This window comes from Hermetia illucens, chromosome 1 (assembly GCF_905115235.1).
Source record: "Hermetia illucens chromosome 1, iHerIll2.2.curated.20191125, whole genome shotgun sequence".
NCBI classification, from domain to species: domain Eukaryota; kingdom Metazoa; phylum Arthropoda; class Insecta; order Diptera; family Stratiomyidae; genus Hermetia; species Hermetia illucens.
The window spans coordinates 78467987-78756344 of NC_051849.1; the positions used below are offsets into that span (position 1 = coordinate 78467987).

The 288358-nt window shown below is 39.7% G+C and overlaps 2 protein-coding genes across 4 annotated transcripts; both read left to right on the forward strand.

The window, feature by feature from the left end:
• Positions 1-24236: 24236 nt before the first annotated feature.
• LOC119661384 (homeotic protein distal-less) lies at positions 24237-159758 on the forward strand. Of its 3 annotated transcripts, none has more exons than XM_038070705.1 (7): positions 24237-25651; positions 46206-46381; positions 60726-60904; positions 150546-150684; positions 156976-157077; positions 157212-157408; positions 157971-159758. In XM_038070705.1, the coding sequence occupies exons 1-6, from the start codon at positions 25551-25553 to the stop codon at positions 157406-157408; spliced, it is 894 nt and encodes a 297-aa protein (XP_037926633.1). In that variant the 5' UTR covers positions 24237-25550; the 3' UTR covers positions 157971-159758. The 3 variants fall into 3 exon arrangements, with proteins under 3 accessions (XP_037926633.1, XP_037926630.1, XP_037926632.1); XM_038070702.1 differs by having other exon boundaries at positions 24239-25651; positions 157212-157404; XM_038070704.1 differs by having other exon boundaries at positions 24239-25651; positions 157227-157404.
• A 68433-nt stretch (positions 159759-228191) lies between these two features.
• LOC119653644 lies at positions 228192-229065 on the forward strand. The gene is made up of 2 exons (XM_038058500.1): positions 228192-228954; positions 229013-229065. The coding sequence occupies exons 1-2, from the start codon at positions 228705-228707 to the stop codon at positions 229063-229065; spliced, it is 303 nt and encodes a 100-aa protein (XP_037914428.1). The 5' UTR covers positions 228192-228704.
• The last annotated feature ends 59293 nt before the right edge of the window (positions 229066-288358 follow it).

A 288358-nucleotide genomic window follows, 5' to 3' on the forward strand; every position in this document is an offset into this window, starting at 1 on the left:
GTTGTAAGTGGATAAGTACGTCACGTCTGTGGTTACGGATTAAGTGATCCCTTTACTTGTTCTAGGTATGCTTGCAATTCAGGGATTTAGACATGAGCTCAAAATCGCCGTGCCATCCACAAAAGATGATATGGCCATACTGGAAGATACGTCTGACGTGTAAAGAAGTTTAAACTTGGTATGAGCATGCTTCCCTGGTGAACTCCCGCTCCGAAGCTGTCATTGTACTTGACCCGGAAGATATGATGACAATTGCCAATGTATTGTTAAAATTGGTTCATTGTCTGCCTGTTTGTCATTCACATTTCTTCAGAAATGTCTGTACCGGTTACCGCGAAATTCGGGGGGGAACCTGGAATCTGTGAGCCTTCATGTATGCAGTGAATTACATTGTTGCACGTTGAACTTAAGGAAGGGCCTCTAAACACATAATGCAATAGTATATTTTTATATTTTAAAAAGTAAGCTCGCCCTGGATTCTTAAACATTTGCAGTACTATAGGTTTTAACAGGAAGCATCATACTGGAAAGTTTGGTAAAAGCCCTACTAAAGTTGCTTCTTTCAAATAACTACTCGCTACGAGATAAATATCAGTACCATGCGTGTACACTACGAGCTATATATGTACAAGTGGGAACATCGTGTAACCAAATATTTTTACATAAAAAATTAACAAAACCTTCCATACCTGAAGCACCGAGCTTCCGGTTCCAGGCTTGTTTAGTATTACAATCATTTTTGCCCTTAGTTCGGTGTGACACGGAAAGAAGATCTCCGCAAACAGCATATACACTTACTAATCTGGAACACCTTCTTGTATGACCATAGTTTTGGAATTAATGCACTGTACTGGACCCTTCCTTTCAGTAGGTCCCTTGCCTATTCCACGATACACGAGGTAATGGAGATCGTATATTGGATAATTTTGGTTTTTCTATTGGTCTTCTTGACCCCGGTTTCTTGTTCAATAAAAATTGGCAAAAATAATTTCCATCATTTTTGGTTTTTTCTTTTGTCATTTTTCTGAGAGCGCGCTACCCTCTTTGACGAAATTCATGCCGTGAAATCGATAAACAGTTATGGATTGGTTACAAGAAAAGTCAGCAGAAAGTTGTTGTTTGTTGGATGCGAAAGTTTCGGCTAGGCATAGGTCGTCTTGGCCCAGGATAGAAGACCTTTTAAAGGCCGGCTTCTTTTTGATTCTGAATTGGTTATTTGACATTTTTATTGTAATATTGTAAGAAACTAGAAGCAGCTCCCCATAATGCAGTGAAAACGAGTTTAAGCATATTCGCTGTCTTGCCTCTATACTTGATTTCGTAAAAAAATCAAAGCAACGAATTTTTCTTTTGAGACCTTCAAGTTATTCAAATGCACTCATTGAAGTCGGTTATAAATTTGGTCGAAATCAAATAGTCGGTACAGGAAATTTGAACGTATCAAAGAAAATTCATGTTTTTCAGAAAAAGTCTCTTAAAGTCACTGTTTCTATACAAAACTCATTTTGGAAAATTTATTTTATATCATCTCAATACATTGAAACTACCCTAGAATACCATCCTACTCTTCACGGAACTTCAGTGAAACCTGTGTTGAATTGGCACTTATAACCTCACCAATGCTTACATTTTAATTGGCAACCGTTGCTATGAGGATCGTTGGTTAGAATTTCACAAGCATTCATCCCGAATTAGTTAGAAGATTGCAGTGGGCTGCAATACTTGCAGTAGAAAGATGGTGAATATAGATATTTCAAAGCAAATAAAAAAGGCTGGAAGTTTAACAAAAAATCTGCTGCAAATTTATATTTTTGGTCCTGTTTGTTTTTCTTCTTCTTCCTACATACGGAACCGGAATAATAATAGTGCGATTTCCAACAAACTTGGTATTATCATGCTCTATGTTATAGCCCATATTGCTTCGTTATTCTAGGATGAACCGAAGGAGGGTTTTCCAGTCAATTACTAAAAAATTTCGGAGCCTAGGCACTATATAGTGGCAGCGAAAAGTGGCAAAGAAATGATCATTTTCGATCCCCCGCACTACCCACCTTTCCAACAAATGTCAAAACTAAGACCGACTTCGGAAGGCACTAACCGGGACCTTTCATTTGATACCCCACATGACTATATTTGGTGAAAAAAACTTTACAACTTTAAAACTTTGTTCTTCCCTCATATGAAAATTCAAATTAGGAGCTTTCAATAAAATTTTAGGCATGCGTAAATTGCATGTGCGTATCAAGATCTAATAAAAATGTATTAAACTATCCCCAGTTTCATCAAATTTATTGTCAGGCGATTTATGGCCGAGTTCTCTGAAGTTTTCTGACGCACAACTTCCTTTTCAACTCGTCGTATATTTGGGCAATTGTTAAAACAATCGGATTCCAGTTCCACATTTACGCGAACATCTTTCCAATCATATTCGGTAATGTCATAATTATTTAGTTTAAATGCATGCAAAATATTTTAATGTATTAAGAAATCGTCAAAAAGGTGTGTTGATGCTGACATTTATATATGATTGCCTTTCACCCTTTGGTGGGGTATAACGTGTCAACTACACCTATGCTCCATCACTCGCGGTTACTTGATATGCGCTTCAGCTCCCCAGACGACTTCCCGAGACGCTCGCACTCCCTCCCTACTGTTCTGCGCCAAGTGACCTTGGGGCGGCCCACTCGTCGGCTATCTTGGAAGAGTGGATTCCACAGCATGGCATAGCTTGCAATGCAATTGTCGCCTCTCTTTAATTTGTGACCTACCTACCACATCGCACACGAGTGCCAATCCTGTGCGCCGACGAAGTTGTTTGTTTGAGATAGTATCCAGCCAGCGTACTCCGCTGATACGACGGAGACAGGTATTGATGAAAGCTTGGAACTTTTGAGTAACAGTGGAGTTTACCTTCCATGTTCTACTCGCATATTGCAACACAGAAAGAACGCTACCACAGAATAATCTGATCTTAGACAAGGCAACGAAAGCAACGATGCCGCCGTCGGCAGAAACCATTCTTCTTAGATATATAAATTGATCGACGCTTTCGATGCGACGAAGAGTGTTATGACCGTCAGACTGAGAACCTTGGTTTTTTTGCTGTTTATCTTCAGTCCGCTCTACTTACCTCTTTTTCCAATCCAGAGCAAATTGGCGAAACAGATGTCATCACCGTGGTCGACGTGTTCAAGGAAAGACGTCATCGTCCATTGAATTCCTCCACATCCTCCGGGCAGGGTAGCATGAAAAACGTTATCGATAACAAGAAGAAATAATATCGGTGACAAGACGCAACCCTGGCGGACTCCCCTTTGGACCTCAAAATTCTCTGAGATTTTACTTCGATGTAGCACGGGCAATTATGCACCATCGTATGGCGCTCCTTCTGTCCCCTCCTACGTTAACCCGTTGGGGAGTTCCGTCCCGACGTACTCGAGGAGGGCGATGAGACTCGAGTCTGCAAGGGATTCATCTGAAGTGGCTCTGCCACGAAGCCTCACCGGAAGTTATCTGGTACCATGGGAACCGGGATGCCCTCTGAGAGTATATGCTCCAGGAGAATTCCTGAAGGATGTGTTCTCGGCCCGGTTATTTGTGGTTGGCCCCTAGTGGGAGTTTCATGGTGGTTGTGGTTATGTCTACATCGCGGGCAGAGCTCTTCGGAGCTCGAGGGTGGAGTTGTGCCTTACAACTCGGGTGCCGTACTCCTTAGTTGCGGCAGAGGTGTTAGATAGGCCTCGCATCCACTGGTATGAATGCTGAGCCTGCACTCAGTATAAACCAGGACCGCTGTGCTTGCATGGCGGGGCTCTGATTGTGGTTCCAAAATCAATCCATGTCCGAAGAGGACCGTGCGATTATGCCTTCACGGCAGGTACTCACGTTAAACCCCCCAGGACTTTCATGTCCCCTCCTACGGAGAGCACTCTAGATACACTTCCTGTTTACGCTATGGAAAGCTTTCTCGAAATCGTTGAAGACCCTCTTCAGCGAAGATCTAAATTCCGCGCATTGATCCAAGATAATCCATAGGCTATTTATGTGGTCGATTCTGGAATATCCCGAGCGGAAGTCAGCCTGCTCTCTGTTAATCAAGCTTTCGAGATGTTCTTTGGTGCGTTCTAGGGTTATTTTAGGTATTATCTTTGCGACGGCAGGGAGCCCATAGATACCCCTCGAATTGTCACACTCAAAACGAGTGCCTTTTTTTTTTGGAATTTTGGCGATCATCCCCTTCTTCCACTCTCTGGGGAAAGTCAGACCTGCAGTAACTGCAGGTGCAACGGTAAATAACTCTGCGGGCAGATAGTCGAGCCTAGAGGCTTTACTCTGTTTGAGTGCATTGATGACGAAATGATTTCGCCTTTTATTGGACGAACGTTCCATGTCCGCATTTAGCGGGTGTTAGCCTTTTCATCCACAAGAGGAAGAACTTATCGGATGCGATAGTGTTAAGAACCGTGGTGAAGTGCTCATTCCACTTTTTCAGTTGCTCTTTATCGTGGATGTGAAGTCAACCGATAACGTCTTTCACTGGAACATTGAAGGACTTGTGACCACATGTAAACTCATTCGTCAGTCGATATATACTTGTGAAATCTAAATATTCTGTGGTATATTCTGCTTCCCTTATTTTTTATTCCCTAATTTCCTGGTCACTGTGTATAAATATTGATACCTTTTCCAGAGTAGATTTAGAGATTTAGAGTCGCAATTTGCTCCTCGATATGCAGAAAAGTCGGAAATGTTAGACGCTCATATTTCCTGAATAAATAGATGGATGATCTGGTTGTAAATTCATCAATACCAACTATCATTATTCATTTTCAATTTAGGTGTAAAAGTCCCTAAGCAACATCTTAACGCCATTGAGAGGGAATGATACGTACAAAGTTTCAGAAAGACTGTGAAGCTCATTTTTAGTTACCTCTACCTTTTCCTAAGTAGGACCATGCACGTTGGCCTGTATTTGAATCGTATACAAGCTTTCCATGATGGGTTTGAAGTCTATAACAAACCGCTTTAGGGTTTTATGGTATAGTAATGAATACAACTGTTAACCCCTTTCCCATACAGTTTTCGCTTTCAAAGGTTGTGTACGATTTCATGTGCGTAAACTTCGTTTCTTTGGTTGGTTTGATATGCCCTTGCTCTTAAAACGGATATTTTTCTCGGTATTAACCAGAAGTCTCCAACCTGAGAAAAGTTTTTGATTCCGTGTGGTAATACGGGTTTGTTTTTAAGCTATTTGAAATTATCAACCTCCATCGGCATCTCTGAAAGTTAATCCTTACTTTCCTAGATGGGCGGAAATTTCAAGTGGGCATCCAACAGAACTTTTCGCCCTCTCATATATGCCCAGGCATTCCTTAAGGTGCAGTACTTTCAACCGCTTTATTTTCCTTGTCCACCCCTGGCCAAACTGAGTGTTGACTTTAACCAATAAACCTGCAATAAGCAGAGGATTTGATCCTTTGCACGCCCACTAAAAACATTTCCGTCAACGAATCTGCCTAAATTCCTATTTGAACGAACTCTACGTTGGAAATTATCCTTTAATTCACAAAGGTGTCAAAAAAATATTTTTCGTAGCAACATGAGGATCGCGTCGAAAGTAACGAAGCCATTGCCATCCTTTTCCTCAAAATCCATGACATGTCCATTTCCATTGTGGATAGAAGGACCTAGGGGTGGTATCCATTTTTTCGAGGGCACTGAATCGTGCAAACGGTTCCTGCAAATCCATGTATTCCATCCTTAAATACAGGCGTTGGCAACGCCCCAGGAAATTGAGTTGTTACAGACACCTTACGAATGCATTCGTATTCGAAAATAATATATCGATATTTACAAAAGCGAATACGAATACAGCTGGATTCTCACACTCAAAAGTGAATACAAACGTTTTCATATTTACGAGTATGAATACGAATTCTGTTGGATTAATATTTCTAAGTGCAAATGCGAATTATTTGTATTGAAATGTTAGTAGTCGCCTGGATAGTAAATATTGGCACCTTAGTGATTTGATCATATTGTAGGGTAGGTTTAGGTAAATGTCTGACAAATTTCTGTGTCAGACAAAGATCCACAAATCTGGCAACGAATTCCGGGAAATTATAACAGCCACAAACTCGCCCACACAAAATATCGGCAAGTGGCGGTGAAATAGGTTTAAGGAACTAAGGAGATCACCCTCTGGAAAAGCCATAAAGAATAGAGAAAACCTCATTAGGAAACTAAAAGATATAGAATTTACTACACCGGATAAACGTTGTTTCCTAACATCCCAGTGAAGGAGGCGTCTTTGTATCTGGAGGAGTGACTACTGATTAAAAATATCACATCCTTGACAAGGAAAATAAAATATGAATCCAGTGGGATATATAAAATAACATGTTTTTAATTGTGAGAAGTGTTACATCCACACGAAACTGATTTCGGTATGCTGGGGGAGCACGAGAGAGATGCGAGGAGAAGTCATCAAGGAATGCAGGAACCGGAGGACGCCCAAGAGAGCTTGGCGTTCTTCAGGGAACCAAAAGTGAACAGATTAAACCGCGACAGGGAGAATGTGCAATTGAAGCTTCTGAAAGGGGTAGGAACGGGCAACATTAGTGCCTCCATGATCTTTAATTAAGTAATCCGGTAGCAATTATAAAACCCAAATGCTAAATTTAATATTTATAATGCAGATTAGCAATTAACATCTTAGTTGATGAAGTACTGAAGAAGGGCACAACTTGTGCCCGAAATAAGAATATACTAATAAATATTAGGTTGATGCACGTGAAATGGCCGATTTGGCAATCAAGTAAAGTTAGTTGCAATTTTACTGTATCAAACCACCACGAGTTGGCGCTGTTGGTGTCGGATAATAAAGTATAAATACTCGTACATTTAATCAAGGAGTCATTTCAGTTTTGACCATCGCTGGACCAGGACCAAAGGATGGAAAAGAGCCAAGAACGTATACCTTTTCTGTATGAGTTCAAACTCGGCCATGAAGCAGTGGAGGAAACCAGGAACAGCGCATTTGGAGCTGATGCGGTAAGCGAATGAACCACACGGCGGTGGCTCGACAAATTCCGGTCAGGCGACGTAAACCTTCAAAGTGAGCCACGTGGACATCCAGGACCATCGATCGATTGACAACGACGAACTGCGTTTGCTAGCCGAATTCGACACACATCAGTCTGTAGGAGACATTGCAGAGAAATTAGGCGTACACTATTCGATAGCTTCCCGGCACTTGCAACAACTTGGAAAGGTGAAAAAGTTCGATAAATGGGTTCCGCATGCCCTTACGGAAAAAAACATGGCGCTTCGAATGGAATTTGCAGTTCTTTACTCTCCCGCAAGAGAAGCGATTGCACAGAATAGTGGCGTGTGATGAAAAGTGGAAGTGGTACAACAATTGTCGCGGATCAGCACAATGGCTAGATGCTGATGAGCCACCGAAGCATATGCCGCAACCGAGGCTCTATCCGAAGAAGGTAATGGTGGCGGTTTGGTGGTTTACAGCTAGAGTTATCCAGTATTCTTCTTTGGCACCTGGAGAAATGATAAATGCACAGAAATACTGTGCCTAACTCGAGGAAATGCACCAAAAATTGAGTATTCAACGGCTGAGATTAGTCAACAGAGACGGTGCGATATTCCTTCACGACAATGCACGAACGCATGTTTCCGGCACAACGGTTCAAAACTTTAATGAATTGCAGTATGAGACTCTACCTCATCCACCATATTCACCGGACCTTTCGCCAACCGACTACCACTTTTTTAAGCATTTGGATCATTTTTTGACGGAGAAACAATTTAGGAACGAAGGGGCTGTGAAAATTGCCTTCGACGAATTTATGAACACCCGACAGTTAGACTTCTACGAAACCAGCATACATGCTCTTGAATCTCGCTGGGAGAAGTGTTTTGAAGCGACTGGCACCTATTTTGATTAATTAAATAAATTTTTGTAAGCTTTACAGTCATTTCAAATTTTAGTACTAAAACCGCCATTTCATTTGTAACAACCTAATAATATACCCCGTTACCGGAAAAAATCAATGGTATTTTATTTTATTTAGATTGTTTACTGTTGCTGTTGCTTTGTGACCCTTGTTTCTTCATCACATTCCCATATGCGTCTAATAAACTCAATTTGTAGCTAAAATGCAGCCTGAAGTTGCCTGCAGAATGATATCGGCAATTACCCTATCTCTTTGAGGTGGAAAATGCTTTCGGAAATTTAAAATTCTGGCTTCAACTACACATATGATAAATTTCGACAGACATACCTATGGTCTAGTATCTAACCTCCAACAACAAAAGAAATAATCGAAACATCACTTCGTTTTCAAGAAGTCAATTTTTACCTTGTTAAGCAAAAATGCAGCGAATGAAACGTAAATTTCTTGGATATGATCGTTTAAAGATCGGGCATGAACCAATTCAAACTTCGAGTTTCAAATGATAATTTTCGTTTCGACAAAACCAAGCATCTTTTTTAACTAATTATACTTGTTCCCTTAATATTTTCAAATATTAGTAATTCTTGCTAGTAAGCAAAAAGATTCGTTTGGTCCGATTAACCCGGGAGCTGATATTAAATCTAAACTTTGGAAATAATGATGTATGGAGGTAATTACAGAATCAATAAAAATCCACCCAAAAAGGATCAAACCAATGATTTCAATGAACGCTTCTGAAGAATTCTTTGCAACAATTATCTGCAATGTCATATTTCTATTGAGCACTTTACCCCATTCGATTGTTTCAGATACTAAATCTATCATTTTCTTAAATCACACTCTGTGTCGTAGCAAATTATTTCTGTAGTAAGGTCTGGGTTTTGCCTTTCCAGGTTATTACGAAGAGAATCGACTCGGGAAAACCGCCGCCGGTTTAAAAAACAATTTTAGGTTTTAAATTTGGAATTTTTTCATAGCGAGGCCTAAGTTTTTAAAAATCAAGCGCAGTATCTTATTTACTCTTTCAAGAAAATCACTCCTTCAGATAATATGGATCCATTTTTTTTTACTAGACTACGGTGTAGAGTTTGCAAAATCATATTTGGAACTGTTTGTTGAACCATTGAAAAAATCTCGTAGACAAAGAAAACAAGCTTTATTTTGTCTTTTAATTTAAACATGTCGACCTAATTAGCCAGACTTTCACATCCATAATCTAGATAATTTGCAACGTACTATATGAAAACACAAAATCATTTCTTTAAATAATAAATATTTTGAATGATATATTTGAATGTCTATGTCCATTTTATATATAATTTTTGGAAGTTTTTTTTTTTATTTAAAGCGAGTTATCCTCCATGTTCTCTATGACAAAATATTAACATAGAATTAAATAGTCTGAAGCTTTAGCAGATTTACTACTATAACCATTCTATTATGTTAAAACGAATTGAATAAGAGTCGAAACAATTCTTTCAAGATATAGATTTTAAATTTAAATTTTAGTATATTTTTTCATGTCTGCGGTACATGTCATATTCTACATATACTCTTTCACACTTTTCAGTCGCGAATAAAAGAAAATTCTTGGCGCTGCATTCAATACTTGCAGTTCACACGTAGATCTCACGAGTTTTCCACTACACTGTTCAGACCTTCTCACAATATTGGTTGGGTGCTAAGCACATAAGTTAGAAAGGGGTTTATTTTGCCATTTTATGCAACGATGGTATCACAGAATCCACTTTGCAAAATAAAATTTCAATCACTTTTTATCAAACTCCTCACTTCCAGGTGTAGTATGAGTGCACTTTAGATCAAGACGAGTCCATTTTTTGCTCCTTGCAAACGTGGTACAAGTAAATTAAGAAGACGCTCGTTAGCCCCATAGAAGACATACGTATACATAGGGGTTCGTGCAAGATGTTATGAATGCACGATAGGAACCAAATAAAAGAAAATAAGACGTCGAGCAAGGAAAATTTAGGCGCTAGGAAGACGAACTCGTGAAGGCGCTGCAGTCCCGAAACTTGAAACACCTCATTCACCCGCTTACATGCCGGCAGCAGGTTTGCGTAAGAAACATTAAGGTGTAGAGGAAAACTACAAAAAGGCGGTGGTTTCTTGAGTGACCTGAAGTTTTCATCTCGAGTTTTGTATCTTGTGAGGGACTCGAGGTAACGACCAAAGACACCGACCGGCACTTGGCTCTTGGTTGCCAAGAGTTTTTTCCAGAAATGCTGATTTCTGGTTGGCTTGTAGACGATTTCATATAATACATGGGGAATAGGAGACTCATTATCGATTTGGTATATGCGCAGTGTGTAATTATACTTTTAGGGTGGTGAACAACGTAGTGAACGCCCTAGATATGTGCAGTGAGGTAGATGAAACCCTGAATTGAAAATATAGATTGAAGATGTACTTAATTCAGTTTGCTGCTTTGAGCATATAAGAATCTGAGTTGATTATGGATATTTTGCATACAAAACGACCTCTCTGAGAGTCTCTGGAAGTAACTTATTTCATTGTTGCACAAGATGGGTAAAGCAAATCATTAACTGTTATTTCATCAGTGCTTTTATAAATTTTATTTTAATTTTGTTTTAGATACGTATATACCAATATCAATACCACAGCTCACCAAAACTTGGCCGGTGCTTGGTCTGAAGGGAGGGCGGACTTACATTTGATATGATTCGCATCCATGTTGTGTTTTGCGAATTGTAAACAAGTCGGAATATCGGAAGCTGCCGCTTTGGGTATAAAGTTTTTGTCTTCATTTTATGTGAGAAACTTTCTACTGACATTTTTCTATTCGTATAGAGCTAAAAACACAAAATATTCCTTCAATTTTTTTCACACAACAAGAAATATGAACATACTGCAGCCGTAGATCGTACACCTATTTTCGATTTACTTCGTGCATAAAAGTATATATACGTACATATAAAGTACGTATATTAAATAAAGTTTGTTCAATGCACAAATATATCTATCTTAATTAGGCACTACTTTGTCATGCACGTTTTAGAATGGACGAAATTCACACAAAATGCAAAAGTTTCACCTTCTGTAACTTTGTTAATAATAGTTGGACTTCCTTAAAACTTTCCAGAGTCATGCCCTATGTTATCCCTTATGCAAGTGCCAAAATTTGTAGTTATAGCATGAACTTAAGGGGCTAAGTTTCTAAAATATGCTAAAATACTAATACTAACTTTATTTGTGAACATATCGGAACGGGATGTATTTTGAGGACAAGATTTCGATTAGATACACCACTGTGATTTTCAGATTTTTCGGTTGGATAGGTTCTGAGAACGAGACCTGTTACACTTTTGGGGGTCATATTTCGAGGTCCCACTCCCTCTACGTCTCACTCGATATCAAATATGGGAAAAGTTTCGAAAAGTACTAATCGAACCATTTTATTTCATACCCCACATGGTCACATTCTGTAAAAAAAATGTTTGCACCCTCAATTCATATATATGGGGAGCCCCCCTTAAATCTAATACAAAATAGTGCTACTTATTGTATGTAAAGAGAACAACAGACTACACGCACTCACCATACAATCGGTCCAGTCGTTTCCAAATAAATCGGGTGTGATAGACAGACAGACAGGCAGACGGACCGCAGAATTAACGTTCACAGATGACCGAAACCGTGGTGGAATGACAAAATCAGACGACTGTGTGCCGTATGCCTGCAAGCGAGAAGAACTTACCAGCGCGCAAATGATTAGCAGAAAATTGCACAGAGGAAGGTGAGGTACCAAACTAGCCAAATAGAGCTGCGGAAGGCGATCCGTGAAAGTAAACGGAATTCTTTTGAAGACCTTTGTGAACAGGCCGACATTAACCAGTGGGGAGGAGCCTATAGAGTGGTAATGATTAAGTTGAAAGGAAACAGGGCCCTGCAGATAAAATGCCCAGTTTTGTTGCGAAGAATAGTGACCACTCTATCCCCACAGCAAACCAAATGCACTATTTCAGTCGAAAGAGAGCATCCCAAAGAGGATATCCCAAGTATAACAGAGTAAGGGCTTACTGTTGCCTACGATAAGATAGGGGCTAAAACAGTATCCGGGCTGGACGGATTACCAAACGTGGCTTTGAAGGCGGTGATAAAAGCAAGACCGGAGTGGTTCATTCCCACTTTTAATACGTGCTTGGAAGAGTGTACCTTCCTGACTCAGTGGAAAAGGCAAATGCTGGTATTGCTACCAAAAAGTGGTAAACTACCTGGAGAGCTTTTGATGCTTTCGACCTTTATAATATTAAAAAAAACAGACAGAGAACAGACATCGACTCGATTCTAATAAGTTTTGTTTCACACAAAACCTTAAAAAGACCGTAGAACAACTGCAAACCGCTTCGGTCATGCTGCTACCAGGGTACAGGTGAGATAGTATCTAATGGGTTGCCTTTGGCTTGGTGCAAAACTGTAATCTTTGTCGCCGTCGATTTTTTATACTTGGGTACTATTATTAAGTTTATCTCCATTTGGTCAGGTCCGACATAAAATGGATGCAGACTAAGGATTCCTCAATTCTTAAAGAAAAATTTCTGACTTCGTACTATCTTCAGTAAAACAAAAATAAAATGCTGATATCTGGGAAGAAATAAATAAAGTACAGTTGGAGTTACTTCACTATACAAAATCCTACTTGATCTTTTCTGCTAACAGTTCCCGCGACAAGAAAGAAAATTCATTCAATGTCGCTAAAAAGAAAAAAACTGCGTTTATTAAAAAGCTTAGGAGATCTACTAGGGCTGTCCAGAAATGGGCAAGGGTCTTTGACGCATGGACAGCGTCAGTATATAAGCAAATTTGCCCGAACAAAACAAATGTGCGTCTGCATGCCAAATATTGATACATTCACTGGAAAGATAGAGGTACTCGGAAAACCCTTCGGAAGAGGCTCATTAAAAAGCTGCGAAATAGAACGCGAATGCGGTGAAAGTGGCTATAAACTTCTCTATTTTGGTAGCCTACTTGCGATACGGCTAGGGTGCTAGGAATTAGAGAACGCAATGGATGTGACGAGCGTATAGTCGATTTTGTGGATGCTCACGGGCTCTTACTGGTCAATACGTGGTTTATGGAACGACTCTCAGAAAGGTGAGGGTGATCTGTATCGATTTGTCAAAAAGAATATCGAGCACTTCTGTTTCGTTAATGACAAAAACAGTCAATGTTACTATTGTGAAGAATATCCAAAATGAAAAGACTTTCTTTAGACTACTACTTTAGACAACTGGTCCTCGAAATATTAGTAAATGAGAAATATATATTTTTATTCAGGAAAATCTATTCTTTTCAGGAAAATTTATTCTTCCCTTTTTGGTTTTTAACGGACAGATGGCGGGAATATTTCGAGCAGATTTCGACAGACGAATTTGCTCATCCTCCGCTTCCACAGTCGAGTTATTGAGGAGGGTAGGGCACCGTTTGATTGGTATGAAAGCATGACCGTTCCAATATGGAAAAAGAAGCAGTCCAGCGGAATTGCTAGCGTCTCAAATCAGAGCTGATCTCGAGCAAATTATCAAAAGGTGGAAAGGAATTGTCGACGACTTACCCCAATGAAAACTGTGCGATTAAAATATCTAAATCAGCCAATGGTGAATTGTTTTATGAGATTGTTGCATGCATCAGTGCAACTGGGGTAAAGTGGTGTTCAATAACTGGTGTTGGACAGTTAGTCTGTTAGTTTTGACTGTTCAGGCGGCCGGTGATCGAATGAAAAGTTATACGGCCAACCGGCCAGATATGTTTGTTTGGGCTATGATCGAAGATTTCATGTTTGTTTAGAACCTGAGCGAAAATTTTATGGGTATTTTTATCGCTGTTGAATGTTTTTGACAAATACACATAAAAATATCTAAAATTTTCGTCTCAAGGTCTTCCACATCCAAAGATGAACTAATGATGATCCGGTTTGCTGGTACGTGGGTGGTGCTTTCAGTTCAACTAGCGCAGGTCAAACTGGACGTGGATGTAGGACTTAACAATGATTTGTTTTGTGCTTCTATCGACCCCGGCCAAAATTTTCGGAGTTTTCTGTAATGTGTCTGGGGTTTGGCGATTTGTTTCTTTTGACGTTCGTTCTACACGACCAGCCAATAACAACTTCCACAGCTTGACTAAGATTACAATTCATGATTGTAAGTTATTCTACAGTGCGTGTCTTCCTTTATTGGACTCGATATGCGTTGTAGACATACGACATTCGAACACCGTTATCGAATTTTGTTTCAGGATTTAAATCTCAGACTGAATTCTCAGCACTCTTATAGCAGATCGTTTGATTCTTCTTGTCATTCTTCTACCATTTGATCAGTAAATGGCTTCACTCTGTGATCTATGGAGTTTGCCATGATATATAAAGCATATAAAATAACCAAATGTTTCCGTCACGACAAAGCTTCTTCAGTTCAGATAACATTATTTTTTCCATCAATCACTGGGTATTTTTTCTCAATTCAGTGAAAAGGATGAGTGAATAGTGGTTTCCTTTCTTTCAAAATTTTTCCTGGTATGGCATCAATTACGGGAGTTTTTGGGTGCAAGATTTTTTTTGACTATTCTAATGGGCCCTCCATTAGAATGAGGATGCTTATTCAGTTCTTTAAATAATTTTATTATGTATATTCTGCGCTTCCACTGGCATATTCAAACTGACTTAACCTTTCAATGACTGCCTGTAACACGCGAAAGCATTGTTTTTCTTATTGACTGCTTCGCTACATTCCCCGTCACAATAATCGTTTCGCATTTGTTTTGTTTGGCCGTTTCTTCGGCCACTTTCGTCCCTCTTTCTTAAAGCTGAATCCATATTTATTCCAGAGTTTCTTCATGCGCCTGGTATAGCCACTTATATTATCAGTGCATTTGAATTTGGTTCTTTCCGAAGTTGAGAAGATGGGGAGTGCGTGGAATAGAAAGTGGTCACTTATTTCAAAGACCAAAGTAACCAGTTCTAAAAAAAAAATCGGGAAGATGGCCTAAATATGCTCCGGCTCAAACAAAACTAACGACAAAATATTACTATATTATCCAGATTTACCGCTATCCCCCTAAATTGCAATTTTGTGAAAATATGGAGCATTATATTGGAAAGTTTGGTGGAAATTGTGTGACCGTCAACAAAGTTATAATAAGTTAAAGTCGCCTCTTTGTCTTGAAATTACTGCACTTTAAGACAGTATCAGTATATCATTGAAGTCAATAATTGGACATACTCAGTAAATATATACCTCAAGCATATGCAGATGGAACCATCACGTACTAAGATATTCCTCCATAAAAAGTCCGCAAAACTTTTCATATCAGGAGCGCTGACCTTTCGGTTTCCAATTTGTTAATTTAGGTTTTCAGATGCGGATACGATCACAAGATATCATTTATAACACACGCTAAGTATTGAAAATCATGTGTGAGTTACTGAAGTGCCCAAAAGGACGTCCCTTGCCATATTCTCGAGTTGGTGAGCAGATAGTTGTTCAGTCACCTTACGGGGATATTTCTGTGGAACTGGAAGTGCAACAACGAGAAAGTTATATAAGCGTTTCTTCTAATCATGAAAATGCAGATAAAATAGGAGGCATTGGGGAAGCCTCAAGGACAGATTGGGATCATTCCAAATGCTTGCTATTGAACTGATATTCCATCGACCATTCTGTGTTGTATTTTGTTAATGTAAGAAATCTTTTCATGTGCGTAGGGATTTAGCGAAAGTCATTTGTGGAAAAGGCACTCCACAAAAACCCAGCACCAGAATGAATCAATCAAAATAGAAATAGCTTAGACATATGAGAATGTTATGATAATGAAACCAGCATTTATAACATTTCTAAAAATCAACAGAAAGTTGTAAATAAATAAAACTTTATTAAGTTGAATAATCACCTTTAACATTTCTTTGTGGGCGGTAGATGAAGCAAGGGAGTTCGCTGTTGAAAACTGAGAGTTTATCCTTATTCGGGTTTATGCGTTTCCAAAAATAATATAGCAGCATTACAGCTCACAAAAAATAAAATATTCTTTACTGTTTGTTGACCTCTGTGGTCGAACAGGTCGCAATTTGACACATAGAACAAAAATTAAAGAGCTATTTTTGGCTCAAAATCTAGATCTTCTGGTTTGTCGAAAATACCACTCAGAAAATAATTACAGAAGCAGTACGTTTTTATTTAATTATATTAAATTCGAAAATTAGTTACAGGAACTGGTATTTTAATAATAGAAAAAGCTGCGAATACAATTTTAACTCGATCGGATGAAAAGCGAAGGGCCTGAAGGCGATCCCAAGGAAAACACTACAAGTAATAAGTAATATTATCTGTATGTGTCCGGATAGCTGCGTGGTAAGAGCACAAGGCTGTCGTCCGGAAGGTCGCGGTTCAAATCTCACTGGTGGCAGTGGGATCCCTTTCGAGCCGATGTCAGCGTTTGTCTAGTTACACACATCCAGAAGACACCTCCTAAATCAACAGTTGATTAGTTGGAACCGAACTGAGCTTATGGCAGGCTCTGTGCTCGAACAATGTGCCAGCAATGACAAGGCGGTAAAGCTCCTTAGCCTGGACCGGAATCTTGCGGCTAGAAGTCTATCTGAAACCGGCTCGCAGGTCGAGAGGGGCCGTCTTGCTGTAGACGTCAAAAGATTCATAGATTCGCGTCTGGTACGACTTGGTTTTACATAGCAAACCGCAATTAGCGTGGCAAGAGGGAGAGGATTATTCTTTAGAATCCCAACTTTTTACTTCGGTCAGAAAGCGAGCATTCTGATGACCGTCGCTACCGTTGTCAAGGAGCGTGCGCACATTCCAGAAACTAATCATAGTCCATTTTTAATCGCCAAAGATCGCTGCCATGAGGTCAGTCCCTAATAAGTTTCAAAATTTGAATGTTGCTAGCGCACAAATTTGTATTCCTTTTAGTCGCGTCTTACGAAAAACCAGGGAAGGCTTCCAGTGTTTTCTTAAGCCCTAACTCACAGACAGACATATATCCTTTAATGCAAGGAGGACAGAAAACACTGTACCAAGCATGTGGATCGCTCAACAACTAAAGTATCGGTGAGTTCGACATGCCATCCACTGAAGGTGATGGATATTTGCAGCTACCAGTAAACATGGTACAATTCATCGGTACGAGAATCATAAGCCGCCAAGAGGGATAATTCCATCCGCTGAATTGATTGAACATGGAGACAACCAACTACACCACACAGCGAACTGCTAGATAATGGGCAACGCGCCATGCACTACACATAAAATAGGGGATATCTGCAATTATTATAGGAGTATCAGGTTGGGGAGTAACATCGATAAGATACCCCTAGCTGCCTTGTTAGGTTGGATAGCACCATATACCCAAGGTATAATCTTTTCATAACAAAGAGTTTTCACTTTAGGCAAATCTGCAATATATCAGATTTGTCTTTTTAGGTTGTTGGTAACTAACAGGGCCTATTTCGGCTCACAAAAATTCCATTCGAAACGTCTCACTATAGGGTCAAAACTCCTACTGAGCAAGACGGTGATCTTGCTAGTTTTCATGTATTCTTCGTAGATTTGAACCTTTAGCAAAACAAATTACGAACTCCCTCTATCCACATAAACTATGGGCTGTGGTATAGTTACCCAATTCGCATGAGGAAAGGTAAACCATCCCGGAAAGCCTCTAGGAACAATATGTACGGTAGCAAAAGAAGGCATTTCAGATTCTGCCTCAGATGAAGCGGTGGTGTGGTGGTCCGTAACCGTTCGTATTCATGTGCAGATTGAGTGCTCATACTATTCGGCTATGTGTAAGCTTCTGTTTGACTTGTATTTTGAAATATCCCAACAATATCTAGGTATCAATATAGGGTAAACACTTGTATATCTGGTCAACTTCTCAATGATGATGAAGCAAATCCAAAATAGTAGCAATACGAAAATAGTAACGAAGGAATGACGAGATGGAGGACTTCTTCTCGAAGAACATTCCTTTCTAATTCTGCAGCAATAGAAAAAGTAGGCATCAATAAAAATATGGTAAACGACCAAAAGGCCGACCTAAGCAACGGTGGCTTGATACGCTGGATGGGGATTTGAAAGCCTCGAGATTGCACCCAGATCAGGCATTCGATAGAGCCAAATGGCGAAGCCGATCACGACGAGCCGACCCCGCTTGTGAACGGGACAAAGGCTGAAGAAAAAGAAGAATAAAAATATGGTGAGAGATAATATCCATGAGTGCAAGGTTTGTTCCCGGTTTACAGTGCACTTAATTAAAAAATGAGCAAATGAAAAGGCGATTTGATCGAAAATCACCTTTCTGGATTTTATGTTCACAGGGGAAGAGTATGATTCTGACACAAAATGACGACCAATGAAGTGGTCAAACAGGAGATGGTACATTTTTCTGGCAGATTTGGATGTGAGGGATGTCAATTACCATTTTATTATATGGATAGTTGGACTACCATAAATGAAAACTGGGGTGAATTCATTAAAAAGTTCATTAGTTCACACACAATGTATGTTACAAATGGCGCCCAATGTGGGACAAGACTTTAGACAAGTGGTTTTTGCTGAGACGTGAAAGGACTTACGTAATAAAGAATAGTACCAACGATACATTTTTATAGGCAAATGCGTAGAATGTAACTTCATGTAAATGAATACGATCTTTATGGACAAACGATTCATTATGCTGTGAATCACAGACATGTTTCTAAACATATTTTCTACACTTTGTTGCGCACAGTTCATTGGTAGTTAATTTAAAATAATCTTTTGAAGATTGTGCTTTCATTTTTGACCGACATAATTGTCTTTTAATCCGATATGTATATTAAAAAAAGAACAAAGGCGTAAGGCGGCTTATGGTTTCGTACCAGGGCAGAGGCAACTTATCAGACTTTGCCTCACCTCTTCCTTGGGAGCAGCGTGATCGAACCGGTTCGCAGGTGCTATACGGTCCTTTTTCCAATATGCAAAACATAGCATGGGTGAGAATTATATAGAATACAAATTCGACCACACTTCAGACCAAAACTTGGCCGGAACTAGACAACTCCTAAATGAAAAAACAATCTGTATAGTATGGATTAGGAGGTAATTTATTAGCCAAAATTTTAAAATGAAAGATTGCCTTGGAAGATATTTTTCCGTTTTATTAGCTAAAAGCATCCAATTTAAACGTACGTATTTCAGGGACCAACTGTCCCCTTCTTCGGTGTTATTAGATAGATAATAAGACTCTGTCCCTCTCTCTGACCCCCCTTAAGTCCGTCCTACACCCGTGCTAATATAGGTCTTAACATGAAGCAACTTGCTCGAACGTTTAGTGGAAATTCTACTATTATTAATACAGTTACAGTTATAAAATAAAGTTTACTTTACTATTATAGTTACACTTATGTAGTTCATGAAAAGAAAAAAATTACTATGTTTCTCGATGGTGATCTAAGTGAGTTCCACTGTTTATCGCGAAGGATTCCCAAAAGATTATGTTTTGTTGGAACGGTCCTACACCTGCCATTTTGGGAAAAATTCTTAATGGAAATTTTTTTTCTTACTCCTGAAAGGTTGCTTAATCGACTGGGTATTGTTTTTGTCCTATAATTGAAAAATATGCGCACAGAAAAAATAATACTTGGCGATGTCACATTTTGCTGAATTACAAAATGGCACCCAAATTTAATGGCAAAATTCCCGTAAAATCGCTAAAACAAAGTAACTGTTTCGGTAAATGCAGTCCACCATATCATAAAAGGTAGAAAATAACGTACCAACATAAAGTGGGATGACGCACTGCAGCAGTTGGCAGTTCGAAAACATCGCGACTTCATTCGCAATTCAAATGAAAGTCTGTTCAAAAGTCTCACGACATTGGAAGAAGATATGTGACATGCATTGGCGGACAGGTTCACTTTTAAAGCATACGTAGAGTATTGTTTGCTAGCGAAGTATCATAGTCGCCCTGTAGCAAGAAAATCGTTCATCACCAAAAATAACAAAGAAGGCATCGTGCTATAAAAATCTTACACTTTTGGTATTCAGCTCAGTGGTGTGGTAAAAGTAAATACAACCTGTTTGGGATTCATAGGTAAGTTAATCTGGGGCTCAAAACTGAAAACATACATGCAACCATTAAGCTTGTTGGCGAGAATCAGTTAAATTGGGCATCCAAACGCCTGTGCTATAATTTGTTACGAACTTCCACCTTAGACATTGAACAACCCTCTCTTTTCCAGTAGAACAGCAACCCTTAATACACTTTTTCTTGTATAGTGTCCAACGCCGAATCTATAAGCTTCCCCAACCTGTAAACCATAACTTGGTCGAATATCTGTAGCATTGGCTCGAACTCCATATTCATATATGGCACATTGCCTCAAAAAATGATTTTCGGAAGGCATAGTAGGAATCTATGTACAAAATTTCCAATTCGATGCATTGTTGTCTTACACTAAAATTGAACTCAATTTGATTGATTTTTAATTAGAATGGATCGGACTATACCAACAATAGGGCCAGTCACATTACCCGATATACATGGGTCATGACATAAAATACGACAACAGAAGAGTTGAACATTTTTTCCTGGTGCTCGAACCTAAGTATGCTCAAACAAAAGTATTATTTAGTATCTTTCTGTTACATTTTTAAGGCAATAATTTTTCAGCTGGCGGGGCAAAAAATTTCTTCATCGTGGAATCGATGCTGGTATCCAACTTTCTTCTCGACTATAAACATGAAATGATCATCCTGGAGTATTATCATGGGAATAAAATGCGGGGAATTTTCTGGATCACTCGCGGATCTTTATGAATGAATTTTTTGGGCAGGCTGTAACTAATAACTATTAGTGGCCATTTCGAAGAGCGTTGTGATATGCTTTTTTATGCTACAAACTTCAGAGACCATGAGCGTTGCAACTAGAGACCTCTACAAAGGTCCCCAAAGAATTGTTTACCTAGAATCCGCAGTCTGACTTTGCCTAAAGCTGGGCAATCGCAAAGAAAGTGTCTAATAATGTTTCTCCCTCCTACACGCAGCTTCGGCAATGCAAATTGTAAGGTATGCCGAGTCTGGCAGCATGCTTCCTTATATGTCAGTACTCTGAACAATCTTGTATGCATTTGCACGCGTCTACGCGTCTGGCCCAAGAGTTCTCGCCATCGAGTCTTGTTATAGGAACACCAAATTCTCCTTGGGTTGACCTTGCCTTAATTACTTTTAATTCAAAAATTAGAGGCGCTGGTTTCTTCCATCACGTCATATGCATTACTGAAACCTTGGTGGATAATAAAGCCCCAAAAAATTAAGCTCTGAATTTCTAGAAGTTTACATCAATTCCGCTATGGTAACAACCACCTGTAATATATAATAGCTTCATACAACTACCATGTTGTTCTTAAGTTTGCTAAATTTAACTGCAATAAAACCAAAATAATGACCTGACCAGAATTGAGGGATTTAAGTATCTCGAGTTGTTATTTGTGTTCGACGTATCAACGAACATCTCAGATATAAAATTTACCGAATGTCGTCCTTCTGCGGCTCTCTATGGTTCTGAGTGTTGACCGATTATAAAAGACAATGAATAGTGTCTTGCGGTAATGGAGACATCTGAAATGAGGATATCCGCAATCGATATGGAGTTGTACCGATTGTGGAAAAACTGCAGGAGAGGGGTCCTATGGTCACGTAATTCGCACTAATTAGAATTCACTCACTAAGATTGGTCAGAACATCATGTCATCGAGACATGTCATCGAGACAAAGGCTGCAGAAAAATAAAGATTAAGTTTTGTCCCTAATGAACTGGGTTGGCATTTTGGTTACTTTAACGTACAATCAAGCACTTTCTTTCCTTTCCTTTTTTACCGAAGTAATTATGTCATTACTCAATCTTTATTCAAACGAGATTAAGAAAATGCGAGACGTATGAAACTTTCTTTAATATAACATATGGATTTTTATAATTGTTGATAAAGAAAATTCTCAAGGGATACCTAGTCAGTGCTTAAATCCCTGCCGAGCGAGAAAACTTCAGCCTATTCAGATCTATCGACAGCTTCATGACAAAAAAATGACGACTCATACTGATCAAAATTACTGGCTCCATTGGCATTTCTCCTTTAGCCACTTGTGATTTAGTTTATGTTTATTTTCCATTGGTATCTAAGACGCTATCCTCCGCTGTCCTCAGCGACTGTATTGAATCCTTCATTGACAATTCTGGTGTCAATGTCAGGCCCGGTCCTAATAGCCTTCAAAACCTCTATTTGGTAGATACTAAACAACGTCTTTCCCTTCCCTTCGGAATAATTTCATAACTAATTATTATTCCTATTGTTCCCGGAGCTACTACTCTTATAAATAATCATTTTACTTTTTCACTCTTCGCTTTTCGTTTCAAAATCGTTAAATTTACTTGATCAATTCTATCGCGATAAGAAGTGCTCATTAACCATACCAGCTTTTCTAAGGCCTCTCAACGAATCATAATATGGTTTTCAAAAAGCACGTGAAATATTGGAATTGTCGGATGTCATCAATATTATTTTCTAGGATTTAATGATTAGGTGAACATAAGGTAGATGAAGTTATGCGGCCATGCGTTCAGATTGTCATAATTATATTTGTAGTAATATTTATAGTTATCTTCAATGTTTATATGCGTCATGGTCCTGCATTTAACAAGTGGCGCCCAATGTGGTATCACATTCTATCTACTTAACGTTTTCATCATCATTGACATCCTGGGAGTTGGCGTTTGAAGGCAGACCAGAATTCTATTCATTACAAATCCACAAACTTAATTAGAAGAGATACTCAATTAAACTTTTTCAGCATCTTCCATTGCCAAGTTCCCACTTCCAAGAACTTCCTTTACAAGTAGCAAGCATAAGACCCGAAATACCACTCCATCCTCATCAGATTTTCTTTTAAAGCGTTTTGATGATTTTCAATGAAAACAAAGTGTACAAGAAATTCACGTGAACTAGATCCTCCTTGTTTGGATGTACCATTCCAGGCGAGAAAACCATCGATTTGTTTGATAGTCTGATAGTAATGCGGGTATTTTTCGGCTGCTTGCTTTTTGTGTTTTTGCTGACTCATGAGCAGAGGTACCGAAGAGTTATAAAAAATTAGCTTACAGAACGCAAGATGTATATGAGCTCGGACCCCACATTGGGCGCCATTTGAAAAAAGCAAGATCGTGAAAGGGAATGAAGCGCTAAAGGACCCGACTCACCTTCCTGAGCTAATTAGTAAAAAGGAAAGTACCGACAGAGAAAATTTAAGTGAAGTCAACACTAACTGCGGAATGATGTGCCTCTCGCAACGCTAAAACTCACCTGTCCACGAAAAATAGTTAACCATCCAAACTACTTAGCGAGAAACCTGCTGCAAAAGAGGTGAATGGAAAGGCAAGATACTTTACAAAATTGTGTTCAGAATGCTGAAATCATAATCGCCTAATCAATACTTCCTCACATTGGATAGAGGTCTCGACTGTAGATATAATTCGATAAAAGATTTGGATAATAAGAGCCCCTGAAAAAAGCGTAAAATTAGTGTCGCAAATTTTGAGTAACAGGATCACAAAAATACACTTTAACAGATTGTTTGTAACAGTGCGATATATCTATTAAAAACTGGCTGTAGTTACATACCTCACACAATATTTCTACTTTTTTTTCTAAGCCTGTGTAAGGTACAGCAAAAGCTAATGTTATGGAAAATTCTAGCCGTTTCTATTGGACGCCACGAAATGAAATATTTTTTAAATTACATTTATAACTTATACAAGCGACAATTCGGTGTAGTACTGTTTAGAGAAATTCAAATCAATTGTAGCAGATTCGAAGCGTTTTCATGAATTTGCTGCCTACAAGCTACATGGAAACAACTACGCCACTGTACGTGGAATATATTCCGGTTTTCACTAGCCCAACCTTCGCTCCGAGCAACAACCAATAAACCCTCGGTATGAAGCGAGCAGTGGGAAGACAACACTCATTCCAGCCAACCACTATGCCTGGCGCCATTATTCCACACCCCTTGTGCAGTTAGACTCGGCCACACTCTTTGCGTGGCGCGCCCGCCCCCAGACACCACCAGCCAATACACCCACCAGTCAGACTGGTTTTTCGAGTTGTTGGCCGGACTCCCTGACGGCGTTTGGCTTGGTGTGGTGTTGGACTCCATTGAAACCATCGCAAGAACTGGTTAGTGGCCGAGTATTGGTTTTTTAGTAGCGGGGGCAGTCGCCTAATCAGCTCCTTTTGGAATGGCAGCGTCAGAAAGTGATCATGTAATCACTGTAGTCGTTCACGCACTTTGTTCGTGGTTGGTCGCGCATCAAAACGTAATCCGAGACACACTGCAGCCGCACACGTAGGGAACGCCGCCGCCGTCGTTGTCGCCTTCGTCGTCGCTTTCAATTGGATCGGGAATCGAACTCCCAAATTAGCGCGGTTCAAATTAACCATAACAATGTCAATAACAATTACAGCAACGAGTAGCAATTAAATTACAATTGAAAACAAGTTGACAGCAGGATTTAATTTGTCAAGTGGTTGTTGTTGCTGTTTCGAAGCGCGTCCATCCGAGAACCGAACCTCGTCCTGGTGTTTCCCGCGCGTCATGGAATTTAGTGGCTTTACCAACTTGTGCTAATTTCGGTACTCTTGTGCATCCGGAATGTGTATTGAGGATTACGGATTTATCTTTAGTGGTTCCGGGTGATAATTAACTCAATTGCTTGGAGGGACATCACATCCAAGAATACTGTGAACAAGGCGAATTCGGTGGTCGAGTGCGTGGTTGATTCAGTGATCGCGCCTTAGACGTGACAATATCGCTGGGTGACTCCCGAAGCCCGCAATCATTATTCGTCCTAATTATCTCCAATCTCCGGTCCACTGCCCCCTAATAATCGCCTACAATTGCTGTGTGTATATTCCCGCAGGGCTTCAATGGAGGATTTGTAATTATTGTTTTGCTTCACGGTTTTTCATGAATTGCTACAATAATTTTATTACGTGCCCCACCTAAAGGATTCAAACATTGATTTCTCTAAAATACGTTCCAACCGGCGTCTCATCCACAAATTGTTTCCGAGTGAAGCCATTAATTATTGTTTTTTTTCTTTAATTGTTACTGTGGTCACTACCGTCGTTGTCTGGGGTATATTCATTCATTTAATTATACAATAGATCACGTGCTACTGTGGATAATTAATTATCTGCTTCGGTGTTGCTTTGTTTCTGAATAATTTATTGCTTTCGGATAGTTTTGCATTCAAGTGATTGGATTTTCGGTATTCATAAAGAAAGATTTATTGCGAAAAATTTTTAAAAAAAATTGAAGTTTCGTTTTCGTTGGGAGGGAAAAAGTGACGGGAAAGTAATTGTGAAACACGATAAACATCACGGGAGCAACGAAACCCTACACTAATTTTGAAACAGTGGCCTCTATAGGCGCCAACACGCTTAACTTCACGGATTTGGGGAGCCCTTACGAGGGCCCCCCTAGTACACCGCAATCCGGCATGGATGCTCCGGACGCTCCACATACGCCAAAATATTTGGATGGCGGTACGACAACTACAATGCCCGGAAAATCAGCGTTTGTTGAACTACAACAGCATGGGTAAGTAATTTTTTTTAGGACGAATTCATCTTTAAGCTTAGTTAGCATGAAGAGTGTCTCTTTTCAATTGATAGTCGCAGCCATCGAAATAGTTTTCTAGTGCTTCCTAGGTCTGTCAATATTCTAAATGTGCCAGGAGATGTTGATATGCGTTCTTGGAAAATTAATTCGCAGACAGTGTCAGTGACTGCTTTATAAGTTGAAATTTAGTTCTTGTATTAGGCGTAGTGCTGTGAGCTTAATTTTCCTGTTCCAGAAATATACTAAGATAGGCCGATAAAATTATATAATCCTCCGAACGAACGAACAGTAAAAATTAAGAACTGGAAACTCATTCAGGTATCTTGCACCTTCAGTAAGAATAACTTAGGGGTGTTAACATGCCAATGAGAAATACTGACTTCGTCCTTTAATTCGGGCTTAGATTCCAATCAGACCATGTTGCTACTTTAAGAAGCCATCCTAGTTTAAATCGAACGCTGTTCTGTCTTTCAGCAAAGCGATAATCATAAATACATATAAGGAACAAGATGAAGGTGTCCAGATATCCTGTGGGTGATTTTGGTATATTATTCAATTTAAATGATACCCTGCCTGATAGCCAATTATAAAGTCAGTCGTCCTTTTGTAAAAACTGATACATACAAGTACCAAAAAAAGTGAAAGTTTCCCCTCAATCGGTCCGGTCTGTCATCAAGTGAATGGCGACTTTGGACTCCCTCAATCCTTGTAGAAAAAATAAGGAAAGTTTTTTTCGGAATAAAATATTTCCTTTTGGCTAGACATTTTATCTAAATCTGTTATTACCTTCTTAAATGAGAGATTATCTGCATTTTGAGGCTTAATTCGATCAAATCATCCAGTTTTGAGATCGAAGTGTTGCTTTGCCAGTTAGTTGCACTTTTTTTAATATATGTTCTTATTTTTAATCCTGACTCTGCAATTAAAACTGACATTTCAAACAAGTTTACGGCATTCGGACATAGTGTTTTTTCATAGAATGAGGTAATTTTTCTGTCGCACGTATGTTTGATAACTATCAGTTTAGTTTAGTCGGCAGTGGCTAGTGAGCTCTTCTTGATGAGGTTTAAACAATCCTTCGAGCGCTTGGGATTGTATATCCTCTTAAGGAATGCACCATTCCTGGTAGTTTCGTCGAGTATACTTCCTTCAGCTGTTCCTCTTGATTTTTTAATGTCTTAGTCACCAACCTGTTTCCGATTCCACGTAAGGGTTCTGGTCGGTGTTGTCCTTGCTCTCTTCTTGGTCATTTCGTTCGCTGCCTCATTGCATTCTATCCCTTCATGGCCTGGAACCTAGAGTATCCAATGAATAAATTAAATGCAACCTTTAACTCAAAATTGAAATATTTCCTTTGATTTAGACTAAAACTTTGAAAATTGGCTAAAAAAAAGTGCACCATAAGTCTACTAAGATTGGGTTTTCATTTTGTGTTAAAGTTTGCTGTAATAGGTACCGGCTAATATTTGGGACAAAGGTAATCGAAATACTGGACCACATGCGCTAGAAATGAAAATTTGTGCCGATAAAGTAAATAGCAAGTTTTTTCCGGAATAAGTAGATATTAGAACTAATTTATAAAAAAATATTAGTACTAATTTAATAATAAAACAGACGCTCCATGTGAAAGGAAAAGAATGCCCCCTCTATTTATTTAGGTGGAGCTTATTCGAAACTATACTATTCAGAAAAGTGTTAGCTTATTTAAGGATCTTCTCCCACAAAATGCATATGAGATATTTATTTTTCATTCAACTGAGTAAGGAAACAAGTTGCCCCTGAAATGTCGATATTTCCGAAAAGTAACATGAATGTCATACTGACGAAGAAAATGCCGTCGTTGTTTTATTTTTTTTTGAAAATCAAGTCAATGATCATCCTCAAACTTAGGGTCGGGCTATAGTACGTTTTATGAGAAGATGTCATAATTATTCTGGGAATATATAAGATATGTAAATAGAAGGAATTTCCCGTTTTATCCTATATTTTTTAGTGAATTTATAATATATTATATACAGTACCTTGGGAATCATTTGTTCATTCATCCGTACGACATCTTCTGCAACTTAACTACTATTTGAATGAAGTCGCCTCAAAGTGTTTCAGAAATGTTTTTTAACATTTCAAAATTAGTTATTTGATTTTAAGATACCATGAACTAAATAAGGAAACGAATGGCTAAAGAAATACTGTATCTGCGATGATTTAATAAAGCTTATCATTTCCCTTACTATACTTCACCTGAATGTATCACCAATAGCTTTTCAATTTTGTTACTTTGCCTACAACACGCCATACACATTTGGCGCAGTATGTAATCAAAATATTTCGTAAGGAGTACTAATTTCACTTTATTTCTATTTTAAATTTTTTCCCTTATATTTTCGAGTGTTATTTCCAAAAATTGCAGATATGCGAAGCTACAGGACACACATCAGGTAGATTTGCGTGATTTCTTTAGATTTAAGTGAAGAAGCTGACATCTCGGATAGACATTGCTTAGTTTGATTTGATCTATAAGTGATCAAGCGATTAGACCATTTTTCCTATTATTTCAGTTACAGGACGAATCTAACATATAACATGCCTTATTGCGATTCGCGCATACTGCACTTTTCACTTATTTACAGATTAGAAGAAACTGTTCACTGGTACGTGGGGATCACAAAAGCTAGTTCTTCTGAGGTTTCATAAAGCCCACTCCGGCGTACTCCTCAATTTTTTGTCATCCCCATAGATTCTAAAACTTTTCTTTTTGCTAAATATTCAACCGAAGATAGCCTTGCGCTAGCACCACTTAATCTTCATTTTATAACTGCGAACTTCCACTGACAGCCGCGTTCCTTGAATAAGTTTTATTTAATGTTACCACAATAATTAAAGATAATACGCTTTTTAAGTTTATTTCTTTTATAAGGACGGAAATATTTTATTGCCGATAAAAAGAATTTTTGAAAAATATTTTATTGACACTAATGACCTCTAATTTTCTCAACTTGTCAGAGAATCTGAACAATTCATTCTCTTTTTGTGTCATATGGTTGATTTCAAAATTGTTACAACTTTGCCAAATATTCTATTGCGATGTGTTTCGTCAACCTGTATTTCTTTATTGATTTCTTAGTCTGCACTTATAGAAGATATCCTGTTTTTATCCATAAAAGATTCATTAAAAGTATCATCTTTCAGTAACAGATACGTTTACATGTCACTTCTAAATGTAAACCAGTAGAAGGTTTTTCTGTTCTTGGATAAACATTTTACGTATTGTAGCATGTGAAGAAATACATTATTTCGGGAAGCATTTGTAACTTACTACTGCGCGATTTTTTTTTGTTTGAAAAGTTGTTGTGAAATAGCAGATCTCGGTTACTGAACGACGAGAATGCGGGCGAGGTGCATATTTGACATCGAAAGAAATTGCTTGGGCCACCGTTGTGAGACACGTGCTGTTACAGTATTGTCACCATAAAGTGCACAAATTTTTTCTTGCGCTTGGGGTGCATTCTTGCTTTCCAGGAAGTAAAACTTCAAAATACCATTCATTTCCTCGTTCCGCACATTCATTTTCAAAATGGAACAACTTTCAAACGACGAACCCTCTTCACGCTAATTATTCTACGAACTGTCACCTTCCCAGTGCGTTCCCAGTTCAGCCCCACCTATCTTCCAAATACGAACTTACCTTGTCACCCACCTATAAAATATCCTGCTTCAAAATAATAGATTTGCAGATATTTGTCTCCGACGCTAAAAGCCCCATGCGTACGTTTTTTATGCTGTTTGTAATTCTAATTGGAGGATTCAGATTGGCATCTCTAAGTGCAATTTCATTTGCGATTTCCAGCGATTAAACTCTTTCTTTGGCTATGGTTGGGGGGGCGAGTTTTTGAAGACCAACCAGCGATTTGTGATCAGCTCGTGCATCTTAATGTCTTTCATTCCCATGATAAATTTCATGTGTCGCGATGCGAACATGTTACAAATTTCACACAAGATAATTGTTTTCTGCTATGTTTAGGCTGCAGGAACCAGCATCATCAGGACCATTCTTGTGCTTTCTTCAATTGTTTTTACCACTTTATCAATATTCATCCGAAGTGAATTTTAAAAATTCATTGCTCTCTCATTAGGAAACCTGGATATCTTATTCTGTTTTTATTTGCAATATATATTTTTTTTTCGTAAAATATTCTACTGAAGTTTGCTGCCTATTATTTACTAACTTCATAGTCGACGATATATAGATATTTCTTTTCCATCCAGGCAGATCCACTAGATCTATCATTGTTTGGTTACTTAATTCCTAAATGTATGTAAATCATTTGTGATCTCCTGCAGTGCGAAATCGTCTGAAGTTTGAAAGATCTTGCACCGAAGAAAGGGAAAATATTTCCATTAATACTTTGTATACGATAATTAAATAAAAATTTTGTATTGATTTGCAATCAAAACAATTTTAGACCACTAAGTGCGCAATATTTTCAATGAATTGCTCTTCCCTTTATTGCACGATAATCCCTGCTCAATAACTAAAATTCAATGCAGATATTCAGTATTTTTAGCCTATTACTGATTTTTGCTACTTTTGTCAGGATGGCAAACGTTGATTGGCTTTTCTTTGATCCTTACCTCTATTTGGGCTTCATAGTGTTGCTTATTTCTTTAGTGATTTCTGTAATATCCCACGATAGGTGATGTCTTTATTATATTTTATGTGGTTATTTCTGATCTTATATGTACGTTGGTTCTCGTTCTTCTTGGTTCCTGTTTCAAAAAAGAGCACATTAATAAAGGGTTAATAAAGGGTTCCTGAAATACAGTATTTATGAAAAATATTACCCGAGAACGGAAGTGTTCTTTATTCTTCCTGTTGTTGAACAGTGGCTAGAAAATCGTTTTGCAAAAGTGTAATCCTCTAATACATAAGCTCTTTGGCGTCGAAACCGAGTAGAGCTGTGAATCCTTATCAGTGTGCCTATATTCATTTCTGGTGAATCCGGCTTAAGTAAGTATTTGGTACCAGTCAATATTTCGGTATATTCGTTGGGTTCCATTCTCTTGTCTTTACTTTTTAGCTTTTCTAATTTCATGACTACGAGGTGGGTCCTTGATGGACTAAAAATGATGTCCTGGAAGGAAAAAGTCAATTGAGTGGCGGATATATTTTGTGCATCACAATGCAGATTACTATGGAGACCAGTAACCTTTCAATATACTACTTTAAAACAACCCTGCCATGTTGAACCTCTTTAATTTAATAGAGTTTATGATGGTCTTCGTAGGGGACGGATATATCCTTGATTTGCATTCAAATTTCATTCCATTCCTTCAATCATTACATTAGGTTCACTCTTATTCTAAAATGGCGTGGCCTCTCAAATGCAGTTCTTTCAGGCAACTCAATTTTTCGTCTTCTAGTTCAAAATATCCAACAGCCTTTTACTGTTATCGCTACTTTTCCTTGAATTTCTTGAACTTTGCTTTCCTAATTTCTCTTTAGACATTCGCTTGTTGTCTATTCCTTGTATGGGATTGCTAACTATATTTTTCGCAATTTAGTGATAATTACTATTGCCGGATTCTCTTAGAGATTATACAAATCTTTGTTGAAACGAATTTCCCAATCGTTTTGTTCTGTCGTCATTTAAAGAATCCGGCGTGGGATTCTATGTTCGAAATATATCAACAGACTTCTCTGCGTCAAAGCCCACTTTTCACAGCTACAGAGTTACCGAACTCTTATTTGGATTTTATAGATCTGAAGCTTATTTTTCCTTTGATCTTTTCTATTTTTCATTATTTCTGAATCGTATCCTTCTTGTTGTTTTTCACAATCTTTGTCAGGTTTACAGTACGTTAAACGAATTTGTCCACATGCTCTAAGTTGAAGCCCAATTGTCCGTTTTTGTCATAAAACTTTGTTAAAATCAGTTTTTGCCTGTCTATCCGTCTGTCTGTCTGTCACACCTTTTGTCTCAGAAGCGGTCACTCCTATTGATACAAAATTTAGTAAAAGGGTGGGTATGAATCGACTGAGTGAGTAACATGTTTTTGCATTGAGTATAAGTGGGCCCCCATATATGCAAAAGGGGGTGTACATTGTTTTTCAACGAGTATAGTTATGTGGGGTATCAAATGAAAGGCTTCGATTAGTAATTTCCCAAGCCGATAATAGTTTTGACATTTGCTGCAATTGGGAGGAGTGTGACCTGTTCTCAAAAACCCAACTCAAGTATCTGAAAAGAAATATGGTGGTCCCTTCACATGGTGTCTAGGCCTCAAAATACTCTCCATACCGATACCTGCGTAAATAAAGTTAATAATAGTATATTAGCATATTTATTATTGGTGTATTTACTAGGAATTTAGTTGAAACCCCTTCCATCTTTATCCTAGAATCATCAATTTTTACGGTAATATAGGCTATGCTATAGAGCATGATACTGACAAGTTTGGTCGAAATGGCACCATTGCTAGAAGAATTATAATAAGTCAAAAATTGTCACTTTTTTGAAAATTTTCTGCATTCTAAGACTTTGAACGCCAGTATCACACAAAAGTGAACCATTTGACAAACCAAATGCATGAATATTACGAGCTTACTACAAATGGGATAAATGCCCACTTAAATATGCTTATATAAGAATTACATACAACCCTTCATCCCTGAAGAGCTTAGTTTGCGGTTTCCTGACTTACTTTTAATTGTTAGGCCGACGTCTTATGCTGTCTCGTCGAGTCCGAGGAATACCCCATTCCCAGTGGGAATCGATTGCGTCACGATATTTATGTCGTCAGTGATTCCAAGAATTTATGGAAGCTTGTAAAACAATGTACCCTCTGTATGCAACGATTGCTTACGGATACCAGCGATTAGAGAACCAGGCGTATTTCTTCGTTTTAGCTCACATCCCATTTGGAAACACTTCAATTCATCTAGCACCTTAAAATTTAGTCTGTGCCATCTTCAACTCAAATAATTGTCGAATTTTTTTGGCAGTACTGTATGTTAGGTACTGTCATGTCTCTGCCATCTTCAATTCAATTAATTTTCGTAGTTTTTTGGCAGTACTTTATGTGAGGTACTGTCATTTGCTTGGAAAAGTTAACGAAAAGTAAAAATTTGGTCGTTCAATTATATTTTCGGGATATGGTTTTAGTCTAGCTTGAACAATTTTCTTCAAGATTTTAAAGATCGGCATAACAAAGAAAAGCCCCTATATCTGTCAAAAGCAAGTTTGTCTGCTTTTTATGAATAAAAATTAAATTACGCTCTTGCATTGGTCGTTAAGTAGTTCCCCCTTTGCCCAAATTTCTAAAATGACCTGGCGAAAGAGATTAGCCAGTTAATTTTAAATTTGGCTGAAATATTCAATTTCAGAAACTTTATTTAATTTTGGTCATGCCAGCCTTGTTTAATCTTTGATTGAAAGGGATTTGGCATAAGCTAATAAACGGTTGGTGGAAGCTATATTCTATGCTTGCAATTCTTTTGAGTTCAGCACTTTCGTAAGGTATTCCATCCACCTTTCCATGATTCTGGTGAGGTTGCCTCTAAAATTATTTTAGTTATCCTCATAGAGCCTCGTCCAATTGTTTTCGCTGCAGCGTGTACAGCTGGTAGAGTTTTGTTTGTTATATAGTCGCCACCTTTGTTAATTTTTACTAGAGATTTTGTTTGCATTTCGTTAAAGTCTTCCTCTGCTGGCTTCAGCTTTTTCATTGACTTTATCCTGACATCCTTCTACAAAAAGTCATTATTGCTATGCTTGGTTTCGAAAGCTCCTTCAGTAGAACCTTTTATTCCATGTTTAAGTTTAAGTAAATAATCCGCCTTTCTGTCAAAACACGGTTGAATTCATTGAAAATGCCTTCATTTGTCAGTGCCAACGTCCTTTCATTAATATTGCAATTTGCAAACGAGGTAGAGCTTGCCCTCATCCTTTCCTTTCATGGAAGGACAGGCGTCCTAGTTCTCCTCATTGTGTCGCTTCTTATACCAAATTTATATTGAAATGCCTTTTTGAGCAGTTTTATGTTACTGGAAAAGAGTGTATCGTCGATGTTACGTCATTGAGATATTGTCCGGTTCATTCTAATGAAAGATTCCAAAAGCGATTTCCTCGTTATCGAAGCAATGTCCCACAATTGATGCTACGTATGTTGATATTGCTAATTTTCAACTAAACCTGGTTCCTACTTGAATGAATTCCACATCATATTTTGTGAAGAACAATCAGGTTTGTACGGACAAAACTTCAAAATAGCCTTGTAAGAGCCGCATGGAGGACTATTAACTAAGAAACTGCGGTTGGGTGCTCTAGATATATTTTAATATATACCTTTATTGTAGAAATGTGAACCTCTATTTTCCATTAAATAAAACTGAACCCCCCATTTAAGAAATACTGAACCTGTAATGAAGTTTGTGGTGGACGAAATTAAAACTATGCATTTGGTTGTTGTGGTTGATTTTTTTAATACTAATAATAATGATTTTTTACGTTTCGAAAATATTTCCTTCGGGAAGTAAAATAGTTTGAGATTAGTATTGCAAACCTATTAAACCGATAGAAATTTCTTTTGTCGAATATATATAAGATATGTGTATATACAATTGGCATCCGCGACTATGAGAATAACATTAATTTCTAAATTGCTACCGAAGTATACTCCTTCATTTTGAAACCATTTAATGAATAACTTTTGATTATTGATCTCAATTTTTTGAAAGTCTAAACATAAATAGGTACAGATGCTACATTTCATTTCACTTCTACCGATGCTTGTTATAATTAAAACAATCACTGATGCAAAATATGGAGGGTTGTGTATTCCGGTATGATTACTAATTTTGTATCATGGCTAGTTTTATTAGTGCACTGACGGCGGTCACTGACAAGGTTGCATGTATTATACTGATGTATAGCTACTACTGGTTTCCATCAGTTTAATGCTCAAAAATAAGGAAATCCTTCATCTAATTTTCATTGACATACTACTGATTATGCACTTCAATAATTGAGTTATCGAATATCTTTGCATCATCCACGTTTCCTAACTACTCTTAATGGATAGTATACTATTGTATATATCCTCTACTACATATATTACTCTATTTTAAATTTTTATTCTCTAAATTTTTTCAAAAGAAATAGATTTTTAGCAATATATATATATATACAAATTAAGTACAAATGCCAAACTATTGGGAAGAATCAAAACTCTTATTGTTGAAGAAAATGATTATGATTAAGCTTTGTAGGGTAATTAAAACGCTGTATATGATACTTTTTGATCGCTTTTGTGCAAGAGATGGCATCCGTCCTATCTCATTTTCCTTTTTTTCTATTTTATCATATTTTCAATCAGATTTTCTAAATAAATTTTTTTGTTGTTCTGAAAATATTCATATAATAATATTTAATTCTTTTTATTATGTCAATGGACTTGAACTGTAGACTTTCACCTTTCAAAAAGGAATACTCTCCACATCATATTTTCATGATGTTTGTTACAGTATTTCCAATGGCTTGCAGAATCGGAAATGATAGGCTTATTAAAGTCCTTCATTTATATTTAATCATAATTTATTGTTTTCGCCACCCAAGATGTCAGTGCCACTATTCCATTACAATAAATCCTTAACATTCATTCATAAAAATTCAAAGACATTTCCCAGCGGCATCTTTGTATCGCAATAATTGACCAGATTTGTTTCGATTTGAGGCAAACAGTAGTAGATTTATTGCTCTTTTATTAATTGGCGGTTCACATTATCTTTCTGAATATTCATTTAGATTTGTCTGCTGGCCAATTAGAGTTGTGGGAACCTTGTTAAAATATGCTAATTTGCTAGACTGTGAAACATTAGGCTTTAAATCATAATTAATAAATGCATATAATTCTAGTTAATAAATCAGGCTGGAATAATTTCTGGATAGCTTAGAAGTTAAAAAGCTTAAAAAAATACCAAAAAGAAAATGGAAGAAGAAAAAAGTGGAAATCAGTAATGAAAACAATTTGTATCTATTTTGAAAATTCCTTTTTATGTTTTTCTGATGATGATTTCATTTAAAATACAAGAGATTAAAAAAATGCTTTTTTAATATTAGAAGTTAATTAAGTGCGAGTTAGTTTGATTTATGAAGATATTGTGAAGAATTTAAATCTCCAGCAAAAATTTCTCTCAGTTATTTGGTTTAGCAGGTTTCCTTTTGGTTGCCTGATCTACGTTCAGAGTTCAGAATAAGTATTTATTTAATATTGAAAAAACATGGTTTTGATGGCCGAATTCTCCCAGAGTGGCCTTTTTACAGAGAAACTCATAGATATCACTTAACTTATAACGTAGTTATATTTTTTTGTTGATTAAACAATTTCTGAGTTCACATCCATTTGAATCTGCGTTCTACCAATTGGAAAAAAAGTGCATTCCCCATTTTGTCTGCATGGACCACTTAATTTGGGTAAAATGAACCAGCCTTTAGTAAATTTAGCTGCGGGCCAATATGTTATAGATCGTCACTACCCTTTATGAAACTGTAGAAAAACTGCCATTATCTACGGTGTTGAGTGACGTTACCAACGTAGGTATGACAATTCCCGGGAAAATCCTAGCCGAAAAGACGGAAATCAAGGTAAAAATAAATTTTGATAGTAGCAAAATGTTCAAAAATAAACAAAGTATATACCAGGTAGGTTCCTTTTTTGATCAAATTTGATTTTATGATTCTAGTTGCCTTCGAGAGCGATACAATTTTTCGATACCATTTTCATAGTACGATTTGTCTTTAGTCTCAAAATAGGCCTCAGTTCCGGCGACTATCTTTTCATCGGCGTTAAATTTTTTTCCAGCAAGCAGTCTCTGTAGCTCTGAGGACAAGAAAATGTCCCTGGGAGAGAGATCTGGGGATGCGGAAGCAATTCTCATTCTCAATTTATCCAATTTTGCCATCGCTTTTATTGATTTGTGATACGGTGTATTGTTTTTTTTTGTTGAAACGGCACTTTATTTTTTTTCAAATGTGGCCGTTTTTCTGAGATTTCATCCTACAAGCGCTCCAATAATGCTATGTAATAGTGGTTGTTGATTGTTTTTTCCCTTCTCAAGATAGTCAATGAATGTTATACATACCACGCGTATTCCAAAATACTGATGTCTTGGCCTCGCCAGCCGACTGTTGCATCTTTGCACGCTTGGATATCTTTAAAATCTCAGCTATCTCGATCAATTTCACTTACGGTCATCCAAAATTATTTGGTGGAGTTTTTTGTTGTTTTGGTAGGTGACGCCACTTAGGGACGTATTATTCCCATTGATGTCACATTATGCAGCAAAGAATTTGACCAAATTATCAAAAGCCCAAATTGAAACTACTTAATCCCCTTTTTACTCTTTTTGTGAGAAGATTTCCCCGGTCTTTAGTAATTTAACAATTTTTAAATTACTCGCAGGTTTATTGGCTGGATGAGAAGAGTGAAGTTATGAAGTAAAACCTCGGACCTCCATTTTCCGATCTTAAAATGGCTTTTCTTGAATTGGCCGGAATATGACTTTGGAAGTTCTATGACTTGAGAACATGAACACATAGAATCATATCGTCAAATCATTCCAAAAATGTTTGTTGTTCCTTTAAGCCTTCTTGTTAATTGAAATAGGAGTAGGAAGGTTCTCGGCTCCTATCCTTCAAAAGAAGTTCAAATTTTCATTTTTTCGTTCGTAAGAAATTCCGTGCAACTGTTCACAACCAAATTAGAAATTTTCAGTCTCCTGTTTGTTGTAAAATAGTTTTCCGCGATGAAGTCCGCGGTATAGTTGCCAAGTACACTGCAACTGTGCCAAAAAAGTCCTTCCAAATCAAGCAATTGTTTTGATTAGCAGCAATAATAGTTACTAAGACATGAACTTTAAACTTTGAACAAAGGTGTCACACCATGGTTTGTTTGTGTTCGTTTTTGAGCTCACTTAACTGCCTCAGGTGTTTCTCTTGTACATCATGATAATAATGAAACAGAATTGTAGGCTCACTGGAAAACAACCATATAAAACAAGAGACTGTGCGTCCTATGCTCCACAAACGAGTGAACTACAAACATAAAGATGATATCAACATGATTCAATTTGGTCTTCGAAATGTTGCCGAACGAAAATGATTCTCTTTTTAGACAATGTTATTACTGGGGGTGGAACATAGAAACTTAGGTACACTTCTAAGTTTCTATTGTTAAGTACCTGTCATCGACCTCTATGGACCACTAGAGTCTGAGTGCTCTCTAAGCCTCATCCACAGGTACAACTTGAAGACAAAGGACAATTGGCACATCGCGTCGTAAGAAAATGATTCCAAAAATACTCGTCTCCAGTAATGTACCGATTTGATGATGATTTGGTTGTTAAATTGCAGTTATGGACTAACTAACAAGGATAAAGTGGAGAATATACTTTACTTTTTTTGTTCTCTCTCATTGGGCTGTTCTGGGCTCTTGAACTCTGTTGCGTACTCGAACCGGCATCGCTTTTGTCCATCTGTTGAAATTTTGAGGAAATGTCAGTAACTGAACGTAAATCGGGTCAGTGTGGTGCAGGTAAGGCACATTTCTGGAAATCTCTGCGTGCCATCAAGGAGGCGATGACAACCATATATGCATATGGAGTATTTCAATAAAAAGTTCGCCAAAAAAGGTACTTTTTCCCTTGAAATATGTTCAAACAATTGGTTGAGGAATCTATTCTACATATGCAGGTGGTGAGCGCTATTTGTCTTTTGAGATACGAAAGGTGTGAAAAAGTTTTCACATTCAGAATATGTAATCAATGATGCCTACGATTATATGTGGATGGTAACCCAACGTTGACAAAAATTGTCTTTAGCAAGCAAGGGTAATGACCACACAATGGTATACAGCCATACATCTCTCCGTAGGTTGCTGATGAAGTATCACTTAGTTACATAGTCCCTCCTCCCTGACTTGGCCCCAGAAATCTTCCATTTGGTCCCGAAGATTAAAACCACCCTCGAATTTGAAGTCTTGCTATCGTGGGGACCGGCCTAAACAAAGTTCCAATGTACACTTTCCTTAGTGCTTTGAAAAGCTTACATACCCGTCGAGAGGGGGAGAAAGGGGGGTCCCAAATCAAAATTAAGTAGATTTTCAATGGACTAAAAACATTAATTGCATTTCAAAATGGAGAATTTTCCAGGATTATGGAATTTGAGATGTTTTACATTACCTCGGCTTAATAAATAAATAGTGTCAGCCAATGATAAATCAGACAAAATTGAAAACGAAAGTTATTTGCATCTTTGCTGCTCAACTTATTATTTCAATGATCAAATTACCAAAAGATGCAGTGAGGATACCCTCAAGTAACTCAAGAATCAATTGAAATAAACTTCAAACTAATTATTTTATCACTTTTATTTTGTTCTTATTTTAACAGTACGAGTGTAGCCTACTATAAATTTGCCAGGGATCAGCTTTTCATATATAACATATATTGTGACTAACATTATTTGGATATACCTAGACGCGCGAAACTTTTATTAGACTATGTTTAACCAGTTGAACTAACAAGTTAGCATGAAAGGAAACGTGATATTTCGCCTTAAACAGGTTCCTGTATATAAAATATTGTTTGGCGCGAAATTTGTAGACTAGAGTGAACGCATAAAGTATTTAAGGTAATCCAAAATTAAGAGGTAAAGGTAATTCAAATCTAACTCGCAATATTGCAGGCTGGTGATATATTACTCCAAAATTATGAGCTTTCACTTTCTAGTTTAATATCAATAGTACAACCAAAAACTCATGGTGTCTCTAAAGGTAAACAAAGTTACAACGTTTTGGTTTTTAATGCACAAATTACAAGTAGATTCAATCCGTGATAATAGATATTCCGATACTCATTTGCGAGCTAGAGAATCAAGCCAAATATAATAATAATAATCGTTGGCGCAACAATCCATATTGGGTCAGGGCCTTGAAGTGTGTTAGAGCAGCAGGATTGTAACGGTAAAGTACAGGATTACAGTACCCTGTAGGAGGCAATGTGGTCAGCATTGCGCTCGCCCGAGATTATTACCCTGATTTGACTCAGGTACTCATTCACAGGTGAGTCGACTGGTATCCGACGTCAAATCACGATACAAATCCCAATGCCACCAGTGAGATTTGAACCGCGACCTTCCGTTCGACAGCCTTGTGCTTTAACCACGGAGCTGTCCGGACACATATAGTTAGTATATCAAGCCAAATAAACCGATATTTATGTCAAAATATGGTTAACATTCTAGTTGACCATATGTTATAGGGGTGCAGCTGGTTTCAGCTAGGACTATAAGCTCTGGAGGACTTCGCTAGGAGGCAGAAGATTTTCCATGAAGGCAAACCGTCAACTGAAGAAGCTTAGCTGAAATTGAAACAAAGAAGACTAAATAAATTCCAACTTACGAAGCAGTGAGAATTTTTAAAGAAAGATACTAATCTTCAACGAAAGTGAATTTTAGCTTTGGAATTTCGAATTTCCTACATCTTCAAGTTAGTCTGGGGTTTATATTTTATTCTGTCTCACCTATAGTGTAGTAAATTTTACAATCGCATCTAGAATCTATAATAATTGATTGATCGGATGAGGTGCTGCAATAGTTGAATTGGTTAAGTGCTAGCCTGTCGATCTCGTACTCTGAATTCGAATCCTGTTTGCCCCAGGAATGTTTGTATTTGGCTGTGTGCTTGTCCCTTTGCTATAGGCTTATCGATTGCCTACCGCTATATGTGCGGCAAAATAACAACAAGCAAAAAAGGCCTGTGGCGATTCCATATGTCCCACAAACGAAGGAGTATGAAGTAATGTATTTCCCAAAACATAATTATTATCTGCTTGGGGACATCACATGTACATATTGAATTTAAATGGTGTTGGCTTCCTCTTTAGTTGACACCTCCTTACTTGCACCAGCTGAATCAAGTAAGTTCCTCAAAGTTGAATGAAATCATCATTCATCAAACAAAATACTTAATTAAACTGCAATTATGAATGTGTAAACTAAAATTTTTGATTCCAACCAAAATATAGAGTTACAACAAACGTAGACGCTAATGATATTAATTATAATCAATTAACAGTTGTTAACGATGTTGTGAAAATACAAAATGATTGCATGTATACATATCGAGTCAAAATACACATTACAGTAATACTATTCAACTGAATGCAAGTTTATATTCACTTTTTCTTAAAAAGATATTAATGATGCTATTTGCTTCTGAATTATTGTTCAATTATTGCTGAACAGGGATGTTAACATGCAGTTTTGTTTTACCATCATGTTTGATTTCATATTTATAAATGATGATGGTATCTATTAGTTTTGATGCTGGTGATTTATAATGTAATTGTAGTAAATAAACAATAAATTTTTTATCTTGGCGTATGTATTTATGTGTAATGGGTATTTTGGCATGCAAAGGCGAATTGAGTGCATCATTATTTGATAAAAGTAAAGGTTTTTCATGAATTAAAAAATATTGTGGAGCATCGATGAGGTGTACTGTCGTAACTTTATTTAATTGCAACTGAATGTCAATGTGGTTCTAACGATTCTAACTTAAAATCTATGAAGAAGTTAGTATATATTACCCAATCATAAACTTATTGAATATTTTTGATTATATGTTGACTTTCACTAAATGTGGTGCAAGTTTATTTATAATTTACTCCAGTCTCCACTCGGTGCGTAAATTTTCTGTAACATGAAATTCTAGAGGATCAGATTTAATGAATGAATTGAATTTAAATTAAAGGACTTTCATAAGCTGCAGGAGTTATAAATAAATTCAACACAAATGTGGTGAAAGCCTGGTCATTTTCAAAATGGTCCCATGCATACATAGTTTTCCCTTAGTTTGTTTCATTTTGACTATCCTCCATATCACGTAACACCCTTCCAATGTTATCGAATAAAATAAAATATTCATGTCTTTTTCATATGGCTCAATTTCAAACATATCCCATATTCCAAGGTAAAATTCTAATAACAATTTTATGAAGTCAGCCCACTTTTCAAAAGCAAACAGCAAAATTTATGACATTTCATGTTTGCAGTAGAAGAAAAGAACAAGCCACGAGAAAGAAAAAAGAATATTTCGCCACTCCAAACTGGCAGGTAGGCAAAGTATATGTACAATTCGTATATAACCTGAAGCCATAACAAAGAATTTCCTTTGTATGTATTCCGAGCTTTTGTTGCTGGAGTTGTATATATTCCTTCATATATTGTACATGAAAATTATAATGTTTTTTATATTTGATGATGAAAAAAGAACAACAGTTGACTAGAAACAGACTATGGCGTTCACTTTGTTTGCCGCAATTGAGGTTGAGAGATTTGTGAAGGAAAACGCTAGGGAATGGCAAAAATATAAATGTACATAGAAATGGAGTGAAACAGAATGGTGGCCGGTCAAATAAGATGTAATGTTTCGTGATATCAAGGGGCGGATAGTTGGCGTTTTTATTGATTTCTTATTACTTGAAGACATTTTTTCTCTGGAGTGGAAAGAACGGTTGAGAAACATGAAAATTAATTCTGAAAACTTTTAGCTTGGTTAGAGATAAACTCGTGGTAATTCTAATTTCCAATGCTAATTATATCTGATGACACTTTCGGAATATGTACTTTAGTTGCGGAAAGGAAATCTTTTTATATCGAATAAAACTTTCTAAAAATTGAGAAAATTTGTTGACATTCTTGTGGTTAAATACTACATATAATTGTGCAAACTTCACTTATAGTAAGCTTCGATTTATCACTATAGTCATTCCCTCCAGAAGAATTTAAACAATATTCAAAAGTCCATAAGCACTTCTTTTGTGTCACCCTACATTTTCCCTAATGGTGAACTATTGAAGCTTCATCAAACAATTTCAAAAAGTTTACCCTCTACTGTTATAAATTTTTTCTTCTCCTTTGAATCGTACACGCAATTTCAACCAAGTTAGTGCATTGGGCTTTCATTTTCAATATGTTCACAAGCATTCAAACCAGACTGTGGATATAGGTAGATAAAAATTCAATTGACTGTGCATACATTTCCATCATTCGTCAAATTTCAGTCTCTATATATCATTTTTAAATGGACTATCTCCTGGTCTAGTTACCTTTGGGTGGGACAGTTTAGTAGCTTCTTTGATTTGCATTACTCGTGTGAAGATTTTATTTATATTATTTAGTATTGCGCTAGAGGATCATATATAGTTATTTATCTTTGATTGAAAGGTTTAGTTTGATATGCTTCTTAAAAATTACGAAAAGAAATCAACTTCCATGTAAGTCTTATACATGGGGTGCTATAGGCCATGCAAGATTTATACCCGCTGCATTCCCATTGTCCTGGTCCCGGGTTGAAGGAACATCCTCAATGCAGTCGTTCCGTTTTGGTAAATATTTACCTATTTTTATCCATGATAAAACCGATATATAGAATTTCCTCAATGTAACTTCCCATTATCTGACAGCGGACTTCTGCAACTTGTAACCGAAGCGAACCGAATTGCCTTTGTAATCAATGCATTCAGTTTGACGCATCAAGTGTCACCTTAGAGTTGAAATTAAATACTGCCCGGCCTAGCCGGCCAACTTGACCACTTTTTAGCGAATTCCATAAATGTGTCTTCATGCTAACAAAAGTTAATTGCAGAGCCAATTTGGGACTTCGCGTGTTGAAAATTATTAGCAGGCAGCACCCAATGTGAGGTCACGAAAATGATGGAGAATTGTAATTAAATAGGCGCAAGCCTCAGGAGCACTTGCGGTATTTCAAAATAATATTTCTAGTATCTGCCTGTTTCATATAATCTCAAGTAATTTTGCGAGAAATGCCTCCAAGCTATATTTCTTCTCTATCGAATATCATAAAACTTAATTTTTCTTTTTGGTCGCTTTTAGAGATGTTTAATCTCGGGCAGAGGAAGAAATTATTCTTCCTGCAGTTTTCCGGAGTTCGCGGCGGTAAGTCGAAAATTATTTCCCGTCTGAACTGAGATATTAGGCAGATTGTTTCAGTGATTGCAAAGGATAATGCCGCTAATAAAAGCTCGAGTCACTTATTGGGAAATCTACTCAAAAAAGTTGTTTAATTCTGTGGGTTTGCAATGAAAAAATTTTGATAAAATTGAAGAATACTAAAATATTATCAGTTCTGGGAAAAATATCTACATTTTTTTGCTTACTTATCGATCTAGTATCACAAAACGATGATTTGCAAATATTATTTTTGTTTGATAGTTGACGGGTGATAATCCGTTGTTTGAAAATTTCAAAGTAAAAATTAATGCAATTTCTAAGAACAATTTCGTATATTTTATAATTTTACAATGGCAACGGCAAAAATATTTATTTATACGAAATTGGCGTAGTCTTGGATAGTGCGATCACCAAGTTTCGTGCTTTACGGATTGTTGCTCCGTCAAGGACGCTTGTGTTCATCTTTGTGCTAGTAGGCTTTCTTCTTGGACAACATTCAAACAAATGCAATAATACTAGAACTACGCTAATTCTCATTGAAAAATAAATAAGAAAAATAATATGAATGAGAACAGACTGGAAAGGATACATAAGTGATGAATTTAAATTATATTGTAAACTAATGCAGACAAATAGTTCGTCCGCTTTTATTCTGGGAATTTCATAATGACATGTTTGTGGATGAAATCAAAGAAAAAGCTCAACGTAGTCGGAACTTATGCAGTGCGAACACAGCTAAAGAGTTTCAAATCGATCACAAAACACTTTCACAATGAGCCGGTTAAAAAAAGAGGTTTGATTCTGCTGTGGAAAGCAATTCAACGAACCAGATTTCTCAACGCAAATCGCTATTAAAACGGAACGAAATTAAGCCATTTTTGATGCAATGAAGGTATAAAAGAGCATGGGATTCCACATTCAAAAGGACTATTCGCACTATGATGACACAGGTTAGTCAAAAATCTGGAAAGTAACTACAGCTCTACGCGCTTTGCTTGAGTGAGTTGGATCCTTTGATGTTTCCTTCCTTCATCAAAAATGCACATGTCTCAAGACTGATGCAGTTATACCTTGCCCTGGGATGGTACCACAACCCGAAAACATCGCCTATCGTACGAGGAAATGTGTACCACGAATATAAGATAAAACTAAGGAGAATTTACTACTCAATGGCGTCAAATTTAAGTGCCGCGATTAAATAAGGGGGAGCCACGACATACTACTATCTCTCCTGAAGTTTTTCATGTTTACTGTTCTAAGGATTATCTATCGAGCCCCCATTTTCCTGCCAAACTAAAGTGAAGTCCCAAAACTGTGGAACCTCTGATAAGTGAAAGAAGGAACGGGGGCGAGGGTTATATCATGAAAACAAGAAAAACTTCGTTCGTCGTCGTAATTCATTGAAAAATGATACCCAACAAAGGAAAAGTCTTCTGATTTACATTTTAAGATTGGTTACAAACGTACTGCCCACTTCATGATGATGATAATTTTATTGATGAATTAGGGCTAAAATGATCAGTCTTATTTGATAGGGTATATTCGGCTATATATTGAGATTACGCATCATTTTTTTATTTCAAATTTTAGGATAACGTCATTTAAATGATGTACTACTCTTTTCCCTGAAGATGCATTATTGCCTATTCATTTGCCATTCACTTCATTCGCCATATCCATCTGCTAATGGTTACAAAAAGAGTAACCATTAGCATCCATAACAAAGTTTCTTGAAGATAATTTTTATCAATAGTTTCAATTATCCAATCAATCATATTACATATTTCTTTGAAAAATAGAAACAATAAAAAATGATTCAAATATAAAATGTATCATTTTGAATAATGTAAGCAGGCGTCAGCGAATCATACAATATATCTTCTCCCGTAAAATAGTCTACATCTACTTTAGGAGACTATTAAGCAATTACAACTACTTTTATGGGAATCTTATGTACATGAAGATGTCGATAAGACAAATATTTAATATGTTAACTGCAGAAGGAGAGGGAAAATATGAAAAAATTAGCAAAGAATCCGACGACATCAATATTACTGATGCAATGTAGAAGAATGAAAAGTGACACCAAACAAAGAAAAAATGTCAACATCTCAAATATATGGCTCTAATTGGCGATTGATTGTTTGAGAATGTAGTCCTTTAGAGGGTAGAAGTGAAATGATATGTAAGTTTAAGGAGAATTGTTGCCATTGGAATTTCCATTGCATTTTAACGCTTGTTGATGTGATTAACTGCACTGAAACACTAGCGCAGATAGAAACGCAGATAAAGTGAAGTGGATAGTAGAAAGAATTATAACAATCCATATCGAATATAGTAAAGAGAAAGGGAATGGAAACCAATAACAGTTGCTTTTCTAGAAAGTGACTTCTATGAAAATTGAACTTTTCCTTCCTTTCTTTTGTTATTTTATTGATAATCTTATGTTATGCAGTACCTGCTGATAGAAGTAACTTAATTGTTTCCCTCTCTACTTTCAGATATGGTGCTATTCGAGGTGGCTATCAACATTTCGGACCACAAGGTGGACAAGATTCAGGTTTTCCAAGCCCGCGTAGTGCTTTAGGTTATCCATTTCCTCCGATGCATCAAAATTCATATTCGGGATATCATTTAGGTAGTTATGCACCGCCATGTGCGAGTCCACCAAAAGATGGTAAGTTTATATTAATTTTAATATAAAACATAAGATTAGCGTTTCCATCTCAAAGTAATAATATGCCAAATGAAATCAACAATTTTCTAGATCAAATTATTTACTTTTCAAATATTTTTTAAATCAAATTTACATTGAATCTCCGATTTCCTAAATTCATTGTCTAAAAAGTTTTAAGAGTTTCCTGCTATGAAAAATATACTTAAGTTTCGAAATAGGTCGAATTGATACCCTCGCGAGGCATTCTCTTAACGAAAGATATCTCGAAAAATATCGTTCTGATTGCTGCTATGGCGAACGAAGAAGAAACATCACTTGCAGCTTGTCGCACAGATCCCTAGACTTTTGGGAATACATTCTGAATTATATCTCCTATTGACCACAGGCGGTAAAAATTAATTTTTTTGCCGCACGTTACAATGTCTCTTTAATTTCGTTGCTTTTGTGGATCTGGACGTTAATTTGATTTGGAAATTTGTTAATTTCATCTGAAATATGGTTAACTTGAGGTGAAAATGCTATGTACGGAAATTCCCTTAATGCACAGTCGAACAAGTCTAGAAAACTTGAAATAAAACTGTTGCTTTCTTTAACTTTAGCAGCAAACGCAATTCAGTTTATTCTTGCTTATAAGTCTTTTCTATCTACCCAGTATCAGCTGCTTGGGCAACTTTGTGATGTCTTTTAGAATGGATGTGTACATGTGGGATGATCCTCTTCAATGGCGACTCATTTGGGGTTTTGCTCTCTAGGGTAAATTTTCCTTAACTGCCTCTACCCTCTGCGTCCACCAATTTTGAAATCTTACAATCGCTACGGTGTTATCAATGGCTATTTTCACTATTTGGACTAACTTTGGTGGTATTCGCATATTCGATATTCATCATCATCATCAACGGCCCAACAACCGGTATCCGGTCTAGGCCTGCCTTAAAAAGGAGCTCCAGACATCCCGGTTTTGCGTCGAGGTCCACCAATTTGATATCCCTAAAAGCTGTCTAGCGTTCTGACCTACGCCATCGCTCCATCTTAGACAGGGTCTGCCTCGTCTTCTTTTTCTACCATAGATATTGCCCTTATAGACTTTCCGGGTGGGATCATCCTCATCCATACGGGTTAAGTGACCCGCCCACCGTAACCATATTCGATGTTCGGTTGTTTAAATTCAATGAGAACCTGGGCCTTGTCGACTCGGAATTCTTATCATTTTTCGACAATTTGTTAAACCGCGGAATTTTTTATATATTGGACATATGACATTTTTTTCTAAAGTCATGAGTAATAACTCCTCTTTCATATTAGACAGATCAGTCTGAATGAAGTGACATGCAGTGAGACTATTTTTCATAGTTCCGCTCGCCGTTCCGGGGCTTTTATCACATATTGCTGCTTCGTCCTCATCAACTGAAGGTAATGTCGACTGCGCGTCATCTTTTTATTCGCCAGGAATAATGTAATTTCCGAGTGGCGATTCAACAACAAAAATTATTGCACCCATCTCCATTGAATATCATTAAGGTTGTCGAATGGATATATGTATAAATTTGCTTAACATTGTTGTGCTTCTATGAATTTTAGTGTACGTTTTGATGTTGCAATCATTAAGAAAAGAAAATTCAGTGAAAGCCTTTACTAAGATGATAATATGCCTTTTTGATTTAGGATTGAGGGAGACCCGAGTCTGCCATCCAGTTGACGATGGACTGGACCAATCGGGAAGGCATTTTTTTGAACCTTGTTAGTTCACTGACCTAGCATTTTTCGGCTAAGTACCTATTTTTTTTAGAAGAGGCTCTTTTCACTTCCGTTTAGGGTGATTTATCCTAGGAGCATCATGGCTGAAAATTGTTTCCAGGGTTTACTCGCTCCTTTATGTTTTTGCGAAGGTAGAAGAAATAATACTGCAACGTTTCAAGAAACAAATTGAAAGCTTGATCAACGGAGCTCAACTACCACAATTATTATTATAGAAAAGTGTGCGGATTTAAGATGCCCGCTCCATCTGCTTGTTATCGATTGAGAGAAGACTTTCGTCGCCATGAAAGGAAGTGTATCTAGAATGCATTATGCAGGAGGTGCAAAATATTATCTGGGATTACCGGATAAGAACACCAGATGGAGAGTGCAAGCTTCTAGGAAAGTCTTGGGGGAACACAAGCCCATTGCCAGGAACCAACGATCATGGCGCATATATGTGTCACATAACTTAGGAGCTTATAACAACATGCTTTTAAAGTTACAATAAGCATCCTTACAAAAGCTTTGAAGCCCAGAGAGTAACTTGCTAGTGTTAAATTATTTGATAGAAACTGGACAGGAAGAATGTATCATTGGCAACGCAAATAAACACAGTCTGCTCTTAGCAAGGGTAATCATATCGTTTTGAGCATAAACGTCTTGCTTCCAATAAGAGGCGCGACCACCTCACCGATTAGAAGCGTCTTATTTTTTGTCTATTTTTTTTATTTTATCTCCTTTACCAAGGAAAGTGTATATCCTATTTGTGTTCCTCTTGACTAGTTAGAAAAATGAAGAATCTGGAGTATTTCAGACAAGAAAGATTATTCCGGCATTTACATTACTTAATTTTATTCCAAGATCGAGCTAGCCTTTCCGTTTTCACAAACAGAATCAGAACCGTGGTGGTCATAAAGGAGTATGTTCCTGTTTTTGTCATTAGGACCACTTTTTCAAATTCGCAGGTTGTCGAATTGTATGGCTTGTATAACGAACTAGCAGTCTCTAACCTGAAAGCCTACAAACTGCATTCAGTTGGAAACGTGGGGTACGACGAAAGAATTCTCAGGTTAATTATCAAGGCCAAAGTATATGACAAAAGCTGTGAAGGCTATTTGAACTGTAAATTGCTACTAAGACTTTCCAATGGCCGTTCGACCTAGATGCAAAGGCTGAATTGACTTGTCGGAATATAGATGATTTGAGATTTTCTACTTAAATAACAAGGACTGACGGCATGTTGTATTTTGAGAGCAGTATAGGCAAGCGGGTTTGCCTGCTTTGATATTGACAGTTCTGAGTCGGGCACTTGAATAGGTTCTTATGGCCATTGCGGTTCGAAGGTTGTCTTCACTTTATTTTTATTGACTTCTGGATATCATACAAGCAACGATTTGCAGGATGGACGTCCTTTATATCATCTGTGTGTCCGGGTAAATTTGATACTTAGTAAACTCTGGCAAATTCATTAGTCTTTATTCTCCTTGACAACAACAAAACTTTTCAATTCTCAATCTTGATCTTAATGTTTGAAGTAATCTTTGTGATTAGCGTTTTTTTACGTAGACTTACGATCGAGAACTTTCTCGAAACTTTCGTTTTTTCATAGCTTCTGGTTATTTGCCACCCTTTTTCTATTGGTGAATAAAAATGTCTTCTAAACGCTGTACCGATTTCTGAAAGAAAATAGCACTACTTTGAAGTGAAGTTAATGAAAAAATTAAAAAAAATCGGGCGCGAACTTCGAATAAAAAAAACGATAAGAGCAAATGAGATGAATGAAATGAGCCAAATAAAGACGAACTAGGAGGCAAAATTTGCAGAAAACATATAACAAGACGGGAAACCGGAAGCTAGACGTTTCAGGTATGAATGGTTTTGTATATTTCATTTATAAAGAGATTTCAGTGTGCATTTGCCTCATTAGTATGTAGCACATAATATGCATATATTATGTGAAAATATCCACTTTCAAGTGATATTGACATTCAAAGTCTTGAATTTGCACAGAAGCGACAGCTTTGACCTATTATAAATTTGTTAGTAATAGTGCGATTTTCACCAAATAAGGATCGTGGTCTATGATGTAGCCCACATTGCTGCAAAATTTCATGATTCCAAGGTGAACCTAAGGGGGCTTCCCTTGGCAATTACTAAAAATTATAGTAATGCAGTATTATTAACTTCATTTGAACAGGTATCCGTATGGAGGGTATTTCGGAGCCTAGGAACCATACAGTGGCAGCCTGTTTTCTCTTTTTCAGATTTTCCGGTTGTGCAGTTTCTGAGAATGGGTCCGTTAAAGAAATGATCACTTTCGATCTTTCGCACTCCCCACCTTTCCAACAAATGTCGACCGGCTTCGAAAAGTACGCTTGCATTGGATACCCACATGACTATATTTGATGAAAAAAAATGTACACCCCCCTTTTGCATGTATGGGGATCCCCCCCTCCCCTTAAATTCGACGTGAAAGGATCTAACTCACAATATGTGTGAGCGTTCGCAGTTCCCACCTTTCTACCAAATTTGGTGTCAATCGCTATAACCGTCTTCGAGAAAAATGCGTGTGACGGACAGATAGACAGATAGTAAACCGCTTTTAATAAGGTTTTGTCTTAACACACGTCCGCACATCGCACTAAACGCACTAAAAACGCTGAAAAACAACATAATACCTGGTGTTGATGAAATATCTGAGGGCTACTAAGGACAAGAAATGTGGAGATGGTGACCAAGCCTCATGAGCTCATGAATACTATTCAGTGTGATGAAACAATGGAGAAGATTAAGGCGTTTGTTTGTTCTGCTTGGAAATGTGGCAAAGTCTAAGGCGAGAACTATAGGGGGATTTGTTACAAAAAATAATTGAAATAAAGCTTGAACCCTCCTTTTGTTGGTAAATATTAGGGTGGACTTCAACGTAGAAAGTAAACGATGGATTACATATTCTCAGCAAAGTAGGTGCTGGAGAAGTGTCGGGAATACAATGTCCATTAAATGTTTGTTGGCATCAAATAAGCATAAGACAGTATCGATCGCACGGTACTGTACTGTTGTTTGCGTTTGAACTTGTGATCGTATATCAGTGTAGCGGGCAATTAAATATGCGAAACCAACTAATGTTTCGGCACAAACTCTGAATTAAAATGGGGCTGGCCCCTAAAAGACCCATCGTCGTTCTGACGTGTATAATCTAAAAGATACAAAATTGATTTAACGTGCGCTACTGTATAAATCACCTTAGATAATGTCCTATGCAGATAATATCAATACCCTGAGACCATCAAAAGAAAGCATGAAAGAGGACCCTGATGAAGCTTGACGAAGTAACGCGGGCCTAAAAATAAATCAAGAGAAAATCAAAATCAAAATGATGGCACCAACCAGAAGAAAAAGAATCTGACAAAACGCGACAATAAACGATAACAACTTCAAGCAAGTTGACTATTTTGTGACACAGGTCTCACAAAGGACAACAACGAAATAGACGAAATCAATATACGGATCATGCTTACTGTCAGAACATTTTACGTCATACATTCACTTTTGATTCGGCTTTTCCTATGTTTACGGCAACGAAAAGTGAACGACGAACCAGGTCGGAGAGGAAAAAATCAATGTTTTCGAGGGTCAAGTCTTCAGGAGTGAATAGGTGCATTATATGATAAACCAGAAACCGTGATCCATAGCAAATAAATGACAAAAGTCCTCCCAATCGAAAAGTTATGTGCAAGTTGATTCCTACTAGGTTGGTTTTTATAAGAAGCAATTTTATGACAGTGTCACTTGGAGAATGATTAGTATTTTTATCCTCCTGTTGCATAGAATACTCATTCATTTGATCAGGATTGTTTCTTAGCTTTCAGATTAAAACTCCCCAATATTCTAGGCCAACATCCAGCCAGAATACCGATTTTTGCGTAAAGACTTATTTCGACGACATAATTAATATGCTTGTGGTGAAGAAAACTGTTTTTTTAAGGTTTTGTTTGCAAATCGGTTCAATGTCTGTCTGTGTCGGTCTGTCTGTCTGCCACACGCACTTTTCTCAGAAACGGCTATACCGATTGACACGAAATTTGGTGAGAAGGTGGGAACTGTGGACGCCTAGACATGCATTGAGTCATATCCTTCTACGTGGAGTTTTAGGGGGGGTCCCCATACATGTAAAAAGGAGGTCTAACATTTTTGTTTATCGAATATAGCCATGTGGAGTATCAAACCGGGAGTGGGAGGGGTGGAAATTAATGGACCCATTCTCTGAAACTACCCAACCGAAAAATCTGAAAAAAATTCATGAAGCTGCCTCTATATGGTGCCCAGGCCTCCAAATACTCTTTATATCGATATCTGTTCAAATCAAGTTAATAATAGTATATTATCATATTTTTGGGGAAATTGAGTAAAACTCCCTTAAGTTTATCCAATAGTTATAAAAGTTGGTAGTAATATAAAATGTAATATGAAACATATTATCCCGAAGTTTCATTAAAATCACACTATGAGTAACAAAATTACAATAGCTCAAAGTTGACTTTACCGTGTAAATTTACTGCAACTAAATATCGATATCATACTAAAGTGGTTAGTCAGACATGCTAAATGCATATACATAACGGGCCACTTACAAATGGGATAGTTCTACACTCAAATATACTTACAGAAGAAGCAAACAAAACCTTTCATACCTGAAGCGCCCAGCTTCCGGTTTCCCGACTTGTTAGGTTTCCACTTTAAACTATGTGATATGTGTAAGAATCAGTCCTTGTTCTAGGTTACGTTCCTAATATCAATTCATAACTTTTCCCTTAAATGGATGATGCGTTACAATGTAGTGCCTTTTTTAACGGTAGAAATAGCTGAAATGACCTTTGAGTCAATAGCCTTTACTCTATTTTGTTTGACTAAACTACATACATACAAGGTAAATAAGTCTATTCTTAAACAAAAGTCAGTCCTTGCAATCCTTGACATTTGCTTATCTTTCTATTTATATCCTTTTGTCTAACAAATATTGTATCATGTCGTCTGTGCCTCCCACTATCCACGCAGTCCGTCACAGATAGAAATCGAAGCCAGCTTTTGAATATTATTCTTTTAACTTTTCCAATAAACGCGGTTGCTGGACGTTGCCTGGGGATGACAATTACCCTCGCCTACCAAGTAAACTGCGGTGAATGGAGTCAATGTTCTATTGATTAACAAAAGCGTTATTCAGGATTTTTATCATGCACGGTGATCAGCAAATGTCCGAGTCAATAGCGTTATCATCATGCATGTATTGTACTCTGTGTTGACCAAAGGTTGAAGTGAAGCGAAATCAAGGTAAGAAATCGATTTATAGGAATGCCCCTGTTCCGTTACATGTATTATGTAGGAGTCGGCTTCTACCAGTTGTCTTCGATGAGCTTAAATACTGAGGAAAGTGAGGTACTTCATTGGGATATTTATCTCTCAATGAAGTGCTTGGTTTTCCTTTTCCCTACGCTTTGAATGTGATTAGGCTTCACCTGTGAAAATATATCGATATTTGCAGCCATTTGATAAATACTGGGGTGAAACCGCAGAATCGATTTCACGAACCTACCTCTAAGAACGATTTATTAAATGAAATTTAGGCGATGGAACGAAGCCGTGCGAGAAAATTACTAGAGGACGTGAATGGTGATCCTCTTTTTGCAAATCTATCTGTCTCTCCTAAGTATAATCAAAATTGAAATTTCATTCATATTTTTTTCATTCCTCAAAGGGGGGAATAAGTGCACTGATATGAATGAAAGAGTCATTATCACTACGTAGACACATCTATTAATGAAAACATCAAAAAGGCTGCAAAGTTCAACAAAAACCTGAGCGCCAATGTATTTCTAGAATTACCTTTTAATAAATCAGTTCTATATTTCTCCACCGACGAACAAAAACTCAAATTAATGATGCATATCCGATAATTAATAGTGTATTGCATTCTGTATCCGCTCAAGCCTGCTGTACGTAGGCAAGCGTACTACATGCCCATGCATTCATAATTTAAATGTAGTAAATGTCGTGTAAAAAGATTGTATTTAATTAAGATACACTATTTGTTTATCCTCCGTACTTTAACTGAATACTAACAGGCATGGTGTTAATATTGTGCTGCTCAAACAAAAACGAATCAATTGCCCGTAAACGGTTGGAATACAAAAGATACATTAGACGTTGAAGCCAGTTGAGTTAATATACACCGAAAAAAAATTCAATTACTCGAATTAATTGCCCCAGATACTCTTTCACTATAAAAGTGGTAGCAGCGGATAACTGCTATCAGCAATATTTTTATGATTAATTGAATTTACGCCACCTTGATCATGTTATGCAGTTATTGTTGAGAGAGTAAAAAAGTTGCTGAAGATGAATTGTGGTTTCAGCGTATATTTTTGCAGCTTTGCTTTTGGTTGGAAAAAAGGGTAGATAGTGAAGAGACGAAGTGTTAAGGTTAGATAAAATGCCGAACCCACTGTAGATGTGTCTTTCAGGTTTTGATTTAGGACAGCGTGAATGTCTGCGGCTTCATTATTCACAAACACGTTTAATGTAGGTATTCCCAACAGCATACAATAACCTTTCCGGCTTCCACGTCGTCCTTGCTCACCTGACAATGCAATATCATCCACGAGGGCAGAGCACTGAGCGAAGTAAAATTTCTATCGATTATTAATTGAAAGGTTTCTGACTACTCTTCTGTGCATTTTCCCCTTTTCAAACAAACTTAAAGACGCGACCAGAATTTCCCTAGTGAAACCTGTTCAGGTGAAGTGCTCTTTAAAATCGACAAATACACACTTTTACAAGGTCGTCCACCATTTACCATCTAGGCTCGTGTACTATATCGAACTTGGCTCTTTCTTTTATACATTGAATCTATAAATTCACTCTACCCGTGGAAGCAGAAAGTGTGGCCTACCATCGTGGCTTTTGTCCGTATTTATGGAGGTGCCTAGGCTTCGGAGCCATAGAGAACAGCCGCCCCGTCATCGTTATAAAGCGCGTATTTTCATTCAAAAACCCACAGCCATAAATTTTCTTAATTAGCCTCGCACTAAATTGTTGTAATTGTGTTATTAATGAGGTGCTAATTATTAGGTTATGTACATTGAATTGTTTTCGCTGGCAAATTTATCGGATCAGGTCACAGAAGTGGAGGCTTTTATGGGAGAATCTGAATTTTGATCGGCCGTTGGATGAGAATTGGATTTGAAAGGGTTTTTATTGTAATATTCCATGTAAGGTATTAAATTTGGTTAATTTATGTAGTTAGAGAAACGGTTGGATATTTCAGTCTTTGTATTTGTTTGAGCGAAGTGATAAAGTTATAAATAAATGAAAGTAGGTGCGCGGGTATTTGATGATTTATTACTTTTTTTGATCATCATCGGAATACTAATTTGCAACGTAGTCTCGATTAAAGATCTAATATAATTCCTTCCTCTGCGATTTCTTCATGTGAAGTTGCTACCAACAGATATGAAGCCTATTTAATATTTCTGTTGCCTTTAGGAAATTTAGTTTGGATGTAAGGACCCCACTCAAATCTATTTGTTTATCGGATCACAAGTCCAGGGTATCCGGGCTACTAGATCTTCGCTTTGAGGATTGCTAAGCAGCAATCAGGCATATATGAAAAAAAAAATTAATTATTGTATGAAACTCACGAGGTTACTTTAAATAATATATCCTTCTTTATATATTACCATAATATTTACTTCATAAACTAGACCTGCATTAATAAGGAATTCCAAACATCCTGACATTGCGTCAATGTTCACGAAGTCGATATCTCTAGCAGTCGTCTGACATCCTGCTACGTCTTCTTTTTCTACCATGATTGTTGCCCAGACTTATCGGGTAAGATCATACTCCCTCATACATAATTTTTCGGAGCTTTCTCCTCCGGCCGGCCTAGTGGTTAGAGCGCTAGGCTGCCACACGGAAGGTCGCGGTTCAAATTTCACTGGTGGCAGTGGGTTTTATATCGCCGGCTCAGCTGTGAATGAATTTCGGAGTCAAATCAAGGCAATAATTATGAGTGAGCGCAATGCAGACCATAATGCGTCCTACATGGTACCGTAGTTTAACGATTATTATTATTGTTCCCCTCTCAAATGCGGCTAAGAGTTTCCAATTTTTCTTGCAAAGAGTCTGGGTTTCTGAGAAATGTATAAGGACTAGTTTAATATTGTAAGAGCCTTGACCACAGGATTTTCTTTTGTGGGTCTGGTAGGTGAATGCTTTTCCGCGCAGAGTGTTAGGTTAGGTTAGGTTAGGTTAGGTTAGGTTAGGAGATTAAATATCTCCTCGACACCTGAGAACTAGTCTGAAACCGTTTGATATAGTATTTCGGGGTAGCACTCTTTTCCCGCTTTAGGAAATCTTCAATTCTTCAGTCCTTTCGCAGTGGAAGGTGAGAGGATGAAAGGAATTGTTAGTTTAAGGGTCCCAACGCCATTCGTTTCTTGAACCGGTTGAGCTCATTTCCTTCGCCACAAGAAAAACCCATAAATCCCATTTCACCCGCCACATCGTTGGGCATCGTTCGCAACCCCATTGCAGAATACACAGTCGGGAGGTTGTGTTTTCCCAAACTTTTGTTGATAAGACTGAAAACCTGCATGCAAGTTTGGGAGCTAGGTAAGAAAATATTCAATCTCACGTTGCTTTCGATCCAGCCACGCATCTGAATTGTGACAACCGTGCAGTTCGTCTCCCTTTTGACTCATTTTGCCAAGAGAGTAGCCATTCATTTAGAGTTGGCTGCCGTTCCTCACGAGCAACCACCTCCCTTGAGTCTTCTTCCTTCAGTAAGGAGGGCAATGGGAATCACTCCCGCAATCACCATCATGGCCAGTTCCCAGATAGTGCGATACGAAGACGCTACCCACAAAGCTTACCGTCACTGCACTTGCGGAATACGTTTACGATAGTCCTACTTGCAGAAGGCAGCTGCTCATATCCCAAGCAGAGCAGAACAGAGTGCGTTGCAGTTACTAGCTGCCGTCTCTAGAAGTAGGACCCCCAATGTTTGCAATGGCAAATGGCCGACTTAAGGCCGAAACTGCTGTAGCCTTGTCCGGTATGGCTTTGATTTACTTAAATAAGGTCATCTTCGAGTCGATCATCAATCCGAGGTAGTTAACTATTGGTTGTGACTTTGACATGAGACGCAGAATCGGGATTTTTTTTTAAGTCAAGATGACTACTTCGGCTTTTTTCAACACAAAGTTGAAACTATGAGTGATCATCCATCCATTACTCGTCCCATCAATATGTTACGAGCAGCACTAATTTACTGTACTGTATATCATGATCGGCGGCTGTGTTCGTCAGTTCGATGAAGGGCGTCCATGACAACATTCGCCCTGGATCAACCTGATTTAAAACCGATGAGCCCCCGAAGCGCGTATCGTCTACTCTTAACGAGCCTTTTGAAAAGCTTTTCCGGCAGTTTCAACTATACAGAGACCCTGTCATGAGACATTTCTTCCGGGACTTATTTGTAAGTTCTCTTGATTGTCAACATCCGTGCGGCGATTTTTTCTTCATAAATAGGCGAAACCTTATATAGGAGAAATTTTCAATGATTTAAAAGTTACAGTTTTCTATTTTCATTGATTTCAGCTGACAAGTGCTATTTGAGGTTGTTTTGAATGCAAACATTGGCATCATATACTTCGTCTTGCCTTTATTAATGTGTATCGCAAGATCTCGCACTAATCGCCTCTTGCTTGATATTCATAAAGATAGTTTATACACGTCGGGTTGTAATTCCTATTACGCTTTACGCTTACGTTCCATGAGAAAATGCGCAAATCGTTATCCCTTTGCCGTTGCCGGGTTCATCGTTGTGTTATCCGTCCAGTCCGAGGCTCCTGTTGTGGCTTCGTAACTTCGGTTTTTCGTGTAGGGTTGTCAGCCCCCAACCTAGAGGATCAGTTGGTACAATTTGTCCCGTTTTTTGGCAAATAGAAATACGTATTTCGGGAACCAACTGTCCGCTCCTTCATTATTTCATCTTTTGAAAAATTTTCGTCACAATTTGGATTTTTATAGCTATTTCTGTGAATATAATATGTATCTTAATTAAGCTTCTATTCTTCTCCTGCTGCCCATGTCCGTGTTTAACCTTTTTTTCCGGGGGAATTTTCGAGATGTAGAGACTCTCGTAGGAATCTATTCTTCTAATGTCGTTCCCTTGCTTTAAAATATTGCCGTTGTCTAACGGCAAATGGTGTCTCTATAATAGATATGTCTAGTAATTGGCCACCTTATGTGTACGTTATTCTTATTTTTAACGGATTCGCCCTCCTTTAAGTGTTTTAACATCTTGGTATGGACTAACCGTTTTGTTTGCCCTACGTAAATTTTGTCGCAGTCTGGGCAGGAAATTTTATAAATGCCGCTTTTTTCCGTAAATTCTTTTTTGTCCTTGACTGATTGTAACCGGGTCCTAAGCAAGTATCGACTGCTGATCCAGGTGATCCGGAATCCACGTTTATGTAGCCGGAGTAGATTAATGTTATCCATTGCCTAGGTTCTGCGTTCACCTCCTGGAAGAGTGTTGAAAGTTGCTGACTTGAGACCTGCCGTAGCATCTTTTTGATCCGATTTTCGATGGGGTTCCTGTTGTGTCCGTTTTTCTTAGCCTCTCTCTATTTCTTTTCTCCTCATTGAGCGGTGTTGTGACAGTCATAAAGTTGTATGCCACCATGGTTGAAATCGTGGTTTGAGGTGTATGTGATGTTTCGTTGTGTCTGGATCGGTTTCCTGTAGATGTTGAATTCAAAATCCCATCTTTCCCGGATTATTTTTAAGTGGAGGAGCGGTATCTCTCCTTCCTTTCCCATCTCCATGGTAAAATCCCATGTGCCCAGTTGAGTTTATTCTGCTTCTTCCCTTTTGATAATTGCTAATGCATCATCCACGTATCTGATCCAGAATCTTGGGAGTGCCCCAGTTTCCTCGAGTTCATTCTCCAGGTTGTCCATAAATACCTGATTCGTGTTTCATTGCACCAAGCGAGCAGTATAGAGATTAATTGGCAGGGCTGAAGGTGGTGTTTACAAGGAAGCTCAAAGAAACTTCAACCTAGATACTCTTGCTCCGTTTCAAACAACCCTGTGCAGAGCCGGATATAAACAGACGGGGAAGCACCTTCAGAGCTTTAATGGAGATATTCAAGGGCCAGGCAGCTATGTGTATAATGGCAGGCGCCGCAGCATTTTCTAGAGGTCTTTAGATGCGGTTATAATACTCCGACTAGAGACGAAAAAAGTACTGGAGATCTGCAGTAGGCTGAGAGATGACAGAGCACCGGCCCTTGATATTCAAATAATGTTTCTAAACTGGCTATTAAGTCGGGGTAGGACATGTTTGGAGTTGTTTGAGGTATGCTTCGTGGATAGTGCATGTGCTGTTGCCTAAAGGCCTCTATGTATATTTGACATGATAAGGAAAGTGCTGAAGGAAATTATTTATAAGTGATTGCTTCCGGCTACAGAGAATCTTGGATGATTCTGTGCTAAGACAACTATTGTGGTACATCTTAATGATATATTGATGATCGTTATTGTATCTCGCGGATTTGGAGCTGAAGTCATCCGAAGCGATCCTTGTTATAAGCAAGTTGCTAAAAGATGTTGGTCTCGAATTCGCGATGGATAAAGCAGAGGTGGTACGCATACGAAGCAGGGAAGTAAGGATAAGGGTTGGAAACAGAATGGGACACCACATCATTACTTCAAAACAAGTTATCCAATATCTTGGAGTGATGACAGATGCCAGATTGTACTTCAAGTAACATTTCCAACATGTTTCCATTAAAGTATCAAGTGTCAGCATGTCCCTAGCGAGCATGATGTGAAATAGTGTTCAGCGAAGCTAGAATTGGAGAATGACAACCGGTTGTTGCGATTGTTGTTCTAAGTTTTGATTTGGATTGTTCCTGTTGATGAATGTATTCACAAACAATGGGAGTCTTCGTTTGTTTGTCATTTTCGTTACAAATTCTTTTATTCTTCAATATTTTTGCTGAATCTGAATCTTCAAGCCTGTCCCTATTTGAGGCCTGAGGTTGTTGTTGTTTTTTTAAATATTGGGTTGAATCCTCTAACCATAGTCTTCTGAAATCTATGGTTTCTATCATTGTACATGTACCACTGGCCTTCCATTTTCCTTCCATTTTCAGCCTTTTTAACAGGGCCTTGTAGACTTCTGCGTCTGTCGTATGTGCTTTCCATACATTTTACATTTCCAAATTATTGAATATACGTTAAACATTGCAGCCACTAGTAAATTTTCTACTGATAGGTGCCGCTGGGTCTACTGGTATTAATCGGCGATGAAAGTTCAATTCAATATTTATTCCTGGTAACGATTCCATCTTTTTCCCCTTAGACGATCTTCCTGTTTTTGCAATTGAGTCAGTTTCTTCAGCCTTTGTGTTATGCTATTGTTTGATTTGTCTTGGAATCTTCTGCCTGTCTTCTTCAATACCTGCAATGCACTAGATACAAAATCTGTAATAAATATTGGGTGTCATTGAGAAAAATGTGTTTTAATTTTATTTCAGATAAATGTGAAGATACAGGATTACGGGTTAATGGAAAAGGAAAGAAAATGCGAAAACCTAGAACAATATATAGTTCGTTACAGTTGCAACAACTAAATCGCCGGTTTCAACGGACACAGTATTTAGCCCTGCCCGAAAGAGCAGAATTAGCCGCAAGTTTAGGATTAACACAGACACAGGTAAGTGAGAAAAAATCCTCATTCTTAATGTAGTTTAGATCTGAATATTCCCTCATCCCTTTCAATATGTTGTTTAGGGTTATTTCTTCGAAAACCCAAATCCGGGGCACTCTCTTTAACTAGTTCAGCTTTCATTTTATCGACGCTTGTATAGATAATATCATTTTAATCACGTTATTCATCAGTGAAAGAGAAAACTCGCTATGGATTACTACAAAGTTTCACATCAGCTGCAGCAATATCTCGTACCATTTCTTTCCCGGCCATATAGTGCTACAATATAAATGTGTCCGTTCAACTTGCTATAAAAGCAACAGGGTCTTAATATCATATTTTCTCTAGAATCTCATCCTATCGAGTGTTAATTAACTTATCAACATTGCTAACCATATTGGTGGTATATTAAAGTCCAAGTTGCAGATAATCGTCTTAATCACGAAAGTTCACAAGATGTATATATAGGATTACGAACGTTTGTAGATAGGCATGTTGGTTGGGTTGGCACCGATGCAATGTTTCCCAGTAAACTAACTATCTTAGTCGAAAGTTACGTCACGTTGGAGTTTCTGTCGATTTTGAACTTCGCTTATACCAGGAATTACACTGTAAGTTGCGAGTAAAATAATCAACATTTGCCATATAAGGTAGGATTCAGATGGACATACAATAACATGAAAATAATAGCAAGGAAATAGTATAAATTGGGTAGAGCTCTCCATAACGATGTGGAACTTTAGTAGTAGTACTCTACCATAAAAAGTTCGTATGCATCTTCAAGGTTCTGTGATTTGAATATCGAAAAATATTTTTGGTAATCCGAATGTTTCCACTTTCTTTCAAAAATAGACCTAAAAATCTTTATTTATTTTTAACCCTGATACAGTCCATAAGTTACTGAATTGGCAGCAATTAACTTTAGATATTTCAAGGATATCTTTTTTAATTTTCGTTTTTCACATGTAATTATTGTCAGAAGAAAGGAAGGTTAAAAAATGTTTGGAAATTAACTTATATCTTACAATGTTCATGCTCACTTATCTCGTTCAAAACAATAAGCTAACGTGCTTAACGCTTGCACTTTACTAAACTTTTGTTGTGTATTTTCAAACCTTGTTTAAAATTTATTGATAGTGGGCGTGGGTTTCCTAATTGAATTATGCCATGTCGGGTTCTTAAAGGGGGAGAAGTTTTCCATGTTGCTGTGTTCTTGTAGTGTTTTCTTTGATAATTTTTTTTTTGAGGCCACATGCTTTTCCCGAGTGTTGGATTTTTCACCTTACTTCGTCCGTCTTCCGTTTCGGGAGTTCGCCAGATGAAAACTCGAAAGGGTTCTGACACACCATGGAGTGACTAAATGAGTCGTAGGTGTAAGTTTGCTTTCTCGCTTTAACTTTCCATTGATAAGTTGCGGTATTATGCATGCATGCAATCGACGATACATCGTCGTCAGCCTGCCCAACCTAATGCAGTTGGGTGGTGGTGGCTGCCTGAGGGTCTATAGAACTTGAATTGAAGGGGAGAAATGTGTCGGGCATTAAACCAGTCTTAAATTGACACAAGTGAATTTGGTGTAATGTCTACATAATGATTAAATGTGCCTTATTTATTGTTTTCTTTCGTGGGAGATACTATTATTCAATTTATTTAGGGTGAACGTTATTCTTCTATTGGTTTTGGATGAGGGAGTTTTGATAGGGTGAATTGTGTACAGTAAGCTCTTTTTATGTTATATGTGCAGGTTAGGAGTTGATAATTTTCATACTGAAAACTTAGCAATATACCAGCAAACATAAATTTTTGATCAATGAGCTATCAGAATTGTTTTGTAAAATACTTACAACTTTCAAAGATTTTTTTATGGGTTTTTGGAAAGGGACATTTTTTGTTATTGGAACTATCTTAATCAAATGGTGTATTGGTTACGGTAGAGTCTAACCCGACTTTACAGCACCTTGTCAATGTCCGGGTATATTATGCGGATCGATACTCAAATACTTAACGTTGATACCTAATTGAATCCCATAAAAAATTTTATTAACACAAGCTCGCTGTTGGCAGCAATGCTGTCATTATAGTGGGCAAATACTAGTACTAGTAGCAACCATTAGATCAAATAATTGCTCTCTCATCCCTATTGACCAATGAAAATTTTGTGGACTAGTTTCATTTTAATAACGTTAACCTAACTTCAAAATAGTAGATCCATCTTTTTCCGTGTAAGTTGGGTGCGTCATCATTGGGTCAGTGTATCGGACTTCTTTCGTAAGGTTAACAGCAAAAAAACCCTTTTCTCCGTGTTAGAACTGTTTTTGCATTACTATGCCTATGCATTGAAATTTAACCCATATCTGGGCCTCCAATTGCGGTTGATGCTTTTAAGGTACGATGCGTTTGCTTCTTTAAAGCTCAAATAACATAGTTAATTTAGTCTTCGCGGTGCTTTATGGAAACACCGTCGCATTTTCTGAATAATATTATTAACAAATGTGCTGGAGCATCTTTTCAATAATATCGCAAATATTACATGTGCTAATTCTCGACAATAAATTTCATAGTTCTTCTATTGTAGATGATGAAACTAATAAGTTCAGTAATATCGCATCACCAAAAGTACAGCCCGGTACAGCCCGCTTTGCGCATGAGACAAGAATTGCCTTAGATACTAATTTGCCATGCCAAATCCTCTTTTGACTTATTTTCTTACTTCAAAGATGAGCAGTCCAATACACTTGCCTCTGCCATCTGTCTGCTATTTCATCTGCTATCTGAGGAATGCCTGCTTTCACATCTCACTCGCGTCATCCCCTCCGGGTCGGGAGTTTTCCAACATTGCCACAATTTTATTACTGACGACTTGGATTATAATTCTTAGTCACAATCACATAGCGAAAAACATTCTTGCAGAATAGCCAATCAGTATACTGCTTTCCGGGTCAGCTAAAAACTAACTCCAATATAGCTTTGTGGCAGCTTTTTTAAGACTTGGCTGCAGGCAAATGAGCTGTTATCACTCATGGCTTTCAAATGTTCTGTTCAATGATGAAGATGTAAAGTTTCTGGAAATAGAGATTTGATTGTGAAACTATAGGGGAAGCTGCATAATTTTCACCTTGGATATGAAGTTTCTCCCTATGATCATTGTTGCTGGTCTACGTAAGAATCCCCGAATGTCGTTAAGCAAGAAATCTTAAAATGGAATAAAATGATTTAGTTAGATGAATATAAATACGCGAACGGAGATGTGTATCTAGATGTGTGTAATCAATAAATACAAAGAACTCTGTTGGCACATACAGTTTAATGGAAGTGACAACCAGAAAGGAGATGATTGGAATATTCTTCCTACCCAGCCTCTCACATAAGCAAATTATTCTAAAAAAAATGTTGCACGCTTTGTAATCTCTGTGACGAAATAAGGTTCTGGGACTTTCACAAAGATTGCATAGGATTTGATAGACCGCGTTCTAATTTCAATACTTTAATGGTTTGGAACGACGGAAGGCATAACATCGGCGCCCTAAAGAGAAAGAGATAAACTGTGTCCGGGGTGAAAATTATGCCGAAAATCTGGGCCACCAAGCGACTTGGGGCCAGAGGGGGTCACTCCTTTCCCTCCTTCTCTCTACACGCCAGAGTGTACTTTTGTTTAAAATATGTGTTTCTTAGGCTTTTCCGGAAATTATTAGTGTGGCTTAGGTCTGACAAAACATCAACGCTTTCTTGATGGCAGGAGCTTCACTTTGATTGGTAGATTTTGATGTTTACCTACTATTTGTTTACTATTTGCATAAGTGCATATGCAGATCATTCTCTAAATATTTTCCATTAGATATAAATCGAAGCTGTATGCTAACCAAAAAAATATTTTTGCGTCACAAATCACTTATCAATGTTTACACTGCTTTGGATAAACGCGATATCCTGCTGATAAGGAGACCCAAATGTGTAAATTTTCCCTTTGTCAAAGTTTTGGTAGTCGAAACAGACTAGATGGTGATTAAATTATTCGGAACTCTTCAAGAATTTTTTGTTGTTGTTATTGAATCCTAACATACTTAAAAATACTTACAGCAAAGAGTCCCCTAAATTTTGATTAGCTTCGTGCTTGCTGGATGGTCTTCCTTGCAAATTCCAATCTAGCCTCGTTTTGTATCTCCGCGAAATGGACGATATAAGCGTTTGCCTTCTTACAAACGCGCCTTGGAGTGATCCAAAGGCCCAATTTTTTGGTAATTTTATGTACCGTCCATTCCAACTTTGAGCATGTCATGCAGGTGAAGATTTTATAGAAGTTTTGTATGTATTTTCTTGTAAATATTGGAGATATACAAAAATCAAATCAATTTATCACAATCATAATAGGAGGAAAATGTGCATATCTATCGTTATGACCACTTTTCGTGATGACATATCATCGTCCATTATAGTGGTCGTCACGGTAGCCATTAGTCCTTCAGTCATTTATGTCCATCCACACACTGGCTCATGCTTGGCACTCGGATAGGTTACGCAGGAATATCGTACAATTCAAAAAATTAGGCAGTTTTTTCGTTACTCCTGGAAGTTACGTTTCTCAATTCAGTTGAAGTTGAACTGAAGACTGGCCCATGTAGTTGCCGTTGATGATGTCGTCTCCCAGACCCCGTCCATACTTCTGCAGACCAGTGTACTTTCTACACAATAGTGATGCCTGTAGTGCCTGCTGATCTATTATTGTAAAGAAGGGCCTTTAGATGGCAATTTATCTTCTGGCAATGCTAAATTAATTAAAAATTATAAACTTTGAAAAATGGGAATAAAAATTCAGAAAGTCTGCAGAGGCATAAAAATAATTTTACACATATGTTTACCGTTGAAATGACATTTGTGAAACGCAACCGTCATAGAAGGGAAATGGAAATGCTAAAGTATCACTGTGCAGTGCTGACTTTTGTCCTACAAACGAACACATAACGCTTCTGATGCAATCGGCATGTCTAGGACTATTAAAGAATGTTGTCTCTATATGCTTTACAAGAAAATGGATTTATAATCTTTGCCTCTCAATTGTAAGGCAAATGACTTCTTCTGGTTGTTCAATAAGTTTTGCGGTTCGATAAGAAAAACACAATTTTATGGTTTCAAATGCACTTTATTGTCTCCGTGAACATCAATACACCTGTTCCAAAGAGATTCCAATTTATGAATTCCATCTCTGAAGTGACAATATCGAAGGGCTGAAAAATGCGCTTCCACAGCTATTATGACCTCATCGCTTGATTAAAAACGCTTTCCACGCATGCATTTTTTAGGACTGCAGACAGATGGAAGTCGCTAGGGGTGAATACGATGGATGCTCCAAAAATTCGAAGTTAAATTAATGGATTTTGGCCATTGTCAAAACGTTCTTGTGACCCGGTGCATTGTCCTGATGAAAAAGAATTTTTTTCTTCTGCAAACGTGGTCCTTTTTGACGAATTATTTATTTCAGCTGGTCTAAAAGATTACATTAATATTCAAAATTTTTTGTTTTACCAGTTTGTAAGTTATCCAAAAACGAAATTCGTTTCGCATTGCAAAAAACTGATGCTAACAACTTCTTGGCCGATTTCTGGACACGAACTCGTTTCGGTGCCGAATTCGGGATCATGGTGATAGACCCAAGTCTGATCGATAGTCATGAAATAACCCCTAAAATCTACTTTATCCCTTCGAAAACGAATGTGTTTTTGTTCCATTGTTAGCGAATGCGGCACCCATTGTGTACACAGCTCTCTAAAGACCAATATTTCAGTCAAAATATTACTTACGCTGTCCGATGAGATGCGTAGGGCTTTTACTAAATTTCCTTCTGCCATTCGACGATTTTCCAATACGATATCCTGTTTGTTTTTCAACGATTTCTGGTGTTGTTGCTGTTTTTGGACGTCCTTGACGTGGATCGTCTTCAAAGTTTGTACGACCATGTCTAAATTCAGCAACCATTTTTCTACTATACTAAAAGAGTCCTTACATACTTTCAACATTCGCTCATAAATTTTCTTTGATTTTAAACCTTCCAAAAATAAGAATATCACTTCACGATTTTTCATTTTTTCCATTGTAAAAAATACTGAAACATTTCGATACTAAGTGGCTTCTAAACAAAGTATCAACTGACATATTGAAATGAAGCTTCACATACGTTCACATGAAGAGTGTACTAGCATAACAGAAAAAAAGGGCTAGTAGTAACGCCCTCTCTTATCGAACCACAAAACTTATTGACCAACCACTGATATATTTATTTGTTGATATGAGTAGTTAGTCGGTCCGTCGATTCGCTGAAACATATCATAGCAATAATTGTTAGAACGAGAGTTTTACCCTCATCAATAATAAGGTAAAAAGGATAAAAGAGAACTGCATGGATACTGTACGCCATACGAAGCTCGAAGGAGCATATACATTCCAAGAAACATATTTTACAATTGTTCAACTTAACCCTGTTCATTACTATCATGTTGAGTTTTAGCTAAAAAAACTCCAACTTCAGTTATTCTGGGCATCTATTCTATTGAATGGAAGATATTAATCCGATAACCATTTATTCAATTAATAACTTAAATCGAGAACCACTATTAACTGTAATTAGAAGACTAATTGTGGAATTAGTCAACTCACAGATCAGGGGTAAAATTGTTTTTACTCATTTTAAGTTTCTTAATTATTTTCTATGTAGGAAATCTTACTTTACTCTTTTAACTAAGTTGTTTATGATATCGAATGAATGGAGTTATCATGACGGAGATATTACTATATGAATCATTCATTCAATGGGGCAATAAGAACAGTTTTTTCGTGATACTATAACAGAGTCTACGAACTAGAATGCCACCGGCGTTTGCATTGCTAGTGCCAGTATTTTGAGAGGAACTTGTTTCCAATCTCAGTGGAAGGTGGTAGTTTGGGAAATTTTTATCCACAAATAATGGATAGGACCAAAAAAACCTTCATCTTACTTAAAGATCCATATAAAGTCCTCAAAAATATCAGTGGCTATGAATCATTTAATTTTCTTTGTGATTTTTTAAGGAAAGTTGAAAATTCTCCAATCGTTCTGGTAAGTTAATTTTATGAAAAAGAGGGATAGATGAAGGAGGAGATGAAGGATAGAATGGGGGTTCCTTTATGTGTTGTGTGAAGAGTTTGATTTCCATAGATTGGAGTTCATAACCCACTGCTTGGACTGTAGTTCTTTTATTACACTCAAAGGTAAGGTACAGTTCACTACTTAGGACCCTTTCTTATTTGGTTGGTTTTAGCTATCGTTGAAACTATTTGATTCCGAACAGAGACCTCCAAAACCCATGTCAATATTTAAAAAATAGAGAAACTTAACCAGTCAAATGAAAGACGGTTCTTCTGCAGTATGCTCAGGTAGTGGTCGGCAGCGAGAATTTACCAACCAATATAATTTCTATCGAATTTCCACTTTGGTTCGTCAATCCTGAAGGTGGTCAATATCTTCGCTGTGATACCGCTGTGATCATCCGAAGATCTATGAGAAATGCTCAATCGTTGCTTTTGATTGGGAGTACAACTTGTGCTCAGTTCATCAACATTTCACTGGAAAAATATTTGAGCTGCCTTTTTATTCATTGTAATAGTTTGGAAGTAAATCCTTAAACTTGTACATACGTTTGCATTGTTATTGTAGTAGAAATGAGGTGCTGAGAGGGTTTAGTGTCAGTCTTTTGATCCTGTATCTCTGGTATGAATTATGGTTTTGGTCATAGATGTTTGTGATTTCTCTTGCACCTGTACTTGCCATCCTTGCATAAAATGGAGCGCAAAGATTTCATTGGAAGCAGTATTAATCAAATCTGATGGACCGGTAAGAGCGGAACATTGTTAAAGAGGAACATAAGCAAATGATTTTGTTTCATGAGAATGGTCATCCCCACTCGGCCTTGGAAGTGAGGAGCTTTCGAATCGACCTGTGAAAACTTCCTGATTGCAACTCGCAAGCCAGGTGTATTTTAGATTAGCTTTTAGATTGATGACCACTTCTCGAAAATAGAGGTGTAACAATGGATCGATGACTCAATATCGCGTTTCAATGCAGTCAAGTTCCTTTAATGGTGGAATCCCCAAATTATTGGAGATATGGCAAAGGATCATTGATGACTTTTGGTTGCCACTCATAAATTAACCTTCAATTCTGTAGTGAATTTCATTCACCCCACTTCTAGTCTTCAAAATTTTTGGTTTTCCAGAACGTCTCTTGCCTTTCAAGTCACCAAAGCGTGCGAACATTTCCGACACATTTGCTCAGCTAGAGCATGTTCAGTATAAACCTTCAGGAAAATATATTGACTACCAGCAGTGACTGAAGCGAGATTCCGCTGATAGAAATTTTAATATTCGTAGGATGGTCACAATGGTACATAATAATTCCACCCCATGATAACTTCAGAGGAATCGTCTCCACCCGGTTTTCTGGTGCTAAAGACGGTAATAAACAAAACTCTCGTTACTACGTCGACGAAAACCCACCGGAGATCGTAAAACACCGTGGAGAATCGTCGACATGTACTTTTTTGAATTGACAGCGCTTTCATGAGAATACAGACTATATTGGAGAAACTTCTGATACCAGAATTGAAGAAACTAAGTGAAACAATCTTACAGCAAGATGACGATACGTATCACATGGTGAAGATTTCGATTAATTTGCTTCCATCTTCAAATCATTTGATCATTTGACTGTTGTCTGATCTCTAACCACATTGACATTTGCTGGTCGTCTCGATTTCGTTTATTGATCGTAGACTGATTGTACATTTATGTTTAATAGGTATAATTCTTTTTTAGCTGATACTTACCGACTTATTCCAGAATTTCAACTCCACGTCAGGACCATTATTTTTTAAAAGTAAATAAAAAACAATAACAAATTAATGAGGTTGAAAGTTAAATGCTCACTTACAATATCTTATCTTGTGTATATAACTTCTCAAAATTGTTAAAATTTCTGCATCTTCCACGGTCAAGCAAAAATTGGTTATCTATTCAATTTATTCTTGGACTTGGATATTACTCATGTCAACTATTTGCTTGTGTTGCTGGTTTTCACTGTAAGTTCATTGTACAACTTACTTTGTCGATTTTGCCAGGTTCTATTGAATGGAGATAACCAAAGCTCGGCTTCGTATTTCCTTAAAACGTACGCCTATAACGACTCTCATGAATTCCATGTGTGGCATATACATACTTGCACTTTGCTGTCAAAGCTGCCCTCTGTGGAGATCGGTCAAGGTCTATGATTCCGCGAAAATTTTCTCCCTCTTCAGGCTTTTTCCAGCATCTTAACGTAGAAGAGCCTTTACCGAAGAAGAAAACATGTCGGGATACCAGAAGCTGGGCGTTTCGGGTATGAAAGGTTTTGTGCATATAAATAAATGAACTCTCCACTTTTCTATCAAATGTCAAAACTAAAACCAGCTTTGGAAAGTACTAATCGAGACTTTTCATTTGATACCCAACATGACTATATTTGATGAAAAAAAAATTACACACCCCTTTTGCATGTATGGAGACCCCCTTAAATTCGATGTAGAAGGATGTAACTCACTGTATGGGTGAGCGTTCTGTAGTGTAGCATCAATACTACACTACATTACTGCAGAATATTTTATATAAAAACTAAATCAATAAAGCTGTAAGATTTAAATGATTAATTGCAAGAGCACACTATATCTATAATTGTATATTATATCTATATATTATGTCTATAATTGTAAAAGATTTTTTTAATGAGAAAAGCTAAGCCCTTTTGTGGAAAGTAGTTTGAGATATTATTCTGATTTTTTTTTGTGAATTGGTAAAGGTTATTTGAGTGGCCATATATTTTATCGTACGTACTTAAAACAATTGGACTAGGCTTACTTTGCTAAATAATGATATAAAAGATTGAAAAGCGCAATCGCCCCGGTGACATAAGCTACAATGATCGCAGAACTAGTAAGCTAAACGTGCATAATCTTATTAACAAATAGAATTTATGGGAATCGAAGACTCTCAGCAGGAGGAGGTACACTTACTATCCAGTCCTTTTTTCCCATGAGCATGCCTAGAATTTCACAATTCCTGTTGAAGATACGAATGGGACAGTAATACTAAGGTGGTATATGCGTACATCACGTTCATTTGGCAGTGTATCTTGGTGATGCGTGACCAACACCTATCTTCAAGTAAACCTTTTCAAAATAGATCATATCTTCCTGAAATACAACATTTAGAAATTGGAAAAGTAAAAATACTGTCAAAGTTTCTGGTCCATCTTTTAAGGTAGGGTAAGTACTAATTACGTTCAGGATGCGTTGTTTACACCAGAGAGAGAATTTTAATTTAAAGGTAGGTGAGGAAGGAGCGATATAAATTCCAAAGCATTGAACGGTTTAGGTTGAAAAAAGTTCGTTTTTATTGTTATTGTAAAGCGTTTTGCTTACATTTCAATGTTTCTGCAAAGTTTCGAAACAGCTAACGCATTCGATTTTAACCTTCGCGAGCAGCTTGAATGCATACTTTTCAGCGTAACGAATGTCAGACAGTCCCCGTCAATATTTTCTCCTTTCTCAATTTTTCCGGGTGTGCCAAGTTTACCATTGCAACGAATAAGAAGTATAGAAGCCAAGGTATCAGTGTTAGTTTATAAATCATAACTGCCCTCGACATTTTTCTCTCCTAAATGTCATTGAAGTAACATTCGCGTATAAAAAGGTCTGAAAACAACAAAAGATAATGAGAAACGAAATCAGTAGTAATAATAAAAGCGAGAAAAAACGGAAAATATAAAGTTAGTCATATGATTGTCGGTACGGCTTGCATATGACGAAGATTCGCTTGAATAATTTAACATAAAATTGAGTCTGAATATAAACCCCTTGACTACGTCCACACATCTATCTATCCAGTTTGACGTGAATTATATTCCCAGGTTGAGTGAAGCATACACTCCAAACCCTGGGTAGATAAAATGTGAATGAATGAGTGGACGAACGGATGGATGGTTTAGTATAGTTTAGTAGAACTTGGCTTCGGCTTGCACGGTAGGTGCATTTTAAATGTTACACACATGACGTATTTCCCCGGTTAATTTTTTTTTCTCCGAAACAAATTTACCTAGAACCAACTACGTTACATTAATATCGAAAGCCACTTAAAAACTGACTATCGAAGTCGTGAACGTTTGAAGGTTTCATGTAAAACAATTGCTGGACGGAACTGACAACTATATCTCCTGGGGTTTACAATGAGGAAGTGATATTCCCGTTCCCATGCACAAATGTTCAATTTTCTACAATTTTGTGGGTTAAAAATTCATAAGCGAATGTCCTGAGCTGCAGGTTTCCAAAATCGATGAACTGGACAGTGTAGATTTTCAGAAAGGAGTAAATCTCGGACCTTTTACATAATTCACGAGGTTTTGTATGCATGGATGTAGCTGGGCTAGTTTTAGGTGGAGTCGGGGCACTTTTGTTTGGCGCCTATTACCATTTTGAATGCAGCAAGGCTGTGTCTATTTCTTTCAAAATGACGGTTTATATTATATGAAAAGATTTCTAGACCAATCGAGTTGGCACAAATAACAAGCTTCTTGCAAAGGTGTTCATATTCCACTTAAAAAAAAATATTTTCCACAATAATATCTCAAACTAGCTCAACTAAGATAAGATACTTACAGAAAATTTTCTAGAATACACATACACGCATGGATACATGCATTCATGTATAAGTAATATATACTTTGTAATCAATTTTCTCCCCTCGAAACAAACAATGGTTGACAGTGGGAAAACCAAGCCTTACCAGCGTGGTCTGTCATCACCGTATACCCCGAGAAAAAGACTGGCAACTAGCAGTGACTTGCAATTAGTTATTGTAAAATTCTTCTCTTATATTTTTTCTACTTTACGAACACAAATCTATTGAATACGGTGGGCATATTTATATGTAAATTTTCTATAGAAACCCACGCGAAAGTTGAATAATACACTTTTTCGCCATTGCTATTCTATTTGTCTAGTAAAATGGTAGTACAATACTGACGGTAAAGGTCATTTCATTAAGCTTCAAAGTCCATTATTTATCTGCATCAAATGAGTAAATCGCAGTTTGATCTTGGCCCAGAAATTCATAATTTTTCATGCTCGAAAGAGACTGTATAGGGATCACAAATGCTTTTTGGTTTTTCTTTTTTGTATTATAACATTTACGACAGGGTCTTTCAGGTTTTGTTATTTCTTATCAGAAGTTCTCCTCTAAATCCACTTCGAAACTGTTTAGGAGATGCATTTCACCTAATCCGGCTTATGCTTTGATTGAATTACTTTATACCTATCCATATCTCAAGGCTGGAGTTGTGAACTCGTTCGCTCCCAATTTCCAGCAATACCAGCCTCAAGCGTATGCAAATTTTTTATTTTTGTAACCTTATGAAAATCTGCTATATGTATATAGTATATCAAGAATTTTTTTAACATACATAAATACACTGCTTCGGTTTTCGTTGTATGAAAACAGCAAAAGTGTGATTGGAGCACAGGCTACGACCGTGGCAAGATATCAATCGGTTGCATATCATACGAGCTCCAAATACAGTAGCCTACTAACATATCGTATCAAATTATAACCTGCAATTTACAGTACTTTAATATGCAGTTAATGCTAGGATAAAAGAGCAATATTTCATGAAACTTATCATTTGCGCTAATCAACAGACCAGTTATTCAATTTCTTCTAAACCGGGATACCTGCTTGGGATCTGCCCAGATACCTTTCGGATACCTCGCTCCAAAAATAAAACCAACTACTCTCCTGCCATTACCGAAACACCTCCAGTGAATACGAAAATCGAAGGTCATCGAATTTGCATTGTTTTCACATTAAAGGAGTTAGTGAAAAACTACAATTAGTTTGTTTTTATTGAGCACGAAATACCTTTGCAGCAGCATTACTGGGAACACCAGAACAATCACAATCTTTGCAAGAATCCCAATATGCCAGGTTGTGAACGTTATGCGCTCGGGAAAAACATTCTTTACTTGGTGTTGTTCGTCAAAATCCAGTTCTGGCGATATCGTAAATGCGTTCTGAATCAGGCCAGGAGGCTGACCGCCTTTTTCTCCATATATCGATGCCGGTATCATTCGTCTTCGAAAAAACCCCATAACATGGTATGTTTGAGAGTCAAATGGAAAAAGATTCATCTTTCTTTTAGAAGCGATGCATTGAAAGATCGCACATCTTTTTCTTGTAAGTTCAATCTTTTTCCCGTAGTGCAGACAGGTCATTGTGTAGATTTTTTGGCTGGCTCAAGTTTATTAGGAGAAGCTAACAGACAGATTCAATTCGGAAGATATGGTACCAACTGGTATGGGTTGTACGCATCTAAGGTAGAATGTTCTAATGTTGGTTAATTTAGATGCCACTAGGGTCAAGATGAGAAATATTGAGAAATAACACTAATGGAACGATGTGCAATTTTCGCCTATTGCATTAAAGTGGATACTATTAAACTCAGAGTTCCTATCCTATCCAGCAACCAGAGATTTTTACTATTTATACTTGTTTTGAACCTAACTTCATTCACTATACACTCCACAATCCGCTGCTCCCATGCCAAATTAAACTAAGCTTAGTAAATCTGTCAATACTATCCGATAATTGGGGATTATACCTTACATTATACATGAAGCAATAAAAACTAACTTTCCAAAAAAGGGGGTTGATACCAGCCAAAATTCTTATAAAATGCGTCGGCGCTTAGACGATACCGGTCTGGGCTTTTTTTAATATTCACATGCGCATCCATGACGCCAAAGATTCTATGGCCTTTGATGCGATCTGCTCACATTTTCAATGTTACTTCATAGAAGGAGGAGGAAGATCGTCAGTCAAATTTAGTGATAGGTCTAGCTTGACCAAGTGAAAAAATGTTGGTCCGTTTATCCATTAGTCTTGTGGAAATAGATACTGATTGATTCTGTAGCGTGGGAACTGGCAGATGGTTTCTGTGATGGCTTGCAAAGAAGAACTAGATCAATGTGGAGCTGTGCTCTGTCATTGAACGGATCGTACTGAGTTAGATTAGATGTACGATGTGGAGGTCAACTGTGTATATATTTAAAGGCATGGAGCGTGGACTATGTACTATATAGGGCAGGTGCCATTATATTAATTTTAAGTCCATTGTATTGAATGGCTTTGCGAGCTCTTATTATGAACTTTCAATTTCAAATTTCCTTTTTCTCTTCCTTATTTTTGTATAATATAGTAAGGCTATTTCTGGAAGCTACTAAACGGTTTACTTTATTTAATAGTACATACTCGACGGAAAGAGAAATTGACCTATTATGAAAACCTCTCTGCTTCTCCCCATTTAGGATAGAAATTAAATATTGCGTACCTCAGCCCAGCTTGTTATAAGTAAAATTTATCATCGAAAAGGGCAGCTTCCGCCTTTGAGTGATACCAATAAATCAGGTTACGAGTCATGAGAAACTTTAACCTAAGTTGAGTATAGTTCAACTTTTCATCGACAAAAATGATACTAATTGCAATTGTGGGCTTAATGATCCTCCAAATTGTAAACAGTTTCCTTTTCTGTTAATTTTTGACAAAAGTCTACCTACCAACCTTTTGTCAAGATAAGCGTCAGGGTACTCGTAACACTCCTTTACACATATGAATCCAAATTTTCGAGGAATATGTCGAAAACTGCCTTTCATGTCGTTTCCGAACATCTCTTTGTCAAGAAGTAGCATGGATTTCTAAGGATTCTGCCAATCTTGTCGCTATGTCACTGAATGAAAGGTTCCGTTGACAATAGCAGCATCCGCAAGAAGCTCTGCTCGTATTGTTCCCCGCCATTTTCGTTCTCTCTTGGCTAAGATCTCATCTAATTGCAAGAATAAGTAGAATCTGTTTATTCAGTTTGGCACACAAGCCTATTTTACTCCCCACATTTGCTCTCTCTCTCACCCTTGGTCGATACCTATTTTTGTTCTGTATCGACGATCTTGCATCAATGTTGCTCCTCCCTGTGGAGACGATTTATCGCCGACAATTAGACCTCGGCACATCGTCTAGTGGTATATTTGGTTTAAACTTTTCAAAAGAAAATTTTCAAAAGTTGTTCGGATTATGACTAATATAAGACCAAATTTGGTTGAATTCTAAAGAATTCTTGCGAATAAAAAAAAATCTCAAATAAGTGCGTGAAAAACGCCTTCTAATGTGGTTTCTCCCCTTAAGTTAATTTTGATCTTTTGCTTCAACGCCACGGATCTCCAGCGGACACGTATGTTCTTAAGCTCGCCATCCACGTTCAGTTCGGTCTATCAGTTACGCTGAAAGAGTCCGTTTAATCGGCGTAACGTAGATGGGATGCAGTTGGTCTTCGGTTTTGACTATTCAGGCGGTCGACGATCGAATGAAAAATGATGTTTGTTTAGGATTGAGCGAGAATTTCATGTTTGTTTCGGTTGCGAGCGAGAATTTTATTGGCATCTTTTTCCCTAATGAACGTTTTTGATAACTCCTTACAAGCAAAAACATTTCAAATTTTCATCTTAAGGCCTTCTACCAAGTTTAATTGATGATGTTGCGGCTTGCCGGCCGTTTCTTAGCCTCTTGTCAGTCTGAATCAGGCTTGCGATGTCATTTTAGAAAAACTTCAACGTCCCGCTCGTCATCTGTGGAATTTACAATGAAGGTGGACTTCCCTTTCCAGTTCACTGGCAATAGAACCCAATGTCTGCCCTTGTTCTCTCAAAACTCTCGATTCCATTCTTCTTGGCCGGGCCAATGCATCCTCCAATTTACGCTGTCAATCCAGTCGGGTTTTCTAAGTGGTCATGTGTTGGTCGCTCCTGGTTCGTTTTTAAAAAGTGGTATTCCTATTGGATCTATTATATTTCCTCATTAAATTCATCAGAGAACTGCTCAATCCGTATTTCGAAGGCATTGATTGTCTGCTATGTTGCCTGTTTTTTCGTCTGGATCTCGCTGCTGTAGCACAGCAGTGGTAGATTAACATTAGCATATCGTTCGGTTCTCATAGGTGTTATATTAGCAAACATGATCTCTGTTGGGATCTCGTTCATTTCGCAACTATATATATGGAACTATCTAGTCACTGGAAGCTGCTATGATTCAAGGAGGCTTTTAGTGTAATTGGCATGGTCTTATCCTTGTTTATTTTTTATCTGACTTCTTTCCCTTTCTCGTCAAGTTTTGCCAGGGCTTCTTCGGCGTTCACTTCCACCCTGCAGGATATTCACATCACCCGCATAGACCACTACTTGAGAAATTCGTACAACAGTGTTTCGTTTAAGTCTACAGGTGTCCTTTGGCTTCTGTGCTCCAGAGCGATGTTTAATAGTGGTTTGGCCAGCACGTCACCTTACTTCACTTCGGAGTCTGTTTCAAAACACTTTGCTGTTTAGCTCTATAGCTTCTTTAAGTGCTCATCATTTCGACGAGCTTAAAAAGTTTGGCCAGAATTCAGGTTGTACTTTATATAGTACAAGTCAGTCTACAATCTTAAATACTAGTTTAAAAAATATGAAGATTTGATGTTCATCAAATTTGCTACTCAGAATTTTTTAAGTGTTTACTTCATGGGGAAAATCTATTTCTTGCGAAAGGCTCAAGCCTGCTTTCGATCACTTTTGACTCCACGTTATACTCCATATCCAGCCAGAATACCCTTTTATAGCCGCCATAGCAGTCCCTATCGATCTTTTTGTAAATAGGGCATATTCGATTTGGGGCATTGTTGAAATTCTGCTGTGATATTAGTGTTTTTTGTTTACTCCTTGTTGGAGTATAGGGTATTCACACAGTCAGATTGTGGCTCAGTTTCACTATCATTACACTTAACGGTGTGCATGTGATAAGCTCGGAGCAGCGAGACAAACGCAAGACGAATACACCCATGACGACTGGGATTCAAACCCAGAGCAGCGAGATTGGGAGGCTGACGCTCTATTCCCTCAACCATAACTCCGTCAATTGTGCTGTGCTATGATGCGGATATTAAGTTATAAAATTAAAAATAAATTATAAAATTATTGTTTAATTCGCAGATATCGTCTTTCATATGTCAGCGGTTTTCCTTTTTACAAATTTTGGCATTGGCGCGTCTTAATTCTAGGCACTTCCCCATTTGCTTCTTGTGGGTCATAAACACATCATTTCCTTTTGTTTCTTCTACGTCAGGGTTCCTGCCAGATAATTTTCACAACGCCTCTTTTAAGCGCGTATTTAAGCACATTTTACTCCTCCTCAACCTTGACGTTATTCGAGCGTCTGTAGTAGATGGTGTTATAATATTTCGATATGTCTGGAACCCGTTCCTTCTGGAGTACTTTGATGATTTTCGCTATCGGACCTAATAGCCGGGTCAGGCTGATATTCTCATTATTTGTCATGCGGCATAGATTTCTCATTCCAATGAAGTTGTGGCCACTGTCGTATTACGTTTCGCGATACGAGTATCGAAGTTGCCAGAGACACCTAATTTCAAACCTCATTAGTGTATCCTGACTGGATGTTGCATTCTAGCCAACTCAGCTGAGCTATACTTGAGTCAAATCAGGTTCTATTATCCCTGGCGAGCGCAATGCAGATCGCATAGAGTACTATTGTAATGTTAAATGAAGTGCTCCAACACTTCAATGATTGACAGTTTCGTCAAAAGCGGAGGTACTCAGCTTTTAATGAGTTAATTTTGTCAAAGCACACATTTGCTCTTATTGACTGAACACATTCTTACGTTCTGCACTGTTTCTCACCTTGGAACACATAGTTTATTATCTCGCTTTATTGTATTTATTTTTTTCGGTGATGAGTCATTGTCAATCAAATTTATTTTGCGGCACAACTTCCAGTTCTATGGCAATAAGATTTATCCGAGAACATTGTCATGCCATTGCATAAGACATCTAATCTAGTGAAAACAAAAACTAAATTACTCTTTCTAGTTGACGAAGAAAGACTGAAGTGTTGGTCTTGCGTCCAATACCCAGCATGTAGCCTTAAATTGGGCCTCTTGGAGCAAAGAGGAGCGCCCGACCACAGAGAAGTGGCTTCTTAGGTCACACTTTATGAAGGATGTAAATCCCTGCTGAAACCGAAACCTATTTTACCTTGCAATTATACCTTACACCATTCCACTTAACAAAGTCACCCTGCGTATGACGTTTTACCGCTCTATACACGGATACTAGTTACTAGTTTTAGCCTGGATAAAATAATCAAGTATTCCCGAATAAAATCAGTTTTTCGGTCTCATAGTATTCGCTTACTTGTCTTGGCTAGTGTACCGCGCGGAAAACTGTTTTCTGGTGACACAACAAGGGGTATTTTATCGACTACTTGGCGTTGGAATCCTTCGTGAGAGTTTTCCCCAAAACAGAGATTCTTATCTACTTTTCTTTTACTTCAGCAAATTTCGGGAGAGGTGAGAGAACTACCTCCCCCACTCTCTACGGAATGGTCCTGTAAATAGAATTGTATAGAGTTCATGTAACGGTCATTTGGTATTTCAAATAGAATTTCATGGGAAAATTTGGAGTTATTGGAAAATGGTGCATATTTTATCCTCTTCCTATTTCCACGCCCCATAACTAAAAAAGCTTCAATTTTTTTGCAAAAGTTTCTCGGATAATTCGTATCACAATTAAATTTAGATGGGCGCCTAAAGAATTACTTTAACTTATTTACGGTGCGAAACAACAAAATCAATTCTTTAAGAGACCGTGCACCGACTCAGCCAAAAAAATAATTAGATACTTCTCTAGAATACAAAAGATGATACAAATCGAAAGCCCGGCACACTTTAAACTCGTGCTTTTTGTTGCCATTATGTACATACATATATCCTGTAAGCAATATGTTCCTGAGATTCCCACGGTTTGGATTATACTATCTCCAGCGAAAACTATCCCTCCAATCTAAGTAGAGCCATTTCTTTAATATTTCCTCTCGAAAATTTAGCAAAGATAGAGCTGGGAACCTATGAAATAAAAGACTACATTGTATAAAAAATGAGAATAAAAACTATAAGTACAAATCTTACAAAACGGATAAAAACGAACCGAGACGAAATATATTGCATACGATAAAAAATTATCTAGACCCTCAGCAGATCAACCTGGGGTACTATGTATAGAGAGGCAGTGCAATCATTGACCCTTTCAATCAACAAAAGTCGAATCAGTTCCGTAAATAATTCAGCACACAGTGAATCAAATTGAAATAGGCTTGCATAAGAAGATCACAACATCATCAATAACCGAAACATATTAACATCCATGACAAATGATCTTCGCTAGGGCTACTGTTTTTCACCAGTCAATTCTTCTGATGCATGAGAGATTCCTTGGCTCAGCGAGAGGTGCCTCGAATAGTGCGACGGGTATAGTCGATTGTGAGTTATGGTGTGGTCATACCAAGTTGTGCTCCGTGACTGGTAATGGATTTATTTCTGATACTGTAATTAATGTGATTCAATTTAGCAGTGTATAGTAATTTCCCTGAATGTACATAGGTATACATGCAGGACTTGCATAGTACATATGTGCGCTTCTTATTGTTGCGTTCAAATAAACAACCCGAAAGCAAAAGGCGCATAGGTGCCGGTGGCCTCTAGTTGATCTGAACCGTCAAGGTTTACCAAACGGAAAAACAATTTCATTGCCAATTTGCAGACGATCTGTTGGCATAAACCAGCCTTTACACATGCCTTCACAGCATCTTCAGATACCTCATAAAACAGACGACTGTAGTAGAAAGGCAAAGATGCAGGAATGATGACGAGATCTTCATCGAATAACTAGATACACACATGGAAGCTGAATGAATGATCATGCTGCGATCACCGATCGCTAGTTCATAACTCTTAAACCCAGCAGGGGGCTCCTTTCGGATTCGTACTACTGCACATTCTATTCATTGTTTCTCGCGCCCCATTCCCAGCTGGAGTGTCTTCCTGCTTCCAAATTGGATCACAGATTACAATTGATCATACCAACGTGAGATCATAATGATCATCGATCGGATATGAATTCCAGTGGTAGAAGTAATCAAGTGAAACGTGTTCAACCTTATTCACAGAAGCTGTCAATTTGTAATATCGTGAGGAATCCGCTTGGAGTAGCGAGAGTAAAAAGATAGGGGATACAAATCATCTCCTTGTGAAAAGCCGTAATAAAATAGCACTCATGTCTGTTTTAAAGCCGGACAGGCTTGAGGATCTCAATTCGTATCTTTTGTCGGGAAAGATGTACGTATTTGAATTATATTTTTCATCAAGTTGCCTTATAACTTTTTTCTCGAGGAGTTATCCACATGATTCTTTTAAGTTCTGTAAAGTATCTTCCTGACAAATGATGTCACGCTTCAATAGATTCTTTCTTCTGTTTCCTTTTGAATTTTTCATTTTCGTGTGTTAAGATCACACCTGAATCGCAGCAGTCAAACAACTGATTTGAGCTGAAGATCTTCGATCGTATCTTCGGTGTGATCACGATGATGATAAGATGATTATGTTCCTTATGGAGTCCCACTGTAGTCGCTTATAATATTCTTCGATCTTTTGATATTCTTCGCTACAAATTACATTACAATGAAGAAATGGGAGATCATTGTTCACTTTTGTTGTACATTTGACGCTAATTGATCGGAAAAAATACAAGCGAGGGTCAAATGAATGAAAAATTATGACTTTATACGTTGATCAATGATCGCTGGTGAGACTCCGTTTCGAGGAAGATATGAATGAAGTTTTTTCTCTTGTTTTCTTTCTGCCATTATCTAGAGACAAGAAAAAAGCGAAGAATACCTACGTGGCGATGATTAATTCCGGGACAAATGCTTTTTTTGGCAATAAGGCGAACGTGTGGAAGCCCCCAAATTCCTACCGTTTGTGAGCAATTCATTTCTGAGACCGCACAGATAATTATTGATCATTAAGCCCATTAAATCATTATTTTACACCCATGTGTCTTTTTCATTGTTATGTCGTATAAGAGAAGCTTTGGGCTTTCTTACTTGGCCTTTTTTTACCTCATTACTTCTTTTTCAAGGGGAAAGAGCTGAAAACGAACAATATTGCAGACTTTTTTGTGGTCGTAGCTATTGGCTAACTATATTCAAAGTGTTTTATTGAAAATGAATTATTGCAGTGTGGATTGTGTGGATTTTAAAGCAATTATTCAGAAGCTGGCTGAATGATTCAGCTGGTTTTGAATAGAACAGTAGCAATTGTTTCCTGGTCGAAGAGGCTTACATAGTTCGAAAAGCCGGACCTTACTTTTGATTTTTGAAATTGCAGTAATTTGACAACGATTTTCTCTATTGGTTTAAAGGGGCTTTACTAGAAGTAATTATAGATACTGTAACAATGGATAGAAATCCATTGGACTAAATTAAGTTTATTACATGTTGGAGATCCGCAGTCTCTAAAATTCCCTTCTCCGTCTACGCATACTGTACGTGACATAAATATTTCAATTGGAGAATGACAAAAGCAATGACACTGACATCAATACCCAATCGACTTTGGTCTAACTCTTTCATAATAATTACAATTATAATGTCTACAATCGGAAAATACTTTTCTAGATACTTTTCACGCACTCCAATAACAACAACGAAAACCGCCTCACACCAAAGTTATTCAATTAAATTTTTAATAATGAAAATTTACTATAGAATTAAAATTCCAATAAAGTGAACATTTAAGATCCTAATCTACAAAACAGCGTACTGTAGCGAGCAACAACATAGAACACTTGAATATATCTTTGTATCTTTTTCGATTTTCGCATGTTATACTACTCTGAAGGGGGGTGCTGCCGACTGGCAGAGGGTTAGGGTGGGATATACATGCATACATAATGCAGTGTAGTGTTGTTTTACACAATACAAGACACCACATAACAATGAGATCTGATCAAAGTCATTAGAAAAAAGAATTATTGCAAACACAATGCACAATGCCTTCATGTTTGAGTCATGGAACATGGATGTGAAGCAGAAAAACAATTGGCCACGTGAGTCATATTACACACGAAACGGGCGTTTGAGATAAAATATAGTCATAGTAATGGCGACTTTAGTTTACTTCTATGCCGGGCTGGGGGAGCAGCTAAACATTAAACCAGAAGAATTCAATTCCCTAATTAATTGAGTTGTTGCTACGAAATTATAATGGAGCTGAAATTTGAAGAGCGAACTATGTTCGGATTTTGTGGTTCCCTAATTAATTAAGGCTAATGTCCAGTTAAATCTTGGGTTAAGTTTTGTGTTCAACCCTTTTACATTTGATCAGAAATTTCTCAAATTCCATGTAGGTGAACGAAGGGGGTAGTCGAACTACAGTAAAGCGTGCTCTGTGTGTGCCTCGTTCGGTTAATTTTTAGCAACATGTTAGCTTTGGGGTAAAACTCTTTACAACTTTTTAATGGAATTGAATGTTGTTAATAATTTTATTTGAATTAAATTAATCTTAATGCTCGCTTTGTCCATTTTAACATCGTCGTCGTGAGGATAACCATAATTCCACCCTTAGTCAAGCTCCTGAAGTGTTTCAGGAATCAGTTGCTCGCTTCTTTGATGTTTTTTAATGAGCAACAATGAAGAAGGGAACAGGTTATTCCCGAAATATGGTAGTTGTCAACATTTCGTCACACGAAATATTGTCTACTAGACTGCCTTTTCTCTACTTTTTTGTGACGACGACTCGAGTCGCTACGATACGATTGGTCCGAGTTTCTTGTGCTTCTTCCAACTTCAAGAGCAAGTGTTCCTCAAGGTGCGGCAACGTTGATTTGTTTTCTATACGACCTAGCAGGGCGAAATATCGGGTGAAAATATTCATCACATCAAGTCATGGTTGCCAAATTGGACCTGACGGAGGAAAAGGCAGAGGCGGTCCTTATTACCAATCGCAGGAAAAACTCTGCTGTTGAAATCCAGCGAGTATGAGGTCATCTACAAATCAATGGGGTAACGATCGATGCCAAGTTGAGTTTCATGGGACACTTCGACTATGTACGAGAAATTGGACAAGTTATTAAATTACTAGCAAGGATGATGCCGAATAACAAAAGGTCAAAATGTAGTCACCGGTTTCTCTTCGCAGGGGTGGTAAAATCCATTTTCCTGGATCTTTCTACAAATAAGGTGCACTATCTCAACGTTCATCGACTTTAAGCCCGCCTATGGTAGCATAGACAGGGTAAAATTGTACACGGCTATGAGAGAATTCGGTATCCTGATAAGATTGACTAGGCTGGACCTGACCAATGTATGACGCCAGATAAAATCAGTAGGATCACTCTTGAGACCATTCAACATCAACAATGGTCTAAGACAATGGGATGCCCTATCATGCGTCCCATTTAATCTGGCCCTGGGAATAAATGGTGGCAACGTCAGTACCAAAAACCAACCAACCAACATCAAACCGCTCTGTTCAAACGGGAAGGATAAAGATAGGAGAATACAACTTTCAGACCGTTCATAATTTCTCCTATCTAGGGTCGAAAATCACAACCGATAACAGCTACGACGATTAGATCCGCGCACGGTTGTTGGCAGCTAACAGAGTCTATTTAAGCTTACAAAACCATCTCACCATAGGGTCAAAGCTCTTACTGTACAAGACTATGATCTTGCCAGTTCTCTTGTATTCCTCGGAGACTTGGGTTCTTAGCAAGAAAAATTGCGAACTCTTGGCCGCATTCGAGAGAAGAATCCTCCGAGGAATTTTTGGCCCCTTACATGAGGATGGACGACTCCATACCATACTTGACGACGAAATCTATGAGCAATACCACGACGGTTGTGGATAAAATCCGGCTGTTGCGGTGGGCGGGTCACCTAATCCGTGTGGATGAAGATGGCCCAGTCCGAAAAGTCTATAAGGGCAATATCTATGGTAGAAAAAGAAGACAAGACCCTGCCTGCGATGGAACGATGAGGTAAGCTAGGATGCCAGACGCATTTAGAGATATTGAATTGATGGACCTCGGCGCAAAACCGGGATGTCTGGAGTTCCTTATTAAGGCAGGCCTAGACCGGATACCGGTTGTTGCGCGTTGATGATGATGATCTCTACTGGGGAAAAAAGCAGACGCTATCCGAAGTGACTGCAGATTTCCGAAGACAAATAAAAAAAGAGCTGCATAGCAGCATCTGGAAATGTTCGCAAGAACCATACACTAGTACTGTGTATTTCCTTGAGACATGTTGTGTATAGGAAGAATTTGCATCGTTTCGGACTGGATGAGTCTGTCTCCAATTTGCCGCTACACTCAAGGGAAGAGTAGAAGTAGTTTCTAATCCACACATTGCTGCAACCTCCATCTGTAAAATGTCCATTAAATTGAAAAACAGTAGTAAGTATATTTCTATACTATTAAACCAAATATAAGGACGCATTTATAAACAAAACCTCCTGAGTACATATCCACTTGATAGTAGACCAGACCAATTGGGGGGAAAGTGTCTCTTACTTATTCTGACCCTTAGTTTTGGCAAAGCACTTAGTTTTTCAATTTTTGTTTTTTGAGTTCACTGAATCTACAAGTCTGAAGTTTGAGTGTCTGGGCGTTTCTTCACGAGTCGTCTGTTCTTGTTTGAAATATACATAATAACATAAAAATCTGGGTTACCTATGTTATTATATATCCTGCAGTTGACAGTTAGGTTTATCCCATCGCTAATATAAACAGGATCTTGGTAATTCATTATATTCGAAAAAGGGGGTCACTATCATTTACAATTTAGTTCATAGAGTAACGCCTTTTGTTCGCGTCAGTCTAGACTATATTGAATGTATTTTGAACTCCTATTTTATCCTAAAAACTCAGCTCCTTTCAGTAGCAATTTAGTGTGCACTTTCAAACATTTTCAATCTACCACTTCGATTTTACTAATACCTTTGGAAAAAGAGGGTTCCTATTGTAATGTATTATTATGGTGCTCAAAGATTTTGGTTATGGGGCGGAAGCTGTTTTATTGTCCATAAATTTAAATATTTTTTTAATGATGTTGATGATGTTAACAGTTTTCAAATTTAAATCGTTATGCAGGTTATTGTTTTTAATAGTTCGGTGGTTTTCTCATTTTTTGGACTAGTATAATCGCATTGGTTAGAGCATTAGGTTATCGCAACGAGATTTCGTGATTCAAATCTCTTCTGTGATAGAAGAATGTGTATCATGCGTAGCAATTGACTGTGAATGAGAACCTGATCCAGGGTAATGATCATAAGCAAGCGCCATGCTGGAAGGGTTCTAATACGCTTGAAGGTCTAGATCCAAATTGGATTGTAATTCCAACTTTTAATATTATAATACCATCATCCAGCACTATATTAACTTAGGTACATATGGGGGTGGAAACCTGATGGTCATTGTGACTATTGTGAATTACGGAGACAGAGCAATGGTCCGTTTTAGAAAATGACCGAATTTTGACATTGCAGTTTCATAGAAGTTTCTGTCAGTACACGCTTGAATGGCTTTTTTTCTCGCATACGCCATTAATTTGCGAGAGATGGGATGGACGGATTTTTCGGTACTCCGGATGAGTTCCTCGGAACAGACTATATACTCCATTTAAACTATATTTGGACGTCAGATATTCTTAAGGCACAAGAACGTAGTAGAAAGAGAAAAATCGAAGGTCTCCAAATAAAAAAAAAAAATTTTTTTCTTATTTTAAATGGGACACCACTTTCATCTGATCAAACTTTTATAATTCTTGAGGTCTGTGAAGATTCAAAAGAAAAAATCAATTCAATTCTGTACACCTTAAAAATGAAATTTTATAGTGAAGCTATGGTTCCTGGAAACGAAATTCTGCTCATTAAATTGGAATTTGAGTTGACACGGGGTGGTCCCCTTAAGAAAATTCGGCCCAAAAATCGATGCTGAAACAGTAAATAAAACAAACGAACCTAACAGTTGTGCTTCTTCAAGGTAGCGAGGAAAGGGAGTAGCAAATGCCAATTTGATGTAATATGGTATCTTCGATGCCGGGAAAGTGTATCGGCCGAACAAGGACGAAAATCCAGAACGCTTCCTTTTCCATTTTCCAAGAGTCCACTATTTGTTTGGTTTAAAGTATTTCCGTGGAACTTTCACAGAATTAATTTTATGTCGGAGTCAAGCAGGAACAGTAAGATTTTTCCTCCCCCCGAATTCGTTTAACTTTTCATACCAGTCTGTTTTGAAACAAATGGTTTAAAAACCAGGCATTTTTGAGAGAGAATTCCTTTAATGAGTAAATGAGCAATAACGAAGTCGATTTTTGCTTTACTGCCTAAGCCCATCCAGATAAGTAAAGCGGTCAAAAGCGAATGGTCAATGATAGTTTAATGGGCGGTGTGGCATCCGTTTGATTGAACATTATGTTCGTCTTTGTGCTTGTCCTCCCGCTGTCTACTTGTTGCATAGCACCAAATTTTATGATAATAAGTCATTAGTAACTCAGTTTTCATGATTCAGCGGCATAAACAGTCATTTTGCAAGAATATTCCAGATATGAAACCAATTTTATTACTTAACAACTATAAAACGTTTTCGAAAAACGAAATTCTTGAATAATTTTAATGTGCACGATAGTAGTGATGTCAGATGATGAAGTTTTGAATAACAAATAATTTTCTAGGTGCCTTCTAGGAGTAATTTTCAAATGGAATCAAGTCAAAAAGGGGAAATTGGCATATCCAAAACAGATGACGGTTGGGGGATTTAACTTACATAAGTACCTGCCGTGTAGACATAATCCCATGGTCCTTTTCGGACACGGATTGATTTGGCGTCCGTAAGCACTACTCCGTGATCGCCTTCGTCGAGAACATGGGTGTCCCAAAAGGATGTAAATACTTGCGATACCCATCACGCCAGACTGACCACAATATTGTTGATAACGCAGCACGAAAACCGTACATTTTCGTCGTGTGTCTCGATGTCAGTGTTAGACTGGATGTCGAATACCAGTTAACTCAGCCGTAGTGTAGCGTTACCGTTTTGAATGAGGTGCTCTAACGCGTTTCAAGGGCGTGATCCAATTGGATTATCCCGCAAACGCTTATTATTATTAACATCATGCCTCCTGTTTCCTCTATACATGTGAGCCTGTTGGATATAGTTCGCTCCAGCTACTTTCCTATACTGTCCAATAAACAAATGGGGCGGTATATGGAAGGCTTACCAGTGTTTGCTTTTTCCACTGACTTGGAATAACGCGTCTTGTTTTTATTGCCCTTTTGAAACTTCAATTCGGTATTCCGTCGAACTCTGGTATTCTGTTGGTTCCTTCCACCACGCGAGCAATGGTAAGCTCGTTGACCTTTTGGGACAGTTTTTTAAGCGCATTTTGTTTTCTTCAGGAATGATATTTTCCAACTTGTAGGCTAATCCATCTAACTGTTTGTCTGTCTGGCCTTCTGTCTGTCTGTTAAACTCTGTACCTGTCTCATTTTCTTTTTGTCTGTTTTTCTGCACATGCACTTTTCTCAGAACTGGCTACACCTATTGTTACGAAGTTTGGTGGAAACATTGAAAATGCAAATGCATGTTTGATTGCAATCAGTAAATTAAATTGTCTAAGGAATGAGGACGGAAGGTGGGGCTCATAGGGATTTAAGGGAAGGAAGGCCCCTACATGCGAAAAAAAATCTCAATTAGCACTACCTTGAGCAGGTTTTAATTTTGACATCGATTTAAAATACGAGGTTCAGTCGAAAAATCTGGAAACATCACGGGGATCGATTCCGATATCTGATCAAATAAAGTTAACTATGGTGTATTCCTATGCTTTATACATTTACTGTAAAATCTCCTAAGTTTATTAGAACTATAAAATAGAGAAATATAGACCACAATATCGAGGTTTAATAGGAATTCTACCGTTATCGACGAAGTTATGCCTTATTGGCTGCAATTGCTGCATCCTAAAAGATAAAATATAAATATCCTATTGGAGTTAATGCATAGTCGGACATACTCAATGAATGTTACTAAGATGTATATGTATAAATGGAACGTTCTTGGTTCTTCCAAATATTCTTACATAGGAAATGCACCAAACCTGAAGCGGCAAGGTTCTTGTTGCTGACTACTTAATTGTATTCTCTTGATTCTGTTTTCCAATGTATGTGTTCCGCGTTGAAGTTTTTATATACCTGCTTTGACTTGTAACCGATTTGACGAATTTAATGTCCAACTTAATATAATTTTTCATAGTTCGACCAAATTTCTCCCCGGTACAGTGAATTAGCTTTTAACAAACACCGCTTCAACCTATTTTTCCGGAGAAACTAGTTATGCGTATCTCATTGTTAAATATATTAGACATTTCTCGTAAACCTACAATAAGGGATTTTCTGGGCTAGCTATATATGGCAAAATAGGGTTGAATAGTATTTGGAAGTTGTCTGCTTTTTAAAAGTGACTACTATGTAAGTAAGTAGCGTAGCCGGAAAGGTTGGAAACCTACCCCTCATTTTATGGAAAATGATATTTGGATCTAGTGCAAAGAAAATCTGTATTAAAAACCGTCATACTACGTTATGTAGTAACACAATAGAGGTAGTAATTAACAGCGCAGTTCGCACGATTTATTCGGTAAGAGGCTGCCCGAGAGCAATGTTCAACGTATGCAAATACCACCATAGTTAAATTCGAAGAATCCTTTAATTGCACATAGCATATTTAAACCTTTTCACTTACTAATTTGCACGCAAGCATTTTATTCACTCTTTGCTTTCATATATTTATTTTTCCCCCGCTCGAGCAACTGCCCGTTTCGCTAGCATTCAAAAAGAAAAAACCAAACATGTATTCAGAAAGAGTTATGTTATGTAAAGGAGACCGCATCTAGAAATTATACTATACTGCACTATGAATATTTTTGTGTTTGCTTGCCTTTCGTCATGCATCCGTTCTCACGTTCTCATCGAATCAAAACAAACATTGTGACAAGACAATGGAAATAAACGATGACAATAATGGAAATAGAAAAAAAGGCCAACATTCAACAATGTATATGTTGATAAACTTGGAAGACAAAAATCATGTTTGGATGACTCTGACTTTGATTTTCCTCCCAATATCTATATGTTTGCGGGTATCTAGTTTTTTATTCGTTTTTAATGTTTTTATTGTGTTTTTCTGTCACACTAAACTGCACGCAAATGTCACCAGCAGAAGACAAGAAACTTTTCACAATGGCATTGGGCTGAAAAAAAACTGAGCCCTGCTCATTCTAATGTACACGGTATGGGTGTATTGCAGGCCCGCTAGTTGTACAATTATGATTTTCATGAAATTAAACGACAAAAAGACGGTTGAATACAGCACACAAAAATTATTACGTTTTCCCCTCAACCTTCACTGTCCCATGCCCATGATTCCCGAAAAAGATTAGATGCTTTTTGAATGATTTTTCCCTGAGAGTGAGTTTATTGTTGTCGCATTGTTCGCTGTCTGTTGGAAATTAAAAATTATAAACATTTTCCCCCTTGAATATATTTTGAATGAGTTTTTCACTTGTTTGGCCAAAAACATCTATTTCTTTTTTGTTTTTCACCGACAATCATCGGAAGCCATGGGAGTATGAAATATAAAACGCGCTTAAATGTGAAAATTCATGTCACAGTTAGGTGCACGTCAAAGACAACAAATTGGACAATTTACTACCGAAATAATAGTTGAAAAGCATGTTCTAAATACATCATCTAAATCCAAGCGCATATGTGAACCTGAACTCGAATTTGGTAGCCAGTTTTTCCCCGTAATTTTGAAATTCTTTCGCGGCGCTGAGTTACATTAATCATGGAGCCCCTCGGATGAAAAACAGCACAACAAAAATCAGATAAAATCTGTTTGACGCGATATGATGACCCAACTAGACAGGTTGACTTTTTTCGAGTTTTTCACGCTTACTGACTTTTACGATTTCATTCGTACCTCATAAGTCATTGTAAAGTCTGGACCCCAAGTTCGAATGCCAAGTCCCAGGTAACACTCGATATATGATAAATTAATAAATTGTTATTGTCGATAATGGTTAGTTGGTGCGGTGTTTTTGCTAGTTATGGGGTGTTTTAGATGCGAGAATTCCAAGTTACATAAGGTCGGTTTTTACGATTTTATACAGCGTGAATTGCGTGATTACCGCTGTGTTTTTTCCTCGGGGCGGTAGAAACATTCCAGAGAGGAAATTATGCTTAAAGAAATATCAACATTTTATCTAATGTCGAAAGCTGTATTGAAGTACACTTGTATTAGTAGGAGTGTTAAGTCGTGAGATTATCACGCGCAGATTACGTAAATGGGTGCAAAGCTGCCAAAGTCATCTGGCGAATCACCTCAAAATTAGTAAAACAGGTGCACTGCCAATTTTTTTTCCAAATTTTCCTCCTGTATGTTTTCTAAACATGTTTCAATCTCATTTTTCGGGAAACTTTCTCATACTGTGAAAAAGTTATGGCATATTTTGCGATGATTCTCTGCGTTTTCAATTTAAGAGATTGTCAAAACTGTGTTCCTTGTCAATTTGTGTGTGTCACATAACACCAAAGTTTCGCAAATCCCAATTGTATGTACGTAGACCCATTAACATCAATGGCTATAATTTTAAAAACACCACTATTTCTTGATAATGTATTTTGATAAAGAAAGTTTGCAAATTTCCACCTGTTTCTCTATCTTTGGTTGCATCACTTTCCGCATAGGATATGCCTTTTTGTCAAATATAGTAAATTTTGTGAATAACTATTCATTGCTTCTAGCAAAAAACCCTATCGACTTTCTAAAATTTCAACAGAAACTATTACTTGATTCCTGTCCTGAATTTTAGCTTATGCTAACAGTTTTCCATTTTTCCCCACGTTGCAAGCTCTACTTTTCCAGCCGAGATTTGCTGTTGGATGGGAAGAGCTAACTATCCGGGAGTGATGTGTGATTAGCCCAGTAGGATAATTTTGATCAAGTAAAGACTTAGTCTAGTATCCAGTACTTCAGCTCGTTGAAGCCAGCAAGTTTAATATATAGATTTGCAATCTACTCCTGGGTTCTACTCTCCGTTCCCTCATCGTTCTGTGGGGAGTTCTATCAAAGAGCTCATCCTCAACCAACAAAGAGCTTCATATCCTTTCAATCAAATTGTGTAATATTATACTTGTTCGCTTCACCTGGCAAAATTGGACCCCACATTGGGCGCCATTTGATAAAAAGAGGTTTCCTCCTGCAGATCTGAACAATTAGGACAGACTGACATACGTGAGGCATACCCGAACCCATAACGAACTGCTATACTACCTTTTATGGTCTTTGTGCCAATTTTCTTAGTAGTCTTGTTGCCTTTTATTTGGTCTATTACCCTAAGTAACCTTTGAGTTTGTCTACTCAAGGAAGGGCCAATGCTGTGGTGCAGACTTATCGAATTGTAGAAATAAAATCCTAGATTTAGCGTCTACCAGCATAATTGTTGTTCAATCGGCGCCTTTTTTGATGACACAGTGCAAATTCTGAATTTCTGGTGCTTGAAGTTTGCTGCAACTGAGGATTCTTATCGATAGCTCAGCTTCTCGTCAGGAGTATGATACTGCATTGCATATTGTGAAAACGTATATACAAGTGGTCAGTCAAATCGCTAAGAATTAGCATCGAGACTACCACTAGGAAATTAAAATCTTTCGTGGAAAAATATCAAGATATACGATAAAGCAAGACTATTTCCCAAGAGAATTAACTTTAGAAACCATTCAAAGATGCTTATGACTCGAGCCAGAGCGGGCTTTGTTAATTATCTATCTATCCGGCATGGAAAGTTAACATCATTAATTGGTCGTGGAGGGACTTTTCATCAATTTCAATTCACCTTGTCATTTGCCAGAATTTGAATCAACTATGAGTTTAACCCAGCATTTCGTCCTTCTCCCCATTTTCGTCTTCGCTCCAGTTTTGAGAAGCACGGGGTTTGGCATCTAACAATGAAATTCAGTGGGATGTAATTTCGTTGAAAGTCTATACACCTTTCACATGTATTAGGTTGCTGCAGATGAAATGTCGGATTTGGTAGTAAAGTTTCAAACAACTGTAACTCTTATGAAAATAAATTTGATTAATCGAAATAAGCACTAATAGATTCGAGGCACTTCTCCCAGCGAGATACAAGAGCATTTTTGCCAGCATTTCTTAGGAGTCAGACTTTCTAGTGTGAGGAAACTCCTCGAAGGTAATTTTCATAGCTGCCAAATTCTTTATCCGTCAAAAAGTGATCCAAATGTCTAAAAAAGTGGTAGTCAGTTGGCGTGAGGTAGAGTGAATATGCTGGATGAGGCAGGGTCTCATACTGCAATTCGTTTAATTTTTGGGCCGTTAGCCTGGGTATATGAGGTCATGCGTTGTTATGAAGCAGTATCACTCTAGCTCTGTTGAGTTCTCTCGACCGTTGCATTTCATCGAATTGAGAACAGTACTCCTCTGCGTTAAAGCTTTCTTCACGCTGCCAAAAAAATAGTTTAAAACCCTTGCTACAAACCACCAAACAGTCATCATTACCTTCTTCGGATGAAGGCTCGGTTTTGGTATGTGTTTTACAGTCTAATTGATATCTAGCCATTGTGCTGATCTGCGACGATTGTCGTACACTTTTCATCGCATGTCATTACTCTGTGAGAAAGATATCCTTTCTGTCACGGGAGAGCAGAGAACTACAAATTTTTGTTTGAACCGTCATATGTTGATCTATAAGTTCATGTAGAACCCACTTATCAAGCTTCTTGACCTTTCTAAGCTGTTGCAAGCGCCGGGAAAATGTCGAATAGTATAAGCCCAATTTCTCTGCAATGCCAAAAAAGATGCATGTGTGTCAGATTCCACTACCAAGCGCATCGTTTTTGGTCAATGCTTCTGGATGCCCTCGTGGCTCACTTAACGGTTTATGTTGCGTGGCCGAACCAGCTATACTGTTCGTTCGTTTACCGTATCAACTGCCTTGCAAATATTTCTGGTCTCCGTTGCCTAATGATCAAGTTTAAACTGATAAAGGAAAAGTAGACGTTCTTCACTCGCATCCATGTTTTTTCTTCTTTCTTCCTCTACAACCATAATGACTTTTAAAACTGAAATACTCTATTATTCGATATTACTAGCGTCACCTGACGGCAGTTTGATGTATCGAAATCGCAACTATCTTCAGTTCATTGTGAAATCCAATATTTCATTCACAGCAACCAATATTTTTTAAATCTTCGAACCTGTCCAAATAGTATTTGACACCTTTTTCTGCAAAATATTGTGTTTGTCTAGGAAGGCCGTAGCCTTCTACTTCGAAGAATAACTCTAGCCTAGGAATATAGCCGAATATTTTTTTGATTCGAGAAATAATTTTTAGTTTTCTCTGTTTGTTAGTATTCTCTCTAGCGTAGGTCTACAACTGTGGGATAAACAGAATGGCAGACACCGTCATGTATAATTCAAAATAGAATTCAAATTCGGGGCCCGCACTAGCAAGCAATTCTCCATGGAGAAATATTTGCTCCGAACGTTTTACTATTGTGCTGGAGTGAGAGTTGTACATATCACTTTAGCCGGTGGGTTCTGGGAGGCGCCAATGTTGCGTATCCTATCTGAGTTTTATAGTAGTTTGATACAGAAGACTATACACCCCATAGTTATTTATGGCTTTTTAGTCTCCTAGCCCACAGCGTCTACTCAGTTTGAAAATCGTAAGCCAGCCAAATTTTTAAAGTCAAATTTTGAGTTTTACAAAACCTGTAAAATATTCAGATCTACATAGAATGCCTGAGTTTTGCGGAAAAGTTCGATTAGTATTGTAATTCTGTTGGATGGATAACTTATGTAGCATCGGGTTTTGAGGCTCCATATTATAGCCTTTTGGTTTATTATATGCTCTCCTAATATTTGGGGCACTAAGGGCTAAGCTCAGGAAATATTCGACTCGATGCACCTGATGAAGCCGGATGGTTTGTTATTTCCAACTATGCCTTGTTCTTGGGAGTCCGGGGCAGTCTAATATGATACGAGAAGTCGCCTCTTGGTTCTCATTGCAAAGTCGGCATGTTTAAGTGCTCCCGTGACAAGTTATCAGGTTTTCTTTTTATTGTAAGCAAAATTATTATGCCCCTCTATCTACTTCATTTCGGGGTTTTGATGTTTTTCTGGTATTTTTACACCAATCTAGATCTGGTTTGGAGTAATGCAATAACTTTCAACGCTGTCTAGTTGTCGGGGAGAATCGGGATTTTAATTCCTATAGTAGGGTTTGTGAAGAAGAAGCTACAGGCTGCGTACCTGGTTTTGTTGGCGCTTCAATTCAGTGCAGAGCTTGCTAATAAGCTCTGAAGGCGGTTGCATGACTTTCCCTAATAAAAACACTGATGTCATAAGTGCTATATTTGGCGTAACACGCTGCCCAGTTTATTGAGGACAGCAATTCGTCCACTCTAATGTCCCAAATTAGAGATGGCAGGAATTTACTTGTGGACATCTCATCATACAAATACACCTTAGCCAACTTATCTTCTAGGAGGGGTGATAATGATGTACGTACATTTTTTACATCGTGTTTTCTGGCGACTGCTGTCATAGATTCATAGGAGACACTGTTGAAAATCTCTGCTGTATCGGAAAGATTATCATCATCTCTTTATTGTTAAAAGTGGTTTAAATACTTCATACCCGCTGATACGTAGCTATTTCTCAGTATTTTCTCAATTGGTAAGCATGCTGGTTTGGCTGAAGATTCTTCCTCAAATAACTTCTCCAAAGTTTTGACAAGAGAGAAGGTCATATTGAGCGGTCCATAAACGTCGGCCTTGGCTCTCGCCTTGGCTTTGCTACTCTATCCTAATTCTTGGTGACCGTACGACCGTGTGCGCTTATTTATATTCGTCCTTGTTTGTTCAGTTATAGATAGACGATTGAACAGACTGGAATTAACTACTCGGTTTTATTTCAGAACCTGGAAAGGGCGCTTCTAGAAGGATGTCCAGACTTTCCTTCTCTGTTCTTATCCAGTTTTTGCATCATCCCATCAGATATGACCGACTAGGGAGCCAGGGTCTTCTGGAAGCGTAATGCCTGAATTTTCTTATAGAGTTTGTGTCATAGGTTAGCAAGGATGTGGTTTCATCAATTACATTTAGCTTACTGGTATTTTCTTGCTAGCCTATAGCTATTTCTTTGGGATGCAATCATTTTATTAAGCCTCTTTACATTCCTCTTTGCGTTGTAGTTTTTTTAACACTCTCTCTCCATGGGGAAAGGTTAGAAATATTATTCTTTTACGCAAATCTGATTCCTATGTCATTGGATTTTCAAATAGGTCAGCTTTATCCACCATGCCGTTGCATCAAAACGTTTTTTTACGGAATCCAATCTTTGAAGTAATATTCTGAAACTTTGGAAACGTTTACCGGGGCTTCAACACATCATTTCAGATAACACATTTTAAACTGACGTTACTCATTTCTGTAAGTGGGTATTTTGACTTTTTATGTATATGTAACCGACCAGCAACGTTTGCCTGCAGTAAATTGAAAACAAAACTTCACAAATTCTATTAATGCAAAATGAAAGTTCATAGCTACATATTTGTAATAAGCACGGGGCAAGTTGGCATGGTGGTGTCTGGTTTGCGAGCAAAAACTGAAACCGTACAGGTAACTGACCATTAAAACGTCATTCACTAATATGATCCCAATCAAACGCTGCTCAAGACGTTTCATGGTTTTACATAAGTCCATGTTGTCGACCAAGAAAAACTGCATTGCATTCTACTTATGAATGCTAAGCCAAACGCATGCGATGAGTGCATCTCGGATAAGTATTACACATTTACGAGATATGCCTATCAGATATACCATCCGCCAGCATCCTCATCATCTGTCTTCTGCATAAGAGGACCGTGGTATGTGCACTTCTTAACATTCACCGTATCAACTCACAAGAGTAGTAGCAAAATGTTAAACACATTAAATATCAACTAAGGTCTTACAAGGTGGTAATAATATACGAGTGCAAAGTTTATTCCCGGGGCCCCGCACTACCGTACAGCGAGGCCACTCAGGCACAGGTGAAGGGGCACAAGGGGCAATCGGGGGCCAGTGCAAGGAGCGATATGCACTACGCGATAATAGTAATAATTATTGTTTTATTATTGCATTATGACTATAATCAAAGTTTGTTCAGGCGAAATCATCACCGTAAGTACCTGCCATACAGCGGGCTCGAAAGTTAGAGAGAAGACCTGCGTCGGAATTTCGCTAGCACGTATTCATGTGTTACCAGTGTGCTGTATGTCATTGAAACCATGCAACAATGTGAATGATTAATTTACAAGGGGTCAATAAAAGTTTGTAATTATTTCAGAAGGGCTAACAGGTAAAAGTACCGGATGTGACTGTGATATTTGCTGACCTTAGTCTTATGAATATAAAACAGGAAACTGTTCCTTTATTGCAAGCATCATATGCGTTCGAATTATAACGTGAACTTCCGTATCGCCAGAGAGGAGAGTTTTGCCTTTTCCCACATACAAAGCAGCAAGTTTAACATAATTTGCCTGGTACCACTGGTGGAGTATTTCTCTTAGTATCATCCGATGAAGCCCATCCGCACATATCCATGCGTTGTAAAATCTCGGCTCCAACACACTTGAGTACTGCATCTTGTATCTTTCGACCATAGAGTAGCTACAGAGCAAATGAATACTGAGATCTAGATTCGGCCCATAGGGCAAATGAACTGCCGACTGGACCTTTTATGGTATAAAATACGAAAAATCCAGTTGCACACCGCACAAATTCATATTGAGTACAACAATACGAAACCGTGTTGCCGAAGGGGGCGTGGAAGCCGAAAAAACACTCTTTTCAACGTCGCGACTATACGATGAATAATAATAAGAATGAGTAAAAAAAGTCCAACAACAAAAAACTTTGTTATTTTTCTCTGAAGACAAGTTGCGGTTGGGATTTTCATTTTTTACCTCCGCCTTCTCAGGGGAGCTGATGTGTTTTATATCGCCGCAGAAACGCAATGTTATTGCTTATTCGTGTACCATTTCTTCCATGAAAGCAGCTCGGCCTAATACATTTCGTCTGTTTGTCAGTCAGCCTACCTGGGATGCACTGTGGTTTCTGTAAGATACTGACAAAGTGAAGAAACATATGAACATTCTTATTATTATGTGAATGCTTCAGGAGCTTATGTTTTCTAAAGAGAACAAACATGATAATAAAAGTCAGAAACCATCAAGGAGCCACTACCGACCATTTCTACTACCATAGTCACCATCGACATAAAAAATCTTTTTTGAGAGCCCCGTTAATGTGGTAGGAACATTAAGCCATCGCAAAATATTGCCAAACGCAGAGTATTTGCAAAGCTTGGTTGAGAATGCACGAACTATGATTCAACATAAATTCGACATCGAGTAATATATCCAAGATAGAACTCATCAGTAGAAAGTTTATTTGTGTTAAGAAGCCAACACATATTCATCATCTGAAATCACTAGAAGAACGTGCAATCAAATCTAGTCCTACGTGACCTTAGTACCTTCGACAAAGATGTTTGTGACAAGCACTCGAACCCCATTAGATCCTACTCAAACGTGTCATGTAATTCGCAATTCAAACTCAGCTTGTGAATGAATGATTTGTCAATAATCGGGGAAGCCCTGGAGGAGTCATGTCACCTGCATAGTTTTCGTATGCATCGTACGAGTTAGTTGCATTATGCATGCCACCCCAATCATTCTTTCTTATTTCCATACATGAACAACTCATCTTAACCGAGAATTGTTGCCTGAGCTGAAGATGCATGTCTTCGGTTTTCAAAGATAATTTAGAAAGAAATTTATTGTCTTCGACGTGAGGTTTTGAGGTTTGCAATTTACATACGCATAATCATGATGCTTACTATTGTGCACATATCGAATATGCAGGTTATAGTAAAGGAAATGGTGTTAATCAGTAGTTTAACCCTCAAATGGTAATCTGGTATGGTAAAAAAGTAAAGATGCTTTAAAAAAAAATACTCTAAGGAGTAAAAAATACAAGAGGCACGTTTCTATACGTGTGTACTCGCAACGTTCTATGGTAATATGCTACCAACTGGGGATTAACATAGGTAGATACCTAATAATCATTGTAAATAGGCGATATGTTTACCTACTATAATTGGCACTTTATAACACTTAATTATAAAATTTGTTTATTCAAATTGTACATCTTTAATACAGAAATTTGAATAATATTAAAAAAAACACCTGACATCCTTTCAGATTTCTAGTTTCTATTGTTTTTCATTGTGACGCAATTGGGGTCTTAAATTCTGAAATCCATAGATAGGTAGATAGATAGTCCTAGTAGCAACTCAATACCATATCACGAGGGCAATACATTACAAAAGTTTAATTAGATAAGTCACAATAATGTACGAATATATATATAATATATATATGCATATGGGTCAGATATATTTCTTGGTTTTTCTCAGAAGATTGCCTTGTTTGTTCAAAAAATATTTACAGAACTAATTTATTCATTTTTAATATGCATTAGAGTTATATTTTATAAATTTATTTTCTATTTTTTGCAGGTGAGCAATTTTAAATGTTATCCACTCACATGATTTTTCAGTAAGTATTAAACCCAATGATAAATTTGTGAAGCGCCATCGGGAGAATATTTAATTTAATTTAAATATCAAATTCTAAGTCATGCAAGTAATTAAAGTAATTAGCCCACCTTTGGTCCTGCCAGGCTGGATGTATACTTGATCTTCCTATTTCTATTGATCCTCTTACTTATCTGAGAGTAGGGTCCGGATGTGTTTCTTAAGCTCAATCTAAAATGATGTCCTTTACTAATACTAAATTCGTGGCGGCTTACGAAACCAGCGTTTCTATAAAGTAGATATAACTGTTTCTGAGAAAAATACAAATACATACACGATGGCAATGACACAAACCGTAAACAAATTTTAATTTTAATAGTAATTTTAATAATAATTCTCACAAAAGATAAAACTTTAAAACCCGCCGTCAGCTGCGACCGCCTGTTATGGCGACCAAAGGCTACTATATGCTCGTTTCTCCTTTTTCATTTGCCCATTTTGACCGCAGCTTAGAAAATTGCATATGCAGTATTCAAGGGAATTGCAGTCTGGGCTAAAGAATGGCCACAAACCAGGAGATGACTTGTAGGGAAGACTAGGTTTTGTTTGCAATTTGAGTGAGGGCTAAAAGCAAATTGAAGATATAATTTCGAAGGGGATGTTTTTCATTCAGAGTATCACCATCGTCGTTGCATAATATCACCTTCCTTACCAAGTTCCTAAGAACCATGACTGCGGCGGGGCATTTATTGCACGGGACGTAGACATTTTTGAAACATGTTGGCGTACCCACCTGTCATTTTATTGGCTTACCTTCTTATCGTGAATAAGATTTTCGTTTCGTCTGGAAAGAATTTCAAGTAAATGGTGTCGTCATGTTGATACTTCAGTTTTCCATCAGTGTTTGTTGGTGAATAATTGCTGATCTTTCAGAGCAGAGGATGTTCTACTAAGTTCTTTGTGCTCCGGCAAACTAAATGCTGTGCCCTATGCTAATGCCTTTATCCAATTTGCTCATACTGCATCCAAGATCTCCGTCAGTCTTCTCCTTCAACTCATTTCCTAAAGTCTACCCTACGCGCTCAATTCGGCCTGTCAGTTACGCCGGAAGAGCCCACATTGCACCCGGCCACCAGTTTCACTTAAAGCGCCATCCACATACCGGCAAGCCGCAACATAATATCATAGTTCAACTCTGGACATAAAAGGTTTTGTGACGAGAATTTGAGCATTTATCAAAAATGTTCATTTGCGATAAAGATGCCCATACAATTTTTGCTCACAGCTTAAACAAATATGAAATCCTCGCTCACAGCCTAAACAAACATGTCTGCCTGAATAATTTGTCATTCGATCGCCGCCCGCCTGAATAGTCAAAACTGGAGACCAACTGGGTCGGATCCACGTTACTTCCGCCAGTCAGATGCGGACTCTTCAGGCGGAACTGTAGATGGATGGCATGCTTGAGGTGATTATCACTTTTTGAACAGATCGTTTACTGTGTTCTCCCCCCAATTCATCTGAGTGAAGATAAATTTAATGGAAAACTCCCCTTAGGATGGGGTGGAACTCTTTCGAGTGATCGGCTCTCATTCCGTCGTTTCCTCATAATTCCTCCAGGTGGCGAACATCAGGTATATATTTGGTGGTGCCAGGACTTAAGTATTGGGGACAATTATGTACAGCATTCAGCCATAAAGGCGAGGAAGTCAGGAAAGACATGTCTTTTCTATCCCGGTGTTTTTAGGGATAAAGATTAAATTGGAGGCACCTTATCTTTAGGAAGCGAAAAAGGTAATTAAGAAATTTGGTTGAGAAAGGCACTTTTGTCTCTGTCGTGAAATTTCTAGCCATAGAGATAGACGGAACAAATTTTCCTCCGAAATATCGGTATCACGCTAGTGCTGGAAGCGTGCTTCTATTCACTAAGGCCCGAATTTATTAATACTACTGCAAACTGACCACGAGACACAAAGCTTTAAGACCTTCCAAAACGGGAAGATTTTTCAGAAGGGAAGCGATGGCAGGGACTTTGACACTGCTGCGCTAGATATTATATGTGATAAACGCTTTTTTCATGACGAAAGAATCCAATCAATGACTACAACTATTCCTCTTGAGCAGCTTACACTTATTCCATAGCAGAACAGGGTGTGAGATTATCAAATATTAGAACTATTAGGATATGGGCACATTTATTTAATCATCCTTCCTCGTAATTGGGAACAATTAGCTCCGAATCACCTCCTGAACTGAGCACCATATTTCATAAGCTACAGCAAAATTCATCGTGATGTCTACATTCCTTAGATAATAATATTTTAAAACACTTTGTAAATATATTGATAAACTGTCTTAAGTCGTTTTTAGGGACCCCAGGTTTAGGGGTAATATAAATCATTCCGTGCAATTTCTTCAACTACTTCTTGATGGCAAGGAGGAACTATTATGTCCATCGAACCGTTCGCAAGCCCTCCCATCCATTTTCAGATCTTTTGCTTTTGGCGTTCTTCATCTCGGATAAGGAAGGGCTTCGCATTGTGCATGTTGGTCACTCCCTTCCTTCCTGAGATGATGAACGCTGCATCATCTGAGACAGTTCTGAAAGCAAAGCGCACCCTTGGGGCTGTTCTAGACTGTACTCGGTTTGTTAGTGTTAAATGTAACCAGTCCTCGTATGCACAAAAGGGGTTGTCCAATTTTTTTCACTGAATGTAGCCATGTTAGGTATCAACGGAAAGGTGCCTCTAAGTACTTCCCGGAGTCAGTTTTTAAATCCTTCTGAAAGACGGGGAGTGCGGGGCTGGCAACTGATCATTTCTTTAACGGATTTGTTTTCAGAAACTATCCTATAGAAAAATCCGAAAAACATCATAAAGCTGCCTCTATACGGTATCCAGGCCTCAATGTGTTCTCTATGGATATCTACTCGAATTAAGTTAATAAATATTTATTAGTACGTTTTTGGGAAATTGACTAGAAACTTTATTCCAGAGTCATAAAATAGTAATAGCAGTAAGTATTGTCGCTTGTTATGGACACCGTCACAGGGGATATCCAACTTCCAGCGCCCTACACACTGCTTTATGCAGATTATGTTTTCCTAGCATCTGATAGTAAAAATGATCTCGAGCAACTTGTCCAAAAATAGAATGATCGCCTCATGCAACACGGTCTCAGATTGAATCTAAACAAAACTGAATTTTTGACGACCGATCCCCATAAAACAGGCACAATCACTGTCAGCGGCAGTGATCTGCCCAGAATTGAGCGATTTAAATACCTCGGGTCAACGCTATCAGCCAATGGAGAACTGCATTATGAAATTGCTTCACGCATTAACGTAACTTGGATGAAGTGGCATTCCACAACTGGAGTTATTTGTGATCGACGTCTTAAATCTAAAATTTATCGCAATGTCGTCCGCCCTGTCACTCTCTATGGTTCTGAGTGTTGGCTAAATATAAAAGACAATGAGCGACATCTTGCGGTAATGGAGACCAAGATGTTGCGTTGGACTAGCGACATGACACGTTTTGATCACATCCGAAATGAGGAAATCCGCGATCGTTATGTGGTTGCACCGATCGTGGAAAAGTTGCGAAAGAGGCGTCTTTGATGGAATGATCACACAATTCGTGCTAACGAGAATTCACTTGCTGGGATTGGTCTGAACATCAAAGTCGATGCTAAACGACCAAAAGATAGGCCGAAACAATGGTGGCTTGATACGCTGAATGGGAATTTAAAAACCTCAACATTCTACCCAGATTAGGCATTCGATAGAGCCAAATGGCGAAACCGATAACGACGGGCCGAACCCGCGTGTGAATTAAAAAAAGGCTGAAGAAAAAGAAGAGCAGTAAGTATTGTCGCTGGATGCTTTATATCGAGTATACTGTCGAATCTGAGTAAAATGAACGTGGCATTTATCATCATTCCCACATATCGGCCAAAGTGTAGTAGACTAAACCCAGTAGATCCAATCCCCAGGGTATTGTTTGAAATCGCATGAATCGCGTCTACGGTGAATACGCAAGAAAAATGGCATTGCACAGGGCCGCCATTGATACATTGAACCACAAGGGCCACGGGCCAGTAAGCTACTTCACCCTTACATAACAGATACGCAATGAGATTCCGCGCTCTTGATTTGCTGGTGCTGTACCCTTGCTTCGGCGTTATAAACTTTTTTTGAAGGTTTACCAATTTCAGGTTCCGATACAAGCTTTTGCTATTCTCATAATGCTAGGAAGATTTCCTCTGAACATTTCGTACAGGTTGTCTCCCCAACTTGAATGAAATTACCTGTTGGAACGGTGGGGTTAGCCCTTGCTAAAGTGCTAAAAAACGTTTTGCCCCTGCGCAGCGCTTATGGGAGTCAATCTATTTAATCAGACCCACCTTTTCGCTACTTGTTTAGATGATGTTCGTGTGTTATCTAACTGTCCAGAACCTCAGTCCCATCGAATTCTCCTTCCTTCCAATATTTAATAACTTTCCTGAAGTTCGTCAGTATAGGAGCTCCGCGGCCATCTAGAAGGCCAAGGTTATTCTTCGCATCTTTGGGGATTGGAACATTCTGCCTTTCTGCATATGATACTTTGTCGAATCCACGGTGTATCCAGAAATGCGTACAGAGTTCTTGACTTGGTATTTATTCCATCTCGTAATGCATCCGTCAGCTGATACAGGACGGTTTTGGTTGTGGGTTCTGCCTATGAAGCACATAAGTGTTTTGTTTAACACCTTCTCAAGCAAATGGATATGAAAGGTCTTTTTTATTTTATTTATTTTTCTATATGCCCTTGGTATTTGTCCCAAGGCTATACTGCCTATTACCTAACTCAGGAGAGAGCGAATTATCTTTAAGCCCTCGTGGGCCAGTACAGCGAAGATACCACCTAGCATGGATATCATTCAATGTTGATATCCATAGTTTATAACTCTAGCTTCCCTGCACTACCATTATTCTTTTTATTTCATTTCCTTTTATTGGGGCGTCAGACAGAATTCTACTGTTGTACTCTGTCCTCCTTATTGTCGTTTAATGTCTCATCCTTCTTTCTCAGCAAAACAGACAAAATTGCTCTGTGCTCGACTGCAGCCTTTGTATAGCTTGGATGCTTCTGTGGTTCGTTTAATCACTGCACGAAATTTCCTGGAGTGATTTTGCTTTGTTTCCTTAATCGATACTTTGATCAGTCCTCGGTTCTTTTCCGCCCAGATGAAAAGCTTTTGGACTTTCGCCATCATTTTCGCGAGGTTTGTTCCACCAGGGTAGTCTCTTAATAGAGTGACTATTTTGACTGAGTGCTTCCTAATCTATTGCGAAGCATGAATGAAACGCATCTTGCCCTTGGAATTTCGTTGGTCAACAGCAATTGCTGGTGCAAGAGAGGCTGCAAATATGGGTATTTGGCACTAGTAGTAATTATATAAAGCTTCCTTTCCATTGCATAAGTTTGATTTTAAGCATATTAAAGACCATAAACTTTTGCATTTATTTGGACGGCACACTAGGAGGCAATGTGATCAGCTTTAAGTTCGGCTGGGATTATTGCCCTAATTTGACTCAGGCGACTTACAGTCCCAACATAAATCTCTCCATGATAAAACCAATGACCAAACCTAGCGCCTTACTACTAAGCCATCCCGACATTTGGTGCCTTGGTACATGAAAACTTTCAACATTAATGGAAATCTGGGAAGACGTTACAAATAAATTTGTGTAGATACAAATGAAGCAAATGACAATTGTAGGCCCTATTCGTTGGTTTCATACATGATGATGATTAAGTGACTTATTTTATTTAGCAAGAAATTAAGAGTCTCAATGCGAACTCTGTATACTGCATAATAAGATAATATAATGATCTTTGGTTTTAAAATCAAGACACTCTCTTTTCCGCCGCATATTAAAACAAAGATGTGTGGATTTAAACTAAAAATTGTGATAAATGTACTAAGTTCATTAGATAGTTTTGATTTTTGATTTGATGAATTTGTTTTTCTGAAACGCTTTGCTTAAGTAAGAAAGTAGAAAGAAGCTTAAAATGAAAAGATTTTGAAGGTTGTCCGGGGTTAAAAATTAAGAGTCTATTCATTCATATAACATTGGACAACCTTCAAATTAAGCCGCTTGACGAATGCACTGTATCCTCTGTCATGTAGTAAAAGTGTACTACATAGTTGCGATTTAATTATCAAGGTTTTCATTTTTTATGACACACTTATTCATGCGTACGACACCCATTTTCACATTTACAGAATCTACAATGAGACTGTGTGGAAATTTGCTCAATGTTCTTGTCTCCGCGTCCATGGTAATCTGTGAGGACTGTTTCACTTTGCTACGTGTATTACGTTGTATAGTACAAGTAACAATTGCAAGCGGAAAAAATTCATTGCAATAAAACGATTACGATCGTGATCGCAAATTCGCTGGAAAATATGTCGGTATGAAAAACGCTAAATCGTCTATCCAGATAGCTACTAGCGCTAAATAATAGATAAACTAAAGATACATATTAATGAGAAAGGAAAAAAGTAGTGGCGGAAAAAAGCGCAACCCAGGCGGCTCTAGTGCAGTGGGTACCGCATATCTTCCTTAGTAATACTGGCATGCATACATATTGTTCAGTTGGTCGTGTTATTCTTTGATTCTAAGGTATTCTGATACTACTGACTGGGATTATACGTACGTATATATGTTGTTTTTTTTCACCAAAGAAATATGGTTATGCAATGAGAATCGTTGCATGAAATTCATTAAAAATAGAAGAAATACTAAAAGGAAGTAATGCCAATGCGTACATTTTTATGACAACGTCATCCAAAAGTTCACAATGCGAATCTCTGGAAAACAAATGAAATCATATTATTTATTTATTTATTTCCTATAAATAAATAATACCTTAAAAAGACAAAGGCTTACATTACTTATAAAAAATTACCATTGAAAGTAAGCCATCAAGGTGACATAAGGTGAATCCAGAGGGCCAGAGTCCAGTGTACAGTGTCCCTGTCAAGTATTCTATAAAAAGGATTTTCTAGCTAAGTGTATTTTCAAGATAGCAATCAAAAAGGAGATATCTATACCAAGATTTGCTATAGATCAGGATCAGGGTGTTAAGCAACAAGTGTGGTAATAAATTAAAGCACAGCTTCAGAAGAAATGAACTAAAAGAGAAAATATCAGCAAAAAAGAAGGGATAAATGTTTGCTTTACGCTGTACCATATAAACTGAGCATATGTCATAACCTAGTCAATACAAAAAAGATTTACTCCCAAACTGATTTTTCAGCTTTTTTCTTCATTATTAACTGGTTGTATATCATATTTGCTTCCTCTACGTCATATAACCCTCAATGTTTGGAAACTTAACCCAAGTGCTAGACATCTTTCAGGACTCTAGAATCCGCATATTCTAACCATGCATCAAAAGCAGTCAAATGTTTACGAATTTTTCAAACCTAGAGTTTCGGTTTGCATGCAACAACTTCACTAAACTATTTAGTAAGCAATTTTTTAATTGAGTTCTGCTAACAAGTTGCCCTATGCCTTCTCCCGGCCATAAATCTTATTAGGGATAGAAGTATAAACATTGCGGCTATCATTCATAGGCAGGCTTCAAGTTGGGAAGGTTTCAGCATATCCTACTGTGGATACACCTCAAACCTTAGTTGCGTGTAATGTGGTTGTTGCGAGTGATTCCGCAAATGTTTTGAAAACTATTGCATTTCATTTCCGTGCTGCTCAACCACGTCATATGTTCAAGACTGCACCTTCCCAGGTTGCATTATTTTCGGATGGAATTGTTTACAATGTTCATTAAAAGCTACATGTAATACGGCAAACATGCAAAAGAGGCATGCACAACTTAATATATCTGCTGGCAACACATTAAATTCGTGTATTTTCATATAAGGGAATCCATCTGGGAGTATGGAATTTTCTAATAGATACGCGCTATATTCACATGGAGCTCGTTTTATATATACTCGGATTGCCGCAAATAAAATGTTTATATTGCGGTAGTCACTTGTGGAGGACTCGGCGCTCGGGAGTATAATTTATGATGATGAATTGACATTGATTTTCAAATAATACTGCTAATATTCTCACGTATCTTGAAGAGGTGCAACATTGTTGTTCTTGCTAATTTCCTTAAGATTTGTAGATATTTTTATGACCTGTATATGATTTGGAATAACGAAAGGTGTTTGAGCGCCCATGCTAGCCGTGCAATATTAATATTCGTATTCATTAGAAGCTGAGTATATGTGAAGGAGTAATTCAAAGATTTATAACTTTATTTGATTGTTATTAGTTTACGATGCAGATTATGTTATTATGTAATACCTCATTTTCTAAGTGTTGGCTGTGATTTGCATATGCATAGTCGTTCTAATAGAGGCAATATCCACCGCGTTGGTTTCAATTGATGAGTGCTCTTCCGTTTGGGAAAAGGGGAGTGAGGGAGCATTTTGCTAGTATTTTATCTGAGTGTTGTCTGCAATTTGTATGGATTTGTGCGACTTTCTTCAACTTGGTCTTGTAACTGCAGCTAACACGAATCAAAGTGTATGTACTGTGGATATGAAAATGTAACATTTGTTAAAACCTACCACGTACAGCTGCCCTGACGTGTCCTGTCGACACCAACCGGCTGGGAGAGGTGTGGAGGGTCTTTTGACACAGTCCCTCTATTATCATCAACAGAATTTTGCATGCCGTGTATCAGGTGCAATGGAACCACACCCGAACCGGAAATATAAAAGGAAATATTTCCTGAAATGATGCAAATATTGAAAACGCGAGTCTAAAAATGAGAAAAAAAGCTGTACCGCACGTGGTGCCAGAAAATTGATTATTTGAATGTCGCGATCGAGAGGTTTCATTAGTCCATGTTTTTCTTACTTCAGATCGTAATAAGGTGCGGTCTTTGAGACGGAGGGCTCCCTGCCTCGCCAATATCCGGCCCTATCAACTGGGGAGTTCTACAGAATCTATAGTAAAGCGAGAAAAAGGATACCAAAATCAAAGAATTATTTATATGAATTTATGAGTTATGCTAATACATACCTTTTTGTGATATTTCGTGTTAGTAGCACAGACCAAATTCTTCAAATTTTTACGGGTGGTATGCATGGAATTTCCTGCACCAACAACTAACTGAAAACCAAAATCATCCCCATCATACCTTCAGAAGAGTATTTCTATGTGCTAAGCCCTTGGTCATTAAAAGATGGACAGCGTTAAATTTTCTACATAGTTTTCCTTAGGATGCACGACTACAGAGTGTTTAGCTTTTCCGAGGATGACAAACATATATAAGCTCTTACATATTTCCAGGAATCTTTACATTCTTTCATGTTAACTTCTCTCTCGTTACAAATCTCACTCCCCTTGGCGGAGCTGCTGCTCCGTCAGCATCGATCAGGTCACTTTTTCTACTCGAGATAAAACTCAAAAAGACGTTAATTATTTGTCTCGAATAAAGCAATCAAAACGTTATCAACCACAACAGCAATCGACCGTTTGACGACCTTATTTACTTAACTACTTGTCTATTGCCTGTGTCGATCTGTGCGATGAACTGACAGGATCTAATCTACCAGGTACCAAAAATACAAGCTCGCTCAGCAAATACTATTCAAATCAGAAGATCAGATAGGACTCAAGATTTTATGGAGGAAGTAGCCTAAAAACTAACTACCATCACCAATGGGTTAGATTGCGCTCTCTGGCAAACTATGTTCACGCTCCATCAGGTAATGGATGGTACTGCGACAGATGAAAATATCCGCTGGACCATCAAGAGCGCTTTCTATCCGGACGATTCTGTACGGGCGTATAACATAAAAGAAGCGCAGAACGATTAACTTCCATTAATCAAGTGTGTGTCTAAAAAGAGAGAAGTGCTGTGGTTCGTTAACTAATGTCAGCAAACTGAGCCCTATGATGAGTTGAAAAAAACCTAAACATCCTTAGTTTACACTACAACCCCCAGGAAGCCTCTTTTCTTTACGGTATACATCACAACCTAAATATCGTATACGGAAAAAAATAATGGAGCTTAGTACAGCCACTTCCACTGCGAGCTGGTTTCTTCAAGTCGAGTAGAATTAAGGATTTTAATTTTGTGGCAGGAAGGATCAAGGAGAAGGTGCGGACATCAATAAAATACTTAAACGATATCCGGATTTCACGCTGGACTAGGTATGATTCTGAAGATAAGAATATGGAACTTATGGGCTTTGGTAATGTACCGATTGATAGTTATGCAGCGGTTCTGCTATTTATAGTACCACAAAATATAGCAGAGACTACATCGTGTGGGTGAATGTCGCTCAACCACGTGCTGCCTCACTCAAACCTTAAGTGAGGATGCATGTATCACACCAAAATTTGATTAGAAGAGCGTGGTACTTCTTAATGTATTGCTTTGGCGTAACTAAGATAAGATAGATAAATTTAAGCCACTTTTACGTTACCTTTATAATCTAATAGGTCAATTTTGCGGCATTACTGATTAAGGTACCATCCAGCCGTGCGGATAATGATGGTTTGCATACACCTCGAGTTCCTTAGAAAGGCGGTATAAATGGTTCGAGAAAGACAAACAATGAAGAAGAGTTAAGACCTGAAATACGCTAAGATGAAGTCACTTCCCAATACCTAGAACGAAATGAATTGGGTTTATTGTGAACCGAGAAACTGTTTCAGTATTTTCAAAATCTATTGCTTTCCCGACAAAGAGAAGTTAATATGAGTGAGGAACGTTATGTCATTTTGTTTTTGAAAAATTTTAGGTTAACCCTGAGACTAGAAGTCAGGCTCGCTTTCATCTTGGCGTGCTTTATATATCGACTCATCTAAATATGTTCATCTAGTTATTGCTAATTTCGAAACATTTTCCAGTAGTTTTAGAAACTGTTTTCGCAGAATTGGAGGCATTTTTAAGAAAGTTACACATGCCATGCTATGATGATTTATAATTTCTAAGCTTTAGAAGCTTGCTCCCTTTCCTCTGATATATCATTGTGTTGTAAAGCCAATGACCCTCCTGAATTGGTTCTTCTTAACCAAGAGTGCACAGTCCTTTTATATATCACGTGAGAAAAATGATGAAGTGTCTGGCAACATGTGTTTATCTACCACTTCGTGAGGTAGTTCCGCGACTTATGGACTTATATGAACGCACCCATATAACGAGGACTAGCCATGCAGTCGCTTACTACCCTTTTGAAGAAGCCCTCGGATCCTCTTGACCTAACTTATATTAGAGGCGTTTTGTTACTGTAATCCACCGAAGGAAATTTGTCCTTTACAAATTCGGATAGCAGTAGTTGGCACGAACCATTTGACTATGATTTTGGTCCTGTATGTTCTTTGATGAAGTTTGTGATGGCATCAAACTCATTTTCAATCAACCGATCCTTTCTTGCCAGCCTAAATGGAAGCTTGAAAATGATATCAGAAATTTGATCGATTAATTATAAGGTTACTTTCATCGGTGCATACCAATTCAGAGACGTAAATGAATATTTGTAATACTACTTTCATTTGTGTTTCATCACCGAGAGTATATCTTGTAGGATACTCGCATGATCTAGAAATATGATGTCCTGAGTTTGGCTGACACTATAATTGAAAGCACAACTTTTCTCAAAGTAGCTCGGCCTCTTATTCTAGGAGCAAGTGTGAGAAAATGTGTTACAAATTGAGAAGGTAATACTTCAGTACAAAAGGAGCCTCACTAACTGTGTATTTTTAGTAAGCATATTGCTTGTGCGGTCGGAGTTCCTCCGATTTGAAAATCGGACTTTGCTACATATCTGATCACCCAACTACCATGCGGTTACGATCAGATTGATCAGATTAAGTGGGAGATATATGTACCAGCACAAATTTGATATCATCTTATAGTGTAGTATCATCACTAAACCCGACCCAAACATCATTAAACGTGATATCTTTGCTTAACATCACAACATTGCTTAACATTGAAATATCGCTTAATATCACAATATTACCGCATCTCCACCGAATAGAGTGATATTGATATTTATCTTTCGGGCGTCTCTTAACGAAGCTAATCTCGAGCAACTTGTTCAAGGATGGACTGCTCTTCTTGTGCAAAACGGTCTCAGATTGAATCTGAATAAAGCAGAATTTTTAACGACCGACTCCAATGAAATAGACGCTATCAACCTACATGGAGTGGCGCTCTACAACCGTCGTTCTTTATGATCGATTTATCAACCAAAATTTACCAGTGTCATCCACCCTGTTGGCGTTTATGGTTTTGAGTGTTAGTCTATAAAAGGCAATGGGGATGAAGTTGTTGCATTGGACTAGTTGCCTAAGATGCCATTCGATATGAGGTTGCACCGACCGTGAAAATACTGAGAGAGTGGCGTCTTTGATGGTATGGGCATGTAATTCGCGAACGCCGGGCGAAACAATGGTTGGTTGATATACCTGGATGGTGATTTGGAAGTATCTCGACTGTATCCAGATAAAGCTTTTGACCGAGAAAAATGGCGTAACCGATCAAGGCGGGCGACCCCGCTTTTGAACAGGACAAAGCTAAAGAAGCAGAAGATTTTGTGATCATCTAGCTGAGGACGCTTAAGAAATGGAATTTGCGCCTATGACGCAAATGACTTGGGAAAAATATCAAGAAATACCTGAAGTAGTCTAGTAGGAGAAAGGGCGTGATCTTCTTGGGTTGTGAGGAAAGGTGATATATATTGCCATTGTTAACGATGGCAGGCACGTGTGGTTTGTCTAAGGCAGCAATTTTTGAAAACATTGTAGGCAGATTCAATGAAATAGCTTGTCAGCACTCTTTGCAAGGTTTGCGGAAAATTGCGGATATGGAAACCAAAAGCGAATCTAATATTGCATTGGAATTTTCAGTCCGTAAGGAATTCCTGCAAAAATCAAAGTATTATTTTTGAAACCAGTTTTAATAAGAAATCAGACGTCTACAATGGTTATCTTATATACATATTATTGAAATGATTCATAAATACAGGACGGGTATGCATATTTTCGGCTGAGAACTTTTCTTACTCACGGAAGTACAAACCATGCACTAACTGAGCACTATTCACCATCATGACAATAATTATTATTTATCATTCAACCTAAAAGTGTCCCCACATCAAGGTTCGATAAACTCTTTGCACGTGAAAGTTACGCATTGATAGATACGAACTAAACATTTTTTCGTTTTATTTGCTCTCCGGAAAACATACTTCTGCATTCTCCGCGAAGATACAGCAGAAATAGTGTGGAAAAGACAAGATATTCCTACTATTTGACTATTTCTTTTTAGATGAAATTTCGATAAAGCAGCTACGGACTTTTGAAATGTACCCACCGTTTTTCTGTTTGAACATTCTATTGCATTCGATAGAAGAAATATTATCGTATCGCATCAATGCGAGAGGCGCGCACACAGCGGGCGCGTTACGCAAGAGCTGTCAAGCGAAAAATATGCACTCTTGTCAGTCACCGAGATCATACCGAAAGTGTACATATAGAGGGACTTTAATCGTTTTTTCAAAATCGGGTTTAGTTTTCAGTTTTTTTAATTAAACTTGGCAGAGAAATGACAAACTATCGATTTGTTGCCTTTTGCAATTTTAGGAGAGCTCAAAAAATATGTATCTGTGTTGGTCATTATTCGTGCAATTTTTTTCAAATGTTGAGACTAAACTATGGAATAGAATAAAATGTTTGCTTCCAAAAATATACTTCCCATTTCATTTTCTTATTGGTTATATAAAAATTCGATTAGTATAGAAAAGTTACCATGCACGTCCTTATCCAAGGAGTTGAGAAGGAGTTGTTATCAATGAACTTGTCATGAAACGTAGGCGGGAAATTAAAAATTTTAACAAATGGTGCAGATAATTGAATACTAAGGTGAGAAGTTATCAAAACATACTCTGAGAAATTGATACTTAATGAGATCTATCAAATCAATTTCCTTTCTCAATCTTTTGGGTTGACCGTCAACAAGTTGATATTTGCGATACTCTTTCGAGGATGAACTGTACTTCGCCGGTGTACACACATTCGAAAACACGTCAAAATCTCATAAATGAACTGTATATGCAATGGATTGAATTCTAATCAATCAAGTAAACAGTCATTAATAAATTAGGTACATGGCTCGTAACATGATCAACTAGCTCAACTAAAAACTAAATTTCAATGTTTTTCTCAGTGGTCGAGCAACATGTTGTTGAGCGAGCCCGGGTTTTTGGATCTTTTTCGACCATGGGGTGGCGATTCAAGATGAGTACCTTCCCGATTCTGTTTAAAAGAATCTAAACCCGCTGAACTGGAATACCCAACAACAGTTCCTCAAACCTCTTTTTATATACCCTGCGGAAAAATTTGACTGGGGGATTCCTCTGCCTCGGTGTCAAACCCCTAACTTAATCTTTCATAATCTTTACAATCTTTTTCATGAAATCCGAATGTGTAATGTGGAATCCGGCAATCTTGGCAAGGTCTCTTTCCAAGTCATCAATCAAAATGTTGTAGAGTCTGTGCATGCAGTGAGTATGTATCTTTCCTGTAGATGATTTGTTTTTAGATTCTCTACATTTGGACGTAGGTTGAAAATAATTTGTTCTGCGAGTGACTCGATCATGCAGACATATGCAACGTTATCTTACACATGAACGTACATATGTTCATAAGAGGATTTCCGGAACGGACAGACAGACTTATACAGTGGGTTGGCAGGTTGTGATAGGTCAAAGGGTGATCAACACATATTCTAACGAAACTGGACAGAATAATTAATGAATGTCAAGAGATGCAGCCTTTCTGCTTATGAGGTCAGCATGTCATGTTTACATGTATTAGTATTGTTTTTGCTTAGTTACAAAAAGCAAGTAATTTATGGATATTTTGGGAAGTGTTACACGGATATTAGAAGCTTATTAATTATTATTTCGGTTGATTCATGGTGATTGGCTTTTTTGCAAAAATAAGTGCTTCGAATTTACAAAGTTTGCCTGCAAATTGCGTATGACTTCTTTTTAACTTGGCTGTTTTAGATCTTATCAGAGGCTGTAATGAATATGAATTGTTTGACTCAAGAACATCCTCTAACGCGTTCACAATAAAGAAAAATCAGTTTTGGATAAGTGCATAATTGGCAAGTTGTTTGGACTGGTTTCCCTGTTCATTAAGGATCGGAACCTGTATTTGGGCCTGCCCCGATGTCATTTAGAAAGTAGATTCAGTTGTCTTTATCTTTTTCCTTTCTCATGGTTTCTCTTCCTTATTCTTTATAGAATAGTATAGCTGTATTTCGTCAAAGCAACTTTTACAACATTCTCTCTCCTTAGTTTTCTTTGTGAAAAAATGTTCGGTACAGGTTGAATTTTCAATTTCATCCTCAGAAGAGGTGGTGAGATCTTGAAGGGTGAAGAGCGAGGCCCCCGTTCTTCAATCCTAATTGAAACTCATGGCTTAACAAACTGTGGCGTCGCTAGGTGGGGGTTTTTGATACAACATCAGTATGATCATATTTTGTTTAAAAAATGAGGCGTCTTAAGTCCCCATCCACGTGATGTCGGACCGGACCAAATGGAAAGCAGCTTAGTCCCCCATTTTGGTCTACGGACCCTTCGTTTAGGGCTTAGCATCCATAACTTCAAAAATATTTGGCGAAGATGGCTTTTCGGTTCCTTACTAGGGCAGAGGCAAATCCTCAGACTCTGCCTCACCTCAAAAAAGAGAGTAAGTTGATTCCCATTGGGCCCATTCTAGAATTATCAACAGTTTTATCGGTCTTAAGTCTGAAACCCACCCGAATGGGAGTTTATATTCAATGTAGCTGAAAATTTGGCTTGGGTTATAAAAGAGCGAATTGGGTAGGAGTTTGTCAAATAAATAATTGCTGTAGTTGTAGGGGTATTTTTAACTGATAATATTTGACTCTAAAGTAGGGATATCTTTATATAATTCGGCCACAGGCTTTTAAGTTAGGGTAAGGACCCCATACCACTTGCCTCAATAAAAAATGACGCCTTTTACTATTTTCATTCCATATTAGTATTGATAGATATTTCTATCTTGCAATCCAGTCATCCTTTAATGATATGAGAATGATGTTTTAAACTAAGAATTTCGCTTGTTGCTGCGAAAACTCATTAGCTGCCCCTACTCACTGATATCCCGAGTAATACCTCTTGGCCAGAAACTAGGTAGTTCCTTCTTACTTATTTTTCGAATATTTAAAAAAAATTCTTAATGTACGTGATCCATACTTTGAATCTTCAACCAGTTACATAATCGAAATTGACTGTCATCAACCAGGAGAAAGAGAAGAACTACTTCTCGGCTCACGAAATTTGGCGATTACTAGCCTTTCAGGTTCGCTTGTACATAATTACAGCTTCACCAAAGTGTCTCCTTCTGCACTCCACTATGTTTGCTAGTATGGAAAAGTGAGCCATGTTTTTAGCACTTTGCTCTCTCACACGATATCTTACCGACCTCCGGAGTACTTTAGCGATCGTTGAAAGTCAAACAGGGAGCAATACTTGCTTAAACACATGGCTAACTAACGAAGGTAGTAGGAAGGAAATCGAATCTTTCTCTTGTGAGTTTTGGAACGAAAATTTCGAAGAATGTAAAAGAGTGAAAGTGAGTTGGATTAATATACTTCACCTTCAGGTACTCTTGGGCTGCTAGTTCCTACTTTATTGCAAAGTAAAAGTGAAACCATTAAGAATTTTTCCTATCTAGAGTCGAAGATAACAACCGAGAACAGCTATGGCGACAAAATTGGCGCACGATTGTTGGCAGGCAATAGAACCTATTTTAACTCGTAAATCCTATTTTGCTCGAAACACCTTATCATAGGGCTAATTATAATGTATTCCTCGGAGACTTGGGTTCTTAGCAATGAAAATTGCAAGCTCTTAATTACGTTGGAAAGGAGAATCCTCCGAGAAATTTTTCGCTTCTGTCTATATGACGACAAAATCGATGAACCGCAATATTTGTGGTAGAAAAGAGGATGTGGTATACCCTGCCTCAGACCAGGACCATTGACAGTTACTAAGGATATTGAATTGATGCATGTGGACTGCAAAACCGAGATATTTGGAGTTTCTTTATAAGCCAGGGCCAGACCGGACACTGACTCAATTTTCCTTTTGTAGATTTATCATCTACACAGCATTGAATAAAAAGCAAAAAATAATATGGAGAGTGAGGCAATGTTGATGCCGTATATTCTAGAAAGAAGTAAACGTGGACATCTATTATAGCCATTTGCGGGTGCTATGCCTTCTACCGTAATAGTAACGTTCTACGAAAGCTAGATACATCTCCTCTCCCTTTACTTTTGGAACTCCCCGTTCTGCTGTTGGTTCACTCCTGGCCGTTTTTCTCAGGACCTATGATTTAAATCCACCTACGATCCTTTTGCCTTCCGCCACTTATCGACTTCTTCCTGGTAAATCTATCCCTATCCAACAAACCCTTCGAATCTGAAATAATAAAAAACTTGTTGTTTCTTTTTCGTTGGTGTAGATATTTATTCTTGCAAATACCGATATTTCGGGAAACACTTGTTCCCTTCGTCAGTGCTAACAAGTTTGCTTGCTTTGAATCTATTGCTTTCAACTCAAAAAACGTAGTCTCTTCTCTTCTCAACTCACACCGAAGAGTTTTGCAAAGCTGAACCTAAAGCTGCGTGGGGCAAGTAGTCCATTTTTTGCTGAAAATTAGACTAACTGCCGCAGTGTATCTATGTTTTTATGCTTCGGGGATCATTGAAGCAAATGAGCGATGATGACAATGTCAGCTTTTCTATTTTTGTTAATTGTCTGTTCTTAATCGAAATAGATGTTCCTATAGAAGTAACTTAACATGAATTTATGAATTTTATCTTTACCTAAGAGTACGATGTGAATTGCGATAATTTTTCCCATTAAATTTTTATGCTAATAGCTTCCTAGAAAAGTAGCGGAATCGTGGAGACTGTAGCAATTGCTATGTATATAGCAAGTGCGAACCAGGTCAACAGTTGCCTGCCAGTCATGAAATTGTCTCACAATCTTTGGGGGTCTTATTTCACGGTCCTTAAAATAACAATTTACACGTATGTAATATAGTAAGTTTCGCAATTGTGTTGTATCCTAAAATAATGACATCAATAGAAGCTTAAAACCTTATTAAAATCGGTTTACTGTCTGTCTGTTTGTCTGTCCCTCACCCGCATTTTTCTTGGAGACTGTAGCAGCAATTGACACCAAATTTAGTGGAAAGGTAGAAACTTTGAACGCTCACGCATACAGTAAGTAACAGTCTGATACATCGAATTTAAGGGGAGCTCCCTATACATGCAAAAGGGGGGTGTAAATTTTTTTTTCACCAAATATAGTCAGGTATAAAACGATAGGTCTCGATAAATACTTTCCGACGCTGGTCTTAGTTTTAACATTTGTTGAAAAGGTGGGGAGTTGGGGGGTCGAAAGTGATCATTTATTTAACGGGGCCATTCTCAAAAACTGCACAACCGAAAAATCTGAAAAAAAAATCAAGAGGCTGCCACTATAAGCTAGCTAGCCTCCGAAATACCTTCCATACCGATATCCCTTCAAATTAAGTTAATACTAGTATAATACTGTAATTTTCAGTAATTGACTGCAGAACCCCCCTTAAGTTCATTTAGCACCACGAAATTTCGCAGCAATGTAGGCTATAATATAGAGTTTGATCCTACCAAGTGTTACGTACTAATGGGACCAATTCACATTCAAATGTCTTTATAAAGGAAATACATAAAACCGTCCAGCTTCCGGTTTCCCGACTGTTGTGTTTTGCTTCAGCACTGAGCACCACTGATAAGCTAATTCATTAGAGGTTTTTAAGATGAAAAGCTATTCAGCTAAATATGCATTAAGCAGGCAGGCAATGGACAGCAGTTGATCCGGTCTGCAAAGGAGCAGAAACGTCGTTATATGGAAAAGGCTTCGTGGCCATGACTCTATGTGACCAGGTGCAGAACGGTCCAGGATGTTCATGGGAGGATACGAACCCAAGTGCTTCAAGGATTATTTAAACCCCACTGAAGGGCCATGTATGATATTAGTGCAAAGCACGAGTAGGCTAATGTACTTAGGAGAATACTTAATATCATCCGCTAGACTGAAACACCTGGAAGTAAGAAACATCTTAAAATTCCTGTCACTTATAAGCTCGATCGACATACTATATTTAATAGGTGCACTATCGCAGTTAAGAGGCTAAAAGTTCTTTTCGGACGCAGTACAACTTCCCTTAATACCATTGTTATTATTATTACGGATCAAGCATGTGTTTTTCAAGGCAATACTGTACAATTCAAATTCGAGTTTTATTGCTATAATTGAAAAACTTGTATTCAATTCCGGACCCCTCCTAAAACCTCTTGTATTAACAATGTAAACTACGATACACTTGAAGGTCTTACTCAATTGCTTTGCCATCCCATGAGAATAAGAGGGAATTCTTGTTGCTCAGGTGCACTTCAACGCCATTATCGTATCAATATGCAAAAGTCAGCCATAATTTCATAAAAAGTTCTTCAGCTATCAATTTAGGTTCAGATCAAAATGCCAACATTGCTATTAATTCAGCCATCTATCTACATACCCCGTAATTCACTTAACGATTGTCCCTTGTTTCTTTGTGTTTCACACATTTCAGCACATGGTATCCAATCGCCCATCTGTATCCGATGTTTCTCCTTGTTAACTGCCGATCAACAATCAATCAACTGTTAAATTTTTATTGCCAAGCGAGTCGCTAAAGGGTAAACTTTCAATTGTCTGATAAATTAATTTAATTGAAATTACTGTAATAATTTACTAGCGCTCTTGTTTTCTCTCGTTTTCGGTTCTTTTTGAAGAAGGGTAACTGCTCTAGATCAAATGTCACACTTGCGTGATCTCGGAGCAGCCAGAAAAAATGCATTTAATTATGGATATGATCTTCCGAATAAGAAATGAGCTGGTTTATGTGAGGTTGGTTTTTTAGGAATTGATTAGCATTCAATGCCTTCATCGAGGGAAGTCTACATGCCAATGGATCAGGAAGTTTTTCTATAAAAATAAAGGTCAATGCATCTCTCAATAAAGTATCTGTCCCTCAAGGTACCATGGTTGAAAACCATACTGCATATTACACTGTTACTACGCTTTTCTACTATTAAGTTTTCTTACTCGATAACTCGATCACCTACACCTTAACATTGACCATTTCCGTTCGAATCCCGGTTGTTCGCATTTGCGTCAGTTTTGCGTTAAAAATAATTAGTTGTTAATGGTTATGACCTCGCAACTTTTTATCTTTTACTATTCCAGATCATGCGAAAATATTACTTATTAATCCCATCAATATGATTCGGAGTAGTGTGTATAAAAATAAAGTACTTGTAATTTTTAACAAGAAACTATTCAACATCCATGCCCACCTTTTGAAACAATTTAAATGATATCGGAATAAATATGATCATCTTTTGAATGTTAAATCCCAAAATATTATCAGTTGTAGATGCATTCATTTCTTCAAGAATGATTACAATTCAAATGGTTCTGATGGATATTTTCTTTGCCCACCGGGACATTCCTCTCAATTCATTTCTCACCACCCCGCTTTAATTGTTGTTATAATACCAATGAACTTTCCCAAATCTTTGCAACAATATAGAAACGCTTTCGCGAAACATACCGTCCACTATTTAGATACACGGTCAACCTTCATCTACCAAGCAAAATCATCGGTCTGTGATTCACCCGTGATTAAGAATTATGTTGGATATACATAGATACCAATTTGTATGATTTCCTCTCTTCAGACAAGTTATTGGTTGTAATAAGTCTACTTGTCATATTTATCATTAACGAATGACTCAAGAGATACGATAAGCAACCTGTAAAGGAACTGTGGAAAAAACTAGTAATGCCGACGTGTAGCGACTCAATAACTGAGGATTCGAATCATAACACATACATACCCGTATATAATAATCGTGCGAATTGAATAGCTTTAACGATATCTTGTTGATAGCAGGAATAGGTGAGATTGATCTTGATCTAGATATCTTTTCGGAATTAATTATATGATGCTGTTTTTTACAAGGAGATCGAAGAAAGGTTGATTGATAGATTAAGAACAGATTGAGTTTTTCACTGTGTAGTTGAGTTTAGCATGGTGGCGTTGGAAGATCATTTCAATTAAACTTTCTCATATGTTAATTGTTTCTGGTTTAGTTGATTTGGCATTGTTGTTTGGTATTTAATCTTATCGTACATACATATCTCAGTCTAGGTGTTATAAGAAACGTTTTCTATTTCAATATAGCTCTCATGAAGTTTGTTGTTCGCAAGTATCTTAAAGTAATCGATAAGCTCGATATATTTTTAAATTTTCGTTTGGATAATGTCCTACACTAGATAAACTAATGATTTCTGCTTATCGAGAAAACAGCGCTTAACTATGGATATAGCTTTCAATACTTGCAAACCTGGGAATATCGATAAAGACTGAATTTTTTTTTTTGAAGAATTAATGTTCCGTGTTATTTTGATAGTTTTTTTATAGTTTTCCGTTCTGTACTCTTCAAGAACCTTCTCTGGAAAGTTTTACGCCTTCTTGGCATATCCCTCTTTTAGTTTATTATGCCTTATTAGAATTTCATATTGCAGCATTCCATACTATGGCAATAAAGCTTTTCATTATGTGTATTAGATTAGAAGAAATTACTTACTACTTTTTTAGATGTTTCTAATTATTGTCAGAAACCTCTTGTAAAACTAACGAATATTCTCGGAGCTCCCATGGCTTTTTGAACACTACATATCACTCAATAATAGTGAATGGGCAATTTTCTGTTATAGAAGAGTATGAGTTCCAGATCTAAATAATAATAATATCAACAATGCAACCCACTACGAATGATGGTTGCAAAGCGTTGGTAACACCAAAATAGATGTTTTAAGATGAACGCTGGAAATAATGCCTGGTCCTTTGCTACAGAAGCACTGCTTCGTGAGGTTCAGTTTTAGTACTTTCATTATAAAGATCATCGCAAGCCGTTCGTGCAGTCTATGCTAGCATCAATGAAAGTATGCTTTTGCCTTCACGTACAGTATGCTTTCTCAATTCAGTGATCACAGGCGATGAAAATCCTATATTCTATGAAAAAGACCCACTAATGTCTTTTTTCCTCTAGGAAAGTTTGAGAAAAACTTCCGGGAAGAAAGTGCGTCCCAAAGAACTTCAATTGAGCTTATCAAATGACAATGCGAAACTGCATACGGGAGGGAGGGCGCATCTGTTACAAGGATAGCTTAATTGACCGACTATAGCATTCGCTTTATAAAGCTTCACACTGTCGTATTAGAAAATAAATTCGTAAACTTCTTCAAATATGCCTCTGTCCAAATTGCGAATATACAATGATTCACTCAGTTTGAAGATGCTCAAAATTAACATAGAAGTCGAAAGTTACAAATTAGAGGGGCTCTTAAACGTATTATTCAGATCGGATAACATTAAGGGCCAATACTCGACGAGACGTAATTCTTCGCTTCCTTGACAGCAATTTTTGAAAATGAGGTTCTCTCCTTAGTACTTTCTTCTCTCTTTATTACCAAATCCTCAACGACTGAGTTTTCTGGGAGATCCTGTCATCTCATCAGTTATCAAAACAAGTAGTTTCGAACCGGAATAGACTATTTTCTGCAGAGTAACTTTCGTAAGCTTTCCGCTTTAGGAGACGTTTTCATCTCATCATGCACACCCCCTTATTGCAAATTCATTACAAAACGCCGCCCATTGTCAGGCCGCGTCATCTGACGAAATATATGGTTGGTATTCATCCTTACGGGTCGTCGCTCGCGGTTATCTGAAACGCCCTTTAGCACCCCTCACTCGCACTCCTCCTCTACTGTCCTGCGCCAAGTACCCTTGAGGCAAAACACTCGTCGGCTCTCTTGGGAGAATGGGTTCCAGCGCACGGAGTAGCCTACAACCCAATTGTCGCCCCTCCTTGCTGTGTGACCTATCTACTGCCATCTCCGTCTTCCGATCATATCGCGTATGAGTGCCAAGCCTGTTGGCCGACCATAGTTTGAGATAGTGTCAGACCGGCGTATTCCAATGATTCAACGCATACAAATATTGACGAGTGGAGCTCACTTTCCATGTGCTACTCTCATATAGCAACATGAAAAGAAAACTAACAAAGAACAGCCTCAACATGATATTGGGGTTGAGATGACGGCATTTCCAGATTTTAATTTAGCGCTGTTAATGTGCCTGGAAACATTCAATTCGGGGCTAGCGTCCTTCCTAGATATAGAAATTTATCAATGCCTTTGATGGTCTGCCCAATAATGTTGATGCCTCGTTAGACGGAGAACCTTGGTTTTGTTGATGTTTGCCTTTATTTGGCAAAGGTTCATGACATAGTGAAAGAGTAAACAGGTCTGATCAGCGTAGTCGATGTGTTTGAAGAAAGATGTCATAGCCCATTCCGTTCATTCACATCCTCCGGACAAGGCAGCATGAAGGACATCATCGATGGCAAGCAGAAATAATATCGGTAACATGATTCTGCTTTCGACCTCAAACCCCTCCGAGGCTTTATCCCGATATAGCTCGTGAAATTTTGCGCCATCATATGTCGCTTTGATAACAGCTGTTAGTTTCTCGGGAATGCCTCTTCTGCGTAGAGCACTCTAGACACACTCTCAGTTCACGCTATCGAATGCTTTCTCGAAATCAATGAAGAGCAGGTGCAGCAAAGATTTAAACTTCGCGTATTGTTCCAAAATGATCCGCAGGTGTTGCTGTGGTCAATGCAAGAAGATCCGGAGCGGAAACCGGACTGATCTCAGTCGATAGTAAAGAAAATAATTTATTCTGGCTCCCCATCTGTAATAATAGAAAGGCCGGGGATGAACACAATGAACATCGAACTTCATTATTGTTAGCTACGTTCGCTTCTCTGGTTCTGTAGGCTGGTTTTGGAGCTATATATTGAAGACACTAATTAAATAAGTAAAACTGAAATTAAAAATGTTGCTCAAAGTTAGCAATACATAATTTATTTCCTTAAATTAAGGTATGTCTCCAGAAGTCGTCTGGGCATTCGAAACCACCAAGCAGCATCCGCTAGACGCAAAGCTTTTTACATTTCCTTAACAGGTGTCACCCTAGCCGTCTTCATCGATTTTTCTTTCATTAACTTAATTACCATAAAAAATATTCCTAATTGATAGGGAAAAAGTTCATTTCTCCTCTAGGTTAATAATACAGTTTGTTTTTATCTCAATGCCAAATCGAATCAAAAATCAAGAATTTAAAAAATTATACCCCATGATCGACGACTGCTTGAAATCGAATCTTACTTCGCCACAGAGGCAAACGTCCGTCAATTCCAAAGTCTCAAATATTCTTTCTTCAAAATTCAGATAATGCTATCTATGACTGGACGTCTGGGATTAGGATAGATCATTGATAAAACGTCAAACATGACGTTCTATCACTGATCCAATGTTACAAGTGCTCGAAAGTGTTTTTCCTTGTGTTGGTACAGTGAAAAACGTATCTAAACGATTGAGTAGGCAGAAACATTGAGGCAAAATCCCCACGGAAATACCTACTCTATTGAAGAATGTGGACTTTGGACACCTCAGGAGCAGTAAGAGCAGAGTATTGGTCATGAACTGCACCATTCCCTTCACGAATCTGAGAAACTTGGATGAAATGGCCTTCCGAACTTCCGATCGACTTTGAACACTTCGAGGGGTGGTTGGTTACTAAAGACAATGTATGCTGCCTTGCAGTAATGGAGATGAAAAAGTTGCCTTCGACTAGTGGCATAACTTGTTATGATCACTCTCGAAATCAGGATATACGCGGTCGCACACATCGCGGAGGAAGTACGAGGGAGGATTGTTCAATGGAATAGCTATACAATCCGTCTGAGCGAAACAGCAATGGTTTGATACGATTTTCGGTGATCAGAGAACCTCTCCTTCAGCCTGGCCAGAGCTTCGACTTAGGAAAGTGGCGAACGTGATCTAGACGATTTGATTCTACTGCTGAACGAGGCAAAGTCTAAAGAAGGAATAAAAGATGGGCTGCGGCTGCTCCTTTATAATCACCATAGGGCATGGTTACTTTATTTAGTGAATTGTCTGTCTGGAAGCTTACGTCAATTGTTGGATGTAAAACCAACACTTTGGTTCCTCTCTTAATGGCGTTGAAGACTGGTCCAGAAAAGTTAATTTCCGCTCCCTGCTAGCTTGATATAGTTATTTTTCATCGCGAAATGTTCGCTGAAAAATAGACGACCAATTGACCTTGTGATGGTAAATTGTTTCCTGGCGCCGTTGTTGTTATTTTTTGTTAAAGTTTCTATCAACTAACAGCAAGTTGAAGTTATTCTTCTCCTATGTAAAGCTGGTAGGTTCAGTGTTGGCATAAATGTAACGGAAATACGAAAACCAAAAATGAAGCGAAGTGACGTGAAGCGGTTTTTGGCGTATTGAAGGGAGAACACTTCTTATCAAAAGTTAGTCTACTTAAGCCATCTGAAAGTATTTGCAACACTGAATCCCGAGAGACGGCACTTTAATATTTTTTAACAATTTTACAGCGATCATTTAGTCAGACATCAGAATACAATGGATCAATGAAATGAATCCTTAGTAACTCCTGTAAATCAAGCAAGAAATGTATATCCTGCTTAAGAGAAACTAAGAGCAGCATTACAATCACAACTTGCAGTTTCCCATAAAAAGTCAATTTTGTATTGGTCCTCGAAATTCAGGAGGACAGAGGAGAATGTTAGAAGGTTTCAGACTAATGTGGAGGATAAAAGATGAGTTTCCTTCAATTAAAGAGTCGAAGTTTCAGTGTGGCTTGATTGTGGGAAATTCCGAAATGACGCTCGGAATGCTGGAAGTGACAACATGAATGAAAAAAGGCGAATAATATTAGTGCCACGGTGCGCCTTCACAGAATTTTTTCAATTCAATTTCAATTTTTTCAATTTTTCAACAAATACATATCCTGGGTGAAATGGGTTTTTTAAAGGGTGTAATGTCAAAGTGAAAGGATCGATATGTTGGTGTTTCCTTCGTCTGCTTACATTGGATTTACTGTTCATTTTATTTGTAAATTTATAGAAGCTTTTATTGCATTTCCTTTGCCCTGTTCACCTGTCTGGAAACATTTGTTTTAGATTATTAAATATTCCGCCCAATCATTTACCGTTTACTGATTTTTTATTTAGAGCTAATGCACGGCGAACAAATGGGTTGCCTTACATTGGTTGCTATTCTATTGAGGCTCCATATGCATTACAACTGTTATTTTCAAAAATGAATATTCCACTTCATTTGCGTATTCCGGTAGCCTAGATTGTGCAAATAGCTGCATGTTAATGTGGGAGCTTTCAACTTCGCCAACTAACAGGATTCCAAATATAGCTTGATCTGAATTAGGCCCCAACACTAGCTTCATGCTCTCATTCATTTCAGTCAATTATTGTACCAGAGCCAGGCTTTAATTAAAACTGCAGTAAAGAGTAATATAAATTTTATCGGATAGCACTTTCAGCACAATATTAATAGTTTTCGCCTGAAGCACTAGATATAAATGCGAGTGGGTTGGCTTATACTTGATTCGTACGCCACTCAAAATCGAATTGTAGATTTTTCAGCTTACATACATGCCACCTGTTACATCGCCCTTCGCCATAATAAATTCCTGAACAGATTTTTTGAAACTATTCATAACATGTGCGTACCCCGCAACATATATCACCTGCAACAGAGATCCAATAGAAGCAAAATGCCAGGTAAATAGCTTAGAGTGTCAATAAAGTAACCTTTAATTTATATTGTAATTTTGATCTACTTATTCTGTCAATTCAATTATTGATACACTGCAAAGGTGCACGGTGTCTTGTCTACCGTTGATACTTACAGATTGTATTATTTCCCCCGTGATGGAGCAAGCTTGAATTGCTATCTTGCAACAGATAAGACCTACATTGGGAAAAGCGAACGTAAGTCCATACTGTTGAACTGCCGGCTGGATTCAATCTGAACGATCGGTTGGATTCAGAACAAGGTACAACATTTCTTTTCATGCGGCCAACAAATCCTCATTAGGTTGTGTGTGCGGTAATAAAGAAGAACTGAGAAATGATCCTGGATGTCGAACTATAAAGGCAGCGCTGAAACACATTTGCGCTGCATACGATGCATCCATAACACAACCTACCGGACTCTGCAAACGTGAGAAGAAATTTTCATTAAGATGTTGAAATGATAAATGTACGCCAATGCAAATATCTCGTCATAAATGATAATTTCTGATACGGTAAACACCGACGCATTTTGCCGATACTTTATTAAGCCTGGCAGTGTGCAAACCTGATCTTGTATAAATATCTTGATTCGAGGTTCCTATATTAACCTATACGTGCTAACGAACACATCGGGAAACCGTCAATAGATTTTGCTCGCAACTTGAAATAATCAGTTCTGGATTTTACAAGATGCAAAAATATCTTGCAAATTATCTGAATATTATACGTAACTGTACAAGCTTAGGTAAACTATCTACTACTCTAGAAGTGAAGTGGTTACGTGATGCGATCATGGCGCTTAAGATACATTCATCCTGACTAGACTGAATTTATCTAGGACTTTATCTCGATTCTCATGGAAGCAAATGCGTGTGATTAAATCAAATGGACAGATTCTCGTTTTTAATTCAGTTGCTCGTGTTAAAATGTTGATATGTTTCTTATGATGGGCTTTTCGATTAAACTAACCAAGGGGAGCAGCGTCCAGATCAGGATTACAGCTCGATAATAATAATGTGGCATGTAATCGGGCTCTTCTACCCAGGTTAAGGTAAAGATATGACGAGCATAATGGGATATTTAGTTTGAAATATGAAGTATTCTATTGGTATTTACTGATCTTTATTGCTTTTTCGAGTAGGGCAGCGCTATACATTCCTGTGTTCACTAATCAATTTATAGTTTTATGTAAAATTTGAACACCTAAATCAATCTTACGTGAAAATAACAGAGGGCAGGTCCTCTATATGACTTATTCTGGTCAAGTCTACAAATGACCAACTAGATAACCTTCCCGTAATATTTTCAGGGAAAAGTCCTTCTAACACACTTGCGCAGCTATGTCACAGTTCAAAAGTCGCTAAGGTTTAGAATATAAACCGGGAATAATCTATCGCTCAGAAAATTCTTCCCTCTTTTCCTTTGGAATCTGCACCGCTCCACTGGCACATATTAAACTATAAGAGAAACCATTGCATCCTTTAATCGATTTTATTCCCGGCTAGCAAATATATTTTGACAAAGCCTTGATTTCATCTGGTACTGCCCCAAATTTTGAATAATAAATTTGGGCCATCATAATTTCCAATGAAAATAGGTTTGTTTTCATAACATATAAAAACTGCATTGGTTATTCCCCATTCACTGTTGAATGAAAGGTTTTCCGGGAAAGGTTTTCAAATAGTGTCCTTATTTTAGATCGAAACTTGACAATTTAATTTTGTAGTTACTCTTCCTTGATTTTGATTTATTTTTCCCGATCATTAGGGGTTTGGCAATTGCGATTTTACTCGGGCAACTCAAATTTGTATAACCCAGTTGTCAGGAAACAGTTTAACAAAATGAACGACGAAAGCTTAATTCATATATAATCCTATGTAGCTGAGGCGTGCGGTGGTCGAGGTAGTTGAGTGACAGTCATTCAATCAACCCGTAGTTGAAATCGTGGGCGGTGTGTTTACCTCTATGACGTCCCGCTGCTGTAGGTATATGATTTGCACAGCGTTAAGTGCAATGATAACGAAACTGAAACGCAGTTTCAGTGGAAACTAAGACTGTATGGATGCCCTATACTCCGCGAAAGGAGTGAACAGGAGACATGTAGACAGACATGTAGTTTTAGTTCTTGGAAAAATATGAATATAGTCGAGGAACTTCTATATCTTAAGAGTTTTGGACAAAGAAATGGTAGGGAGAAGTTTGCATATAGTTTTATGAAATAAAATTTGAAAAAGGGGAGCTCTAGAATTTCTATTATCTAAGGCTGAAATTGATGCAGCAGTGAATGGTTTTCTCTTTCAAAATTCCTTGTCTTCTCTGCAGTAAATATCTTTGGACACCTTTGCAGTTACTTTCTTCTAATGAATGTTTGTCATGTTTTGTTCACCATTGTACGAACAATAAATAAATTTAATTAATTCGCAAATGGTTTGACAGGCTTTTTTTTGCTTAATGAAAACATTTCATTTTGTAGATTTTGCGAGTAGTTTTATGTTAGGTTATTCTGTATAAAGCAGGGGGGGCATTTTTATTTGCAGTTTTTTTATACTGTCCGAATAAATGAGCTGGCAGATATAATTAAATCAATTTGTTTTAGTTTTTATCATCAGCTTATCAGACTTATGGTACAATTGATATTGTATGTGTCAGCTCAAGGTAGTTTAAGTGCTTTAAAGTGCTCTCTATGACTTTTTTTTTGCATTCTATTTATTTTAATAAATTAACTCCTGCACAAGTATCTATGCTTATATAGTAACAATAAAGGGGCATTTCGTTAATAGGTTCGCTTCTTAGTATGCTATTATTTGTTATTATTTTGTCGCAATTGAGTAACCTTTTATCAGTTATTATTTTTTTTTTTAAAGTTTTTACTGACTTCATAAAAACTCTTCCGAAATAAGTACAAAGCATATTTCATGAAAGCCAGTTTGAACATATATGTATGGGTGTTCCTGTTGTTGCTGTCGTCAACCATCTGTATACAATCGATGTGCCATTGATAATTGTTGGCAGCACTGACATGGGTTAATTTATCGACACTGACTGAAGTCTTGCCCAGTATCTCTGCATCACTGAATTAATGAGGTACCACATATAACTTTCATGGATTTGATTCTTTATGCGTGGCTGGCGAAAAACGGAAATCTTCTTCGTCGGAAAGCAGCACGCGAGTACACTATAGCGTATCACTGCTATTGAGGCACTGGCTAAAATCAAGGATAACATTCACTACGTGAATACCCATGTTTTTTAGATGACGGATGTCATAGTACCCACATAGGCTAACAATGCATTCGCTGACAAGCGATGAGTAGTTTTCTGCCCTGCACCGTCAACGCAAATCGGGAGAAATAGGGAAATCACTGGTTGAACACGCAACAAAGAGTCCCAAATATATGGGCCTCAGAGGCCTCTTGACTCGACCCCATTCACACCTCAACATACATATCAATTTGGTTAAACGTACCTTTAGCTCAATCAGGTACGGGCTCAAGGATAACGCTCTATGATTGTGACTCCCTAGTATGTAATCCTAAACCTAATTCTTCCCGTATTTGAACCATACACCATTCGATCCAAACAATGGCGGACGACGTAAATAGCTTTTCAGCATCATCGCGACGGTTTTATCCGTTTAGATGTCCCTTCCCTCAACAAGAATGAGGGGATCATCCCCGTATACAACGGATCTGCGATAGATCCCTGTGGGCAGTCGAGCTCCACATTCGCCCACACACGTTCTTTGACACCTTAGACGAATGCTTTCTTACCACGGAAGTAGCTCTTCAACAGAACTAATTCCTGGCAGCTACACTCACGAAGTTTCAACAACACAGACGACCAAATTAAGTAATCAAATTCACCTTGCATGACAACGGACAACAAAGTTTTTCACATGCATTAAGGTGGCATCGGTGGATCTACCAGTGCAGAAACCATACTGTGTGTCAGACACTAGGTAGGATACTTTGACTCCCAGTCGCTGGATCTTAATCCCCTGCAGGGCCGGGGAAAGAGGTATGACCTTGTACGACCAAGGATTACTCTTATCTTTCTCTGGTGACTTCAACAGCACATCCACCCTGGCAGTATTCCAGAATGTATGGAAATAACCCTCGCGTAAGCAATTCTCAAGCAGACACTGGACATGAGATGGACGGCCTGGAGATGACTTTGCACATCACGCCAGTCATCCCATCCCAGCCAAGTGACTTCCAAAACCTGAGCCTGGCCATTCTCTCCCCGATCTCACAACATCTTAGGAAAGGAATTTCTTCACTCCCTTCACCGCGACCATCAGGAGGCACTGAAGGCTCGGATCTTGGAAACATTTCACCCAGCAAGGTTCATAGGTCCTCCGTTCACTTTGGTGCCGGCTATGTCATGATTTCTTTTCCCTCTACTTATCCGGTAGACTCTTCCCCAAGGGTTACCACTATGCTTGTCGACGAAACGCCTCCAGTTTTGCTCTTTTGACTATTTTAACAACTCTTTATATGTCGCCCATAGGCAAGTCTAAGTTGTTCAACATCGGGATTGACAACATTTTGGCGGTACACCATTAGAATCCTTCTCTCATGCGATGGAGTTTCCTCGGTTTAATGTGAAAAGCATTCGTCCACCATATTACATGCTTTCGAGCGGTCCCTTCGGGCTTCGTCATATTCCATGCGCCCACTCATATTCCAACGAGTCGGTGTAAGTGGAGGATCAACACTCACATTGACACTGTTATTGACCAGCACAACCTGAATAGGAGTGTGGTGACAGAACCAAGCTCCAGGCCCGCAGGTCGCACCATTGAAGAGGAGATTGTCAAACCTGTATGCAATGATGAACAAACTGCTGGAAAATTCATGAAGGGTGAGATCAGGGAACTTTGAATTAATTCAGTGTGTAGCGTTGTTTCCCAGATTTTCGCTGGACAAATTTTAGCTTGGAGGAAATGAAAAACAAGGACACTATTTATCTATAACAGACTGGGGCAATTAAAACAATTATTGGAAGCTGGTTTAAAGAAAACCACTTGCGAAATAATGGATGGATGTCATTTGAAAGATGAAAAACATTATAAATCTGTTTCATTAGAGTTGAACAATATTTGAATTCATCGCTAAGGAATAAATTCCATTATTTTTTACAGAAATTAACTAAACTCGCTCTATTTAGATAAATGGATAGAGCATTAAAGGCTTTCAATAGTTTATATATCCAGGAAGCCTTGTTTCTGTCAAGAGCAGCACTGAGCTTGGTGTCATTCGACACATCAATGGGACTATATTCGCATTCGCTGTTCCGTCTATATTGCTAAATAGGAACAGAAAGTCAATGAGTTGTAGAAGACTTCCTAAGTAGTTATAAACGAATGCCTGCTTTCCTCTAAAAGAAAAATTGTTTCTCATAGAAAGAATCTGAAAGACTACGTTGCAGAAAAATACTGATTTTTCCAACAATAATGTGATTTTATCCGAAAGTTTTTTTTATTGCTTAGTCTTCGTTTGCCTAATGTGTAAAATAGTTTCAGATTCGATACAATTATGCATTTCACTTTAATAAAATTTCAAGATAGTCCTAAGATTCCTAAAATGGCGCCCAACGTGGGTAGAATATACTGAAAACTTAAGAGTTTGCTCAGAACTCAAGTGTACTTAGGACACAAAATAGCGTCCCAATTTGGATATTTATTGAATACAATTAAGCAGTGGTTCAATTTATGCCGCATTTTCAATGGTGCTAGTTTTGTTCCTTTTAGGATTATGATATGTCCGACATTGAACTGCACATCATCCAATGACCTCTTTCTGAGTTTAGTTCTATTTGTATTGGCCACTCTCTCGTTGAATCCGTTAACATTTGACAATATAACATTGCAACGGATCAAGAGCGTTAAACTTGACAATCTATTTATAATGAGCAGGTAATCTACACTTGAGTTCTGTGACAAAATACCACATCCCATAGCTAATCGTGTGCGTACCATTGCAGAAGGAAAAAAATAATTTATGACGATACACTTTAGATCAGCACTCTATCAATATGATAGTCCAACGGTTGTGATAGTGATCAACAACTTAGCGTAACGCAGATTTGTTTCAAATAGTGAACGTTACGCACACAACATATGCTTGTTGCATGCACTTTTTGTTTCGCCGGTAATTTTTCCTTCTGTGCTTAGTGATTAAGTATGTTTAGGCTTCCATGCGCAACACACAACAATGAATACAATTGAAGACACACAAGAGAATAAAAAAATCATCAAGCGACAGATATTGTGTATGTGTGGATACATAATAGAGACACATCCTATACGAGCACCGGCAGCAATAAGAGTAAAATAGGTAATTTCCAGTGCCAACGAAAATTTTTCTATGCCATGTTACGTAATCCGTCAACCATGAATTTTTAATTTTTTGTTGTTTTGAATGCTCTGTGCTAGCACCGAGAATAACTTGGATGATATTGTAGATTTTTTGTAGAGATTGACAATATTGTAAAGATTTTGGTGTGACTTCCCTTTATTGTTCTCATTCAGTGTCCTTCATGTCGTGTTGGGGGTGTCTTATCGTCACAGTCAATCTGCTCAGATGCTTTGTTCTTAGTTGGAAATCAAGTCGGCGACAGCAAAACACGGCGTTTGGTTATGAATGTGGAATAGGTAATTAGCAATTGTCGAGAATGATTCCTAGTCTAGGCATAGCCTAGTCTGTTTCTTATCGTTCTAATTTTTACTGCTGTCATTAGCTCCCTACGCCCTTATGTATACCCTTATAAATCAGTATTTATCATCATTGATTAATAATCTAAGACTTAACTTCGTCAAGGGCTAACGTGGGCAAAAGTATAGAAACGCGATCTCACATTATCTAGTGCGAAATGAATAACTACATTCTAAGAACAATGGAGTATTTGTTACAATGCCTGCGGATCTTCAACCACCCATTCATCTTCGTTGATGAGCTGCATTCATGCCAAAAGAACAAATACTCGAAGACAAGAAAAAGCATAGGAACCCGGTGGCTGAAGACCAATGTTAAGTTACTAACCATATTATAACTATTTATGATTGCATAAAAATCTCATTTGACGAGATATTACGCATATTTATAAGATGAACTGGATATCCTATTTACAAACAGGTTGATACAGTTTATGTGATCAGTTTTTGCGATTAGTATCTCACAGTTACGGTAGGACAGGCACGTTGGTGGTATGAACTGCTAAATGCGCAAAATGTATGGATGAAGCAGGTGGCAGATAATGGAAAACAGAATACTTGTCGATTACTACAAGTTTCAAGCTGTGAACTTGTTAAACTCTATGAGAATTACAAGTACGGGAATACAGTGATCAAGTTGATTGCGCACACTTAACTGCCTCGAGTGTTGTGAGAAAGTGACCTTGATAGAACGAATTTCAGGAATTTCAATTGGATAGTGTGGTGATATATCATGCTCCAGGAGACTGTTAGAATTATTGCATAATGTTTAATTTAGAACTACATACTTCTTCGGGTTTTATCATACCAGATTTCCGCATATGATGGGAAGAATGCACTTGCATAAAAAGGAGATATGTGTTTATGAAACTCGTAAACCTTCTCAGCAATATCAAATATTTTTAACTCACCGTTTCATCCCAATGCAAAATTGTACAGCTGGGAAAAAGTCAAAGTGTATAACATATGAGTATATTCCATATTAGGCGCTAAAATATCCCGTCCCTAGGTACAGAATTATTGTGTGTAAATCAGATATGGAATATTAAAGTGTATTAATGTCTATTACATCAAACGGATTATTCTAAAAAAGAAAAACGGAAGCATATGGATTTTATGATTTTTTTCATTTTGTATTTACTTATTCGTATACTCATTTATGTTTCCTCAATTATTCCGTTATGTTTACCGGGAAATCTGCAACCATGCCTTCTGTGTGCATATTTTACTCCTCCTCTTAATCGCCTTTGAACACAAAGATATCCGCTCAGAAAGGAGACGGAGCTGAATGGTAAAATTAAACCGAAAGGACACCATACGTCTTCACTGCAATGTAGTGTGAAATGATTAAGCGAAAGCAGCTTTTAACTCAGCTGCTAATAGAATAATGGAGCTCTGTGAATTCACTGAAAAAAGAAAAACAAGAACCATGATATAAGGTGCCAGCCTGTAACATGAAGGCCTTTTATGAGGACACGTTTTGTGAAGCCCTGGTGTCCGATACGCAATTGAGCGCCATTGCTGTGAAATGAGTTGTTCAAACCAAATGTCATCCCTATTCTTCACTTAAAAAAAGGTGGCGTGAAGCGAGTGCGTCAAGTCTTGGAGCCTAGGTACCGTATAGTACAGCTTCTTAATTTTTTCAAGTTTTTTGATTGGGTGGGTTCTGACAATGCGTGCCTCAAAGAAATCAACTTTGCATTAAATGTCAGAACTGAGACCAGTTTTGAAAAGTACTAATCGAAACCTTTCATTTGATACACCACATGGCTATATTTGGTGGAAAAAAAGTACACCCCCCTTTTGCATGTATGGAGAACCCCTCTCTTAAAGTAAAGAGAGAACGATGTAACTCACTGTATGCACGGGCGTTCCCAGTTCCTATCTTCCCACCAAATCTGGTGTAAATCTATTCAAGCGTTTTTGAGATAAATGCGTGTGACAGACAGACAGATAGACGGGCAGATAGACAGTAGATTTTAATAAGGTTTTGTTTTTCACAAAACCTTAAAAATAACATTTGCTTTCAAATAAAGTAAAATCATATTGACAATTTAGGAAGAGGCAAGGACAAGATGAAGGATGAGTTTTGCAAGGAAGTAATTTAGGGTTAGCGATGGAGGGAAGGGAAATTGTGTGAATTGTGGTTGGAAATGCCGGTATAACATACAAGAGTACCATACTTTTGGATTAAAAAAGAAATTTCGGATTCAGAAGGATGAGATTTTACCTTGCTTGATTTGCCTGTTTTGGAAATTAGAAGTTTATTTGGTGATTGACATTGACCGTGAAATTAACTGCCTCTCGGGCACGGACTTTGATGGCTCATGAAACTTGGCGGGGGTCATAGAGGAATTCGAGTGCGGTCTATTTTGATTAGGCATCGCCTTGGTAAATACAGGAGCAGTGGCTTGGAGCTGTCTGTTCTTTAAATCTAAATTTTTCTTAGACAGAGAGAGTTGGCCTCTATCAAGCACTTGCAAAATTATTGGTAAAGTTCGACTAATATGAATTACATGAATTACGCACATTGTATAAATAGAATGAAAAGGCCACCCACTTATTTGGGAGTTGAAATATGCTTAGGGTTAAAACTGAAAAGTTGGTGACAGGTAGACTGGATCCTTGAGGGAACTGACCATTCAACAGCAAAACACAAAACCTTAGTTTCCGCTATAGTTATATAGAAAAATAACCCTATTTTTGTTTTATTGGAATATCAATGTATCCATTGTTTGGTCAAAGCTTGGCTCAGTATTAAATGCTGTTCAATAGTTTCTCATCTATGTCCGTCCAGCTTGAACTTGAAATTTAAGTTTTGTAAATGATGATGAAGATTTGTTCGGCTGGATTGATAATTTCTCCCCTTTATTCATGATCGGTTATCATAAGGCACGTTTGAGGTTTACCTAATTGACGTCATAACTCACGGGTCAGTTTTGACCATTGGACTTTAATAGGTTTCAATTTATACGGCGTCCATACCTTTTGTTTTCGCGACTTCTAACGAATTTCAGTTTAAAAGTGTGATTGTCTGGTTAGTTTGGTCTAAAGATGGAGAGGTTAGCCATGAGTCCAAATTGGACTACATTGTCATCTTACTATTAAAACATATTTCAGTCCAAAAGTGTGATTATTATAAATTTGCCTTTTCAAATGCAACAGGTTTTGAATAAATAAGGCTCAAAACTGGATTCCATGATAAACTATTCTATTGGTAGGGGGATTTTCATTTAATTGCGAAACATCCAGTCTCCATTGGTGTTTTAACTGGTTTTGCGTGTAGTAAACCGTTCTCCTGCAATAATTTGATGATTCTTGTCCCTTGGTTTAGCAAAAATAATGTCGTTCTGTACGGTGGAAAATACTTTTTCAAACGTTTTTACGTTTTTAGATACGGGCAATGCATATTAAATGAAAATTGGACAATATTATGAAATAACATATTATGCGAATAGTAGTTGAAAATTTCAGCTAAAAACATTAAAATTTGAGCAGTGGTCAGCAAATCCCCCGTGGCGTGTTCAAAAAAAAAAATTTTTTTGCGGTAACGCCTGTAATTCATAACTCGATCATATGGTGCAAAAAAAAAGTGGTTCTAATGGTATATGAATTTTCCTAGGTAACGCTGTCCAATTTTTCTTTTTGTAGTGATTTTTCGATTTTTAGTGACACTAGCAATTCAAAAGATGTGATCTTTGCATGCAATGGGCATGTTTGCTACTGTAAAATAAAAAATAACAACAAACAGCGTTACCCCGTGAATTATACAGGGTAAGTGTCTACCAAATTTCATGAGGATCCATGTAATAGATTTTAAACTTCAACTGTCACCGTCTTGGAAAACGTGAAGTGTGAAGCCTTCGCGCTTGAGTTTGCGCTTGATAATTGCTCGGTTTTACGTCTATAAAATCTAAAGGAACGCAAATTTTGCTTTGACATTTTTGCAGCTTATTCTGGGACTAGCTAAGTTAACGATTTATGAAATAAAAAAATTGATTCTGAAAAATTCCTAATGGGGTTTCCCCTTTCAAGCCATGAAAATAAGATGCTGACATCATAATTGGCGAAAATACTTGACATTCCATTCTATGAAGAACCTACTTCTCCCTAGTCCTTTGTAACGTTTTGCTTTTCAGAAAAAATCGGTTTACGGTCTATATGTCGGACACATTTTTCTCACAAAGGGTTTATCGACTAACACCAAATCATCACGTCCACGCATACAGTAAGTGAGTTAACATCGTTCTACGTGGATTCGAAGGGGCGGGGGTCTCGATGAATGCAAAGGGGGGTTGTGCATTTTTTCACTGAATGTAGTCACGTGGGGTATCAAGTGAAAGGTACTACTTTTCAAAGCTGGTCTCAGATCTGACATTTAGTGCCCAAGGGGGGGGGGGGGGGGGGGGGGAGCTGAAAAGTGGTATTTCTTTCCACGCACCCATCCTCTGAACTTACCGAAACAAAAAATTACGGAACTTCCCTACCCTGCACACCGATATCTATTCAAATAAAGGATCATCTGACATAATGCAATGGAATCCAGATAATTCACACGTCGATACCGGTCCCTAGGATTAAATTTGTTTATTTTGTACTCCCAATAATTGGTAAACCCGATATTTCGTACTAAATCGTCAGCCCTTTGACGGTACGAATCACCGGGATTCTACTGTATATATGCATACATTACGTGGCAGGTACTACTGGGTCAAATACCCACTCAAATGTTTTTATATAAAAAATACGCAAAATCTTTCATACCTGAAATGTCCAGCTGTCTTCTCAGTTGCTAATAATACTGAACCCCTAGTGGGAAGCATATGAAATTGACTATTATCGATACAGTACAGATCAAATTATTTGATTAAATGGCTCTTTTAAAGGTGGTGCACATCTGAATATTTTAAGTATGTACATGCGGATTTGTGATATACCCAAAATTCCTCTCATAAGAAAACACGAAACCCTCTACACCTAAAGCGTCCAGCATCCAGTTTACTTACTTATTTAATATAAATAACGATGTGACTGAAGTTTGAAGTTGTGAGTCAGTGAGTTATAGCGCACTGATATCATTTCATATTATTTTTACAATTTTATGAAAAGCATAAGGCGTCAATTCTCTCGCTTGTAATCAATCAGTTTTATTTCATTACTGAGTTTCCGTGTTTTGATGCTTCAATTCTATAACAATCACCATTTACAATTGAAAATTTATGTGAGAGCCGCAAAGGTGATGTATGTAATATCACTGAAGTAATATTACCTTAAATTTTGATATCACATTACCGCAATCCAAACATCACCGAACAATAAAACATCACCAAACATCATAACACTACGTAATATTTCAACATCACCTAACGGCACCGCGTCACCAAAGTGATATTTTGTAATGTAACATCACAGTTCTTTCTAATATAAGTGCCAATGCTGACTATGGAGTTGTTAATGTTATGAATTTCTGGGCTCGGTCTGTGCGTGATAGGGCGATTCCATGCCGAGCAAAGTAATATAAAAGGCGCAATTTTGAGTGAAGGAATGCTCGTTCGTAAAAATGCTCTCTCTAACTTTGTAATACCACTTTCTTCAAAAAGTTTTCTGGTGTCACGTTACATACTAACTTGATGTTTAGCGTATCTCTGAGATATGTTGTTCAAATCTGCGACTTCAACTTCGCAACTAGAAACGTAACCACGAGGGCTTTTAATTGTCAGCGCAAGGAGCGCTCCTAAAGGAACGTAGTTGTGCTTTGCGCATAGTTACAATGATATCTTTGGTAAACCTAGTTGAAATAACGAAATTTCTAATTTACAATTTCATTCTACACAGGCCGTCCAACAAATCACATTAGAGTCAGTAACACCATTTACTATTTTGCTTTTTTCATCTATTAGTCAAAAAAATTTCAGAATGGCTTGTACTTTCTGTTTGTCTTGGGGAAAATCAGTCAAACTTTAATATCTGGTCGTCTGCGCGCACAATCAGCAAAGTCTATTACTGAAGCATAATGTATTAAGGGTATCTGTTTACTTGTAATTGGCGATAAAATAGTCGCAACATCACATACTTTCTCACTGCTGACTACTAACAACAATTGTAACAAGCAAACGATTCCCATTTCGCCATTTACTGCTTTTAAGCTATCGCCTCAGTTTCACATGTTCGTAAATTTTCCCATTCACTGACTACAACTCGACCTTTTCCTTTTACCAGAGCATTCTCTCCACTCAAAGAATTTTACAATTTCAAAAATTTCTCAATATAAAAATAAATTGTAACGTATGACAAGATCCGCACAACGCACGCTAGTTAATTCTACCTGTTGCTCTAGTCATTGGGGAGAGGTGACTTTTGTTGAGTTGTAAAATTGTACGGGGATCTCAGGGAAAAGTCGTTCAGATCGTTTCGCCGGAGCACATTTAAAGTGTTATAATGCGGTACAGATAGCCGTGCATGTGTATATTAAAATGCATGATTCCAGCGTGAAAATTGCAATGAAATCCTCAAGTAAATGTTTGTGTTGTTTGATCTTGAGCCGACACATTGTTGATCAGATGCATTCGCATAAAGTATGAGTATGTTTGTATGCACTCATGATTTTTCTGTTCCATGTTTTTATTAACAAATGTACGTCTGCGCTGACAGTCGTGTAGTAAAATTTAGCTTCAGCCGACTTTGTCACCATCGCTGCAATCGGTCCCGCACTTTGATACTTCTGAATTCCTCGAAGTTTTTCTATTATATGGGGATGGGTTTGGAATAAAGTTATTTCATTGCATTCTTATTCGATCATTAGGTTGAAAGGGGCTTTCACAATAATGGATTTAGCTTAGAAGAGGAAGTCTGCCTAGGACGGTTAGCAAACATTTGGAAAAGGGAGTATAAACTGCAGATCTCAACTTATCGCAAAATAGAATTCAATTGCAAACGTGGGAATAACTGGAAGTAATACTCTTTTCATCCGTACCGTTCGCAAACGCGAGAAAACGTACATATGTTGCACTTTCAAAAGTGTCATCTCCTCTGCTGCAAAGTGAAACATGGTTGATCGTTTTGTGTTTACAAGCTGATGTTGCCGCTACTCCTCTCAAGATCCCTAATGATGATCTTGTACAATCTTACAAGTACCATACATGCATGCATTAACAATTGAGTATAGATTGCACCAGCACCTACATAAGATATGGCAAAGTGAGATGCATCTTTGAAAATCGTATGTGCTGGAGAGATTTTATTATTTTTTTCGGAAATCAATTGATTCAATAGACATTAATGATAAATTCCTTAGGGCAATATAAATAGATATCGTGAACAAAAGCCTCTATTATAGAATTGCTACTTCCAAGTGGAAAGTGCAATGATTGTATACACGCGCAGCTTAGGGTTAAGCAAGAACACCAGGAAAAAACCTTTTAAGAATATGTTGGCATATCTCGATCGAAGCACATTTCCGTTCGTACAAAATTCAATTTTTGATCCAGTGGAATGCCGTGAATTTTCATTGTCTTTCATCAACTATGGACAATATCGGTTACTTTTTACGTTAACAAACCATGAATTGTAACAAATGTTGATGCACTCCATGCTGCAGTCTTGAAATTCAACTTTTTGGATGCTGCATGAAAATATCTTCACTATCCATATAATTTTATCTCGGATATTTCTCCTATCGAAACTTTCGATCATCATTCCAATAATCGTTTAAGGATTCGGGATTCAGTTTGCCGCTAGCATTGATTTGGTGACGATGAAGGGATGTTGTCACGTTCTGAAGATATTTTGCAACGAATCAAAATAAACGAGAAAGCGAAACGGTAAAAACAGAAGTCCATGGCTCGATCGCGATCATCTGTAGATATAAATGGGTATTGGAAGATTCATCCTCAAAAAAATGGAATTCTTGTATCATTCAGGTGGCATATGGTCATGCGACGATCATAGCAGGTTTTTTGGTATCTGCTGGACATTGACAGGTTGATCTAAAAATGTATATTCAGAAGTAGACTTCAATCACATCTCCGTTTCTTCTACATAGAAAAGATGGGACGCGACTGTTTACGTATTCGCAGCGAAATTCAAAGATTCAAATAGAGTAATAGTGCACCGGGTGGCTCGAAATGGCGAGCTTCAGAAAAAAGTTGTGTTTCGTTTTCCATTTTGTATGTTATCAAGCTGAAGAGATCAACATGAAGTACATAATTAATTGGATTTAAATTGTAATTAATTGTTTAACATTCAATAACCTTCTCTATATTTTTTGCCGCGAGTAGTCAGATTGTCAGCATCTGCGATCCTAAAATAAGAGTGAATATGTCCAAAGCGAGCACCTACTCCTTGCAGGGAAATTCACACGAGCGAGTCATTTTTCCCGACAACATTGCTTTTCCATTTCATATGGTGACTAGAAGTTGTTCGTTCTAGAACAAGCGTCTACATTTTTTAACTTTTCGAACATCAAACGTGTTTTTGTTTTCGACGTATTTGTACAAAAATAGTGATAGACGTGACTGGACAGCTGAAATGTTTCCAAAGGTGCTTGATGCATCTTGGAGGAAAAGGCCACCATATTCATATGCAATGCGGGGCGTTTTATTGTTCACACAAGATTTGTCCCAGCGTGTCCTTTTGCTTCCATCTCAACAAAAATTTGATATATTGATTTGCTATTCTCTTTCGAAAGGGAAGTATGCTATATACACGTAAGTATTATTTACCTAATCAGTAATCCTACACATTTGAATTGGGGATCCCGTGAGCCCTATTTGTTTACAGATAAATCTTGGCGAACACCGTTTCATGCAAACTGATCTCTCTCAATCTGCCGGTAGTTAGTAACACCTCATTAAAGCCTTTCTTAATGCTCTTGGATTAAAAGCAAAGCCTTTTCTTGCTCTCTGCTTTCCCATAATTGCCTCCGTCATTTCCATAGTATCCCAAGCGCCTGCGATACTTCATTTGCACTGAACTCCACCATAGTAATAAAGTAGAAAATGACTGAAGGCTGAAAATCCGAGTAGAAATATTGACTTGTGCAGTCTGAGTTTTTCCCGGTTTGTTTCAGATGCTGTTACTGTGCGCTGCGTTATTGTTGCTAGCTTGGCCGTTGCTACCTAGTTCATTTTTACTGCAAAGGCACAATCACTTCATACGTCCACAGGTTACCAGCGTAGACCAAGTAGTAGTATTGTTAACTGAGCGCACTTGGCTAGTAGATAAATGCACATCCATTGAACGCGAATGCGAAAAGTTTCGAGGCGAAAAATAAAACGTCAGTGAAAATTTCGAAATGTTTAATTTATGAATATTTCATGCCACGAGGACGGCCGTCATGTCAGTAAGAAAAAGGCCGCGGGCAGACATCCAACATGAAACTGAGTGAGTACATTTCAAATCGCGCACCTCTTGACAGAAGGCGGCAATGTTACATGTGATCCCCCCGACGTGAGGCAATAGCTCAATTGTAAGCTGCATGTAAAAGTGACGAGGCTTATAAGCCACGGAACTGATTTACAGCCGACGGTATTTAAATGAAAACTGTTTTAACATTTTGCATTAGAAGAAGAATTTACTAATGAGAAGTGATACAACTTATTCCTTTCAGAATTCTTATGGTGATCTTAACACATTTTATTGGTCTTATAGTGATGGAACACACGAGTAACTGCTGACAGTTTCTGCCTGAAGAACATTAGCCTTTGCTATCCGATGGTCTAGGTTACTTTCGGAAAGCTCGAATTCGCTTTCTGGAGAGTTTCCGGCTACCATTTCATTAGTAAGATAATTTTATACCAACTATCCTTCCCACTTCATGAATGGACTTCCGAATAGTTTAGTGTTGCTTCTTATTGAATGAATAAGGCAAAGGTACATTTCTGCGAAGTAGACCACGATTACAGAGTAGCTATTAGCACTAAGGGTACTATAATTTATTGGATAAAAAGAAGAAGTAGTAAATATGTGGAAGAGGAAGGGAGGATCCTGCGTTTCATACGTGATTGTCTGATTTCCTGAGCACCTTTTAAAACGAAGAATCAGCCCGCTTTTTTGAACACCATAGAATTTGCAAAAGAGTGTGAACTGGACGTGCAAGAATTTGTCCGGAAAAAAACCCATCAGGGAAGGAAAGGTCATTTTTTTGTATAATGTAAAGTTTTCATTTATTCATCCAAGTTAATTTTATGTCCTTCAAAGTAAACGCCCGACGATGCAAACACTTATGCCAGCGTTTTTTACATTCTTCGCAGCATGTCAAAGCACACAGCGATTTACTGAAAATTTCTTCAATACATTCAAAGCGGTATCCCTGAAGCAGTCTGTTAAGTTGCATGGTGCTAATTCTGGTGACTATGGCGATTGCGGAATGGTATGAGTGAAAATTTTGTTTGAAAATTTACAAAGAATCAATACCGTTTGAGGCGCTATTTTTGGAAGAAGTTGAGCATTTTTAGGATCAGACATTATTGCAGTTGACCTAATTGAAACGCCAACCAGCGGTAAGAGGTTTAATTGTCAATTGGTGATTTCCGAGTAAATATTTCTTGATTTTCTTGACGTGTTTCTCATCAATTGCCGTCTTGGATGTTCTGGCGCTTTCCAGGTGATTATCACGAACTTTGCCTTCTTGGAAGTGGTTGTCCCAATATTTTCCTGTGGCATCGTCAATATATCGAAGCCTTTTGGAACATTCTGAACGTTTCTTTAGCCAAATTTTATTCCGGAAAAAAAATTTATTTGCATTTGGCGAACGGCCGAAACAACCATGTCCTAATATGATAATTGTGATTTGAGGTCTTTCAGCTCCACCTAAGCCGCGAAAAATGGCGGATTCTATCTTGAGGAGCCAGCTTACCGGTTGATCTGACTGATTGATAAGCAAAAAGATAAATACAAATATTCAAATATCCATTTACGACCTAGATTCGAATCCCCGCTTTGGTTCTTCCACTCCTTCTATCATTATCTTTTGTAGCTGCTCCTATCTTTGTGTATATCAGAAGGGGATTTTCCTCTGGTTACTGCTTAGAAATCATAAATCCTGATTTTCTTGTTAATTCAATTATCAATCAAATAGAACTCAGCATAATTTAACCACGTCACCTGTTCTTTATTCATGATGAAAACAATAATTCAATAACCCGAGCATATTGTTGATTCAAATGAAATTAATTACTTCTACAAAAACTAAGAAAGCGTGCCGCCTTTCCAAAGATGCATATTCTTATGAAAAAGTAATCTACTTTATATAAAATGTTCATTTTTTTTAACCCTAATTTTATTTTTAAAATTAAAGGAAAAGTCGATATGTGGATTACTTATTCAGGTACAGTTTTCCATAAGTATATTTTTATGATGACGGGCTCATGGTTCGCTTTAGATTAATAAAGTTAGCAGGGATTCACCGAATTCCTAATTATATTTGTTGATATAAAAGGCTTTGTTGATATAGAGACACTATATGAGCTCCATGGATCATGGTTTCTAATTAAATAACCAAATCATGAGTACTAAGCGCACTATCAAACTATAAGTAAAATGTGATGACTTCTCAACGCAAAATTACAAACGTTTGGCAACTCTTATTTTGTGCTGCGGAGGATTTGTCTCCTTCTTCTTTTTCGTTGGCCCTTCTGCCATTTACAAGCTTGAGATTTTTTTTCTAGATCGCGGATATTTGCATCTTATCAAGACCATTAGTCCATCGCAATACCTTTGTCTCCATTATCGCAAGACGCAGTTCATTGTCCTTTATAGTAGGCCAACACTCAGAACCACTCAGGATAGAAGACATTGCGATAAGTTTTAGATTTTATACGTCGATCACAAAGAACATCAGTTGTGGACCACCACTTCATCCATGTTGCGTCAATGCGTGATCTAAATCACACTGTTCTGGGCAGGTCGCTGCCATTGATAGTGATAGTGCCTATTTCATGGGAATTGGTCGTCAAAAATTCAGCTATTTTCAGATTCCATCTGAGACAATATTGCAGGGACTTAGTATGTTTCGTTCAAATTTGTTCGACCATTTGGGATATGACGAATAAAGAAGAATAAGAAGGACTCTAGTGATTTTTTAACATGCGGACTATGCCGAACAACCTAATGAGAATTTTTATTTCTTAAAAGCATTCCAAATTTCCTGGATGGTTAAAGGATCACATTCATCGCACATACTATTATAATAAACCTTAAAAACTACTCGTGTGTACCTATAAGTAGTGAAAATATGTGCTGATTGGACTATGCAATCATAAAATACCACAAGTAATAGTTGACCGTATAAAAGTATTCAAAATAAACATGGTTTTAAGCGAAATACATATGTTGGCTCATAAAATCAGATCGTTTCAAATTCGTCACAATACAAGATCATATTGAGCAAATCAAGGATCCACGGATATCCAACAGCTGACCGGCAAAGTCTAGTTCACTATAACAGCCTCAAAGATAATAGGATAAGATCTGAATGCAGACGAAGAAAGCTATAGACTCACATTATTCAGTTTTACTGTCATGGCGGAATCTCATTTGCTTTCAAAAGTAAAAGTGCATGGCTTTTGACCCTACATATTCGAAAGATTGGCAAACGAATTATCAATCTGCCCAAATAACAAACGACTTCCAATTCACTGACTCCAACAACATTACGTTTAGTGTAACTAGCCTTATACATCTCGCGTATCAACGAAAACTGACGTGATAAGGCCTTGTAACAATTTATCTCCAATGTTTCACTCTGTATATTTTTCCACGAAGCTTTTTTTCCTTCTTCTTTGTTCCGTGCTTCGAGCGTCAAACACTGTCTATATTTCTTTTCACGAGCATTTTCCTACCAGTCACTCTTTGGAATTTTCTAGCCATTTCCCAGCCCCATATTCATTTTTTTAATGCACTTTTATTGCCCTGTTCATAGTTTATGAATAAATATTCAAAAGTATCTTGAGGAGATATTCATTTTTCATTCATGCCAATAAGGAGTAATGTATGGCGATCCGCCCTTTTATAGCTACCAGCGTGCATGTATATTTAGATATTTCTAAATATGCGATTTAAATTTTATCTTCGATAAATTCAATATTTATGAGAAAGTGATTTCATGTTAAATTTTGCAACTTTGATCAACCTTAGTTAATGTTTCATTATCCATGAACCAGAAATTCTCTTCAAAATAATCTTATTATTAGATAACGTTCATTATTTGTTGAATTATCTTCTGACTTATTCAAAATTAAGAAAGTATCATGTCAATTCACATGAAAATTTTATGCGACAATTGCATTGATTTACACATGTTATATAATTTAAAGCGACTACGATCATTTTAAAATATTTTAAACCAACCAGAAGTTTTCAATAGAAATACGTAAGTTAATCTACGTAAGGACGAAACCTATGTTTGATATCCAATGCAATAACTAAATCCATCACTATCTATTTGAAGTTTTCTCTCAATTAATATATTTTAGTGAGGGAATCTTATCTCCTTCTAAGTGTTAAGCTAAGATTAATTTTTTTGTCAATTGCCCAAGGATACTTTACACCTGCGCCCATTGCATATCTTTGAAATCATCTTTTAGCAGAAATTAGCAGAAATGTTCAGTTATAACCGAACAACTAAAATCCAAATGAATTCTTAGTGCTAAGCACTACTAAATAGAAGTTTTTAATGGTGTTCATTCCTCAAAACCCATGTTTGACAGAATGTGCCTTCTAAATTATGCATCTGGAAATCTAATTGTGCTCAGGTAGCAGAGCTTCCTCAAGATTTCCAAGAGATTTCCAAACAAACTCATCTGTAGAGCTACAATCTATCTCGTTCCTATTTTTCCTTTCACCACTTTATATTGAGGAGATGGATGAAGATAGTTGTCAGTACCACCGGCGATGATACCCTTTAGATTAGTACATACTAAATTAGATTCCATTTAGATGATGTGAAAAATCATGAATTGATACAAGTTTGCTTCCTTCGAACTGTACATATGTTAGATTGTTTATGTTGGGTAGTTTTCAGGATACGATGGCGTACACGCTTTGGTTACCTTCTTTTTCTTCTTTCAAAATGATATTAAAGCCCGTCATCCATGTGCAGTTCGGCCCGTAATGCACCAGTTGAACTGAATGAATCATCCACGTACCGGCAAGGCGCAACGTCATTAGTTGATTTTTTTATGTGGAAGGTCTTGAAACGAGAATGTGAGGTATTTTTGTTTGTGAGTATTTATCAAAAATGTTCATTCCCGATAAAGATGCCCATAAAATTCTCGCTCACAGCCAAAACAAACATGAAATCCTCGCTCACATCCTAAACAAACATGTCTAGCCGGTTGGCATAATCATTTTTCATTCGATCACCAACGGCTAAACAGTCAAAACGGACAAACCAAATGCATCTCATCCACATAACGGCCGCCAGTCAAATGCGGTCTATTCAGGCATAACTGACAGTCCAAATTGTATGTGGATTGTGAGCTTTAACTTCACTAGCAGCATGAATAATAAGCCCGCAGGACCGGGGTAGGTACCGAGAATAATGACCAGAGTCAGGATTCGAAGCCAGAACACGACAATCAACAATCAAGTGGACACTCACTCACATTGGGCATCGCCCATTCACCGGAGCATATTTAATTCTGGGAATAGGGGCTTTGAATCGGCAGTAAAAAGCTCCTGTATTTCTTTATTGATATTCTGTCAAATAATACATTATCAAATGGTCCAATCTGAGGTGCGCTTTAAAGACTTTTTCAGTGTCGAAATGCTCTTTTTACTTTGAAATTCCCGTTTCTTTTCAACTATTTGAAATTGACATTATGGTAAGCACTTTACGGGGATTTGAGGCAACATTTTTTGCGTCAAGATATCGATTTCAGTTCACTTTTCAATCAGATAATGCCTACGAAGAAATTCAGAAGCTGCTGTATTCTCCTCTTAAGGTTTTGGTTGTAAAACAAAACCTTATTAAAATCGGTTCAATGACTGTGATTGTCTGTCTGTGCACGCACTTTTCTCAAAAACGGCTATACCGTTTGACACGAAATTTAGTGAGAAGGTAGGAATTGTGAACATATCCAGTAAGTTACTTTTTCTACAAAAAAAGTCAAGCGACGACGGCTTTACGGTTTCTTACCAGGGCAGAGGCAAATCGTCAGACGCTGCCTCACCTCTGCCCTGGGAGCAGCGTGACCGTAGCGGCTCGCAGATGTTGAATGCTCCTTTATATAATTCGTAGAACACGACATGCCTACGAATTATATTGAGCGCAAATCCGCCTTATTGACCAGAGTTTGGCCAGAGCTGAAATATTCGTTATGAGAATGATGGGGTCCTAAGTCCACATCAACTTAATGCAGGACCGGACCAAATGGGGAGGATTGCTTTTGTAAGACGACTTCGTTTTTCTGGAATGCCAACTTGGAGTATAGCTTCGTCCAGTACTTTGCGATCAATGTTTTTGTATGCTCGTTCGAAGTCGATAATATTCAGCGAGGAGCTGAAATGTGTTGTGCGTCCACTTCTGAAGCAATTCTGGTATTCCTTGACTTTTTCCGTGGAGTTCAGTGTCCTTCCAGGCCCTTTATTGATACATAAATCTTCTGCAGGGATGATGGATCAAGTCCAGTATCCACCGCCTATATTTGAGGGACTGCCACCTCATCCATTGGCATTGTGTCCGAGGAGTTAAATAGATTGGCAAAGAACGACAACGACTTTTGTCAACTTTTTCTTTTCCACTAACGATGCTGCCATCTTTATGTTTACATATACCATACTTATTTCTGGTTGGAACCTATTTTTATACTTTTTCCGCTTTGTAAGCTTGTGTTGTTTTATATCATGTAAAATTGCCATTATTGTTCGGAGCACAATTCCAAAATGTTGTCTTTTCCTTTTTGTCAGTATCCCATTCTCCATTTTGTGAAGATCGTCATATTGATCATTCGTAATTCTAGTAGGCCGTTGTTTGTATTGTATTGTGAACATGCGCCACTGATTCACTCCGTCACCTATCGATGTTAAGTCTATTAATGAGGCTTCGCTTATTTTCGTACACTGTATATGACATCGATAGGTGTTTTTCATTATGGTGATCAGTCACAGTTCGTTTCATGATATATAGAGGATGCTAGAGGTCCATCTTTTCTGAATAAGTACGTTGTCGAACTGGTTGTTCGGCCTTCTGAAGATGCCAAGCTTCTGTAACAGGGAAGAATATGGAGTTTATATCATACTCCTACTGGAGGCAAAGTCAACGAGGCATCCTTTGTAATTATTGGCATCGTGAGGACAGTATCCTCCTGTTCCTCCATGTAAGTCCTTATCTAAAAATTTAAGCGTTTAAATCCGTAAGCGATATTTTACTGTTGTTGTAAGATACTGAATCGTACAGAATTCCAATACGACTGTTGATGTCATCTTTAACAAATTCATCTTTTTCTTCACTAGGAGAATGCACGTTGGCTTACCATAATATAAAAGAAAAATTGCGTCCTCATTTCAATCACGTTGATGGGTTTGAAGTTTACAACAGGAGCTTGAGCAAAGAGTACTACCCCAAACATTTTGTTTCCCGTAGATTTCTCACTTTTGAAGATTGTGCGTGATTGTGAATGATTTTCGTTTCCTGGATTTGCTACGATATTCAGTTTGTAGGTTGGCACATTCCTAGTTTCAAGATGTGTTTGCGTGATCCTATCTCTTGATCCAATCCGTTTCGAGGGATGTTTTCGAGTTCCATGACAATATGGTAATGCCGGCCGGCCTTCTAGCGTCGTTAGCGTTATCCAGCAAGCATAAGGGCGAGGTGACTGTTCGATTCTGGCCGCCTTTACTACTATTTGATTTCAGACTTTGATTTTTTACGTAGTTTGCGCAATCCATGCTCTAATTGGGATTTTTTTTTCTGCCTCATTGTAAATCCTCTCCGTGGTGGGGTCCAGGCTGCTGAACAAATTATTTGTTTCGGGTCAACCGGGTCACTGGGTACCTCGTAGATGTTGATAGCAACTTTACTGAGAAAATTGTCTCACCTAAATCGAATTATCACAAACGTATGATAAAACTAGGGGATTGGCCAGAGGTGGTTAGCATTGATTTATTATATTTATGGCGACATTTACAAAAGGTGAATTGAAAGTTCAGTAATACCCATCCAGTGATTCATAGTAAACAATTTAAATAGTTCTACTATATCCTTCTATTTATAAATGAAAGAAACACAATTATTCTCATACATCACCAAATGCTATAGTGACAAAAATACTTACAAAGAATTTTTTTTTGTATTTCAGGTGAAAATATGGTTCCAAAACCGGAGGTCGAAGTACAAGAAAATGATGAAAGCCGCACAAAGTACAACGGTTGGTAGTGGTATGCCATTAGGAGGACCAAACCCTGGTTCACATAGTCCGAGTCAAACAATGCACAACAGTAAGTATATATAACGTCCATAACATTATAATTGTGTTAATTTTATTCAGTAATGAACTTAACATTGCCCTCTTTATCTACATCTTACATAAGCGTTAATCGTATTATATACATATATATATAATTAAATGCGCAAGTACACGTTTCCTCAGATAAGTGCTCCATAAGCCGTATCAGCTTATAAAGTCTCATTATTTCTATGTGAGGCGATTGTTATATCGATCATTCGTTAATTATTTTGTAAAGAAAATGTTAACTACTTTTTTCTAAATTACTGGAATAGCATTTTATATGAAGGGGTAGCATGTAACGTATAATCCGCTTAACGCTTAATGAAATGCAAAAGCGGCGAAATAGTTACCATAATTAAAGTAATTGGTTAATGTTTGGTAATTATTGTAAATATTGGTTTGTTTCCATTAGAATATTTGTTTTCGCTAATAAGAAGCTAATTTGTTATAGAAAAGCTTAGCCTTGTTGAAAATTTAAACTGGAGCTTGACGACACTTGTTAGGAAATACACATATTAGTATGGGGGTATTTAGCTTACTGATAATAACATACTTTATGATTTTACAAAGTAGCAGAACTAATATCCTTATTGTTGAAGCCCTCTTCAATTACATGCACTCATTGATTTTGAATATTTTATGATATACGTTGAGGATGGGAAATCGTTAAGTCAAGAATTGACGTTTTTAGACAAATTCAATTTGGCCTGGGCCTTGAAACGTGTTGCGATACAATCTGGTCAGGATTCGGCTATTACCCTGACTTGACTCAGGTACTCATCCACAACTGACTCGACTGATATCCGACATACAGTTACGATTCAAATGCCTCTATTACCAGTGAGATTGATACCGCGATCTCCTGCTACAACTCTAATCACTAAGCCACCTTGTTGAACAAACTAAACAAAAACAACATAGGGAAATATTCTAACTTATTTCTTTGGATTTTTAGAAAGTGTTTACTATAGGAGAATAGACTTGTACTTCCTGTCTACAGCTCTGATTCTAACTTATCATCAGAAAAGTATGGAGAGCGGTCGCGATGGCTAGTGTTGTTTTGCCAATGTATCCAACAATTTATGAACTTTAGCAAGTTCCACTTCTTTGTTGAGTCCAATATTTCTTGTAAGAAAACAAATTGTAACTTACACCTTCTTCAGCTTTCCTGTTTATTAAATTCATTGGATATGCTTACTCTCATTTTATTCATTCAATTGAATCTACAATAATAATAATCGTTGGCATAACAATCCATTTGGATCAGGGCCTTGAAATATGTTAGAGCAATTCATTAAAGACCGTAACGCTACACTACAGTACACCTGTAGGAGGCAATGTGGTCAGCATTGCGCTCGCGCTAGATTATTACCCTTATTTGACTCAGGTACTCATTTACAGCTGAGTCGACTGATGTCCGACGTCAAATCACGATACAAATTTGACTGCCACCAGTGAGATTTGAACCGTGACCTTCCGTACGACAGCCTTGTCCTCTAACCACTCAGCTATCCGGACACATAAAATTGAATCTATACCGGCTAATTATCTGCTATAGAAAGAAGCATTTTGAAAGGCAACCACTAACAAATGTTACAATTGTTCAATATGCCTCTATAAGCGCAATCTAATGCTGAGGTATGTATTCGGAAGGATTCGATTATTTGGGAAGCGTAAACGTGATTTCAAATGGTTTGGTTGCCTTTAGTTAGCGGAGAAATCAAAATAAAGGCATCTGTAGAATTATGGGAATTCGACCCAACTTACGGCCTCCATCAAAGCTCATGTAAGCGTAGCCTCGTGACGAAAATGCACCAAATCTATGAAATTTATATCCTTAACTTACATTGGTTGTCGGAGTAACCATTTCCAAATACATGCTGGGGCTTTTGGGGGCATCAGACAGTTGGCGCATCGAGGCTGCCTCCAGTTCGTCCAATCAAAGGTCGTATTTACATCTATTCACTGGTAAATGAATGGTGTGGAATCACTATTAGTGGTAAGGCTTGCACAACTATGGGTACTTTACATTGATGTTCATGAGTCCTCCACATTATGAACTGTCAGTGCCGTTGCATAGACACGGCAGATCAGCAAAATTAAGTTGAATATGGGGATGACTAGCTCCATGACTTCAATATGTATTTGTAAGCAGTGATTTAGCGCTGCTTTTAGGTTCAAACTTCTACTACGCTATTGCGTTGGATTAAGAAATGTGCAGACTGACTAAGTTCTGGAACGGTTCCAGATATCGGAGATTCATTAAGGAAAACAAATACTTAATAATTAAAGTGATCTCCATCGTTTTCAATTACTTTTTTACATTACCTCGATTATTCCATTACATTCCATTCACGATATCATTACAGCTGTGGTAAACACTTTAGTCGCTACACACTCAATGTATGTTTTAAAATTAAGCCTTCTCTTGAACATTATCCCCAAGTATTTAAAAACTGGTTGGGAGTAAATTGTTTTTTCGTCAATTTTAACTTTTCCTGTTTTGTACTTTTTCTCTTGCTGTTCAGATGCTCCAGTGTTTTATATTTAGCAAGTGATAAGCCGAAATTTTCCAACCCTGAACTGATCTTTAATAACGCCCCGTTTGCATAAATCTCGGTCTCGTTTAGGCGTTTTACTATAATAGTTATAGCGATATCATTCGCGATGCCAGAGGTTGTTACACTGTTCCTGGGGCATGCCGTCAATACTCAATTAAGGATTATTAACCACAGGCCTAGACTGGATACCGGTTGTTGAGCTTTGGATGATGACAGTGAGGAACGTAAGGATCTTGAAACAGAACCTTGCGTTATGCCGCAAGTATTTCCATTTTTGTCCGTCGTTTGAGTTAAATTTTTACCCCAGGCAAAAATTGGCAATACTGCGTACAATGTATTTCAGGGTCTGTAGCCCAGTAAAATTTAATGCATTTTTCACATCTAGGGCTTCCATTGCGCAGCGTTTGTCTTCTTCCATTTAAAAGTCATCTGAAATTTCCTCATTTACCACTAGGTATTGTAGTGTCCGGATAGCTGAGTGGTTAGAGCACAAGGCTGTCGTACGGAAGGTCGCGGTTCAAATCTCACTGGTGGCAGTGGAATTTGTATCGTGATTTGACGTCGGATACCAGTCGACTCAGCTGTGAATGAGTACCTGAGTCAAATCAGGGTAATAATCTCGGGCGAGCGCAATGCTGACCACATTGCCTCCTAGTGTACCCTTACGGTCTTGAATGAAGTGCTCTAACACACTTCAAGGCCCTGATCCAACATGGATTGTTGCGCCAACGATTATTATTATTATTATTGTAGGTACACGCTTATAGTTCACATCTTCTGAAAAAAGAGTGTCCACTATATAGTGAAGTGCAACTACTTAGGTTAAGGATTCAGTCGGGAGCGTTTGGCTTTTTGTGATGACATCACCTACTTGGTTGCGCCACCTCATTCAATTCCTTTCTTCGTGACAATTACTTGCTTTTTTTCCGCGCGGTTTTGTATTGCATAGGCGACTTCTCGCGGTCAGGCAGGTTTCATTTGCACTGAGAGCACTTCCTAATTTTGAAGCGATTTCGTCGACATTCCTCAATTTCTGAATTTCTAGAGAAATTGAGATTTTATCTTCGAAAAACACTACGCCGAGGCGCGCTCAAAATTTACTCCACATGTAGTGAGGAACATCTCTCTAGGTTGAATTTAATGGGTGGTCCTCATAGTTACAGTTGTAATTTTTTTATCCAGGCCTACACATTAATAAGAGCAAGACGAATTGCATGGTGGCAACGTCAGCACGAAAAACCAAAATACAAACAATATCGAATCGCACTGGTCAAACGAGAAGAATAACGATAAGAGACTACAACTTTGAGATCGTTGAAAATTTCTCCTGTCTAGGGTCGAAAATCATAACCGATAACAGCTATGGCTATGAAATCCGCGCACGGTTGTTGGCTCCGAAGAGAACGCCGAAACGTCTCACCATAGGGCCAAAGCTCTCACTGTACAAGACTATGATCTTGCCATTCCTTATGTGTTCCTCGGAGATTTGGGTTCTTAGCAAAAAGAATTGTCGCGTTCGAGAGAATAATCCTCCGAAGAAAAATTTCAACCCCCTACATGAGGGTGAACGATTCCGTAGCCTACATAACGACGAAAGCTATGAGCGATACCACGGTCGTCGGGTTGTGGATAAAATCCGGCTCAACAGGTTGCAGTGGGCGGTCACCTAATCCGTATGGATGACGATGATCCAGCCCGGGAAGGCAATATCTATGGCAGAAAAAGAAAATGAAAGGGAGCGATGGCGTAGGTCAGGACGGCAGACAGCTTTTAGCAATATCGATTTGGTGGATCTCGGCGCAAAATTGGGATGCCTGGAGTTCCTTACTAAAGCAGGCCTAGATCGGGTACCGGTTGTTGCGCCGTTGATGATTATGAATTTTTTTAACATCTGTTTATCGTTTGTTGGCTAGTTCAAATGAAAGGATTAGTACTTTTTAATGCAAATGTTTTGATATCAGCCTCAAAGCGGGATAGTTGGGGGGTTAAAAAGTGGTCGTACATTTCAGGCCTAATTCTTAGACACCATACAATTTAGAAATCTAAATAAAAACCTCTTTAAAAATTTCTGCTGAAACAGAATATATCATAGTAGCATTAGCTTTATTGATACCGCGAAATTAATAGTTTGACTAGTTTGAATAGTTTGACATACTAACTGCATATGCATAGATTACTAGCTACGAACAAATGGAACGTTTGAGCACTCGAATATTCTTACATAAGATTTACACACTCCAATTTTTTTCAAAGTCTAAGAACGATAAGGCGGATAAGGATAAGTGAGTAGATTCCTAGTTTAAGAAGCCTCTTAGAGGGGTAGCGCCTTCTTAAAGGCCCTACTGGAGTTTTCATGAAGTACGGAACGAGTAAGCTGGTTGACATTCCGTCTACAAGCAGAACCCGAAGAATTGGATATAAATTCAACGTGCTAATATCAATATTCTTAGATATGCATTATCTGCAAGCCTTATTTACTAGTCTCCAACCGACTCCCTGCTCAGGCTCGCTGTCTCCCCATTTTTAGTAATGTCACTTTTGACTAGTTCCACTTCAATCACGTTTTGACTTTTTGCCTAATTTTTGAGTTAATACCTTTGTTCATTCTAACACAGAAAGAACTTCAAAACTTCAGACAATATTTTCTTGAATGTTGCTGATTTAGTGAGAATCAAATTCACAGCTTCAATGGTAGTAGCTTTGGATCTTCTCATCTAAATTTGTTTTATTTTATTTTCCAATCAATACCCATAGTTAAAATTAACACTGAATATTCTTAAACAAGTCGGGAAACCGGAAGCTCAGCGCTTCAGGTATGAAAGGTTTTGTGTTTTTACTTTATAAAGAGATTTGAGTGTGCATTTGTGTCATTAGCATGTATCACGTAAAATATGCATATATTATGTGAAAATTTCCACTTTCAAATAATATTTACATTCATAGTCTTGAATTTGCAAAGAAGCAACAGTTTTAACCTAGTATAACTTTGTTAGTAATAGTGTGATTTCCATCAAGTTTGGCAGGATCATGCTCTATGCTGTAGCCTACATTGCTGCATTTTGTGATTCTAGAGGAGGGTTTTCCTGTCAATTACTAAAAATTCTAGTAATGTACTATTATTAACGAACAGGTATCGGTATGGAGGGTATTTCGGAGCCTGGGCACCATATAGTGGCAGTCCCCTGATTTTTTCAGTTTTTTCGGTTGGGTAGTTTCTGAAAATGGATTCGTTAAAAAAATGACCACTTTCAACCCCCCGCACTCCCGACCTTTTCAACAAATGTCAAAACTAAGAACGACTTCGGAAAGTATCTAATCGAGACCTTTAAATGATACCCCAAATGACTATATTTGATGAAAAAAAAATGTACACCCCCATTTTGCATGTATGAGGACCCCCCCTTAAATTCGAGGTAAAAGCATGTAACTCACTACATACGTGAGCGTTCACAGTTCCCACCTTCCTACCAACTTTGGTGCCAATCGCTATAACCGTCTCATAGAAAAATGCGTGTGACGGACAGACAGACAGACAGTAAACCGATTTTAATAAGGTTTTCCGTTTACACAAAACCTTAAAAATGGCGGAACTATTTTCGTAAAAGCCGGGTTAAACATTTAGGAAAGGTGCTTTAAAGGGCTTTAAGATGGTGTCTTAATTTGAAGTAGAATTAATATTTACATTTCAGAAAATTCACAATTTTCTCTTTCAATTTCAGGTGGTAACGGTGGTGGTTCGAATAGTGGGTCACCGTCACATTTCCTACCTCCTGGACACAGTCCGACACCATCAAGTACACCTGTATCAGAACTTTCACCTGGTAGGTGTCTTTGTTTTAATTTACTTACATTTTATCGTCCGTATTTGCCTGATTTTATTTCAAATTTAATGAAGAACAATTATATGTTTTTTATTAATTCCTGTTTTTCTCTATATTTTTTTATTAAATTTTAGAATTTCCATCAACAGGTCTGAGCCCTCCAGCGCAAGTACCATGGGAACAAAAACCACACTGGGTGGACCATAAACCACCGCAAATGGCACCGCAACCACCTCATCCACCTCCTCAGCCAACACATGCGTCGCAAATGGGCAGTTATGTGCCGCAATATTGGTATCAACCTGAAACTAATCCGTCTTTATTAACGTAGGTAATTTTTTATTTTGTTTTTATTTTTTGTTATGCGTATTATTTTTACATTTTTTTTTCACCGTGTATATTATTAAATTATCAAAAAGCCTTTGTGCCTAGACTTATATTCGTAATCTCTTTTCATGGAATTCTCTCACAATGCATTCCCTTTTTACTAAACAAACAAAACATTCACTTCAAATTCAAATCAATTAAATTTAAACAATTAACAAATAAATTATTCATCCAAAGAACATTAAAATGACAATAAGCATATGCAGGCCGAAATAAATGTTACTAATGCAGAAGGGCTTTTCGACCAAGTGTTATCATTTTGTAGAAATATATAATAGCTTGGTGCAACTAAAAAATTCTGTGTCTCCACTTGCAACAGTAAAAATAAAATTGCTATTTTGAGAAAAGTGAGAAAAATTGTCTTGAATATTATATCTATAGCTTCATAGAAGGAGCTATATATTTAGTTAAATTTGAAAATATGAATTAAAAATGTAAAAATATTATATTGAAAAACTAATACTGATACTAATCCCCTATTGTTTTCTTCTCTTATTTAATTGCAGGGTGTGGCCAGCCGTTTAACATCCAACCGATCCTATAGATAATGCTTACATTTAACTATTTGTTTAGTGACATTCCTCTTAATTTGTTGTTAGGTTCATGTAACATATTAAATTTTAATTTCGAAGTATACATAGTGTAAAGTATTAAATAACAAAATAATTGAAAAAGAATATGACAACAAAGTTTTTAAGAAATATGCTAGAAATAGGAAAATTTTATCAAGCTCGTAGCCTCACTACAATGTATTCCTTAAAATATAAAAAAAATCCGAAAGCTGTGTAAAATGATACTTTGCTGAAACTATTACAAGCCCAGGTCTTTAAGTTATGCCAGCGCATAGCTAAATTTTAAATATACTAAAATGGCGAGTATTTTGGTCTTCTTCTTAGCTCAATGGTTTAATCGGGTAGATCTCATATATTTTCTTAATTTTACAGTTAGATTTCGTGTTTTATTTATAAAGTCTGTAAATTTCAAAAGTGTTTTAATAAAAAAAATTGTTATGAAATATTTTTTTCTCCAAACAATTAACCAAGAAAAGCTGAGGGAAGGAAAGTTTTGAGAATTATTTTGCGAAAGGTATTTTTCTTCAAAAAGTGAGAGAGTTCTGTAGATAAGAAACAATTACATATACGTTTGTGTGCAATATTTTCGACTGTAAAGTATATTTTCGCCAAAATAATTGTGAGTTTTGCTACCAATGAAATTCCTTTTACTAACACCTTCACGCTCAATTTAGCAGTTGTATCAACGAGAACTACATGCAAGGACGAAGAAGCAACTACTTAAATTTCATCATTAACTTTTTCGGGAATTAAAATCAAAAAAATGCTTCCTTTTCCTTGTATAGCCGTTGCAGAAGTCCGTTTCAGATTTTGTAAATATCTGCTACCCAGTGATATTATAGTATTTTAAGTTCAGTCAGCTGTTCAGTGGGAGCTTTATAAAACAAGTTTCACTCGCTTCTGAAAGTAACAACTGACTGGGTTAGGAAAACAAAATTCCATCCAACACAAAAGAAATCCTCCCGTTTCCTACGTGAAACAGAAAACACTCAAATTGACTTTGGTAAAATGAAGGTTTTTATCTCAGAAGATTAAAATTTATTAAATTTTCAAGAATTAGTATTCTAAGGTAAAATCGAGAAAGATAGAAGCGAGAAAAATGCATAAAGTTTACAAAATTAATGAAATTAATTTTAACGTAGCATAAAATGAACAGAAAAACACATTAAATATCAAATGATATTAAAAGAGAAAAACAACAAAAATAAACCAATACATTGTTTGCGAAATTTATGAATGTGTACATTATATAGAAAGAATTTATTATGCTTAATGATAATATAAAGAAATCGGAAAATCAACTGGATAAATAAAAAAATCTATATTAATAGAAGAGAAACACAAGCATTCCAATGAACAAATTAGTTTTATCTACGAGTAATATTGATCTGCAAGTGATGTATTTAAGTTGCGATAAGAAAGTTTATTTTTATTTTAATTTGTTTACTGTTGGACTAGGTATGTATGCGAAACAGAGAGAAAGTTCATTGTATAATTTTATGAAATAAAGTATTTCAATGAGAACAAATGCTACATATGAATTAATAAAGTATTCAAGTAGGTAAAATAATGTGTAAAAACAATGTTTATAAGATGGTAAATTACAGATAAAAATGAAACAAGTTAAGTGAGGATATAAGTGAAAGAATAATGTTTTTATTGTAAATTAATTTAATCTTATTTTCTAAAATAAAATCAAAACCGAAGAGTAATGGAAGAATATATAAAAAGTGTTTCATTCCAATATTATTCCACTTTAATTCACTCTGCACCCTGTATATCTATATATATATATGTATGTCTCCTGACTCTTCGTAATGCTTAGCGCATCTTCCTCGTCTGTTATATTTTGTTATTTCTGCTGAATTCATTTTTAATGAGTATGTACTGTGCGATATCGTGATGGAAGGCCGTGGTTGTAATCTTACTGGTGACAGAGGGATTTGTTATCGTGACTGAATGTCGGATACCAGTCGACTGAGGATAACAATCTTAGCGATTGCAACGCTGACCACATTGTCTCATACAGTACACTGTAGTGTACCGTTACGGTCTTGAAAGAATTGTTCTAACAAACTTTAAGGCCATGATCCAATGTGGATTGTTGCACCTACGATTATTATTATTATTACTGTGTGACAGCCTAGTAAAGCGGGATCAACTCAAAACCAATCACAACCAGGACTCGCAAGAGGGTAACGCTCAACTAACTTGGTCATGACACCATCATTGTTATTCTCAGCTTTGGTATAGTCGTCGTCATGTTTGGTTTTCATTAGCTCCTTCTCTAAGTAGTCGTCAATTCTTTATCAACTGCTCAAATAATCTGTCCAAGATCCTCATAAAAACTTCAGTTGGGAATTCAATCACCCTATTGCCAGCTTCTCTAGGGAAGTGTGTATCCGGGTAGCGAGTGGTTAGAGCACTAAGCTACCGTACGGAAGGTCGCGGTTCAAATCTCACTGGTGACAGTGGAATTTGTATCGTGATTTGACGTCGGATACCAGTCGACTCAGCTGTGAATGAGTACCTGAGTGAAATCAGGGTAATAATCTCGGGCGAGCGCAATGCTGACCACATTGCCTCCTACAGTCTACTGTAGTGTACCGTTACGGTCTTGAATGAAGTGCTCTAACACACTTCAAGGCCTAGATCCAATATGGATTGTTGCGCCAACGATTATTATTATTATTATTATCTAGGGAAGTGGATCTAGAATTACACAGGAAGAGAAAATTGGGAGTAGAAACCGAAAGTTGATAGAGAAGCTTTTATAGTAAGAGTTACTTTTATTTACCTAATGTATTGGGCGACGGCTCATATGCTCGGCTGAAAGAAAAGCTACTAAATATACCAGCCCATTCAAGGTTACAACGACGCAATCAAAAAACTACATACGCTGAGCGCTGCGCCTTCGTTCACTTGAATCCCAGCAAAATGTCACCAAACAGTTTCCGAGCCCCTTAGCAGTCACAATTTCCTAGTCGATATGGGCGCTAAGGTCTCGGCCCTCTTCTTCACCGGACTCAACAAATTATTTCCACAGAAGCTAAAGTTAGCAGCGAACTCGACGCCCATAGACACCTACTTGGCTTACATAGGTCTTTCCATGGCGTTTCAAACGCAAGTTTTTTGTGACAGTTGGTGGATACATTGCATAGATGCCTGATAGACAGTTTAATCTCTCTTAGGACGTTAGAGATTTCAGCCTGCCAGAAAAACATTCTTTCATATATTTTTTAGAATGTTGGCGCAACATTACTAGAATGTAGTATCCCTACTAATGGTTATCTAATCTTTCCGAAGGTGCGTGCTTTACCACTCCAGGAGCTCACTGTTGTGCCGAACAAGTTTGAACAGCTCCCTAAGCAGGATATATGTAGACCTTCCAACAGCTTTTGGTCACCTCCCCTCCATCTGGTCCCCATGCCTAATGGTGAATGATGACCTTGTGGAGATTATGGACATTTGAATGCTCGACGATTGACGCCGACGATTGAACGATTTGAATCTCGGGTGCATATTCCTACGCTCCTTTGACCATGGCCTAATTCTCCATGCTGGAAAATGCAATGAATTACAGTACCTACGATCGTGAGTTATAAACCGGGTATTTGAGCATTAAATGCACATACTTTTCCATGAAGGCAGGCTTTTTTCTTTGTTTGTGAACCATAAGTTTCTCAATTTCGCCTTACGGCAAAAGCCCGAGAAAGCATGTCTGGAAAAGACAACATAGTTGCTGACGATTTGTTCTGGATCTAAGAGGTCAACATTTTAGTTGCAGTCGATTTTTCGGGAAGTGCTATGACCCAGAAAAATGGCGTAGTTCTTCAGAGTCGATATTCGGATTATAAATGCATGTTCAAGGGGTTCCTTATCTTCAATTCATTCGATTCACATTCCTCTGTCTGATGTGGGAACTCCAAGAGGGGATCTAGGCCACAGCTCGAAAGCTCATTCATTTCAAACGTCATCGGACTACTGCATCCAATCCGCAAACCAATAGACCGTTCGAATGTTGCCATTGCACGCTGGCATACAATGGTCTCAAGTTTTGTCTTTCATTTTGCTTGGCTTTCTAAGCAATCTGCTCTTCGAAAAGAAAAGCGGCCTTGGAGAGATTGGATTGTTGCACGGATGGCCGCTGGCAAAATAAAACGACTCCGCCAACTCCTCCGGCGAAGCTAGTGGATCCTTTGGTACCTCGAAATTTGCGTCTACATCCTGGTGAGGCCACGGCAGCCATCATACGAGGTCCTCTATAAAGTTTTCCACAGCGTAGAAAACGGGCGTTTAGACTGGGCGTTGGCGACAGGCTCAATACGATCTTCTTCGATGGGCTGAAACCGGAGAAGAGTGAGTCTGATTTAACGTCCGCCAGTTAGCCGCTCCTGTTGTGTAACCACGCCAAAGGATTTCTTGTCGAAACACATTTGTCATTAACGCATATGAGGCCGGCTATCCAGCTGAGACAGTTAAGTAATCAAGGAATGTACCCTGGTGGAACAGCAACCTAGCCAGAATCAGAACAGAGGTACAGAAACCCGTCAACCTGGCAAAACAAACCGGGAACTGGCCAAGGTATAAAAATGCACTGACTGCGTATAGCAACGTGATCAGGGAAGCAAATGGAACAGCTTCAGGCAATTCTGTGAAAGGATCGAATAAATCATAAAAGTACCCGGGCTTTACAAAGTTGTAGCCAAATACGAGTAATATCTTCTATCTGTTTGAAAAAAGAGGATGGGACATTTGCCGAGAATGACGAGGACATAGTATACCTGCTTCTCAGAACTCATCTCCCGGAGTCATACCCTACGGAGGCAGGTGACAACATTCTGCCTGACACCCCAACAACGAGTAAAAGGGGGAGAAAGCAGAACTGGAAACTAGCAGAAGAGGTATGCTCGAAAGCTGGGGTAAGGAGGGTGAGAACTTTTAGACCATGGCTAGATAGATGGCATCTTCCCAGTACTAATTCAGAGAAGCATAGAAATCATTTTAGAGTCTTTTCTGAGGGTAATATACCAAAGGCATGGAGACGGGCAAAGGTGGTCTTTATTCCGAAAGCGCGCAAAAAAAGATCCTTTTCACCCTAAATCCGGGGAGTGCTTGTCATTGCAGCCAAACCCACCATAATTTTATTCGCTATGAAACGTCAGCTTGATCACCTGAGAGCCATAAGGTTGCATGACGTGGATGTGAAACGAGAAGCAGAGGTCAAATATTTGGGAATTACGCTAGACCAAAAATTACTCTGGATGAAGCATGACACTTGTCGAAAGCTACATGGGTTCCGATCACTTGTAGGTCCACAGCAAGAAAAAAATCGAGTTGCATTTCGAAGATGCTGCTTTGGATATACACTACAATAGTAAGGCCAATGATTACCCATGGATAATCTGGGCAAAAATCGGCAATCTTCTGGACGGCCAGGAGTATCAGTGACTCAAGGAGTTGCCTAAATCGAAGGAAGATTGATATTCTTTCTAGGCGGTACCCCGAATGATTGATACTAAGGGATAACATAACAACTAGGTTTCACTTCGATAAGACGTTTGAAACACATTGGAGTAACAAGGCAAACTGATGGAGCATGGCTGTGACATACGGCTTAAACCAGCAACTGATTATTTTGTACACGGACGGATCCCTCACAGCGGAGGGAGCGAGTGCCGGGGCCATTGGCCCATTGGCGCCAATATTTAAGCACACTAGCATATTCCAGGCGGAAAATACGCTACAGATTCTCCAAAGAAACTACAGGGGGCAGAACATTGCTATTCTGACTAACAATAAGCGACGATCAAAGCATTTAGACCCAACCAGGTGAACCCTTAACTAATATGGGAATGCCTTGAGAGACTGAATACGCTCGGCTCGCTCAATAAGGCCTGGATACTCTGAGTTCCACTCCACGTTGGGTTGGAAGGCCATGAGACCACGGATAAACTAGCCAAGAACGGAGCACGGACGCCTTTACATGCGTCAGAACCCTTCTGTGGAATCGGAAACCGGTTTATGGGTAGGACATCCAGGGCTCTTATTGGGGGATACGAACCCAAGCGCACAAAGGTTGCTTAAACCTCACCAAGAATCATAGTGGGAACTCTAGCTGGTCATTGCCGGCAGAATTATCACCTAGAGAAAGTAGAGATATCTGCCTGTGGGTTCTGTGCGGAAACGGTGAAACCTCTATACCCGTTCTGGGACAGTGTCCGGCACTTGTACAAAGTAGGCCGAGTGTCACCTGGGAGAACACTTAATACCAGATGCAGAGTTGAAAGATTTGGAAGTCGGGAGTATACTAAAATTCCTAACGGTTATAAGCTTACTTGAGATACTATAATTAATAGGTGCACTGTAACCAACAAAAGGGGGACAATAGCTCTCAAAGGACGCAGTTTGACTTCCCCTTAACGCAATAATAATAATATGATAATAATCCGATACACCAAAACGAAATTTGTTTTGCTGAAACCTTACAAACGACATTTTAATGGTTCGGTTATTGAAAGATTCTGCTCTCCTAATGTGACTTTCTACAACACGGGCTTTATCAACTCGCAGATTCATGAGATATTCAAATGTAAACTTCAATTCGCCTTTCAAACTAGCGGTTCTGACATGCTTTTTTTAGAAGAGAAGGTCTATTAAATACAATAAAGCTAACCCTTATCAGACAAATCATTGTATATTATAAAGTAACTAACCACTTAGTTAGTTTACAGAAGATATGCAAAAGACTAAACTGGAAGTACTACTTTGTGAACGCACTCTGATTTTATTTAGAGGATCATAGAAATCCCAATGTCCGCAGGTTATATCGGCGAGCGAAATTTACCAGTCCACACTGGTGGTAAGGACTTGCCACACTAGCGTCCTTTGAAGTTGCTAGAATTAGTTTTGAATTAGATATAAATAAAAGAATCTTTTACAGGTAAAAGTACGTCACTATTTCTGTAAGAGTATTAAGCCAAAATACTTGACATCATTCGAAAATTTACAAGACCAAAAAATTAATTGAAGTATCAGAACGAAAATTCTGGTAAATGAAAGATAGCACTCATCACACTGCACCACAAAAAGTAAGTGTAACTATTGCATTTCGACTTGCGTCCCAAAGCATTTACCTTTCAGACAATTGCCATGCATTTCTTTATTTCTCTATACGAGGAAAAATGAATTTCTAAGAGAAAAAAGATGAACTGACGGTAAATAGCTACTGTGTCTACTAATCTTATCCATACCGAATTATAGATAGACGCGTTGCTGAATTGCTTTGTTCATAGATGCAATAGCAATGTTTTTGTTTAAATCAACTTTTCAGCGATTGATGGAAGACAGCGGGATACTTTTAATTCCCTCACATGGGAAAGATGTGCCGCCAAAATAGTTTTTGTTTATAAAGACCATGAACTGGTAAAACATGACCACCGTATTGCATGTCTGAGGTGTATTGCGTGTAGAGCAAAGGTAACTCGTTTCGGATGGATTCGCCGGAAGATATTAAGATTGTGACGAATTTCCTAAATTTCATACCAGAAAGTAAGGGAGTTCACGTGAGTTTATCAGAGGCGGAACAAAAGGGAAAAAAATACACTTCATAATGGGCTGTAATTTTCAAGGACGTTTTATGGATTAAAAATGGTTTGTACTTATTAGTGGGTTGGGTTTTTGTAAATATGCGACCCTGCGCTGAAAGATGCAATAAAAGTGGGCTGACCAAGGGAGAAGTCCTTTTGCTGTAATATTCACCAGCTTGTAGTGCTCATGTTTCCCACATCCTCATCCGAATTCATCCGCCTCTCCTCTGCAAGATGCAATAAGTACCGCCGTGAGTACCATCCATTTCAAATAGAATTCTCATCTTCAACTCGCCCCTGCCCATTGTTCAGCACGACGGGTATTTTGCAGCACAATCAAAATCTCTGTGTTGTAGGTTCGCGCTTTAATACCCACTCACCGATGTGATTGCTACCATTACTCCTCAGGTAGTCCTTGGATCATCTGGATCGGATTTACCGCTAAATGGTATCGAACGTTTGCGGCTCTTTTTATGTTCCACACCCGTGGGACTACCACTCCAAAGTTGTTCACTTTTTGTGTTGTCATAGAGGAAAGTACACATGTTACATTATCATAATGTTTAATGGATTTTTCATTGGACAACCAACGGTGACATTAAAAAGGGCAAACGCAATGTGATTTTGTTTGTATACAAGTTAAGCTGACGCGATTAGAGCACATTTCAGTTTATGAGATTTCGGTGCGGTTGTGCGTGAGGAATCGTACTATTTTGCAGCTCGAATTTGGAAGGATCCCTAACCGGACCGGCAACCTGAAGGGATTTGAGGCGTCCCAGGAAAACAACGTGTGCAATAACCATTCAACTCTGTGGTTATATTTGAAGTACCCATTAGACAAAGGCTCATTGTTAATAGTGTTGTTCCCTACTCCCTTCTTAATTTTTGGCGATATAATATATAAACAATAACTACCAATTTTCTCTCAAACTCTGTTCTGGTTTGAACTCTGTTCGCTCTCTGATCATCGAAAGGGGAGCAACTATAACAACTAAAGCTTGGAAATTTATTGAAAAAGCACCTCCAGTCGTCTGATATTAATATATTAATCACTTTTTTGCAACATTTTTGCTTTTTGATATATTTATTCATATGCAAAATTGAACAAGCCGGGAAACCAGAAGCTGGACAGGGGCATGAAAGGTTTTGTGTATTTCTTCGTACCTAACACGTCATGTATGTACATATATTATGTCAAAATACACACTTTAGCGTGATACGGACATTCAGTCACTGAAGTGACAATTTTAACCTACTGCAACTTTGTTAATAATAGTGTGATTCCCAACAACACTGCTTTATATTGTAGCCTATATTACTGCAGTTTTACGATTCTAGGATGAGTTTTACGGTCAATCACTAATAAATATATAGTCAACTGTTATACTATTATTAACTTTAGTTGAACAGATATCGGTATTTCGAGCCTAGGCACTGTATAGTGGCACTTTCGTGATTTTTTTGAGAGTTTTAGATTTTGAGATTTTTTGGTTGAATAGGTTCTGAAAACGAGTCCATAAAAGAAATGACCACTTTTCAGCCCCGCCTTTCATTTGATATCCTGCCAGACGTTTGTTGAGACAAAATTTTACACCACTATTCTGAATATATGAAGACCCTCCTTAAGGGGGTCATCCCGTGTGAACGCCGTTTTTGTTTCGCTTTTTTAGAAATTTTTTGTGAAGAACTGGATTAAGGTGCAAATACGAAATTTTCACCATAGATTTATTAATATCTTGAGCATACGAAATACTTTTTCCAGCCCGATAGCATAGTCCATTATTGTAATACAGAACAACTTATACACCCATCTCCAAAAAGAGTGTTTTTTGCTGCCACGCTAGAGGGCGCCGTGATCACCTTAGCGAAAAATGAAAACGGTATTTTAACGTACGGGCTTAACCACAGTCGTCAAACTAGGATTATTGGAAAATATTAAAAGCACAATTTTTGACGCCTCGTTAAACCTTTTTTGGAAAGTTTGGTGTTTTTTCAAGGCTTCTTTAATGAATAAAACAAAAACAACTACCGAATGAATCGCAATTATCCTAGTTTGCCGACCGTAGGTTCTGAATAAGTCCTGAAAATTTCAAAGAATTTCTTTGGATAGATTTTGAGCTATGGTGGCAACAGGTTTTCAACATGCAGAGAAAAACGCATTTAAAAAATAGAAAGCGATTTTCAACCATAAGATCTTGACTGACCATTAATCTGCTATACCTAGTCCATAAAACTTAGGTTTCTTAAAGAAACACAAACAAAGCCTTGGCGTAATTTTCTCTGATTTTAGCGAAGTCAATCGAACATCATTCGGCGATCGACATAAACCTGGCGTGTGACATTTTACCTGTTTAATACTGTAATTTTAACGACTTCGAATATTAAAAAAATAACTTTGTCCATATATTCTACACTATTTCTAGATACAATTGATGTTTAACAAAATCGATTCCTCGGATTCGACACACGGGATGACCCCCTTAAATTCTATATAGAACGATTGAGCCCACTGTATGGGTGGGCATTCACAGTTCCCACCTTCACATCATATTTGGTGTCAGTCGATACAACCATTTTTAAGAAAACTGTGTATCACAGACACACGGTAAACCGATTTTCCCAAGGTTTTATAGTGAGAGTGGTATGGAGAATTGTCGCGATTTCCCCCCTCAAAAAGTTAATAATAATAATAATCGTTGGCGCAACAATCCAATTGGATCAGGGCTTTAAGTGTGTTAGAGCACTTCATACAAGTCCGAAACAGTACACTATAGGGTTACTGTACCCTATAGGAGGCAAAGTGTTTAGCATTGCGCTCACCCGAGATTATTACCCTGATTTGACTCAGGTACTCATTCATAGCTGAGTCAACTGGTATCCGACATCAAATCACGATTTGAACCGCGACCTTCCATACGACAGCTTTGTGCTCTAACCACTCAGCCATCCAGACACAAAAAGTTACTTCGCCTTAAAGCGCGGCTATTTGCAGATAAAAACGATAGGGTTTAATTTGGAACTCCACGCCCTTTAAAAAATTATGGTGTTTCGAAAGGCGTATGATGGTATCATCATGGTAAAGCTAGATTTGCCTATGAGCAGGTCGATGTTATAAGTTTTTGGCGGAAGAGTCAGCTTTTCTTCTCTTCCTGTATGCCACTTTACCATCTCCCCTTACCAGAAGTAGGGTTGCCCAATCAAAATTTACCATGACGATATAACGCTTTTTTTAAACACTGTCTATCAAAATTAAACTCTACTGATTTATCGTCAAAATGGTCCGATTTTGATTTGCCGTAACCTTTTAAAGGTGAGGAACCGGGCTCGAAAGATAGCGGACCTTCCTTTCCAACCAACACCCCCTTCCTATCCCCGTTCCTCGATGGATAGTTTAAAAATCCAAACTTTCCGACGATAATGGACGCTTCAGGTATGAAAGGTTTTGTGTATTTCTTATATAAAATATCTAAGTGGACAATTGTCTCATTAGAACCTAGCACGTAATACATGCATATGTTTTGTGAGAATATCCACTTTCGCGTGATACTGACATTCAAACTACTTTACTAGTGATAGCACGATTTTCACCAAGCTGGTAGGATCATGCTTTATGTTATAGCCTACAATGCTGCAGAATTTTGTGATTATAGGATGAACATACGGGGGTTCCGCAGCCAATTACTAAAAATTATAGTAATATACTATTATTAACTTTATTTAAACAGATATCGATATGCAGGTTATTTCGAAGCCTAGTGCCAAAACTTAGACCGGAATCGGAAGCACTAACCGAGACCTTTCATTTGATATCTCACATGACTCTATTTGGCGAAAAAAATGTACACCCCACTTATGCATATATGGGGACACATTTGGACACATTTCAGAAAACTGTATAAGCAAGTACGACAAGTCTAAGTTGTGCCGAAGATACGGGCAGGAAGGGCATATTGCCAAAGAGTGCAATACGAATCCTAAATACCTGCTATCCACAGAGTAGCGTAGTTACAGATACAAATGTCCAGCGTTCAAGAAGGCGATTTCAGCTTTTCGTATGTGAAATTCCGATAGTTTAATTTAAACCATTGTCAGGCAGCCCACGACCAGGTGTCCTAGACCGTGCGTGAAAATAAAATTGCCTTTATATGTGAATACTACAAAGATCTCCACAGTGGTATTTTTATATCATCCAGAAGCGGAAAAGCGGCAATTTGGACCTGTGGAAACCGAGCAATTGAAGACACGGACGATAACCTAGAAGACGGACTCACACGAGCTAAGGTAGGTGACATTCACATATTCAATTGCGACGCTGTCTCACGCTAGATGAATTCGTACTGATGCTGGAATGATTAACTTCCGAAGCAGGTGTCCAAAACCCAAAAATAATAGCTGGCGATTTTAACGCTTGGGCCAAAGATTGGGGTGGTAGCAAAACAAATGCAAGAACGAACCGAAAACGAAACGAATGCCTAACTTCAGGTGGAATGCCTTAATCGAAGAAGTTTGCTTTAAAGCCAGGAGACACAGTCAACGAAGCAGAAACCGGCCTGAGTCCGAAGAATTGCGCAATCGATATAAGAAGAGGAGGAAAGAACTGCAAGCAGCTATCTCTAGAAGTAAAACTGAAAACTTGAACAGGCTATGCAGGGAAGCTGACTCCGATCCATGGGGAGGTGCATATAAGGCAATCATGGCGACTACTGCGGGATATCATTAATACCCTTTCCAAAAGTTTCAAACGAATCGAATCTGCCCACTGTCCGGATATATTCCGATGAAACTCTTGAGGTAACTACTGAAGAAGTCCTGGAAGCCGCAAAGAAAATTGTGTAAAATAAAGCTCAAGGCTTAGATGGCATTCCAAATAAAGCTCTGGTAGTGGCCGTTAAAACAGCCACAAGGTGGTTCGCTGATACATTTACGACGTACCTCAAAGAAGGGGTTTTCCCGCAAAAGTGGAGGAACCAGGAGCTTGTCCTAATCCCGAAGCGAAATAAACCTTTGGTTGATCCTTCGTCTTATAGGAATTAAAGGCCTAATAAACGGCACCCGCAACATTTTTTCAACGAGTCCACTACAATATGCTTGTACCGATCATAGAAAAGCAGGGTGAACTCCCTTGTAGGCAGTTCGGATTCCGAAAGACCAAAATCTACTGCTAATCCGATCAGTACGATGAAGAAAATTGCTGAGGAAGCAGTAGAGGCAAATAAATCTCACGCGATAATTACTCTCGACGTGAAGAATGCCTTCAATGCTACAAAATGGAGAAAAATAAATGTGAGTTTAGCCGAATTGCGCGCTCCCAAATATCTGGTGCGCGTAATCATAGAATTCCTGCTGGAGGGGCTATTAGTTACAATTCTAACGATGGACCTAAGATATATAGAACAACCTGCGGAGTTCCACAAGAATCAGTCTTCAGTCCTCTCCTGTGGATAATAATGTATGATAGAATTTTAAATTTGTAACTGCCCAAAGGACTGACAATCATTCACCTAGCAGACGACATGGGACCATCGTGGTACAAGATATTTTTGAAATAAATTCTTGGCTAGAGAACGCTGGTCTGACACCAGTAGAGCATAAAACCGAAGTAATTTTGATCACCAAGCGAAGGAAGCAAATGTCGATAAAGATCAGATTTGGCGAACACATAATACATTCGCAACGAATGCTTAAATACCTAGGAGCTATGGTTGAGCAAAGACTAAAATTCGACCCCCATATTTGAGAATTTAACAACAAAGGCTGTTGACAAGAATGTTACCAAATATAGGTCTTAGGCAAAGCCGTCGACTCTTTATCTTGAGAGTTGTCAGCTTCATCTTGCTTTATGGAGCTCCGGTCTGGGCATCGGCACTAAAGCTAGAAATAAATAGAAGGAAAATCTCGACTCCATATCGATTGAATGCATTGCAGACATCGTGCGCTTACCGTACAACATCATACGAAGCAGCGTGTGTGATAGTAGGTATGATTCCCATCGTCATCTTGGCGAACGAGGGTCGACGCCTTTATGATTCATTATATGCAATCGGCCAGTCTTATACCTACCGTTGGCAAATAGCACGAAATGAAGCGGTTTTGGAGTGGCAAAAAAGATGGGAAGATTGAATTTAAGGACGCTAGACTTATAGAATTATTCCAGATTTTCAAACAAAGGCACGGTGAAGTTAGTATCGACCTGGTTTAATTCCAAAGCGGGCACGAAGGGTACGGTGCATACCTTTACCACTTCGAACATGTGGTTTTTAACTGTACCAGGTTCGCCGCACGCGGGGCGGAGGCGGAAATTGACACCGGTGCGCGGTTGTCACCGGAGAATATCGTGGATGAAATGTTGGCCTCCGGGAAAACTTAGAGGGTGGTTGAAAAATTAATGAAGGTGATCCACAATCTACTGAGAAAGGAGGAGCTTCAGAGTAAAGTAGTAAATAACGATACGAGTTGCAGTTCGCGGGGTAAGCGAAGGAGAAGGAAGCGGTTTTAGTGAGTAAAAGTCCCATGTCAGAGCCAGCCGTAGATTTTGAACCTTTCCACCTTCCAACGCCAAAAAAAGACAGACAGGCAAACAGACAGTAAACCGATTTTAATAGAGTTTAATTTTACACAAAACCTTAAAAAACAACTTTTTGGCGCCATAATTTTTCATGGCTAGACAACCGCCTCATGTTTTCACCAATAGAAAATCGTATATTAAATTATTTATTAAACTGGAATGTAAATAAATATTGTTTTTCACTCTGGTTGGTTAATTAGCTTGTCTTCGAATATTTTCACCCTTGGAACACCGGTTTTGGAACGGTACTAATTGAAACCTCTCATTTGATACCCCACATGCAACTCACTGTATACGTGAGCATTCACAGTTCCCATCTTTGGTGTCAATCGCTATAACCGTCTCCCAGGAAAATGCGTGTTACAGACGGACAGGCAGACGGATAGACAGGTTTTGTCTTCGTTATCGTCTCCTTCCCCGTCTTTCTTTGTAATAAGTGCACTTACAACTCTCACGGGAGCAAATGCCCCATATTTGATTGCTAAATAATCCCATTGTTCCACACCCACAAGTCAAGCCGCACCTTTTTTGCATTTGCAATAGCAATACACGTATCCTTTTCATTTCATTCTGCCGTGAATAGCAGATCCTTTTTTAAGGCTCGAAGAAAGTGGACTGCCACCAAGCTGTTGCTATGCTTACTCATGATCGTCAGTGCCATTAAATGCCAGCTTTTAAGAGCAGAGATTTTTATCGCACCGGACGTCGTGACTAATCAACAAACTTTTAGATACCCTTGGCTGGCCAGTTTTCTGAATTAAGTTTCCTTGCCTTTTACAAACTAACAAAACGCTTTTCAAAAATAGAGTTTAGTAATTCCAACAAATCTGTACGGCGAAAAGTGGCCCAAAGGGCGGCAAAACCAGCAACGACGCCCAACGCATTAAGGACGTTTCCGAAAAGACGTGGGGCCGGACGGGTGGCATATCCCCTTTGGTCATATTCCTCAGGCGCTCTCAAATTGTAAGTAATAACTTGAAGCAGTCCATCCTTTCCTTATTTGACACTCCTGGCCTGAGTACATAGAGGATAATCTGTTACTGTAATATGTGATTATATATCGTAGTTTTAAGCCGTTTTAATTAATTAATTAATTAATTAATTAATGTTAAGGTTTTGTGTGAAGCAAAACGTTATTAAAATCGACTCAATGTTTGTCCGTCCACCTGACTCTCAGTTTGTCTGTCAGTCTGTCTGCCCGGCTGCAGCATGTGATTTACTTCTCAGCTGAAGCAACCATCATGATCTGTGAACTGTTGCACGTGCAACGAGTGGCAGCATTGTGTATTGCAGTTAAGGGGGCGCCCCATAATACAAAGGGGGGGGGGGGGCAAATTGTTTTTTACGGAATATGGTCATCATATCAAACGAAAGTGTTCAATTAGTGTCTTTCCAAAATGGTCTTCTTTCTATATAAGGTGAAACACGGTGGTGTGAGGATGAGTACCCACACTTGCACGTGTGCAAGTGCGAACCGAGTTGGCCACGGCCTCCACAAACAATTTTTGAGAGCGAAAATTGTTTTTCGATGTCAGTCGGAGTTCGAACATAAAGGAAGCAGGAGGAAAGAGGTCACTCCTTTCAATACAATTAAAATAATTATAATGAATAAAACAATCAATTTAAATTACAAAAGAAAAGTGTTTGGGTTAAATAAATAAAAATAAAAGTAATAAATTAAATAAAATAAGCTAATTTTGATTACAATTGGTGATTCCGGGCGACAAAATCTTTCCAACGGTACAGATTCTAGATACTACAAATCTGGTCCTCAGCCCTTCAAGTGGGATCAATGTTCCAGAAATTAATGTGATTCTAGTCGTTGCTGAAACTACATTGAACCAAGAAGCAACACCTAGTCAAGAATCAGTAAAGCTTCATCAATTCCAGCGCCAGAAATCGAAAGGACTTCTTCCTTCTTCCTTCTTCCTTCTTTACGAATGAGATCTAAAACAGATAAGTAAGCAGCAGACGCCGAAAATGATAATGCAAGTCGGAGAATACAAAACTACGACGACACCAAATCCTCCTTGCCCAGTTGCTCGGAACAACTTCTGTGTTAGAGCTACGAATTGACATTGAATAGGGCACCAGGAGTTTATACCTTCAACATCAAGCCCATTGCCCTTAAGCACGCTCCACTCAGCTTCAAAAACTCAACTAAAAGGACAATGTTCAGCAATAGCGTTGCTTTGTAGCAGCAGTCGTGTCAGCTTCACTAGTCAGTTGCTTCCCTACGGAACCATCAATATTACAACGTCGCAACCGTCGCCCCAGCAGATAATACATTTATATTTAGGTTAAATTACCATTTTTTTTTGTAAATTCTTTTTGTAAAAGTAAAGAATAAAGTCGGCACTGCCTCTTTCTGCCAGCATAAAAGAGAAGAACGCCGCAAAGACAGGGGCAGGGCATTGTTATTCTCCTCCGCTCTTTCCTTTGGTTCTCGAACTCCGCACATTTGTTGTTCGGGTTCGGGTTGTTTGTTTTGACGTACGAGTCCGGCAGCAAGGTTCCTCCAACTCCAGGCCCAATTCGTTGTAGCCGGCGTCATAGCGGATACCATTCGTTTTAATTACGCGTTGGGCGGGCTGGACGAGCAGGCAGTTATACTTGCCTCCGATGTCCTCGAAAACTACTCTTATGGGCAATTAAAAGAGGAGCTCGTAAAACGCTTGTTAGTAAGTGAGACGGCTAAATGTAACCGCTTACTGGCAGAGCAAACGCTAGGTAACCGTGCGCCAAGCCAACTGCTTGGTGAAGTGAAGCAGTTAGGTGGTCACAAAATCAGTACTGAGCTGCTACGGAGGTAAAGGCTTTCAGAGAGTACACAGGTCATTCTGACTTATGCGGATTCGAGGTCTCCGTATATGTAAGCCGTCATCGCGGACAAAATCCATGAGGTCCACGTGCGACCCATGTTTGGTGAGGTGTGAGGTGAGATTCCTTGGCCGCCTTATTACCCCTGAAGGCATCCAGCCAGACCCAGTCAAGTTGCAAGCGATTTCCAGCTCCGTATAAATCATTACAATTCCTGAAAATATTGGTGTTAGCAGCTACTCCTGCCAAATCAAAATCAAATTTGCTAGTATGCTTCCAAGTAATGAACCTAGTCGCACTGTTTTCGACTTCATCAAATTCAATTTTGTAAAATACGGTCTTCAGATAAATGTAAACTGAATGCGTGCATGCACGTATTTTCGATACAGACATACATATAAGTATGTATAATATTATTTTGACAATCTTTTACCTCATAATACATGGGCTGAATCACATCAACCAAACATGCCGAGAAGTTGTTTAGAAGATAAACTGAGTGTTTGATCCATCAGACAATATGTGTAATATTGCCTGATGGATTTCCATTCAGCATCATTTTTAGTCTACAATCGTAGAAATGTTAGGAGTAGGAACTACTATCTACTACTATCTTATCCTAAAAGTGAAAATCTTTATCTAATATTAATTTGGTTAAAATACAATATAAGGCTCTGAAGAAGTGAAATCTTGAGTCTTCAGCTGCTTTAGGCAACGTACGCAACATTTAACATTGAAAAATTTTTAATGGCAGGTTTCAAATTTCCCAGAACATATGCCCGGCACACTTCCTCAGATGTCCGATACCTTTCCCTACACCCGTAATATTGCTGTTGTAAATCTGGCACCATCAAATAGTAATCTTGAAATTGAATTAATAAAAGAAAGGAATAAAAAGCAAACGAGAGGGGGAAGGAAAAATGGAAACCCTTACTAAATGCTGGTCGCATTGACATTGGCCATAATGCAGTCACGAGTTGACAAATTACTGCAATTTAGAATTTGTACTTTGCCGCCTCTCATTATTCTCGGAATATGTTTGTCATTACACGGAATTTTTGATTGGAGTATAATCTTGAACAGAGAATCTGCAAGCGGAGGAATTTATAATCTTGTACTTGATCAGGGATAGGAGTGGCTTTTCATGTGTTTTGATACTTCCAGGTGTTTCATTGATACGTCTCCAGAAACAGTTACGCATATATATATCATACATAGTTTACTGTGTACCACGGTTTCACAAGACAAAAATACTGTCTTTTTGTGTTTTTGATTCAGTTCATTTCCTTTTTCACTGAAAAATAAAGGCTTGTCAAATTCAATGATTTTTCCGAATACGATTTTGCAGCTTTATTTTAATTAGAGGAGAAGATCGTTGGGTTCCATAGGTACGTATATACATATGAAGCTGCTGGAAATTGATAGTGTAGATTGCTCCGATTGCTAAGAAGCTTGTTAATGTAGAATATTACTGGAGAATGATCTAATAGTAACTCCAATGATAGTTTTGCTTCTGTTTGGTTATAATTTAGGTTTTAAGTTATCCCGAAATTTATGATTTTTGCAATTGTCCGAGGGCTTGCCCTAGTTAGAACTATTCACAACTGCTATCTTTTGGAGCCGACTGCCTTATTTCCAAATGCCAGTGTTTGGTATTGTAGTCTCCCGAGGTTACTAACTTGTTGCCGAATGTTTTGAATAATTGCGAAAATTAGTCTGATTCTACACCTTGGTGGACAATAAATTGCGGATATTGTGAGCGTTTCTCCTTCTGTTAATATTGATGTACGCTGTGAATTGGGGCTTAAGAATACACCCAAAGTTTCCTGAGCCTCTAGCTGTCTTTACACCTGCGTCCTAGGTAGTAGCCTCGAAAAAATACCGATACACACCCCTGGAGCGAACCACAACTCTTTGCCGACGTCAGTTTGATGATGTCAGCTTAGCTCTGCGAAGGTTGTATTTGCGTGGCGGGATCCAACCCCTCCGGAACCTTGGTCGGGCAGTGTGCATTGAACTGGTATCACTATAAGCGTTGCCGTGAGTTCAGAGATTAGCTATTCGTAGGTCAGGCCTCAGGAAACTGCGGTAGAGGCTTTGTCCCCGAGGGTATACCCGTTCCTGATTATTGCAGTCCGCTCCCTTGGATACGATGCGCTAATAAAAACCTTAATGGAGAATAAACGGAATGTAACAACATAATTGAGGAGGCAATGGGAATGGAGAAAGTGTTGGGTGCATTTTTACGCCACAAAAATGCGTATCTCGCCGCTTCGCTCCGCGAAGGGCACTGCAAGGGCTGAATTAGCCGACGATATATCGGGATGCGCAAATAAAGAAGAAGACTCGCAAGGTGATGCGGCACCTGGGACGGAGACGGTAACCAGAACAGTAGGTGCTGTTTATACTAAAAGAGGTATAAACGGAGTGGGAGCGCAATTGACTGATCTTATGAAAGCCGAAGAGAAAAGGATCATCAAAAAATGCACGCAGTTTCGAAACCCATGCGGTCTACGATATTCCTCCAGAAAAACGTCAGCAAAGGCGTGAAAAACGCGACGATGGAGCTAGAGGAGCTCCAGGATCAAATTCCGTACTATAAGCGGAATCCTGGCCGAATTAAACCCGAGGCCAGCAGGTAAGGATACTTTCAGTGAAACCCTCAAGGGGCGACTGGGGGAGAAAGCTTTGGTTACTAGTTTAGAAACTGCGGTTTCTCTGGGAATCCGAGACCTTAAGCGCGTCATACAGAAGAATGTAATAGAAGAGGCCATCATTATAACCAATGACCAGATAGGCATCACCTCTGCGGACTCCCAAGGCCAAAACGCCGTTATGGTGGAAGTTGCCGGGCAATACGCGAGAAAGGCACGAACCCGGGCGGCCCCAACATAATATTACAGATGTTTAGATTATGAGCGCATGCCTGTAATCTACCGGGGACCTAACAAGAAGGTAGTATGCGGCCAAACCTGCCTCCCTACCCCAAAAAGTCCTTTGGCTATCAAAAACGGACTATGACTGGTTTCTGGAACGTGTGCACTTTTCTCGATAACGGCATCGAGGGTCCTAGAATGCTCGCTTTCTTCAACTCGAGCGAGCATTCCAACCATATAAAGTACACATTTTGGACCCAAGCGAAGTGAGATGGTGGGACTCTGGAGAGTATTCCTCTCCCTCTTGTGACACTTATGGCAATCTGTAATGTATTGCCATAAATGTGTATGTATTGCCGTAAATGGTAGCAGTCACGAATTCGCTGTCGGAGTGCACCTGACGGCTATCGCAGGGTGAGGATTTTTGACATGATTCTGACTGCAATAGAAATTTAGAGAAACAAGACAAGCTCTAAATCTGGAACTTTTCAACATACGAATATCATAGCTTCCAAAGTAAGCACATTAATTAGTGCTAAAAATAATAATAACGGAATTAAGAGAAATTGGGCCGCATCTAGAAGAACTACTGTGTCCCCTTAGTGGTTATAATATACATATTAATTTAAGTATGTCAATCCCTCAGCCGTTCCTTTCCATTCCTTAACGTCACCACATGAAACACTTTCCGATTCCACAAAAAGGTTCCGGTCACGATAGCCGCGCTCCTATTTCTTTCCTAGCCGTTGCCTCATTCTTCTAACGCAGTGACGTCTAGAACCCAAAGTGTCCAGACCTTACTCTCCGAACCGGATATATTCAGCCTATTAAGGTATTTCCATACCAGTTTGAAGTTCATCTAGGGGTTCCTTTAAAGGTTGAAGGAGTCACATCTATCTTTCGCTATATTTCTGCCTCAAATATGCTAGTCTCCCTACCTGCTGGTTCAAGGTATGTTTTCCTTGGACTGACGACGCCTGCGTCCGAATTTCACTTAATGCATGCTTATACACATAACAACGGATGTAAAAATCTCTTCTTTTCGGGTATCCTGCATGAATCTCTTCAACTCATTCTAGGTAAGAATGTTGGACAGTTATGGACTTTTCTCCTCCATTTCTTTAATAAGTGCATTTATGCTTTCTCAAATTGTGTGGAATGGAAATAAAAACTCCCAAAATACCTTATGTGTAATGTACTTTAAAATTATTCGCGTCTTTGTTGAATAGAAAAGAAACCTTCACTTCTGTATGCCATCAAGGAGATATCATCACAACAACGTTCCTCTCGAAAGACATCCGTTCATTTGATTCATAACTCCTTAATATTGTTTTCGAGATGTATTGCCACTTGATATATTTAGCAAGATGCACTTAACGCCTCTGGTGAATTATCAAATGAAATTCTATTAGACCATTAGGAGGAAAAATGCAGGTATGTAGAGTTGTAGGTGCATCCCGCTCCCTCACTTGTATACCTCGCGCATCCATAAACATGTGTACACATATCCACATGGAATTTAAATATGGAAAATAAGTATATGCGCTTGCACGGCTTTCAACATTTCTAGGACTTCACCGGAAAATGTACTTGTTTTCCATTCAGCGAGAAACTTCACTTCATAATGTGTGCAAGCGGCTGAAGGACCTCTTCTAAATTTCTTCCTATTTCCATTTTCATGAGCTCCGCTGCATAATGGGGTGGGGGTAGGCATGTATTGTACTTAGAAGTGATACACTTGTCGAATAATGAAACTTCTTTTTGCATTTAGCGGAATGTATTTGTATTGTTTCGCCGAGATTAAGTGCGGTTTTGAAAATGGAAGGATTGGTTACGCTTGAAATGCTCCCGACAAGTGCATATATGCAAGATTTATGCATTCATGCGACACACTCGTACGTTCAGCCCACGGTTAACATCGCCGCCTTTATTTATTTGGGAACGACGGCACGGGGAGCGAAAAAGTGGAGCTAGAACTTATAAATCATTCCAGGCACAGATGCTCCACTTTGATAATCTTCCGATCGTATCAATCGACCAAGTTTTTCGGTTATGCAAAGAAATCCAGTAGCACATATCCGTCGAATATTTCCGAATGAATATTATTGGAATGAAGGCACATAATAAAAAGTTTTTCGAAATTTCTTGAGGTATTTGCTCCGCAGTCGTCGTCTGTCCATCGGTCGCAGCTTGCTCTCTGGAATGAAATATCCGCCGAAAGATCGAAGACCTGTGGTACAATGTCAACAATTTCGGGGCTGGATTTTTCAGCCTCGGAAAAGAAGCAACTATGCCTACAGTCGATCAGTGCGAGAGTATTGAGAAGTTTACTGCTCCAGGAATGGAATAGAGCCTGGGAATAAAAAAGTTCTGAATATGCTGAAGATATGCTCTACCGAAATACGCAGATATTGGAGCAGAAGCGGCTGGAGAAATAGCAACGTCTTTCAGGCAAAACAGTAAAGAAACGGTAGCGGTAGCAGTTGCAGCAGTAGCAAGCAGCATCAACATTAGTCCGAAGACTGTTCGGAATCCAAAGGAATTCCATCAAAAGAATTGTCCCGAGAATTTTTAGCACAGTAAACCGGGGAAAGCCTTCTGTGTTCAAATCAACATTTCGAGCTTTTAGTCTTATTGGCATCGATGGCGTATTCGCGGTCATTGTCACCCTGTCCTCCGGAAGACAAATGTTCCATTGTTGTTGCGACAAAGCGAGGGATGCAAGCGCGCGCGGCCTCTTTAAGGTCGCATTCCAAATTTGTAGAAATCGATTTGTTGTTGTGTCTTTGCGAGCATCTGTACACGTACATGGGAAGAAGTCTTCAAGATACCAGATACATAAATAACTGTGTAGTTGAGAAATTTTCGCGTTTTCGCGAACAGATTCATGAAGAATACATGGGTAGGTACTACGATTGTAGTTTTCAGTGTTCCCGGACGTGAAATTTTCAAAAGGAAGAAAATATTCCTAATCTACTTAAAATATTTCACTGTGAATCCCATGTTAAAATTGGACGAAGTGTGTTTCGATGTATTAAATTTCAAGTGATGCAAGCAGAACAAAACTCTATTTTGAGGAGCTTACAAGTATAGTCTGTTTAAAAGTGTCAGGAGATTTTTTGCTGTTAGGGACGCAGAGAGTCCTGAGTCCACATCCACTTGATGACGGATCGGACCACATGGAAAGCAACTTACTTGCTCTCTTGTGGTCCATGGACTCCTCTTTTTAGGTCAAACACCCAAGTTTATCAAAAATCTTGACTGACAGTTTCGACCAAGTGATCCAGTCAGTCATCAAGTGGATGAGGACTCCCAGAATTCTCAACAAAAAAAAATCACACGGCCTGGTCTAAGTTTGATGGATTTCACTTCAGTATAATTCACACTCATGCCGTGTTTCCGATTATTCATAAATGGAGCGATTACTACCTGTCACTACTTTCGGTCACGCTGCTCCCAAGGCAGAAGTATAGATGCATCCTTGTATAAGATTCTTGAGAATTAAATGACCCAGTAGTGTTCAGAGCTGGCAAACTACACGTGAGTCTTTATGTTGGACAGTAAAGCCCTAGGACCATAGCAACATCCAAGACCAACTACTATGGGAACTCTGCCCAAAGGTCAATGTCAGGCGCAAGAGGAATTTTGGTGTGGCTTTTCCTGTCAGGTTTTCCAGGATTCGTCAGTGTGTTTCAGGCAGAAATATTGGCGATTTTGGGGGTCCGTCGATAGATGGAGTGTGATGTGAGCTCCAATCGTAACATAGTCATTCTGACGGACCGGCAAGCGGCCATTAAGGCTTTGTACTCGGTGGCGGCATCGTCCAGGTTTTTGGGGCGTTGCAGACGCGGTCTAAATAGTCTAGGACATACTTAAAGTCGCGGTCGTCGGAGCTTAGAGGAGACTGAATGCGCTAATGGGCTGGTCAGGCGCGATTGTGGAATTAATGCGAACTACTTAACAGCGGTTGATTTCAAAAGGCGAAAGCTCACCGCCTCCGCAAATCCAGGAGAATTTGGTCTTCCCGAACGCGAGAGCTTTTGTACCAGATAAGTGCAAAGGCGAACACAATTACGCTTTACGGATCACGTGCCATACCTGGGATATTCTACAATTCGCATTGCCGATGTTACGAAAAGGAAGGAGAAAACATTCAGGACTTCCTTTGCGATTGCCCCGCTCTAGCTAGAGCCGGATTGTGGAAACTAGCTAAACAATTCCCTGCAATGTGAAAGAGATATATGGTTAAACAAGTCGGAATACCTGAAGCTCGGCGCTTTAGGCCAAAGGTTTTGTGTTCATCTTATGTGAACAAGCCTCTATGCACGATTTTCCATTCGTACATAACTAAGAATACAAAATATTCCGCCATATTTTTCTAAACTCTAAAATGAACATATGTACATCCATATCAATGGTATAAATATTGTGTTCATCCTAAATAAACAAACATTGTCTATTACCGCATTGATAAATTGATTTAACGCATCTTCATGCATTTCCATTTTACTCCATGTACAAAAGCACGCACGTAAATTAGAAACCGCTAGTAACACACACATGCCTATTATATTGCTTACTACCCGCAAGCTTTATTACACATACATATACATACACATGTCTACCTCGAATAATTGACACTAAAATGCAAATAACTAAAAACAGCCAAAAAAGGAAAACAAAAATATAAGTATAAGTTCACTTTATATGATGATGACGTCATGCACGCCTTAGGGTGCAATAAATTTAACTGAAATGCGAAAATGTGATCTTCTATAACTTTTTTAATAATAGCCAGATTGCCTTCAAACTTTTCAGAATTATGTCCTATATTATCGCCTATGCTGCTGGCAAATTTTGTATTTTTGCGATAAACTTAGGGGGGGTCTTCCGATAAATTTCGAAAACATCGTAATATACTATTATTAACTTTATTTATGCATATATCGGAATAGGATATATTTTGAGACCTAGATTTCATATAGATGCACCATTGTGACTTTTTTCAGATTTTCCGCTTAAGTAGGTTCTGAGAACGAGACCTGCTTCACTTTTTGGGGCACACATTTTGAATGTGCCTATGTTTTACCCAATATTAGAAATAAGAACAGTTTCAGAAAGTGTTAACCGAGCGCTTTCATTTGACACCTCGCATGACCATATTCAATGGAAAAAACGTTTATACCCCCTTTCGCATGTATGGGGAGCGCCCTTCAAACTTAACACAAAATTGAGTAACGCACTGCATGTAAAGGAGCACTCAGATCACATATTCTCACCAAATTTCGTGACAATCGGTTTAGCCGTTTCTGAGTAAATTCAGTGTGACAGATTGACAGGCAGACGGACCGACGGGCAGACAGACATTGAATCGATTTGAAGGTTTTGTTTCACACAAAATGGAGGAGCTGTGTATATTTTGGAGCCTAAATACCACATAGTGGCAGGTTTGTGTTTTTTTCAGATTTTTTGGTTTTGTAGCTTCTGAGAATGGATTCGTGAGAGAAATAATCACTTTTCGGTCCCGGTGCTGGTCCATTTGCATCAAATGATAGAACTGAGCTTCTACACGTACTAATCGAGATCTTTCATATAATATCCCACATTACCATAATCGATGAAAAAATCCAACGTAGAACGATTTTACTCACTGTATGAGTTCACACTTTCAACCTTCACACCAAATTTCGTGCCAATAGGTGAGGAAATTTCTGAGAAAAGTCTTGATGTTAGTAAGGTCTTCTTTTACACAAAACCTCAATTGCTGCCTTAAATACTCCCACAAGTGATAAAAAACAACGACTCGTGGATAATTCAAAGCACTGGTTAAAGCTATTTCAGGTAATCGTAGAGACGATCCGGTAAAGTCCAGTAAACATTGTGAGAACAGGTGGAAGTCGTCTAAAATGACTAAAGGCAAAATACAACCAGAAGATAGGCTAATAATTTTTGGGATGGTCATGAAATAATTTTTATAAATTATTTTGAAAAAAGTAAAACCGTTGCACGACAATACTATGTTACATTATTGAATTGAATGATGAGATGAAAAACTGCCGGAAATGAAGAAAAAGTCATCGACGAGCGCGGTAATGTACCAGTTCGTAAGCATTGATCAGTTACGCCATTTGATTCTATCTGAAGGATGATGTGGATGCAGTCGCGAGGCTTTGAAATCACCATCCAGTGCAGCAAGCTACCACTATTCCGGCCGGCCTTTTGGTCGCTTATCCTCGACTTTGATGTTCAGACCAATCTTGGCAGGTTAATTCTCGCTAGCGCTAATTACATCATACCAGTGAAGCCCCCCCTCGCGATTTTTCCACGATAGGTCCGTCTCCATATCGATCGCGGATATTCTCATTTCCGATGTCACCAAGGCGTGTTACGCCACTAATCCAACGTAACATCTTCGTCTCCATAGACCATAGAGGGCAATTGCCATTGACAGTGACAGTGACTGTTTCACTGGGATACATGGGCAGAAATTCTGTTTTATTCGGATTCAATATACTGTGATACTGTGTTGAATGAGGCGATTATTCCTTTTTTGGTCAAGTGTATAGGGTGTATAGGGCGTCGGACGTTGGATGTGCCTTGCGACAGCGTCTTTAATTAGAAACAAGTCGGGAAACGCGCTTCAGGTATGAAAGGTTTTGTTTGTTTCTTCTGCAAGTAAATTTGAATGTAGAACTATCCCATTTGTACGGTAAAGACAACTTTGAGCTACTGTAACTTTGTTACTGATAGTATAATTTTGGTCAAACTTGGGGATAATATGTTTCATATTATATTTTATACTACTACCAAGTTCTATTACTCTGGGATAAACCTAAGGGGGGTTTTACTCAATTTTCCCCAAAAATATTGTAATGAACTATTATTAACTTAATTTGAACGGATATCGATATGGTGGGTATTTTGAGGCCTGGGCACCATATAGAGGCAACTTCATGATTTTTTTCAGATTTTTTGGTTGGGTGGTTTCTGAGAATGGGTCCGTTCAAGAAATCATCCTTTTCAACCCCTCCCACTTTGTGCTTTTTCAACAAATCTCAAAACTAAGACCGGCTTCAAAAAGTACTAATCCAGACCTTTCATTTGATACTCCACATGACTACATTCAGTGAAAAAAAATTTTTCACACCCCTTTTACATGTATGGGGACCCCCCCTAAATTCAACCTAGAAGGATATCATCCACTGCATATCTGGGGGCCCACAGTTCCTACCTTCTCACCAAATTTCGTGCTAATCGGTATAGCCGTTTCTGAGAAAAGTGCGTGTGACAGACGGACAGACAGACATTGAACCGATTTTAATAAGGTTTTGTTTTGCATAAGTTGCATCGCATAAGTTCTTCTGATACTAGGTCTTGTCATTAAGCGTACTAAATGAGTTCGTACGGCGCATGGTCAAAGGCTTCCTCTAGGTCCAGGAATGCAATGTAAAGAGGGCGATGCTTCCCACGGCTTTTTTCCATGATAAATAGTATGAGACTGTGATTTGAACATTCTGCTGGACTTACTCTCTTTTTGTACATTGAAACTGTGTGCTTTCTTGGCAATCAGATGGTATTCTAGCCTCCGCAATAACTTTGAATTGAAGAATTCAGTGAGCCACAGTGTTTGGTTCCAGCTCTTCGCTCTCCCGAGCTGAGATGCGATGCCGCCAGATCCGGTTGCTCTCTCCGAATTCATTGGAATTATTGCTTCCCCGACCTTAGTCACGCTGACAGATGAAATTACTTCAAATGTCGGCAGTTCTTATGGAAGTGGAGGATCAACAAATTCCTCCTTGTAAATCTGCGCGCAATATTCTCGTCATCTACCCTTCGCGGCTCGGTGGTCGGCAAGTCACGCGGACAAGGGAACTTCCCTGCTCCCATGGACAACCATGGGAATCATTTGAGGCGACTGTACTTCCTAGTGAAGATATTGGCTAGAAACTGAGAGCCAAATTAGAATGACAACAACAATAACAACAGCAAACATGGCGGCACAACCGGCAATAAAATTTTTAGAAGAAGAAATGCTCACCGCTTCGGGAAGCTAACAAGAGTAGAGAAAGAATGGCTACTCAATGAGGCTGCTACCATCGCCCAGCGAAATATCTCCATGATATTAAAAATGGAATAATGGAAATAGAAGAATTGCTGGACCTCATTGCACACCAGCGAACTTCCTGGATGACAGCCGGAAAGGAGCTGAGGATAAAGCACATCGCTAGTGTAGCGACTAGTTGCACAAAATGCAATACCCTCACCCTGCGAGGACGCAGTAAAAAGAATTCCGCGTGGTGGTAGCAAACCGCACCAAGCAGTGTCGAAAACAGGAGAAAACTCAGTAGCAACAACCTAAGTTGAATAGCGACAGCAGTGAATCTACTGTGGCAAAGACGAGAGCAAACTACGGTCAGACGCCACTTTCACTAAACCGTCTTTCGTGGAAGCTCTTCATGAAGTTCGCAACAACGCTAAACCAGAAGACGGTGTACCCAAGCGTTAAATCTATCGGGTGGACTCGAACAAGCAACATGAAAACTGACAAAAATGGTACGTTTTGCCAGACAGTCCAGAGCATTCCAAGCACGAAAGAAATGGTTTCCGCCTAGAACCCATGTGCACCCTCGAAATAAGGAATCTGAATTGTCTCATTAATACGGAAGAGGGAGAGGAATCGATAAAAAGGGATTACCCAGATGTGAGCAGCTTTAATGTGGGAGTTACGTCTATCAACTCCTTCGGCGAATTGTTCAGCTTGCAAGGGGCCAAGGCGAGGTGACAGTTAGATCTGCAGGGCACAAAAGTGGGATAAACGAACTCCGCCATGAAATTAACAGGCAGAAGGTACATTGCTGGCATGAGCTAACCAACGAGGTAAATAGAAAGCCATGGGGCCTCGAGTATAAGCAGGTTACCGAAAACCCTGTGCGGCCCTGTTCTCGATGGACAAACAAGCACCAGGACCATAAGGTTGAAATGTTGAAACGCATATGTAAATACAAGCCGAACTTGCTACTCAGTACATTTAACGCACGTTTGACATGAGGTGTTTTGTGTGACGATAAGCAAGGGTAAAGGCGACCCCAAGACGCGGTCAGTGAAACATCTGTTCAGTATTTTGGACGCAACGGTGAAGCTCATTAAGCCACAACTGAATTATGCAATAGGTGATGTTACTTCCCACAGTCCTCCCTATTTAGTTTGGTGAATCCATGGCTTTGTCAATCTGTCTTACGAATTTAAAGGCATTTCTAACATCAAGCCGTATGTTTCAGTTCGATAAACCGTATCCACGACCTCCGTAATAGCATCCACTGTGGATCTCTCTGTTCTGGATCCGAACTGTTTTTGGGATAAGTCCCCGGCAGTGTCGATCGCTTCTGGGAGTTTCTCCTGATGAGCTTGTTTTTCAAAGTGAGAGCCTCTTCTTCGTCTTCTCTTTTTATGAAGAGGGCAATCCTCGACGCTGTTCGCGCTCTTGACATCAATCCGTACGGGTTGTCTGGGGAATAATGCCCGCATAGTGATACCCGATTTTCCGGGTGCCAAGTTTAACTCCAGCGCGAATCTGGCTCCTCCAGAAGCTTCGTCTTCGACTGCCCGATATTCACTCTCGCGACATTCCATACGCAGTGGGGGCGTCGGGTTGGTGCACGCCGACAAGTAGCGTCAACCATTTCGAACGCGATATCCTGGTAATCACTTGCTAAGTCTTCGAGGACTCGCCACCCGTTCACCAATGGTGCCAGAGATTGTAATAATAATAATAATCGTTGGCGCAACAATCCATGTTGGATCAGGGCCTTGAAGTGTGTTAGAGCACTTCATTCAAGACCGTAACGGTACACCAGGAGACAATGTGGTCAGCATTGCGCTCGCCCGAGATTATTACCTTGATTTGACTGGTATCCGACGTCAAATAACGATACAAATTCCACTGCCACCAGTCAGATTTGAACCGCGACCTTCCGTACGACAGCCTTGGGCTCTAACCACGCAGCTATCCAGACACCAGAGATTACGACGCAAAAGTGATGTCAGGCACGCTTCCTTCGCAGTTTGGGCGCCAAAACGTTGACGTGCGTTCAGTGTTTAAATTTGCGAGCCCAATTATCGCCACCATTTCCAGAATTCATCTGTCTGAGTCTCGCTCAGGTAAGCCAGCGCTGAAAATACGGCACCGTCTCATTCGCCGTCAGGTAAAGGCTAAAGAATTTTATCCCTAAACACCGAATCCAGCCAAACTCATGCCTTCGGCCTTCCGCAAGAACAGTTCCGCCCTAAGGATTAGATACAGTCTCCAACCTGCAGGTCGCGCGACGCTCTAACCAGACGCGTCACGATCAGAGAACACAACTTTCGTTCTAATTGTAAGTATTCACTTGGTGGCCTATCTGACCGCATCTGCGGCATGGTGTTGTTCTATCGGGTCCCTTGCAAGTTGTTAACGTGTTTCTATAGTCCAGATACCTGTAGCACTTAGGGGGTACTATCCTCATTCGTACCCTGCATACTACCCATACTTCATTTTCCGTGTGGAAGACACTTCTGCTCCATTGTCTTCGTGTTTCATTCTATAGCGGATTTCACTAAGGTCTTCCGCAAATTTCTTGCATTCCGGGCTAATCCTTCTTCGTTTCCTCGTCGTCTCTGTTATTGGCTTTTAGTTTGTAGCCTGCTTGTCTTTTGACAGACGATATAGTCAGTTGTTTCCTTTTATCCTTCTTTGCCTTCTTTTTTTGGGCCCTGGAAAGTACTTGGATAAAGTCTTCTCCAGTCACGTCTTCCTCTTTCCGCCTTTTCCCCAGTTCGCTTTACAGTGGACTATCTGCCTCCTACAGTGTACTGTAGCGTACCGTTACGGTCTTGAATGAAGTGCTCTAACACACTTCAAGGCCCTGATCTAACATAGAGTGTTGTGCCAACGATTATTATGATTATTATCTGCGCTCCGTTCGGCGCTTATAGTGTACTAGCGGAAAGCACGGCTGTTTCTGCTTTCCAAGCGTCTTGCGCTGCTCTCTACGTTTGGCTGTAGAGGGAGATGCGGTCCAGTAGGTCCTGCAATCGGATCAGCCTGTTTTTTAACCGCGTTCCAAACGTTCTTATGGAGAACTTTGCCGGCCGTGTTCGAATCCACCTGCTCAAGACTAGCGATTCTGACTGCGCTTTTTTTCGGGAACAGAGGCAGGGAATTGCCGTTCCCATACTTTGAATCGGTTACTTAATTGGGCGTCCCAGTGTCACATCGGCTATTTCGCTGGCCGCTGCGGTGGGCGACGCATTTTTGTAAACGTAGTCAACTCTTCCTCCTTCCCTGATATTTGGACTATTTTTTATTTGGTTATTATGATTATTCTCCATGGAAATAACACCACCGGATTGTGTTCAAAGGAGCAATAGTCACAAACGGGTGTTCAGTTTCCTGCGGCCTGACCTACGCTTAGCTGATCCAGAAACTCACGGATGGATCAGCGCTCACTCGGCAACGGTGTTTACCAACACCGGTTCAATGCACACTACCCGACCAGGGTCCCGAAAGAGCTGCTCCTCTCTTACTTCACAACTACCATCTTGGCAGAGCTAGGCTCACATCACCCCATCGACGTCAACAGAGAGCTATCGATGGCTCCGGCGATTCGCAGTGTGTCACCGAGAGGCTTTCTCAAGGCTACTACGTAGGACTCAGGTATACTGCCAACTAGTGGATCCGAACTATTTACTCGGGCACCCCCGGAACGTCAGCCCCCATTAAAAATCCCTGAAGTCCCATGTGGTCTCAAAATTAATCCGTGTTCCAATTGGACCGTGGGATTAGAACAACATGGCAGATACTCATTTAAAACCATCAGGACTTACAGGCATCTGGAAGCGCTTGAAGATTTTATTCTATGTGCTATAATCTTTGAACGTAAATACAATGAGGGAATAATTCAACTCCTTTGGGACCAATGTCGCTCATGCTGGCTGTTTCTAATGCGATCAATGAATGATTAATTAGTTATTACTTAGTACAGATTTATATATGTGCATTCACAGAAAACATAATTTGTTGTCAAAATCGCCTTGGAACCAACGATAACAGCTTTCAGAGAGCCTTTATTATCCTTATTCCTTAATATTTTTTTCCCTGTTGGCTTAGTTTGACATTTCAGTTTCATTGTTTTAACTTTCGTATTTCATTTTTCTTTACTTATTGTAGTCATACAAGTTTAGTCCTGTTTCTTTTATATTTTTTTTCTTATTTATTTTTAGTTGTTTTCTTTTCTTTTTGTATTATTAAAGGATGAATTATTGTGATATGAAGAGAAACTGAATTTTTCCTTTGAGTAATCTCTTCCACTCTTTCTCTTTTAACTCACAGAATTCACATTAATAAAGGGCATTCCGCAATATAGATGCTTGAGGTTGCAACGGACCCGGTCGAACGGTCCTTTTTCTGTGTTATGATACATTTCCAGGTTTCACATGATGCATGTTGATCTTTCGTGAGGTGTGTGCGATGCTCCATGTTTGTTTGTTTATCAGGTTCTGGTTCGGGTTTACGCATCAGTTAAAACACGTGAAGTTTTTGTAAAATTACACATGAGGAATTGAGGTGTTAAAAGGAGCATCCCACATCCCAAGCTTGGTTAATATAGAGGCAAGCAAGCGCATGGCGACAGGCCAGTTCGGTCTTAGTATTTGCGGGAGGACCTTCACGGACACTTTAGCCAACTTTTCTTTAGGTTGTGGGACAGCTTGATCGACTCCGGTCAATAAGGATGATCATTTGACCATCAACAAATCTCTTTTAAGGTCATTATAAAATTGAGGATCGGTTGTTGTTGTTGCCAGAATACACATCAAAACAGGGCGAACATTTGTTTTTAGGTTTATACGTGCACTTACAGTTTTTTCGCGAACAACTTCTTTTCTGTTTTAAACACTTTGCAACAGTTGGAAAGAACTTTAAATTTTTTGACATGGAACATGAAATGGAACTTTTTTAATGAGCCCTCATTTATTAAAATAGAATTAAAATTTAATCAATTTCATAATGTAGTTCACCATTAGCCGATAGTGATGATCCAAGATATTTTAAGTAGCTCAGTTCTAGGCAGGCTACTATCAGTGACGGTGGTAGTGCCTATTTCATGAGGATCAGTCAAAAATATATCCTTGCCGATAAGGTGCATGGTCTTCAGCGATTTCATTGTTGCCTTAGTTCTCTGTTAACTACCAGGGAACCTTCTTTTCTTCAACTTTAACATCCACAAAGCCCAGTTACCTTATATAAATATTAACTGGTCTGGAATTGGTACATATATTTTTGCACAGTAAATAATTGGGAGCCATCTCGACAACACTAAGGCTAACGTCCTCCAACTACATGTGAACTGAAGCTATTTGCACTACGCCCGTTTGTCTTTGTCAACGTTTCGGAATTGTTTCGTCAAATTGGGAGAACCTGCAAAAGTTTACATATCTTTTTATTTAAGTTGCCCTTCGGTGTTGGTTCACATGTGATCGGCTACGGGCAGGCGAGGGAGCTATCGTATCATTTTAAAAGGCTCTTAAGAATTGCGCGAATCACTCTGATCTGCTTCGCAGGACTGATGTCTCGGATGTGAACACAGGATGATCGTCGTGATCTTTCAGGTGTTGATTTAATGAGCAAAAACATTTTCACGATAATTTATAGATCGAATGTTGCACTTGTGACTGAAGGTTTTTTGTCCGGCCAAACAGATATTTTGCTAATTATGGCATGAAAAAGGCTTAATATGGTCAGATGAGTGATGGCACGAGCCATATTCAAGAATTTCAATTGGGTTGCGATGACAATTTCAGCTTGAGCACGGGTGAGTTGAATGGATACAGCTGTATCTAGTGTGCTCAACTAATTTCAGAAGATAGAGTTGGAGGAGACCAGTTGAATGTATAAAAAAATTCATAGGTGAGTTCGCTAACCAAATGCAGGATAATGAGCTGCAGGAGTTAATTAGTGAACTTGCGGGGCACGTATAAATGTGGAACAGCGCTTTAACCGTACATTTCAAATGGTTATTTATAACCCGACTTGTGCCCTTTACTTATTTTGCTTGATAGTTGAATGACTAATTACAATTCTCTGACATAAAAGTTACACTATTGTATCATATTTAGATAAAGATAATTCAGATAGAAATACAACTCTGAATAAGTCCATGTTGCTCAGCCTTAGAATAAAATTTATTCGCCATTGCGGATAGGCTATAATGGTAAGAAGAATTATCAATTCACCCGCCTTAAGATTTATAGTTTATTAATGCCACCTGCTATATGGGATTAAAAACATCTTGCCCCTTAGACCAGAGACAGCAGATACTTTGCAGCATTAATTAGTTATAAAATTATGCAGCAATAAAATTAATTGCTCCCGAGGGACCTTTTTTATAGGAGGGATTTCTATGAAAAAAAGTAAATACATCTTAACTGGCACGAGAAACCCAGTGACGACTTCTCAGTAAATAATAGAATATAGAAAATTTTAAGCGACAGTGAACCGCTCCCTAGACATAATGATTTGGCTTTTGGATGTTTCTTTTTAAGGTTCTGTGTGAAACAAACCCTTATTCAAATTGGTTTACTGCTGTCCGTATGTCCCTTTTATAAGAAAATGGAAACTTCCAAAAAGCACTGGCCTAGTCACGCCAGTTTGAGGATTTTTACTCACAAAAGCTACTATCACAGCGTGAAGTTAGCTCACAGCGTTAGTGAACTTCATGACCTCTTCCCTTTTTCGCAGTTTAGCTTAGATCGTTGCGATCACAAAGTAGATCGCATCTCAATCGTCCTTACGTGCTAATATTCTCCGGGCAAAATTTTCCGGTAATAGCATTTCACCTCCTCCACGGGCCTCGCAGAAAGAATACATGCGCTGAGTCTTCCGGGATCCCATCGCAGTTTGAACAATCAGGTGAGGTGTCCAATTAAAACAGGTACTGTCGGTATCCGTCATGAGCGTTGAGAAACTGGGTGAGATTATAATTGATTTCCCCATGCTTTCTCTTCAGCCACTCCACGATGGTAGGCAGCAGCCTATGCGATCACCGACCCTTTTTTGAGTGGTCTCCGATAAAGGAAAGATGGACTCGATATAATAGTGGTAGCCAATCGAATTATGAGCAAAAAACTTTTTCAAGAAAATTTACTATGGTAATGGGTTTTTGATTCTGAGGGAAAGTCAAAATACGTTGTTACATTCATTTGTTTTTCCACTACCTCGGGTGGGGTATTAGAAGAGAAATCGAACGGTTTTTTACCTGCCAGTCACTTCATTTTGTCGAAAGTCGCATCAAAGTACGACAACATACGTGCTGGTCGATTTGCCAATACTGTTGTGCTTTTTGTGGCTTTTCTCGGGAAAGTCGGGAAGTTAAGTTTTGGTTTGAGGTGTGTGCTTAACGCTACAGGTGAGTAAAACCATTGACTTTATTTTGCATAGACACCTCAGTTTTTTTAATAACGGCAAATTAATAGAAAATAGGTGAAAAAGGAGATATTAAAATAAAATAGAAGATGCAGATTGTGGCAAGTTATATAGTGATTGCTTTAAATGTCAGTGTTTCTAAATTAGCAGTATATGGGACAACAAAAAGAGCCAGTATTGCTCTAGATAAACCAGAAAATTGTCAGAGTAATCGAAAAAACTGCAGGGAAAACGGAAGGTTGTTCAAACAGAAGACCTACCTCAAGAGACTCGAAATGCAAACTTTCAGAGTATTTCGGATGACGCGAGGGACAGCCTACATAACGACGAAATCTATGATCAATACCACGACCGTCTGATTGTGGATAAAATCCAGCTCAGCAGGTTGCGGTGGGCCCGTCACCTAATTCGTATTAATGAGGATGATCCAGCCCGGAAAGTCTATAAGGGTTATATCTATGGTAGAAAAGAAGATAAGAGCAGACCCTGCCTGAGATGGAGTAATGAGTCCTGAAGAAGGGCTTGGCAGTACATTAACCTAGTACAAATGGTTTTTGGGTCATATCAACAATTTGCAGCTTCTTCCTACAAAATATAAATTATCCAAATTCACTGGATCTAGATTTACTGCCTCGGCAATTCTCTTGACTTAAATCCGATAGAGAATTGTTCAGCTTGTCTGAAACCCTAGGTATATCAGCGCAGAAACACTACGCTTACTAATTTCAAAGGAAACATTAAGGATATATGCTATAACCACGTTGATTTAAAAACAATGATTATACATGGTATTTGCAGTACACCTGATCGCATAAGAGATGCAATTAGACATGGGGGCGGGGTTACAAAGTATTCAATGTCAGGAGATGTTGGGCTTCAACAATATTGCACACATGTGTCACTCAAATAATAAAGTCGTGTTTTGTTAATCTAAATTAAAGATTTTGGTTTTTATCGATACCTACAGTTAAAATTTTGCATATTTTCGTAGCGTCCATAATTCAATAGACAGATACTGTATGTTCACCATCTCATCTGCCAAGGCGCCAATCGATATTATTCCCGAGACGACAAATGCCGCATCATCTGAGACGGTCTTGGAAGTGGAACGTACTCTTAGAGCTGTTCTTCTGTAGATCGCACTCAGGGATTTCATGCAGCATGATGGTAATAATTACTCTGGTCACAAGCAGCCTAGAAGTATACCGTGGTCCTCGTACGTTCGGCATCATTTTTACTAGAGCCACGCTCTTAGTGAACGCCTTCTCGCAAGTATACTCTATCTGCTTAAAACTGAGTTTTGCATCAATCACCACTTCCAAGTATTCGATGGCTAGCTTAGAAGTGACGATATAATTCTAATGCAAGAATTAATTTTTTTTTTCTTTTCTCCCATGAGTCCCAGTCAAACACTCTCCACCCAGGCCTTAGCAGCACAGATCACTTCCTATAAGTACATCTCAATCTCTTCAAGATGCTTTGCGCCTACAATCAGTTTTATTTCATTGGTGCAACCGAATACCGTAGTCCGCTTCGGAATCGAAGAATTAAGTACATCATTGTACATGCCGTCATCAGTGCCATTCCAAAGCTTCTGTTCTTGTAAATAGCTGGCCACACTCTTAGGGATTTCCGTATTAGGTTCCAATTGGCCGAATTTAATTCATTTCTCACACCCCAGGTTACTACTATACAACACTCCCTGGTACCATCCTTTCCGTGAATGGAATTCACAGCTAAGGCGGTAACTAATTTGATGGCATCAATAGTTAGTTAATGTGACTTTACAGTACCCTCACTACCGATGTGATATGCCTCCTTGGTCCTTAACAAAAAAAATCTATTCTAAACTACCATCTCCCGATTTTCCCGATAGTATCAAAAACATATATCTTCAGGTTTTTGCGGGCTTCTTTTTAATTGGAATTGATCGATCATATTTACTACACTTTACGTCGTCCATCTAATTAAAGGCGGGGCTGTATACTATTCTCTAAGTAGTTGGGTCTTCTACTGGAGAATGTGCATCTCCTAGGAACAGATGCGTCACATGCTTTAGCGATGCATTGTGCGATGCGGGAAGCTCTATCTGCGGAGGCACATGACTTAGTAGATTCGTCTAGTCGCACAATCACGTAGATTTGTTCACCCCATGCTTTTTCAGACCAGCCTGATGTCCTTCTTGGCTTTGGATATGGTGTTTCCTCACCATGTGGTTTTCTCCATATTTCGACGATAATTCCATGGTAATCGCTGAGTGTAGTCCTCGCTAACGTGCCAGGACGTATTACGTCCTAGTGCAGGGGTGACAAAGGTCAGGCCAACGAATGAGTCAGACCACCGTTTCTGAAAGGTTTTCACAGTGCCTTCGTTAGCCAGAACCATTCCTAATTGGGCAAAAGCTTCTAACAAATCTTGGTGTTATTCTCTCTGCTTGCCCAATCATGGATTCACGCATTAAAATCACCGGTACTTACTTTTGGACTTCATCTCCTTACGTGGGAAACTAGGTTGTCTAACCTCAGATAATATGGGACGGGATGATCAGCTGTTTCGCCCGCACAGAGCCCTTGGCTGGCTGATTCATGGTGTATTGTAAAGCTGATCTGTGATCTGATAGTCCGCATAACGGTTGTTGCGTCGTTGATGATGATGATGAATTAAGGCAGGTCAAGACCAAGTACCGCCTGATACGCTTTTGATGATGCAGACTACGATGGGCACAGCCACACCGATAAACTTGTTTTTAGTAGTGTTTATCTTCAGTCTGACTTTGCTTTTCCCTCTTTGCAAACCTAGAACTTTATGGTCAGGGTCCATGATCCGATGACGGCGTAAATAGAGGCCATGAGCGTAGTCGAGGTAATTGAAGGAATAGGAAATAGTCCATTAGAGCCCTCTAGGTTCTCGGAACAAAGAGGCGTGAAGAATGTAAACGGCGATAAGAAGAAAGCGGAAACCGATGATCAGAAGAATGCGGACTCCGATTTGGATGTCCCCTGAGATATCACCTAGATGCAGCTGGAGATATTGGTCATATATCGGGATATTTCGTACAAACTAATAGTTGCTATTCTATTAATTCCTCTGAAATACGCACTTCTCTACTGTGTAAAGCATCACCATTACACTCTTTTCCTCACAATCGTAAAACTGGCGAGGTGGAAATATAACCAGACACACTGTTCTGAAATGATCATTAGCGTTAATGTGGCTAGTGCGGTAGGACCCAAAGCGGAAAACCGTCTGATCTCTGCCTACCAAGCTTACGAGATTTTCCTCAATGTGTTTTATTATTATATTATTATTTTTTACTTTAGCGACATCAGGAAGCACGCAAATTGGGCTCATTTGGTTTGAGTGCATTGATGACCAAGACGATTTCTCTGTTATTTCGAAAAACAGTCCGTATCTGCATATTACGGTGACTAGCCATTTTATCAGCAGTAGATGGAATTTCGTTGGATATGGTACAGAGGAGAACCATGGTGGACCTCTTCAACTACTTACTCTCGTGAATCAAGAGTACTATCGAAGGATTTGCGACAATATTTAACTTTTTTCATGATAACATATACGGTTCTGAAATCATGCAATATGCGCAGCTTCCGCTTCCCTACCAGGACAATAACAAATTTCTGTTTACCGCGGCAAATACAACCTTGAACTATCCGGGATTTTTGACGGTATAAGTACTCGGAGGCATCGCGTTCCCCATCGATCAGACTCCATGATTCCAAAGTTAACCAGATCGTGTAACCTCCCTTCGGAACGTGGCCGACGATCTTAGTAGCGCCAGATTAAAGAGCATTTTGAATGGCGTGATAATGCTCATCAATATTCTCTTGTGGAATAATCAAAGCATCTGCCATCCAAACAACCAGATAGCTCTCAAACTGTGATCGATATTCTATTTTGAAAGTCGTAGCTCTCCAATCCTGCGGAAAGTGGCAATGCAACACGCAAACGATTACAGGATGATGATCCCTTTTCAGACTGATGTCTTTCATATCAGAGAACTACTAATAATAATAATCGTTCGCACAACAATCGATATTGGATCAGGGCCTTGAAGTGTGTTAGAGCATTTTATTCAAGACAGAAACGGTACACTACAGTACACTGTAGGAGACAATGTGGTCAGCATTGCGCTCTTCCGAGATTATTACCTTGATTTGAGTCAGGTACTCATTCGCAACTGAGTCGACTGGCATCCGACGTCAAATCACGATACAAATCCCACTGCCACCGGTGAGATTCGAACCGCGACCTTGCGTATGGTAGCCTTGTGCTCTAACTATTCAGCTATCCGGACTAAGCTTCGTGAAAATTTCTGGCTTGCCCACCTGCCTTACCGAGCTCAATTGACATCCACAACTTTAGACTGTTTTACCAAAATATAAGGGGTCTAAGGGCTAAATTGGCGGGATTCAAGCTATCTGCCTTAGCATTCTAACATTTCTGAAACCTGGTTGGATGACGGGATTTTAGATTCCGAGCTCCTCGAAGGTTACTTTGTCTTTCGTTGTGACGGAGACTGCATTGTGCTTGGCAAGACCAGCGGAGGTACCCTAACAGTTATTAAGTCCCTTCACCATGCCGAAATTATTTTTTTCTCCACTTTCTACGATTCTGTCACCGTATGAGTCATGCTGCGAAACATGTGCCGCTTCATCATATCTTGTACATATTTTCCCTGCACCCAGCCATCTGCCAGGATTTCTTCGACAAATTATCATAGGTCCTAATCGCTTTGTTACCCTCAGTTCCTTTTATCCCTTGTGGCGGCTTTAATATTCCTATGCTCTCCTGGCCTTCTATTCCCGGCCTTCCCTTGCTCCATAATAACTCCGCCCAGCCTCCCACCACTTTATCCACTTTCATGTACACCTGTGCCACCCTCCAATTCAACCATTTTAGAAACCACTTAGATCGCACTCTTGATCTTGTCCTATCTAACCTTCCTGTGCGTTGCCTTTGCCAATCCCTTCGTCCTCCAAATTCGCAGCTCCCACTGTCCTTGCCAGCTATTCTCCCCGTCCATTAAACTCTCTGACTTCTCAACTAACTCTCCCCGACTATCTTGTGATTTACTCTGGCGCACTTTTTCTCAGTTTATGTTCCCTCTACTCATGCAAGTGAATGTAGTCTGCCTCGTCCTTGTCAAGTACGACATTGGCAAACTTGATGCCAATGCCCGCCCTAACTACGACAGTCTTCCAAACCTCTTTTTGGTTAAAAGTGTTAAGTCCACCTCTCTGCCCCCATACCTTATTTTCAACAAAAGCCTCGATGAGAATTATTTTTCTGCCTCTTGCTGAGAATTACCGTCCCATTTCTCTCTTCTCCTCTTGTTCTAAAATCTAGAGAAGATATGCCAGAGATTGGTTGTTCGCCCACTTTCGCCATCATATAGTGAAAGAGCAACACGACTTTGTTAAGCGTAGGTTCACTGCCTTCAGCCTGCTAGAATTTACCAACGTCATCGATAAATGTCTAAGTTGAAGGCAGAAAGTGCACACTATCTACACTGATTTTGCTAAAGCTTCCTTGTAAATCACAACATACTTCTGTCCAAATTCTCGTCTTCAAGAGTTCCCATACCATTTGTCTTATGACTTTCCTCTTACCTTTCCAATCGATCCTGCAGCGTCTCTTCTGGTGGCTGCACATTTTGCTCCTTCTATTCTGGGTCCTTTATTATTTTTACTTTTTACTATATCGTCGCCTATGGACTATGTTTCCCTTCAATCTAACCTAGAAACTTTGGTTCGTTGGTGCTCTGCTAATGGTTTAGCGCTTAATGTCAGAAAGTGTCACTCTATGTGATACATGCTTAAATCCTCATCAACTTCCTTCTCCTACCCTTTTAACGGTCATTCCTTATCATACCTAAATTCCACTCAAGACCTCGAGGCCACTTTCGACAATATACTCCGCTTCGATACCCATTGCCTCGAAATAACCAATGGTGCAGCAAAATTTTCCGGGTTTATACTTCGCACCTCCTCAGATTTTGACTCCATCCAACCCTTCTTAGCTCCCTTCAATTCCCTCGTCAGGAATACCCTCAAGTACTACTCCATGATCTGATCACTTTCATGTAACTGTGATGTTTTGCCTTTGAAAATATGCAATGTAAATTTACCAGTTCCCTTTTCTTTAAGAAAAACTTTCCGCGTGTGAACTATCCCTCCTGCCTCCACTTTCTGAACCTCCTGTTTCTCCTACAGAGTAAAACCTATCTGGATGTTTGCACATTTTTAAACTTTCCTCAGGTCTGATGGACTGCTCCGCCTCTCACACCATCACCTGCCGTCCTGCGTCGTATGCACAGTACAACAGCACAACAGCACAACAGCTTGATCCTTTAAACTTCTATCCTTTCGTCATCATCATCAACGGCGCAATAACAAGCGCAAGGCCTACTTTAATAAGGAAATCTAAATATCCTGGTTTTGCGCCGAGGTCCACCAATTCGATATCCCTAAAAGCTGTCTAGTGCCTGACCTACGCCATCATTCCATCTCAGGCCACATTCCGGGCTGGATCATCCTCACCCATACGGATTAGGTGACCCGTCCATCGCAACCAATTGAACAGGATTTTATCCACAACCTGACGGTCGTGGGATCGCTCATAGATTTCGTCGTTATGTAAGCTCCGGAATCGTCCATCCTCGTGTAGAGAATCAAACATTCTTGGAGGATTCTTCTGTCGCACGCGTCTAAGACTTCGCAATTTTTTTTTGCTACAAACTCAAGTCTCCGAGGAATACATGAGGACTGGTAAGATCAGAGTAGGAATTTTGACCCTATGGTGAGACGAACTGCGGAACAGTTTTTGTAAGCTGAAATATGCTCTGTTTTCAGCCAACAACCGTGCGCGGATTTCATCGTCGTAGCTGTTATTGGTTGTGATTTCCCAACCATAGATAGGAGAAATGATCAACGGTCTCAAAGTTGTAGTCTTCTATATTTATTCCTCTCGTTTGACAGGTGCAGTTTGATGTTGTTGGTTTCTTGGTTTTGGTGGTGACATTGATACCATATATTTTGTCTTGACTTCTTTGAGTGCAACCCAAGATCTCGCGTCGCCTGCTCGATCTGGAGGAAGGCAATTTGTACGCCTCGGGTTGTTTTTCCTATGATGTTGATATCGTCAGCATAGGCCAGTAATTGGGTGGACTTAAAGAGGATCGTACCCTCGCATTTACTTCAGCATCACGGATCACTTTTTCCAAGGCCAGGTTAAAGAGGACGCATGATAGAGCATCCCCTGCTGCTGTTGATACCGAATGGTCTCAAGAGTAATCCTGCTGCTTTTATCTGGCCTCGCACATTAATCACGGTCGGTCTGGTCAGTCTTGTCACTTTCGTCGGGATACCGAATTCTCTCATGGCCGTGTTTAGTTTTACCCTGGCTATGCTATCATAGACGGCTTTAAAGTCGATAAAAAGATGTTGCAACTGATGTCCATATTCCCACAGTTTTTCCATCGCTTGCCGCAGAGAAAAAAATCTAATCTGTTGCTGATTTGTCTGGAAGATAGCGGAGAATATCTTATAGATGGTACTCAGCAACGTGATACCTCCATAATTGCTGCACTGCGTGATATCTCACTTTTTATGTATGGAATAGTTAAGATCCCGTTGCCAATTGTCAAGTATTGATTCGCTGTCCCACACCTTGAGTATAAGTTGATGAACAGCTTGATATAATTGGTCGCCTCCATAATTAACCAATTCAATTATAATTCCATCGGCTCCTGGCGACTTATGATTTTAACCCGATGAATTGCATGAATTGTTTCTTCTATATTTGGTGGTGGCAGTGTTCGCCCATTATCTTCAGTTGACGGGACCTCCAACTCGCCAGTGTTCTAGTTGCTGAGCAGTTCATCAAAATGCACAACTCATCGCTCCAATATGTCCATTCTGTCGGAAATCAAATTTTCCTCTTTCTCTCGGCAAGATGAGTATCGAGGTGGATAAGGTTTCATCCTGCTGGCTTGTTGGTAAAACTTCCGCACCTGGCGCGGTTGCCGCCTGTACATTTCGAGCTTACTGACTTGTTAGTTTTCCGATGCTTCATTTTTTCATCTGTGAAGTCACTTCTCCGCTCGACGGAGTTCTTGATAACTTTGTCCCCGCAGCATTCTTCCGTTCCGTTGGGTTTTTGCGGCTGGGGCGAAGTATGGTTCTGACCGCGTCAATGATAGCGTTCTCCAGGTAGTTGAGAAGATCATTCGTTGATGCTTCACCTTCAGGATCTTTGTTGACTGTATTCATTAAGGCGTCCATTTCACCCTTATAGGTGTTATGGAGGGCTGTGCTATCGATGGCGTCAGTGTTAACTCTCACGTTATTGTCAGAGGGGATTCTAGGTGGTATTGTTATTCGAGGTCGGAGCGCCATGCCAACGAGGTAGTGATCCGAATCTATATTCATCATCATCATCAACGGCGCAACAACCGATCTAGGCTGCCTTAATAAGGAACTCCAGACATCCCGGTTTTGCACCAAGATCCACCAATTTGATATCTCTAAAAGATGTCTGGCGTCCGGACCTACGTCATCGCTCCATCTTAGGTCTGCCTCGTCTCCTTTTTCTACCATAGATATTGCCCTTTTAGACTTTCCGGGAGGGATCATCCTCATCCATGTGGATTAAGTGAGCCCCCCACCGTAACCTATTGAGCCGGATTTTATCCACAACCGGACGGTCATGGTATCGCTCATTGGTTGTGTCGTTATGTAGGCTACCGATCCGAGTCTATATTGGCCCCCTATATGTTTTGACATTCATTAAGGTCCAAAGGTGGCGGCATTCGATCAACACGTGGTCAATTTAGTTGAGCGTGGTCCTATCTGGAGAGGCCTCCGTTTGTTTGTGGACTGCTTTCCGCGCAAACTAGGTACTTCCAACAACCATTTCGTGCGGTACTGTTAATTGAATAAACTGCACTCTGTTATTAATGGTATGCTTATGTTAGTTATGAGAGCCGACGTGTCGCCTGGAATACCTCACTGTTAAAATCCCCAAGGTATCCTTCTGTTATTCTGCAGTCTTCTCTATATGGGTGATAACGTTAATGAGGCTTATATTTCGAAATTTGCCTCACAAGCGCAGACTGCATAGCCGTTCACTTATATAATATTTTCAAAGCCGATAACAGCAGGTTTCATTTTTTGAGTGCCTAAGAAACCAATTCTGATCACATGATTTCCCCGGGAAATCGATCCCTATGCAACGCATGTCCTACAAAGCTGTTATATCAGCCCTATACTGCGACAGGGTATCGGCTAGCTGGTTGGCAGCTTCTTCTCTGTACAAGAAGTGCACGTTCGATGGGAAAATGCGCAAATCGTTATTCCGTTTTTGTTGCCGGGTTCTTCCTTGTTAAATCCATCCTGTCCGAGGCTCCTTCCGTGGCTTCATAACTTACGGTTACGGTTTTCCATGTAGGACTGATACCCTATCCAACTCTAAACCTGGAGGACCAGTTAGTACAATTTGTCCCGGTTTTAGCCACGGGAGAATTGCCTTCATTCTTCTCCGTCTGCAGTTTTTCATTAAGAAAGAACTCCCCGCGATCACCACGTGGAGCGGCCAGCTTCTGGTATCCCGACTTGTTACTGGTTCTGGTAACGTTACGACACTTTGACTCACGACTTGTTTCGTATCGAATCAAAAGGGTGGCTATTACATTTGTTTGGCCAACCCGAGATTCCCAGTAATTTAGTTTTTGTGTGTGTTTATTATATTGATCTTAACATTCTTTTTTAGGAAACTTATTTATAATAGTAATAATATAGTAACGGTAGGAGGCAATGTGGTCAACCCGAGATTATTACTCTGATTTGACTCAGGTGCACATTCACCGCTGAAGACGCAAATTAGGCTTTTGGGGATGATCTGCTTGTATGAGACTATGGGTTGGAATTTAGTAATAGGCACGATTGCGCGTAGCCCCAACTTTATTTTCATTGAAAGTTATTCATAATCAAAGTTTAGTTGAATCAAATCCACTTCCTTTTTTTCTCACAGATATGGGGCTCTTCAGAAGAATCCACTATATCAGGGAAGCAAAATCCCCCCTTTACCAACATTTGTGATACCTTCTCAAACTAGACTCTACAAATTGACAAATCTACAAGATATCTTATGTGTCAAAAAAGACATTTCAGCCTTACATACATAGGTCCTTCGGGGAATGGGATGGGTACATACACATATCTATTACGTCACATCTATGTCGATATTCTGAAATATTGTAATAAAGATATCATGCTAATCGACGCAATCAAATACCCTTCAATATCGGACAAATGTTGACGATATATTTAAAAACTGGAACTTGAATTATTGCAGAAAGGAAAACTCTTGGCACACGTATCCGCCTGATTTACGCAATACAACACACAGCATAGGAAACAGTATACTCGCACCATTGTTCGCGATACACCTCTTCATGCCGCCCCTCGCCTACCTTCCTGAAATTTCCCAATGTTATTGTCTCATTGCACACATTGCACATACAACTTCGTAAAAAAGAAGAATAAGAAAATCGTTTTTTATTCGTTCATATTCAGAATTGAATTTCTTTGCCAAGAGGGCAAGTTGAGCTGGGAGGTGTGGTAGCAGTTTTTTAAGATTTCCGGGACTTCTTATGTTACATCTCAGCGAAACAAAGAACAATGGGTGCGTTGCCTTGCCATACCTTTCCATTCTCCGTCTCGGGCTTCTACACCCTTAGCACAGCTCGCCTGGATTTAAAGAAACTCATAGAAAATGTGCTCAGAGCTCTTTCCGCCTTCCGTTCGTTTTGTCAATTGAAATGTTGCGCAACATTCTTGTTTTCGCGTCGCTGATTGCGGAGTTATTACCGGCAGGAAAAGGAGTCAATGGTAGGAACTGGGTTCCAATAATTTTGTTTTCTTCGTTTCACATTTAGGTGACAGCTAAAACTATCTTCTCTACCAGATGGCTTCAAGGGTTGACTCCGACATTTATTACTTAACTAGAACTAGGCTACATAAGGGCTGAACTTTCGTGTGATTTAGCTTGTTTTCACTACTGTTGCAAACGATGTATGTGCAAAACTATCTGCTTACCAAAAAGTGAAGTATCTATTCCTTTTCAGTTGGGATCCTCACAATAAGGTAATCTGAATATGTTCCTGAACTGCTTGCTGCAACTCACAATTGTAAAAAGGTACCCAAAAACTGGTGTCCTTCCTTTTCATTCTTTAAGAAGGCACAATGCGAGGATTCTCATCAGCGCATTGCATTTTATGTGTATGTCAGTACAAAGAGAAACGGAATACAAGAAAAGAATGAACATATGCACTTTGGTGTGATTGCAAGAAGGATTATCGTAAAATAAACAGTTAGGCGTCATGCGTTCGGTTATCTGGTGAAAATGGGGATTTCCGTTGTGGCGGAGATAAAGTTGCAGTATTGGCATCCAGTTGAAAAAAAAAGTAAAATACGTAAATATTATTCTTGGTATCACTTCCTTTCTCATCAGACCTATCAAAATCGTCACAAGGAAGCAATCAAATACTGAATGAACTTGTGTAATTTGTATAATCAAAGTTTTCGGCTTTTCAATTCAACATCGAAGTCAGTCTGACACCACGGCCGGAGCTAACAAGATTACCACTGAAACTCGCTGATTGTTTTGATTAAAGGTCAAACGTAGGGCAATCGGTCAAATAAATTTGTTGCCAACAAAATCAAATTACTTTGCATGTTAAACGATAGAACCCATTCTCATCCCCAACGTCTTGGGCTACCCATTATAGGCAGCGAGCAATGAAATTGAATTGTATGAATCCGCATGAGCGTCTACCACTTAATCAAGAGAATAAAAAATAAATAAATAAGAAGAATGGTTATAATTATTATTAATCCTCACCCCATCAGCAAATAAGACATCAAATCTAACAAAAGGTCTTAACAAATTTGATTGCCAGTCAGCCTATTGTCCGTTAAACTCAAACAATAGACACAAGAAATTGACGATGTGTTTCCCCGTGAATGGTGCAGGATTGGGGCAACTGCTGCCAGCGTCAGAGTCGCCGTCACCGTCAACGTCACCATCGTTACCACCACTGACGTTCTCAAGTGGACCGTGGAGAAGTCGAGCATTTAATCTTAAATGGAAGTAATTGATGCATCGTATTTATTTTAATTTAGTTAATTTAAGACCTTTTGTTTGGTATGTTGCTATGTCGCATTTCTTAGTTGTAAGCTTTTAAAATGTCGCGTTTCTTCTGATACTTCTCCGCACACTGAATTCAGACTTACTTTAAGGAGCTGCATTTTTTCTGTGGTTTGCTCTTGGGCTGATGGTTTTTTCAATCATATGTCGATCATACTTTTTTTTTGAGTACGATGAAACCTAACCATTGGCAACCTCATCTATTTAGCTGATTTTATGTGAACATATGGAAACCAACCCTCATTGTGGTATGAATACGTCGAATTGGTTGTATGGAAAAACAATTAATTCAAGGTAACTTTTGTTGATCAGCAAATACTTCTGCATATGTATATTCCATTTCGTCTCGTAGGTTGCAACGAAGTGAGTTGGAGACAACACATTCCTATGTCGAAATGGCCAATTGCAGGAGCTTATTCACCTTGCTGAATATTTCCTCTAATCGATGAGCACTCACTCGAAGAGAGTTAAGCAAACCCTCTTCTTGAGTTTAAGAATAATTGTTTCTAATTCCGAATTGCTTTTCACATACTAAAACGGAATAAGATGAATTCACCCGCGCATCTTCTTCAAAAAGTTTGTCCCATGTCGGCTATGGTAAATTACCACGCATTTCTGGACCTCGTTTTTTAGCGCACAGCTTCTTTGAACCTTATTTGCTCCATGGCCGAGCGCTATAATATGTTTATAGACATCACGTACCGCATGAATTAAATTCATATTTCTTTAAAAGGGTTTCACAAAGCTCACACTATATATTTTTAAGGTTTTGTTTTTTCTCCCAAGAGGTGGAAATCTTCAAAAGACACTGGTCTGGACACACCAGCGTGTGGGATTTTTACCCCCTAAAACCACCCCCGACTCCCTCCCTGTACGCGGAATCACCATAAGATATTACATCTCGGGCGGAGTTAGCTCTAGCTTAGTGACGCACGCGACCGCGGAGGTCTCCAATTTAAACCTGTGCAGGTATTGGCGATATCCTCCATGCCCCGTGAAAAACTGGGTGAGATTATAACTAATCGATTATAATTAATTCGTCTGTAATAAGGAAGAGATTGGCTTCGCATTGTATATATTCGCCATCTCATCTGCCAAGATGTCAATCGGTATCATTCCAGAGATGACAAATGCTGCATCATCTGAGACAGTCTTGAATGCCAAGCATACCCTCAAGGATGTCCACCTGTATACTGCACTCAGTTTGTTAGTGTTAACTGACATCCGCAACGCCACCCTCCTAACTAGGATCGCATAGAGCATGATTGAAACCACGACCCAGGCTATAAGCAACCTAGAGGTATGCCTGGCCCTCCCACGTTCGGTATCATCCTCGCCAGGGCCATACTGGCAGTGGACGATCTATCGCAAACATACTGTACGTGTTACTTATAGCTGAGCTTCCTGTCTATCACCACCCCCAAGTATTTGATGGTCGGCTTGGAAGTGATGATATGATTCCCGATTCTTATGCAGGTGCTTAGTGATGAGGACCGCTTCCGGTTTTTCCTCCGCCATTGCCAGACCTGAGCTCTCTAGCCAACAGCACTGATTGCCTCGCTTGAGTGTAACTCAGCATCTTCGAGATGCTGCACTGTGGCTTCCTCCTGAAGGGGAAGATTAAGTACATCGTTGTATACGATGTTCCACAGTAGTGGGCCCAATACGAAGCCTTGCGGGACACCCGTGGAAATAATATACTCCTGGGGTCCGTCATCAGTGTCGTACCAGAGCCTCCTTTCAGTTAAATAACTATCGACGATAGCAGCGATTTCCGTATTAGATTCCAATTGGCTGAACTGAATGCATTTTTCACGTCCACGGTTTCTACCACGCAATATTTGCTTGTACTACCCTTTCCGTGAATTGCATCTTCGGCCAAGCCAGTAACCAATTTGATGGCATCAATGGTTGATCTGGCTTTACGGAACCCATACTGCCGATCTGAAAAGCCGCCTTGGCTCTCAAGCACCGGGAGTAATCTATTATAGATTACCCGCTCTAAAATTTTCCCCACTGTGTCCAAAAAATATATGGGTCGGTATGAGGATGGTCCACCTGAAGGTTTACCAGGCTTAGGCAAAAGTACCAACTTCTGCCGCTTCCATACCGCTGGAAATATTTCCTCGGACATGCACGCTTCGAACAACTCAGCGAATATGTCCGGCCTGGATTTCACGGCAAGTTTAAGGGCCTTATTCCGTACTCCGTCCAGGTCCAGTGCTTTATTGTCTCCTATTCTACCGCAGATCTCCAGCAGTTCATTTTTGGTGACCTGAGAAATTGCCGTCACATTCAGAGGTGGTTGGAATATGTCGGTGCTCTCCTCTTGCTGGGGAAATAACGCCTGGATGATTTTCAGCAAGAGGGTGGGACACGTGATCTGCGATTCTATAAGCACTCCCTCATGGGTTGACGTCCGCTTCTGAGCAGAGCTCCTTAAAGCATTTCCTCTTGCTTCGCTGAATGGTAAGCTTGAGGGTTTTGCGGGCTGCCTTATAGGCGCACTCTTTCTGCCCCTGATCGACTCTACCTATCGCCCTCTGAGCCGCTCTTCTGGCTCGGTGGCAGGCTGATCGAAGGCTGATCGGTTCATCATTCCACCAGCAGTTTGATCTTCTACGGGGGATTGAGCACCTCCTAGGCATGGACGCGTCACATGCTTCGGCGATGCATTGAGCCAGATGGACGGCTCTTTCCGTAGAGGCGCCTGCTTTATCAGGTTGATCTAACCACTCCAGCCTGAAGTCTTTTTCGATTTCGGGCATGATGGCTCTTTGCCCTGTGCTCGACACATGTCTCAAAGAAGATTGCCTGGTGATCGCTGTGGGTGTAGCGTTCACTGACGCACCAGGACAAACCACGTGACAGCGCAAGGCTGACAAAGGTCAAGCATTGAAATCACCAGCAATCAAATTTGGACGTCGTCCCCTTGCGTCGAGAACAAGATTATCAAGAATTTCCTCGACTTCAGACAATGTCAAACTTGGTGGGGCGTAGCAGCTGTATACATATACACCACTTATTTGCACCCACACAAAGCCACTGGCTGCCTGACTTGCAGTACATTGTATGGCCTGTCGACCGCAAGTCCATATTGCCGCTCCACCAGTCGAATCTGTGACCCATATGCCACCGTGACGGTTTCTATACGGTTCACTTATGATGGCAACTTCCATCTCAGATTCGAAAGTGGTCTGCTCAAGTAAATCCTGAGCGACCCTGCAATGATTCAGGTTTATTTGAATAAACCTCATTTTCTCATTGCAGTGAGCGCCTTCCTAAATTCCGGACATTTGCCACTTCCGGCAATGTGCCGGTTATCTTGCATTTGGGGTACCTATTGCACTCCCTGGCAATATGACCTTTCTCCCCACACCTTTTGCATCGATCGGATCGATCAATGTTGATGGTGCATGCCTTTGCGAAGTGCCGAGACAAGAGTCATTTAAAGCACCTCTTTAGTGAAGTTTGTTCTCTTAAACGGCAGACAACCCATCCAATCCGAACCCTTCCAGCCTGTTTTCAGCTCGAACATGAGATCCCCTTCGGATTCTGTTCACATTTCCGTTCAGATCTTTTAGGTCGGGATCACCTTTGACCTTTTTGAGTATGTCCGCGTAGAACACATTGTCCTTCCTTGCTTTTCGTTCCTCCTTTTTTGTTGGTAACTTTACACCATCCATCGTTTTCGTTTGTCTTGGGCTTCGCAACGCTGGTCGAGTTTTGCTGTACGCTTTCCTGCTTCTGAGCTGTTGGTGTTGGTTTTCAGAATGTCCTGTCCATCGTTTTTTCTCTTAGGCCTCTGCTGATTATTTAAAAGATCCCCCTCTTTTTTACGTACTCGTTTATTTTGCCGGGATTCGATGGTAGTATGGTTAGGTGTCACTTAGGGTGCTTGTGACACTGGTGGCACAGCGGGGTTAGGCGTATCCTTATTATTCTTTTCCTCCATCTGCGATCCATTATAGAGGACTCTAATAGCTCTCAGCACATTCCTTATGGCTTGGTACACGTTGTGCTTGTTCTTGATAAAGGCAGGGTTACACCTTTTACGCGGTCCTTCACACTCCTGCTGTCGAGCATCTTGAACATATGGGTGCTGTCACGGTTTTTCGTCGTCCAAAAGTCTGCCTTCAGTTCATCTTTGTTTGGTCTTGTTGTTGGTGTTCTCGGTAAGGTCGTACTTCGCTTGAACACCTCCTTCTCCAGATCCAAATCACTTGTAACATTATATGCCAAGGTGGTCAAGTTGTCCACCACCGAGGCACTGCGATCGAGGGATATCGACGACCGGGAGCCCGCTTGCTCCCTGTCTGTCTGTCTGTCACACGCCCTTTTCTCAGAAACGGGTATACCAATTTACAGAAAATTTGGTGAGAAGAGGGTAGGGAGGGTCCCCATACATGTAAAATGGGGGTGTTAACATTTTTTTCACCGAATATAGCCATATGGGGTATCAAATGAAAGATTTCGATTAGTACGAAGCCGGTCTTAGTTTTGAAATTTGTTAGAAAAGCGGGAGTGGGAGGGGTGGAAAGTGATTTCCTTAACGGATCCATTCTCAGAAACTACTCAACCGAAAAATCTAAAAAAAAATCATGAAGCTGCCTCCATATGGTGCCCAGGCCTCCAAATACTCTCCACATCGATATCCGTTCAAATTAAGTTAATAATAGTATATTATCATATTTTTGGGGGAAATTGAGTAAAACCCCCCTTAAGTTTATCCCAGAGTTATAAAAGTTGGTAGTAGCATAAAATATAATATGAAACATATTATTCCCAAGTTTGATCAATATCATACTATTAGTAACAATGTTACATGAGCTCAAAGTTGACTTTACCGTGAAAATTTACTGTAACTTAATATCAATATTACACTAAAATGGGTAGTCAGACATGCTAAATGTATATACATAACAAGCTACGTACAAATGTGATAGTTCTACACTCAAATATATTCACAGAAGAAGCAAACAAAACCTTTCATACCTGAAGTGCTCAGTTTCCGGTTTCCCGACTTGTTTATATGTATATGTACGTGATAATTATAGCCTTTTCTTCTATTTATTCTGTTTTCCTTCAAAGTTTCCATTACTTACAGTACTTCATCAAGATCCTTTAATATCCCGAAGGCTTCAGTGCTTACACCTCCACGAAGGATATTGTACGTGCTCAAACAAAACTGAATTCGTATGTAGACAAATTTTGCCGATACTTTACCACTGTGGAAAAACAGATCCTCCGACATATTTGAAAATAATCATGATGCGAAATACATCTCCAACCAGATCCTTTACGATTCCGCCTAAACACTGCGCATCGACGCTATCATGTCGAACCAAAATAACATCGATCGTAACCGAGTTCCTAGAAAGGTGTGTGTTATACCTCAAAACTTTAGTCGTCAAATGCATGGGGGTTGAAATTTCCGAGGAAAACAAAAACCAATTCCCTAAACTCCTCATCCATTACAGCAATGATAACCGTCTGGTCGACAAAAGGGTAGAGTAGTCCTCCAGACAGGCCGTCCCTCTCATGTACAAAATATCCTTCCACCGGTACAAAACAGTTAAAACCGCTCCAAATCCATTATCCTTTCTATCCTTTACTATCCAAATTCTTGTTCCTTTTCTCTCCTTTCATCTCTCCTCTCCCCGTTAAATTATTAAAACAATGATTGAAGATTTTTTTTAAACTTCCTTCAATGTACAATATATGACCGACATCTTTATTTTATTGGTTTCAGTTTTCGTATGGTCACCCTTAGATTAAATTAGCTGTTAAGTTTTCTGTTAGATTTAAATGTGATGTTGTTGATGTTGTTTGAGCTAAAATGTTGTTTTAACTTAAATTATAGAGTATAATACAGCAGAAATCCAATTGCCCGAGGTAACTTGGGAAATAGTTGACTTGGATAACCGAAAACTCATACAATCAGAGCCTTATTGTCATTTGTCACGTATACACGGTCGTCAAAGGGTAGTATAGGTCCCAGGTTGAAATGTGAATTCGTAATAACCATGGAGCATAAAACCTGGGAAACGCCGGTTCAACTACTACCGGACCCTATCTCCACCTCAACGTGGTGACCGTTGGGAGTTCTTTTTTAATGAAAAACTGCAGGCGAAGAAGGATGAAAGCGCCTTAAAGCGGAACAAATTGTATCAACTGGTCCTCCAGATTAGCTATTGGTTAGAGATGCCAATCCGACACGGAAAATTGAGGTTGCTGAGCCACGGGAGGAGCCTTGGACTGGATGGATTCTGCAGCGACGGGCCCGGCAACGAAAACGGAGAAACGATTTGCGAATTTTCTCATGGTCCGTGTACTTTCTGCACGGATTGAATATTGCCCAGCAACGATGCACTTTCCCAATATAAGGCTAATGTAACAGCGTTACACGAGGTGCGTTGGACAGAGACCGGTTTCCTGATCGGAGTAGGTTTGCAAGCCAACCAAAAAATGAAACTTTCCGTTACCGGCTTCGAAAACATATGGGATATCTCCTCTGCGTTTGCGATAACGATTGCAATGATAACGGACTGCGGACTATTCAATTAGCAGTATGGCACGAAACCTTTGTTGAAAGTTTGTGGTCTGCTCAGAAAGGAGTCCACAAACAAACGTGGTTCTCTTGAGATTCTTTCTGTCAAATTGACTACGTGTTAATTGATCGCCGCCACCTTTGAGCCTTAATGAATGTCAGAATATACAGGAGGACGAATATAGTCGCGAATCAATATATCGTTCGTATATTGCTCTAGGCTCGAATTACAATACCGTTTAGGATCCTCTCTGAAAGAGAGAGCAACCGCACCAGACGTGCCAGTTTTACCAGCAAGTTTGCAGGATGAAGCTATATACGCTACGATGCTAAGCTTATCAAGGCAAACAGGGAAATCTGGTTTCTGACCGGGCTAACTACTTATTCAACTGCACAACAACCAGAATATCGGCAAGTTGGGGGTCTCGCCAATTGAAGACAACGGACAAATACTGCCACCACCCAGCATAGAAGCAGAAACTTGCGCAATTCATCTTAAAAGCTTAAAATCATAATCGTCAGGAGCCGAAGAAATTACAGTCGAATTCGTTAAATATGGAGGCGAGCAATTACACCAAGCGGTTCATCAACTGATGCTCAAGCACTTATATAGCGAATCAATGCCTGACAACTGGCAAAGAGGCATATTCTATCTAATCTATAACAAGTCGGGAAAACGAAAGCTTGACGCTTCAAGTATAAAAGGTTTTGTGTTTCCCTATGTGAGGGACATAACGCAGTTCTCCATTGGCTGACAGCATTGACTCGAGATATTTAAATTGCTCGGTGCTCTCAGCTTCAGCAACCTACCCAGAACTGATCGAATTAAATATCTCGGGTCAATGTTATCAGCCAATAGAGAATTGCGTTTCGAAATTGCTTCACGCATTAATGCGACCTAGATGAAGTGGCATTCCACAACTGATGTTCTTTGTGATCGACGTATCAGCGCACATCTCGAATCTAAAATTTATTGCAATATCGTCCGTCTGCCGTTCTCTGTAGTTCTGAGTGTTGGCCGACTATAAAAGAGACGAAGATGTTGCATTGCACTGGTGGCGTGACACGTTTTGATCACGTCCGAAATGAGGATATCCGCGATCGATATGGGGTTGCAACGATCGTGGAAAAACTGCGAGAGAGGCGTTTTCGATGGTGTGGTCACGTAATTCGCGCTAATGAGGATTCACTTGCCAATATTGGTCTGAACATCGAAGTCAACGGTAACCGACCAAAAGGTCAGCCGAAGGAACCGTGGCTTGATACGCTGGATAGAGATTTGAAAAGCCTGGCGATTACATCCAGATCAGGCGTTTGATAAAATAAAATGACCCCGCTTGTGAATGGGACAAAGGCTGAAGAAAAAGATATGAGGAGCGACGAGTGCATGACAGCTTCGTTTCACATAGTTAAAACTTCCATTACCCTCTAGTTTTTAGAAAGCGATTTAAATAAATCATTTAATGGAAGGCACAGTATTCATAATAGTCAACCTTACACACTCTGGGTTTTATATTATTAGCAAATGCAACGAATTTAACCTACAACAGATATAAACAAGTTGGGAAACCGGAAAATATACGCTTCAGGTATGAAAGGTTTTGTGTATTTCTTTTATAAAGAGATTTAAGTGTGCATTTGTCCCATTAGTATGTAGCAGGTAGTATATGCATATATTATTTGAATATATCCATTCAAAGTCTTGAATTTGCACTGAAGTGACGGCTTTGACCTATTAAACTTCGTTAGTAATAGTGCGATTTTCACCAAAGTTGGTAGGATTATGCTCTATGCTGTAGCCTATATTTCGTGATTCTAGGGTGAACTTAAGAGCAGTTTTCTGCCAATTACTCAAAATTATGGTAATGTACTATTAGTAACTTTATTTGAATAGACATCCGTATGCAGGGTATTTCGGAGCCTAGGTACCATACAGCGGCAGCTTCCTGATTTTTTTCAGATTTTTCGGTTGAGTAGTTTCTGAGAATGTATCTGTTAAAGAAATGATCACCTTCAACCCCCCGCACTCCCCACATTTCCAACGAATGTCAAAACTAAGACAGGCTGCGGAAAGTACCAACGGAGGCCTTTAATTTGATACCACACATGACTATATTTGATGAAAAAAACATTTTCACCCCTCTTTTGCATGCATGCACGTAAAAGGATGTAACTCACCATATACGTGAGCGCTCACAGTTCCCATCTTTCTACCAAATTCGGTGTCAATCGCTATAACCACCTGCGAGAAAAATGCGTGTGACGGACAGACAGACAGACAGTAAACCCATTTTAATAAGGTTTTGTGCATACACAAAAGCTTAAAAAGGGAGATATTACATGGTGCAGCAATTATTGAAGTATGATGTTCCTGTATACCATCTCTAACGTATTCTGCACTACCTTGCTTGGCCGGGTAGCCCCATGGGCCCAAAACAATAAAGGCTCATACTAGAGAGGCTTCATTCCAGGCAAATCAGCAACAGATCCAATTTTCTCTACGCAGCAAACGATGAAAAACTGTTGGAATATGGCCATCCGTTTCGTCATCTTTTTATCGACTTTAAGACCGCCTATGATAGACAAGCCAGGGTAAAACCGAATTCGGTATCCCGTCTAAATTGATAAGACTGACTAGCATAACCCTGACTAATATACGAGGTCAGATAAAAGCAGCAGGATCTTTCTCGAACCTATTCAACACAAACAACGGTCTAAGGAAAGGGAATGCCCTATCACGCATTCCTTTTGAACCTGGACCTGAAAAAAATCATCAAAAAACAAAGAAACAGCAACATCAAATCCCATAGGTTAAATGAGGACGATATAGAGAGGAAGCCATAGTTTTGAGACCGTTAAAAATTTCTCCTATTTAGGGTCGAAAATCATAATCGATAACAGCTACAACAACAAAATCCGCGCACGGTTATTGGCTGCTAGCAGAGCCTATTTCATCTTATAAAATCTGTTCTGTACGCTCTCTCCATTGGCACTTTTCATAGAGTCCAACCTCTTACGGTGCAAGGCAATGATCTTACCATTCGTCATGTATTTCTCGGAGACTTAAGTTCTTAGAATAATTGCAAACTTTCTACCATGTTTGTGAAAAGAATACTCCGCAGAATTTTTAGCCTCCTGCAGGAGAATGGATGATTCCACATCCTATTTTATAAGTGTTTTAGATAAAATCCGACTTAATAGGTTACGGTGGACGTGAGATTTGAACCGCGACCTTCCGTACGACAGCCTTGTGCTCTAACCACTCAGCTATCCGCAAACATAGTTGGTGTAGTTCCTCATATTCCTGACCTGTTTCTGAAGCGTTGACATCTCCTTCTCGCATTTAAGCATACTTTGCGATATTCACCTTTCATTGCTTCTGCTGTTAGATAGCGATCAACACCCACCAGCATACAGCAATCTCTGCGTTAGCATAGGACCGCTCTGCCGGCATCGCAAAGTTTTCAAAAGGTGCACAGTGAAACGCCCCTTCAATGTTAACGAACACCCCCATCGGGTAACCACCAAACAGAGCTGCATCCTCTATCTTTGTAACCAAAGGATGAAGAGCAGGCTCAGACTGTTGGTTTTCATTAAGTGGGTGCAACCTAAGTGCGTTTCCACGAATGTGACGCTCCACCAGTCTCTCCAAACCTTTCAGTAAGAATGAAGTCAAGCTGATCTGTCTGAAGTTCTTTGAATTAGAATAGTCATCTTTCCCAGGTTTCGGCATGACGACTACCTTAACCTTTTGCCAAGAGAAAGGCACGTAGCCCAGAACAAGACATCCTCGAAAAATTATTTCTTAGAGGTTTCTCTCCTTTAGCATTGTTGGATAGATGCCATCCATGCCAAGAGCTTTGAAATGTTCAAAGGACAGTATGACACCTCCCACCTTTTCATAGGTATCAACCGCTTTGGCAGTGTTCCAGTTCCCCTTACAACACTTGCGTGTGGAAGGGTTGCAAGAACCGTCAACTCTCCCCCTATCACTTCTCCCACCCGTCTCCCGGATGGTGTACTTCCAGGTGGGTCGGTACTCATTTCAGTCTAGAACTCGTGAAAGTACCGTCAGGTTTTCTGAGAGAGTCGAACTTGGCCGACTCATTTCGTTTAAGACTCTGCACAGCTTTGAAGTCTCTCTTTCGCATTCCGCAGTACGCTCTAAAGTATTCTCGTTTCGAACACTTAACGAGCATCTTATGTTCATACTGTGAGTTCCTGAAATTTAACTAGTCTTCGTTCTTATTACTTTTGCATGGTTCAGAAGTCGTCTCGTTGATTTCCCGAGTTTTTACAGTTCACGGTTCCACCAACGAACCATTTTACCACTTTGGCCTCGGGAAATAGGACAAGTCTCTTCATAACACTCTAAAAGTGTGCAGTTCAAAGTTTCTAATTCATGTCCTCATCCATGAACAATTTCATCTCATCCCGCTGAGCATTCGTCTGTTTTCCACTTAGTACCTGGACTGGTTTGCGGGGCATAGATTTGATAACTCGAACTGGCATCAAGTCAGTTCCGTTCACGTCTCTGGCTTCCCGTTCTTTCGTCTGTTCCTTAGAAGGTATAGGAGAAATTACTAGCAGGCAGTATTCACTCTGTAGTCCCTTCACGATATACATTATCCTGCGCGCGCAGCTACATTGTGGGAAAGCACACCGAAGATGATGCAATTTGCCCCATATTGTGTGAGTCGTGGTTCTTCGCTCTCAAAGTGGAGATGGTGCTCTACAATTTCCTAATATGACTGAATTTCAGTCTATCTAGGAAAAAGTGGAGCAAAGTGTGTTCTGCACACATTCAGACTTTTTTGGTCCAGTTCGAATACTAAGCTGAGACCCTCCACGTTTGTAGATTTGTCCTTCCTGGCATTCATGAACTTAACCTTTCAGTATTCAAAGTCCATGCCCGGGTTCTCTTCACCCAGCATACGGATGATGTCCTCTGGCTTCCATCGAGAGTAACGGGTAACCAACATCAGACATGTTCTGTCCTGCGTAGCTCAGTGTTCACAAAAGAGAACTTGGTCAACCGCCAGAACTAAAAGCTGGGATTGGCTGCTGGAACCACTTTAAGACAGCCTCGTCAGTGCACTCCAAATAGAGAAGAACATCGCGGAAACCTTGATTGTTAAATGTTGGTTTCGTTCCAGTCGCCAGCATTTTTTCCACAGGCATTACTAGAGAATGGTCAATTCTCCTTCTGATATTTTGTATCCTTGTGGAAACTCACACGGCAGCAGTCAGAAGAGAGGCTGCAACTTCCGCATACGTCTTCTTTCTTCTTGCCTTCATGTCCATATTCCTACGGGAGGGACCAGCTTTATTGAGATCTTTCTCGCTGATTTGATCACCTCCCGGCACACCGGTCCTAATCCCCGCGAGACGCGTGGATGTAGGCCCTGGTGCGGAGCATAATAAAGCGTTGTTCACAACAGATGTGTTGATCTTACGCTTCTTGCGTGCAATACTGCTAACAGAAGAGTCTGGTGCGTCCAGAGTGGCTCTCACCGGGGTTACCAGTTTATCCCTACCTTCCGCTTCTTTGCGTCCGATTTCTCTGGATGTTATCGCACCTAGTAGTGCAGCCACGTCCATGTCCTCATTCCCAAGATGCTTCATCTTCCTTCGCAGTGCTCTCTTCTGCTGCCGGCTTGGGGCCTTTCCAGGTTCACGGTGTCCAGGCTGCTTGGATCCATTTCCACATACCGGCTTTAAACCAACTTTTCTTTCTTCCGCTCTTCCCGGTAAGGGTGAAGGAGAAGGTTCTGACAGGCAGGATTCAGCCTGTAGTCCCCCCTCCTTAGTGTCGGAAGTTTCTTTCTGCGAGCCTTCCAGGGCGGTACTCATCTTACTTTACTAATTTCTTCGGACGGGATGGAAGGTGGTCATGTCACAATTTATAAATTTAAATCCCACGAGGTCCTTATCCAAGAATTTACCCATTAATAAAAATTTGTATTCTCAACCGTGCACCCAATTAAGTTTGCTCTTCATACATATTGTCTCGATTTATCCTTTTTATAAAAAAGTTTCCTTGAGGTTTTCTATGTACAGTCAAATACATGCTTCATTCATAGCTCCTGCAGATGCATATACAAACGTACATATATTAAAATGATATTTCATTTGAAGCTGAACTGTTTAACATACAAAGAATTGCAAGCGCGTGTAGTTAGATTTATAATTCAAGAAGGAAAATGTTTAATGATATGTAGAATGTAAACGTATGCGGCTATTTTTGTTTTCCATGTCTTTGTTAATTATTAATTGCGGTTGGTATCCCAATGGCACAAGCATTTCAAGCCGTGACACGTTGGACCTTAGCTACGCAGGCATATTGATGTTAAATAGAGCACAATGCGAATCTAGAATAGAGCCCACTGAGCCATCAATTTATGAACATCAAGATGCTTTGTGATATTCCCGTAGAGGACTGAGAATTATGTAATTGGTAGTATGGCGACATTTTGAATGACAGAATGCTCCTGCTCCTTCGGGATGGGATAAGTCCCTCTTGGTGAGAAATATATATACGGTTGTCATTTACCACTTGGTGTGGTATAGCGCGTTAACCACATCTACCGCCATCCTTCGCAGTTATTTGTGAGACGCCCACACTCCTCTACTCTTCTCCGAAAAGTGTCCTTGAGGCAACTCGCTGGTCGGAAAATTTTGAAGAGTAGTTTCCACTGTATGGGGTAGCCAGCAGTCTAAGCACCCCTTCCCTTATTGTGTGGTCTATCCACTGTCACTTCTGAATACATCGCTTAAGGGCGATAAGCCAGTGCGCCGAACAAGTTCTTTGTTTATTATGCCATGAGGCCAGCGGTGATATGACGCAGATAATTGAATAGAAGGCAGACGAAGGATTGTGACCTTCACGTGGCAGTGGGGGTCACATTTCATGTGCTACTCACAAACAGCATTACAGAAAGAACACTACCACTGGACAGTCTCGACTTGGTCTAGTTGTTGAGATAACAGATAAATTTTGGACAAGGCAGCGAAAATGGATCTAGCACTGTTAATGTGTCGGGCAATGTCCAGTTCAGTGCCACAGGCGACAGAAACCATACTTCCTATATACAATATATCTATGCAAATTGATCGATACCTTCAATGCTCTGCCCATTACTGTAGATAGAAGGATTACAATGATCCGTCAGACTGAGAACCTTGGTTTTGTTGGCGTGTATCTTTAGTTCAAATCGACTTGATTCTCTTTCCAAAATCAGAGCCTTTCGATCAAGATCTATCATCTGACGGAAAAGGAAGAAATAATATCGGTGACATGATGCAACACTGGTGGACTCCGCTTTAGATCTCAAAATCCTCTAAAATTTTACATCGGTGCAATACGTGACATTTTCCACCATCATACAGCGCTCTGATAAAAGTTGCTCCTCCTGTGTAGAGTACCCCAGACATAGTTCCTGATCACGCCATCGAAAGCTTTCTCGAAATCGATGATGATCGGGTGAAGCGAAGGCCTGAATTCCGCGCATTTTTCTAAAATTATCTGTAGGGTGCTTATATGGCCAATGCAGGAGCACCGGAGAGGCAATTAATCTGCTCTCTGTTGATCAAGCTTTCAAGATGTTTTTTGATGCGTTCCAGGATTATTTTAGCTGTTAACTTTGCAACGGCAGATGGCATACAGAGACCCCTCCAATTGTTACACTCAAAACAGATACCTTTGTCTGGAATCTCAACGATCATTTCTTCGAATTCCCAAGATTTCCGGACGAGTAGAAGTAATAGGTTACCATCCCTACCTAAAATGTTACGAGGCAAATTCATCCGCTTCACGGAGGAATTTGGGCGATACATTCGGAAATTGGACAAATTAGTCCATATCCACCGCTGGACGATTTCCAGATCGGTCTTCGTCCACCGCAATGTTCCGAATGCATATTCCAGTGAAGGAATAGTGAACAAGTTCGGTGGACGTATTTTATTCTTCCTGGCTTATTCCTGTGTTGATTTCAACACCAACGTCACACATGCTAAGAATTCGGGCAGCAGATCATCCTTCAGATCACCAACTCGAGGGTGAGTGCAGAATTGCAGAATTCCTAGATACTTGTAGAAGTCTGTCGTGGTCATAGCTTGGATGTGGAGGTCACCAATGTTTTGTCCTGTGTGCGGCTCGTGATGACCTTTGTGGATGACTTGTATTCGACTAATGCAAATTCCATCCGAATATCACGGATAAACATATCTATATCTGCCAATTCGCAATAGATTGCTATGGTAGTCAGTACTACCAATATACCGCTGGATGTCGTCTATGTATATCAAGTATGTCAGCTCGCACTTAGCACGTAGGCCACATTTGATTGCGAAACCATGACCATCATTCAGTAACCATGACAGGACTTTGAGTGCCATGCGAAACCAAAGGGGGCTCAACGAATCTCCCTAGAAGATGCCCCCCATATACGGATAGGCTCTGAGGTGTCGGTAGCCTCAAAAGAATGGACTGATAAGGTGGTATGCCACCCTTCCATGACTGCTGCGAAAAACTTTATTAGTTTGATCCCCAACATGCGATAATGTGCTGTCCAACATATGTACATGTGATAAGGGAGTGCACATTTTTTTCACAGAATATGGTATCAAACGAAAGGGTTCAATTAGTATTTTTTGAAATTGGTGATATTTTTGATACTAGGTGAACCATTGGGGAGTAAGTAGTGTATTTCACGTTAATTTATCGCACTCTAAGATATATATGACGACATCATTGTGTAAAGTGAACTCAAATGAACGGCGGAGTTGGAGTTTAGAAATACATACATAAACCAAGGAATATTTTGAATTGGATGTATGTGTAAATGGGAAAACGTGAATAGGAATAGGAAATAGGAAATTTCTCATACAAGACGAACACAAAACCTCTATACCCCAATCGTCCAGCTGCCGCTATTCTGACTTGTTTTTATTTCATTTTCACGTTTAACTCGGGTCTTGGTCTTTCGGAAGGCTCGAATCTATATGTTTGTGAATTTTTCAGGATCCCGGTTCTGACCCACGTATCGAAAAGGACACGTACAGCTTTGTGCAATGACACGTGAAGGATAGACATGTTCAATTCTAGAGATTCACGGTGGACAGTAATATGGGACTCTGGAGAGTACTCTTCCCTTTCTTGCCACATTGATGGCAATGTGCTTTTGTACTCTGCAAGCCAAGTGGTAGCAGACCCGAATCCGGTGTTGGATTGCTTCCGAAGGCTAACGCAAAGAGCTCCCTCTTAACCTGAGAACCGATTTTTAACACTTCTAACAGCAAGATTGCGGCCCATGTTAAGGAGTATCCAATTTTATAACGCTGCGCACCAACGGAGACTTCCAATATAGTGGAGTACGAAGCTTTCTACGAACAGTTAAACGTAGTTCAGGGAAGGCTCCCTAAAAGTGAATGCCAACGTGGGCCCTGACAACACCTTGCTCGGAGAACGGAAATAATGGGAGGTTCATGGATTTATGCAGCTTCCACCGCCTCGTCATTGATGGCATATTGTTCGAGCACAAAGCCTGCCACAAAATCAGTTGGGTGTCAATTGTCCGACGCCGTATGAGCAATGACATCGAAAACTTCGCAATCAGCAGTAGATTTAGTCTCCTGAATGGGAGTAACAAGAAAGGCACTGACATCGGCCTCGAAAGGAATTAGTATCTCAAGGTTACTTAACCCCACTTGCGTGTTGCATCCGGCAGTTCTCCCAGGGTTGAAGAGCTGCGTTCCTCTAAGTTCAACATCGACCGTTTGTATGACCCAGGTGTCGCCCGACAGGGGAGAGCTTCTTGCTGATCCGACGATGGATATACTGAGTAATGCGCCTGAGAATATCGACGAACATTGCGCCACCATCAAAAACGCTTGAAAGCTCTACTGACCGCTGCGAGTGATTAAGGGCGTGATGCGCTCGAACTCCTGTACCGAGCGAAATCCCGAGAAGTTCAGCGTAGTGTACACCGCAACAAAAGAGAATTTACTATTACGCTGGTCATCGAAGCGGAAGGTGCTGCAGATCGTAATGATTTTCGAAAACTATACGTTATCACGAAAGACCTTGCGTATGGTCGCAAATCTTTGGCTGGCCCTGTGAAGGACGTCAACGGTCGATTTCTCATCCACGATGATGAACAACTGAAGATGTGGGAGAAAGACTTCACCATGGTACTTAACCACATTAAATCCGGTAAAGTTCCCCCTTTTATATATGAAATGGCTAGTTACCGTAAAATCAGGAGACAGACTATTTCTTCAAGTAGAGGAGAAATCATTTCGGGCATCAATCCACTCCAACGGAGCAAGGCCGCTGGCTGCGATGACCTTCCCGCAGAGTTATTTATCGTTGCACCTGCAGTTACTGCAGATCTGCTACTTCTACTCGTACGCAAATCTTGGGAATCCGAGGCCTTTCCCTACAAGTGGAAGAAGAGGGTGATCGTCAAAATCCCAAAGAAAGAGACCCGTTTTGAGTGTGACTATTGGAGGGGTATCTGTGTACTACCGACCGTCGCAAAGATTATAGCTAAAATAATTTTTGGATCTCGGGGATTCTGTGGCTCAAAGCGGAGTCCACCAGGGTTGTATCCTGTCATCGATATTTTTTCTTCTTCTTATCGATGATGTTCTTCATGGTGACTTGTCTGAAGGACGTGAAGGAATTCAATGAACGATGACATTTTTCTTCAAATACCTCGACTGTGCTGAAGACATCTGGTTGCTCTCTCACCGGGTCATGGACCTTGGGCAAATGGCTCTGGATTTGGAAAGAGAGGTAAGTAGAATTGGACTGAAGAAAAACAGCAACGAAACCAAGATTTACAGTCTGACGGCTCATCGCACTCCCGACCTGCCTTAATGGACAAAGTACCGAAGGGGAAGCGTGGTTTCTGCCGACAGCGGAAAGTGCAGTTACCTTAACACTAAGGTCAAGTTTACACTGTTCTGTGCTATTGTTTTTTCTATGTTCTTTGAAAGTGAAGGCCACTGTTACTCAAAAGCTGCAAGCTTTTGTCTACCTGTTTGCGTCGTATCATCGGAGTAAGCTGGCTTGATATTATTTCAAACGGAGGACTTGGTCGGCGCACAGGTTTGGCACTCGTACGCGATGTGATCGGGAGACAGAAGTGGCAGTGGATAGGCCACACATAAAGGTGGCCGACGAGTGGGTCACCCCATGGGCGCTTGGTGAAGAACAGTAGAGGACGAGTGCGTCTCGGTTAACCATGGGGGGAGCTGAAGGGCATTTCAGGTAATCGCGAGCCATGGAGCGTAGATGTGGTTGACACGCTTTACCACACCAAGGATTGAAGGGCACCCATATATATAAGTTTCGTACCATAAGTTGGAATATCCTGCACATACCAAGTGAAACCTGTTGTCCAAAATCAATGTTAAATTGACTTGCATAAGGAAGCGGGGAAGACCTTATGTTCGGTAGGAGAACTTAGTAAATACTGATAGCGAGGATTAAAAAAAATAGGAAGCTGTGTAGCGGGAAGGCCGAGGATTGTTTTGGGTTGGTGTACCACTGAGAGAAGAAAGCATTGTCGGAATACGTTCATAACCATTTTCTTTCGTCCCCACTCTACCTTTTCATTGATATTGCCTACTTGTTTGTATTTCCAGGCGTCATGACAAACTTCTTGTCGGGCAAGAGAGTCTCTTATTATTGCCTTGTGTTCATCCATTTCGGATCTTTTGGATGTTCGATCACGAAACATTCTATAATAGTTTTGATTTATATTTTTTTTTTGATAGCGCAATCATCCCTTTGCCGGTCTCCAACAGGAACATCGTTTTAGACAACTTTTAATGATACTACCTTTTGATCGAATGCCAACCATGTTTTGCTGAATTGATCATATTTCAACCTTAATGGCGGAATTTAACGTTTCTTACCCATCCATTTCCAGCTTTTAAACCGTGCTGCAATCGTGATCCAGACGGCAGCTCGCGACCATCAAATTTCAATAGCTTTGATTTATTGCAGTTTCAGCGAAAAAGACAATATTGACACATTAGCAAAGTGACATAAACAGAAAGCTGAAGCGACATGATGGTGTTTAACATGGTGTTAGCAGCAGTTTAATTCAATGAAATATGTACATATAGTATGTAGTAACAATCGTTCGAAATTCATGCACTCGCCCGTTAAGCTCAGTTTAACATGCTTAGCTTACAAATATGATCGTAATCTTCATTCATTGAAAGAACCATATGAAACAATGGCGGTTCCCAGATTATTCTGTTAATTATACTCATGTTTGCTGGTTTATCCTGCCGATCAAAAGTTTCACATATGGATCTTGAGCAGGAATTTTACCATAAGGAAGTATTTTCATTCCTAACATTCCCACATGCAAATTTCCGGCGAAATATCTACGATTTCAAAGCAAAATAAAAGCACTCAAGGTCTGCATATTATATGCGCATAAGCATCTATTCTCGAACGAGTAAGGATGTTGGTGCGGGTTTCTTGAATTGATTCCATTTCACCGGCGTGATAAAAATGTGAACTGTCTATACTGCAGCATCGGCGTTGACATTGAGCGGAATCCGAGTGTTAGAAGAAGAATGCCTTGAATCTCATGGGAAAGTATGAAAGAACTACAAGAATTTAATAGTTACAAATTTATTCAACGAATTCATGTACGGCTGACGGATGCTGTGAGCCCCTGTCGTGCGGCGAGATACATAGTAGCTGGTCGGTCTGCGCGATTTTTGCAGTGCACGTTAGTCATAAATTCTCCGCTTGGATGATACCGAAAAGGACATGATTGCACAACTAAAGTGCGATATTGATTTATGGATGTATTCATTTGACGTTTTATTTATGTCGGATTCTTGGCCACTTGGGATTTGGAATAAGAAATGGGAGTACTGATATCTTCAATTCTATTATAGGAGGTTGGCTGATGCGAGATTATCATGTCACATTTTATTTTTGAAAAGGTAAAAGTTAGATTCCAGACATTCTCACTTCTGCAAGTGTAAGCATCGTCCACGGAATGTCTTCCGAACATGAACGGACGTTCAGCTGTTTTTTGCTCACTTACAATGCAATGCCTGTACATGCAGATCCGTGGCGTAAAACATTCCTTTTGTTAACAAATCACCTGTCAGAATAATGGAGTACTCAGCATATTTCCATACAAAACCACAAACATTGGGCTCCCTTAAGAGAACGGACCCTAAAGTTCCATGTGAACAAGGTGCGTACGAATTTCCGTGTCCATTGTAACCTATCATTTCAAAAACCATCATCTCACCTTCATCCAATCCCATATTGCTTATCTAAACTGTTATTGAATGGCTCAATTTGCCAGATATTTTTCAAAAAATGTTTATGCGTTGATACATTGAACTGTTCACTATTTTGAGGATTATCCCTGAAAAATACTTTAATCCTCTTACTGTATCAGATTTATTTGCACTCTCTACACTCCATTGTAACTACGAGTGTATCTTCTTCAACAATGTAAGAAAAGTAGATATGAAAATTATGAACCGGAATTACAAAGGACTGTCATGAAACTGGGTGGATCAGCGAGTAGATGCTGTTGAACATTTTTATGCTAAACATTATTTCAACAATAGCCTGAATAGGATAAAATGGGCACGTCCGCTAGATCCTTCCAGTATTGAATTTATTAAAATGAACATTTTATCTCTTCCTTGAAAGTGAATGTGTTCCATGTTTTTGGTTGTGCACTTCAGATGATGCAGGTATTTGCTCGTGGATAACATGCAGACAATAAATTCGTTAGGATTGGAGTGATATCTGCGCAGGCGTTTCTTTTTCAAAGATGTGAATGAATCCAAAATTTAATCCGGATGTATCATGAAATACAACCAGTGTGAATTTTGCAATTGTGTTGCTACAAAAATACAACAGAGTTGATGCAGAGAATATTGTTTATCAAGTTGCAAATTGTGATACGTCCTTAAGATATACTAACTAATTCATGAATTATCATTTTAAAGTATAGGATTGGTATTAACATGCAACCCTGTTGGACTCCATTACATTTTTAGGACCCTTCAAGTGTTTATCTTATTTACGCACTGCTACCTTCAGTTAATGTGATAGGTAAATTATAATCCAGGATCTATTTCCATAAATCGAGATTTGCGTGTGATTTATTTATTTTGCACCCTTATACTTGGGTCTTGTTTTACAATTTCCGTTTCGAAATGTGTAGTTGGCATGGTTTTTGTTTCCAATTTCCTAGTAACACATTGGTCTGGACTTGTTAAACCAGAAGAGCCTTTCGCTGCGACATGCTTACTCCATTTTTCCTAATTTTAGGGAAATCTCCTTGTCTAATATAGAAATAATAATGACATATTTAAGCAAATCCTTAATTTCGAAAATCGATCCCTAATATCCTGTGGCTTCTTTTGTAGTTTCTGTGCTTGGATCGGCCAGCGCGTGTAAGATCAAGGTGTCACTTGGTTATTAGTTTCCAATCAATTGGTAAATTCTTCGATAATACTGCTGTCCAACTGATTTCGGCTTTCAAGATACGTAGCTCTCTCCGTTTCGAAATCGGTTCGAACAGCCAATTACTGATGTCTTTATTATTATTGTCAACCAACCGCTTACTTGACTTTCCTAGAAGGAAGTTCCCATGAATTTTTCCTGTTACCTGAACTGCCCTTCAGCTCCTCCTACAACTTCCAAGACGCCAGCACTCGTTCTCCACTCTTCTGTGCGAAGTGCGCTTGGGACGACCCGCTTAGAACCTTCTCAGATCCCTAACGGTTTTTGGAAGCGCGAAGCTCGAAATCGCTTGGACCTTGACTGTGGCCGGTTGGATGCCTTCAGGGGTAATCAGGTAGCCGATGAATCTCTGATTGTAAAAATTTGCATTTCTCAACGTTAAGAACTAGACGGGCCTCAAGGAGACGTTGAAAAATGCGCTCACGATGCTCTAAATGCCCAGTCCCAGAGGAAGACGCGACTATCATCCAAATATACTAAACAGAAGTGGAGGTTACGCACCAGAATGTGGATGAATGTTTGAAAGGTTTGCATTGCACAGTTCAAAAGTTATACTAGTGAATTCGAAAAGTTTGAAAGGTGTGCATATTGCCGTTTTCGGAATGTCTTCGGGAGTTGCAGGGACTTTATGGTATGCTCTGACTAAGTCCAAGGTCGAGAAAATACGGCAGGTTGCGATAGAGTGCTCAAAATCGTGGATGAGTGGCAAGAAGACCTGTCTGGAATCATCTGAGTATTTATACGTCTGTAGTCGCCACAAGCCATTCGTCATCGGGTTCAGGGACCATGTGAAGTGGCGAAGACCAACAACTGAAGAACTGTAAATAAACGGTTTAATAAGTTCTTCGAACTCTTTCCGCGCTACTGCGAGATTCTGGGGTGATAATAGAGAAGAGGAAGAAAAATGCGGAGCCAGTAGTGTTGATGTGGTGCTGAACATCATGCTTAACAGAGCTCGGTACTGATGATATTTTTGAAGAAGAGCACGAATACGTACGTCGGCAACGTTTTCACAAACGATGGAAAGAGTGCTGGGTGAGTAGGATTACATTTTTCCTAATAACCTAAGGGAAATTGTGGGGTCAATGAAGGACCTGCTATGAATATCCGCTAACAAACAATTGTGACACAGTAAATCCACGCCTAAGTTGGGTGTACTGATGTTCGCGATTATGAAGCGCCAAGAAAACGTTCGTCAAAGCCCTAAACTCAAGTCTCCTTGCCTGTAGCCATATGTGCGGATCGACGAAGAATTTTCTGTCGCGAGTTTCAATGATTGTGGTATTAAATTGTTATGACCTGGACCTCATGGATTTTGTCCTCGATGACGGCTAACGTAGCTAGAAACCCCGAATCCGCACACGTCAGGATATCCTGTGTGCTCTCCAGCAGCCTCTGCAGCCATAAAGATTGTAGTAGCTCGGTGCCGACTTTTTCACCACCCAACTGGTTTATTTCATGCAGCAGTTGCATTGGCAAACGGTCACGTAGCGTAGCTGCATCAGTAGGCGGTTAACTTTAGCCGTCTCACTGACTGACAGGCGTTTTACGAGTTTTTTTTTTTTATTGCCTATAAGAGCAGTCTCCGAAGTCGTCAGAGACAAGGCCGACTATCACCTCGTCATCCCGACCAACGCGTAATTAAAACGAACGGCATCCACAGTCACGTCGGCCAAAGTTGGAGGAACAATGTTGCCGGAATCCTAAGCCAAAACGACGGCACCCGTACAGCCGCGGTAGTTACCGAAAACATCGTTTGCGAGAACAAACAACCCAAGAGAGAAAACGCGGAAGTAGAAAGAGTGGAGTTCGAAAACCAAAGAAAATAGCGGAGCAGAAGAAAACCGTCCGTCAGCGTCTCTTGCGACGTTCTCTTTTTTATGCTAACACTTTATACGGCCTGACGTTATTTTTTTTACTACAGAAAGAATTTACAAAAAGAATAATATCTTAATCTATAAAATAGTATAAATTTAGCATCTCCTGGGACGACGGTTGCGACATTGTAGTGTTGATGGTTTTGCCGGGAAAGGACTACCTAGCGAAGGTGTAAATGTTGTTGTTGATGACGGAGAGCTTGTGGCTGTTGATGATGCGCTTGTTGAAGATGCGGCTGATCCTGATGAAGGTGTTCATGTTGCAATTATTGTACGTGGACTTGCTGTTGCTGAAAGATTCTAGCTGTGATGTAGTTGGGGTGCTGGATGGTATTGATGTTCCCGACTTTGTACTTGCTGCGTCGGAAGCTTTCGCTGTCGCTGCTGTTGAAGTTGCCTTTGGTTTAGAGTTGGATTTTCGCCATGGTTTGGCTGGAGGTGGAGGAATATTAACATGTTTTTCACTACTGCACTTCACTTTCAGATTTCGATATCCCTAAAAGCTGTCTGACTTTGGTATGTGCATTATTGAAATGACGAGCCATACTGATCACAAACATACGTCCGTTTTTGTAGTTACTTTTTCGGGATCACCAATTGTAATTAAGATTACTTATTTTATATATTACAATATTTAAATTTAAATTTATTAACAAAATACTAGAATATATTTATTTTTCTCAATATTGATCGACAAACTCAACCACCCAAGGAAAGCAAACTTCAACTAACATTGAAAAACAATTTTCGTTGTCAAAAATTGTTTTCCGATGTCGTGACCAACTCGATTCGCATTTGCGCGCGTGCGGCACGCAAGTTGTTCGCTCCGCCACAATATATTCAATTATTCGCAGTAATTTGACACGAAAGGGGTAGCTTTGTTAATAATGGCGGGATTTCCATCAAACTTTCCAGTATGATGCTTTCTATTAAAATTTATCTTACTGCAATTTTACGGACTTAAGATGAACTTAAGGGGGGTTTGCAGTAAATTATCAAAATATAATAATACACTAGGTATCGTAACGGGGTGTATTTTGAGGCCTTGATACCATGCGTAAGGACACCATGAATTGTTTCAGATTTTAAGGTTAGATAGTTTCGAACAATGGGTGCACAAAATATGTGCCTGCTTCAGACCCCCGCGCTCCCCTTTCCTAACAATCTCAAAACTAATATTTGCTTTGAAAATCGAGATCTTTCATTTGATACTCCACATGACTATATTCGGTCGAAAAAAAATGTATATATATGTATATATATAAAATGTATATATGGTGGCAACGTCAGCGCCGAAAACGAATCAACACGAAGAATAAAGATAGGAGAATACAACTTTGAGAACGTTGATAATTTCTCCTATCTAGGGTCGAAAATCACAACCGATAACAGCTACGATGATGAAATCCGCGTACGGTTGTTGTCAGCCAACAGAGCCTATTTCAGCTTACAAAGACTATTCCGCTCGAAACGTCTCACCATAGGGTCAAAGCTCTTACTGTACAAAACTATAATCTTGCCAGTTCTCATGTATTCCCCGGAAACTTGGGTTCTTATCAAGAAAAATTGCGAACTCTTGGCCGCGTTCGAGAGAAGAATCCTCCGAAGAATTTTTGACCCCCTATATGAGGATGGACGATTCCGTAGCCTACACAATGACGAAATCTATGAGCGATACCATGACCGTCCGGTTGTGGATAAAATCCGGCTCAATAGGTGGGTGGGGTGGGTCACTTAATCCGTATGGATGAGGATGATCCCACCCGGAAGTCTATAACAGCAACATATATGGTAGAAAACGAATACGAGGCAGACCCTGCCTAAGATGGAGCGATGGCGTAGGTCAGGACGCCAGCCAGCTTTTAAGGATATCGAATTGGTGGACCTCGGCGCAAAACCGGGATGTCTGGAGTTCCTTATTAAGGCAGGCCTAGACCGGATACCGGTGTTTTCAAGCTGTTCATAGGTTTTGTAAGTGTTGGGTCACAGTCTTTAATGCCAACCAACAAGACTGGTTCAATAAGGATGCGCACCCATCACTGATGTTTTCCACTACTTAGTTTTCCGCGGTCGCAGTGGTTTTTTTATTATGCTTATCATATTATTTGACGTTATCACGTTTTAATTGATGAATTGAATTTTTAGAAATTTAGAAAACTTTATGCGTCGCTTCAAACGGTTTGCAACGTGGACGTGTGTAAAATTTGAGAATCAATACCCACTTACCTGTTTAGATTTTTTTTAAGTACCTACCACAAATCAACAATCAAAAGATTTCTTTCACCACTCACAGAAAACATTCATTCATAAGAAATGGAAAGATATTTATTTTATTTTCTTACTGTTGGAACATTTCAATTGTTTTCATCCTCTCGAGAAAAAATGAGATCCAGAACGATTCTCTTTGATCATAGGTATCGGTGCCCTTTCCTATGTAATTATAAGGAAGCCGCCTTTTAAGCCTTTCAGAGGAATATTAGCGTAAAATCCCAATTTTTCGCGGTTGTGGAACAATGCGATTCAACAAGAGTTCTACAATAGATTGGGCCATAGACACAGGAAAACAACAGGAGAGCTCTTCATACCACAACTGGAAGATGGCCAAGCAGAAATCTGATGATGTTAACAGCGAAACAAATTGAATTATCGATCGACTCAGAATATGATTAATTGATCGAAATTCGATTACAGAATACCTGTGCAGATTTCCGGCTCTTCGAGGAAATTCGATACACCGTTAATATGACAGTTCGAACATTGAACAAAGGTTGACAGACTCCTTTTGATGGATAGAAAACCATTATTTTTTTAAAGTACTCTAAATAGGATTGGCTGTAGTGATAGCAATTTTTCAATATAATGCGCATATGTCACATTTATTATTTATTATATATTATTGTTGTATACTATTGTTATAAATAAAAATATAACGAAAAGTGGGTTTAAAGATATTATGTTTGGCATTGAATGGCATTGAATAGAAATGTATGGTCCAATAAGAGTGTATGTAACTTGAAACTGAAGGTGTGGAACTATTGCTACTCGGAAGTAAATATGTATATAGTTGCATTTACCCTAAATGGGAATAGCGCATTCACTGCGCTAATGCTGCATACTTGACGTGTTGCTGAAAGGACTTCCCGAAAAGCATACACAGAAAGGGGACTAGCAACAGGGAAAGCCCTCCCTCCCTCCTATTTCATCTAAATTTATTTTCCTTTCCAAAGTGAAGGTACCCGTAACATGGAAACCTTGCGCAATGTTTCTCCGTTGTTTCTTTTTTTGTTTTATTTTTGAAATTTTCCAATTTTCAACGTTTCTATCGGCATTCGAGTGCCAGAGACTAAAACTAACCACAAATCACACATTCATCATTAATTATGAACTTTTATTCAAATTGCGTAATGGACCACAGACAGACAATGGAGCTACCATTTTTTGAGCACTGAAGGCTTTATGTTCTCATCGTCTAAAAGGTGCACAAAGTCTTTGGGATAATGTATGAGATCACCGCCAAGGTCTTCGATCTATCATCGATTTGAAAATGGACAGAAAGAAAAAGTGGTAGCTCTATGGTGGCTGATGGTTTTTGATGTTTGCTTGATGGCTTTCTTGCTTCTTGTGGTGAGTGGTTAAATTAGAGGAACGGATAAATCGACTTTTGCTTCTGGTTAATTACATGTTCGGGTGTGATTTGTTGGTTTCTTCTAGACGATGAATGCTCGTGGAAAAAATAAGCGACTTGGAGCCATACAAATTCAATTATAAACGCTCTTAGGTGTCGGGAGTTTGTCGGTTGCTTTTATTTTAAAACATAAATATTTCAGGCATTCTCCTTGCCTATGAGAAATTTCTCCTGTGAGACGATGAATTCCTTCACAACTTGTTCCAATGATAAATAGCTTTTACCTGCGCGAAGATTTTGTTTCCCATTATTCACAAACACAAAAAATAATATCAACAGCTGTGCAGTCATATTGAGCAGTTTATTCATTTTTCATTGACCATTTACAAACTTCACAGTTCGTAAGGATTTCTGCATACGGTCTGAACTTGTAATCTACATACATGTTACTTACTATTTTAGAAGTAGCAAATTTAAAATTAGCAAACTTACTCTATAATGACTAAATGTATTTGGAAGATGGTCAGAAGACCATATAGGTTAACTGGAGTTAACCTAGGGAGGAGAGCTATCCTAAAAATCTAAAAAATTGGCGAAATTGTTCGTGAAGCTACGCCCGCAAATGTTGAAACTCCAGTCAAATGTTCCGTCGACACGCGCTTGCTAGCCAGGCTCGAGAATGAGGGTGGCTTCTTTGAATAGTTGAGTCCGTCAAATACCACTTTACAAAACCTCACGTGATAAATAACTTTCCTCCGGAATTTGAAATAAGACCAAACGTCGGGATATCGTGCATACCTAAAGGAAGAAAACACACGTGCTAAAGCTGGAAATTAAGAAAACAAGTCGGCTACGGGAAGCTCAGTCGCTTCAGGTGTGAACAGTTTTGCTGACTTTTTATGTATGTAATATTTGGACGCACAATTGTTTCTTTTATATATAACTACCAGTGTATATATCCTGAATATACCCGATACAAAATTGCATGTAGTACTAAAATTTTACCTCTTAAGGAGTAGTAATTAACTGCGAAAGAAACAACTTTAAGCTACTACAACTTTGCTAATTATAATAAGATCCGCAAGATCGGATCTAACAAGAAGTTCTAAAGGAAATTGACCGTTTTTGACCCCCGCTCTTCTCCCCTTTGCAACAAATTTCAAAAGTGATATCTGTTTCGGAATGCACTAATTTGGACCTTTCATCTGATACCCCAGATAGTTATATGATATTTATTGAAATTTTGCACCCCAGTACATAGAGGTATTTTATCGGTCTAGTCAATCAAAGATCAATTTCTAAAAACTAATTGCAGGTAGAAGTGTTCGGATAAGTGAGTGGTTAGAGCACAAGGCTGTCGCACGGAAGGTCGCGGTTGAAATCTCACTGGTGGCGGTGGTATTTGTATTGTGATTTGACGTCGGATACCCACGACTAGCGGTTTCGATGCCGTGCTGTCTACTACGGGAGCCCGACCCAGTCACCAAGTCAGACCACTCCCGCCGGTTATTTGTACCGGACCTTAAATTTCTTCTTCTTCTCATTTTTGGTGGTGCATGCTCAAAGGACCCCCCCCCCCCCCCCCCCCCACATTCCCGAGCCTGGCTAGCACAGAGGCGTGCAAGAACGTGTCGACCGAGCACTTTGATAGAGCTTCAATCTTTGTGGGCGGACCTCCACGGTCAATTTTGCCAATTTGTTTAGATTTTTGGGATAGCTCTGCCCTCTAGGTCGTTATCGGCCACTCAGGATGATCGGCCTGATCTCCTATTCCAATCATAACATTACAAATTCTAGCTGCCAAGCGTGGGGATAGCTTCCTCAGTGAGTAATCTGCAAGACTGCAAAGTTCCTGCACTTTCATCACCTGCTCCCTGATTGAAGCTATCCACCCCTTCTCCTTTGACAGACGGGCTTGGGACCGTCTACGGTGGTTATTATTATTTTCGAGTTATCACAATCTCGGCAGATGGCGGATTCTTCTTAATACTAGCATAGTGCCAAGCATTTAGGCTCGGACGATCTTACCTACTTAAAAACTAAAGGGGCGCTGGTGGTAGTTACCGGTGGTAGGTTAGTGGGAGAATCCGTCGATAACTCCCCGCAACATCGAGCACGTATGCAGAATGGTGTACTTCTGCATGGTTTAAACCAGACCAGACATCAAAGGAAGCCGTGGGGAATAGCAAAATCAATTATGTACGCGGAGCGAACCGTTTTGTCAACTAACAGTACGTCACTTGTTATGTGCAGTATGGCGATCAGTCAGAACTTGCCGGTCCCAATACATGCTGAAAGCAGAACTATCAAGTACTGCTCATATCGGTAAACCGGACACGTTCCCGTGATCATCCCATGCTTGCATGCAATCTTACATACAGCATTATGCCTGGTGACGCATTGCACCGGCGCCATAACAGTACAGCCAGAAACGAGATGGTCCAACGTCTCTAACGCCGAACCACACATATTGCACTGGTCGTTCTTCATCCGTTCTTTCATTATGAGCTTTTCATAAGCTCGGGTGTCGACCACGCCATTCTGAATGGAACATATGAACCTCTCTGTCTCAGTAAAGCTGGACGTTCCACGGCCAGATCGGCCTTCGTCCACGGCAATATTCCGAATGCATAAGCCAGTGAAGGGATAGCAAATAAATTCGACGCGCTTATTTTATTCTTCTCGAGAGATGCGAGTTCAGTACCAGCTCTATGCGTCGCAGGAATTCGAAATTTCCAACTCGAACATGGGTTCCTTGCAGAATACCTAGGTACTTCTGGAAGTCTGTCTCGGTCATAACGTCGATGTGGAGGTCACCAATGCTATGTCCGGCATGCGACTCGTGATGACCTTTGAGGATGGCTTCGATTCGACACTTGTCTAATCCAAACTCCATTCGAATATCACGCTTGAACATAAGGTGGTCGTCAGTACCAGCATACATCAAGTGTGTCAGTTCGCACTGAACACGTAAGCCATATTTAATTGCAAAACCACCACTGCTATGCAAAACAAAAGGGGACTCAACGAATCCCCCTGGAAGCTAATAAATAAAAATAACGACGATGGTTAAAAAACCAGAGCGTAGATTGGCAATTTGGGTTGAAAATCGCTTAAGTAACTGAGGGGGAACAGTAAGACCAGAAAAATGAAATCCTGAAACAAAATTTCAAACATATGGGAAAATAGATGCCTCAAGCATACTTAAACAAATTATGACTTCCCCGACACGAGCTACAAAGTTGAAAAAAGTATACAAACCTGGAACGGCTCTGTCTATATTTGTGCAAGCTGACCTTTCTTTAAGATAATATGAAATAATCAGAAGTGTCAGTAAACGCGTATACCCTAGCATTCTACAGAGAGCAAAAAGTGATATCCCCAAAGGTAAAGTGACGGAGACATGCGCCAAGGTCAACTTTCAGGATTTCCTCAACTGTACTGCCACAAGATCACTTATATATTGAAGGATATATGAATGTAAATTCTTTGTGCTAATTAGCGAGTGGGGCTGCAACGGACCACAGCAGGCACAATTTAAATAAAAGATGGGAAATTATGCTACAGATTCTAATATTTATCAAAGTAGTTGTGAATCACTTTGACTAATATATGGTACAAGAAAACGGAAAACACTATGAGAAAATCCAACTCCATCATCGCTACGTTATTGTCAACCTATTCGAATTGGGTTCGTAAAAGAAACTGTGGATATAACCTAAGAAGAAATTGTGTATGTGCTTTGCACATCAAAACATGTTTGTAGGAAAATTGTAATGCTCTCGACAAACTTCTCGACAATGAAATGCTACATTTGTGGAACTACTCCGAAATAATTTAACAATTTAAACATTAAAAGATATGTTGGCGTGGATGGACTTTCTTTTGGATGGTTTACGTCTAAGCACGCTAGCATTCGTCTAATTAAGAACATATTGCACCTGTCATATAAACTCACAGTGGCTGTTAAGATCTGTTGATGATAAAGCCATTGCTATAGAGAGGAAAAAAGATATCCAGGACAAATTCAGAAGTGAGACAGGGTCAATAGTGGACCGAAACTAGATTTGAAAACATAAATGCTAGGAACACGAGCATAAGATTTTTGCCAATCCTGAATTAGCTGCGGAAATAAGTGGGGTTAATTTTATTTACCGAATCAAAGTCATTCCCGAACTGATATCAAGTGATCACAAAGTCCATTTAGACAAGTTTGCAGATCATTTCATAGAAACTGCAAAATTTTATATAATTTTCTATTTTATATCCGTGGCATGATGTGCACCTACGATGCACAAGACCCTTCTGGATGATGCGGCAGTCACAGATAAAGCATTGTTGCTCATTGGACTACTGTCGGAAAAGCCACTGATGTACGAAACAAACATTTCCGGCTTTAAAAGCGGAATTTTGCAAGAAAATGTTCAAGGATTAAGTGTAATATGGACATTATTCACAGGTTTTTATTCAGTTCGGACCCCCTGAAGAATAGCATGAGACCATCTTTCGTGAACAGCTATTTTTGTTCACGAAAGATGGAATTGTATTTGACTGGTTTGATTTGGAAGAGGCTTTTGGAGACACAAATAGTAATCAGGATGTTGAAGAGCCATGGCACTCATCATTTTAGTGCAAAAACGCACACAAACTGTATTTTCAGGGCAAATAAATATCAAGTCATAGATTAAAAATGTGTAGTTTAATTACATTTTCTTACCCAATACTCATTCCTCATCATCATCGGCGCAACAACCGGTATCCGGTCTAGGCCCGCCTTAATAAGGAACTCCAGACATTCCGGTTTTGTGCCGAGGTCCACCAATTCGATATCCCTAAACGCTGTCTGGCGTCCTGACCTACGCCATCGTTCCATCTCAGGCAGCGTCTGTCTTGCCTTCTTTTTCTACCATAGATATTGCCCTTATAGACTTTCCGAGCTGGATCATCCTCATCCATACGGATTAAGTGACCCGCGGACCGTAACCTATTGAGCCGGATTATATCCACAACCTAACGGTCATGGTATCGCTCATAGATTTAGTCGTTATGTATGCTACGGAATCCTTATGTAGGTGGCCAAAAATTCTTCGGAGGATTCTTGTCTCGAACGCTGCCAAGAGTTCGCAATTTTTCTTCAAGATCATCATCTTGTATAGTAAGAGCTTGACCCCATGGTGAGACGTTTCGAGCGGAACAGTTTTTGTAAGCTGAAATAGGCTCCGTTGGATTTCATCGTAAAACTCCCGATCATTAGGGAAGATCCCTGATTGATCGCTTCTGCAATCGATGCTTCTACTGCCTCAGATATTCATGAGGCGCGGCCTCAGGGTTTCTACCCTGCCTTGGTATCTTCAAGCCATTATATTGGAGGATGTCTCTTTATTATGAGTTATGAGTTTCACAGGAGAAGTGGAAAGGGGAACCTTCAAAAAAAAACAAATCCAATGTATGTCTATTATTCAGGACTCCATAAAATAACTTAACGACTAATAAAATTGATAAAAATAAATATAATTAAATAAATTAAAATAAAATGAAACAACAACTGTAGAAAAGAATAATAATAAAATTGAAAAATGGAATAAATGCAAAAAAAGCAAAATAATGGCGAAATTAATGCAATCAGAAAAATATTGAAACAAGTAGAACACCGGAATCTTAGCACTTCAAGTGCGAAAGATTTTGTATATTTCTTCAGTAAGAAAATTTGAATATAGAATTACTTCGGGGGATTTCCACTCAATTTCCAAAAAACTATAGTAATATATCATTATAAACTTTAATTGGGCAGATATTGGTATGGAGGATAGAGCCCTGAGCACTATATAGTGGGGGCTTTGTATTTTTTTTCAGATTTTTCGGTTGGGTAGCTTCTGCGAACGGATCCGTTAAAGAAATGATCACTTTTGATCCCCTGTCCTCACTCCTTCACAATTAATGATAAAACCAATACCGGTCTCGGAAATTACTAATCGAGACTTTTCATTTGATACTCCATATGATTCATGCGTGGACGTTCATAGTTCCCACCTTCTCACCAGGTTTCGTCTCAATCGTTACAACCGCTGCGTGTGACTGACAGAAAAACAGACTGATCGGCAAACAGGCAGACATTGAATAGATTTAAATAAGATTTTATTTTACACAAAATCTTAAAAATGAACAAGCTGGGAAACCGTCTGAATATACTTGTTCTTATATATAATATAATTACACACCCTGTGTGTATGTACAACATAGAAACTTTTCTTTAACAAAAAATCTTGTATTGTAAAATTATAATGGTTTTAATGTATTCTACCAAAATCAAACCAAAATTTATTCCAAAAGTATAAATATAAACGAAAAAAACATAAACTCTAAAAACTTCATAGTAAATATATGTATGCGCAGAAAACGTCTCTGTGTCTTTTTGGCTTCTTTTAATGATATTTTGTGTTTAATAGGAAATCGCTGTTCCTAGCCTACATAGCATTGAATCAATTAATGATTTCAGGAGATTACGAATAAGTTTCCGCCACTCATCCTGCACAGTGATTCACAAATCCTTAATAGTCGCAAACTGACCTGCTTTTTAAGGTTTTCTGTGTCTGTCACACCCGATTTATTCGGAAACGGCTAGACCAATTATCATGAAAATTGGTGAGAGTATGTAATCTGGTGTTCCCTTTACATGCAGTAAGTGACGCCATTTTCTGTTAAGTTTGAGGGGGGCTCCCCATACATGTGAATGGTGGGTTTTTTCACAGAATCTAGCCATATGGGGTATCAAATGAAAGGTCTCAATTAGCACTTTTCGAAACTGGTTCCATATTTGATATTGGGTGAAACATAGGGGAGTGAGGGCTCAAAATATGACCCCCAAAAAGTGTAACAGGTCTCGTTCTCAGAACCTATCCAACCGAAAAATCTAGTGCATCTCTACTAAATCTAGGCCTCAAAATACATCTGGTTCCGATAACTGCACAAATAAAGTTAATAATAGTATATTTTCACATTTTAGAAATTTACCCGGCATCCCCCTTATGTTCACCTCCCCCCCTGCGCAACGCAGGCTGTTGCGCAATAATTTGCTAATGTATGGGCGCGTTTGACGCGTTGTGCAAATGTTTGACGCGTTGCGCAAATGCTTGACGGATTTCAAACATGTTTGAAATCTTTTGCGCAACGGAGACGTTTGCGCAACGCGATGTGTTGCATATGGGCATATTGTGCTTCGTTCGGCAATATTTTTCAGCCGACCGGTGAAATATAATTTAAATATATAATATATAAATATATAAATATAAATATAATATAATTTTCATCCCCGGAAGGGGTGGAAAGGAGAAAAAGGAACTCGATGCGCCCATCGCCCTTACAAAGTTATGGCCATTCAAAGTGGGGTTCCTTTTACATCAACATGACCAAGTTGAATTTTCAAGGTTAACTCGCGAGGAGGACGGAATGGGAAGAAAGGTTTTCTTTTTCTAACCTCGTTAAAGAACAGCGGCAGCTATCATCCCTTTAAACGATAAGGTTTAATTTTGAGTCCTATTTCTGCGGTGATGCCCTCCGTCTAATGCGGGGTATTTTGATATTATCATGGTAAAGTTGAGTTTGCCAACTATATCCCCGGACAGTAAGAGTGTAAAGAGGATATACAGAAGGAAAAAATTTTCCTCCTTTCCATTTCTCTTAAAGTTACAGCACCTCGAAAAAAGGCTAGTTTCGAATCATAAATAAGCTGTTAGAGTAAATATCGCCCCAATGTGGAAGGGAGGCTAGACTCCACCCCCTCACCCTGCTACCCCTCCCGATAACAATACAGATAGATGCAATACCCTTTTAATGGCATGTTACTCACACCGTTTCCAACTTGTCACTAATGTTCGAACAAAATTTCACTAGGTGTATGGGAAATACCAATTGCACAACGCAACGTTGCGCATCGCCCCGTTGCGCAATTTGTTTGACAGTGTATGGGCCCTATTATGAATGGGGTCGCAAAGAATTATTTTGTTTTAGTTTTTTAATCATTTGTAGATGAATATCAATTATGTATGTAAGTATGTAGGTATATAGTATATGCGTGCTAATGAACATTGTAGGTAGTGCCTAATTCAGATAGATATAAGAAGTAAATCGGAAATATGGGTACGATCAATTTGTATACGTGCATATATGTGTACAGTATTCGGAAATAGGCAGTTTGTTTGCTTAGGGTGAGCGTAATATCTATGGCCGTAATATGTACGTATGTCTCATAGTTTGGAAAAATATGAAGCAATATGTTGGATTTACAGCTATATACGGATAGATAAATGTGCGTTGACATTTCTTACATAAGATGAACACAAAACTTTTATACCCGAAGCGCGAGCTTCCGGTATTCCGACTTGTTTGAAAATTATTGCCGATAGTGCGCTCCATATCCGGGGTATATTTTTGAATTTAATAGGGTCACTGGTAACCTTCGCGTTATTAACAGCGGCATTGTCTTGCTGAAAAGTTCAGTTATCTCCATAAAATTCTTCAGCATATTCTGTAAGCACATTGTCAAATAGTTGTACGTTGTAAAGCACAGCGATGATTGTCCATTATATCCAAATGCGGCCCAAACCATTACTGAACCCGGATCAAAATTGCGTTGATGCCGGGTCTCTCTGGAGCGCCGTAAATCACCCCGTACCGTCCCGGTTATCCAAATTAAATTTTTTTTCATCACTAATTATAACTTGATGGAATTCATGTCTCCAACGTTGGTGTTTTTCATCTTCAACAATCGACGACTTTCTGCCACTTCGCATTATAACACCATAATTATCTGCATCTTCAAGGAAGTTCATAACGGTTTTTTGACGATTAAGTCTTGCTGTTAACTGCTGCTAACTTTTCCATCATGTTCTCTTAATCCTGTGATCGAACCACGTTCCTCTTCTGATAGGTGCATAGCATGTGGCATTTTTATCGAAAAATGAAATTATATTATATATTATTCAAACCCAGTCGAAAAACTACTTACTGTTTCCTTCTGAAACAAACGACTTGAAGAAATAATGAAACTCGTCGCGCAACTGTCACAATCCAACTCAAATCATTTTGCACAAATAATTTTTTACTATAAATAGTGAACATGCATATTTCAATCAACAGATATACATAGAACGGTTATTGCTCGATTGATTTTTTTCTTTAAAGGAAAATGCCCAAAAAACAACTGCAGCAAATTAAAAAAATATATATAACCAAATAAAGGAAAAGAAGACGGACATAGGTTTTGCACATATATTTATTTAACAGGGTATATGAAACTTTTCAATTTAATTTGATGATGATATCATATGATCTCATGGACTGCAATAAATTCATATGGAAATATGCCAACTCTAACGTGCTATGACTTCGTTGCCAATGATACTCAATTCAATAAATTTCTAATATTGTGCCCTACATTAATGTTTATACTTATTCTAAATTTCGTATTTCTACAACGTAGCTAAGGGGGATTTCCCTTCAAATTACTAAAGCATGATAATATATAATTTTTAAATTTATTTGAGCAGATATCGGAATGGAATGTATTTTGAGGTCTCGATTCTATAAAGACGCATCATTCTTTTTCCAGATTTTTCGAATGGATAGAACGAGAGGTATTTCACTTCATCATAATCATCAACGGCGCAAAAACCGGTATCTGGTCTAGGCCCACCTTAGTAAGGAATTCCAAAAACTCCCGGTGGGTACAGTTTGTTGCATACAAAGGAATTGGCAGACTATATATTTCCACAAAATTTTGTGCCAACAGGTTCAACCGTTTTCAAGTAAATGGCTGTGACAGACAGACGGCAGATAAACAGACATACTGAGAGACAAAGAAAAGCAGAGGTTTTGTGTAAATGAATAAATGAAATAAATACTAAAAACTAAAATAATGTCATAGTTAAAAAGCGAATATGAAAAATATATGAACACCGAAGGACTCAGTCGAGAAAAAAGAATAATGAACGAAAGAGGGATGGTGACATTACAGTAAAATGGGACCATTGAAACTCTTTTTCACATGTGAGCTGTCAAGGGATTCACATAAAGGATGATCTAATATAGCTTAGTGGTTAGAGCACAAGGCTGTCGTACGGAAGGTCGTGGTTCAAATCTTACTGGTAGCAGTGGGATTTACATCCTGATTTGACGTCGGATACCAGTCGACTCAGCTGTGAATGAGTCCAATTAGGGTAATAATCTCAGGCGAGCGCAATGCTGACCACATTGCCTCCTACAGACTATCCTGTACTGAACTGTTACGGTCTTGAATGAAGTGCTCTAACACACTTCAAGGCCCTGATCCAATATGGCTTGTTGCGTCAACTATTATTATTATTATTATTAATATAAATTTAATACTATACTTTTCCCCTATTTTTAATTGTACTTAGTCGAGTAACTGCTATTTGTTGACGTAAAATCATTTTTTGAGAAGTAAATAATTTACATTAACGAAGTAGCTCAACTCACATCACGGGCTTAGCAGACTTTCGTCGAGTCGGCCTCCACCCACCGACGATACAGCTAGATCCCAGCATCGGCATGCGCAATATATCTCTTCAGCTAAAAATAAGCATGATTATCTCTACATAAGTGCAAGCAATAACAAAAATGTTAGAAATTTTCTACCCTAACCTTGAAATATTAAAGTGAATTTAAGGGTTGTCTGGGGAGTAACTTGTAACTCCTATGGTCCACAAAATTGGTCCCTTAAATTTAGTAAATAGAATTGAAAATGAAAATTATTATTATAAAGTTGATTTTAAAAAAAAGGATGTAGAGATGGGAAATAGGAAATATAAAGGAAGATAATGCGGGTCTTGAAGAGAGTTAAGTAGAAGAAAATTAGATATGCTGCATGCAAGGCAATGAATCCCTCATCCGCTCATTGCAGAAAAAAGAGAACAGAAAATGCCAATGCTGACAAGCCACGGAGACTACAAAACTTAATATTCTTGCTTTTTCATTGAAATGAAGTGACAGGTAAGGTGTAGGCTTGCTTCTTGCTTTTTCATTGAAATGAAGTGACAAGTAAGGTGAAGGCTTGATGGAATAGGGAGGCAGACAGCCATTGCGTCCTCAAAGTTCCATCTTCATATTGTAGGATTCCAAACTATGGAGATTCAATTTTTTTGATTCCTTTTGTTTGATTTTGTTTTCTGCATCTGACCATATACCATCCCTCAGGCCTGTCAGTTACGTCCCAACAGTCCACAGTCCATCCGGTTGTCTGTTGGGCTGAAAATACCATGCACATAACGACAAGTCAGACGACACCATAAGTTTAATTCTTGCTCATTGCCTAGGCGGCCTTTGCGGTAACCGTTGGCCGTCTCCTTTCCAGAAGGCCGGATCAGTTTGAAATCGATGACCGGCTGCCTGGACAGTTTAAACAGTCAGGCCAGCCGAATCCCATACATTTCGCGGCTGACGATTAACTGCAGACTTTTTAAGCGTAACAGACAGATACTCTGCGATGAACAGCAACTCTGTTGATTTTCCGCCGCTTGGTAATGTCCTATGTACGCAAGTTTGTTTCCTGCGTGCAGCTTGTAAATAATCAAAAGATTGGGTAGATACTACTCCAAGTTCCTCAGCCTTTATCCCGTTCACAAGCGGGACCAGCCCGTCGAGATCGATTGCGTCGTTTTGTTCTACAAGAGCCTGATCTGAATGTAGTCGCGAGGCTTGCAAATCAATGTATCAAACCACCCTTCTTTCGGCCAGCCCTTTGGTCACTTACCATCTACTTCGAAGTTCACACCAATCTTGGCAAGTGAATTCTTGCTAGCGCCAATTAGGTGATCATGTTTTATTCAAATTTATTCTGAGATGATGGGGCGATCATCATGGATAAGTTGCTAAAGATAGTCTTTATTAAGTTTTGTAAAAGTAGTTCCTTTGTTTCCTATAGTTCTTTGTAAGTAAAACTATTAAAAGGAAAAGTTTCCAGTGTAACTATAGATTTTATTTAAGGATTGCAGACACGTGTTTCGGACAAAACATGTGTTCTTTTTTAGTGTTGGTTTTGTAATAATTATTTACATATTACAAAGGCGCTGGAAGATGACTTCCTGAAGAGAGAAGGTTCATTTGAGGGGAGGAAAGAGTTTCGTCAATTCAACTGGCCTCCCTATGTTTGAGTGATATCTTCTGAAATAAATTTTAAAATAAAATTCTGAAAGAAAGTAAGTTTCAAAAGTTAAGGATTCAGATAAGGAGAATAAATATAAATTAAAGGAGAAAAACGCCATGCGAAAAAAACTAATTGTGGATAATTGGATGGATTTGCTACGTGATCCTAGAAGAAACCGAAAGAATGGTAGCGATTATTCGTGAACCGTGAAGCAATGGAATCAATTTGCTTTTATTTGTTACTAGTTGCAATCGTCAAATCAACTGTCTTGGTCTATGCACTGCTTACAACCCCCTCAACCGTAATTACCTTATATACGGTTGGCAAGCAGTTTATTTGTGCTTTGCCCGACAATAACCCCATTTAATGAAAAGATAAAAAAGATTTGTTCGTTGGGGAAAAGCCACTTAATTATGTGATGTTTCTTTCTTATTGGATATTTTTCGCCCGATCAAATCAGAATAGCTAATCTGCAAATTTCAGTCCTCTACCTAAAATGATTGCATATTATGTGTTTAGTCGAGAAAGCTGCCTAAGCGCTACTTCAAATTCACGCTTAGCGTTGTCTTTACCTGTAAACTAGGGGTGAAGACAAACTGACAACTGAAATCATTGCTTACAAAGTAACGAGGGGATGTTGTTTTTGCTTTGATAATCTTGAGTTCCGAAAGCTACTGACGATGAAATAAGAAATAATGAAGCATCTGTGGCTGGAAGCGTGATGCATAAATTACTGAAAATGATTTTCTAAACAAGATCGTAAGGAAAGGTATGTTGGCCTCGCAACTCTCCGATTACTTTTTCCTTATGCTTTTTTTTTCGATAATTCCATATGCCACCTACGTAAACTTGATGTATGTTCATTATGAGAAGTATTGACGACCGTACTTATGATTCCTGCCTCTTGATCTTTTACTTTCACAGCGCTCTTCAGCATCTCTCACACCATGTTGTCTGGAGGGAGCTTCGCTGTGTCTGCATAAAGCTACTAATGGAAGCCGTACCACCTTTCGCAAGAGAAAAAGATGTGTTCAGCGTCGTCCGTGACGCCATTGCAGAATCCTCAATTAGGAGATCGCGCTTTCCAATCCTGTGCAGGTAAAACTGAAAACCTCCATGCCCGCTTAGAAGTTGGGTAAGGAAGTAATCAATTTCACCGTGCTTTCGGTTCAGCCCCGGGTCTAAATTGTCGATGAGCCGCGCAGTCCATCTGCCCCTTGGCTCATTTTGCCACCTCTCTTAAGTCGCCGCCTATATGGCGGTAGATAACTTAACGCTCCTTGACAAGGAGGGCAACTGGGATCAGTCTCGCGATACTGCCGCGGTATAGAGCAGAACCGACAGCGCGACGCGACTCTTCATGCATTTCCCTCAGCAAACTATCGTAGGAAAGGTTCCCGAGGTTCCGGCGTAGGATGGATCTCTGTGCTACTCCGACGTGATTTCGATCCTTCTTTGGCCCTCTAGCATCTTATAGAGCACGGAACGGTCTTCCAGATAATCCCTCACTATCCGAAAGAGATACCTTGGCACGTGGAATGAATTTCTTAATATGCCTAGCATATCTGTCCATCCTACAGAATTGAAGGCATTTCTGGCAGCAAGCGTTATGAGGAGCACTATCCGTCGAGATCAGCGGTTGTGTGCCTCGGCTTGATGAACCTTCCACCACCCTCATAACAGCGTCAACTGTGTATCTCCCTGCGTTGGGGATAAGTCCCCGGAAGCGGGGATTGCTTTAGCGAGTCTACTCCTCCTCCTTCCTTTCTGCTGGTCTATACTATGCCTTCAAGGCGCATGCCTCCTGGTTGGCGTGTAAACATTGCTTATGACATTCCCTCCGTGGGCCAGCAATATCTGCCGTCCACCAGTATATAGAAGGCTTGTCGCGGCTGGGGACCCTCCGGGGTATGGTAGCCTCACACGTAGTCGGCATCTGGTTCATCACTGAATTTACGACGGTGTTAGCTGCGACATTATCACCCCCGGAGCGCCCGCCAGCGCGCTTTGTCTGCTCCAAGAGCTGCGAATAAATTTCCGCGACATTCCACAGGCAGGGGGAGCGCGGGCAAGTAGCGTAGTGTACTGGTGATCACTTACCAAGATTCGTCCATCTGTGCTCGAAACGGTGTCCTCCAGAGCATCAAGTCACACCGAAAGTCCGGCGTTGTTTCATTAGGCGTCAGGTAAACGCTAAAAAACGTTATCACGTTAACACCGAATCGAGACAAACCCATTCCCTTGGCCTTCGGCAAGAACATGAAGTCAAACGTCGTCCCGAACCCAGATAGCAGCGGTACCCAATATATCGCGATGTCATGAAGCGGGTCCCTGTTTGGGTATTGCTCGCTGATTAGCACTAGATTAGCATGTACTTCCGCAACGAATTGCGCTAGCAACTGGTGAGCGGGTACATTCGCGCCCTAGCCTTTCCCAGTTCCGCCCTAAAGATTCGACACCGCCCCGAGCCCACAGTGTATGCGACGCTTTCACCAGACGTGCCACTATCCCTGCAGGGAACGCAACTTTCGCTTTCATTACAGGTCTTCGCTTAGTGGCCTACCTAGCCGCATCTCCGGCATGCTGTACTCCTGTCCGGTCCCTTGCAAGTTGCTGACGTGTGTTCATAGTCCCGACACCTGTAGCACTTGGTGGGGACGCCGCATTCGTAATCTGCGTACTACCTATTCATTTTGATTTTCCCGCTGCTAAGGAGTTTCCTAGCATATTACTCGGGGACTTCCACCACGGCGAATTTTTGATCTCGATCATTTACAGAAGTGATACCCATCCGGGTATTGACGTTGGATACCAGTCAGTTCAGCTGTAAATGAGTACCTGAGTCAAATCAGGGTAATAATCTCGGGAGAGCGCAATGCTGACCACATTGTCTCCTACAGTATACTGTAGTGTACTGTTTCGGTCTTGAATGAAGTGCTCTAACACACTTCAAGGCCTTGATCCAATATGAGTTATTGTGCAAACGATTATTATTATTCTTTTTTTGGGCCCTTCGCTAACTTGCTACTTTGTCCTCTTTCCGCTTTCTCCGCGATTCGCTTTGAAGTGGACTATCTGCGGTCCATTTGGCGCAAGTAGTGCTCTCGACGGGAAGTGCTGATGTTCCTGCTTTCCAAACGTGTTCCGCTGCTCTCCACATTCGCCTGTAGAAGGGGATACAATCCAATAATTCCTCCAGTTCCATCAGCCCGAATTATTGGACCGTATCCCCTTGCTAACGTTCCTCTGGAGAAACGTTGCCGACTGCATACGCTTCACCACTGCCACGCATTTTCTGATGAGCCTTTCTTCTTCGGCTCTAGCTAGAACAGTCGACTGCACTTGCACTCGGTTCGTGTCCAAATCCACCTGCTCAGGACTAACGATTCTGACTGGAAATTTATAATATTGGCTATGCCGTTTCGGTCGCAGGACAGAGGCGATCTCATCAGACACTGCCTAAGCGCCTAGATTCTGACGGGCTTTTTTCAGAACAGGTGCACTACGGAGTATTGCATTTGCTGACCCCGCACCGTTAGTCGCGCCACTTGGAAAGGCTTCCTCTTTTCTTGGGCATCCCGGTGTCGCATTTTGTATGCCACCCCTCCGTGCCTCTTTCACTAATCGCTGCGGTGAACGACGCATTCTTGTGCTGCGCCCAAACGCACTAAGCTCTTCCTTCTTTCCTGATATTTCGTCGATTTGTTTGCAGATTCCTTCATGGAAAATTGTGTTTGCAAGGGATGAAATACCACCTTGGCAGAGCTAGGCTCACAGCACTCCATCCCAGTCTGTCCTGACGTGTACCTTCCATTCGCTGTTCGCTCTTCACCAAAAGGCTTTCTTAAGGCTACTACCTACGACGCAGGTATACTGCCAGATGGGGGTTCAGAACTACTTACTAGGGGCATCACACCCCTTACCGTAAGTGACCCGTTAAAGGGCGTTGACGATCCCTGATTATTTTTATAGTAATTGTTATAAAAATGACAACTCTATAATAGAAATATATAGAAAACAAGGTAGACCTGAAAATCCATCAATCGTTCGTTAAAATACATAGTTACTACTGATAGTTGGAAAGTGTGAGCGAAACATCTAATTGATGGCAAGATTCTGAAAATAGTATCGAGGATCACAACTGTTTTATTCTATATCGACAATTAATAACCACTCCTTTTCGTCCAGGAAAAAAAAAGTGAATAATAATCAGCGACCAACCGACAAACCCATTAGAGTACCCCCAGATTAAAGCACATGACGCTCATCTGTATCTCAAACATTACATTGAATACGTGAAATCCGGAAATATTGTTTTCTTTATGAATCCAATACGTCGCCAAGGTCGATACATTGGACTAAGTGGAATATGTCAGGGAAAGAGATCAATTTAATTAAGTTCTTTCTAGCTGAAGCCGCAGCAAAAATGTTTAGTAGGCTATGAAATGAGTGAATTAAGATAAATCCCCGTGTGACAGGATATCTTTCATCAATGATATCGTCTCGGCATTACTAAGTTACTCATACCATGTAAATTATCATTAAATCCAGTATTCAGTCAGACTTAGCGAACAATCCGCTAGCCATATCTTGTTGATGTCCGATCGTATAAAGTAGATTAATTAACATTGAGCGAATTAATGCAATTGGGGACTGCAAACAAGTCATACTCACATTTCAGATCTAGTCCTAAGTAATTTATGATGTGTTCATTTCACGAGGTCAACCGGGATTTCTTACATAATCAACGACACTCCAAACTATTAACCGTCTAATTGCATTCTGCGGCAAGTACCATTCGCAGTGTCTTCTGTGTTCTTCCATGCATAAATGTGCATGGAATCTAGCTGAGACTAGGAGCTGGAAAAATTTAAGATACGGTAGACTGGGATGAAAATGAGGGTCGGGTCTGTGCGCGAGGGTAGCTTTCATGAAGCGTTGAACTCTCTAGAACGTTTACATGAAAGGTACGTTGAGCCTAGTAGTGGTTGGATGATTTCTAATATTAGAATCAATGGAAAAACTTAAAATCGTTCAGAACAACGGTCTTTGGAATTTGTCTAATTCCTGACAAAGTTGAGATTGTTAATTTAGAAGGAAACGCATATTTGGAACGTTGAATTCATTTAGGACGACCTTACCCCATTTTCCATTATATCTTAGCAGGCATACATCCTCCTATGGATTATGCATAGATGTATTCAGAAAAATTGATTTTAATTCGTGGGTCGAAGCGAAATGATGTCTACGAGTGTTAGATATGAACGAGTGAACTTCCCGATTGAGTTGTTTTACGCTGGAAGATGCGTACTGTATGTGGAAGAACTAGAAGAACACATTAGTGTCCCATATATGCCCGTCCAACTCGCTGTATGAAGGCAGCACGCAACCTCTTAATTCACTAGAATAAACCCCAAGCCGGTTCATGCCAAGTGCGGCCGCATGACTCGGATGAACCATAAGTAAGTTAAGTGTTTAAGAGGAAGAGTGAATTAAGTTCAATTTGAGTCAATCACTGCAGCCACTTGTTCATACATACATATTGGACGCTTGGATCTGAATAGTGCGGGAGTGTGGCAACTTGCGGACGCCTGAACGAGTAGACACACTGCATAGCATCGCCTTAAAATATTGACGAACCTACAGAAGAACGTGGACGAAATCGTTCAAGGAAAGAGACAAATTTCTGGCCGCTGACCCAAATTTTCAGAAGAATCTATATGAACCCGATAATAAGCTGTTACTCTTGTTATGGACGTGAAATTATGTCCTTATTTCAGGGAGAGTTTAGAAGGGCTAGGACGTTGATAATGGTCTCCTTTGTATCTGATTTCGCCTATTCACAATATCAAAAGATTCTGGTATATGATTTTCAGCGGGGTCCGGCTTGGAGAGGGTGTTTTGTAATCGTACTCCCAGGGAGAGCTTCATTGTTATTATTACCATCGTGGCCATCTTATCAGGCTGGAGCATCTTTAACGTGATATACTGTATGTACACTTGCTGGCTCCTATCAGTACCGCATTAGCGTCACAAACACTACATTCATAACAGACTCCGGAGTAACAAATTTATGAGGTGACACAAGTGATGTTTGATGTGGGCCTAGAGATTTAGAGTTTCGTACATTTAATCGCTGCGAATGACAGTCAAAATTGTGTCTGATGAACAAAAGCATTTTTTATTGCCTTCGGGTTTGACCATGTTGTGCCAAGGTCATGACACATATTAAAATCTCATTACATGATATACGAGTACCATGCAACTGACCACAGTGGAGTGTCGAAGGCAACATCACTAACAAATAGACGAATTTACGAATTTGCATTTACGTAACTAATACCCGGTGGACAAAGTATTCAAAAGTTTTTTCTGAAGATTCCTCGTCTCAAGGTTAAGTTGAATTGATAAAAATCGGGAATTACCTAATGATGATTGTGCATGTAGTTATCTGTGGGGAAATATGCGCGTAATTATATAGAATGACAATAGTTAGGGCGGCGATCATGCTTTCCGTGATGGAGGTGACCATGTTCACAAGTTCGTAAACATAGACTAGTCGCGGAAGCACGTGTTTCCCAACATCAACTCAGATCCTTGTTTCGAACGAGCTTATTCGTATGACTTCACAGAGGTTGATTTTCCTCAGTAGGTCATCAGGTTCATAATGAAAACGAAGTTTGAAAATGCACTTCGTATAATATTACTCTTGATTACACCCCTTGGCGAATGAGTCACTTCTGCTAACTTAATTGCATGCTCGCATTTGAGATCTGTTAATATCAAAAATTGTGAAAGATTGTTCCATTGTATTTTCTTAATGAATTCTTCTGATTTGGTGTTTCAAATATTATATACTTAAATGTTGGAGTAAAGACGCTAATATTTCGTTTATGCAAGCGTAGTTAACCTAATTATATCTGACACTTTTTCTTCCATCCCTTGGTACAAGTACAAAATGAGATACTGCCAAATCGTTGATAATATCTAGGTACCTACAATAACCTCAATGAGCACACTTTTTTTTAATTGGGCAGTTTCTTTCATAACCTGGTGATTCTTCCAGGAAGCATTTGCCCTTTACATCCTACAAGTTACTTCCAAGTTGAATATGGCTGCGAAGCCAAACTATGGTGGGTTTTGGAAGTTTCGGAATTAACATGGCACAGGAAAGGAACATCTGTAGAACGAGTAAAGGATAGTTTTTGGTGTCCTTACTCCCTATCATAAAAAAACCACTAGTGCTAAAGATCTACAAAATTAATTTAATCCATTCTGAAGCCTTAGGGTGCATACGCGCTTGCGGTTAACCGCTTTGACGCCCGACCTGCGGTTGTCCATTCAACCGCCGCATTTGAGTTGCCTATTTTTTTTTAACTAAATAGCATGGATGCGACAATCCCGAGGTTCCGAGGCAGTTGTTGATAGCTGAAGATCGACTGGCAACGACTGCGTCCCTAGCGTTCATTAGCTGCGGTAACAACCTGTATTATTTTGTAAAAGGTCTTCTTAACTATACACCAGTGGTATATTCATATTTCCCTCTGCCTAGCCAATTCGGCAACACAGTAAAATTTTATCTAGCTTGGCTCCTTGATTGCAATCTTAAGATTGGAGAATCGCAGTTTAAACGCCATAAAAAACTTAATTAAAGAGAGATAGATGGATTATTAATTCAAGCTAAATTAGGACATGGGCAGGAGAGACTACTTCTATTTATTAAAGGAAGATTTGCCTCTCGGACACCAGCCCGTTCCGGTGGGGAAGCCTGTAGTAATTTATTTCTACACTAAGGTTGATCAATACACGAATATGGAAGATTTGTGTTTGAACTCTATAAGTGATAAGAAGTTACAGCCGTCGATTCCCCAGCGAGTATCATCAATCAGGTTATGACCGAGGCGCGGATTTAGGAAGTCTCACCAAATTCATGTCCCCTACGGGGAAATTTGTGGAAGCCATGCTTTCCAACTCAATAGCGGCAGAGCTAGCGAGAGAGGAAAGTACGGCAACTCTCATCTTGAGGGAAACTGAAAATCGGAATTCGGCTGACTCGTCCGCGATACAATTGGCTCAATCGACCCGCAAATAGAAGAGGAATACTCGGCAAAAAGATGCATCAGTCATTAAGGAGGGGACACTATAGGCGGAATTCTGCCTCTCAAAATAATCTCCTTCACCCTTCCTAGAAAGAGCAGAAGAAAGGGAAGATGGTGACGTGGAGGCTGCTGGTCTAATCCCGGTATGTGAAAATGGTGTCAAGCAGGCCGGACACCGCAAACCTGGGAAAGCCCCAAGCCGGCGGCAGGGGAAGGCACTGTGGAAGAAGGTGAGAACATGGGCCTGACTGCACTACCAGGTGCGGTAATGCAGAAATTGGACGTAAGGAAAGGGAAATTTCGATGTAAGGTAAGAACAAACTTATAACCCCGGTGTGACCTACAAACTACGCAGCAGACCCTTCGGGCAGCGGTAATGGAAGTGTAAGACCAACACATCTGTCATGTGCAATGCTTTATTTTGCCCCGCGCTAGGGCCAACTTCTATGCTTCGCACGGGGGTTAGGACCGGTGTGCCCGGAGGTGATCAAATCAATGCGACATAGCTCAACGAATCTCGTCCCTCCCATAGAAGTACGGACACTAAGGTGGGGAATGATAGAACGGATACGCAAGCTGAAACCGCATTTCTGTCGGTTAGCCATGGCATTTCCTTCAATGATAGCAAAGTGTCACAGGGAAAATTTACTACCTTCCGGGACTGCCTGTGGGAAAAAATGCTGGAGCCTGGAACGAAGCCAAGATTTAACGATCAAGGTTTTCGCGATAGGCTTCTCCATTTGGCGTGCACTGATGAAGCTGCCTTAAAATGGCTCCATCAATTAATCCCAGCTTTGAGTTGACGGTCGGCCCAAGTTCGTCATTGTGAATACCCAGCTGTGCAAGACGGAAGGCACGGGACATTTTTTGGATGCTGGAACGACCAATATTCAAACATGCAGCATTTCAACTTCGCGTTCTAACTGGAGCAAAAGTAGCTGAAGGGACAGTGAGCATATAGTGGATTTTCGTGGATAAATTAAAATTCAATTATATCTGGAAAGTGTAAAGCATCATCCTCATTTCGATGGAGAAAAGACTCTTACAAAAAAATATAAAATTGCAGTATCGTGGGTGCGGTTCTCCACAATGTAACTGCGCACGGTGGATAGTGTATACAGAGGCGAAACACCCGCACGAGAACTTGCACTGGCGAAGGAACTACAGGGTAAATCTTATCTTGTTAGTCACTTCTCCCATACCTTTAACGGAACAAACGGAAGGTAGGATTGGATCTTCTAATGAAAAAAAAGCAAAAGAGACAAATTGTAATGATATTTATGGAGATATGAGATCAGTCGATCCCTTGAGTGGCCGATAACGACCTAGAGGGCAGAGCTATCCCAAAAAAACTAAACAATTTGGCAAAATTTGACCGTGAAGGTCCGCCCACGAAGATTGCAGCTCTATCAAAGCTCTCGGTCGACACGTTCTTGCACGCCTCTGTGCTAGCCAGGCTCGGGAATGTGGGGGGTTCCTTTGAGCGCTTTGATCCCTCACGCTTCATTACTAAAAATAACGTGTCTTTACCGGTGCGTGGGTCCGCACCGGATTTTAAAATCGAATTTCACGTAAGAATTCGCGACGGCCTATCGAATAAAACCAGAACGCGAGCTAAATTGGAAAATAAAAAAAAACGGCTCGACCGCGCGCGTGGAGCCGTTTGTCTCCGGACCCGAGTGCCGCGATCAAGTATTGGAAAATCTACGACGGATCACCTTCCCGATTGCCGTCCCTTCCGCCTCAGATCTTGAACGAGGCGCGGCCGGTGAGGTTCCCACCCTTCCTCGACATCCTCCGGCCAGTTATTCTTTTAGAGGATGTCCCTTCTGTAAGAATTCCGCGGGAAAAAAGGAGGAACTAAGGAGAGGGAGTCCTCAAACTACTTCCGATTACGAAAAATTCATTATTTATAAAAAAATTCTAGGATATTATCTATTAACACAAAGTTGACAATAAAATATACAATTATACCAATTCAAAAAAAAGAAATAATAAGGCAAATGAAAAATTTAAAAATAAAAAAAATAAAAAAAAAAGAAAATAAAATAAAATAAAAGAAAAATCCAACCAATTACTTACTCTAGTCGTCACGCCGAGCTCGGTTAACGGCTGGTATAACAGGTTCTAAAAGAAAAAAAACAACAAATTATGTCACGTATTCAAAGATACTATGTTAATTACAACTTTTCTGTTTCACTTTCTTTTTTTTTTTAGTTCCGAATATAGGTACAACTTTTTCAAAGATTTCTTAGATAAATGTATTTATATTGTTCGTCTGATCACACCATTAGCGAAACACTTCACCGATTTCTTAAATAGAGGCACTTATATTGCTCGTCTGATCACATCGTTAGCGAAACGCTTCACCGATCTCTTCCTTAAGTCAATTATGTTTTATTACCTTTCCAATTTTTGCTTTCGGGTGAAAAGTTATCCAGTTGCCTTTGCTTCTTTATTGTGAATCAATTGCCATTACTTCACCTTCCTTCGCTAAGTTCACTAGAACTTCTCCATCTCCAAAAACTTCCTCCTCCACCAAGACGTTCTTCAAACCGCTCCTACAGCTCTTCAACCAAAACTCCTCTTTTCTCAAAATTCACCTTCTCCTCCTAAATTCTCTCGCCCAAGGAAAAAAAACTCGCTGCTGCCTTTTACTTCTTCTTCCACTCAACTTCTCCAAAATCCAATCCAAAAATCTCCTCCAACCACTCGCCTCTCGATCTCAAACAAAACTCCCCCGTTTTTTTCTTCCCGCCAAAAACCTCCTCCCAGCAACATTGTCGCTGCCTTTTCGTCCACCGCTTCTATTCCCGCTACATAGCCTTTCTCACTCGCTAGGCAATGTTGCGGCAACATACGCATGCGCCTGCGGATGCGGCAAATCATTCCCCTCCTGTCAAGATCAATTCGCTTGAATACATTGAATAATGTGCAATCTGCGGCGAACTTTAAGGCAATTGCACACTATTAAATGCATTGTTTAAGCAAATTGATTAAGAAAGAGCCGAATGAAATTCCGCTCCCGTCGCGCAGCCGCGGTCACTACAGGGCAGCTGGGTTTTCGAGACCCGCTCGAGGAAAGAAAGCTGAAGACCAGTGAGGGCCTCACTGCTGATAGCGGCTGGGTGTTGGCGGTTACAGGGAAAGGTAGACCGAGATCCAAACCCACATTAGGCCTTGAGGTCCTTCGCGTGAGCGATGCCCAGGTTACGACCCTCCATGTCCTCCAGCTCGTATTGAACCGTTCCGACTCGACCGATGACCTTCGCCTTCACGAACTTCCGATCCAATTTGGCATTATATCGCTTTGCTGCACTGCTTAAGTTGAAGAGCCGCTTATACACGATATCTCCGACTTGAAATTCACGAGCTCGGGATCGTAAGTTGTAACCCCTTTCCTGTGTCTCTCTTGCCCGAAGGATTCGCCCTTGAACCTCTGCTCTCAGAATAGCAAGTCTATCCTGAGAACAGATCTCCAAGGTCGCATCAGGCAAGGCGTTCAGGCGTCGTAAGAGGGCGTAGGTACTCCCATGGGTGACCATGCTTTGCCCAAAAACGACGTGATAGGGTGATGTCCCTATCGAGACGTGTTTCGCTGAACGCAAGGCACAGTTGATGGATGACAACTTGTTATCCCAATCTCTTTGATCAGGACCGATATAAGCGCGTATAGCAGCCAACAGTGAGCGATTTACTCGCTCCGAGGCGTTTGCCTGCGGGGAGTATAAAGCGGTGTAAATGTGTTGAATGCCATACTGGTTCAGAAGATCGTTGAAAGCCACGGATTTGAACTGTACCCCATTATCAGATGTGATCGACTCAGGGATTCCAAACACATGAAAGATTCTCTTCTCCAAGTATTCTGTCAGCACGTTTGCGGTAAACCGTTTAATCGGCTCCACAAATGAAAACTTTGAGAGAGAATCGAGAACGACTATTGCTCCGATATTTCCGGCGCGAGATCTGGGGTATGGGCCGATCAAATCGATATACAAACGTTGAAATACCCGATCGGAGATGAGCGCTTTTCCCATTAGAGGTTGGAGCGTTTGGTTGGGAGCTTTTGACGTCTTGCACGATTCACAATTGCGGATATAGTCCTTGACCTGTGAAACCATTTTAGGCCAATAAAACCACAACCGCAGTCTACCCAAGGTTTTACCAACCCCTCCATGTGCACTCAAAGGATGATCATGGGCACGGGTGATCACCTCCATCGTCAGCTCCTCCGGAATCCAAAGCTTCCAAGCCTGTTGTTCCTGCATCTCATCTCCTGAAGCATGATTGGTTCGTTTGTATACCAACCCATCGCATACCTGCAGATCAGGGAGTTTGTTGGAATTCTCCCTAATACGCTCTATTAACTGCAAATAGTTCGCAGACCGAAAATGTGGTGAATTAAAATCCACGTCTGCGTTGTTCCCACTTCTCTCCAAAGCATCCACCTCCGCTGGTGAATACATGCGAGATAGAGAATCCGGGACCAGATGTTGTGATCCCTTTCTGTGTTTAATGATGAACGAGAATCCTTGAAGCTTCAATGCCCATCTGGCCAGTCTGCCGTGAAGGTCGGACTGGTTCATCAGCCATTTGAGCGAAGCGTGGTCAGTTACCACTTCGAATGTTGTGCCTTCAACATACGCTCGGAATTTGCGCACTGCCTCCACCGCTGCCAGACATTCTTGCTCAGTAACAGTGTAGTTTCGCTGAGGCTGTGTAAGCTTCTTCGACATATACGCTATAGGAACTTCATGTCCCTCCTCTGTCTTCTGCATCAGCACCGCTCCTATGCCATGTTGACTTGCGTCACAATGTATGGCGAAAGGCTTGGAGAAGTCGGGGCTGTGCAGAACTGGAGCCGAGGAGAGACTCGTTTTCAGAGCGTCGAAGGCCGAGATAGCTTCCTCAGACCAGCAAAACTGACGCTTCTTCTGAAGCATGTCTGTCAACGGTGCAGTCAGCGAAGCGTAATTTGGCACAAATCGCTGATACCACCCACACATCCCAAGAAACCGCCGCAGTTGCCTGACGGTTTTCGGCCGCGGAAAATCTTTGATGGCGTGTACCTTGTCGGGATCGGTACAAATCGTCCCGTTACCGATGATGTGCCCCAAGTATCGAACTTCCTTCATAACAAACTTGCTCTTCCGGATGTTCAACGTCAAGCCAGCGCGTCTCATACAGAGAGCCACTTCGCTTAAGAGCAGCAGGTGCTGGTCGAAGGTCTCTGTAATAAGCAGCAAGTCATCTAAATATACAAAGACTTGATGACGTAAGTGAGCAGGGATGACCTTATCCATCAGTCGCTGCATGGTTTGAGGTGCATTGCAGAGCCCAAACGGCATGGTCACAAACTGATAGAGTGGCCGACCTGGGACGGTGAAGGCAGTCTTATCCTTGGACGCCTCATCCAGAGGAATTTGCCAGAACGCATCCTTCAGATCTAGACTCGTAATGAATCTAGCCTTCGGGAGACGACTGAAAATCCCCTCGATGAGAGGTAAAGGATAAGCGTCCTTCACTGTTACACTATTCACTTTACGTGCATCAAGGCAAAGTCGCACTTTACCAGGTTTCACCACAAGGGTAACTGGCGAAGACCAGGCGCTTTGCGATTCTTCGATGACTCCCAAAGCCAGCATCCTATCAATCTCTTCGTAGAGGAGCTTTTCGATGGCGGGAGAGACTGAGAAGTGTCTCTGTTTAATCGGTTTGTTACCGCCGACATCGATGACGTGTGTCGTGAGACTTGTACGTCCTAAGCCCTCCGACTCGAAAGATGGAAAACTGCCAATGACAGCATCGAGTCTTGCTCGCTGGTGTGTCGTCAACTGATGTTGATTGACGTTCTCAACATTTTCGATAGAACAAATGGAAGGTACAAATAAGTCCTGTGCGAGATCGAACTTGCGCACAAAATCAGCTCCAAGGTAAAGATTTTGCGTTAACGACGGGATAAGGAGGAACGACATCGATTCCGTCCGATCACGAAACGTGATGTCAGCTGACACTCTGCCTACTGTCGAGTGGCTAGTCCCGTCAGCTGTCCTGAGATCGATGCGTAATTTCTCCCACTTGTACCGACCGTCGTTAATAATTTTACGGGCGAAATCCGAAGCTAAGCAACTTACAGTGGCTCCGGTATCAATCAGTCCTGAAACACGCTCACCCAAGACTGTGACATCCGCATACGGGCGAATATCATTATTGGGCCGACTCGTGAGAATGGCAGAGTAGTAAAGACGACGGTTGCGCATTATTCGCATCCAATAGTGGCGTAAGCGAAGAGTTGAACGCTTCGGTTTTTTCGTCGTCATCTCTGCTACTCCGAAGATCCGTTCTCTGGCCGCTTGATATTGTTGCAGTCTTACGTGCAACGGCCTCAGAACCGAAAGCATCGGTTTCCTTGAAATAATTGGTGGTGGGGTCAAATCCGGGTAGGTCATATCTAGTTTATCGGTACGCTTCAACACGGTAACTTTCGGAGTTACTGTGGAAGATGTTGTCGCAACGCCTGCGCAGTCACGTGCGTCCAATGCAGGAACGCCCTGATGACTGGGGCTGGGCTCTGGAACTCGACAGTTCGGACATACGGGCTTACGAGTGTTCGGGCGCCCGCAACCGAAACAAAAGACTTTGGGATCCTCCCAACAGTCTTCAAACAAATGTCCAATCTGCCGACAATTCCAGCAGACCAAGTCCAAATCTCGATTCTGAATCTCAGACTGAGGATTTCCTGAGATGTTCTTTATGTCAACACCCTCTTCCGATTCAGCAGAATAGCTGTGTAATTGGTGAGAGAGCCTGCTTGAGAGACGCTCCTCTAAAATTTCGCTCTGCTGCACTAACTTACGCAGCTCGCGAACCGTACTAGCCGGAAAATAGAGAAGTTGCCTCTGAACGTCAGGTCTCAGCCCACGACGTAGCAACTCTACCAATTTCTCTTCCGTTAAGGAGTTTTCTAGCCTATTGGCTAGCGAACGCACAGCTTTATAATAACTGTCGAAATCTTCGGATGGACCTTGCATGCGGTCTCGCATCAGTTCAAGGATATCCCAGTCATCTAGAGAATCCTTAAACTCATGGCGAAGAGCCTCACGAAAAGAGGTCCACTCGATTCGTCCGACAGACTGGTGATAGTCCCAGTACCAATCTGCTGCTCTGTCTCTGAAAAGGGTGTGTACATAAGTACACAACAGGCCAAAATCCCCCTGTAAGGTTGTGTTGGTCAAAGCCTCCACGCGGAACAAGAATTGGTTGATGGGCAAAGTTTTTGATGTGCCATCAAAAACCAAGTCCCAGGATGCCAAAATTGAATAAACACGATCCGCTGATTTTGTATTAAGCGGTCGTGCCTGGCATCCATATGGCAAATCGTCCTCGTCAGAGTCGGTAAAATCGTACATATAGTCGAGCCCGGATCTGTCGTCATGTCGTTGAAAGTTCTCGGATCCGGACCTATCGTCAAGTCCGTCAAAACCAACGTCACGTTTATGGTCATGTATATAAAAATTATCTTTATTCTGTCGATAGTCACGTCTGTCTGCAAAATGCACTGCACGAGTTGAAGCAGGCTGATGTTGAGCTGCCTGATGCACTGAGTGCGTGTTCTGGTTCGAGTCTCGAAGCGCAGCAAATTGCTCTCGAAACGATCCTTTAACTCGTGAAGCGTCCGTCGCCCTAGCATCCCGCGTGGAAGGATCAACCCAACCCACAGGATCTCTCCTCGCCGCCTCATGCCACCGTCAGTCGTCACGGCGTGCTGGCAGGTCAAGCTCAGCTGAGCTCCATTGACCTGGAGGTAGCGTGGAAGGAAGGCGATAAAGGTCGCGAGACCAGTGATCTCGTTGATGTGACATATCGTAAAAAAAAATAACTAAATAAAATCGGAAACTACCAAAAGGAAGTCCAAGAAAAAGAAAAAGAAGCGAAATTACAAGTTGCAAAAGCAGAAAGAAAAAAAAAACAAAAACGAAGTATATAAAAGAAAGCAAAAAAAAAAAAAAAGTGAAAATTGTCGAATCAATCGAAAAGAAAAAGAAGCGAAAAAAACAAAAACAAGGCAAAAGAAAGAAAATAGTGAAAAAGTAGAACGAAAAAGAAAAAAAAAAAAAAACGAATTCCGAGGACTCCTCCCTCTCTCAAATTTTCAACTCCATACTCAACTCCCGCAGAACTCTCGGATGACCAAACTGCCATCCCAACCTCATACATTTTCTCATCTGTGTGCAGAACTTCCACACACAGTGTTTTCCAAGAAGAGACAACAATCGAGTTGCTCCCCGTTGCAGAATATTAAATAAAAGAACAAGCAAAAAGGGAACGCGAGAATTCAATCTTCCTCGTCTGGAGTCAGAGAACAAAGTGAAGATGAATCATTGAGGACGGAATGGCACAGCATATAGCCGACTACCTCCGTATTCCATCAAGGATCCATCTCACCCGTCACTTCATCCCTACAAAGAAGAAAGAATATTTAATTTTCTTCAAATCTGAATCGAAGAGATAGCCGTTTCACATAAAGGTAGGGAAGGACACTCCTCAGAAGCTCGGACGGCAATACCTTTCAGCTTATAGCCGCAAAGGCCCGTAGATCCAGAGACTTCTGGGAGGCAATCACCTACGAGACGTTAAGTCTCAAGACAAACACAACAAACGACTAGCTCTTTTGGTATTCTACCAAGGATAGGGCAGGAAACTCTACGTTACAAGGTGGGAAAGGAAATTGAGGCTTAGGAACACTTGCTTCGGGGAAAAAGGCGTGAAACCTAAAACTAGAAATCTGAAGACAAGTGTACGTGGAGCCTAGCCGGGAACAATATTGAGAATCTATTGATTCTCTATCCGACACCACCAAACGAAGTTGTGAGCCGGAATAGGCTATCTTCCACATGATTCAGGAAACCTGTAAATAATAAATTATGCCTGAATCCAGGAAATGTTGGGCCCCACGTTGGGCGCCATTTGTAATGATAATTAAGGAGATATGAGATCAGTCGATCCCTTGAGTGGCCGATAACGACCTAGAGGGCAGAGCTATCCCAAAAAAACTAAACAATTTGGCAAAATTTGACCGTGAAGGTCCGCCCACGAAGATTGCAGCTCTATCAAAGCTCTCGGTCGACACGTTCTTGCACGCCTCTGTGCTAGCCAGGCTCGGGAATGTGGGGGGGTCCTTTGAGCGCTTTGATCCCTCACGCTTCATTACTAAAAATAACGTGTCTTTACCGGTGCGTGGGTCCGCACCGGATTTTAAAATCGAATTTCACGTAAGAATTCGCGACGGCCTATCGAATAAAACCAGAACGCGAGCTAAATTGGAAAATAAAAAAAAACGGCTCGACCGCGCGCGTGGAGCCGTTTGTCTCCGGACCCGAGTGCCGCGATCAAGTATTGGAAAATCTACGACGGATCACCTTCCCGATTGCCGTCCCTTCCGCCTCAGATCTTGAACGAGGCGCGGCCGGTGAGGTTCCCACCCTTCCTCGACATCCTCCGGCCAGTTATTCTTTTAGAGGATGTCCCTTCTGTAAGAATTCCGCGGGAAAAAAGGAGGAACTAAGGAGAGGGAGTCCTCAAACTACTTCCGATTACGAAAAATTCATTATTTATAAAAAAATTCTAGGATATTATCTATTAACACAAAGTTGACAATAAAATATACAATTATACCAATTCAAAAAAAAGAAATAATAAGGCAAATGAAAAATTTAAAAATAAAAAAAATAAAAAAAAAAGAAAATAAAATAAAATAAAAGAAAAATCCAACCAATTACTTACTCTAGTCGTCACGCCGAGCTCGGTTAACGGCTGGTATAACAGGTTCTAAAAGAAAAAAAACAACAAATTATGTCACGTATTCAAAGATACTATGTTAATTACAACTTTTCTGTTTCACTTTCTTTTTTTTTTTAGTTCCGAATATAGGTACAACTTTTTCAAAGATTTCTTAGATAAATGTATTTATATTGTTCGTCTGATCACACCATTAGCGAAACACTTCACCGATTTCTTAAATAGAGGCACTTATATTGCTCGTCTGATCACATCGTTAGCGAAACGCTTCACCGATCTCTTCCTTAAGTCAATTATGTTTTATTACCTTTCCAATTTTTGCTTTCGGGTGAAAAGTTATCCAGTTGCCTTTGCTTCTTTATTGTGAATCAATTGCCATTACTTCACCTTCCTTCGCTAAGTTCACTAGAACTTCTCCATCTCCAAAAACTTCCTCCTCCACCAAGACGTTCTTCAAACCGCTCCTACAGCTCTTCAACCAAAACTCCTCTTTTCTCAAAATTCACCTTCTCCTCCTAAATTCTCTCGCCCAAGGAAAAAAAACTCGCTGCTGCCTTTTACTTCTTCTTCCACTCAACTTCTCCAAAATCCAATCCAAAAATCTCCTCCAACCACTCGCCTCTCGATCTCAAACAAAACTCCCCCGTTTTTTTCTTCCCGCCAAAAACCTCCTCCCAGCAACATTGTCGCTGCCTTTTCGTCCACCGCTTCTATTCCCGCTATATAGCCTTTCTCACTCGCTAGGCAATGTTGCGGCAACATACGCATGCGCCTGCGGATGCGGCAAATCATTCCCCTCCTGTCAAGATCAATTCGCTTGAATACATTGAATAATGTGCAATCTGCGGCGAACTTTAAGGCAATTGCACACTATTAAATGCATTGTTTAAGCAAATTGATTAAGAAAGAGCCGAATGAAATTCCGCTCCCGTCGCGCAGCCGCGGTCACTACAAAATTTTATATTTTAATGCCAAATAGTGAGTTTTTTATTCCTCATATACCGGTATTTCGAGGACAGTTGTCCTCTTCCTCAGTGAGTTTTTCACAAGACAAAAACTTAGCTTTTTGTTTTTTCCTGAAAAAATATAAATAAAACGACACACACAACCGAAGAAATAACATTGGATCTTCGCAAATAGGACACCGCAAAACCTTCTCTACGGTGGTAAGTGGAAAACAGAAGAACGCTCTGCGTGAAGGCATGAAAACCGTTATCGATGGAAACATGGGCACTGCTGCACTTCCCGAGGCGCTGGAATTTTTGATGGTACCGTGTTGCAGAAAGCTGGTTGCACACCGACCGAGGCATATGCCTTTAAATAGAAACTATTTAAAGGCATATGCCTCGGTACTCGGTCGGTGGTACATGTTAGACGAAGTTTTCGTAGAAAAACATAAAGGTTAATCAAATTAACAAACAAAGTTCTTCCTATTTGCTGACAAAGCTACAATGCTGTCGAAGACGAAACAATTCGGACACTACAACCCAAGGAGTTTGTGTTTCTTGTTCTTTGGCCTTCATTAAGCCTCAGAAAAAAAGAATTTACTAGCTGAAAATTCAAAATGCATTCCACTCCGATACCTGCTTAAATAAACTTGATAATACTATATTACAATATTTCCGAAATTTACCCGAAACAAAATTTGGTACGGTTTTAGGTAATAACATTATTAACAAAATTATAGAAGGCCAAATTGTGTATTTCATGTGAATTTATCGCACTTAAAGACTTATATGACGTCATCATCATATAAAATCAACTCATAGGAACGGCGGATTTGGAGGTCCACCAATTCGATATCCCTAAAAGCTGTCTTTCGTCCTGAACTACGCCATCGCTCCATCTCAGTTAGGGTCTGCCATTCTTTCTGTTCCTTTTTCTACCATAGATATTGCCCTTATTGACTTTCGGGCTGGATTATTCTCACCCATACGGATTAAGTGACCCGCCGACCGTAATGTATTGGGTCGGATTTTATCCACAACCGGACGGTCGTGGTATCGCTCATACATTTCGTCGTTATGCGGGCTACGGAATCGTCCATCCTCATCTCATCATCATCATCATCATCAACGGCGCAACAACCGGTATCCGGTCTAGGCTTGCCTTAATAAGGAACTCCAGACATCCCAGATTTGCGCCGAGGTCCACCAATTCGATATCCCTAAAAGCTGTCTGGCGTCCTGACCCACGCCATCGCTCCATCTTAGGCAGGGTCTGCCTCGTCTTCTTTTTCTACCATAGATATTGCCCTTATAGACTTTCCGGGTGGGATCATCCTCATCCATACGGATTAAGTGACCCGCCCACCGTAACCTATTGAGCCGGATTTTATCCACAACCGGAAGGTCATGATATCGGTCATAGATTTCGTCATTGTGTAGGCTACGGAATCGTCCATCCTCATGTAGAGAGCCAAAAATTCTTCGGAGGATTCTTCTCTCGAACGCGGCCAAAAGTTCGCAATTTTTCTTGCTATGAACCCAAGTTTCCCAGGAATACATGAGGACTGGCAAGATCATAGTCTTGTACAGTAAGAGCTTTGACCCTATGGTGAGACGTTTCGGGCGGAACAGTCTTTGTAAGCTGAAATAGGCTCTGTTGGCTGACAACGCGCGGATTTCATCATCGTAGTTGTTATCGGTTGTGATTTTCGACCCTAGATAGGAGAAATTGTCAACGGTCTCAAAGTTGTATTCTCCTATCCTTATTCTTCTTCGTATTTGTGTTTGACCAGTGCGGTTTGATGTTGTTGGTTGATTCGTCTTCGGAGCTGACATTGCCACCATATATTTTGTCTTGCCTTCATTGATGTGCAGCCCAATATCTCGCGCCAATGGCCGCCTGCTCGATCTGGATGAATGCAGTTTGTACGTCTCGGGTGGTTCTTCCCATGATGTCGATATCGTCAGCATAGGCCAGTAGTTGGGTGGACTTGAAGAGGATCGTGCCTCTTGCATTTACCTCAGCATCACGGATCACTTTCTCGAGGGCCAGGTTAAAGAGAACGCATGATAGGGCGTCCCCTTGTCGTAGACCGTTGTTGATGTCGAATGTTCTTGAGAGTGATCCTGCTACTTTTATCTGGCCTCGCGCATTGGTCAGGGTCAGCCTAGTTAGTGTTATTAATTTCGTCGGGATATCGAATTCTCTCATGGCCGTGTACTGTTTTCCCCTGGCTATGCTATCGTAGGCGGCTTTAAAGTCGATGAATAGATGGTGCAACTGTTGTCCATATTCCAACAGTTTTTCCATCGCTGTTGCAGATTTGCCTGGAGTGAAGCCTCTTTCGTATGGGCGAATGATGTTCTGGGCGTATGAGGCTATCCGGCCTAGCAAGATAGTGGAGAATATCTTATAGATGGTACTCAGCAACGTGATACCTCTATAATTGCTGCACTGTGTGATATCTCCCTTTTTATGTATGAGACAGATAATGCCTCGTTGCCAATCGTCAGGCATTGATTCGCTGTCCCATACCTTGAGCACAAGTTGATGAACCACTTGGTGTAACTGGTCGCCTCCATATTTAACCAATTTGGCTGTAATTCCATCGGCTACTGGCGACTTATGGTTTTTTAGCCGATGAATTGCACGGACTGTTTCTAATAAACTTGGTGGTGGCAGTATTTGTCCGTCGTCTTCAGTTGGCGGGACCTCCAACTCGCCGATGTTCTGGTTGTTCAGTAGCTCATCAAAGTACTCAACCCATCGCTCTAATATGCCCATTCTGTCGGAAATCAGATTTCCCTCTTTGTCTCGGCAGGATGAGCATCGAGGTGTATAAGGCTTCATCCTGCTGACTTGTTGGTAAAACTTCCGCGCCTGATGCGGTTGCTCCCTGTACTTTTCTAGTTCACAGACTTGTTGGTTCTCCCAGGCTTCCTTTTTCCGTCTGTGAAGTCGCTTCTCCGCTCGACGGAGTTCGTGATAAGTGTCTGCGCGTGCCCGCGTTCTTTGAGAATGCAACATTACTCGGTATGCGGCATTCTTCCGTTCCGTTGCTAGCTTACATTCATCGTCAAACCAGCCGTTCCGACTCCTTTTGCGGCTGGGGCCAAGTATATTTGTGGCCGTATCCATGATAACGTTCTTCAGGTGGTTGTGAAGATCATTTGTTGATTCTTCATCTCCAGGTCCTCTGTTGACTGCGGTTATTGCGGCATCCATTTCCCTCTTATAGGTGTCGCGGAGGGTTGTGTTGTGGATGGCTTCAGTGTTCACTCTCACCTGATTGTCAGAGGGGATTCTAGGTGGTATTGTTATTCGAGCTCGGAGCACCATGCCAACGAGATAGTGATCCGAGTCTATATGGGCTGGGCCCCCCTATATGTTCTGACATTCATCAAGGCTGAGAGGTGGCGGCGTTCGATCAACACGTGGTTAATTTGGTTGAAAGTGGTCCCCTCTGGAGAGGCCCACGTATGTTTGTGGACCGCTTTCCGCGCAAATCAGGTACTTCCAACAACCATTTCGTGTGACCCTGCTAATTGAATAGTCCGCAGTCCGTTATCATTTGTTTTTTTCGTGTAAGCTATGGGAGCCAACGTATCGCCTGAATACGGGCTCCTTTCCTACTTGGCTGTTAAAATCTCCAAGTATGATTTTGATATCATATCTGGGACAGGCTTCGAGGCAGTAGAACGAACACTGCCTCGTAGAAGGTATCCTTCTCCGACTCTGCAGTCTCCTCTGTAGGGGCGTGAACGTTTATGAGGCTTATATTTCTAAACTTGCCTCGCAAGCGCAGATTGCATAGCCGTTCGCTTATGTTTTCAAAGCCGATAACAGCAGGTTTCATTTTTTGGCTGACTAAGAAACCCACTCCGAGCACATGGTTTACTGGATGACCGCTATAATATACGGTGTAGTGGCTCTTCTCCAGGAAACCGGTCCCTGTCCATCGCATCTCTTGCAACGCTGTTATATCAGCCCTATATTGGGACAGGGTATCGGCTAGCTGCTTATCAGCTTCATCTCTGTACAGGGAGCGCACGTTCCATGAGAAAATGCGCAAATCGTTGTTCCTTTGTCGTTGCCAGGTCCGTCGTTTTAAAGTCCGTCCTATCCGAGGCTCCTGTTGTGGCTTCGTAACAAGTTGTTTTCCGTGTACGGTTGTCAGCCCTACCCAACCCCCAACCTGGAGAACCAATTGGTACAATTTGTCCCGTTTTTAGGCGCGGGAGATTCGCCTTCATCCTTCTCCGTCTGCAGCTTTTCGTCAAGAAAGAGCTCCCAGCGGTCACCACGTGGAGGTGGAGATAGGGTTTGGTAGTAGAGCTGTTGGTGTTGGTTCAGCAGGCATTTCCCAGGTTTTATGCTCCATCGTGGGTACCAATCCACGTTTCGCTCCGGGACCTATACTACCCTTTGACCACCATCCTCATCTAGGGAGCCAAAAATTCTTCGGAGGATTCTTCTCTCGAACGCGGCCAAGAGTTTGCAATTTTTTTACTAAGAACCCAAATTTCCGAGGAATACGTGAGGGCTGGCAAGATCATAGCTTGTACAGTAAGAGCATTGACCCTGTGGTGAGACATTTCGAGTGAAACAGTCTTTGTAAGCTGAAATAGGCTCTGTTGGGTGCCAACAACCGTGCGCGGATTTCATCGTCATAGCTATTATCGGTTGTGATTTTCGATCCTAGATAGGACTGTTCTCGTTTGATTAGTGCGATTTAATGTTGTTATTTCTTTGGTTTTTGGCGCACCTTCATCTTGCCTTTATTAATGTGCAGCCCAAGATCTCGCGCTGCCTGCTCGATCTGGATGAAGGTAGACTATACATCTCAGGTTATTCTTCCTATAATGTCCATGGCGTCAGCGTAGTCCAGTAGTTGGGTAGACTTGAAGAGGATGGTGACCCTTGCATTCATATCTGCATCACGGATCACTTTCTCCAGGGCCAGGTTAAAGAGAATACATGATAGGGCATCCCTTTGTCTTAGACCGTTGTTGATGTTGAATGGTCTCGAGAGTGATCCTGCTGCTTTTATCTGTCCTCGCACATTAGTCAGGGCCAGCCTAATCAATCTTATAAATTTCGTCGGGACACCGAATTCTCCCAAGGCCGTGTACAGTTTTACCCTGACTATGCTATCATAGGCGGCCTTGAAGTCAATGAAAAGATGTTGCAACTGATGGTCATATTCCAACAGTTTTTCTATCGTTTGCAGCACCGAGAAAATCTGACCTGCTGCTGATTTGCCTGAAGTAATGATGTTCTGGCCTATGGGGCTATCTGGTCAAGTAAGATAGGGGAGAATATCTTATAGATGGTACTCAGCAAAGTGGTAACTCTACCTATGGAGCAAAGTGGTAGCTGCACTACGGAATATCTTCCTTTTTATATATGAAAAAGATAATGCCTCGTTGCCAGTCGTCAGGCATTGATTCGCTATCCCACACCTTAAGCATAAGTCGATGAAGTGCTTGATTCAGTTGGGTAGTTGCCTCCATATTTCACCACTTCGACTGTAATTGCATCAGGTTCTGGCAACTTATGATTTTTAGGCTGATAAATTGCATGGGCTCTTTCTTCTATACTTGGCGGTGGTAGCATGTGTCCATCGTCTTCAGTTGGCGGGACCTCTGTTTATTGAGCAGTTCATCAATATACTCAACCCATCCCTCCAATATACCCATTTGAATAAGGCTTCATCCTTCATTCGCCGACTTGTTGGTTCTCCCCGGCTTCCTTTTCCTGTCTGTGAAGTCTCTTCTGCACTCGATGGAGTTCGTGATAAGCCACTGCGCGTGCCCGCCTTCTTTGAGAGCGCGATGTTGCTCGGTATGCGGCATTCTTCTGTTCCGTTGCTAGCTTACATTCATCGCTGAACCAACCGTTCCGACTTTCCTGGCGGCTGGGGCCAAGTGTTTTTGTGGCCGTATCAACGATAACACTTTTCAGATGGTTCTGAAGATCATCTGTCGATGATCCATCTACAGGACGTCTGTTAGCTGCGGTTCCCCATTATGGGTGTTACGGAGGGCTGCGTTGTGGCTGACTTCAGTACTCACTCTCACCTGATTGTCAGAGGGGATCGTAGATGACGTGGTATTATTATTATTCTGTTAAGGGAAAGTCGCACCGCGTCCTTGAAGAAATAGTGTGCCCCTTTTACTGGTTACAGTGCACCTGTTGATCATAGTATCTCAAGCAGGCCTGTAACCGTTAGGAAGTTTAGTATGTTCCCCACTTCCAGATCTTTCAGCTTTTCATCTGGTATTAAGTGTTTTCCGAGATGTATCGACCTACTTTGCACAAGTGCCGGACACTGTCCCAGGACGTGCATAGAGGTTTCGTCCTCCTCCTCACAAAACCTGCGGTCCAGTCTGGAGAGGTCCATATATGTTCGTGGACCGATTTCTGTGGAAACCAGGTACTCGCAACAACCTTCTTGTGTAATATTGCTAACTGAATAATTCGCAGTCTTTTATCAAATATCCTTAAGCTATGGGAGCCGACGATAACCTGAATACGGGCTCCGCCCCTACTTGACTGCTAAAATTTCCAAGTAGGAAAGGGCTTCGAGGGTACGTTCTATTGCCTCGTAGAAGGTATCTTCCTCCGACTCTACAACCTCCTCTGTAGGGGCGTGAACGTTTATGAGGCCTATATTTCTAAATTTGCCTGGCAAACGCAGAGTGCATAGCTTTTCGCTTATATTTTCAAAACCTATAACAGTAGGGTTTCATTTTTAGCTGATTTCCAAACCTACTCCGAACTCTTGGTTTACTGGATGGCCATTATAATATACGCTGTAGTGCCTTTTCTCCAGGAAACCGCCTTTCCTCTTGCAACGCTGTTACTTCTGCCTTGTATTGGGATAGGGTATCAGCTAGCTGCTGAGCAGCATTCGGTCTATACCGGAAGCGCAGGCTCCACGGGAAAATGCGCAAATCGTTATTCCGTTTTCGTTACCGGGTTCGTCGTTGTAAACTCCAGCCTGTCCGAGACTCCTTTCGTGGTTTCGTATCAATTTGTTTTCCGGGTAGGGGTCAGCCCTACCCAGCCGCTAAACCAGGACGGCCAGTTGGTACAATTATTCTCTTTTAGGCGCGTGAGACTCACCTTTATCCTTCTCCGTCTGCTGATCCCCAGAAGTGGTTGCCGGCAAATATATTTGAAATTTTTTTTATAATTTGATTGATCGTTGGTAAGAGTGTTTTCTATCGGAAAGTCCTTATTTTGAAAGCGATGTAATTTATAAGAATAATAAATATTTGCTTTTTATTGTTCGATTATCAGTACTTTTCTGACAGTATGTATATTAAAATAAATTTTAGCTACAATATGGGTCCCTTCAGCAGTATCTCGTTTTCGTGGGTGCTCCTGCTAATTTTTCGGAAAGTGGTATTGCACACACACTTCTGGGTAGTGTCCATTGAATATGACCGAATTCCTGTTCCACAGGATTATTGGCGGAGACCGTTTGCGTTGTTTCTCTTCCGTTTCAATAAACTCCGGTTTTCTTAGTGCAATAAGCACTCAAGCATTGAAGGCGGGAGGTCTTCACTTTCCCTTTTCAATTTTTTATCTCCCTTGCTGCGTTTCCCCTGGAGTCAGGGCATGAGGAAGATTTGACACAAAAGATGGTTCCATGGATTAAATGGATTCAAAATATTCTCTACTCCCATATAACTGTAGGATATTGGTCGCTGCTATCACTACTTTTACAATTACTTCATATTTCACTATGTGAGTTTATTCACGCTCTTTGGAAGGCATTATTTCTCATTATTGCCAGAACTGCAGTGTTAGTATTATTTTTCCTTTCCCTATAGCGGTCCGGGTAGCTGAGTGGTTAGAGCACAAGGCTGTCGTACGGAAGGTCGCAGTTCAAATCTCGCTGGCGACAGTGGGATTTGTATCGTGATTTGACGTCGGATACCAGTCGACTCAGCTGTGAATGAGTACCTGAGTCAAATCAGGGTAATAATCTCGGGCGAGCGCAATGCTGACCACATTGCCTCCTAGTGTACCGTTACGGTCTTGAATGAAGTGCTCTAACACACTTCAAGGCCCTGATCCAATATGGATTGTTGTGCCAACGATTATTATTATTATTATTATAGCGGTAACTTCATCCTCTCCTCCTATTCGAATTACGAGGATCGGTTAATATCTTGGCGCACTTTATAAAATTTTCGTAATTTCATTGCAAGGCGTTCATCCAACTGGAACAGTTCATAGTTCCTTACCCTATATTAAGCAATATGTACAAATTAAAGAGGACCTTCATCAGCATTATTTTGATTAGCTGGCTGCTCTTCCAATCTTACAGGCTAGGAGGCTAGAATCAACATAGTTCAAGGATGGTATGTACATATGTATATGCAAACCTTGGAAGAGTTTGGGAAGTTCTGTGTCTATAAACAAAATAAGATCTAAAGATACATAATGACATTTGTCTTCCAAAATTCTAATTTTAACACTCTCAGTCCCAAATCAGAGGTCTTCTCAAAGATCCTAATTTTATCACTAATATACTTACATATATTCAACATTGCTAACAACAAAATAGTCGAAATTGGGTTAATTTTGGTCCTAAAAGGGCATTGTTATCTTGAAACACAATATAAATATTGCAACATAACTAACGGTATGGATAAGTGCAAAAGAAATCGAGTGAAGCCTGAATTTCAAAAGCCGCCTGCACCTACTAGAACCCTTTCATCAATAAAATTCCTCACATATGTAATTATCATAATCGCAAAACATGCTTAAGGCGGAGATTTGGGTTAAGCATGGAAACTTATTTTTCCGTCTGTTCCTTTCGATTCTACGGAAAACTCGACCAAATGTCGGACGCTGTTGTTTAATATCCAGACCTGATTATCATAATTGAAAAGCAATTATTGTTGTGCTTTTTTTAACGTACGAACTCGTAAAATCAGGAGTTGCCCAGGATCTAAATTCCATATGCTATATTCGCAGGATTCCAGCACAGAAAGACCGTCAGCTTTCTTCACTGAAATAGCTGGAATCCATTAATGACTGGCCGATCATCTTTCGCAATGGATATCCTATCAAGTTTCCTGGAATTGTAGGTGTTTTAGGTGGTGCATTTAGATACATGAATTTAGGAGAATATAGTGAATTTGGCATAAATTAACAAACATAATTTTCTTCAATTACGAATAACATTAATGAAAATAAGGGAGGTAAAATGAAAGTGGATAAGCCCGAACAAGTTGGTGCGCTTCAATGTTTAAGGAACTCTCGAAAAACGGCTTTATGGGTTTCACCTTTCACGATTTTTGTGAGAACAGAGCAGATTTTATTTTTAATTAACCACAATCTACATAAGCAACTAAGTTAGCAAAAAGCACAACGAAATGAAATGTTCTTTCAAGTTTGAAAGCCCCAATTATTTTTGGAAGAGTTGGCTTGTGAGAAAATGCCAATATAAGGAATCTGAGAATGAGTTCATAGGCAAAAACGGCCATTGCTAATTGTTTTTGAAATTGAACTACAAGTCTAATTGAATTTGAAGTCGGTATGTGTTACAAATCGAAATTTTCGCGGTTGCAAGTTAATTACATAGTTGCTGAGACCACCATGATCGGTGTAAGTCCCATGTGAAAAATCCCTTTGCTTGTTTGTTTTTCAATTCTAATCGATGAGCGAAATCTTAATTAGAAAGCATTAAACATTTAAACGCGACTACATGTGTGAACTCAATTAATCGATTTTGCCAAAAGCAACACTAATTGACATGTAGAAACGGAAGCTGCAGGAGTTACATATGAATCTGCATACGTAAAGAAGTGTAAGTGAAAATAATTTTCAACTGAATCCATGACTCTATTTCTTGATTGATTTTTGGTGACTAATTGATCCAACCATTTTAAGGTTTTGTGTGAAACAAAACTTTATTAAAATCGATTTACTCTATGTCTGTTTGTTTACCCATTTGTTTGTCTGTTGTCGAGAATGATTATTGGAAAAAGGGAAAAAGGGGGCCATCTCTTCCGATTTATATATGTATAATATATATAAAATCAACCATGTGATTAGTGAATAAACTATCAGAATTCTATGCGTTTCAAGTCACCTGGTTCGCTGAGACTTAGGCAAACAATTTTAGGATCGTTAAGTGAACATATGTCATGCAGGTCATCTTCCTGATGATTAATGTAGAGGATAATGGCGGAATTAGAATTTTCAAATTAAACATGTCGGGAAACGGAAGCTGGACGCTTCAGGCATGAAAGAATTTCCTATATAAAAACATGGCATTTAGCATAATGCAATATTATGCCAGAATATTCACTTTCGCCTGCTACTGACATTCAAAGTCTTCGAATTTACACCTAAGCGACTATTGACCTATTATAACTTTGTTAGTAATCATGCGACTTCCACCAAAGTTAGTAGGATCATCCTTTAAATATAGTATAGGTCATATTATCGCAATACCACGATAATAGGAGGAATTTAAGGGGGGGGGGGTCGAGTTTGCAGGTCGAATTGACGTAATTGTGGTGTAATATTTTAATAGGCAGAGGTATCCCTTACAGTAATTTAACACGTACAGCGCCATATATATCAATCTGATACAAATTGAGTTTACATAGATTATAGATTTGATACATATTTGGTTTACATGGGAGGCCACATATATATACTAATACTTATTCAACATCATCTGTAAACTCCTCAACAGTATGCAGAAATAAAACAAGTCGGGAAACCGGAAGCTGGGCGCTTAAGGTATGAACGGTTTTGTTTGCTTCTTCTGTGAGAATTTTTGAGTGTAGAACTATTCCATTTGTACGTAGCCCGTTATGTATATGCATTTCGCATGTCTGACTACCCACTTTAGTTTGATATTGATATTTAGTTGCAGTGAATTTACACGGTAGAGTCAACTTTGAGCACCTGTAACTTTGTTACTAATAGTATGATTTTGATCAAACTTAGGAATGATATGCTTCATATTATATTTTATACTACTACCAACTTTTATAACTCTGGGATAAACTTAAGGGGGATTTTACTTAATTTCCCCAAAAATATCGTAATATACTATTATTAACTTAATTTGAACAGATATCGATATGGAGAGTATTTTTAGGCCTGGGGCCCTGGATTATTGTGGGAGATAGTTTCGACATTGTTACCCCAACATCCGGAAACAATCTTCCCAAGGATACCAATGAGCGCCGAAGACATACCTCCAGTAACCACAGATGAAGTCTTGGAAGCACTGAAAAGGGTCCGGGATGCCGCAGCCCCCGCCATGGATCGAATCTCCAATAAGGCGCTGAAATTGGCAATGAGAATAGCACCAAGCATGTTTGCACGGGTATTTACAGACTTCCTTAAAGAAGGGTCCTTCCCCGCAGAGTGGAAAATACAAAAGCTTGTACTGATCCCGAAGACAGATAAGCTGATAGGTGAACCAACATCCTATAGACCTATCTGTCTTCTGAATACAATAAGCAAGGTCCTCGAGCGGGTAATCTATAACCGGTTATATCCATTAATAGATAGTGGAGGTTATTTATCGAATAGGCGGTTTGGCTTCCGGAAGGCTCGGTCAACGCCTGATGCTACGAAACTGGTTTTTGAACTAGCCAGAAAAGCCTACGGCGAAGGAAAATACTGCGCACTGGTGACTCTTGACATCAAAAACGCATTCAATTCTGCCAGATGGAACCATATCTTCGAAGCGCTCATCGCGGCACAAACACTAAAATACATATTAAATATAATATTCGATTACTTCCGACAGCGGAAGCTACTTTATTGTACGGACGAAGGGTCGAAGATGTATGTAATAACGGCAGTAGTTCCGCAGGGGTCTGTTCTGAGCCCTCTGCTATGGAACTTAATGTATAATGGCGTTTTATGGCTTCCAATAGCTAAACAAGCCGTTGTCGTCGGATTCGCAGATGACATTGGAGTGGTCATAACATCCAGTCACACCGACGAAGTACAGATATATGCGAACGAGACAATATGGATGATCAAGTCCTGGTTTAAAGACAACAGGCTAGAGTTTGCCGAACACAAGACGGAGTTGGTGCTCTTTACAAAGCGGCGGAAACAGACAACTGTTGAAATTTGCATCGGGCCGCATGTTGTTAGCTATCAGCCATCGCTGAAATACCTGGGAATAATATTCGACTCCTAGCTGAACTTTAAACCCCACCTAAAGCTTACTGGGCAGAAAGCGACGACAATCAGTTAAACACTGGCAAGGATGCTTCCAAATGTAGGCGGCGCGAAGCACAGGCGACGATTACTCTTATCACGAGTCGCCAGCTCTGTATTTTTATACGCGGCACCAGTATGGGCGTCGGCGAAATCGAAGAAAATCGCAGACAGCTTCAATCTGCATATCGATGGTTAAGCGCTCTCTGAACATGTTGCGTCTACTCAAAAACATCTCATGAGGTGGTATGCGTGATTGCGGGGATGATCCCGGTAGATATTCTAACCCATGAGGCAAGTCGTCTATACGAAAATCAGGAAGCAAGCCCAAACAAGCAAAGTAAGCGTTTGCGGTCACTGGCTGCATGGCAAAAGCATGGGACCATGCGGAGACTGGCCGATGGACAGACAGGCCTATCTCAGACATAAGCACGTGGACTATGCGGAACCACGATGAGACGAGTTATGATCACACGGTGGATACAGAAGCTACCTTTATAGGTTCGATCTAGATGAATCGCCCGATTGTCCTACGTGTGAAGGTACAGCCGAAAATGCAGAACATGTTTTCTTCGCCTGCCCCAGATTTGAAAGCTCAAGGAGAAAGCTTGAAACAGAGCTAAATACCAGTTTAACGGTGGAAAATCTGATAAAGTAGTTGCACTGGTGAAACGGATCCACCAGCAACTAAAAGCAGCAGAAGTACAGTGGAGACATAGAAGGAAAGTTACTACAATTAACGCCACGCAAAGTGGTAGCAGCTTGTTTAGAGTAAACAGCTACGAACTGAACAGCCCCGCGAAGCAATACCAAAACGGTGGTCCCGCGGGGAGAGTGTGGAGAAAATATGGGAGGTTTTAGTCGGTAAGAGTCCGACATGCGTGTCCTAGATTCCAGATGCGCATCCATGATGGACTTCCCCCATCCAAAAAGAAAAAAAGGCAGACAGACATTGACCCGATTTTAATAAGGTTTTGTTTGCACACTCGTGGTCTGGGAGTGTGACCTACTCAAAAAAGGTTGGCCTTAAAGAGTAGACCTATTCTTTTGGCTTGGCGGTAAAAGTGTTAAAATTCTTTGCACGCAATTATGCACGGAACAACAAACGGTGCACCCGCCACAACTTCTGAATTATCAATTTTAGTTAAAGAGAGTGTAACTGTGAAAAGACGATCATCCCTGCAAACAGGATGCTGAGAAGATGCGTGTACACTGGCCGTCATAACTCTGTCAGCGAGATTTTTTATTGAGATCTTGTGTAGAAATATGGCTCCACTCCTCCATTATAAATATAATCTGTAGGCAAACTTGAAGAATGACCAGGTCCACAATGGACATGATCTAATAGTACCCAGCGTACTCTATAATCTGCGCCTAGGTCGATGATACGGCGCACGTGTTCTCGAAGGCTGGGAGCTTTTTAATAACAGTGGGGTTCCCTTTCCATGTGCTATTTCCATATACTAATACAGAAAGAAGACTAGCACAGAAAAGTCTCAGCTTGATCCTGATATTAAGCTAGCTACATTGCCAGACAGGCAAGTGGATCTAACGCTGTTAATCCATCGCGTTGCATCCAGCTCGCTGCAACCCTTGGCACAAACCACACTTCCTAGTCATAAACTGATCGACGCATTCGATACTCTATCCATTAATGCAGATAGAGAGAGTGCGAATTCCCCCATCCGACTGAGAACTTTGGTTCTGTTGATATTTATCTTCAGCCCAACTCTTCTTCCCTCTCTCTCTAAATCCAAAGAAATGTGGCCAAGGTGAGAGAGCAAACGGACGCCATGAGCAGGTGCTTGAGGAAAGATGTCATCATCCATTAAATTTTTCCACGTCCTCCGGACGGCATGAAGGCCGTCGCCGATAAGAAGAAGAAATGATATCGGTGACAGGATGCAACCCTGGCGGGTTTCGCTCTGGACCTCAAAATTATATGAGATTTTACCTAGGTGTATCTCATGACATTTTGCGCATTCATATGAAGAAGATCCGGAGTGGAAACCAGTCTGCTCTTTGTCGATCAAGCTTTCGAAATGTTCTTCAATACGTTCCATGAATATTTCAGCTATTATCTTTGTGACGGCAGGGAGCACACGGATGCTCCTCCAATTCACAATTCAAAACGGGTGTCCTTCTCTGAAATCTTAGCAATCACCTCCTTCCTCCATTCTCTGGGAAAGGTTTCCCATTCCCAAGATTTCCATACGGGTAGCAGTAGCCAATTTGCAGTAACTGCAGCTGCTACGATAAATAACTCGGCGGAGAGGCCGTCGTACTCAGTGGCGTTACTTCGATTGATTACATTGATGGCCGAAATGATTTCTCATCTGCTTGCAGGAGCAGTCTGTATCCGCGAGCTGCAATGACTGTCCATTTCATCGACAAAAGGCGGAAACTCACTTCATGTGATACGGTTAAGAACCAAGGTGAAGTCTTCTTTCCACCTCTTCAATAGCTCATCATCGTGATGATCACGATCACAAGGTCACCTTTAGGAAGCTCCTAATGGACTGCATATAATTGCTCCTAGGGAGCATCCTTCTTCGCCCGTTCATGTATAACACTGTACAGTGGTGATGTTTCTTAACGTGGACCGGTTCCCAGTCAAAAAAAGAGCGTGCCTTGCGGTTGCCGGCAGAAGCAAGCCGACCTCGGATTCGTGTCTGTTACCACTTGTTTTTCAAGGATACAAAAGTTCATTGCCATAAATATGACAAGTTGAAGAGTGGTTCTGCCGAGAATCCCGCCATATTACTTCGCTTACACCCAGAATGTCCAGCTTATATCGTTGGAATTTCCGCTCATGTTAGAGAAAGCTTGCATTCTAAAGGCCTTCGCTACCATTGTAGAGAGGGGGGAGCGGAGTCCGTTTTCCATAGCCAAAGTTCGTTTGTGTGATGTCACGTTCCTATCCGAGGCGTTATTGACACTTCGGTAGCAATAAAGTTTCAAAATCTTCAAGCTGCTAACCTACAAATTTCTATCCTCTCCTCTCTATCCTGGCCTCTTACGCTAAGCAGGTTAGACTTTGAGTGTATTCTTAAGCCTCAACTCACAGGGCATTACATGGTTGCCCTTGACCCTTATGTGGAGTAAAGCGCGTTCATCACACCTACACTCCATCGCCATCGATTTCCAGTAGTGCTCTTGATCTTCCTCTATATTTTCACTCATCTTCCACTGCTCTACCCCATGTCGTTCTAGTGTGGAGCTGTAGCCATTATTAAATGTCGGACATATCCTATGCTACCTTCGCCTTCTGATTAACATATCCTCGGGTCCTTTTGGATGGTGGTCGACAATTCATCTCACTCAAGGGCAATTTGGATAGTATCCCAATGTGTCAATCCCATAGCAAGTTGGGAATAGACTACGTTTTCTACAGCAAACAAGAGTAACTTTTAGTTTGTAGATCATTTTAGTAGAAAAGAAAAGTGATTAAAATGATTGAGACGAATCCTGACATTCCTTTTCCAAGTAAACGTCTGCAAATAATTAGCACCACCACAATTTATTCCCCAGGGATTATATCCAGCTACGACAGGCAAGTGAAGATAAGCGACTATCTGATGACGTGTCCTTTTAGGCACCCGAGCATCTACATATATTACTACCCACATTCAAAACACAACTATTAAATCAATTACTGATCGCTCTGATTAGAAGTTCTTTTAAGGTCAGTGGAGACCCAATTGAATTTGTAGCGGGCTCTGTGCTGCCGAAAACGATGCAGTAAAACTTGAAGAAACCCAAAAACTTTTCACGGTTTTTGCTCAAGCAAGGTGTTGTTGGGACTTACTTTGGTATTCAGATCACCCATATACGATTATATTGACATTTAGCGTATAAACCGCAATTGATTGCTCATGGAAAGCGTCTTTCTCCATTACGTCTGAAATCTTCGTTGGTGTGCAATGCTGCAGAATTGCAATTCTAGGCAGGGATCTCACAGTCAAGATCCTGTCAAAAACGGACCCCAAGTCAAATGACTGCGCCTTAAGTTTCCAGAGTACAAAAGCATAGTGCGGCAAGATGTACTCTCCAAAGTCCCACCATCTCCCTTCCTGTCCTGCTTATATCATCATGCGGTTTTTCAAGGTGTTTTTGACGTTTTTTTAGCAAAGTAGTATCGAAATTTCCTCGCTATTAGTTAAATAATTTTTACGTCTTTCGGTCACTTTTTACGGCAAGCAGGGAATATCTCGAATGCCTTCTTAAATCTCATCTGACAGGGTATACCCACCATGTAGCGCTCTTATCATAGTACAGAAGGGACATAGACACGGAACAGCTGCAGAGGGCAATCTTTTCAGACTCTGCTTTGGACTTAATATTCTTCTGAAGTTTTTGATTGTTGTTACCAGATATGGTAACTTGATGGAATATCGGTCTCACGTATAGTACTCCAGATACCCTATGCAGAAATTAGTTAAAACTGACCCGTGTACACGGGAATTCTTAGCTAGGATGCGTTCTGGAGACGCTTGGAAATTATAGCAGACTAGCCTCTTTCTATTTCGGCTACATGCACTTTATTTGAAAACGTTTATAACCATGAAAACAAAATTTGGTGAGGAGATACTTTCTCATTGAATTTTTGTGAGCCAAATTTGTACATTTTTTCTCATCAATACAGTCATGTGATGTATGAAATGAAATAATGTTAATAATAATCGTTGGCGCAGCAATCCAATTGGATCAGGGCCTTGAAGTGTGTTAGAGCCCTTCATTCCACACCGTTACGGTACACTACAGGATTAAAGTACTCTACAGGAAGCAATGTGGTTAGCATTGCGCTTGCCTGATTCAACTCAGGTACTGGTATTCGACGTCAAATATTTCAACCGCGATCTTCCGCCTTGTGCTCCAACCACTCAGCTATCCGATGCGGTAAATTAAGCTTTGGAATTGATTGTAAAGGGGAGGTCGAAAATTACACACTTAAACCAGGGACCCATTCTCAGAAAATACACCCCCGAAATATAAGGGAAAATTATGATGACGCCACTAAATGACATTTAAACTCCAAAATGTTCGCAAGAAGCAGAAGTCTAAAATATTTTTTTTGTGAAATTGATAAATAAAAAAATATATCATTTTCAATGCAACTTGAAGAAAACTAGTAGAGGTACTGCCAATACTAAAAAGAAGTGAAAGTCCTGAGGGTTTAACGTGAGTACCTGCCGTGTAGGCATAATCCCACGGTTCTCTTTAGACACGGATTGATTTGGAGACCACAATCAGAGCCCCGTTTTGACTGGCACAGCGGTACTGGTTTATATTGAGTGCAAGCTCAGTATTAATACTAATACTAGTCAACCGCAAATAACCGGGCCGAGAGCACATCCTCCAGGAATTCTCCTGGAGCATATGCTCTCAGAGGGCCGTCCCGGTTCACATGGTATCAGATAACGTCCGGTGAGGTTTCGTGGCCAGAGCCACTTCAGATGAGTCCCTTGCAAACTCGGATCTGATCGCCCTCCTCGAGTACTTGGGGACGGCGCTCCCCACCGGGTTGACTGAAATTAACTCGAAGCGGAGAACCGCATCGAAACCTTTCCACCAGTCACCAACCGCTCTGCGTACGATACAGCACGAAAGACGTCACAAGACAACACTAACACAAAACACACAGGACTGGTAACTATCCACCACGGCTGCTATGGCCATTCGCCCATCATACTGCAGGCAAAGTAGCGTCGAGAAAATCCGTCCTTCGTTGCAAGGCAGCCCGCACGAATATATTAGCGCATCGAAGTGTCTCACTACTAGCAAGGCACTGGCTAAAATCAAAGATACCATGTGAACGTCAATGTGGTCTAAATTGCGGATGTCACAGTACCGCTGTACAGACACAGAGTCCTCTGTTCTCTGAGTCTGCCCCACACAGAACTCAACCCTGATTGGAGGCATGGTTCCGCGAGAAGAAAAACTCATTCAAGCTACCATGCCCCGTCAGGACTAAAAAGGAGTAGGAAATTTATTGCTAACTTGTTAAAAGCGTCAAAGTGTCAAAAACGAGAAGCAAGAAACAGTCAACCATCAATAATCAGACGCCACCTCACCTCTGCTCTGGGAGAAATGGAGGAAACTATAAACATATTTTGTAGCGAACATCTATATAGGATGAATTTAAAATTTGCCTCGTTTCCGCAGCTAATACGTTCCTTAGAATTGAATATTATCCGAATCTTCTGGGAGAAGCTATCCACCTTAGTCTACAACGAACCACAACAGTTTACAGCAGTATGTAGATAGTCTACAACAAACCGCGGGGGCAATGTATAGGCTTGATCGGAACACCCCAAATTTTGCAATTACGACGCCATATTCACTTTTCGACCTGTCAAAACTTTAATTTTCATTGAAAACCAATAAATACTTACTCCCACCAATTTCGGGGAACAAGCGGAGAAGAAACCACATAAACGTTGTTTCCACCAATGTGTTGTTTCGCCTACAACCACTAGGTGTATCAGTGTGTGGGTCAGTAATGGCGCATTGTGAATGGTAATACAGAGCCTGGCAAGTGCGCAATGCGGGAAAAACTCTACAAAATAAACCACATTTTAGGACTGGTCTGCTCATCTCTGGATTACGTTTCAACTTCGCATAACATCAAGGCAGATTTCATGGCGATGGAAATTTTTTCCTACAGCCGGATCCTATTCTATCCATACATTAGGCAACGACACTACTTATCGCACGGTCGAAGAAGTGAACAACATTGCATGAACAGTAGTCTTCAAAGTATCCGCGATTGGGAACTGCATAGAGCAATCAAGATCAGCGCCGCCGCAGCGGGTGACCTGTCTAGGCTAGCCTAAGTAAGAATCCCGGTTTTGCGCCGAGGTACACCAATTCCGACGTAATGACCTACATCACCGCTCCATCTCACGAAGAAGTCGCTTCTCCCATCGCCGGAGTTCGTAATAAGTCTCAGCGCGTGCCCGCGTCCTTTGAGAATGCAACATTACTCGGTATGCGGCATTCTTCCATTCCATTGCTAGTTTCTATTCATCGTCAAATCAACCATTCCGATTCTTTTTGTGGCTGAGGCCCAGTATGTTTGTGGCCGTATTTATGATAACGTTCTTCAGGTCATTTGTTGATGCTTCATCTCCAGGATCTCTGTTGACTGCGGTTATTGTGGCACCCATTTCCCTCTTATAGGTGTTACGGAGGGCATTTTTGTGGATGGCTTCAGTGTTAACTCTCACCTGATTGTCAGAGAGGATTCTGGGTGGTGTTGCTATTCGAGCTCGGAACGCCATACCAACGAGATAGTCACCCGAGTATATATTGGTCCCCCTATATGTTCTGACATTCATCGAGGCTGAGAGGTGGCGGTGTTCGATTAACACGTGGTCAATTTGGTTGAAAGTGGTCCCGTCTTGAGAGGCCCATTAATGTTTGTGGACCGCTTTCCGCGCAAACCAGGTACTTCCAACAACTATTTCGTGTGACACTGCTAATTGAATCATTCGCAGTCCGTTATCATTTGTATTTTGATGTAAGCTATGAGAGCCAACGTACCGCCTGAATACTATAATAATCGTTGGCGCTACAATCCATATTGGATCAGGGCCTTGAAGTGTGTTAGAGTTAAGTAATCCAATTAAGTAATTATGATTACTTATTATTTTTATTGAAATATTTAAGCGAACTCAATGCGAATTTTATACAGCAAACTCATCGGAATGTGGAGATGTGACACGTTTTCGTGATGTTTACCACGGCACTCCACAAGAGCACTTCATTCAAGACCGTAACGGTACACTAGGAGGCAATGTGGTCAGCATTGCGCTCGCCCGAGATTATTACCCTGATTTGACTCAGGTACTCATTCACAGCTGAGTCGACTGGTATCCGACGTCAAGTCACGATACAAATCCCACTGCCACCAGCGAGATTTGAACCGCGGCCTTCCGTATGACAACCCAGTGCTCTAACCACTAAGCTATCCGGACACTAATACTGAATACTGGCTCTGTCAATATTTGGCTGTTAAAATCCCTAAGCCTGTCCCAGATATGATATCAATCCTGTTGATACCATATCTGGAACAGGGTTCGAGGTTTTGTTCTACTGCCTCGTAGAAGGTATCCTTCTCCGACTCTGCTGTCTCCTCTGTAGGGGCGTGAACGTTAATGATGCTTATATTTCTAAATTTGCCTCACAACCGCAGAGTGCATAGTCGTTCGCTCATGTTTTCAAAGCCGATAACAGCAGGTTTCATTTTTTGAATGACTAAGAAACCTACTCCGAGCACATGGTTTACTTAATGGCCACTATAATATATGGTGTAGCGACTCTTCTCCAGGAAACCGGTCCCTGTCCAACGCTTCTCCTGCGACGCTGTTACATCAGCCCTACATTGGGACAGGGTAGCTGGCAGCTTCATCTCTGTACAGGGAGCGAACGTTCCATGAGAAAATGCGCAAATCGTTAATCCGCTGTCGTTACCGTATTTGTCGTTGTAAAATCCATCCTGTCCGAGGCTCCTGTTGTGGCTTAGTAACATCGGTTTTCCGTGTAGGAACTCTGAACCTGGAGGACCCGTTGGTACATTTGGCCCCGTTTTTAGGCGCGGAACACTGCCTTCGTCCTTTTCCGTCTGCATTTTTTTTTCATAAAGAAAGATCTCCCAGCGATCACCACGTGCACGTGGAGATAACGTTTGGTAGTAGGGTTGTTGGTGTTGGCTCAGTAGACGTTTCCCAGGTTTTATAGTCCATCGTGGCTACCAATCCACGTTTCGCCTTGGGACCTATAATACCCTTTGACCGAATTATAGTATTACACTATTATCAACTTTATTTGTACAGATATTGGTATGGGGGATATTGCCGAACCTAGACACAATATTATGCTATAGCTGCTGCTGTAGCTTCGTAATTTTTTCTAGAGTATTTTGGTGATCGAAAAAAGAATTGTATATATGGAGACCTCCTTAAGTTTAACATAGAGGGATGTAATCGATTGCATGCGCGGGCCTTCTCACCAATTTTGGTGTCAGTTTATACAACGGTTTCTTAGAAAAGTGTATGTGGCAGGCAGACAGACAAGGAAGCAGGCAGACACGAACAGGTAGTAAACCAATTTTAATAAGGTTTCGCTTTATATAAAATCCTAAAATAGGCTTCCAATGACTGAATTGATAACAAAAAAATTGGAACAGAACAACTACCAAAGTATCTTCCAAGCCAACTGCCAAAGCATTCACCACATCACCAGGTAAGCAGAAACGAATTTGACCATCAGAAATAACAATCGAAAACACCTCTATCGGCTTCAAACCAATGTCACGCAACTTTAACCGCAATAGTTAGATTGCTTGCATCGAATTCAAGAGAGAGGCGTATTTAAAATGCAGTTTTCATTTTTTTTAAATATGATTCGTAAAATAAAAAAATAAAAATTGAAAACTAACAAAGGACATTTTACTGGAATTCTAGGTTTCCTATTCCCATTTTACTTATTTTAGCATTTTTGATTCTGTTATTTGCAGATAATTTTCAATAACTTTCCCCCATATTTCATTTATTTCCCACGGTGTGCTGACCTGGACAACAAGTTCCGACCTCGACTATAATTTTTCTTTTGTTGCACTCGCAATCACTTCTGAACTGCTGATCCAATCATTTTGCAATTCCAGTAGAAAGATGGTAGTCTGAAAGACCTTTGAAACCATGTACGATAACCTGCGAAATTCGGCCTACAAGAAAAGTTGTAGGCAAAAGTAGAAACGTGTTCCAACCCAGATACCCCCTACATAATAGAAAAAATGAATTGTTATCATAAGTAGAGTTTTCCACTTTTGGCCTCATGGACTACAGTATTATTCCAAAGTATGAGCCCGAAATGCTGATATTTTGCAACCTTCCAAAAATTCAATTTTTTTCAACACAAAGCCACGAATCCTACTTTCCATACATAAGTAATTAAACAACTTTCTTACTCAACAACTAACCAATCTTCCGAGTTAGGTAATACATATTCATTTCATGCATTTGAAATGTGCGAAAGTACGATTAAATGGCTACTCCAAATGCCAGCGAAGTTCATCCAATCCTTCCCAGTTACAAAAAGAAGTTGGCAGAGTCGACACGATATGGTATCGAAACCCACATTCTTGCTCCCTCAGTCTAGAGAGCACTACAATTAATTCGTCGACGACGAATGGTTTCTAACAAAGTTGAAGTTGTTAAAGTTTCGACAGGCAATAGAGGGTTTGGATAGAGACACGAGTTTTTCCTTTTCCAAGAATTTCACTTGGCACGTACGCGCTACATACGGACGCCTTATATACGTTCATCGTGTGTTGGGGCTGTCTTTTAAGGTAGACTAGCCACTAACCCAGCAGTTCGTAGGCATACAAATTTAAGGGTAGTCCGCATTATAATCTGAAACTATATGAAAGCCAAAACTGTGGTATTAAATTATTATCAGTCAAAGAGAATAAATAGAACTATAAGGACTTTGCAGCCAGGATAGGGATTTTTTAATTCCAGAAAAGAAAGTCTTTATAATTTCATAGATGAATTTACTCGAAATTGTATCCCTTTTCACTTCAGTGGTTCGCAATGTATAAAAACATCCTCTGAAATATATCTAATAGTCGCAACTGTCGTTTATTAAAATCAACTTGCAACTCTGCAATAAACGGTTTTCCTTATCTCATATGGCAACTTAATTTATAATCCACCTACATCTCTTCTTTCGGTACACATTGTATTTACTCGAAGTAGATTCAGCTGCACCCTGAACACCTTGCTACATATGTGAGTATCTACAAATGGCAGAACACATCCATATTCAATGTTTACCGCTCACTTCCAACCCACAGACGCTGTCCCTGTACACGAAATGTTCTAATCAGAACTTGCGCAAAGCAAGAAAGTCTCGGACATTATCTATCCATCTTTTATCTTTCGCTCGAGGTGGGAAGATGGAACCGAACATGCGTACGAGAAGGTAACAGCAGAGAATGTACTGGAAAATGGAAGGTATCCCAAGAAGACTTCCAATTGGAACCTTCCCGTCCAGCATTGCGCGGGAATACGTCTCTGGCACTTGAGAGCCACCAGCACTGGAAGTGGAAGGACAGGTTCCTGGGAGGTGGTGGCACCGGCGCCGATGATGGCATTCTTCTACTCTACCCATGATGTCGACTTTATTTTGCTTTCCGTCTGGATGGAATCGCCACGCCCGGACTGGCGTCGTCGTATTGCGCCATTTTGAATTTAAAAGATATTGAGCCAGGTTTTCCTTAAGGCTCTTCGATGGGGTTACCATACCTGGTGATTGTTTTTTTATAAGAGTGCCGGGTGTCATTATCAAGAAACTGAGCGAATGTCTAAGGAAGCGATGATAATAACAGTTTCACTTTGTTGGGCTTTTATTAAAAGGTTTCTAGTTATTATCGTTCTTGACTAAGATTTCGACCTCACGTGCAAAATTTATACTTTTGATAACATGCTGATTTGGTCATAAAAAGTAAATTTGAACTACTAGGAGTTAACTTGGCGTTAATTAGCATTTCAGCAAAAGGGGGTACATAGGCACAGAGTTAATTAACAACGCCTTAGTTAAATACGGTCGTTAGTTGCATATTATAAAGAAAGGATTTATACCATAAACGAGCTTCGGTTTTATTGAATCGTGAAATTATTAAGGATAAGTGAATAGCTAGATATTTCCCGTTAGTTCATTTATATTCAAGGGTTATAAAAGTAGACATATTGCAAGATAGTTATTGCATGTAATAAATTAAAATGGTCACCAGGATGGTCTAAAATTGAATATACAAATGTGGCAATATTGAAAATTAACATTAATTTTGGATAATTTGGAAGCTTTTAGAGCAGTAAAGCGACGGTTGGGAAAGGTTTCTGTCGTGTATCGACAAGGTATCCAGTTTCGACGAATGTTCAAATACTCAGTTTCCCAAATATATACGCAGCATATATTGTTTATGGTAAAGATAGACTTGAATCTAGATTATTTTCTGAGTTGTCACAATCTCGGCAGATGCCGGATTTTACCTAATATTAGCACGCAGTGCCAAGCATTTAGGCTCGGACGACCCTACCTACTTAAAATATAGAAAGGCGCTGGTGGTGACCAGTGATAGGCTAATAGGAGAATCCGGGGAGAGCTCCCCGCAACATCGAGCACGTATGCAGAATTGTGTGCTTCTGCATGATTTGAACCAGACTGTGTAAGAGCCCCAGGACATCAAGGGAAGCCGTGAGGGATTCAGGTACAATACCTGTAGCTGACAATGTTATGGGGACTACAACCACCCGCTCAAGATGTCAAATTTCTTTGATTTCCTGGGCCAATGGCTCATAGTTCACCTTCTTCTCCACGTATTTCCGTTTGATGTTGCTATTATGGGGGATAGCAACATCAATAATATACGAGGAGCGACCCGTCTTGTCAACTAACAGTACGTCAGGCTTGTTATGTGCGGTATGGCGATCAGTCAGAACTTACCGGTCCCAATACATGCTCTAAGCAGAACTATCAAGACTGCTTGCGGCTCATGTCGGTAAACCGGACACGTTCCCGTGATCAGCCCATGCTTGTATGCAAGGTTTTGATGGATAACCTTACATACAGCATTATGCCTGTATTGCATCGGTGCCATACTCGGACAGCCAGAAATGAGATGGTCCAACGACTCTAACGCCGAACCACACATTCTGCACTGGTCGTTCTCTACTCTATGATGAGCTTTTTACAAGCTCGGGTAGCGACCACGCCGTCCTGAATGGCACACATGAACCCCTCCGTCTCAGCAAAGAGCTCCCCAGCACAGAGCCATTTGTTCGAGAAATGCAAATCGAAAAATTGCTGCCAAAAACAATTCACGTGTTTACCGTGCATTGCCTTCGACTTCCATTCATCGATCCGCTCTTGGTCCGACTTCACCCTACCCAGAGGATTGAAAGATCGATCCATCAA

Excerpts from the sequence above, each read along its gene's own strand:
- LOC119653644 (XM_038058500.1), top strand. The coding sequence starts at position 228,705 with ATGTTGTTGTTGATGACGGAGAGCTTGTGGCTGTTGATGATGCGCTTG. Across the intron at positions 228,955-229,012 it reads AGAGTTGGATTTTCGCCATG|ATTTCGATATCCCTAAAAGC; the intron begins GTTTGGCTGGAG and ends CTTCACTTTCAG.
- LOC119661384 (XM_038070702.1), top strand. The coding sequence starts at position 25,551 with ATGGATGCTCCGGACGCTCCACATACGCCAAAATATTTGGATGGCGGT. Across the intron at positions 25,652-46,205 it reads GTTGAACTACAACAGCATGG|ATATGGTGCTATTCGAGGTG; the intron begins GTAAGTAATTTT and ends CTCTACTTTCAG. Across the intron at positions 60,905-150,545 it reads TAGGATTAACACAGACACAG|GTGAAAATATGGTTCCAAAA; the intron begins GTAAGTGAGAAA and ends TTTGTATTTCAG.